This window comes from Larus michahellis, chromosome 2, assembly GCF_964199755.1.
Source record: "Larus michahellis chromosome 2, bLarMic1.1, whole genome shotgun sequence".
Taxonomy (NCBI): Eukaryota; Metazoa; Chordata; class Aves; order Charadriiformes; family Laridae; genus Larus; species Larus michahellis.
In genome coordinates, this window is record NC_133897.1 from 62,817,243 (window position 1) to 63,102,919 (window position 285,677).

Here is a 285,677-nt window from a genome sequence, read left to right on the forward strand (position 1 = left end):
CCTTGCTTCTCCAGCACACACAAGACATAACTAAGAACAAAGCGTAAAGGAAGGAAAGAGAACATCACACAGGTTATTTTCTCTTCCTTTGGGCTGTACTCTTCCTGTGCTCTTCGGTTGCGTGTACCATTCTTCCTCTGGGGTGCTGTATCATCCTTTACATAGTTGCCCACAAATGACTACTGTATTGTTCAGTCCTACTATATTTACATACCTTCTGTACCGACATACCAAAAATCTCTTTTCTGATTCTAAAGCTGACAAGAGAGAAGGGCACAGTGAATGTTAAAGGCTATTTAGACTAGCTTGTAGGAGAGGTACTGAGATGAAAAAATCATCAGTAATTTATTACTTTTCCAGTGGGGAAAAATCCAGGTGTTGGCATGCTCTTATAAGTGCATGTTTTGTCTACAGGACATCCACCTTCTGCTTTTTGGTTTAGTGCTTTGGGGTGAGGGTTAAGTGGAACGCTCAGCCAAACTACACCACAAACAATCCTACATAGTGAATGTTGCCCTGTCTATCTTATGATGACTTAACTAATGTTCAGTTAGTCTGAACATTACATCTGCATGTCTCATGCTTGTATTTTATGGAGAACAATACTCTGTCCTTTTATGTCCAGACCTGAAGTTGGAGAACTGGATTATGCTATACTTACAAAGACAAGGATAATTATGTGGGGAGGGAAATACTCCATATATCTCATCTTCCTAGTACTCCCTAAAAGAGCATTTTATGCAACCTGCAATAGGAGATAATGTGGGAGAGATGGAACTCCTCTCTGTAGGTCAGCCTGTGCCTCCAAGCAGGAATACGTGGGTCCTGCTTCTGGCAGTTGTTGATCTGATGTGTTTCTAATGACTTCCAGTAGCCTCCCTTTCCCTGACAATCTAGTCCAGTCCAAGGCATCAGTAGAAAATTTGTCCTAATGACTGACATCAATTTATACTGCTGCTGCTTAAATGCATTTCTTCACTGTTGTCATTACCCTCCTCCTTTGTCATTAGATGTATATGTGCTTAAAAATGCATGTGCCCCCCATAAACTGTAAACTGCACACACAGAGAATAGCATAAGCTACATTTTTTCAGTCACTGAAGGCATGTAACCATGTGAACTAGATTCCTCTTTACACTGCTGAACCGTACACTAGCTAGCATCCTCTTCTGTTTGATGTGTTCACAGAAGCTTTAGTTCGTAAGTATATATACTAATGTTTACATACACTAATGGTAGGAAGACTGAGGTCTTAAGGAAAAAGAAACTAGCAAAAAATCAAACCTTTGAACCTCCTTCCCCTCATCCCCTCTTCACCTCTCTTGGGACACACAGTTTTAAAAACTACTTTCAGATCCATAAGGATGCAGGTCTGTGGATATGCAAGAATAACGAATTCCTGTTTTTACAGAGTATTTTTTTCATTTGGAATTTTCAAAGTGTTAATGAAACACCAATTAATTCAACTTAACTGTATTTACTGCGTTGTTAGGCGAACTGCACAAAATAGGAAATAAGACTAGACAGCTTAAACACAAAATTGGGGATGATTAAAACTAGACATCTTAACAAGTGGTCCAATTTTCATAAGGACTAAGCTCTCCTTAGTGGTACAAGTTTTACAAGTATCTACTCATGGCCACTAATAAAACTGAATTGGCCAAGCCTTGAAGCAAAATACTTAAATACTTTTTTCTCATCTTTCACAATTAATCTTTTTGTGTACTATAATTGTTTTACTACCTTCCAAACACATTTTCAGAAGACAGTGTAAGAAGAGATGCAGCAAGGATATTTTCTGCAGACTTAGGGGCTTTATTAACTTCTTTAATTCTTTTTACTTTGTTTAAATACAGGCGTGCAGGAAAAGCATAGTCTGTATTAACCATTGGAATGAATATGTGTCTTAGGTGGTTGACCCCAATCTATCTTTGATGACAGCTGAACAAAGAAATACAAACTCACTTCCATATGTTGCTTTGCTATTTGCACTCAACCAGATATCTAAACATTCTGAGAATCTGGTCATTCAGCATTGCAGGGAAACTTCAATGAGTTTTGGGGACAACAAGGGATGCAGGATGTGACCCCTAATGTGAAGCTTGCCAGAATAAAATTAGAATAATTAAGGAATTTATACGGACACTTGCAACTAACTCTACTTCTCGGATCACAGTGGCATTCAACAAAATTAGTCTTTATGTCTTAGACCATCTGGGGGAAAAACCTAAATCTTTCAAAATCTTATTTCTTTGGTTTAGATCTAGACACAGCCTGGCTGCAAAACTTTAGTTTCCCCTATAATCAATGATTTATAATCAGGCTTTTTACTCTTAAAATTTTAAGATGATAAAATATTCTGTATGAAGTTAGAAGGTAAAACTTGGACAAAGTCCTGCTGTGTGAGGACAACTGGTTACATTTTAAATTAAATGTTTAATAGAAGTAGGTAATTTTCTTTGGAATTTTGATTTGGGAACTACAATTCTGACTTTTTTTAGTTCAGCATTTTAACTTTTTATTTTTGGAGAGACTTTTCGCTTTCATTGACTTTACCATTAGGGATCAAAGACTGAAGCCAAAGGACAGTATTTGTTTCTGATGAAGAAAACATACTTTGAGACCCATCCCCAAGATTTATATTAAAAAGTGGTGCTTTTTTTTTTCATGGAAATTTTTGAACATAGTAGGGTTAGTAATTTGGAATTCAGCCAAATTTATAAATTATGGATAGCCTGCATGAGATAGAAATCCCATTCTTCACATCGCCTGATTCATATACATTTAGCATGTGCAAAAAGCCTAAACATTTTGCTCTTTGACATTGTCCAAATAGAGGAAATAATCACTTAACTTTTATCAAATGGAAATATGAATATGTCCTAGAAATTGCAATGGGATAGTTGGGCATAAAGTAACTAAAGAAATGTTGGCATTGCTGCTCTAGTAGTGCTAAGTGAACACCCCAGGCCGCAGTTACACAGTCAGATCAGTTCTGAGATTTTTGAAGCATTAAGGTTTTGGGGGGGGTGAGGATGGGGGGCTTGTTTGTATGCCTTTGAAGCATATCCCCATGTGTTTTCCTCATTTTTTTGCGAAACTTGTTTTCTACCATATTAGCCGCACTAGGAATTTATTAAAGTCGAAGAACCTAAAAGACATAGACTGCCTTCAGCTTGGTGCATCCAACCTTAACCTAGCCTGCTATAGTCTCTCTTGATGCCCTTGTGTCAACCGATTTTGAGTTTTTTGTGTCTGCAATGAAAGTCTTTTGACCTTGCATTTGGCAGGTAAGAGATCTGGGAGAATTCAGGAGCATAGAGTTATAGGAACAGACAATACAGCTGCATTGGTTTGCGTAAGTTGAAGGTTCTTAGATGCAAAACTACAAAGATGGGAAGAGACAAGGGTAAAATTGGAGGGGGCAGAAGTTTTGTCCCTTGAGCCAGCACATGTACATTCACATAAAAACTGGTTAGTTTGCACAGGTAGAATGTTGTGTGGTTCCAGGCTCCAGAACCAGCTGACCGAGGTGATGAGTGTGCACCCTTTGGTCTGGCATGGATCAGGCTCTCTTTCCTCCATCTCTCTTTCTGGGGAAGTAAAAGACAGAGGTGAAGATTTGGCATCAAGCTCAGATTCTCTTGAAGATGGCAAAGTGTGGAGAGGACAACACTCTTCCTGCCCTCTTTAGTTGTCACTCTTGAGAGGGGATTGGTGGCAAGAAAGAGTAACAGAGACAAACTTGCTACTATAGTCCAAGGTGACTGAAAGGAGAGGAATAGTGACTTTCAGAGGCCGCAGCCTTCACAGTTAATCAGACTCCATTGTTTGCGGCTTTTCTGCCTTCCACATCAAGGAGCCTGCCTAACAGCTTTGCAAGACACAGGAATACACACACAAATTAAATTACCAGAATTGCTCACACTGGAACCTACTTAGAACAGCATTACGCACATGTGTAAGCGCGTGCAGTTTGTGGCCTGCAGTATAATGGACATACTTTATCCGTTGAAAGCTACTTTTGTTTTACTTTGAAATCTCACTTTTCTCTCCTTCCTCCTCCTGTATATTTATTCTCTTACATTCTTAAGACTTAATTAGTCGTGCGGCTCTGGACCTGTGTGCCTTATCATCTGTTCGACAACCCTTGGGAGACCTTAAAAGCTAAATACCTTTGAGTAGAACTAAATATTTTTTCTTTAAAAATAACAGCATAAGCATATCAAACACAGCTTTTCTTTTTTCCTTCAGTGTAAGCAAGCAAATGTCTTTGGAAATGGTGTTTTTGATCATATGCTCAGAAGAAAGGGTGGTTTTGATGATACGTTTAGGAGTGGGGGAGACATCCTTGCAAGGGGAAAGCTTATTGGATGCTTTGAGGGAGTAGCTTGCATAAACTGTCCCCAGTCTTGCAGAGACGCTCTTTGCATGTATTGCTTTGGTGGTTCGTTTTATTGTCTGAAGGCAGCCTGCAGAGCCGACTTTGGCTGCGAGTAACAAAAGCCTGGCAGCGAGCGAGCCCAAGTCACCTGCCTGCTCCTGGAATGCCAAAGGCACCAAAAAGCTAGGGCAGAGGGGCTGGGGAGCCATTCAAGAGCTTGGACAGCAGGCAAAAGAAAACATTACTGCAGCTGAAGACCATTTCCTGGTATTTCACTGCTGGTTTTTAGCAAGTGGAGGTGGGAGGGGGGAAGGGTCTGGAAAATATTAAATTGGCCCCAGAGGGCATTTGAAAAAAAAATCTGGAATTTTGCAGACATTAACTGTCTGTTGAACGGTTGTGTGTTTTGCTTGGAAATCCAGCACAGTTATGTAACATGTTTGGGCTTTTTAAACTTTGCTTTCTTTTAAAGGTACCACCAGAGCTTTTGGCTAATATTTTCATCATTGTAACAAAGTAAGTTTTAAGCATGTGTTCCTACTTTTCATGAATAGCTAAGCCGATATAAGACAAACACAAAACCTGAACAATTCTTACTCAGATCTGCGTTTATGCAGAGGTTTGCCTTTTTCTTTCTGCTGTGTGAGTCCCACTGTAAAGGGGCTTTTGACTAAAGACAATATTCTTAACTTACTTGATTTCAGGGTGAGGCTTTATTTGGGGTGGGAGAGTTAAGGACGTAACTATACGGGGAGCAGTTTAAATGCTTTAGCATAACCCCCTTTTCTTTCTAATCTTTCCAGGCACATATAGTGGGATTATAAAACAGACGTCTTTTCATTATGCTTCCCAGACATAGTGAAGTTGTTAAGTCTGCCACATCTGTCTCTCCTTTCTCGACCTCCCACATTTTTGGCTTGGGGTGAAAAAGCAGTGTTTCCCCCACAGTCAGATGGCAGAGCAGGAAAGGGGTGTTTCTGCAGCTGAATAGCAGAGCACAAGGAATGGTATCTTTTCTGAAGGCTTTTAACACTGGCCCCTTTGAGAGGAAAATTCTTTTGGTTAGGGTTTTATTTTTGGGGTAGCAAAAGGAGAGGTTAATGGAGGTTGTGGATAGAGATAAGAGAATGGCCGGAGTGTTTCTTTTTGACATGTGAAGTTTGTTCAATTCTTTCTCCAAAATAATCCATAGGAATTAGTTTATTTGCATATGCTGGTCTCAGGTTGTGACCCGGGGTAGTTAACAGGCCTTGGATAAGTGGGTCATGGAGATTCAGTTCTTAGTTCTTGATGGGAACTATGTTCACACAGTTTTTTTCTAAACGAAGCTTTGAACAGTTTTTAAAAGTATCTCAATAATAATGTTACTTATTAGAGAAACAGAGGAATTAGAGGAATTTTGACAACATAAAGAAGCTATGCTTGTCTTGGGCAACTTTCCATTTCTGTTTCTAATGTACAATTCACCTATATGTGTGTCAAGATGAGATTCAGGCTTATTTGATTCCACCTCCCTCATATTCCTGCTGTATTCACATATGGAACCTGATCAGAATAGCCAGGGTACCAGCTCCACCATGGCAAAACTCTTTGCTGCTATTGGCATAAAGTCGTGCTGGTACCAGAGACAACCAGTATAATGTAAAGTAACTTTTGTTGAGATAAATCCACAGGCTCTGATGGGAAGCACCTACAAGTGCTGAGGGAGCTGGGAGATATCATTGCAAGGCCACTGTCAATAATCTTTGCTCAATCATGGTGGCTGGGAGAAGTGCCCAAAGACTGGAGGAAAGAAAATATCACTCCTGTCTTGAAGACAGGCAAGAAGGAGGAGCCAGGGAACTACAAGCTGGTCAGTCTCACCTTGATCCCTAGGAAGGTGATGGAGCAGCTCATCCTGGAACCCGTTTCCAGACACATGAAGGACAAGAAACTCCTCAGGAGCAGTCAGCATGGCTTCACCACGGGGCAGTCATGCTTGACCACCCTGATAACCTTCTGCAATGAACTGATGCACCTAGTAGATAAAGGGAGAGCAGTGGCTAGCGTCTAGTGGGCCTTCAGTAAGACCTCTGACACCGTCTCCTGTAACAGCCTAATAGCCCCTTAAGCTGCTGCTGTAGGGGCTGGCTAAGCGGTGAAGTGGATTGAAAACTGGCTGAATGGCTGGGCCCTGAGGGTCCAGTTGGAGGCTGGTAAGTAGCAGCGTACCCCAGGAGTCAATACTGGGTCCAATCCTGTTTAACACCTTTGTTAGTGAGCTGTATGGCGGGGCAGAGTGTATGCTCAGTGAGTTTGCCGATGTCACAAAGCTGGGAGGATTGGCTGATATAGGCCAGGGGAGCGTGCTGCCACCCAGCGCGAGCTTCACAGGCTGGAGAAGTGGGCTGACAGAAACCTCATGAAGTTCATCAAGGAGAAATGCAAAGTCCTGCACCTAGTGAGGAACAACCCCACACACCAGTATGTGCTGGGTGCCACCCAGATGGAAAACAACTTGGGAGAAAAGGACCTGGGGGTCCTGGTGGACACCAAGTTGAAAATGTGCCAGCAATGTGCGCTTGCAGCAGAGGAGGCCACCAGTATCCTGGGCTGCATTAGGCAAAGTATTGCCAGCGGGCCAAGTGAGGTGATCCTTGCCCTCTACCCAGAACTGGTGAGGCTACACCTGGAGCACTGTGTCCAGTTCTGGGCTCCCCAGTACAAGAGAGACATGGACACACTGAGGAGAGTCCAGTGTAGAGCCATGATGATGATTAAGGGACTGGAGCATCTCTCCATTTGAGGAAGCTGAGAGAGTTGAGACTGTTCAGTCTGGAAAAGAGAAAGCTCAGAGGGATCTCAGCAAGGTGTATAAATACCTGAAGAGAGGGTACAAAGAGGATGGAACCAGGCTCTTTTCCATGACCCAGAGGCAATGGGCACAAACTGAAACACAGGAAGTTCCCTCTGAAAATCGTGGAACACTTTTTTACTGTGAAGGTGACTGAGCACTGATACAGGTTGTCCAGAGAGGTGATGGAGTCTCTGACCTTGGAGATATTCAAAAGCTGTCTGGATGTGGTCCTGGGCAACTGGTGCTAGGTGACCCTGATTGATCAAGGAGTTTGGACGAGATGACCTCCAGAGGTTCTTCCAACCTCAACCAATCTGTGATTCTGTGATAAGTTAGTATTCAATGTTTATTATACTGAGTCTGGAATTTGCTCTGGAAATATTAAACTTGATAAACCTAATTTTCCCTCAACACTGCATACTCATGTTCCTTCTCAGGAAAAAAACAGTGTTTTGGAAAAATTATTAACAGCACTGATGCTCTTGCACAGTTATCAGACTTGGGGCTTGTGACTGACAGCAGTGCATCACCTTGTCATTCCACTGGTGTCAGAGGGTCTAGGTACTGCTCTGCATAGCTGAGTTACCATTTCACTTCCTCCAGAAGAGAGTATTTAGTTTCGTCAGTCTTTAGAACTGGACACTACCTCTAAACTCCTTACCGAAAAGCAGTACTGTCTGTGCAGTCTTTGAAAAATGTGAAGTGTTACAGAAGAGCACATTCCCTCTTATTTTTGCTTGGCTTTTTAGATCATGTCATTAAAGCACTATGCATTAAATGCCATGTATTATTGCTCTCACGAAACACTGTTGATTGAGCTGTGTTCAAAACTGGCATAGATTGATCTATCCTATTTAATACTTATTTTTTGTCAGGATGAGAAGAACGAGCTGGCTGCCATCTTTGTTCTAAAAACATTATTTTTTTTTTTGTCCAGATAATCTGAATAATAAGAAACAGCCTGTTAACACATACTGCTAAGGCTAATGGGAGTCTTTTGGCAGTCATTAACTAGCAGGAATAACAAAACTGTTTGACTGTTCAGTACAGAGGGAAGCTAAGTATTTGAAGAACAGAAGGCTGAGAATTGCACAACCCTGACAATATGTGCAAAATTTAGGAGCTGCTCCTGTGCCCACTGCAACAATGCTAAAACTTTACCAAGCTTTTGAAAGAATTTCAAATAACTTCTGTGCAATTCATTTTTTTCTCTGTAGATATTCCAACACAGATGCAGGGTCATGAAATTAATATAATTTTTGTGCTGCTCAGTAAAAAAAAAAAAATTGGCACCAAAAGGAAAATGTTCCTCTTGCTGACTAATCCCTCTCCCACCGAGTAACTGGCTATAATTTCATTAAAGACTCCAGTGCATTTCCTGGAGAGTTAATGGCAGACTCGATGCTAATATGCCTAGCTTTGCCTCAGGCTGTGGTCATTGTTTTCTAGGAAGTGCTCTATGTCTTAGACACAGTTAATTTGAAATCACTACATATCTCTGCGTTTTTTGTTATTTCTTTACCCACACCCCTAGGCCCTCCCCAGCCTCCCTCTGGTTTTGCTGGGGAGAAGGCTGAAACCCATCTTGAAGCCAAGTGCCTGGCATAACGGGGGCAAAGCACACAATTAGAACATCCAAATGGTACAAACAAATAATAACAGTGTTAAAACCAATTTAATTGCTTTTCCTTTTTACCTGTATAAAAGACATATTGTTTTGTCCTAAATCATAATGTGCCAGATGTTGTCACAACACTGATGTTTAGAAATGATTTCCCATCTCTTCTGTTCCTTGAATTAAAACAAAACTGATCGACCCAGTTCCTCCAAATCTATTTCAAGATGCCACTGGTAGAACACTGAAGTTCAAATACTTGGAAATAGGTAATGAACTCTCTTTGCTGTTCAGTTACAGATATCTTTTACAGCATGACAGTCAACTAATTGTGCCTTGAACTTCTCAGGACACATCAGAGGCAGGGAAGCACTGATTTATACCGTGTCTTTTTTTGCAGAGGAGGAAACTTGGAAACCCAAAGAGAAGACAGCTGAAATTTTTTGCCTATGATCCCTTAATTATAGTAGCAAGAGTTATCCAGTGTTACACCCTTAGGTCCTGGCGGGATTCTCAGCACTGTGGGTAAAGCAGCTAAAGCTGGAGATCTAAGAATTAAAACATGCAAAATTACGTACGTTTCTGCAAACTTAAATTGCACAGGATAGCAAACGTCTTTGGCAAAGAGGTAAACACATCCCCTGTCTCTAAGCTTACAGTACCATGCTTCCATCACACCGTAAGCCTTCCTGCCCCTTAGCAGTATGCATCCTTTTGCAGGGAGGGAAAATAAGTTCTGTTAAAAGCTAAAGGGAATTATTTAACGTACACAGGCACGCAGATTACACAATGAAGCAGGACATTCCTGTAGGTTCTCCCCTTCTGAAATTATTTTCCAAGTCATTCTTGGTGTCAACTTTAAATATCCATTTTTCTTTCTCAAGTTACTTGGGTACTATCATCAGCTTGCTTTAGTGACAGATTGCTGGAAAGCTCACTTCTGCACAAAAGCAGCACACCCTCGGAAGCAGACTGTTTTGCGAGTTATTAGTTTCGATGTTATTGTATCCATACCACTCAGTGATCCAAAAACCCTCCCACCAGGACAAGGGAAGGCTAAGTTTCCCCAGCTGCAGACAAGAGTTTGCGGCACCGGCTCTCTGATTTGTCGTCCTGGCCCCGGAGGGGGCACGGTGTGGTCAGCTCGGGAGCCCAGTAACAAAAGGGGAAGCGGAGAGGGAAGGCGCTCGCAGGTCGGCCGACAGCCAGAGGAGCTCACACCGGCCAGGGAAGCCCGGCACCGGCCGCACCGGGGCGGGGGGGAGGGGGGCGGGTCATGGCCGCCGGCGGCGAGTGAGGAGCGGGCAGAGTCCTGGGGCTGCGCTGGAGGCAAAGAGCGGCCGGGAGTGCCCCATGGGCGGCCGGGCGAGTCTGGCGTGCCGCGGGAGGGAGCTGCGTCCCCTGCCCCGTCGCCGCTGGGCGCGAGAAGAGGCTGAGACGATGATTCAGGTACGAGGGACGTGCTCCCCAGCCCCGGCGCGGAAGGGGCGGCGGGGCGGGTTTCGGCGCTGCCGGCCCGCGGCCACCCCCGCCCGGCTCGGCGCCGCCGCCGAAGGGCGGGCCGCGGGGAGGCGCCTGCATCCGACGCCGAGAGCATCGCCTCGCCTCGCCTCGCCTCGCCCCGCCGGCCTCGGCCGCTGGGCGCCGGCGGCAACTCCGCATCGCCTGGGGCGGCGGGGCCGGGGGGGGGGGGCGGAGGGTGTGCGTGGCAGCGGCCGCGCCCGCCTTTCTCCGCGGCAGCGAGGAAAGCAAAGGCGCGGGTACGCGAGGCGGCGTCTCGGCGCCCTCCGTAACTCCTTGCCAGGGGCTTCCTAGCGCTCCGCTGGCCTCCAGCGCGTAGGCGGCAGCTCTCCCGCTGCGCCGGCTCGGTCAGGGGGGACTGAGCCCACGGCACTGGGTCAGCAGCGCGCTGCTGCCCTGCGACACCGGCCGCAGCTGGCACACGCCACGGTATGCGTTCGCCTTCCTGCTCCTGTAAATATTCCCTTGTTACTTTTGAATATGCACCTGACTCGCATTTTGGGGCAGCTACGGAACAGAAATGTCCAAAAATGAGGGCGGGTTGATAATCCTGAAGCACACATAGGAACTTTTCACGGGTGTGAAAGTTTGATCGACTTTAAATAATTCTGGTTTTAAACCCATTTGATCTCAGTGATGGGTTCCCTTTGCCTTTATGACTGCACAAAACCAGAGAAACTTCCAAAATAGCAGCCTCTCGGCACAACTGCAAATAGGAAGTACCAGAAACCTCTCTAGAGCATTAGCTGAGAGGCTCAGAGCCACGCAGCTCATTCCAGAGGCTCATTCAAGCATCTGGTTTGTTAAGCAAACCTCTGGACCTTTGCAGTTTCATGCGCTTCCTTCAGGGTTACCTCTGACAGCTTTATTCAACAACAGCTTTTAATTAATTTTTAGCATATGTTTAAATGTTTTTGGTGACTCGGTTTGGCACACTATAGCAGTCTTAGCAGTTGCCCTCTCCTATTGCATGCTCAAGTGAGCAGCCTCTTTCATTTCAAATCTGTTCTGAAAGCATACGGTTTCTGTTGAAACCTTTTAGGATTGGTTTCCCAGAAATTAATGAATAATATACCACACAAGTGGTAACTGTGGATATATGCACTAAATAATCCTTACTGGTTTCAAGCTCCCTTTGACTATCTCATGTGCACTCTGTCTGTGAAACCATCGCCATCACTCTTCTGTGTCTAACATTTCAAACCAAGTGGCTTCAAATAACCATTTTATTATAAAAAGCTGCCAAGAGAATATCTGAGTCTATGTTTTCCTGCCAAAATTACTTTCCTCTGAGATGTAAGATGTCCAGCATTCAGTTGTAGACAAGTGACTCATTTAAAAGGCTGAAATTTTTGCCTTCTCTCAGAATTAGAAGGAGCTTTATTCCATTTAAAAGCATATACAATGATCTCCAGTGATCTCTTTAAACGGAAAGAAAAATTATTGTAACAAATTGTTTTTTTTCAGAGATTGATAAATATTAATTTTCTAGTAACTCTTAGCTCCAGCACCATGATTCCAATTTTAGAATCTTAATGGAGCATGCTTTACTAGAGGGAAGATTACGACTTGGTCATTGCACAGTGACTCAGTCGGCACCAGGACCCCAATTTTGCTGGATGCTCTTGAAACACATTAAGAAAATGTTCCCCACTATATGACTTTGGGAGCAAAAGCCATGTCTTGTTCTCATTTGCATGCTAGAACTTATATAGCTAGGCTTTAGTTAGGGAAGGGTAACCCTATTGCTTAGAAACAGTGTCACACTGGTGTGGTACCTGTTCATTGTGACACTTCTGCCTCACTACACTTAGGTTCCTGTTTTTCTTTGTGGCTGCCTGGGGCTGCTAATTGAGAGGCTGGTGCCCAGAGGGCTCTCCAGCTAATTAATGATATTAATACTGCTTAAGAGTAACTCCTTTTAAGCTAGAGTTTACTTTTAAGTTTGTTCTTAATTCTTCCTTTCCTTGTTAAGATATCTTGAAGGGTCAAGTGAACCTGAGCGTTGAACCCAGGAGCAAAAGAACAAGTTAATGATGTTAAACTCCTCTTTCTGTAACTCTTAAAAGGACAGGCAGAGGATAATACCAAGCAACGAGCAATAATGACAAGAAGGACATGGACCTGTTGGAACGGGTTCAAGCAGAGGGCCACAAAGATGATCTGAGGGCTGGAGCACCTCTGCTATGAGGACAGGCTGAGAGAGTTGGGGTTGTTCAGCCTGGAGAAGAGAAGGCTCCAGGGAGACCTTATAGAGGCCTTCCAGTACCTGAAGGGGGCCTACAGGAAAGATGGAGAGGGACTCTTCATCGGGAGTGTAATGATAGGACACAGGGTAACAGTTTCAAGCTGAAAGAGGGTAGATTTAGATTAGATATCAGGAAAAAGTTCTTTCCTGTGAGGGTGGTGAGGCACTGGAACAGGTTGCACAGGGAGGTTGTGGATGCCCCATCCCTGGAAGTGTTCAAGGCCAGGCTGGATGAGGCTTTGAGCAGCCTGGTCTAGTGGGAAGTTTCCCTGCCCATGGCAGGGGGGTTGGAACTAGATGGTCTTTAAGGTCCCTTCCAACCCGAACCATTCTGTGATTCTCTGATTCTATAAAGAAATCTGGTAGTTGCCTTAGCACCAGTCTGCAGCGACTGCTGGGGCTAACTTCACCATCCTCATACCAAGTTCCATGAAATTGATGGTCTACATTTTTCTCTTATTATATATTAGTACAAATCAAGAGTTTCTTCTCTGAAACCACTTGGATTTCATCAGTTTTAAATTAGTATGAGTGATAGGGGAAGCTGGACTGGTAATTCTCAAAATATTGGTTATAAAATGAGTTCAAATGATGGTGTAGGCTCCAATTTGTGCTGCTGTTATGGAACAGAAAACGTGGGCAGGATTTATTAACATCAGTGGCTTTATTTTACATCTGGAACATGAAAAAGGAGGCAACATGCAACAGCTTAAAATATAAGCTTTCTGTATTGCTGAATTGCTATTGATCTTTTTCTTCCAGCAGGAAGATATATAATTATACAATAGGCCATCTGAATTTATACCACTGGGTGGTTCAAATAATTGTAATATTAGACATCCTGCCTCAGAATGTGGCAAAAGGTCTTAACACGAAGTTGAGGGGAAAATAGCATAAATTTGACTCTAGGAAGGTATTTTAAAGAGTGAGTGGGTTGGTTTGGTTTGTATTTTCAAGGGGAAGAATAGATTTTTCTCGTGTGAATACACTAGACAAGTATGTTTGTCTTGGAATCAATGGAATCAAGCTAACTTAAAAATCGTCACTGATGCAACAGGTCTGCAATTATGGGTTTTGGTTAGGCCTTGTCCTCGGGTGGTTTATCAGCTTTCTGTGGGGGGCTGCTGTGACAGTGACTATTGAATTCCCCATTCAGTTTGGACTGGAGTCAGGCAATGCACACACCAGCCCTGGCTCAGTTTCTGTAGGCAATCCTTCCTGAGCAGATCCCAGTGTTACCTGGAAACTCATTGTCTTAATCTTTACTTTTTAACCATGTATTTAAATTTCTTTTTCTTTGTGTATAATACTGTAAGGGAGGTCAGAGTCCCTGAACAATCTTTAGTGAGTGAGGTCAGATTTCTTACAGGAGCATTTCTTGGGATGTTTTTTTTTTTTTTCCTTGGAAATCGAGTGTGGGAGATAGGAACCTGTTTGCATATAGTCTCTGATAATTTCAGTTCAAGGACTGGTGTATTCACAGCTCATAACATTTTATGATAAAAAAACACCTGTGGTTTGCATTGCTGATATTCTCTTGAAAAAGACAAACGGTATATGAGTCCTGCTGTCTTATATCAGCAAGCAAAAAAGCAATAGGGAAAACCAAAGTGTAAAGTAAGGTAAATAAAATAACTTTTTTCAGAGTTGCTCAGCAAATACATAAAAAAACTTCAGGTTTCCTGATCCTCAGTGTAATGCTTTTCCACTGAAGCACATTACTTTTTAAGCAATGAGTTGTCACTTGTGCAAAGCCAGCAAAAAGGACAGTCCAAATGCATCTCTGTACTGTCTTTCTCTGTACAGCAGGCTTCCATGTTATATCTTAGTCTCTCTGACTCTGGGTTAAAACGTGCAAATGTGAGGATGTTACTCTACATCAGAGAGTAGTCACCAATATTACACAGTCCATAATCCCCCTGTAGGAATACTCGGGCTTCTGCTACTAATGACCTATTTGTACAGATGGAAAAAATAGAAAAAAAAGTAATTTTTCCAGGAAGAAAGTTTTTAAAGGGTTTTTGGATCGAATACGAAGCAAATAGCAGCATTGACCCCAAAAGCCCACAAGTTTAGAAGTCTTTAGCATCGTTTCCTCGTATGGTGTTATGCAACAGAAAAGTCAGAATAAAAACAAGAATCCTTCCTGAAGTGCAAGTTGTCTATCATATTTTTAATGACCAAAGTAAGGAAAAAGCTTTTCAAAAACCTCAAGCAAGTTTAGCTGCTGTATCACTTAGATTTCCAAGTGGTCTCAGAAAGGTGAAGTACACTGAGACATAATGGCTGTTACTGGAAAGAATTACATCTGCACTTCAGTATCGTGCCTTCTGTCTGACAACTGTGATACATCCTGTGGAAAATGGGCTGGATAGCTTTCAGTTATTTTAATCCGGTTTTATAGCGGTTTTCAGCAAGAGGGAAGTAAAGATTTTTTCAGAAAAATAAATGCAGCTTCAAAACTTAACAAAAATACAATTTCTTAGAGGAACTGATAAGCCAAGGATTTAAACAACTTTTTCCTTCCTGAAGAATATTAAGTGAATAGTAGGGAAGACAAAGTTCCCCAAACAGCTCAGTTACTGCCCTCAAGTGATGTCCCGTAAGATGAGCAACTTTCCCATGAAACTTATAATAGAAAACAATTTTTTTTAGAGTTTGTGGTTTACTTTGAGCATTGCTGTTGCTTTATAATTTCAGAATTGTTTCTTCCCATAGACTATGAATGTTAAATTGTATTATTGTAAAAGAAGATTAGTTGTTGGTTCTGTTTGTTTTTTTGTTGTGGTTTTGTGTTTGTTTTGTTTTGTTTTTTTTATCTGGATAGGGAAGTTTCCTGGATCTTGGGCAGCCTTGGTTATCCAGAAAACTGATAGACTAAAAGTCTCAGAGAACAATGAGGGCGAAATGCATTGATTGAATACAAGTAGGAACAATCTGCTTCAAATCTAGCTGGTTAAAAGCAAGGAGGTTACATAGTTTCAGTCACCCCACCATTTCATAAAGCTGTTTCTTTGCACAGATGGTTCAGATCACAATTCCGTCACTGACACACATTGTTTAATCATCCAAACCAATGATTAAATTATCATAATTGTTATTCAAAACATGTGAGTCCTTTTATGATACGCGCAATGAGAATCATGCTCCTTTTTCCTATTTGTCCTTCATGCCAGCTGGTCCTTCCTCCTGACCTCAGGGCTGATGCAGATCCCATGGCCCTTCAATGTCAGAGGGAGCTCCTGCTGATTTTAATAAATGCTTGAGTAGCACTGGTGCCTGAGCAGTCCTGGCCTCACTCCTGAAAAAGTAAAATGTTAGCAGCATTTTCCTTCCTCCTCCACTCTGCTCTACTCATGTAAGAGGTTGAGGAATCATCATGAGTCTGCCGTGGTTGAATGTGTACTTAGCTCCGGTATCAGGGTTCTTCATTCAACAAAGCACTTGAACATTAAGCAATTTTTAAAGCCTTTTCCTATACAATAGAATCCTTACAGGCTTATGTGATCTTGACGTGTCTAGAAATTGAAAAAGGATTTTAAAGATGACATATATTTACAGAATTAAAGCTTAGGAACTTTTAATCCCCTAGTGACTATGTATGGAGCTGGTCATGGTAAATTTCCCCCTCTTCCCCAAACATAACAACAATTATCATTATGCCCTCATGTATTTTCCTCTGAAGAGATAACTACTTGATATTTCCTTTTGCTTTATTGCATCCTCTCAGATACTCTTACAAAAACAGCTTTCTTGCCCACTGCCCTCTTTTTTTCTCCTAATGTGAGTGCGTAGGTCACAGGATGCTTGGGTGTGAAACTGTATCTGTGATGTATCCTGGTACAGATTTTCACTTGACTAACCCTGATATGTCATAATTTAACATGCTTAGTTGTTTATGTATAACACAGGCCCTGGTTTACATATCTGCAGTTGCTGAATGGGTGTCTGATTCTATGGCTCTTACAGCAACAAAACTTCCAATGCTGAACCCAGCTCTTTGTGGATTTCTTCCAGCGTTATAAGAGAGGTTTAAGAATCCTAATTCAGTCTCTGAAAGCTGAAAGTTACTGCTTAAAAACTCCAGGCAAATGAAGATACCTCTTACCCAGGAAATAATTTATACAGGATACAGTGCCCTGGCAGTTAAAATACAAATGCCCTGCAGAAAATGAAACTTAGACTTCAGGGGGCTTTTTCGTCTTTAGCATGGGTGGTAGTTAACAGTATTCTTCATGTTAACCTTCTTATGTATGCGCTGGGTTGGGGAGGTATATATGGGAGGGACCAAGAGAGGAAAAGGAGATTTAAGTTAGAAGCCAGCTGACAATTTGCAAGAAACTCTGTAAGCTCATATCCTGTACTCCTGCTTTATTTACTTGAATTCCCACTACCTAGGTTTGACCATTAGAAGAGAGACTATGGTACACAGTATGTGACAAGACTGAGTCCCAGTGACTGGATGTTGCAGCTACCTTCATGTTGTGAATTCATTTTACGTGACCTGCAGCTTTCTGTAATTGATCACTTCTGGGAAAAACCTTTCCCCTCCACATGACGAAAAAAACCTAAACCTCAAATGTGCAGTGGCTGTCTCTTAAAAAAAAGATGAAGAGAAGACAGCAGTGCACTAACTTTTTTTTTTTCCTTTTCTCCTTCCAGCCTGCTCTGTTTTTAATACATAAAGAGCTAAAATAAGCGGGTTTAGATTTTCCAGCTAGACATGATTTTGCCACGCTAACTCAATTTAACACAGCGGGAATGTAAAAGGTAAGCACGTGCCCAGTGCTGAGTGTGTGTTAGGTGTTTCTCACTGCGTGCGAGGGGTTGAGATTATTTTTGACTTAGTTTGTGCCCTCTGTAGTTCCTTGCAAGATGGTGGGGAGAGGAGTTTGCACTTCGTAACAACTGAAGGCATTATGAGGTGCTGTTTGGCAGCTCACCCATTTAGGACTTGAATAACGTTTTTGTCCTTAGAAAAAAAGCATTAAAATAGTCCAGGATTTCTTGCAGTTGTCCAGCATTCTATGCAGTCTTGGCCCTACTATTTCACCAATTTCTGAGTCCGAAATTATTATTCTGTTTAACTGGTAGCTCATTTTTCTTGTGGAATCACTGTGGGGTGTTTTTATGAAACTCTTGTTTTCTTGTTCAATGACCTGCCAGTTGTAAGATCAAATGGGAAAGAAAATTTGACCTAGATGGCACAGTGCAAATTTTACCACCATAGAAGCACAGCAAGAATCAGTATGAGAATCACCTCAAATGTATATGTACACCTTTATGCTTTATGTCTGAAACAATTATTTCATTTAAGTTCTGTGTGAAATCTGTTCAGATGATCACTGAAAATACCTCCATGTTCAAAATTAGTAGCACGCGCAAAATAAAACTTGTATGTAAAGTCCCAGAGGTTCTTTTTCAAATTAAGCAGATGTCACTTATAAGAAGTATGGGAATTTTTAGGTCACCACTTTGATTGCAATTTTGCAGATTTTCCATTGTCTCTGTCACAACACAGCACTTTTTCATTGTGGCTGTAATGAAATAAATGGAATGGTGAAAAGGCACTTAACCAAAAAAACTTGGTAGCACAGTCTGTAACAGATCTTCTTTAACGGATCTGTGCTTTAACCATCAGTCAATACAGCTTTCTCCAATAATGGGTTCCTGGGTATTTATTTTTAGAAAGTCTTTGCAATTAAAGCCAAATACCACTGCTTTGTGGGTCCTCCCTTTTGGATTAAGGGCATAAATAGCTGTTTCAGCTATCTTAAATAGCAGAGATGTGAAATGTTTTAGAGAGTCAACTGCCACTATTGTTTATCAGAGCTGTTCCAGGTCTGGGGAGAAAAAAATTGAATGAAGCCAGAGCTAACTGATGTGAATAGGTGCTCTCATTCGTTTCTGGCCTGTTTCGTTTTATAACACATACATAAAACTACAGGAAGAAGTCTTCAGGCTGATAGGGTAAAGTGAAGTTTATCTCAAAGTCTTTGAGGTTCCTACTTATAATCAGCCATCCAGTACATTTTCTTGTAAGGACTCATCAAACCTCAAGAGCTTGCGAAGGCCAGGATGACCACTTCAGATCATGATGGTCGGGTGGTGGTTCAGTCTGGAATTTCTGAATTGGCTTTTGAAAACAGAATTCATTCCAAAATCCCATGTGATGACCAGCTTTGAGGATGCCTTGCTCCCTGACAATGCTGATGTTAATCCACAGATTTGTCATGCCGCTGCACTTGGTTTATAGATCTTCCCACTGGCCCTGGTTCATCTGGTCATGGAAGTTACTCCCTCTCTGGGGATGGGCCAACCCCTGTTCTATCTTAGTTGTTTCTGGCTTCCAACCTCAAACATCTGGTAATATAAGGAGAGATGATAATACAAGAGTCATCTTGAGGTGATTTACTGTTGTCTAAAACCCTTTTGGACGCTGTGGACTTTACGAAAAGTTGGTTTTGTCCCAGATCCCCTTTGAAGTCACCAAAGCTAGGACTTCTCTGTCACTTCTTGGACACTTAAGTTATAATGATAATCCTAATTGCACCTTTACTCCCTGGGTATGAATATGAGCAGTTTCTGCAGCGTAAGTTTAGGTTTTAAAAAAACCTAATACATATATTTTTACAGAACGTAGCACATAATCTGCACATTTACATGTGAGAGTACATATGTGAACATATTCACGTGCCCACACTGGTTGTTATTCATATCTCAAGTTACTTGTGAACCCCAGAATGTATTTGACCACATGGCTAAACTGGTAATTTATTAATTTTAAGTGATGCAACATAAAGCAATAAATCATGATGATGATGGGTCTAGGGCACAACACAGAGCTGTTCCTGTCCTTAGGTCATGATTTTTAACAGTTGAGTTATGCCTTTATATACGCTGCCTTACACATGGTGTGAAGTCAGCCATTTTTTCAGGAGCTGTGACACATAGATCAAGACATATCTTTTTGGTTCCGGTACAGATTTCAGGACGGAGGAACCAGGTTGTTTATATTTTGACTGTGGGACTTGCAAAAGCTGTATTAAACTGCTGTTTAATAAACTTGCAAGAGTTCTATTAAATTTCCTGCTCTCACAACTAGCTGGCCGTGGTCCTTTCATACCTTCTGCCCTGAGAAGACTGTCATCCACAAACCTTCCCAGCTCTGACTTACCCCCAGTGCATCTAACACTGTGGAGGCATTAACCGTCCATTACACGTCTGGCTGGAAGGTGGAGCACAGCTGATGGAATATAGGCTGTTGCTTTTGGATAACCACTGTTACCAATACTTGCCACAATGTTTGGCTGTGCCACCAGGGCACCAGGGAGAGGGCTGTGTGTGACATTCAGGGAGAAAACATGTGGAGAGAACCGGGACAATATGTGGAAATACTACATATTCTTCTCTTTCTGTTTATTGATGGAGAGCTGCCAGGGATGAATCAGAGCTTGATGTCATAAGCCACTTCTTATTTATCAAAAACAGTTGTAAGAGGGGCAGATGTGCTGTTCAGCATCTTGTTTCTGTTGCTCCTTGTTCTCTGTCATCCAGCTATAGAACACTAACGAAGAGCCTACTCCTAATGCTTTTTTTGTCAGTTATCCAAGCAATCAGAGCCAACAGATGCTTTTTTTAAAGTAATAGACTCTCAGAAACTAATGCAAGTTTGGGACTTGAAAGAGCAAAAGGTTTTCATTATGTTTTTAAAGCAAATGTCAAATATAAACTCTTTTTCATGTCCATATAAGCCCAAAGGGCATGGAACGCCTGCTTCCTGCCAAATCTGGTATTAACTATGGCTATCACTTAGAGGGAAATTAAAACCATTTGGGTCTTTGTCCATGAAGGCTCCCCATGTGATTTATGAAGGCTCTCTGTAGATTTATTGCAACTTCGATTCACGGGTTTTCAGTGCATGTATTCAGGATGGTGCTTCAGCGACGGGCCGATCACGTGGACTTGAATGCAGTTGTCCAAGGGCCTCATTTAAGTATATGCACAGTGGCACCGGGACCTAGCTGTGGGTGCGTGCCCACACGCATGGTGCGAGAGAGAGATGATACAGGAGATGAGTGAGTTCAACCTGGGGATTTTGACCTGGATTTCATACAGCTGTAATTTTGCTGAGCAGTTAATCAAACGGTTGTATTTTTATCCTGTCTTTAAGGTATTTGGAACAGTTTTTTCCTTGCCTTTGTGCTTAAGCAGGGGAAAATGCTGCTTTGTGCCTGAGTGTGTTTGATGGGCACCGTAAGAAGAACTATATTCACATGAAAATAATGATTGTGAGTATAGCACTTCACTCAGCTCTTCCAGCGCCATGGCACCAGTGGCAGTGCTAACCTGAGGAGGGCTGAAGTCATGCAGAAGGAAGTCTGGTGGCCAATTTTTGCCCCGAGCTCCTGTGGTTGTAACTTGCTTAAGTAGGAGAAAGCTGAGGTTCGCAGTTACTCTTGACACAAAAGCGTGTCTTCTGTTAGCTGCTTACAAGATAATTGATCCATAGCATTTCCTTGAGTCAGTCCTAACTTATCCTGTTGACTTCTGGGTAGTTCTAGTTGCATCAAGTGTGTCCCCACCTGGGAAAAGAAGAGAATCTGTTGGCTGAAAGTGAACAAAACCTGCTGGATTTTAGGCTTTGTGGTGTTTAAAACCAGGGATCTGAAGGCAAAAGCTGTAGCGTTCTTCACTGTGGAACCATGCCAGAACACTACGGGGATAGCTTTTCTCTCCTCACCCTTCATTTGGAAGGAATTCCTATTTAGGAACGTGTTTACACACGTAGCATGAAGACTTTCATGATGTGAGGGTCTGTACAAAAGGAACAGTGACAGACCCCTCAAAAATAGTGATGGGGCAGCATCTGTGTCACACAACCATGACACTGCTGTTTTCCCCACAGTAAAAGGAGTGTGTTTTTAATGTAGCAGCTGGGATCAATGAATGCACTGAACATCCATAAAAGGAGAAGTGGAAGAATACTGTTTTGAAAGCAAAAAGATGTTTTCCTCATTCATCTTATTTCTCACTTGCAGTCCATCTTGAAAGGCCATTGATGCTAAATATTCATTATAAAATGTAGAATTAATTGACCAGAACCAAGTGCTTGGTTTCGTTGTCGATGGCCCCATCTTTAGAGGCAGAGGCTCTTCTAGAAGGGTGGAAGCTGAGCCTTAGGCAGCTCTGACTGAGACAGCAATGCTTGCGTATTCTTAGGTTTTGCAGCTCTGTTGAAGTTGTCAGTGTTAACAGCATTGGAATGTCATTCAAAAACTTAGCAAACCTGAACTGGTTTCAGTAATGTTGGAGGGCATTAGATGGAAAAATGAATTGCATGGAACTCACCAGAGAACAGTATTTTCAGCTTAAATTGCTTTAAACTCCTTTTAATTCCAATTTAGAGCAAGTTAGTTGCAGAGGACTGGCTCACAAGCGTTGAAAATATAATCTTAACCTTTTGCTGAAACATGGTGAGAATGAGAAAATAGAATGAAAATGATTAACCTTGCCACAGGATTGTGCACAACATACTTTAAAGTGGTAGCTGTTATGAAATACACTGTGGATTTAATAATTTCCTTGTAAATATTCATATTCTCCCTGTCGCTTCCACATGCCGTATGAATTTTCGTTAAGAAATTTATGTATTATACTTTGTCACAAAAAATAAAAGCAAGGAATAAATAAATAGCAAGAATCCTTCTATACTGCAGTTGCATTTCAGTGCTATCTTTGGTGTTTTGATCAATTATCAGCATAACTTTTTAAAGCTAAAGATGCGCTTAGTTAAATTATTGCCTTCAACACTTTTGTATCTTGGATGTGACTGCAAACTAAAACCTGGCTTATACTTATAAAACGCGGACAGGGCAAATATGAAAAGTGCATTTTCAGTCGATGTTTCCTGAGAAGAAAGATTTGAGTTGGGAGTTTATGGTATGAAGCTGGGATCCTGACTTGAGTAAGCATCGATTCACAGGGATTTGACACAGATGAATGGACTGCTGGCTGCTGGATTCTTGAAAATTCTTTGAACCTCCATTTTTGGCTAATGGTGGGGGGAGAATCACATTTTGCCCTTCCTGTAATAAGTCAGAAAAAAATTGCCACAAGGCATTCCTCCTCTAAAATCCTGTTGGCAGTTTGGGCCATTATACGGAAACTGCGAGCCAGGATTAGAAAGGAAACCTTGCCAAGAAATCCTGAAAATAGAAAGCTGAAAAACATTACTGGTGCTGGAAGACTTACAATTCTAATTACTTTCATATTGTGGCCTTAAACTCTATGAAGATCAGAGTGCATTGAGAGCATTCTTCTGAAATACTTGCTGATTTTTAAAAAACTTGCAAGCTGGACATTGAGCTATGGATCATATTCTCCGAAATGCGAAGAAATCTGACTGCCTCAGTATATAAGGTAAAATTAAGAAAGCCTATTACAGAGGCAGTTTCCCACCCCTGCTCCACCCCTTATACTGTCCTTTTAGCTGAGGGGATAATTGGATTCTGGAATGCAGAGGAATTTATAGTTAAACCTCACTTGATCCAAATATTAATACTGTTTTCTTATTTGAAGGGGATAATTTTGCTGTAAGCTACATCTTAAAAAGAAAACACAATCATGCTGAAAAAAATATTTAATAAATAAATATTTCTAATACTTTTAAAAGGCTGTGTATTTTCACCCTCCACATGACTTTTGCTTGCTCTGTGTAAGCTATTTTTCATGTATGCTCTTGTAGACTAAATATTGATCTAATAGAGTGTAGGGATTATAACCTGTTTTGTTTTTCTTTTAAATAACACGTGAAAATGTTTAACTGGGACATAGCATCGTGAGCTGTGCGATACCTGTGAGCCTAGTTCTCACAGTTGAATCTAATAGAGTGTAGCGTTGCTAGAGCCAGAACATCAACCCCAGATCTTTCATTAGGAAAGGCCTCTCTGTAACTGGTCCTTGCCCTTCTGATTGTTGCCACTGTTACTGATCTGGATATCCCTGAATAGCTGTGGTATCCTTTTGCAACGTGCGTTGCTGGTGGTGAGAGTTTTCCAGTGCTGGGAGGGAGGTGTGGGTTGAGAACATTGTGCTTTCCTTATAAAACTAGGAGTTGCGGTGGTAGCAGCAGCCGCCAGTGATTCTGCCCGGCATGGGTCCAGCACTGGGACAGAGTGTGAAGCCCCACAAACAAACAGGGCCACATGGGGCCATTTGGAATTACCGTGCATACCTGCACCTGGGACACTCTTGTAAATGCCATGGCCTCTCGCTATGTGATACAGAATTGATATTTTTGATTTCTTTTCATCCCTTGCCCCCCCCTCAAATTCCAGATAGATGTAGCAGGGTGGGTGGTGGGTTGAGAGACAGTTCAATGGCCATCCATCTAGTTATAATAGAAAGCGTCAGCTGAACACAGCAAATGAAGTCTGGCTCCTGGAGAAGTGGATGAAGGCAAATGAATCCTAAGAAGAGTTCAACAACATGTTTTCTAACACTTCAGCTCGTGATTAATCTATCATAATTAGGACTAATTACCAAAAGAAGAAAAGGGAACATCAGAGTTACGCTGGTATAGGGCCACTGAAGTGAAATGTTCCCCAGTGTTTGTATGTGATGTGGTCTGCTCTAACCAAACCCTGTGGCAGTGGTAGGTCAAGGGAAATAGCCGTGGAAACAAATATGAAAGTCTTCTGGATGCTTTAATTAGGTCTAATACCTGGCCATGACAGTTTTGTCAGAGAAAAACAAAGGAAAATGAGTCGCATTGCCGCTGCCTTCCTCCTGTTCAGCCTTTCTCTTCTCTCCACCCCCAGCAATGCACACGGTGTTTGCTATGGGTTTGCTTGTTGTGATGTACAAATGAGTTGCTATGGGAAGTCAGAAGATATCCCTCTGAAACTGATTCTGGAGATCCTGAGAAACGTTTCACTGAAACTGTGACCATTTACCCAAAAGTTGGCTGTTCCTGTTTTAAGAATTTAATTTGCATTGGGGGGTGGGGGGCGGAAGGACCCTGAACTACAATATATTCACAAATTAGAAGGAATAAACAGATTCTGTTCTGTTTCTAATTAATTTCTATTTTTTATTGTACCTTCTTTTTTTCTTTTGCTTTAAAAATACATCCTGCTCCAGCAGACTTGAATTTTCAGTGAAAAAAAATATTGAATCATTTCCTTCCTTTTCAGCTGTTGTAACTGTACTCTGTGAGTTACTACAGGAAGGGTATCTTATTCCTGACTTCCTGATCTGCCTGCAAGCTGATATCCGGTGCCTTCCTGAAACACGCAGTTTTGATTGCTGGTCCACCCAGCCATGCCGGATTTATGTAAACAAGGTTTATACATCTAAAGATGCCAGAGAAGCAGACGTTTTATGTTTACTCGGGATCTTTTTGCATCAGGAATTAGAGAACAAACAACACATCCAAAGCCACATGCCTTCTTTAATTGCACCTATATTAGATTTGGTGAAGGATCACCGTTTTGTCAAGCAAGAGATTTTACTGATTAAATTACTGGCTGGTGGCTGTGCAAGCAGGCTCAGTCCTAAGTCTCTTTTTGGCTCTCAACAGAAGGAGAAACTGATCTATAACAGATACTACTGTTCCTTTTGCTTTCTTCCTACCCCATCTGTGTAACAAAGCTGCTGCCTGATCGCTCTCTTGACCTTAAGCTTTCTATGACTGGGAGAGCGGAATAAAAAGAGAGGGTAGAGTAGCAGGGACTCTGAAGTAGGAGTACATGGATTTGTATGTGGAGATTCAAAAAGGAAGGGAGATAGTAAAGGAGATCTTGAACAGGAAGGACGAGATGTTGAATATGAAAGCAAGATCTGCAAAGAAAAGTAGAGAAGTGAAACAGAAAAATAGCTGAGGAAATCAGAGATGGGGTGGGGAAGATACCAGGAGAGGGAGCAAAAGATGAGAAACCGAGACGAGATAACTTACCAGAAGTTGTATAAATTTCTGTAATATGTATGTATTGGCTTACATTAATATTTATCTAAAAGAATCTAGGCTTCCTACTTCAGTATCCCAGAAGATGATTTATTCAACCCATGTTAAGATTAGCTACTGCTGTTTGCTGACTACAGAGGGAGCCGAGACAGTTTAAACTTGAAGGCCAGCTTTTAGCTGGCAAAAGTTTGGTAAAATGATTTCTGCTTAGTGTATTAGAGTTGGATATTTTTGTTTTAAAAATTGTAAAAGATGTGGCTTTCTTAGAGAGAAGAGATGTTGGCATTCTTGTAGGATCAGAATGGAACTGTATGTCGGCAGCCTTACTGGTGGGAAGGAAAAATTGTTTAGGTCAAAACAATCTAGCTTGACGCTTACACTTTCTTTTCACCTGCGTGTGAAGAATATAACAATGTTTGGTTTGTGTGTGTGCTTTGCATATCAACTCTAATTGCTTTTCGGAGATCTTGCCAAATTGTGAGGGTGTAAATATAGGACAGGTCTCTGAGCATGGAAAAAAAAATAATAATTGTGATTACATATGAAACTTAATTCTGTTAATAAGCTGTCCCAGTCTCCACACTTGCAATTATGATCTCCCAAAACTCTAATTCCCATGACTGAGAATAGAAACCTTAGTTACTCTTACTCAGGGATCTTAATATGTTTCTTTGTCATCTGACTTCTAATTATTTATCTAGCAGCACTGAAAACTATGGGCTTATCTTCCAGTTGAGAAGGGAAATCATTGCTTTGAATTCAGTTGCGCTAACCTGGGATGCTTATGGAAAAAAACATTGCTAGTTGTTTTTCAGGGGAGAAATGAAGAATTTTTCACACGCACGTTTGCTTCTGCCATGTTTAAATGTGTGTCTTCTAGTGTAGGTGTTTCTCAGTCCCTGTTGTTTCGAAGTAAAGTATTAGGAACTTTTCTTTTCAATTCCCTGAAAAAGTCTTGAGCCTCTGAGTAGGGACCCACCAGAAAATGTCTTCTTGCTAAAATGCCGCAAGTAGTCTTAGGCACTCACAAGGTTTAGGTTCAACTGACTCCATTTGTGTACCTTCTTACTTGGAAAGCCAGAAGTATACGATGATGTTTGCCTTGGCTGTGCTGACACAAAAAAAGCAATGTGGTCACTGTGTATGTGAAAGATTAAAACACCAAAAAAGTAGGATATAGAATATTTCCATGGGAAATGAAAGGATTAAGTAGGCAAACAAAATTTTACATAGGACAGAAGAATATTTACTGGAATATATGGCTTCAGGATTAAATGTTTCATACTCCTCTCTACATCTCTGAAGACTGAACTGCACAAATGAAAATAGCACATTACAGCCTGGCAGCCATCCTGACACAGATTATCTGAAAACCTTTTCCTGTATGATTCCAGGCCTGCGTTTGATGATTTTTATTATGAAGCCTGTAAAAAGTGAAATGCATGAATGTTTGCTGGATCCTCCATATAGCAGCTTTGCATAACCAGTTCTCTGGCCAGTTGTGCAGCACGCTCTCGTAGCCCTTGTCCTGTTTGCCGCGTTCATGCAGCCAGCACCCTCATCCTGACTGAAGCTATGGCGGTGGTTTTTGTTGCTCAGAACAGCATCACCTTGTTGTATGAGCATCTATCAGGTGCCAACTCTCTGACCTGATCCTGGGGGGAGTTGTTATGGTTTGAGAAACCCATAACAATTTATTGTTATTTAGACAATTATTCTATCACCCGATGATCCCTCCCCACCCGTGAAGGATAATAGGGGAAAACAAAGAAACACGAGGGTTGAAATATAAATAGATTTAATAGGATAAGACTAAATAATTAACAATAATACTAAAGAATCCAGTATTGATCCTGATACTAATATAAAGTAGACAAGGGTTTTACTCAACCACTTATATCATCAGGAAGCTGTGTGCTCCCAGCATTGGACAGCAGATGTTGGACACTGCCAGCGCTATGGCTTCAGGAGGATGGGAAGGGCTCAGGGGTCTGGCACCAGGGCAAGAAGTTCTCTGGACCGCTGCCATCAAGGGAGAGAGAGAACTACACAGCAAAGTTTCTAATTTATATTGAATGTGATGTTCATGGTATGAAATAATTGTGTTGGCCAGCTTGGGCCAAGTGCCCAGGTCTCTCTCCTCCTCACCCTGCACCTGGCAAGGCTCGAAGACACTGAGATCTTGAACGCCACGTAGCCTAGCTGGCTATAAAGTAAATATTTTCATGAATTTGGACACCGGAGTCTTCTAAAAGTGCAGTTTCCCCAAGCATGAGAAGAGAAATTAGTCCTGTGTTTTAGTCCTGTGTTGCTCAACCCAGGACAGGAGTAAAAACACTTATATATAGAAGAGAGCAGATGGTTTTTGCAGGGTTAGCGTATCAGCTATCATCTGCTGTTGCGGCAGAGGTGGAAAGAGGAGAGGCTCTGAAAAGCCCAGCCGGCAGCATCCTGCCCGGCCGGCGAGCCTGCGCTGCCGCCACGGGAGGGCGCTGCGCTCATCCCGCGCCACGGGCAATTACCGGGCACGGCCTCATTGCTGGGAAAGACGTTTGAAGTTTCAGGAGGAAGCGCCTCTTCATTCATTTATTTATTTATTTATTTATTTATTTTAAACATCAAAACCGTAGCTCCTCCTCATTCTAGGACTAATTGAAGGGGCTCTCTTTTTAGTTGTAGGCCAGTATCTACGTGTTTATATGGTTTCATAGTGGTTACCATCAACAGCTTGTGACTTGATCTCCTTTCGCTATTACTCTGTCCTTTTCAATCTCCTTAATTAACCGTCGCTGCCTCTTGTTTCCCTGTATATGCTTTTACTTTCCTTTTTATCCTTACTTTTCAGGGTGACTGTGTATTGTTTTATTTATCCTGTACCAACCACCTATATTTAAGATAATGGTTATGTAAATCAGGAAATGGCAGTATTAAGGATGCCCATGCAAAGAACCCAAAGGATAGCAAAACCAAAACCCAAACTCACTACCAAGAACAAATGCAAATATCTTAGGCCTATAAATAGCTCTTGATGTCTTGAAGTCAGTCTCCTGAGTGGACTCTCTGATGAGCAAGGATGTGCTCACATGATGGTGTTCTTTTGATGGAGGCATGATTATAGTTTGCATCCTCCAGCTAACTACTGTTTTCAAGAAATCTGAAGGAACCATCCAGGATTGAAGTTGCTGAGTTTAAAAACTACTAGAGAAGACGCTAAAGACAGAGATCTAAAGCAAGGTGATTTTTTTGTACTCAGAAGAAATAGTTATGAAACCAAGCTAAAAATAGAAGAAAAAAAGACAAATGCATTGTGCAAGGCCACCACAGCCTGCTTTCTTGCACTTAGACATTTAGGATCTGCTACTTCTGACACTACAGCTTGCTGTGAACTTTCAGCTTGTCATAAGCATTAAACAAGCACATGTTTTATAATAAGCTGGAAGGCTTCTGGGAATAAATGAACTGCTCCAGCAAAAGCTGAGTCAGAAAAATATGGCAAACTTGCATGAGGATGCTCTGTAATAGGCATGTTTAAAAACCTCAGGCAGTTCTACTGCCACTGAGAGGTACTTTTTAAGAGGAGTAAATATAAATACAACACAGTTACATCCTCTTTCATGATAATCAAACCTTTATTGCTGTTAAACATTTTTTATAAAGGATATCCAGGTTACAGGCAAAAATGCTATTGGAATCTTTATCTCATTGTAAAACTTCAGGTAATTTTGCTTTGATTTTAACTGCTCTAAGCTGATTATTAGAGACAGTAAAAGATTCACCTTTGGAGGCAGCTGACATTTGACCCATCTATCCATCAGTGAGAAGAAAGCTGTTGACTGGCAAGCCTGAGACAGGAGTTGAAAACTCTCTCATCAAAATACTCACTACAGTCTCAGAAATTAGGATGATTTGGTTATACATCTGAATGGCCTCACTGGAAGAGAAGGGCCAGAGTCACTCCAATTAATCTTTTCAAGGACATTCTTTTCTCAAGCGTCAGCCATAATTATCTGCATTTCCACTGTACTAAGAAAGTGAACACTTTGACACAATACACTGTTGGTTGTGTCCTTCACATTACAGTCACTGGTATAGTTCCAATGTTTTCCCAGTTTCCCATGTAATCAACTGAGACACACCTAGTCAGGGGCACGGTGTATTCCAGATGTCAGCGGGTAAATCTGTATTGCAAGTATGTTTTTTTTTTATTGCTAGTTGCTACTTCTTTCTTTATTTTGTTATTTATGTCTCCAGGTTTTCTTGGTGAGAAAGATTATTTGTGTGAATAGAATAAGAAAAGCGAATGATGTTTTACCTTTCTGTGTCATTTTAAATTCTTTTCCTTCCTCTCAGTCTTTATTCACAGCGATTTTTTTTTTGTCCTATAGTGCAGTGAAGGACATTGGTCTTGAATATGTCTTTCCTTGGTGACTGAAATTAAAAGGAACGTGGGGTGTGTCAGGCTATATAGCATGAGCTGAATGGAAGCAGGTGGTTTAAGACATGCAGTGGCGTATCTTAAGATACACAAGTTGTACACATTTCATAGCTGCCTATGGAGCTGCAGAAGAAGGTGTCACAAACTCTCTGTGGAACACCCAGACCCTGCTGGCAGTGTTACAGCTGTCTGTCTGCAGCACTGTAGATGCTGAAGTCCAAAGAGAGGTGGCATAAATACTTCAGCACCAAAATGTGCGCAAATTACATAAACCATTGTAAAGACCATTGTTCAGGGAAGTTTCTACTCTGTTAGCTAGTTTGTTTCTTTTCCTAGATTCTTTCCTCTAAACACTGGCAAAAAGGTTTTGTAAAGTATTATTTATCTAAAAAACACACCAGACTAAACAGGAGTTAGCCTTATTGCTAAAAATCAAGGTTAATCGACGTTTAATATGAATTTAAATAAATCTGAAGTAAATATGAAATCTGATAATCTGGAGAGAGTGCTAAAAACTGAATGAAGATCAAAAAGAAGAGAAGAGCGAGATGAAGAGAAGAAAATTACAAACTTAGCAAGGGGGGGATGATTTAAAATGACTGTGCAGATACAGGCATTTATGCAAATACAAAGGCTTGAGCTAAGTAAAAGGGCAGATGTAAAACAAAAATAAATAGATAGAAACTAATGTAGTTCTGCTTTATGTACTGCCCAGAGTTTATGTGCAAATACTCTGGTGGCAGAAAGGCTCTGAGGAATACTGGCCTTGCAGGGCAGGAGGAAGCTAGGAGTGGATTCCGGGTAAGATGAACTGTGCCGCTCAACTAAAGGATGGGCACATTCGTAATTGGCAAAAAGTTGGACACCAGCAGAAGTAAATCAGGCACCATATACATCAGCTCTAAAAGCAACTACATACATGGCGATCAAAGCTAGTAATACATCAAAGATAATAAAAACATGACATAAAGAAAGGAACCATAGTAAATACAGAAGAAATAAGAACCAGTATTGATTCCAAGGAGTACTCATGGTGGAAAAGATAAAAAGCATAACAGGGAATTCCACTAGAAATGAAAGAGTCACTGTTGGGTAAACCTTATTTCAAACCATAGCACTCTTCAAAATTGATCAATTAGTCAGTCACTCCAGACTAGTTATTTACATGATTCCCTGATGTCTCTATCCATACCGAGGATGTTCTGGAAAACGGACAAAAACTCCTATCTCCAAAATTTTGGGAAGTATTTTAATCCTAAAATTAATATGTAGAGAAGTTCCTCTTTGTATGGAGAAAGGCAGTGGCTGACAGGATGGGGCTTACAAGACCTGGCATGGGTTAATATTATGCTAGAAAAAAATGTTGTATGCAGTTGTAAAGTCAGTCTACTTCACTGTATATCACTTTGAGTGAAAACTCACTGGAAAATGGCATGATGCTTTGGATGTAAGAATAAAGACATGGATTTCATTCTACCTCAAGTCACTGGTATTGTGATTAACTGTAAGCAAATGCTGTGATCTGATCAGTGCTGTTCTGTGATCTATGCAAAATAACCTTAATACAGCTCTTACTGAACAAGTGTCTGGTTTGAGTGGTTATTGAAAACACAAACTGAAATGGTGCTTATTTATTATTTTTGGCATTTCAGCTATTTCATCAAAATGGTCACATGAGGCTGAATGGGCTGAGACTCTGATGTAACCCCTCTATTGAGTAACCTCTGCTGCTGGAAGTATCTGGGCAGAACAGTGGTAGGGTACTTGCACTTACACTAGTGACTAAACCTGGCCCTGGGATCTAAACCAAGGAAAAGACAGTAGCCTTCCCCTGGACAAGGGCATTCCCATTCTTCATTTGAGTTTAGTTTCAGATATATCATTACCAAATGTTGAACATGGAATCCCCTCTGCACTCCTATACATTACAGAGCAGTAGTTAGTAGAATTCCTCAGGGCACAAGAGTTAAGGCTGCATGGTGTGCACACTTGAGGTTTCTGTGGCCACATTTGCAAACAATAAATGTTGTGTTTTTATCTTGTTTCCCTTGGGGAACATTTTTTGTGTAATCTGCTTAAATGGTACAAGGATTATAAGTGTGTGTCTGTGTGTATAAATATATACCCACAATTTATCCTCAGGCAGAAATGTGAATAAATTGTTAAAGGTCAACAGTTGCCGTGTTGCTGAGCCAGTAGTAAGAGGCTGTCTTCTGATGAGCCACAGAATTATGCTTTCTTAGCTATGTTCACTCAGATAAGTTATCTGAATGTGACTGAAAAGTCCTCTTGAAGTTTGTTAAGGTGCTAACTAACATCTTAAGACATGTTTGCTGCTTATATTGTAATTTAATCCTAGCATGCATCATGGTGGCCTGATAACTTGGCTTCAGATGTTCTGTGAAGTTATAAACACAACACTGTGATCTCAAAACACAGCTTTTGGTGTGTTTCAAGTTATTTCAGTTTTGTACCTTTTTACGGGGGCTGTTTAAAATAGAACCCTAGAAGCCCACCAACCTGCCTTTTCTAGACCCTCTCTCCTCCACTGAACACATTAAGCATTGCGGTGGTGAGCATTAAAAGGGAAGGGGAAAAGCCTTGGAAAGAGCAGTCACAAAAATCTGAGTCATGCATTTACGCTACCACTGTACATTTGTCTGCTATGGCAGTAGGCACAGGAATGATCCAAAATAGCCATACGCTTGATGAAGTTTAAGAGAGAAATTCCCTTATCGCACAAGAAATTTCAGTGTGAGATAACGTCCCTTATTTTAGGCTTAGTTCTATTCTTCCTACTGTACATAGCTCATTTCAGTGGTGCTGTTTTTGAAATAAATCGAGATCAGGAAGATCCGGTGGTCTGTAAATTTGACATACGTCAGCTATTCTGCATGAATTTTGCTGACATAGGCAAACAAGTAGATATGCCTTGTCATAGCAACTTTCTGTAGTTCTAGGCAACGTCTTGTCCTGCCAGCTTTGAGAAAATGGATGTGCTTGGCTGTACTATTCATCACGAGTCTTGCAATAGTTTGGTGTTTTTATAAGGTTTGTGTTCTGAAGGTAAGTAAATAATACATTAATCTCAGTTTTCTTTATTATGAGGAGAGTTCCTGGTTCTGGATAAAAGCTTGAAAATGTGAACTCTCCTGGCTTACAAAACAGACGGCAAAGACAAGGAAGTAAAATCAAGGTTATTATAGATGAAAGGGGAGTTAGTCTCAGAATTTTGACTTGCTCTACATTGTAAAGTTGGACTGGCACAGCCATGTCAACTGGGAGTCCTTTTAGGGAAAATCTCCTTTTCTAAACTCATGGAGCACTGCTGACAAAGCCTCAGTAGAGATGGAGTCCTCCTTGCAGAAGACTAATTCTCTGTGTGTGGATCATGTTGTTTGAATAGGTGGCTGTAGTGGCAGAAGAGACCCTTTAGGCCAGCACAAACTAAGTCTGTGCTAGGAAGCTGTGCGGGCCAAAAATGTGGGGTAGCACCAACTAGTGGTTCCCAAGCTCTGCCCAAGAAGTTAAGAGGTTTCCCAGGTGCCTGAACAGACCTAGAAACAGCTCATGACAGTGCTTCCTGCCACTTACTATAAGTAACATCTTTGTCTCTACTTGTGTAAGAGTGGCATAATCTAACAGGTAGGCAGAAGGCAACTTTTCAGAAACTATTATTGGGAATGCTGAACTGTAAAAGGGTGGGTATTTTGTCTTCATTGAGTACAATGAGACACTATGAGTACCAAAGATGTAGTGAAATTGTTAAAACATTCTCCATCCCTACGAGAGGTTTCAGTGAGAGAATTTTTTGTTTTCTATCCTAAATGTTTCTTGTCTGGTACTACGCTGAGATTTGGTATGCACAAGTAGCTAATGTGATCCCTCCCCTGTGTTTTATAATTGCTGCTGTGGTAAAACTTTTCCTCCTTCTCATTCCACTCTCATAGTTTTGGTTTGTCTTGCAGAGTTGAATGGAAGTCCTGGAAAGATACAACAGGCCTCTTGTGTCTCTTGTTCACACAGAATAATGCTGTTCCTCTGTTCTATTTCGTTATAGCTAATTGGAGATATTTTCATAATTCATTGGGACTACAGTTACGTTACTGCAACTCTCCTGAAGTCATTGGACCACAGCAGACTTGAAACTGGTCTCTTCCCCTCTCGCCCTATCATTCAAAGAGGGGAGGAAACGAATATTTTGATTTATAAACTGTGGAGCATGGAGGGGAAAGGATACAGGAGTTTGAAACAGGATTTGGTGCCTGGACCCTGGAGGCAGACCTATGTCAACTCATAGGAAGATATTTTATTAAAAATTTGGTCTTGTTGCATCTCCCTTTCATAATGTACATTTACAGGTTAGGTTCCACTCTTTGGGGCTTCTTCTTTGAATCATGTCATTGTCAGTTAGAAAGAAGACATCATATTCCCTGAGGAGAGCAACTACCAGCCCTATAACCTAAGTAAATGATAGATGAGCCATTCAAATCTTAATGCTTTTGTGCAGCTGACATTATCATGAAAGCTGAGGAAACTTCCTTAAACTGGCGATGGTATGTAGGGCTGAAAAAGGAGAAAGGCAATAGTGGAGTGACTGGACAAAGATTTAGGCTCCCTGGGGCACAGGACACTGGTTTTATGTGTTACAGAAACATAGCATACTATGCTTAAGAAGGGATAATTATAAGGAAGCCCTTGGTTAAATAAATTTCCTGTTTACAGTATTTAAAGAGTGTGGCTCTATCTACCCTTTTCTAAAGAATCTTATTTTTAAATTAATGACTAACCCCCCAATTCTCTGGCTCCATATTCTAGAAAAAAGTGGTGGCTAACCTGCAGTCCATGAAAGGTCTAAATGGACATGTAAACTCGTGGCTACTCGTCTACAAGGCATTATATGGCTTCACTGATAATTGGTAACTGATACTACTGGATTGTAACTGGGAGGTAGGATGCTATGCACAGGCTTGGAGAAAGCTTGCTTTCTTGTTTGGTTTAAGGAAATCCACCCATCTCCACTAATTAGTGCATATACATAGTAATGCTGTTCGTAGGCACACAACACATACAGCAGATTCTGTCTCAGAGCTGTTATCTCAAAAATAAAAAGTCCTCTACGCATTGTTCTGAGTTGGGCCCTGTTTCATTGCGTGAAGAAGGGACGTGGGGGTGGAGGAGTATATAATTTTGAAGCTCCCATGCCACCAAAAAAACGGATGGCAGTCGCCAGTGCTTAGGGTACACAAGGAGCGATGCACTGATGTTTGATAAGGTGTGTTACAACATCATGCTCTTGGTTCTGTTTTCTTGAATTTTGCCTGGCCAGTTGCAGCAATTTTGTGTATGCTCTACACAAAATTTCCAGTCACGTTGCATTGAGTATATGGTACATGGCATTTGATTCATCCTTGCTTTCCCATCACAAGAGCTGAAGAATTATGCAGCTGATCCCTGTGTGTGGAACTTTTGACCAAGGCCTATGAAAGGAACTGATAAAGTTCTGAGAATAAAAAGCAGCAACTGTTTTATTTTTCATTTAGTTCTCTTTCCTACCACTTTTCTCTGTACCAAGTAACACTTGACTTCCCTCACTCAGTACCACCAGACTTGTGTTGAAACCATCTTCTGGAGTTGGGAGTTTTTTCTGGACTATAGTAGTGCTAGTATATGTTATACAAAGCATCCATTATACAATGCATTGGAGGCTTTTCTGCAGCCTTCACAATTTCATTTTTAAACTTGCCAATTGCAGTGTTTCTCCCTAGTTTCTTCTTAATACTTTTTTGTTCTTTCAAGAAAAACAAAATGGAGGAACAGTTCTAGGAAGCTGGAGAATAGCAAAATGCTTATTGGATAATGTTAAGTGACAAGCACCTTTTTATTATATCACAGGGCATTAAGTACTGGATGACATGAATATTTACACATACAATGCTCATTGTATCATAATATAAATGAGCCTACCTTAAAACTGCGTAGTCCTACTTTTTATGGTTATTTTCAGCATGCCTATACTATCCTGTAGTGGGCGATGTAGACATGCCGTTACTTCTGCCTTGCAAGCTGATAACCTGCAAAAATGCAATCATTTATTAGGAAAATGTGCTAAATTAGTACAAGGACAAAATGTTGCAAATACTGTGCAAGACTCCTGTTCTTGTCCCTTCTTCATAAAGAATCAGAGTACCAAATGAGAATCAGATTAATGATAGATTTTTCTGCAGCATACTGTGGGTACGGACTGAAGTTATTCATACAGTTTAGAGAGATTTTGTATTTCTCTTTTGGTTTTGTACCAATTGAATGTTTCAGAAGGTTAACGTATCTGCAACACAACCACTGGTGTGTTTGATCCGTCAGCAGATTCAAGATGAGCTTGTTCCGTACCAGTAAGTCAATGATGGAAAATAGGTTGTGTGGGTTGATTCCTGGAACGTAGAACATGGGGTAAGTATGGTCAGTTGGTGTGGTAGCTTGAAAATATATGAAATTGTGGCTTAGTGCCCAAAGTTGACATATGCAGGGGGCAGTTCTGTAAACAGTGCCTGAATTATATGATTATTACGTGTACAACACTGCAGCTATAAGGATTAGTTTTACTGAAAATGAAAGAAAACAAAACCTAGTTACCAGAGAGTTCTGCTTTTTTCTTGTTGCAAATAAAAATGTAAGCACTTTTTTTTTTCTTTTTGGCACTGGCTCCTTATGGAAATAATTTTAAGATCTGAAGTTCAGGCTAAGTTTGAAATTGTTTTTCACTATCTTTTGTTAAGATTAAGCTATCATCTGAGTAAGATAGTTTCCTAGCAATTTTCTCCAAAACAGAGCAGTAGGTTCCGGGAATTGCCTAACTTGCAGATACATAGAGAAGTGCTTCTGAAAGAATACTTGGTAAACTGCGTATGTGGGAAACTAATGCACAGTTTGGCAGTACTCTAAGGTACTGATTATAATTTATTTTTGTATTAGCAGAGTAATCCATGAACCGTTTTCTTTTGTCCTGAGGGCAATGATCGTTTTGCTTTAGATCAGATTTAAGAAAATCAGGGCCGAGCAATTGAATATTCTCTTCTATTACCATCTGTAGGTTTTTTATATTGTTTTTTTTCTATAAAGTACTTCACTTATTTTACAACTCTTTCATTAAAAATACTCTAGCAGAAAGGTAAAACTTTATTGGCTGTCTTTCTTATCCTGGGAAGAGGCCTTACCAGTGAAAGGTAAAACCATATCGCAACAAAATAAGCCTTGCGTGAAGAACAGTGAGCCTGTAGTACAGGCTGGGATTTGGTGGTTGTTGTTGATGCCAGAATACAGAGCTGCTGGGCAGACACTGTAAATTCTTATGCTACTGTTTATGTTACATAGCTTTAAGTAGTTCCAAAGAAAGTATTATTTTGCGATCTCCGACACTGCAGTCAGATTACAAATTTGTATTAAGTGGCTTGCATTGAAAGAGTGCACCAAGTTTCAGGAGCCTTCCTCAAGGAAAACTTGGTATCTCTCAAGTACTCTTGACACAAATGTCATGTGTATCTATATGCCTTATGAATGGTTATACACGTAGCATACACCATCGCTACATATATTTTATGCAGATGAAATAATACTGTTTTGGTTTGGATTTGCATTATTTAAGCAAAATAGCAACAGGTAGATAGTACTGAAAACCATTTTTCTGTGTCCTGATTTCTCCATAACTCGCTCTCAAATTTCTTGGTTGCTGACAGGTGTGGATGGTTAGTTTCAGCTCAGTGACGATCAAATAAGCAGTCCCTCTTCATTTTGATTAAAAAGCTTTATTTGTTTACCTGATACTTTACTCAAATTTGGGTGCTTCTCTAGAAACCAGTAAGAATAAAGCACCACGCAAAATCAGGGGCAAGTGACCCCTAGCATGTAAAAGGTATGAGTCACTACCATCACTCCCCTTACTCCAATCTTTGGTATTTTTAAAAGTGTTTGTGGTGTCATTAAAGTAGAAAGCAAGACTACTTTGATTAGCAGGTTAGCTTAGCAACTCTTTTCACACAGCAGATTCCTTGATTCAGCAAGTGTGTATCTGAGATGAATGTTTAACTTGACCATTAAGTACACCTCTAGGCAGGTTCAAATACACTTAAAGCTCTTTAAAACACAGGCACAGATTTTCTTTCTCCCTTCCTATTCTTCCCCATTCCTATGAAAAGTGAGGAGGGGAGGAATTCGGCATACAGAGGTGATAATTAGGGATGTAAACATATAAGAAGATATTGTTTGTCAAAGCTACGTGTTATAAAATTTAAAGAATGTGCAGTTAAGCTAACACTGTGGCAGAAACCCTGCCTGCTGAACTTCCTGATGTTGAGTCTTCACATTGTATTGCCAGTGGTATGCAAAAATAAATACTTTTTTCCTTTGTCTAGTATCATTTATGTGTAAAAATACATGCATCTGCGAGTGGATACCTGCATATATATGAAGTATTGCGAAAGCGCAAGCTGAAAATCATGTTAGAGCGCTAAATAACACGATAGTTTAAATTTTTAAAAATATAATAATTTCTGCCTTCTTTCCTTGGGGTTCAAGTTTTGAAACTTTTGTTTAAAAGCTAGAAGCTAATTGTAATTCTTTTTTGTTTTGTTAATGAAATTTTCAGGTAATCACGTGACACATGTCACGGGGCTTTAAGAAAAACACCAAATGTTGTGAGGCTTTGAAGGTGCTGATTGCACCTGTGCACGGATGATTACGAGCTTGATCCTGTTCCCAAAGTCTCTTGGCTTGATTTAGGGACACATTAAGTATTATTTAAATGTGAGCCATACAGTGGGATTATGCAGATGGTATTGATCCAGGAGGAAGTTTAAGAGAAGTTGTGCCTCAGAGGACAGAGGGATGCACGTGTCTTAAAAGGTTTGTAACATATGTGCTCTTTCTCTGCTTGGCACAAAGGGAGAGAAGAGATTTAAGAAGTGATGATGAGTAAAGGATTTTGATTATGTCTGGCTTCTAAATATGCTGGAGCTTTCCTAGCGATACAATGTAGTCTTGTCTAATTGAGACACTAAGCATGTCTGGGATCTACTTTGTCATCTGTTCACTCAGTGTTATATTGCTCTCTCTCTATCTGTATTTGAATGTCTTTGCCTTCCATGTGGCTGTCTGTCTGCCTATTCTCATAATACGAAGCATTGCAAATAACAGCCTTAGATTTGAATTTTGAAGCCCAGCTCTGGCATCTCTACAGATCTCTGTTTCTTGGGGCTCTTTCCTCCTGAATGCAAAGGATTTACAAATATTAACCAATGTGTTGCCTGAATCGGCCAGGGGGAGATGCTTAGTGCTAGAATGGGCTGGCTGTAAATCTTGCCTGTAAGAGTAATAGCTATTCCTGCTTAGGATTTGCCTTCCACGAGCTTGTCTGGATCAAGCTACAAAGAGGTCACACCGTTATGGACATTTACATGGGGCTCCAGTCATAAGAGGGATGTTCAAATCCTTTCCTTTGTCTCCAGTGATATGCATCTACCTCTCAGATGAGGCCCCAGTGTGATCTGGGTTAAGTTTCTCAATCCTATTAATTTAATTCCACTTTGCTTCAGTGATTATTTGATTTTTATTTTTTTTTTGATGCAAAGAACGAGCCTCAGGTTATGCCTCGTTCAGCGAAGTTTCAGGGTAACTTTGGGGATGAAATCCTTCACCATAGGAAGGACATGAACTCTCATTTCTTGCATCTGGGGTGTGACCTGTGCTTTCTGAAATGCTGAGCAAAAGGACAGCGGTACCTCTGTTTCCTCACTGCCCTGCTCTTTGGCTGTTTTTGATGTCATGCCTTACCCCATTCTGCAAGCGGCAGCTGCTGTGACCCAGCAGGTACAGAGGACAGTGCCTGGTTGATGGATCCTACAGGAACTCCAGGTGCGGGGCTGCCCTTTCTTGAGCAACCTCAAGGGAGAGGTAATTCTTGGTGTGTAAACAGCATAAATGTCAGTGCGGTAAAGAACTGTACTTGCACAAACACGTGTGTGCAGCGAATCTGTAGCCTTAGGCAGTGGCCGAGCTGTGATTCTGGGGATCATCCTGGCTCCTCAGATGCTGCGCCGTGAAACTTGGGCCGGTGCAGGCCCCGCTGCACCAAACTGGTTACCGTGGCCGCTTCGCACGTGGCTGCCCAGGGCTGTTAAGCTCACTCCTCTGCCGGCAGCCATGGCTGGCCGTCCCGGAGAGAGGTAAGTGTTCGCGTTCCAAGAGTTGCGGTTCCCAGCCGTGCGCTTAAGTTGAAAGCCGCACGGGCACAGGCCGGGAGAGCCCAGCCTTGCAGGGCCCTACGGCGTGGCGGCACTTCCGTCGTTCCAGAGACCCCTCCACCCCCAAGCGACAAGCCTCCTAGGCTGGGGGGCGCAGGCCTGTCCCGCGGCCACGGGGGGGATCGCGACAGGTCGGGGGTGTCCGTGGCGGTGGCGGGGTGTCGCTGCCGCAGGGTTGAGCACAGCGGCCCGGGGCCTGGCGGGGCTGCCCCGCGCGCCCCCCCCCTCCCCTCCCCGGCCGGGAGCTGTGCTACGCGCCTCTTCCCCGCCTCCTCTTCAGCCTTGATCGAGGCGCTGGAGGTTTCTCCCCGGCGGGAGGGACCGTAGGAAATAAAAACAAGTGTTTGCGGCGCTGGGGGAGGGGGAATCGCTGCTCCCGCTCTCCAGCCGCGCCGCCCTGCCCTGCCGCGGAGCCGGGGAAGCGAGGTAAACTTGGGCGGCCGTCGGGAACCACGGGAGTGGGAGCGCGCGCGGGGCCGGTGCGGGGCTTTGTTCCTGGTGGGGCGGAGGAGGTCCGGCGGCGCGGGGGGAGCCCTCGGCGGGCCGCGGCGCCTTCGCGGTGGGGGGCTGAGGAGAGGAGGCGGCTGTGGGGCCAGCCGCTGGCGGGCGGAGGGGCCGTGCGTTCGCCCTCGGGGCCCGTTAGGGTGGGTGGCGGGGGAGCGTTGTTCCCGGCGGCGGGCCGGAGCGCCCCCCTATGCCTGGCTGTCTGCCCCCGGCGGTGCAGGCCAGGCGGGGGCCGGGCCAGCAGGCGAGGGGAACAGGGGAAGCCGTGCGCTGAGGTTCAAGGGTTCGTCTCTACGGGGAGTGCAAAGGTGGCGGAGTGCCGCCACGGGGAGGGCGGGATGGCGGCGGTGGGCCGGGGGGCCGCGCCGTCCGCAGGCAGGGTCCGGCCGAGGGGCCAGGAAGGCGCTCTCGTATCTGGGTAGCTAGGCTGGGTCTCTTCATGCCGAGCAGCTTAGCGGCAGGCAGGCGTTTCACTCCTGGAAAGTTACTTAAACCTGCGCGTTTATCAAGCAGGGGGAACCCTCGGTGCGGGGCTGAGGCGACTCCGGCAGCGCGGAGCCGCCCCCACGCTCGGCTTCTCGCGTTGCCGTCTGCTGCCAGTCCTTGCGGGGGCTGCCCTCAGCCGCTGCCCCACATCTGTTTGGTGTCTGTGGTAAACGGTGGTGTCTTTCGTACGCACGTAAATACCTCCTGACGCTCAACTTCTAGCCGATGGCAGTGGCTTGCCATCACTGGCTAAAACTGCTGGCCGTCTTACGAGAAAGAGCAAAATCTCTAGTTGCTTACTGGTGCTTTTCTTGCATAAATTATCCGTATGAGGAATCGAGGTTCAGGATGTTTTTGTGTCTTCTGATAACTGTCTAGGGCATATACAGCTTTTGGCATTGGCACTGAGCAGGAGTGCAGGCCGGATGGCTCAGGCTGCAGCGCTGTGATCCTCCAAGTTGGAATGGTCTCCTGAGCAGTAAGGAGTTGTGCCTCAACGAAGTGTGTCGTTTCCAAGCCTAGGATTAGGTGATAATTACGGTATTTTGTGTAATTTGAAATGCCCTTTTTTTTGGGATGTTGTTTACATGTTAAACGGTGTATTTTTTGCGTGTGTGTTGAGGAGTGCCTGGTGATAGTCATTACATTTGTAACAGCAGTGTTTACTAGGTATGAAACAGTGGCAAGAGCCACAAGGGCTGTAACTGTACAAATGAGACTTTGGGTCTATTTTATGTGATGTTTGATAGGAGACTTCTGGATACCGTTCAACACCATGACTGATTACAGATGTCTTAAGCTGGCTAATTTTTAAAAGAAACTGCTGCAGTTAGTTAGTCAAGTTCATAGAAGGCCAAGTGGGGCTTTTGCTGAAACTAATGAGGTTCTTGATGACTTTGAAGCTGTGAAATAGAACCTCTGAAGTACTGGAAGTAGTAGCTTTTTCATCCTATGTAGCCAAAAGGGTGCTTTTGTTTGTTGTAATTAAATTGATTACTTCTAATAACTAATGTTTATTGGAAAGCTTAATGAGTTATTTAATTTGTTGGAAGTACAGGTGCTCATGAATCAGTGCTGCATTGTCAAGAGTTTTTCATGAGTTAAATTAAAACAATCCATTTCATTTCAGTGTAGATGTGTACGTACCACGGGGAATGGTTATTTAGAGAAGGCAGTGGCCACAAGTGGTTTAATCAAGTGTTCCTTGCAATCTGTGACTTAATCCAAATTACTTTTCTGCAGTTCACACTTCATTTTACTGAACAACTGTGATATTTTAGGATACCGTTACCATTGTTGTTACCTTCTTTGGCCTGCTCATGTTTCCTGGTCATGCAGAAAATATTTATAGCTGGAACACAGAAAAAGATCCCTGTTGTGTGTTCTTTCTCTGGCTCTGCTGCTTGCAGAGTAGCATGTGAGTCCATCCCTCAGGCTTATCTCTCTCTTTGACCATAAGATCTACGGCTGGCAGAAGATGTGATATCACTGAGATAGTGATATAATAATGCAGAAGATTAGAAGAATACAGCAATTTCTTTTGCATCTGACAAAGGTGATAGAGAGCTTCTTCATCACTTTTGTGTCTGACTTTCCTTCTCTCAAAACGACAGAGAATGAGGTGGTATTTTGGAGAGATCTGTGAGGCTTATTTGAATAAAACATGATTAGTATAATTACTTGTGTGTCTCCTAAACATGTTTTAACAAAAACAAAGATGGTAACTGACATAGAAAGCAGTGCTAAAATTGCAGAACAAGTGTAACGACGGAAAACCAAATGTGGTCAGACATTTGCAATACAAGGAAATTGATATAGAAGTCACTAAACATACTAAAAGAAGCGTAGTGGTTGGTTAGGCACTTAATTTTAGGGCTTAGAGTTCTGTTTCATTCCTAGTGAGAATTTCTAGTGTACTTTTTCTGGCTGCCAGTTGAAGAATCAAACTGTTAACTCGCATGCCAGAAGAATCTCTTGATCATTACTGAGTACCTATTGAGAATGCACAATGCCTACCATACTAATGAAGGCTGAATGTACCTTGTCCATCAGCTTCACAAAACTTGTCAGAAATTTATAGTGGGGTTGGGTTTTTTGGGGGGGTAGAGGAAAAAAAAGTACTAAACCAGCTTGCACATTACTGCTTGTCATTGCGTTCTTGTGATATGAAAAATCCTGTGTATTTCTATAAGTAAAGCTTTGCCATACTTTCGCCCTTTTAAGTGCAACCTAAAATATTGCATGGCGCCAGTGCAGCCAAGTCCGCACCGGGGAAGGGCTTCGCGGCAAAAAGGGCCGGCAGGGGGCTCCTTTGGGGGCTTTTTGAAGCTGGGAAAAGCGGCTAGCCTGTGCTGGGAACCGGCAGCTTGTGGGTGGGCTGCTGAGGAGCCGGCGGCAGACCTAAGCAAGGCATACTCGCTGGCGCCAACCGCCCCCCTCGAAAAAAAGCCTTTCAGAAGCGCAGCGGCCAGGTCGCTGGACACTGAGGGAGGAAGCAGCGAGTGGGCGTCACCCAGGGCATCACCTGGGAGCACCACGACAAGGGCAGGCTCCCTGGGTGGGCGAACGGACCCGGCAAACGCAGTGCGACACGACACGAGTCAGGGCAAACAGCACGTGGGCGTCAGCCGGGTGTGGGGAAGGGCACGCAGGAAGGAACTGAAGCTCTGCCAGCTCGGCTGGTGAGTCCTCTTGGTGGTCATCACCCTCTTGGAAGGAGCTTAGCTATGGTCTCCACCTGGCAGAAGGTCATGTTTTCAACCCCAGCCACAATGGATGTGGGAACCCAGATAGAGCTGCCACAGAAACATACAGCCGTCCAGGTCACAGGCTGCAAGGGAGTGCCGGAGCCTTTCACTGGTAACAGGTGGCAGCTGTGAGAAGTGCTGTGGCGTTGTGAACAGGTGAACGATCTGCTCGGCCTAGTGGCAGAGCTGCGGAGAGGAAGCTGAATGGTTAAGGTGCATTAGGGAGGCTGAACATGAAATAGACTGGTGGAGATAGTCTTCTGCTTCTCTTGAAACAGAAATGGGGGCACCTATCAGAAAGTAACCAGGATCAAGGGGTTCTGCCCCTGTCAGGCAGAAGCCTAAATGAAAAGAGTGAATGGAGGTAAGTTCATGGTTGGGGCAACAGGTGAACTCCCTGAGATGCTGAGAATAACAAGAAGGGCTTCTACAGGTATGTCAACCAGAAGAGGAAGGTCAAAGAAAGTGTACGCCCTCCACGATGAGCAAGAATGGCAAACTGCTAACAACAGACAAGGAGAAGGCTGAGGTTCTCAACAACTTTTTTGCCTCGATCTTCACTGCCAGCCTCTCTCCTCACGCCTCCTGAGTTGAAGGACTGCAAGTCGGGGTCCTGGAGGACAAAGTCCCTCCCACTGCAAGTGAAGACAAGGTTCGTGACCACCCGAGGAATGTGAATATACACAAGTCCATGGGACCCGACGAGATGCGCCCCAGAGTCCTGAGGGAATTGGCTGATGTAGTTGCCAAGCCACTCTCCATGATATTTCAAAAGGCACGGCAGACAGGTGAAGTCCCTGGCGACTGGAAAAAGGGAAACATCGCACCCATTTTTAAAAAGGGTAGAAAGGAGGACCCTGGGAACTACTGCCCTGTCAGCCTCACCTCTGTGCCCGGGAAGATCATGGAACAGATCCTCCTAGAAGCTATGCTAAGGCACATGGAGGACAGGGAGGTGACTCGAGGCAGCCAGCATGGCTTTACTAAGGACAAGTCCTGCCTGACCAACCTAGTGGCTTTCTACAATGGAGTGACTGCATCAGTGGACAAGGGGAGAGCTACGGATGTCACCTATCTGGACTTCTGCAAGGCCTTTGACACGGTCCCCCACAACATCCTTCTCTCTAAGTTGGAGAGATACAGATTCGATCAGTGGACTGTTTGGTGGATAAGGAACTGGCTGGATAGTCACATCTAGATGGTATAGTCAATGGCTCGATGTCCAGATGGAGAAGGGTGACAAGTGGTGTCCCTCAGGGATCCGTACTGGGACCAGTGCTGTTAAACATCTTCATCAATGACATAGACAGTGGGATCAAGTGCACCCTCAGCAAGTTTGCAGATGACACCAAGCTGAGTGGTGCAGTCGACATGCCAGAGGGATGGGATGGGATGTCATCCAGAGGGACCTTGACAAGCTAGAGAGGTGGGCCCATGCAAACCTCATGAAGGTCAACAAGGCCAAGTGCAAGGTCCTGCACTTTGGTCAGGACAATCCTCATTATCAATACAGGCTGGGGGATGATATGATAGAGAGCAGCCCTGTGGAAAAGGACTTGGGGGTACTGGTGGATGAAAAGCTGGACGTGAGCCAACAACGTGCACTCGCCGCCCAGAAGGCAAATCGCATCCTGGGTTGCATCAAAAGAACTGTGGCCAGCAGGTTGAGGGAGGTGATTCTGCCTTTCTACTCTGCTCTCCTGAGACCCCACCTGGAGTACTGTATCCAGCTCTGGATCCCTCAGCACAAGAGGGACGTGGACCTGTTGGAGTGGGTCCAGAGGAGGGCCACGAGGGTGATCCGAGGGCTGGAGCACCTCTCCTATGAGGACAGGCTGAGAAGAGTTGGGGTTGTTCAGCCTGGAGAAGAGAAGGCTCTGGGGGGACCTTATAGTGGCCTTGCAGTACCTGAAGGGGGCCTACAAGAAAGCTGGGGAGGGGCTGTTTGCAAGGGCATGTAGCAACAGAACGAGGGGCAATGGTTTTAAACTAGAGCAGGGTAGGTTTAGATGAGACATTAGGAGGAAGTTCTTTACAATGAGGGTGGTGAGACACTGGAAGAGGTTGCCCAAAGAGGTGGTGGAGGCCCCATCCCTGGAGACATTCAAGGCCAGGCTTGATGAGGCTCTGAGCAACCTGGTGTCCCTGCTTACTGCAGGGGGGTTGGACTAGATGACCTTTAAATGTCCCTTCCAACCCAACAAATTCTGTGATTCCCCTGAGTGATTCTATTCTATGATTCCCCCCTGATACTGAGTCATTGAGTAAAGTTGGGAAGATAACAGTGGAAACGTTTATTCAGATGCTAAGGTACTTACTCACTTACGTACCTCATGTTGATGGTTTAAGAATTAAAATTAATTGCTTAAGTGAAATAGCACTATGGAGCAATTCCTGTTGTTTATTATTCAGAAATATTAGGCCTTTTTATCACTGCCATTGATTGATAGGCTAAGACTGACCAGCAACAAGGAAGTGAAGCCTAGAAAAGAACCACCTTTGCAGGTGAGGTTAAACTCAGCTCATGTGCCTTCCACACAGAGGACTCAAATACAGGACTGAAAGTAACCAGGAGTTACCACATCTTAACAACTACACGCCTGAGCTGTTGCTGAAGAACCTTCTCTTGGAAAATCCCTCTTGATGGAGACTCTCCAACCATGAAAGAAGATGTGTGTGATAGGAGAGGTGGGGGGGCAGGAGTGAGTTAGCGCTTCAGGCTTTTTTTGTTGTTCTTCGGTGGTTTTTTGATGGTGTGGGTTTTTTGGTTTTGTTTTTTTTTTGCCTTAGTACCTTTGTGGCTGGAAGGCTAGAAGCAAGCCAGGTGACTGTACAGCCTCTCTGATAGTCAGTTAATTGTTTCTTATACTGTAGGCCTATAATAAGGATTTGCATGTAAGTATTTACAGGTGTTTAGCAGCAAATTATTTTAGTGAGAGGTAGAAGATAAGGTTGGGGGAAGCACGCATCCTGGAAATGTCAACGCTATTAAAGTTTTGTCAGGCCAATGTCCCCAAAGTGAGGCCTGCCGTTTGATGATGAAGGAAAACTGAGTTTCAGAAAAACAGTGTGGAAGATGGTATTTTGCAGCTGGGGATAGAGCAATCTGCTACCCTGCTTCTTGCAACACCCCTAGCACTCTGACAGGAACGTACTTCATTGTATTGCTTTTGGCTTTTAAAATTAATCCTTTAGTGCAGTGCTTGGAATGGCAGAATAAACATAATAAGCTACATCTGATAAATGAGAGAGTGAGGGGGTTTTCTTGCTGTCTTTATGGCAGTGTGTGAGAGTCTGCACTGATAATGGTAATGCACTTCATGCATGTAAGTGCCCCCCGCTCCCTTTTTTCCCCACTTGATTTGGTAGTCTCCTGTATTAATATACTTCACCATGTAACTGTGCTTTTAAAGTTGCCTTTTTTTTTTTGCATAGTTTAAGAATATAACTGGACTTGCACACTCAGGATCTCTTAAATTCAGGAAGGGTGTGTAGCTGTTCTGTGCTTCATGTATTAAAGGCAGAATTTCCATAGCCTGCAGGGTCTGTTGTAGTGATCTGCCAGGGATAGGAAATTAACATTGCCTTGCTTCACAGGGACTAGGTGTTCACCTTTCTTTCTTTTTTCTTTTTTCTTTTTTTTTTTTTTCCTGCCCATGCTACTATCTAATTACCCTGCGGGTACAGACCTGTGTGATAACAGAATTGAGATAATTAATTGCTTGAGGCATAAAGTGACAGGTTGATTTGCAGTAATCTGATGGACAGGTGTGGTGATACAGCCTGCTTCCAGTGCACCTCCACTGGAAAAGACCTGAGGAAATTAAGCAGCCTCAGAGACAGAGGAAGGGAAGCTGCTGTTATGTCTTTGTAGCTCCTTAAGCTATATAGACACTCTCTTAGCTTTGGGGATGGGAGAAAGAGGATCTTAATCCATTTAGGAATGCATATATTTAATTTTGGGGAATGAGAAAGAGAATGGTGGTGTATGGAGAGCGCTCTATTAGGTTTACATGTTCAGGAGGCACTTCTGGAGGTTAGCTTTTTTATTTATCTATCATTCTTGGATTGACTTACTGAATGACAAAAGTGGTGCTGATACCTTTTAAGCCTAAACCACAGAAATTAACAAAAAAAAAATGTAAAGTTGAGGTCATCTTTTTTCTTCACAGTTTGTTGAAAGCTGTATGCCTGTGGACAGAGTGAAAAAGTAAGTGATCATGAATTCAACCTGCAGACTTAAGTTTTTACTTGCAATTAAAATGCTGTTCTTGAAGGAGGTAATTTTAGTTGGGTAAACTGTGTAATCCTGCAATGCAAATGAATTTGTAGTTCTTCCTTGCATTGAAAAAAATCATTAGACCATATATAAAACTTCAAACATGCCATCCTGCCCTCTTGTCCCTTGCCTACCATTCTCAATCTGTATATTTGGTAAGCTCTTTCCCACTGATCAATAGGAGTGTATTTATTGCTGTCTTTTTAGTTAAATGGGTTGGCTTCCTTTTCCCATAGGTCTTTCTATACTTGCCCTTTTTCTGCAGCTAGTACTACTAAAATTCATTTGAGAAGGTAAGGTGAAAAAAGAAGCCACTAGGGTGTAATTCAGTGAGGGCTGTTTATATTTGTATAATATTGTCTTGTTGGATATGAGGGTCTCTGCAGAAATACTTCCTCTAGCAGTGTTTGTTTTTTTTTTTTTTTTGCACCAATAAAAAAAAACCTAAGCATGTTGCACCTTCTGTCTTCCGCAGACAAAAACTTCAGGTTTTTGCAAGGCTTCTTGGTTGCCAAATTCGGACACTTTTGTGTCCTGATCACCCATGTTCATCCCCATTAATACATTTTGAGGCTTTTTTCTGGTGTCATGTTTCTGTTTTAGTGGTTCAGCAGGTGGCTGCAGTTGAAAGTAGCCCAGGGGACACTTCCATCTGGCTTGCCACCGTTTCTCTGGAGGGGATGAGGAGGGCCCAGACAGCTGTGTGGTACGTTCTGCAGCTCCTTCCAGCCTGCTGGTCAGTGTCAGGTTGCCGATACTGCTTCTTGTCCTTGCAGAAGTGTGTCTCCTCTTCCTTCTCTCCTCTGGTAGCTACAATGTCAGTAGCTAAGTCCTCTGTGCTGGCTAGCATAAATCCTCCTGTTTCAGGGCAGCAGCTGGATTTGTAGTGGCCAGTGGAGATGAGTTGATGCTGTCAAGTTGGTAGTTGTGGGGGTGGGGGCAATTGAGGGCATCCCACTGGGAAGGAGGGAGAGGGGAAAAGTTGGTTTTCATATCTGAGGCTGGGCTATTGTAGTAAATAATCCAGTATTCATGGAGCCGAGACAGATACTGTAGCACTGTGTTTGGGGTGCTTATCTGCAATGTGGAAGCAAAGGAGGGCAGGAACTTCAGCCTGAGCCTTCCACGTCACAGGAGAGCGTACTGGCTTAGAGGTCCTATGGTCTTCCCTCTTTGTATGCTGTGAATGCAGACTCTCCCCTTCCCACTTTGGTACTTTAATATGAACTACCAGGAGAGACTGAGAGATGCTCTGGCCAGGCACAGCTCGAGCATTCCTGGCTGTTTGATACCAACCACAAGCTAATGGATTACTCAATTAGAGGTTTCTTCTGAAGATGGGGTGGTTTGTAACATGTAGCTCTATCAGTGTTAGGCTCTGTACCACATCATGGGCACCCTTTTGCCCTTCCTGGGGCTAGTGAAGAGGGAGACATGATCTGTGTTGTGCAGCCTTACATGATTTTTCCCCAAGTAATAAAGGAATTAGTCGTGGAAACACAACTTGTGTGCGTCCAGGCTTTTATTTTTTCTAGCTTTAATGATTAATAGGCGACAGTGGCTTGTTACAAGATACTTTCCTGGAAGTTAGTGTCCTGAAAATAGTAACTATGAGAGCAAAGAATATCTCTGTGGGTATTGTGTGCTTGTGTGTCTGGGAACAGGTTATTTCCTGAACATATGTGTTAGGTTTTGTTTACTTGGTCTGTCTGAGCCTTTCTATAGTGTTTGCAATCCAAATTTAACAAATTGTTGGTGTTATACTTTTGCCAGGTTATGGCTAGTTTGCCTTTTTAAAATTATATTTATACATGAAGAAATTTCAGCTGCCTGAATTTCAGTAACAAACTGTTCCCTTTGGGTTTGATGAAGCAGTTATTGGCTGATTTCTAGTTCATAAACAAACAGCCTGTTGCTATGGTCAAGAAGTGAGAGCCTGGAACCTGACTAGTTCTGTGGTTAAAATCATTGCTGTTGATTTTAGTATGTAATCAATTTAATTTGTGTTTGAAAAAACTCTGAAAACACTTCCTTATGAACACAAGGTATCTCACTTATTTTTAATAAGCCTTTCCTAAAGTGTGCTGTCTTTTTTTTTTGCAGTCATTCACTTATTCTTGCAACTGTCAGCAACTCTCAGCCTTCAGAATTATTTTTATTTTCAGCTGAGACAGATTTGATTTGGAAGATGAAAAGTCAAGTACAATTTATAACCTAGTATTGCAGCTTTTGGGAAACCCGGCATTGCCAGTGACAGTTTCGATAGGTTAGGGATTTAAGATCAAACTCTGGGGAGGGTGTACATTTTTAGTAGTAGACTGGATTTTAAGCGATAAATTTTTAGATTAGTAGATTTCAGTCAAAACTCTGGGCTTGTTATTAGTCTGTTTCTTAAATTTCCTCTCTGCTTTCTCCTGTCTAGTCCAAATACTGAATTTTTTTTTAAGCATCTAAAAAACCTACTATTTTATTTAAGCTGCTCTTGCTCTTTGGCTATGGTTTGAAAGCAAAATTGTGGTTTTTAACTATCAGCAATAGACCTGTTTTAGAAATGCATCTTCAGTCTGTAAGTAAAATATAATAAGTAAATATTGGCAAGTCTCATACACTTTCTTTAGAAGTTACTACTCTGGAAAGAAGTGACTGACAATAATTCTGTAGTCGTTTTCAAAAGAGTTCCATGTTTTGTGCTTTTTGTAATCTTGCAGGTGTTCCATTTCAGCAGATACTGAGCAGTGACCTCGCTGCAGCTTGAATCCAGCTGTCCTGCATTATTTGGAGAGCTTTTCATGTTCTGCAGTATTTTTATGGGTGCCAATATTCCTTTACTTGTCTTGCTTTTTTCTGTCTTATATGCTGTGGTTACTTAAAATATTTTGGAGCTATCCTGTCACTCCTTTGTCTGCTGTACAAAAGCATACTTAAGTGTGTAGTCTTGAGTGTTAAGATTTGTCTGTCTGTATTAAATTACGTATGTGTTTCAAGATGCTTAATGATGGGGCAGGGGAAGAAATAGGTTTAAGTCTGGCTGGAAACTCAATTTTCTTCTGTAGAGTTCTTGCTTTTGAGGCTTAAAAATTTTGCATTTTCTGTTCAATATTGTGCTTTTACTTCTGTGCTGCTTCATGGGATTTGGTTCATTTGTGATTCCCCCCCACCCCTTGGTAAACTTGGACTTGTCTCCAAGTAGCGGCTTTCCTGAAGCACAAGTTTTTTATTGTTAGCATTGATGAAGTGCATCATGGGATTTGTAGTTCTCTTTAAAGAAACTAATCTAGAGGACTCATGCCAGAAGCCAGCTAGAACTCCAGCCCCCAGGAAGCACAAGAGTAGCTTTTGCTGTGAGTATTCTTTTGTCAAATACCTGCTTTCTCTGCTCTGCAAAGGTATTTTGAAGAAAAGAGTAATTATTTAAAATGCAGTTTTTGGCTTTTTGTTTCTGTGTAGCTGAAACACTTTAGCTGTTTCCCGTGTGTATGCATGTTGTTACTCTCAGTTTTATTTTGAAATGGATGCTTATTCTGTCCTGAAGAGATAATAGCCATTCTTTTTGCATTTTAGGGGCATAAAGTGTGTCAACAAGCAGACCTTTCCTGAAAGCTAGAGACTAGGTTGTGAGGCAGACCAGATTTGATTATGGCCTGCAGGAGATAGTGTGCTACTCCCCAGGAAACAAAATTTGGGAGCTAATTGGGAAAGAGTGGCTGTGTTCAGCTGTGACATCTGGAATCTGCAAGTACAGAACAGTACTTCTGGGGAAAACCTGATTCATAGTCCAGTTTAAGATAATAGTATCAAAATAATCAGTGATCGTGTGGCTAAAGAAACGTGTTTCCATGTTGCCAGAAGGAACTGATAAATAATCAAAGTATCTTTAAGAATTGTTTTTTTAATGGTTTGGGCTCTTTTGAGGAGGGGAAAGCACTGTGTCATCCCTAGTTGGGGATTTACATTACATATTTTTTGGACATACATTTGGGACAGTTGGGGACATACATTACATACATACATTACATCCTGGAACAATTTCTTTCTCCTTCAAGTCTTTCAAGGAAATGGATGCTTCTTTTACAGTTTGTTTCTAGAGGGAAAGTTGCCTGCATTAACGTTTTTGGGTCGTTCAGTTTACTTGCTTTGGCTTACCCATGTGGGTGCTGTTACAGTTATATGTAGTTATTCCCTAATGAAGACCTGTAAAGCTGAGAAGGGAAAAACATTTCAAAATAGAGTAGGAGTGTTCAAGCAGGCAGAATTTTTCCCTTTGTTGTACTTGAAGTGGTGAGGGAAATGAAGCATGTGTGCAGAGCAAATAAAGGTTTTCCTATGAGTCATTAACTATCTTTTGACAGCTCTCAGAAGAGTGGTGAGCTTGCTCCATTTATTTCTTAATGACATGAAATTGTGCACCAGTTTTATTTGTTTACCATGACCATGAAATTTCCTGTATGTGCTAATAGATTTGGGAGTTTCAGTTCAAGTAACTCTGACTTACTGTATTCAGAACTGAAGTTCTGCACTTTCTGAAAGAAAAGTGTTATGCTCACGCGAAGATTGAGTGCAACTTCAGTGTTGTATGGCTGATATAATGAAGTATTTCAGGTGTAGCTGGACACATTAGTTAAGGAAGAAATTTAATTATTTGGAGAAGTGTGAACTCACCTGAGTGAGGTTACAAGAATACAAACTGAGGATTTCATAGATTTAGGGATGTTGCCTAGAGTCACAGGCAATTTCCTAGGTATTGTAATTATTGCTGAGCAGAATTCAGCAAGAGAAAAGGTATTCAGGAGAGACACGGTCAGTGGGAAAGGAGAATAATGAAAATACTTCTGCTTAAAAGTGGTATGAAAAGGCCTGGAGAAAAAAGGAAAGAGCGTTTCTGGGGTGGTGTTTTTGACCTGCATAGGTCTTTGAATATAGAGTTCCTGGGAAATGCAATAGTTGTGATCACTTTGGGGCCACAGAGCCTATGTATGCTGTTATGCCTTTGTGTTGATCGAGATTAGGAACTGGCAGACCTGAGTTATGTGTTGTTTTACCCAGACTGTTCTGTACTTCAGGAGTAAAAATATCATTTCTTGATTGTGTTTTGGCTCTTTTGGTTATTTGTCTTTTGCTAAGAATCAAGATTTTATTTTTAGGGTGATGTATTTGTAATGAAAAAATTGGGGGGGGGTAATGACAGATGAACTTTACACATACCAACTTCAGCAAGGTACTCCGAAGAATAATACATTACTTGGCTATAAGATGTATACCAGGTGATGAAGTACTTCAAGATGCCTTTTGTATTTCTCTTCATTATTTGTAGCTGAATAATTTTTTAAGGTGTGCTGTATTCTCTTAGTTCCCTATGTTGTAGCAACGAGATTATTGATTAATCCTGAATAGCTGTATACAAATTTGTTTCCCAACCAAATGACCGAAACTTTCTAAAGGGAAAGAGAAATATGCTAGCTCACTAAAGAAAAACCCAAAGCTTTTCTTTTATTAATTCTGGTGTTCATATACGCAGCAGTGCTCCCAAAAATGTGATATAATTTTAGAAACCAGTCCTCTGAGTACCTCCTCCTTTATTGCTAGCTTACTTTTACAGGTGTAGTGAAACTGGATTGCTGCTGACATTTCAAGTATGTTCATGCACAAATATATTTACCTTCCTTCCTCTCTGTTACATTATATGTTGCTGTGGTATCTGGGCAGTTTGTGATCCTTCTCAAAGTTACTTAGCTGCATGTCATCCCAATCTTAAAAAAAAAAAAAAAAAAGTATCTAAATTTTAGAGATGGTGCACAGCTGCATGGAAAAACTAAACCATTTGTCCATGTTTCCCAGAGGTCTGTGGTGAGGCAGGGAGCTTTTGACACTTCCAAGATCCAGTTGGTGGGTTGGTACCTGAAATGGTTTGTGTCTTATCTCTCTTTTTATCTAATTTTGTGTATAGCCTCTCTGCAAAAGAGGCGGTGGCAAACTTGTGAGCAGTAATGAAATGAGAGAACTTAAAAGCCCAGGGATGGATTTAACAGGTGGAATTTGAAAGTTAAGCCCCTGTTCCCAGTGCGTCATTTCCTTCCTATTAATGGTGCCTAGCACAGCTCACGTTGTTTCATAAGTTGTTGGAACAACTGATGTTGCTTGTCAGCAAGCCACATCACTCTGTACATGGCAGTTTCCCAAATTACCCACTCTTCAGTATAGTGGCGCTGATGGATGTAACATGGGTGATAGCAGGATAGATTTGCTTGTAAACTCCCAGTAGCCTTGTGGCCCAATAGCCAACTCCCATTGCCTCCTTAATCTGGCCAGTATTCTGGGGTGGCAAGAACTCGATGAATTAATGTTACTCTTGTAGCTCTTACTAACGCCATCAGCTACTAGATTTCCTGTTTCTAACACTTTTTATGAAAAATGGGAATTTTGATGCTTCTGTAGGAATAAAACTGGGCTATTTATGTTAACTCTAACTTCTTTAGTTGAACTTTTTTTAACTTCTTTAGGCTTTTTTGGGGAGAATGTAGCTTTTTTTTTTTTTTGTCCATAGTTTAGCAGAACAAGAATCTTTTTTCAGGCCCTCTCCCAATCATGATAGTTTTCAGCTTGCTGAAGAGACAAGTGTAGAAGAGTTTGACATCACAGATGCTGTTTTGACATCTAACTAAGATACTGTGTAAAATACAGTTGAGCAATGGCAGATCAAATGTGAATAACATCTTGGAAATACTAAAAAAACTATCCATCATAATGTGTATATTTGCTTTTCCCAGTATCTTTAGCTTCTCACACTAACTTTTTCCTGTTTATAAAGCAAATTTGCTTCAAAGAATCTGTATAGATGATAAAAACTACTTTTGCTGTTTTAGCATTTGGAAGAGAGTCATATTTCTGTGTGATGCAGGTGCCATTTCCATCCTGAACCTTCAGTGAATATTTTTGATGAAGAATAGTATCACGTTTGATAGACAATGGGGATAAAATTGTCTCTTGGCTATCTGCATGTGCACGTCTGGGGATGAAGGGGGAAGGGTGAAGAACACCTTTCAAAGAGAAAAAGAAGGGTGTGTGTATTCTGGGGAGTATCATATTAATCTAAAAGAGCTAGATACATTCTTTAAGCTTGACTTCTTGCTCTGGGAGGGAGTGGGGGGACGTAGTGTTGGGGGTGGGGGGAAGGTGATGAACATTCCTGGAGGGGATTAATTTTGAGGTGACTCAAACAGACACTTTGATCCTTTCCATCTGCAGGTTGGCTTGTTTTAGCTTGTTAATATATGGATAGCAAATTCCCTCCTTCCTTTTATGTTTGGAAAATTGCTCATAGCCCACACATGGCTCTGTAATTGGGGAGAGATTGTTCATTCTTGCCTGCAGGAAAACATTTCTCTGTCTGCTGAGCTGGAGCTACAAACTAGATAGAGGGGATGCAAGAAAAACGCAGATGCGTAAAAGGGCTACACAACTCTTATTTAAGCTATGATTTTTGAAGAAATGACCACTAATCCATCTGCGTTTGCATGCCGAACACCATGTATTCTGCAGGATGAGGGAAGTAGAATTGCTCAGTAGCGCTCTTGTGCCTCCCTGTATAGTGATGCGGTTGTCTGTAGGACATGGATACTACATAGAAACCTCAGTGAGTTTAGGGAAGTCTTCTTTATTGATAATCTGCAGTAGTTAAACTCTCTCATGAACATCATCGGGTTTTTGTGTTTCTTTCAATTTCAGACATCTTAAATACAAGAGGGAATTATTATATGTATCGAAGTGACCTAAAAGTAGACAAGGGTTTGGTGATATCAAATATTATGCTCTGTTTCTCAACCATGCTTCTTAAAGATTGTTGAACTTGTGTTCTGTTGAAGTTGTATACTCAACTTGCTCTTTTAAGTCAAGATTTTCTAAAAGTATCAGGATTTTATTCACACTGATTTTCTCAGTATTCTGCTTGGGTGCTTATCCTGCAGGTCAGATAGCAGGTTACAGCGTGATTTTATATCCTACCTCTTCCCCCACCCCAGAAGGTGCTTTGGAAATCTTTGTGTGCGTGCATGTGTCATTTCTCTCTGTGAGGGTATATCGTGCCACAAGTGACAATCTTATTTCTTGTTCAAGATACAAAATAGCAGCACATAACAACCAGAGTGCTGGCATAAGCTTATAGTATTTATTTACTGGAATTTTTCCCTGCATTGTTTATACATCTACATTTAAAGATTTTAGGGGCTTGCTTTGGCTTAAGAGTATTGCAGTTCGTTCTTTGGTTATTTTAAGGTTTCACAGAATTTTGTTCATAAACGTGATTGACCGAGGGGCCTGGTTGTGTTCCAGGATGAATAATTGCAGTCTATCCTCAGTTTTGATTAGATGCAACACTATTCCCTTATCTCTCTGCTTTTGCAGTTGGTGGCTCAATTTGGCTGCTTTGGGGTCCTAAGGAAAGAATACAAGGAGTCTTCTCACCCACCTCACAGAGGCCTTTTTAAAAGAAACTCTGGGGGTGATTTAATCCCCCTAAACTCAAAGTAATTTTTTGTCATGCGCTGGTGGCTGGGCCTCTGCTAGCAGGAGTTTTTGTATTTGAGGTTGAATTTGAGTAAACCAAGTAAAGCATGTTTGGGGTTTTGTGTTTTGGGTTGGTTTTTTTTAAGGTCTGAGAGGTCTTGCATTTTACCTTCATAGGTGATATGTTTGTGTGTTTAAAAAAAAAAAAAAATAATCTACAAATCCCATCATTTTACAGGAGCATTAAGTGGTTCCTAATAATTGAATTCCTTTCTTAACAAATGTCTCTTGAACAAAAGAAGCCAATGACTAAAGCAAGTTGAGTGAGTGAAAGAAAATTAACTGTGTAATAGCTGCAGAAATTAGTTTTTTGAGAACTGTGTTAGATATCGAGACTTATTACACGAGGATCTTTGAAGGTCCTTAGAAGATGATTGCATGTTGCTGTCTCTGTGGAAATATTTGCTTCTAGATTTAGATAGATCAGCCAACAATGAAGGGGAAGTCATAGCATAAGGTCATGGTGTAAGCAAGCACTGCTGTAGGTTACAAGGTACTCATTATAAGAAGGTACTACAACAAGCTCATGTTGTCTGTAATACTTGGAAAATCTGGCTGCTATAAGTAATAGCATGAGTTGGACAACTGTAAATGTAAATCTAAATTCCAGGTAGTCTGATTCTGCTAGAAATTTTCACTTCAATGACCTTGCAGGATCACCTTTCCTGCTTGGGAACTGGGGTCGCTGGAACACTGAGTTGCATGAATCAAATCTCAGTTCAGGGAGCCTTATGTTTGGGGAATACCTCGCATAAACCAAGAAGTCTATAAGTAGTCCTCTCCCTTTTCACGGGGGACGCTCCTGTTAACCACATTCAGTCACAGGAGACGGTTAAACACAGCCATACTCCAAAGAGGCTGAGTAATTGAAAGATCTTAAATTTTGTGCAAAATGTCACTTTGACAAGACATTTCATTTAGTCTGATGGCATCTGTCTGTACATGCAGCACATGCAACCAATAAGAGCAAAAAGGGCATCTACATGTTGTTGTACAGGTATTATACAATCGATATCTTGTGTGTGTTTGCGTGTTTTGCATATAAAAGATTCATTTGTCATGCTTAAGTTTAGAGAGTACGGTAGTTCAGGTTATTAAATCCCAGGGTTTGGTTTGTCTTAACTTTAAAGGATTTTATTACTTGTTCTAAGAAAAAAATACTACGCTCCACCCTTTATTGCTTGCAAACTGATTTTTTTTTTTTTTTTTTGGTTTAAAAAGATCTGCACTGGTATTGATGTCTTACTACCTGTTCTGTCAGCAGTGGATTTTGATTTTGATTTTCACGGTTCACATTGTTATCATGTGTAAACACAACATGCTGGGGGCTGCATGGGGAAGGGTTGGAGTCTCATGAATGCGTGGTGGTAGAATAATTGAACAGTTTCTAGAAAGTGAAAAGATGGAAAATTAATCGCAGCGAGGGGAGCGTGACAACTACAGTCAGTATAGTAATAAGCTGTGAATTGAACTTAACCTGAACTGAAAACTGGTTTGAACAGTTATCTGGCATTTTGCTTTCCTTTATGCATTTCCACTCCCTGTTAAATTCGGTGTAGAGCTAGACTGGAAAAACTTTAGTTCTAGTGGTATCCGAAACAGGACTGAAGTGAAATATTGCCTTGATCCTCTGGTAATAATGCTGGGAAGCCTTTTCAGGTGCTTTGGGAAACATTTTTGTAGCTTACTTAAGTGTTGTTTGATGTACAGAGGAGAAATGTATATACTTAGAGCACACCCATGTGGCCGTGTAGGGGTTAAAAGCTATTTAAAATTTATTTTAATGGGGGGAAAAAGGTTTCTAATTGTAGTGAAGTATTTTTGGAATTTGCCCTGTCAGTTAGTAACATTTCACTAATTAAAGCAACCCTTTGTTTAAACCAGGCTGACAACAGTTCATCTGGAGAGTTGGCTGGTGGACAAACCGAGGTATGTTCATTCCTCAGCAATTCCACCCATTTTGTATGCTGATGTTTCCGAAGTAATGCTTTTAACTTTTAAGAAAGTAATCGCATCTGTGAATTCCTTGTGGTTTCTCTGCTGCTGAGGGTTGCAGCCTATAAACAATTTTATTGCCTTAAGCCTTGTGTGTAATGAAAATTAGCAAATAAAACAAGCACACAGGCACTAGTTTATGGCTGTAGGCATCAGGTTTGTTTGAATGGCAAAATTAAGGGATTATAAACTTTTTCTGAAAGAATGTTAGTAAGAGGCAGTTCTTTCTTTCTCTTGTTCCGTTTTTCTTGTGTATGCTCTTGCTCAGGAGAACAGTGTATGTTCTGGCTGTGGTTTGGCCAATAAGGTTTTATGTGTTTGTGGAAAAGTGTGTTTTCCTTCGGAAATTGTACATTTGCTGTAAAGGAGAGGGAAAGGGCTACCATTGATCTATAGTATCAGGTTGAATAACAAAAACAGACTGAAAATTTTACAGATTTTCCTGCCCTGAACTGCATTATGTGAAAAAAGCCACATAATACTAAAAAGCCTACATACAAATCTTGAATAGCTAACTGTATGCTTGCGGATTGTCTTTGCCTGGTGCTGTGGTATCACTGGTTGCTCATTGTTGCTTGGTTTTGTCAAATGGCTTGTTGCTTGGTTTTGTCAAATGGCTTGCTGCTTGTAAAGAAGCCTACTTAGCCAGATTAAAGATCCTGAAAGAGTAAAACTTCTGATTGTCCTGGCATTTTGAGTGAAATCTGTTGAGTGATGCGTAGCTGCTGACTAATACTTTTGGGCTAGACTGAGACTTGGTAGCTTTCTTTTGAAAGATTACCTCTTCTTGTTTAATCGACGTTCAGAGATACACCTCAAGTCTTGAAAAAACAGCATTTCTGTTTTCTCTTCATGACACCTACAAAAATATGAGCCTGTAGATTTTCCTTGTCAGCAGATATGCAAACATACATGTCCAGGCAGTGAAGATACTTCAGAAGTTTTATTTGATTTCAGTAGCGATATCGATACACTACATGCTGTGCAATGAAAAACGTAGTGGAACAATTGGATATCAGAACCAGGATGAGCCTTTGAAATGAGTGTTCTCTAGTGTCACTTGTATTTTGTTGTACATTCCTATGAAATTATTTCAGGTTTTGCCAAGTACAACATGGGACTGTTCCTTTTGTAAATTTCTGTGCTCTAGAAAATGGCTTTGTTTGAAGAATCTGTTTTCTTTTTTTCTGTGTGGCAGAGGGAGCATAACTGTTGTGATAACGAATTAGATCCTCTGAAAGTGCAAGAAAAGAAATCTAAGCTACAGTAGAATAAAAATTACGAATGCTTTGAAGGAAACTGTCATCATTCTGAGAGAAAGGGGAGAGAACGGAGTGCTCTTCCAGTACACTAATATGAAAGTACCCTTGGTGCAACAGTCAAGAAAATGGAAACTGAAGAATCCTGATGAAGTGATACTGATGAGATTGGGGAGTATTCGGTAAGAGCAGTGAGGGTTTGTGGAGTTTTCTAGTCATTAGAGGAAGAATTCAGGGTTTAAAGTGGATTCTTTGGGCCCTTAAAAAGAATCATGAAAGTCAAGTTCAACATACGTTTTAGTGAGTTTTTCTTTACTCGCTGTGATAAAAGATCCTGATTTGAGTGCCAGTGAAATATCTAGGATAGTTATGTGGAAATTTAAAGCGACTAGTTGTTTGAGCTACAAGGAAGGAGCAGGTCAATTGAGTTAAGTAACAGTTGTGTTTTATGTAATTGTTTTTCTCAACGTAATAGTTTAAATATTTGTCCTTGGGTGAGGGAGCAAGTTAATCAGCTACAGAGCAGGCGCTGTATAATAACTTCATAAACGTCTATTGTGTTTGATATCCATTTCCACAAGCCCTTTCGTTCTTGTAGCTGAATGCGATCCTTGTGCTTAAGCTATTTTACATTATCCCGATTGATTCGCATGGCAGAGGAGAGGAACTGAAGTTCCAAGCCTCAGGCCAGTAGCAGCAAATCTTTTCCTGGCTGGGTGGGAGCACACAGGGCTCACAGTTAGTAGCAGCCTGCGCTAGTCAGTGACCACAATTGATGTCATTTGTCAAGGTGGCTGTTTTCTTGTATTCCTACTAGAGGTTAATGTTTGAATGAGAATAGCTAATCGGAAAGGTAGAGACCATTTGGATCGTCAGGCAAGGGTGTTATCCTATCGCCACGCTGTAACTGAAGCAACTTTGAAAATGGTTGCAATAATAAGGTGGAGGTAAAGGTAACTTAATTCAAATTTTTCTTAGGTATGAAAATTTGCTGTTCAGCAGAAGTAGGTATAATTGTAATGATTAGCTTGCTACAGACACGTTGTTTTACTGTAACATGGTATGCTTTGCTATTGAATTTTTCTTATTCTCAGAGATCAGCATGTATATGTGAACTGAACATTATATAGTTTACTGTGAGTTCCTCTTTCAAATAAAGGCAAAGCGTGAATCTGACATGGCGAGTGCTTTCTCTTTCTGTATGGCAAAATGTGACAGCATTTTGTGCTAGGAACGTCTGCCAGAGCCTGAAGAGCCTGTTTTCCATAGTACTGGTTTTGGTACCAGAGTGGGAAGGATGGTTAGAGTTGGAAGCAGTGCGAAGATCAGAAGAGGAGCCTTATTTTGCTGTTTGCCACAGCAAGCAGTGTACCTCTTGTCATCAGCCTAACTCTGATTTCTCCTTAGCGTTTTAAAAATAGTTGTGTATAATGAAAGTGTTGTTGCAGTATGAATGATAGTTTTAACCAGTAAGTTTAGACACTGTTGCTTGGGGTGGTTTTTTTGCTTATTGTGTGCTGTTCATGTTCTTCAGGAAAAATACAAACTTACTTAGTACTAGCCTTTGCTCTCCCTTAGTTTCCTCTGATTTGCCTGTTAGGGCTTAGGTGAGCGCAGACTTTGCACAATATAATCTGTAGTTAGTAGCATTAAGGGAATATGATTGAGACTTTTTGATTTAGTATACTGTTATTGCATGATGAACGCTTAGAGGGATGTGTTCAGAGTGTTTGGTACAACTAATCTTGTAATACAGAGGAAAATAAATAGAGAAGGAGTGCAAAATCTACAGTTGCAAGTAGAGTGTTTTTCATCAGCTTGTGTTCCCATAGACTCATCTGACAAGACCACACAGAAACACCGGGGAAAAATACAAAATAAATGGCTAACCACAAGTTGTCTGCTGTCTGATTAAGTAATGAAATTAACATCCTGGAGCAGGATTGTTGAGTAAACATTTCTGTTTTTTTGGAGTGGCACTTAACATTATCCTATAAAAAATTTTTGTAGAAATCTGTGTAATACTAGTTTGGTTCTGTTTCCTGAAAAAGGTTTGTTATAACTTGATGGTAAAAAAATGGCAAAGCTTCAGTAAAATAGCAGCAAAATAGTGAAACTAGATGTTACGAAAGAAATGAAGTTCTACCCAAAAATGCACAGTGAAGATTTTCATATTCCACATTGGGTTCTCCCCCACTTCTTAAATTCCTGAATACAAAATTTTGTAAGCCAAATTTTTTGGATCCTCAGGTTTAATAAAGTGCAGAAAATGTGCCTATTTTAAGTTGTTATATGGAAGATACTGTTTTAGATTACTCATTGGAACAGTCTTGACTATATGAAGTAAGATAACCTCATAAAACGAGGAAATAGTTAAGGACATAATTCCACACATGCAAAGTGCTGTTTTCTAGATGAATTACTATCATTAGTGCAGATGGTAATCTGGATGGGATTGCAAGTTAAGATGGTGCTGTTTACGTACTGAACCAGGAGTGTTTGTAATACCATTGCTTCTAGCCTAGGAGAATAAATTGAAGTATGTACTTTGGGCGGGGAGCATAGGTGTTGAGTGAAGATGTATTGGCCACAGATGCTGGTCTGCACTCTGTTCCCTGCTCAGTGTAACTCTAGCTTTCAAAGTATAGTGGCCAGGTAGAGTTCATGCAGTCATTAATACTGTCTGTATCAGTAAGCCCACAGTGTTGTTAGCCTGGGTTGAAATAAAGTAGTTAAATAAGGATGCGTGTGGGGAGAGGAGGAAACTGAGCTGAGGTTGCCATTTTCCCATCCTATTGTGAATGACCTTTCATGAGATTTTACTGCAGACTTGAAAGCGTGTTATTTTTTTACTTCTTGAAGATGTAACATAGTGATGTTACAGAAGGCAGATCCTGATCGACAGTCATGGCTTCAGCTGGGATGGAGTTAACTTTCTTGCTGGCAGTTGGTGTGGGGCTATGTTTTGGGTTCAGGATGAGAGCGGTGTTGATAGCACGCTGATGTTTTTGGTTGTTGCTAAGCAGTCAAGGCCTTTTCTGCTCCTCGTGCCATGCCACCAGTGAGTAGACTGGGAGTGCACAAAAAGTTGGGTGGAGACGCAGCCGGGACAGCTGACTCCAGCTGACCAAAGGGCTATTCCATACTATATGACATATAAAAAGAAGAGGAAGGGGAGGGTGTTTGGAGGGATGGGTGTTTGTCTTCCCAAGTAATCGATATGCATGATGGAGCCCTGCGGAAAGGTGATAGCTGAACACCTGCCTGCTGATGGGAAGTAGTGAATGAATTCCTTTTTTTGCTTTGCTTGCATGCATAGCTTTTGCTCTATCTATTAAACTGTCTTTATCTCAACCCATGAGGTTTTTTTTCTCACTTTTACTCTTCTGATTCTCTCCTCCATCCCAGCTGGGGGCAGTGAGAGAGCACCTGCGTGGTCCTAGCTGCTGGCTGGAGTTAAACCATGACACCGTGATATATGTGCTTTCAGCTGCTAAATGCAAGTTTATGAAGTGTGCAACTATCAACTTGCTTACTTCTGTGTATTTCTAGCCCGGATGTTGGCTTTCTCTGGAGGATAGGGGGGAACAAAAGATATATCTGCGAGGTAGCAGTGCTGGCAACAGAATACCTGTATGAACTCAGTGCCACAGTGATTATGTATTAGTGTGGCACACCTGCCTCAAAGCAGGATTGTGAGGGTCAGAGGGAAAGCTCAAGCTGTGTAGTAAAATATTCTATGTGAAACTGCTAACATTTTTCACTGCGTTAATATTAATAATATTTCTTCCATTTCTCAGTGACTGATTTAATGACATGCATCTTCATCCCTCTCAGCTGTTTTTCCTGGTCAGTGTTCTGGCACACTGCTGCTGCTGTCTGTCCTTGTTCTAGCCTGGGTCTGACCTCTTCTTTCACTTCTGCTCTCCCTTTCTCCACTTGCTTTGGAGATTTTTGGTAACTTTCATGGTTGTTTCTTTGGTGCGTGTGTTTGGTGGGGGTTTTTTGTGTATGTGTGTTGTGGTGGGTGTTTTTGTGTGGTGTCTTTTTTTTTTTTTTTGATTACGAGACATAACTCTTGGGGTAGCTCTTTGGTATTTGGCCTTGTACGTAGCTGCATCATGTCATAGGAGGATTAGGTTGTACGTTGCTGCAGTGGTTTGTGCATTTGCTGCTTTTGTAAACAGGTTCATTAGGGACTATCAAGACAGAGGGAGGAAATCTGCATAGAACCATGTACTTTGCTTGATGTTTTTGTGTACCTGCAAGAATTCATCTGCAGTGGGAAGAGATTTGATGAGAGATTCTAGGTGAAGATGATTTCAAAAATAAATAAAATTTAACTGTCAGCATTTCAAAGGTAGATACCTGATGTCTCTGAATTTTTACTTTTGTTATGCCCTTCAGCTTTTTTTCTGTGAGCTGAAGATAAACCAGGTATATTCAGAAATAGCTTTTTTTCACCCTGTTATTTAAAGATGTGAATTCTAATCTTCAGATGTCTAGCTCTGAATGTGTGGGAGTTCCAATCTTCGTGTAATAAAAGCAGTGTTGTAGTCTCAGAGATGTCAAGGCAGTTCATTTAAGAAAAAAAAAAAAAGAAAAAAAAGCCATTGACAAACACTGAGCTTTCATGATGCACATAGCCCTTTGCTGCTTTCAGGCATTTTCCTTTGTACAGTATTTTCCCACACAGAACAAAGTGTTGGTTTGCCAATGAGATGAGGATGAAAAAGACAAGTTTCCCAGTGTCTGGAGTAATGATTGTCTTAATGGACTTTCCATCTGTCTCCTAATTGCTTTTAGACCAATACAGATTCATGTGCAGTGGAGAAATGAAGGTGTTGAAAAAAAAAAATAATAATAATGCAAAGAACTGATGAAATGGAAAAATGTGAGATCTGCTGCTATTTTACATTACGAATCAGGAGTTAGCACAAGCTCCCCTGTTTGTCCCTGCTGGGAGGAGAGGGGATGAATCACTGCTCTTTACAGGCCACTAATTCCTAGGGATATTGGGACGAAGGAGAGCAGTGAGGATTTGGCCAGAGAAAGGCAGCCTTCTTGCCTTTCTCCAGAAGGTGTGCTGCTGTCCCTGCATCCTGCTGGAAGGAGTGTCGAGCCTGCTGATGGGCGTGCATTCAGACCCCCTTGGGCACTGTTTTTCTTCAGTGAGTGTCACCCACCTCCAGGCAGACCCGGACCTATTGTTTCCTGAACTGAAATCTCAGCCAGATTATAAGGGGAAGGACTTGAAACTGTCTGGCAAAACAACAAATATGACAAAGTTCCTGTCTGTTATTTAAAGTTTGAGGTGGCCAACCTCAAACTGTAAAGTGGGGAGAGAGATTTATCTGACGATAAGGTTTTTTGTTCCAATGCTCTACTCTTATGTTACCTCTGCATCCTGTGGAAACCATCTTTCAAAGAAAGCTGATATTGCTGTGTCTCAGATAGGGCTGAAAGGATGTGAATTGCCTGGCATTCCCCTCAGCTAGCTGTGCTGTTTTTTCCTTAGTCATGTGACTTATTTTTGGAGCAATCCTACAGAAATAGATATATGGCTTAATTTTGGAAGGGATTTTTTAGCTGGGGCTTAGACTTTTCATGAAGATTGCTTTCAGTCATCCCTTGTATGAACTTTCTTTCGGACATTCCCTGTGGGCAGTTCCCTAGTCCATAAAAGGTGGTGAAATACCTATTCTGCTAATACGCTGCTACCCTCTCCCTCCCATATATTTAAAATAATAGTCAAAACCATTATAACAGCCAGTGGATTTAAAGCTATCTTGGATAGTAGAAGAATGCACAAAGAGAGCCCCAGGAAATTGCAGTATTGTATTTAGAGAGAGGATAGGGAAGAGGGATTATATGTGCATGAACGTGGACGGGAAGTGAACAGAACATATCTTTACTTTATATGATTTTGCTGCTGTGCTAAGAGGGTTTCTGTGGCCCATGTATAATTCAGCAGGACTAGAGTCTGACATAGAGAAAGTTTATGGGGCCTTTGCACGTGTGTTTATAACTTTCTCTTCTCTGGAATATCCGACATGGATTGTTGCACGTTTTGGAGGTAGAGAAATAATGTACCAACAGGTTTTGGCTTTTTTTTCCCCTCCAGATAGGGTAACATCTGGAATTAACTATTTTATTTTAAAAGTCTTAATTATTTTTGTTGAGACTTGTATTTCCTCGTAATTTAGTCACTGCCTGGATGACTTCGTAGAAGCAATAAATAATTGACTAAGTTTGATTTTTTTTTTTTTTTTAACTGGGCATTTAAGTATGTGAATATAGTTATACACTTTTCTTGAAGATTATATGAACAGGTTTAATTTTACAATATTTGCTTGATTCTTTGATAAAAGATCTAAGCCCTGTGACTGTCTTTTTAAAGAAGAACCATTATCACAATTGCAGTTCACATGTTGGAAACATGGAGTTGAAATAAAAAAAAATGTTGCTTGGTTCTGTTGTTTGTTGAATAATTAACTGTTATGATGTAATATGGTATTTTGGAATAGCATTGTGAATACTTCTTCGGTAGGTGTAATGAACCAGTGTTAAGTCTCTGCCAAGGAGACTTAACTGCTGTTTCAGTGTTGCCGAAAACCAGGTTGCGTATCTTGAGTGCTTTAGTCTGGCTTAATTGAAATCTGGTTGATTTTTTTTGTGTAAACTGCTTTTCTCTTCTCAAAATGTTATGTGTTGCAAAGGTCTTTGGCAGAGTTGCTGTGAATTTTTTATCTGATGATGAGTGGCATGTTGATACATAATGAAAGTGCTCAGTGATGAAGTAGTATTTGAAATTCATCATAGATGAGGATGCCTATGTAAATCTTTACACAGTCTGCTGTGTTACATTGATGTGAGTCCGGGATAAAGTTTCAGCTTCATTAGATTTCTGTGTGCCTTAGAAAGCAGAGCATGGCCAAAAATATTTCCTTGTGTGGTAAACGAAAGAGAGTTTCATAATGCTAGCAACTGCGACCAGACATAATTACAGCCTCTTCCTCGGGCAAAAAAATCAGTCTGTAACCTGTGGTTCTGCATTGTTTTCTTCCAGTTTTTGTTCCTAACAATTACATGCAGTTTAGATTCCAGTTTTGAGCCTCATGAAAGTAGCATTGCTTGTTGCCTGCCATGGTTGCTTTCCTATTTTTTTTTCTGGGTTTTTTTTATTTTTCCTTGGCATCTTCCTTAGTGGAGAACCACAAGAGCTGTACCAGGTGACAACAAAGAAACCTTGGTCTGGGCTCCTCTAGGTTTCACAGTAGATCATGCAGGGTTCTTGTATAAATGGATATGAGTACTGAATCTACTAAACAAACTGTTTAACTGAATTACTTTGGAGAGCCCACAGTGGAATGTACTTAAAACGAACAACAAGGAACAAAAATTGCACTTTTTTTAAAATTCAGATGCAAAGGCTGCATTGCAGAATATTTCAAAAATTCCACGGAGGAAAATTACTTTATTTTATGTTTACATTACAAATGAAATGGAAGGTTTGACTCCTTCATTAATTAATGTCAAGACGTACTTACACTAAACTCCAGTGAGTTCTTGGGACAGTTATCTTGCTTTGGAACAGTGCAAGTGTCAAAGCTTGCAGAGAATTGTTTGGGAGGTAGGAAATAAGGAGAAGCAGGCCTAGATACAGAATAAGTTTTCTGTGAAGTTTATCCATGAATTTCTTCAAAACTACAAGCTCTGCGATACTTTACTTTTCAGAGACAGTCACAGATGTGTCCAATAAACTTTACCCAGAAGTAGAACTCTACACGGAAGAGGAGTGGATAAAATCTAAAATGAGAATTCTGTGTTCTGCCTATGTATCTACAAAGCCGAGAAACCACAGCAACTGATGAAGATGATGGCATTGCTGATTTTTTTTTTTTATTTTTTTATTTTTTTTTTACACAGAAGAGGCTGTGGAGATTAGGGACTCTCAGCTATTTGGGCACGATGCCCGAACCCATTGTGGTGTAGAACCTGCTCACATCAGATTGGTGAATTACCTGGCTGTAATGATGTTTTCCCTCCCTCCTGGACCTCTGTCTCTTCCAAAACTTCTCCCATACTTTCAAATGCAAAAAACCCAATCATGACAGAGTTTTTTTGAAAGTAATAAATTTGATCCATTTGCCGTCAAGTATGATCCTACATAACATTAGAGTTCAGCCGTATTTTTTCTTTTTGTTTTATTTTTAATATGAATCATAATTCTGACAACATCTTTCAATTTAACCTGAAGTAACATGATGCAAATGTCAGCAGTGGGGGATACAGGGGAATCTGTGACTTCAGCTTCTACAGTGAGGGATCAAAGTGTCTAATGAAGCACTGTAGTTACTTGAGAAATAAATGTGAACTGTGTTTCCTTCCCTGCTCCAGCCTTTCAAGGACGTGGGCTATTCTACTATTCCTCTCACTAATTTCTCCCAATTAATACACTATACTGGTGGAAAGATTTTCTTGAGAGTCCAGTGTGAGTTTCGTTCCTTCAGTCTAAGTAATTTCTACCACGGTGTTTATGGAAGTGTGTTAATTATCTTGGCTTTACGCTGCGGGTAAGACGAACAATGTTTCCTGAAGCTGTTCTAAGATCAGCCTGCCTGTGCATCCCCACTGGTGAGCATAGCCTCAGGGCAGCCAGGGCTGCTCAGGGTGGTCAGTCGCTGCCCTTTGTGTTCCTTGGGGCTCCTCTGGAGTTTTGAGTAGGCTCATGTAGAAGCAGTACTTGGAAGGTGACATCAACTTTTCATGACCGTTCTTGTGCATGCAAAGCATCTGTGTTGTAGGTGTTTTTGGGGACAGTAAGCATTTTGCCTGGAGCCGCATAGTGAATTGCTCAAAGCCACAAAGAAATCCCGTGTTACCTTATTGCCATAGGCTTGTGCTTTGCACCACGCTGGGAAACCGTCTCATCAGAGGTATGGGCAGAAGCCTGGTGCTGCGGTGGCCTGGCCTGACTGCGTGTGGAAGCACAGCTTTCTGCCTCTGGACAGCTAAAGCTCTGCACAGGTGTTGAAGCGTTGAATGCAAGCCAGTTTGCAGTACTGAGTTTAAGGGGACAGTGAGGTGAAAACGTGAAACAATGAGGAACATGAAGAATCATTTGGGGATTTCCATGGTCTGGCGAATATGGTCTTTGTTTTTGAATAGGTAACTGATATTTCCAAAAAAGTCTGCCAATGAAACTGAAGGTTGTTTTACCCTTCCAAAGGAGATGCTGACTCTGTCGTAGGCTTGTGGTACCTGCTGTGTTTGTTACTTAAATGCTTCCTAAGTTATAGAAGCCATATAGTATCCATCACATATATGGTATTGACTTTTGCAGTTCTGTCCCCAATTAGAAATTTCAAGATTGCATTATATTTTAACATGATATTTCAGTTACTGTGACACACTGTGGAAAAAACGTTAACCTGGGGTACTGACGCAGGTGTCGTGGTTCAGCCTCCGACGGCAACAAAGAACCACCTGCTGCTCTCTCACACCCCACCCCCCCCGGGGAAGAATGGGAAGAAAAAGGCAAAACTCGTGGGTTGAGACAAAGGCAGTTTAGCAGCACAGCAAAGGGCAGAAGAAAACACCACCAACGCCACTGGCAGAGGAAGGTACAAACACGGTGAGGTACCACCGCTCACCGGCCGCAGCCGGGACGCCCCCGCCCGCTCCCAGCGGCGACTTCCCGCCCCCTCCCCCGGCAGCTCCCGGCTCCAGACTGGGCATGGCTCGCACCGCATGGGATACCTTTGCCCCTGCCGGAGCCTGGGGAGAATTAACCCTATCCCCGCCGGAACCAGGAAAGAAGCAAAACTGATTTTGAAGTTAGTAATCTGTGCCAAAGTCAGTTTGCATGGATGCTTTTAATTTATTAAATGAAAAGCCCAAGCTGCCTTCTGCACCAGATGAGTTAAACTGGCTACTGAGAGCATTACTTAAGTTATTTTTAACCAGTTTAAGCTGAACCAACACAAGCTTTTATGTAGGTAAGACCTTAGATCAGGAGGTTGTTGATTCGTATCATAGAGATTATTCTCTAGTTCCTCTTAAAAGATAAGTGATGGAGTGGATTCTGAAGTCATGATATAAAATGTCTTGCAGTGTCTGTGAGAGGTTCCTCGCGCTGTTGCTTCCCACACTTAAGAGTGGAAAACTCGTGTTATTGAATAAGAGTGAGGATGAGGGAGTGAGCAAGAGCACTTTGACTTACTGCTGTTATACTGTTGACACACTACTGTTATGTTTAATTTAAAATTACCTATATTTCACTTAAAAGGAATGGCTCAAAAGCTGAGGGAAGGTCTGATGTTATTCCCCTTATTTCCAGACTCAAGAAACAGCTTCAAGGTCTCACACCTTCAAATGCAAGTCTTTTAAGAAATCCAAAATTTGTGGAATCTGCAAACAAGTAATTGATAGCCAAGGCATTTCCTGCAGAGGTGAGTGATGTGCTGTTTACTTTCTTGCTGTGTAAAGGAAATAAATTTTATATTAATGTTAAAGTTTCAAGGAATACGTGTTTCTGGAATTCCCCCTGGACTAAGTATAAATGTTACCTCGGTTTATTTCGTTCCTTTGTGCAATAATTTTCCCTGCTCTTGTTGGGGAGTGGGGTGCTGTAATAGGTAATTGGACTTGTGTAACGATGTGCTTTTATTACTGTGCTATTCAGGCAGGTTCCAGAATAAGGCAATGTCTGTGGAGGCTCTCCGAGGAGCATGTGAGTGATGTGTGCACAGCAGGTGAAAGATGTCTCTGGAATGCAGCCTCTAAATGAGGGAGTCTGTGACCCTTACTCACTGAGGCATGAAGGTTTTCTCTGCATTAATTTGCAAAAAATCACAAGAGCAGCCATTTCTTTATTTAACTTTTCCAGTTGCACTATGCTCTGTCTAATCCTTAATCCTTCAGTCTAATCACTCACAGAAACAATAGAGATCATCCTCCTGAATGCACAGATTACAGCAACTGAGCTGCCTGTCGACATTGCCGCCTACTCTTTGCTGCTCTTTTCCCTCACTCTTTTCCCTTGCTGTGTAGAATTGAGAGTACTTACCTCTTCTCCATGGGATACCTGTGGTGGAATTAAATCTTGGGAAAGCTCAATAGGTTTTGTTTTTTTTTTGCAAGTTGCCCAGGCATAAGGGTTTCAGTCCCCTGTACTGGTTTAGCCTGGTTAATGTTCAACTCCTGTTATTCATGTTAATAAAAACAGTCTCTTTACTTGCCGCATGCGTGGTTTACCTCCAAGTAAGAGAATGCTATTGTCTCTTCATCTGAAGTGTAGTTGCTGGTTTTCACTTAGAGGTGTTTGCACCACTTCCCAGTTCTAGATGAATCTCTTTCTCCCTCCTCTTCCCTCTGATATTCTTCAGACACCTTTGGAACCCACTGAGGGTTTAAGAGGGAGGTGAGAGGTTTGGATGTGGAAGGAATGTGGCCATTTCCTGAGCTAAGATGCGGACTTTGTGGATGAACAGCTAAATGTGAAATACCTCACTTTTTCAGCTATCAACATTGGAACGGTAGTTATGTATGCATTTCTTTAACGTATTTCTTTAACATATTTCTTCTGTCTGCCCTTCTGGAGGTTGGTTCCAAAATTCTTAGGATTTAGTTGTTTTCAACTTAGCAGAAATAGTATTTCTGGGAGGAAGCCTGATTAGTGAAGGAATTCCCTGAAGACCCTCTTGATCAGGTTCAGTGTAAAAAGCCAGGATCAGAATCAGTACTTTGAAGGGAAAGGCCTTGCGGATGGGAACAGAAAAAATGTTTGCCGGTTTGCTCTGGATTTGAGTTCTCACAGCCCAGAGGTGGAAGTCTCACATTCGCAAAAGCTGTGTCAGTGTGCTTACCTAGGTGCGAAGAGGTTTGCCATATGTCTTGTAAACAGGTCAGATGTTAGTTTGAGTCTGAGCAAGTTTTCCTTTTGCCCAAATGTGTAATAGCTTTGGTTCAAATACAGAAACTAACAGTACATGCCATGTAATTTAATGCCTCTTTGGCTAGTGTTTATATACATGATTCAAAATATCAGGAAGAAAGCGAAATTCACATGTATTCAAACCATCAAGGAAGAAAAGCTTTCAAGAAAAAACAAAAAAACCCGAGGAACTAAAATTCTACAAGCACTCCTATTGGGTTCCTTCCATCGCACTCCCCAAACCAATACATGCGTGGCTATGATGCATCTGTGTCTATATCAAAGTCTGGGAATAATTTTCTCTAGGTTTCTGGGTGCAATTTTCAGAAGAAACCCCTTGATAGGATCACATAGCTCCTTTTGTTGATGTGAGCACCAGGCAGACCCACCATCCTTCTTTGCTGCTGGTACATTTTGATTGTTAGTTGCTTGATACTTACGTGGGTGACGGAAGCAATAAGAGTTGCACAGAGTGAATGACTCCAAGTAGTTTCAATTTAATAAGAACCCATTTGTATTTTAACTTACAGCATGGGCTTTATAAAGCGGAGTTTTGGAAAAGATAGAACTAAAAGTTGTCTGTTCCCTTGCCAACACTGCAGTACTTGAAATGTACCCTGGTACTGTGAAACTCTATTAATACGAAGAAAAATAAACCAGCTGTTTCAGAGCCAAATCCTGGTACTGCTGCTTCTGGTAAATTCTCACTGATGTTACTATATGAAAGTGAGCAAGTTGTCACTGGGGGCAGGGAGGGAGAAGAAAAGCCTTTCGTTAAGAGGAAATAAAGTTCCCTTGTGTATTAGTGAGAAAATCTTGCTTTTTAGCAGTTTCTCCTCAGAAAATAATAGCTCTTTGTACAGACTGCAGGTTCCTTTCAGACCATAATATTTTATCAGTTAAAGGAAAGTTACATGTCAAGAGAAATGAGGGGAGGGGAGAGGCTCCAGATTGGTCACTGTATAGTATTTGCTGTTTATCTAGCAATGAATCATCTACTTCTTGTAAGAGGGGGGGGAAAAGCCATAACTGGGTGTTGTGTTGGTTAGATAAGTTTTCATTAGTATGTGGCAGTCATTTTGGGGGGAGGATGTTGTTTAGACCTGTCTTGCAAAACATGTCCTTTGCTAGTAGTCAGGTCTGAATGCAGTGCCTAAAAGCTTTCTTTGAAAAATGAACGATTGACTGAAAGGTATGCTTGAATGATGATGTCCCTTTGTCCCTGAACTGTCCCCTGTCCCAGTTCACCTCAGTAAAGCATACTCAGTTACAGTGAATTTATTTTTAACGAGCTCCACAAAAAACAGTGGCAAAAGGGAAAGGCAGATTTGAAGAAGGGGAAGCTCCTTTTTAAAATTATGATTTATCTTTATTGTGTTGTGATCAAATGACTGTTAGTGTAGAACAGAGAGCTTTTTAGATGCTCTGAATCTTCCCAATCTCTAGAACCTATTTTTCTGGCAATTTAAAAAACGGAGACCAGATTTGGGAAATTGGAGTAACTTTAAATAATGCGGTATTATTTCCTAGTTACTAGGGCATTGATGGGTGAAATAAGTATGAAGAATTGAAACACATTACACACTTGTGTTGCTGAAACTCCCCTTCCCTCTAGTTGACAATTAAGTTAACGTGTATAGGTGCTGCTAGTGAGGCTTTACATGCAATGCAAAGCATTCCATGAACTAGATTTTGAACTTGAAAGCAATTAATAGTTGTTTGAATGAACTGAGTATCTTTTTGTTAATCTAATTTAGCCATGAATGTGTTGGTTTTGGGAATATGTGTTTGAGCAGTCCCAGTAGGAGCGCTTGTAGAATTTTAGTTCCTCATTGTTTTTTTTTATTTTTCTGGAAAGCTTTTTTTCCGTGATGGTTTGATTACATATGAGTTTTGAATCATGTGTAAATGCTAGCCAAAGAGGTGTTAAATTACGTTAGCATGTACTAATCATCAGCAGAGAAATGCTTAACATAGTATTGTATGCAAGCTGAATGTAACAAAGAATATACAGTGCACCTTCTTTACTTAAAATTAATCTGTATAACAACTTCTGTCTTGTAAGTCATGTTAACACATGGTCTCACAAGTGTTGATTGGCTTACAGTAAGTCCTGGACTGTTTCCTTGAGCATGTAACATGAAGTGATAGTGGAAAGTACATTTCCTCATCAGTTTACATTATCTGTGTTTAATCAAGAGCTTCCAGCTGCTTAGAGATGATAGATCAGGATTTGAAGAAAATTGGAGCTCTCTTTCTTCTTAATGAGGTTTGCTATTTTCCTTTGAAATTCACCAGTTTGGTTGTGATTGTGCTTCTGTTCAGGGCTAGCGATCCACTTAATCTTATTGTGTAGTTAGCTTATACTGAGACTCATTTGGAGCTGACAAACCGTTCTTAAGGCTTGTTTGTGCATACTGTGTATGTAAATATATGCATATGTAATCTTTGATATCAGGTGGTTTTGTATACTCTATCTTTTGGTAAGTGCTAAGTTCAGCAATAACATATTAGTAGCTTAATAATGTGCAAAGTATGTCTGTGGTTACAGTTCTGGCTGACAAACTAGAAAGCTAGAAATGCCAAAGGAATTTGTGTCATGTCCTGCTTTGGCCAGTGGCGATACAGTTGACTCTATATGGCAAAGAATGTAGTGTGTATTTGTGGGGTGTGAGTGTTTGTGTCACCCTGGTTTCCATGGAGTGATCCTCATGAAATAAGATCCTGTATTACTAGGCACATATATTGGGTGTATTATGAGATCTATCCATCTATCGATCTTATAATACGTTATATATAAGATATATATTAACGGTTACTTCAGCATAACTAAGCATAACCATCTTATGGTTAATTATGGCAATAGGCATAGCCATGTAGTTATGTTAATATTATAATACGGGAGATCTTTCAGAGAATAAAAAGACTATTATCAGATTAAAAGGATTTTTCATCATATCACTCTTGCTTTCTGCCTGATGTTTGTACGCGTACGTGTTTTCTTGAGCACCAGTCCAGCAAATTGTATTGCCTTCTGTGGGACTGTTTTAAGATGGTTAAGATAACTGCTTCAGTTAACACTTTTAAGACTTATAATGATGTAATGATCTTCTATGTATGGCTCAGGCTTGTCAAGAAACAGCATGAAAAAAACAAGCCAGAAAATATTACTATTTTTTTTAAGCAATTAACTGCTAATTACCTCCAAATTTAAAAGATATATGGACTTGTGAGAAAATGAGATCTAGAATTTTTTTGCTAGCACTGTATGTCTTCAGTTATAACCAAGATTTGATAATACGACAGACAGACAGCTGCATGTAAACCAGGCTATGCAGGCTGTAGGACCAAAGACCGTGGTCTGTTGCTGTGCCTAGAACAGATTAATAGCTTGTAGCTGCTGTGAACTCCGAGGAAGAGGGATCATGGAATGCCCAAGCAATGTTGGGTTAGGTAGGGACCCAGGCTCTTGCTATGAAACCTCATTTGACTGTCGGACTTGTTTGTGAAAGGCATCTGGGAGGATGTCCAAGGGAGGCTGCATGAATCGATCTAGTGGCATTGGAGAAGCCTTTTTGGGAACCCCTTAGAAATGGGTGGATGTTGACATGGACATGAGTGACACAGAGTGTACTACTGTTCTGGGGAGGAGGAGGCTGATGAAAGAAATGTGGACTGTAGCCCATCTGTGACACCAGAAGCCTGGGAAGGTCGGACCCTCTTCTCTAGACAAAAGGTGCACACAGTAAATAGCAACTTCCACCAGATTAGTAAAATGTACTCTAATTAACACAGCTGTACAAGCTACGCATTCATATTTCAGTGCAGAGCTTAGGTAGCCAAACATGGAAGCTATGTGCATAACAACAGCAAAGACATGAAAGGGAAGGATGAATAAAGGCTTACTGGAGCATACAGAGATACAGAGGAAGACTGTAATTAGTAGGCATTACACAAGTGGTACATAAACATCCTGACTGAACACAGCCCTCTCTGGAGCTGAGAGAAGCTGTAAAACTGACATCCTTTGATGACATGTTGTTACTCCTAGAGGAAACTGGGGGAGGGAGGAGGAATTTTGGCAGAAATCACTAAGGTAAGTTCCTACTAATTTAAAAATAAAAAATATACCAGGCAAAAACCTCTAGTGGAATGTTTAATGTTCATAGCAGCCGAACTGCATCACAGATAGTAGACAACGTTTCAGAAAGTTGTCTGTAGTGAAAAGATGAGTACCCTATTTATTTCATAAGGGCCAACTTAATCATGGCAAATTTGATCTGTAGTTACAAAATTTATTTTAAAGTTAAAGTTCCAACAAGTAAGGTTTCTAAAAAGCTACAGGTTCTGTTCATTACAGCTAATAAATTAAAAAGAAAAAAAAAGGCACAAAGTCAATGTCATCCCATGTGTCCCCCTCTGCGTATTTTTCCAGGAAAACTAATGACTCCTATGTCATCTGGTATACCTGCAATTTTATAAACTTAGCCCACTTGAAGAGAATCCAAAATTCCTGATGGTAAATTGAAGTTAGAATTTTCTCGTCTAACCCAAAAATCTGAAATGAAATGCTACCATCATTAGAGTGTATAATTTGAGTGTGATGAACTCGATATGCCATGTGGGGAAAGGAACATCGAAGTAAATCTTTATGCAGCTGTCTAAAACCTCACACTTCCAATTGGCTTCAAAACAAGGGGGGTGGGGAGGGGGAACTACTGTGGGAGACAGAAAGAATGTATGGAAAGATAAAGTTTAAATAAAGAAGAGAGAGGTGAAGAAATCTGTTGTAAGTAGTGCTGAAGAGTTTGTTCTGGTACATGAAGAAAGGTTCAAGAAACAAAGCTGGGCTACCAACGTAATTCCGTTTAGACGCATTCAGGATCTGAACCCCGTAAATAGCCAAGAGGGGGATTTGTTAGCTGATTTTATGCAGAGTCCTCATCTATTGTCCTTAATCAGATTTAAAAAATACCCTTGGAAAGCATGCCTACAACTGTGTAAGTACTTGAAGGATCATGTTGATGACTCCTTTGCGTAGGCTATATTGTTTTCCCTTCTGGTGAAGGTCTTTGTCACTTATGTTTTCTGTAGGAGCTTAAGAACAGCTGTGAATGAAAATCTACCAGGCCCATTAAGTCTTATCCGCATAATAAACAAGTTTTTAACAACATTGGCTTTCTTATTTTGAAGATCATCCATTTTAAGCCAGTCCCTTATTTTTCTGTGATCCTTGCTCTTAGCATAATTTGTGCAGGGTATGTTTTCAAGATCCATCATAGGCATGGAAGCTTTTGAGATCTTACAGTTCTTGCACTGTTTGCAGCTGTGAGAAAAACCCGGAGACAGTCCAGCAATTTTTTTGGCTTCATGTGGGTTGCTGGCTACAGTAAACCATAGTCTGGTTGAAATGGTTTGGTGGATGGAATGTTGCAACATTGGCTTGTCTGTACAGCTGGAGGGGGAAGTCTAAAAATAACTTGTGGATTAAGGTTTAATCTTTTCCTACCTGACTTGCAAGTGTAGCTTAAAAAGCTGAGAAAAAGTTTCTGTATAAGTAATTTATTTTTAAAAATGTGAAAACAGTTTCGCTGTGCTATTGTTCTGGCCTTGTACCACCATCTCTGGCAAATTAAACAAAAAACAAACAAAACTCACCCAGTTCTCAGGTGCATCTCAGATGCAGCTAAAATGGTAGACTACAAATTCCACAGGGGAAAAAACAAACAAACAGACAAAAAAAAAACCTACCAAAAATAACCTCCCAAAAACCTTGGTGGTCATGATTCTTCCTCCAAGAGAGAAAGAAGATGGGAGTAAAGGAAAAGAACAGACATACTATTGAAGCAGTAGTGACAAAATACATTTCTGTTAGTAAAGATTTTCCACTGCTGTTGTCAGCAACAGAAAGTGGAATATTTCATCTGCAGGAAAGCTCATTCACAACACTCTTTATTTGTATAGCCACCCAAATTAAAAAATGCTGAAGCTTTGCACAAGTTTCCCATAACCGTCTTTTAGCCTTCATCTTCAAAAACAATGTCTGCAGTCCCTGTCATGAAGTGCTGGGAGCAATATTCAGATGAAGAGACAATAGTTGGCTGAATATGAAAAAAGAACAATAGAAAATCTAGGAAATTGTTTGAGGCACAGGAAATGCACCAGCAGATGTTGTTGCTGTAGTGTGTCTGTTAGACGTGCTCCATCTTTGGCATGTGACTCTGATAACTTCTTAAACATAGGAGCGTTTACTTTTGCAGCTAAAGCCCGATATTTCCATCTCTTCCCCCACACTCCACACAAGGGTATCTGCCCAACGCAAAACTGCATGCCATCTTATTTTTAACACAGCAGTTAATAGCTTCCATGTGTCTGTTTTTTCATACTGCTTTCATTTTGAATCTTGAGTTGAATTGTTGCAGAGCTGGTAGTAACAGGTCAGCAGAAAAGTGTGAGTGTGGTGTTGACAGTTTTTTCTAATAATCTGATCACAATTTTATTTAACCCTTGTCAAAATATAAATGGCCAGCAAGTTGCACAGTTCTCTCCATTTGGGACATAGATGCCTTTCTGTACCAAGCTCTGTCTGGAGAAGACCCTGTCGTGGTGGCCTTGCTATGCATTTGTTAAAACACCTTGATTTGGTTTCTGAAAAAAAAAAAGGAAAACTTCTTTTCTTTAGAACCAATGATAGACATGGGATTTTGTGCAAAACACTTCCCACAGGAGGGAGTTGTTGTTCAGTAGTGGTAACACTAGCCTAGCTACTAAAATGGGTAGGGTTCACCAGTCCTGCGACACTCTGACACCCATCTTACCACGGTATTGAAAGAGAAGATTGGAATTGGGAACTCTAAAAACTAAGTCTTGATTACACAAATCATTTTATATGCTTGGTTTAGATTACGTTTTGTTGCAGATCACCAAGGAGTCTTCCATTATTGTCAAAATACAGCTGTAATAGCATGTGTCTGTTTTGGGGAAGCTGAGCTGGAGATGCTGAGGAAGAGAAAGAAAGCATCTTTCAAGCAGCAAGGCCTGTGATTCAGTGTCTGAATTTATTATTTGTCACCGGGAATTTAAAAAGGAGTATCAGGAGTTTATATAGTATATGCTTTTGGGGAAAGTGATCTTTCTTAGGCATTAGTGAGATATTAAACTGAGTTACATCTCTTAGATTCTCTACTTATACACAAGTTTCTGCCCCAAGAAGATTTCTGAATGATGTTGTTTGTACTCTTGCCATACATAGTTGTTTAAAAACAAACACACAAAAAACCACTGTGGAGAGTCACTTGATAAAAGCTGTGGTTAAGCGTGAGGTTGTTGTTATGAACTAGTCATGTTTTAATATTCGCTGCATGTGTGGTGTGACAGAATATTTGTATGGAATATATTGCCATACTGTACGTCCGTTAAATGCTAAAATGTGACAAGGTGATTAGCCCTTACCACACAGAGAACAACTTAAGCTCTTTGTCCTGGTAACCATAAATCATTCTGCAGTTAGTTTATAGCAGTACTCTCTTACTTTGTAAGTACATTGCTACTGGTTTTCAAAGAGCATCTAAAAATGCATGAATGTAAGAAGCAGAACTTCCATTTCATACAAATTTTGGAGCTCAAGTATGAAAAATACGATTCACAATGCTTATTCTTCAGTCTTTACCCTGTCAGCAGTATTGCTAACTTGCAGGAGTTAGCACATCTTCATTTTGATGCAAAGAAATTATTTTTTCCCCCCTTTCTCCTCCTTTTAAAAAAAATAGATTCTCAGAGCTATTGTTTAGGAACTGTTTTGAAGTGTAGTAAATTGACTAAATATGGCTTGGCCTCCGTTTCATTGCCAGACAGCTTGGGACAGTTGTTCTTGGAACTGATGCCAGAATCCTTAAACACGAATTTGGAAAGTCTGGTATTTGATGAGAGCTGATGTGTGGGATGCAGACATTCAGCTGTTCGGTTGAAGAACTGAAGTAGCCTTGCTGGGTGTGACATTAAGTCCTCCGGACTGTTTGAGGCACAATTAAATTCAAATACACTTGGGCTGTAGTCCTGAAAAGAGCTGAGTGCTATCTTAGTCGTAAGCTTTTCCTGAAGAATGCTAGCATTTGGTCAAAGCTGCTTGTTGAGATCTTTTAACTGTAAGTTGCATGTATGTGAGTGTGCTCAATTTTTCATAGGTTTTTGCATTGCATGTTTATTGCGCTGAAAAGACATTGCATGATTGTGGTATCATACTGCTTTTTTTGGCCTTTAAAATTTTCTGAAAGTGCATTTCTCTACTATTCCAGGCTTTCCTTAAAAACAGCTAGCATATAGAAATGTGATTCACTCTCTCTGGCAGTCTAATGATTGAGGTAATCCATCTCTTTGCAAGTACTGTAAATGCTTGGGCTGAGACAAAACCAGCCTTGGTACAACCACCCAGGCAGGATAGTTCTGTGAGGTAGTAGCATTAGCCGTGGCAAAATGAATTCTAAGTAAGGAAATATCAAGCAAATTGATTTTTCTGTGTGGGTGAGTGGTTAATTTGATAGTGTTGGTGAAGGGATCTCTCACTGTTCGTGATGTCAGCAGATACAGTGGAGAAAACCATATGAATTGCATTGTAAAAGGATGTACCTGGAAAGGCAGTGTGATACTTCTCTCCATTAACTCTGCTATGCTCAGATGCTTAGAGCGTTGTGGCTGCTGCAGCATGGCCCTTATTCCATTCACTCTTTCTCTATGAGCCTGCATGCTTCCTCATATCCAATTTATGGTATTTTCTTGATACCTCCCTTTCTTTCAAATGCTGCTGATGCTTGTACCTCCCTCCCGCTCCGTGTGTCTGTGTATATATAGAAATTTTTTTTCAATTTTTTTTTTTATCCCTTCCTTCTGGAGAAGGGATGGAGGGTATGGGAAATAGCAGTCAAAAAAATAGAAGGGCGAATTAGTTTAAAAATACTCTGACTTTAACTCTCTCTGTACTTTAAACACAAACTTGAAGTTTATTCTCACGACTCTAACATATAGCAATAAAATTGTTCGTAGGAGTTATCATCTAGAGATCGATAATTGGTTAGGTTAGTGATCCAAGGTATACTTTCTTCCAAGCAGCTGTTAATTCCTAAGCAATGTTCTATGCTAACAGCCTTTTTTTTTTTTTTTTTTTACAACTGGTTTTAGCAAGTCATTGTATGTTTACTACTAACAAGAGTTCTGTGGTTTCTGGAGTGCATGTATATGTGTACATATGCATGTACATATTTGTGTACATATGTTCAAACGTGTATATATATTTGCAAATGTTTATACACACACACATACTTACGTAGATTTTTATATACATAAAAAGATGATGCAAATGAACAATTGTGGTACTTGCTGTACCTCAGTGGGACATACATACATCTTGCAAAATGGTTTGAAAACTCAAGCATTTGGTAAATGCCAAGAACGGTCCATCAAAGTAATTTTAAGTTTTGTTGTTCTGGGCAAAGATTTGGTCTACTAGTGAAATTCCGACCTGTCAAGAAAAGTGAATTGGTGTTTGGATCTGTTACGCTTGCGGATCTGTTCCTGTTGTTGGGATGTATCTGGTGTGCCTTTTAGGAGCAACACATGCAATGAGCAGTTTGACATTCACTCAAGAGGGAAGGGGGAGAATCACCTTTCTGCTTCTGAGCACAAAGGAATGCTTTGTTTGCTCCCAGCTTTTGGACAGTCAGTGATCTCATTTCGGAGTGCTTACTTCTGTCCAGTTTTATTATCATATTCAGCTTTAGTAGGCAGTGAGGGAGAAAAGGTAATGACTTAAGTCTAATACATGAACATGCTGGATTTAGATATGAATAGGGTATTTCTGGATGCTGAGGAGGAGTGAAGCTGTGTTTATGAATGAATCCAATTTCTATCCTCAGAATGTTACAGATTCAAATACCTGAAAAAATACATGATTTGTTTCGGTAAGAGAGCTTTGCCTGATGTGTATATGGCTAATTATCTTTTGAGGCTTTAGTCTTTGTTTCCTTTAAATCTCATAAATAATATAGCAATGCTTTGTTAGTAAAGTGTTTTCCCTTTAAGTATATATGGAGTTTGTATGCTATATTTCTGTGTTGTTTATGAGTTTGAATAGGATGCTGATGAAAGACTCAGCCTTGTTGTTGCTATTCAGGCTAAACTCACATCGGACTTCGGTGGTTTCTTTCCAGGAAAGACTGTACTGTTGTGTTACACAAGAGCAGCAAACTCTGACTTCTTATGTACATGGAAATTGAAAAAATTCAGTGGCTGCATTTACTGTTACCTATGTCTTCAGTAAAGATTTTGTGTATTGTTGGTGACATTCATGATCTGGTTTTGCATGAGCCAGCAGCAAAATCATGGAAGTTGTCATGGAATCAAATCTGGTTTTGTTTTATGTTTCATCTTGCCCCCCCGCACCCCCCACCCCCCCTGAAATTCAGGCTTAAACATTAGTAAAGATGATGAGAACCTTATCTGTAATATCAGGGCTTCCTGACAGATTTACTGTTTATTCTTTACTTTTTGTGATTGTCTCTCTTTTTTTTGTTTGTTTGTTTGTTTCACCATTTTGCAGGAGATCTCAAAGTAGCTTATAGAAGAAACAGATAGTATGCATGTATATTTTTAGAGCATCTGTTAGCCTTTTGCAAAGTCAAAGCTAATCGTGCTGACTTAAAATACAGATTCTAATAAATATGCAGTCTCGGTGCATGAAGTCACTTAATGAATCTAGGCATCCCCCAAGCTGTCACGCAAGAAAACAAAGTTTTTCCTCATGGATTAAAAAACATCTTCCATTTGCTTTAAGGTTGATAGCGTTTGTAAGTGGTATGTGATTATTGATCATTACCAATGCTAATAGTTAGAGCAGTGTATTTGTGGGAACACTAATAAATTTTTAGAATCTTGATCCTGTGAAGGACTATGAACAAAGAACTTGTTCCTACCTTATGCCTGGGGAAAACAAGTAAACATAGCACTTACAAGATTGCATAAGAAAATGGGTCAGTAAGCCTTGCTTTTTTTTTTTTTTTCTTTCCTGAGAAGTGACTGGAGCATGAGGGTTTTTCATTCAGCAGTCGATGCACTTAAATCTGAAATGGACATGGTTGTGTATCTGCTGATCTTGCATCTTGGTAGTTACATCTTTCCTGTTGGGTCACGCTGTAGAATGTCTTTTTCTTGGTAGAAGCACCGAGAAATGAGCATGGCTTTCAGCTTCAGCGGTCTAAGGTTAGGCCTCAGTTAATCTTCCAGCTAAACCTCTGTGCTATGCTGCGTCTTACTGATTTTGGAGATTGAATAAAGAAATTTTTCCTGAATTTAAAATACAGTTTGGCTCACAGTACCCGAAGGATAGATATTGCATGGAAATAAAGCAAATTTCAGAGTAAAGAAGAAAGTGCATATCAATGGAAAATCTATTAAAACCAGCCTTTGTCAGATTCCCGCTGTATTATACTGTTGCGTCATAGTTACATCACTGCTCATCTGGCTACTTTTTAAGTTAAGTGCTGTTTTCTGAATCTAAACTTGCTAGTACGATTCATCCTTTCCTGCTCTTAGGTCAGCAGGAGTTCAAAGGACATCAAGTGCTTACCTCTTGGCAGTAATGTTTGCACCACTGTGTAAACTGTATTTCACAATCAGAAATTAAAATCTGAACAGTCGCGGTTGCTTGTGAGTTTGAAGTCACCCTGCTTTTCTTAGGTCTCTGGAACTGCTGATATGACCAAGAATCACAGGTTACACTGGGAACCATTTCATCTTACTATATGTGTTATTTAGGTGGTAACGCTTCTGGTGCATGTGAAGCTGTAAAGGTAGGTGTTAGGATAATCAGCCCAGGTTTAACCAGACATATGTTACCATAAGCTGATGGAAAGCACGTGATAACATTGCTGTAATTAAGAGGAATGGGTAAAAACTAAATGCATTTCTTTATAGGGTTTTTCATTTTGTTTTTAAGTATGTAAATGCTTCTATATATACGGACTTGAGTTTGGCCAGATCTCTAGCAGAAAGCTGATCTAAAGAACGGGAGGGGAGAATCCACCCACTCTTTAACTTGTATGTTTTATTTGCTTTTGTTTTAGTTTGCAAATATGCCTGCCACAGGAAATGTGAAGAAAAGGTAAGCATATTTATTTGCCTCCCTTCGTGCTGTTGATCCACATGTATTTGAAGTTGAGAATGCAAAAGCTTTATCAACTAATTAAGATGATTATTAAATCAGGTGCCTAGCTGTCAGAAAACAGTAATTTTTTTTGCTAGGGTATTGTTCTTGCCATTATTAAAAACCAGGTCCCCATGTAGTTAAAACATCTGCACCCAGTTCAGTTTCATTAGTTGATTTTTGTTAGTTTTTAAAATCAGAGTCCTTTTCATACAAGGTGAGATCAGTACTTCATGGTCTTGGATGACTTAAAATTTCCCCACTCCTAGATTTGTGTAAATCAAAGACTTTCAGAAGGTAATAATGTCAATTGTAAACTTAATTGCTACTGCATGTACTCTATCATCTTATTTCATGAAAAAATAAAATTCTGCATTTATTCATCATACCACGTAACAGAACAATTTTCAAATGCGCAAGTACCGTTTTCACTCAAAATTCCAGTAACGTATTACCTTTTGAAGGTTTCATCAACTATAAACATTCAATAATGATTAATAACAGTACTATAGCAGTGGTGGTCTAGAAGTAGAAGGGAAACAGTTTAGTACAAAGAAGTACTTTTTATTAGACCAGACGGTGTAATTGATCCCTCTTCGCTCAGTAGCTTTGGTTCTCCAAATAGCACTTGCAAGATGGAATTCTACCAGTGTCCGTGGGGAAGAATCTGATTTGTTGATAACATTAGTAGATTTGCTTGGATAGGTGCTACAGATACACATGCTCGTGTTTCCTCTCTCGTATGCATTTGTCTGTGTAAGTTGCCTTGTTTGCATATGTGTGTATGTGAGGTACTCCCCCCCCCCCGCCTGCCCCCCCGCCTCTTCCAATCTGGCTTCTGTATAAATAGAGGTCTAATGTAATGCGCTGTAATTCCTTGTAACTGGAATGTCCCCTGAACTTCATCAGAAATTCACCATTATCTGAATTTAACATTAGTGCATCCTGGTCCGTCTTTTAAACAGCTCAATTAACTGTTCAGAATTAAGCAATGGACAATGCATTCTTATTAGTATTTCATTTGTGATTGTGAATTAGTTTCATGTCTTCCTACAACTTGTGTAAATGATGTCCAAATGAAAAAAAGAAAAAAACCCAAAACAAACCAGAACAAAACACCAACCAGCCCCGCAACCCAAATATTTTGCCTTCAGTCCTTTTTTATCTTAAGAATACTGAATCTAATTTTTGTTTTGCAGATTTTCCTCTCTGCTTCTGTTTTTACTTTTATGCCTTCTGTATCAGGAGTTTAGTTTAAATCCTAATCTCAAATGTGCACACTCGGCTTGCTTTCATATTTTTTTTTAAGAAAGATTTGAAAGAAGACTTTCTGTTTAAAAGTTCTTCACTTTTGGCTCCTCTGTATTGCACTGAAGTTACGTGAACAGCAGGGTGGTGACTTCGCACTCTGTGTGCAGTGCACAGTATGTCCTGATTGCAGGACGCTACTTATTGTTCATTGCTAGAGTAAAGTATTTAAAGGAGCACCTCTTGACTTCCATTAGCACTGTAAGAATGAGGTTTGACTTGTAGTTCCAGGCAAGGCGATTGGAAAAACCCCTCTAAAGTTAATTGACTTTAACTTAAGTGCACCCTAGTCCATCTTGTTAGATTACTGGTTCCATTAATTAGGTGAAACCAGGGTAAAGACCTTTAGCAGAAGCGAGTAAGCACTGGGCTGGGCTTTTCACGGTGGTGGTGAGGTACTTTCAGCACGTTTTTTTTTGTTGTTTTTTTTTTTTCTTAATTTGAAGAGAGGTTTCCAAGGTTACTGTGTTCCTGCTAATGTCTGGTCTCTACTCCTTCTTCCATTACTGCACTGAAATTGGTGTGAAGGTTGGCCTAGTGTGTTCACAGTGATACTTGGTCAGTTTGGAAAGGGAAGCAACTAAATCTTAGATGTTACTGTTTCTCAAACTCTCTTTTTGAGGGTGATAATTATTTCTTTCTTTTTCTATCTGATTTGCATGCTGCATCAGCTTGCTATTGAGGGAGTTCAGCATGTGTATGCAAAAGGGTGGAAAGAATTCCTCTTTGAATGTTTAAAACAATGCAAAATTAGAGCAGAAGCCAGATCTGCTTCTGCAAAGATGTCAAAATGTGTATTTCTTTTTAGAGAGATGGCTGCTACTTTGGTAGTGACAGTTTAAACATAGTGTTTCTCTTGAACTTTCTAACTTTGTTTCATACTTACAGTCAGTTGCATTTCAAGCACTACAGATAATGTGTCAAACTTTCTCAGAAAAATAAAGGCAGTTTTGGAGGAAGAGACACAAACGGAATACCACAAACTTCACCTGAATGCCCAGGGTTTGTCAATCATCACATTGTTATTTTAAATTTATATTTGAAGTAAAGCTCTTTTATTTTTAAAAATAATTGAGCAACCTGGAAAAGATTTGCTTTGCTGAAATCAGCAGAGTACTGTCAACTTTTACACCTTAGTTAACATGGCACTGTTGAAAGTATAAATTAAAACTATCATGACCAGTAGTGGACCAAGTAGTGGCAACTTTGCTTCTCATATGGGTTCACGTGAGTTTGATTTTGTGCTGTGCTGTTTTGTGTGCTTTGTTTTGTTTTTAATTTCAGTATGAGTTGTTCTTAATTCTCTCACGTTTTGGGCAGGGGGAGTCAAGGACTAAAATGAAAACTTGTGTCATGTTGTTTCCAGGAGACAACTGTGTGAACAAACCTCTGTGACTGACACATTTTTGTGGGAATCCGTAAATCCAAACACACTCAATAAGGCTGAAGACTTCAAGGATTTATTTTTTTTTCTTCGTAGGCAGCGTTTAGCATGTTGTTATCACCGTGCATGCAGCCCTTTTAGTGCTGCCTGGCATTGGGCTAGAATAAAAATGTTTGCAGTTGAAGTCCAGGGGGTTACTGTGTAAGTCTTGTAACTGACATTTGCAGCTCAATGGGATCTTCAGATTTTTCCTGATTGTACCCAGGAGTGGTATTTTACAGATCCTCCTGTCTGCAAAATATTTTGCCCTCTGTTAGATATAATATCACTGTAATGAAGTGTGTAATGAATAAACCTTCAGTTTCAACCAGAACTGTAAGCTACTGAGGGACATGATGACTTGAAATTGCTTTTTATGGGCATAAACCTTGCATTGTTTAAGTAGCAGAAGCGCTGTGCTGGAGCGTTTTGTAATTGGCAGTTAATTTGCTGGGGCTTTCCAAAAATGAAAAAGTATTTTAATGTGTGCTAGTGTTTTTAGATAAGAACTCTCATTTAGACTTACTGTTTCAGATAGCTGGCTATGTTGTGCAAGACCCAGCTGGTACATGTACAAATCCAAGGTTTGTTTGTTTCCTTGCTGACTTTCTTTTAAAAATAAATCTAGCTGTTGGCAAGGGGAAAAGAGGATAAGATGATGTTAGTGAGGGAAGGAAACAAATCAATTTCTGCTTTTCTTTGTTCACCACCAAACTATGTATAGATTACATTTTTGTGACAGATGTGAACTTTTCACTGGAAAATCTTAGAACGTTTTAGGAGAGTTGGGGATGTTTTTGTTTCTTTTTTTTCCTCCCCTGCCCTGGCCTGTTTTGGGTGATTTGGTGAAGGACCTCTTTACTGGTCCAGTTGTTTTCTGGCTAGCTCTGCTCCCTTCCGTATAGATACAGGACATCTCACACAGACTTGCTGTGTAACTTTTTTTTTTTTTTTTTGAGAGGGGTAGAAAGGCATTTGTCAGCCTTTTAAAGTGGGATGCATTTTACATTGCTGCTGCCGGGAATGCTTTCTTAGGTTGAATTATATAGCCCATGCCACATTTGTCTCTGGAAAATGGGAATCAAGTAGCTTACAAAAATAAACCACTCCATGCTTTGTGAGTTACTGTTATAAAAAGTTGTTTACGCTTACTGTACATGATGCTCTTAGCTTTTACGCAAGAGGCATTGTTTTTGCATCTACTGTTACGTCTAAAGGCAATAGCAACATCTTGAAGGGTACTCTGAACATCAGCAGTGGCTGTAATTGGGTAGCAGGCAAAACGTCCCAGTGATGTATAGCATTTTTCTCCATTGCCATGTCATACTATATTGCTTTTGATGGAGCTTTTGATGAAGAATGCATGCTCCTAGGAACTGCAATATTGCATCTCAAAGTTGGAGCCACCTCAGCCTTAGATTGCAAGGAGTTGCCTCACTGACTTGATGGAAGAATGGAAACTGTGTTATAGACATCGTCATGAATAACCATAATTTTGTGGAACATAGAATGAAAGAGTGAGTACTATGTGTTTGAAAGCTTATGAGCTCCATCACAGAAGTAGTCTTGACTGTTTTGTATCAGCAAGCTGAAAAGTCTAAGCTTCGTTAGAATTTGCTTTTACTACTTCTGTGTGATAACATGACATTTCATAGTATTCTACTAGTAATCATTTCTAAAAGGCTGCTTCCCTTGTCTTTTTCTGTCTTGCTGAAGAAGACATTTAAAATACCTCCCACAGTTAAAGCAAATTCAGTCATAGTGAAAACCGTCCATTTGGGAGAGCTAGTTTTGATGATTAAAAATATGTATTTAAGTCTGTCATAGGGAGAGCATTCTATAACCTTTTGTTGCATTATCTCTTTTCTAAATAGCTGGAAACTTAAAGGTATATTTGGAGTGTGCACATTCAAGACTTTGTTTTAATATATTTTGAGACGAGGGAAATTTGTTAAAATGACCAGAGGATTATAAAAGTCAGGATTGTGATACAAGAAAGTCAGAAGTACTGTAATAAAATTCAGGCATTTCCAGTGCCTTCCTGTCTGCCTCCAATGAAGTGCTCTCAATCTCAAAAATGGGCAAACTAGAGCCTTGTAGAGGGACCCCTTCTTTACAACATGAGAATACGTTTTGGTGGGAAAGTGGAAGATTCCTCCTTGGTTCTCAGTCCTTTGGGTTGCTTTGGCCTCCTTTTGCTTGCTGAACAGTTTTTCCAAAGGATTTCTGGAAACTTCCTGCTGGAGAGGTCACTCTGCTTCTTTGACATGACTCTTGCAGACCTTTATCACTGACTGAAACCGCGCCTGGGCTAAATTGCTGTACATATCTTTGGATTGCCTGATTCAAAGAGCTATCTTTCCTTCTTGTCATTTATGCATTAAACTGGTTTTAGATGGCGAGTCATACTGCAGATGGATGGTTTTCAACTATAGGGAAGTAAAACAAAAAGCAAACAAACCCAAAACTCCTTACTTTACCAACAAGCCTGACGTGTGACTACTGCCTTCATATCTTTCTGTGATTTCAAGTAGAAAAGACTGGCATTGCTGCCTTCTGGAGCACTCCTCCTCTGCCACATCTGCCTCTTCTCTGTAATATGTGTTAAGAACAAAATTCCCTGCCCCCCCCCCCATATTTTAACCTAAATTTATGGTTTAAATATTGCTTTCGTGTTACCTTCAATACTTTCATTTAATCAAATGGTGTTCCCCAGGGCTCAGTATTTGAGCCACTTCTCTTTAATATCTTTATCAGTGATCTGGACGAGGGGATTGAGTGCACCCTCAGTACATTTGCAGACAACACCAAGTTAGGTGGGAGTGTCGATCTGCTTTTGAGGGTAGAAAGGCGTTGCAGAGGGATCGGGACAGGCTGGATCGATGGGCCAAGGCCAATGGTACAAGGTTCAACAAGGTCAAGTGCCAGGTCCTCCACTTGAGTCACAACAACCCCATGCAGTGTCACAAGCTTGGGGAAGAGTGGCGAGAGAGCTGGCTGGCAGAAAAGGACCTGGGGGTGTTGGTGGACAGCCAGATGAATGTGAGCTAGCAGTGTGCCCAGGTGGCCAAGGCAGCCAACAGCATCCTGGCCTGTATCAGGAATCATGTGGTAAGTAGGACTACGGAAGTGATCGTCCCCCTGTACTTGGCACTGGTGAGGCTGCACCTCAAGTACTGTGTCCAGTTTTGGGCCCCTCACTACAAAAAAGACACTGAGGTACTGGAGCGTGTCCAGAGAAGGGCCATGAAGCTGGTGAGGGGTCTGGAGAGCAAGTCTTTTGAGGAACAGCTGAGGGAGCTGGGGTTCTTTAGCCTGGAGAGAAGGAGGCTGAGGGGAGACCTTATTGCTCTCTACAACTACCTGAAAGGAGGTTGTAGAGAGCTGGGGGTTGGTGTCTTCTTCCAAGTAACAGGTGACAGGACAAGAAGAAATGGCCTCAGGTTGCACCACGGGATGTTTAGATTAAATATTAGGGAAAAATTTTACACTGAAAGGGTTATCAAGCATTGGAACAGGTTACCCAGGGAAGTGGTGGAATCGTCATCCCTGGAGGTATTTAAAAGATAGTGCTTAGTGGTATGGTTTAGTGAAGGTTTTTGTCAGTGTTAGGGTTTATGGTTGGACTCAATGATCTTAATGGTCCTTTCCAACCTAGACAATTCTATGATTCTATGGGCATCTATCAGTCCCACGTGTTACAGGCACACTGAAAGCAGTGAAACCTGTGAGTTTCAGTGACCTCTGCAGTAAGTCTGCAGCTGTCTCATAAAACTTCTGATATCATTGACTGCGTGGTGCCATTTGTGACCAGGGGAGCCATAATGCCTCTAGTTCTTATCACCATTGCTCAGATGTTGGAAACAGACTGAAACCCTGAGAAATCACACCAACATATGCGTTAAAGGTACAGAATTCTGAGGTACAATAGGCCTGCGTACAGCTTGTTTTCGCTCAAGAAAATTCGATCCACGCTGGTAGTTTTTGCTTTTGCAAGAGGAGAACGTCCATGGAACTGTATCCCTGTTGCTTGCTAGGACCCTTCCTGTCTGGTAATGTTGCAAGGTTTGTTTGATTTTGCAAATGAAGCATGTTTTCTCATAGGGATTATACCAAAATAAATAGGCCTGGAATCCTGAAAGGACAGCGTAGTTCCCTGAGGAATGTGTACCTAATTAAGCTTGGACAGGTCAGATCTGATACAAAGAAAGCAGAAGTCAAGTCTTTCAAAGATGTATGCAGTTGTCAGGATTTTTTTTTTTAAACTGTTCTTTACAGAAGCAGCAAAATGAGACGTTTTGAGTAAAGATGCTATGTGTTTGCACCCATTTAGCATCAAATCATTTCAGCCTGCTGTATAAACCTGAGGTTAAACAGATTAACTCAGGAGGGACAGTAGCTAGCACTCCATTTACAGTTCAGATTGTCAAACTAAACCAGAGTGCAGAGGGCTAGTGCAAAGTCCAGTAAAAATCTAGGTTTAGGATCTTGGCTTCTGCTGGCTGGTTTAACCCCTGTTAGCTACACCCAGCTTCTGACTGAGTTTCTTGTCCTTTGCTTCTGAACTTTTTTCTGGAGCAAATCCAGTGATCTGATAAAGGACTTCATCGGTGGTTACTGGTTTACAGTTATCAGTTACTCATCCGTTTTTTGATTCTAGGAGTATTCTGTTTCATTGGAGTTTTGAAGAGGTTCTTCTGTTTTATCCTTTTTCCAAATGACATATATACCCGTATGTGTTCTTCAAAGAGTTGGAGAACAACTTTCATGGTATAGGTCAGGACTGTGACCTGGCAAGATCAAATGTCACAGTATGGAAGAAAGCCAGATTTTGAGGTGGCAAAGATATGTGAACAATACATTTCTGTATCGTGGGGTAACTGCATTCCTAGTTACTTGTGAAAGCTTACTCTTTTCCTTTGGCGACTTTGAAACAGGTTTGTTGCTTTGTCTTGGGAAACGGGGGTTTGTATGTATGTACGCTAAATTTTAAAATACCTCCTGAAGGTATGTAACTTTCCATTTCAGGTGCTGATTTCAGACTTTGTTTCGTAAGGCATAATGCCAAGGGAAAGAAAGAAAGGAATTGTGCATCTGTTAGGACTGTAGGAACACGGCTTAGATGTTACAGTACTCAGTTACTCATGTGTTTTTTCTAAGAAACTCCTGGAGAGTTTCTCAAACTTCAGCTGATTCTCTTTACACCTTGATGAGGTTGGGTACATGTAGTCTTAGCATTATTTTAGCAAATAAAAAGTACTGAAGCTGAGAAATTAATAAAATGGCACTAAAATATCACTGTTGGAATTCGGTTTTGAATTCAGAGAGCTTCTGGCTGTGTGTGTTCTCCCTTTCTCTGTAGCAACTTTATCACAGAACAAGTTGAGAGGAGAAAATGTAATGTGTTAGGGAAGCTTTTCTGATGTTACTTGACTTTTGCTTACTGTGTGATAGCATTATATATTAATAAACATATGCATTTTACTGATAATTATGAGCCAAGCCCATTAACAGCTTCTCAACTGTAGTTGTCTTTGCAATTTACAATGCAATTTTTTTTTGTTTGTTTGTTTCTTCCAAACTTAGCTTCAAAACTTCTTTATGCTAATCAAGTAGGAGGGTTATTTCCAATGGGCATAATAATTTGTTCTCAAGTGAGAGTGGAAATGGTGTATAGCTGCACCGAATCTCAGTGCTGATTTTACTGTATCTATTCTCTTTTTTTTATTTTTGGGAACACAATTATATCTTGTTTATTAAAATATTGTAGCGATTGCAAAGTGCTTGTTCAGTTTCCAAAAATGCTTAATTTGAAGAGGAAAATTCAGTGGGTTTCAGGTACGCTTGAGAGTTGTTCGTGAAGTGCTGAGGATACTTGGTATCTCCAGGACAAAAGGCTGAGTTAGATACTAATACCACACAACTGGAGATGTTCTATTTGGCAAAAAAAAAAAAAAGTTGCGTATTACTACTGTAGCTTTCTAATCTCAAGTTAATATTGCAATAATGTCCCTTTTTATTCTAGAATTTGGATTTATATTTTAAATTTTGTCATGTTACAAGTTGTATCTTTGAGAGCACAGAGTTATTTGAAGATATACTGAAGACATACTGCAGCTCCAAAGCTGTAGATTTAAATAAATAGATGTGTGTGTGTATGTGTATATAGATATTTATATTTATACATATATACACACATTAAATATTTCTATGAGTTCAGTTACCATTTGGGCTGCTGACAGTTATTTATGCAACAGTCACAAGGTCTCCTAACATTACTGTAACTTCCCAGTGGCTTTCCAGTGGCACTGTAACTTTACAGAGGATATCAGTGACTGCCTTTTGCTGCTCTTTTCACCCTTTCTCATAAATATTGTAACATCATTAGTATTGAATCAGAACGAACAGATTTTTTTAGCTCGTCACGTGTATGTTTGATGAACAATCTTCCACCTACACATCCTGTGTGTTACACATAACCTGCGGCAGGCATGCCAGCATTTATTACATGACAAAACTGTAGCTTGGAAGAAAGCGATTCATTATAGCCAAATGGTTAAATTGCTTTTGCAAAAGCAATATGATAGTGTTTGAGATTTGGACTTTGAAATGCACCTTTGTTAATAACTGGCTCATTCTTTGAAGATGGTTCTTCCTCTGAAACGTCGCCTACTTCTTGCAAAAAGAAAATAAAAAATAAGATAAAACTGAAAGATGCATCTGGGAATGAAAAAAAAAAAAAAAAAAGCATTGAAATACAAATACCGGATATCCCAGCAAATGGCCTGTTGTGCAACGGTGGGGGGCACTGTTGTGTCTCTGTTACAGCAGGTGGGGACAGATTTTATTTCTGTAGTGCCAGATAACCTGCCATTTGTTGACATTTTTTCTTGTTTGAGTTAACATTTATCTCATGTTGGTCTGTTACTTATTAACTGATGTGACTGGTGTTACAGTCATATGAAGGAAAATTACTTGCAGATTCACTGGAGTCAGAATTCTTCATCGAAGTAATTATTTTAAATCTTTTTTTCAAACTAAGGCTCGATTCATGAAGTATCACACCAGGAAAGTGTTTCCATATTAGCTGTGTATGTAAGAACAGGTAGTTCCTCTTTCAAATATTTGCTTGGTTATTTGTGAGTAGACTAATGTGTCTATATGCATGTGTGTGTACGCGCGGGGCACGGAAGACATAACTGTTTTTGCAAATCAGGCAGGACATTCCCATATTCTGATATTGCTTGTTAATACGTGAATGTGCAGAAGTACCGAAGCTAAACGCACCTTGGTTGTGTGGAACTGTGAAATGTTACAGTTTCATGTATATCCAGTCTATTTCTTACAAAAATAAAGATACTATTAAAAGCTGACAAACCAGGTGATTGCAAATGTCTTTAAGATCAGCTGTAGCTTTAGTTGGGAGATCAGAAAAGCATTTCTGAAGTTTATTGTTTTGTGCAGTTGATACACAGTGTGTGTAACTTCTTAAACTAATGAATGAGACATTTGTAGTCCATTTTCTATCTCTACATTGATACTGGATTGAAGTCCTGCAATCTTGCTTTCCAGCTCTGTACTTTTTCTCTAAATGATTTTTTTTAGCATGTCTCAGACCTTTGCAAACCAGGGAAAAGAGTTGGAGCCGCTCACATATCCTCAGCTTAAGTTGTCTAGAACTTGGGGTAGCCTTTCTGTTATCTGTGAACATGTCAGTTCTTTTACTTTTAACCTGTGTGTGGATTAGCAGTGAAAGAATTTGCTGCAACTGCTCGTGAGAACTGAATTTGGGATACATAGAGACCTTGACTATTTTCCTTTATCTGGAAAGAAATGCATTATATGTGTATATGGAGTCAGAGGAAAAAAAGTCGGTGCCCACTGGTGATTCGGTGAATCTTGCGTTGAATTTTGTAGCTTGAAAACAGTAGCAGTGCATCCAAGTCTTTGGCTGTGCGATGCATTGTGAGCGCTCTGCAGTTTAGTGGCAGCTCAACATAGTGGTAAGTGGCAGCGTGCAAGGGTGAAGGGATTGCTGAATACACCAAAAAGGATATTATGTGACTCTCCGGTAGTCCTAGAACAGTACCATCTAACGTGAGTGTTGATCTTTGTAAAAAGAAGGTGCAAGAGACACACAACCAGGAGAAAATGGAGTCTGTCTGTAAAGTCAGGTTGCTATACGTGGCTGTTGTAGGCACACTGAAGCTCGGAGAAGAAAAAGATCAAGCGTTACCTGTGACGTTAGCTCTCATCTTCCTACAGCCTGAGTAAGATGCCACACCAGGCAAAAGAAGTCTGTAATTCTCTGCTGTGAAGTTCTTTTCCAGTGGATGTCCCAGTGCACTTGTGTCAGAATAAAAGGGATTTTTCTTTTTCTTAGGCAGTGAGTTAGCTGTAATTATTGAGAAGGTTACAACAGAATTGTGTTTGTTAGCTGAGGGAAAGGAGATGCTGGATTCCTTGAGGGTTTTTAACAGTGGAGGGAAGGGAGAGAGCAGAGATATCTGTGTGCTCCAGTGATGACAATTGCGCAGTGGTTCCAATTATTAATTATGTGAGCATGTAATATTAATTCATCTCTGCTTTTCTGCAGTGCTACTCCTTTGGGGTTTCCATTAATTCTTTCTTTTCTTCCTAGTGTAGGCAAAGAAAAGTAATCGTTGAAATTTCAGTTTTAATCTATTTTTACTTCCCGTGTTGCTAATGAGAACACTTGCAAAAAATGATTTTTAGTGCTTATAATAAGTACTAAGCAATTGCATGGTCAGGACAACTGGTGACAGTCTTTCCTCCATAGATGCAGTGTTTGCTGCTTGTGGCGGTGCAGGGTGCACATGACTTTGTTTCTTCCTGCTACAGACTGCTACACCTGGTGGTTTGCTGCTTTGGCTTGAAAGGAGAATTGGTGGTTGTAATTGAAGGTGGTGTGTGAAGTTACATGCTGTGTCAGGCAAGAGGTCACAGAGGCAGACGTTGTCTTTGCTTTCAGCAGCAGAAATGCTATAGTGACAGCTTAGTTCAACATCTTCCATTTGTTTAGTATGAGCATTCAGTTGGATAGATGAGTGAATCATGAGTGTCAGTCATGAAATAAGCTGCAGAAGTGCAGTTCATTAAGACATTGGACTTGCAAGCCCACTGAGGAGTCAGTGTGTGTGGTGGACAAACCTCAAGGGTTTGTATCTGTCCTGTTTTCTTCAGGGATAGCGTGAAGATTGTGAGGAGGCTAGGAGTTGAAAATCAATGTGCCACTTTTTTTTCTTTGTTAATCCAGACACAGGTTAAAAGCAAAAGAACTGCCACTTTGTGATTTAAGGAGTGTTGAGAGTCAGAGATATATATTTTTTTTTTTTTCACAAGCAGTTATGGAGGGAAATAACATCCCTTCCATGCTAGGGGTTAAAAGCTGATCCTGAGAGTTAAGACCAGAGTGGGTTGTCCTGGTGTAGTCAGTTCTGTCTCTTTGTCTATGCTGTCTACAGGACTGATAGTTCTTCTTGTTCTTACAGCTTGCTCTGTTGCATGGACTGCATCTTCTTTTTATTATTCTAAGGATTATAAATGACATATCACGCTCCTTCTGCTCAGTAACCCACTCTGTATACCATAACTTGAGAGCCGGTAGGACAGTTCACCAACAGCTCCTGAGAGAACACTCCACCTTTGTAGTCCAGGTGCTGTCATGGAGTTTCTGGTGCTGCTCTGCTGGCTGAGAGGCAAGTCTGTCCTGCAGAACCATAACCAATGTGAACACATTAAAAAAAATGAAACGGTTTTCACTGGGGTTAACCTCAAGGTGCTTATTAAAGTGAGCAAGCATGATGACTATTACTGAAGCACAGCTGAGTGGCTTAAATCAATGAACATCAGTCTTTTGACTGTATGTGTGAGGTCTGAGGGTGCCTGCTGTATGGGCTGCAGAAAGAAGCTATCATTTGCTTTTCCCTAGGTCATCACGTAATCCGAGTTAGTTGTGCTTTTCCTGGCTTTCTTTGTGTTTTGGTTTTTGAATATTGAAAAAAGGTTGTTTGGGGTTTTTTTTTGCTGTGATACATACAGAACATGTTTTCCATAGGAAGTGTTTTAACTTGGAGCCAAGCCTCTGAAACTATGCGAGTCCACAGAATATGTTTTCTTGCTCTGCTCAGCCTACGCCCCATTAAAAAAATCTAAAACAGGGATAAGGTATTGGGAACTGCTGAAGTTCTAGATTACTTGAAAAGCAGAATACGTTTTGATTAACTAAAACTGAGGTGATATTAGAATATCAGATATTATGTTGTAAAGGATGGAGGGGGGGAAGCTGAGGAAAAAGTACTGTGACCGAGAGCAGCTGTGGACACTTAGATTCTGCACCTGGTCTGGTTGGTGCCCCTTTGACTCTGCCTGAATTTCACAGTGTTTGAGGGAGCTCAGCCAACAGGATTGGGTCATCTCCAAAGGAAGTAACTTTTTTATTATTATTTTTTCATTCCAGGTGGTGACACCCTGCTTTTTTCCAAGCAACTATGAACTGGTAAGTATTTTTGGCACTACTAATATCCATCAGGTTTTATTAGGTTATAGGTTAAGTTATTCCTGTAGCCTCCTGTAATCTCTTATTATTTCAGTACTGTGCCATCACCTTTCCCCTGTGAGGGCTTGGCAAATCAAGGGTCTATTCCTGAAGCTTGTTACTGTGTTCTGTCCCATGCAGTTCTATTGAGCATTTTGGAAGGCTAAGGATTAACTGGGTGAAATGTTTTCTGCTGTTTAGGATTCATATTAAACTGGACTGGATGACCTGCCTGTAATGCAGCAACCATGTGCACTTGTCCATATTACATTTGCTTTTGTTTGTGTGCTTTAAATAAAAAATAAAAAAGACATCAGTTGTTTCGACATACCAATGTGTCATGTCAGTTTGAAAGTACAAATTGTCGACAATAACAGGCCCCAGCCTGTTATTTTTTTGTTGATGGTGGAAGAGAGGAAGTTAACCCATGCCTGCTCAGGATAGGAAAATGATAAGCCTTTTCTGGCTTGCGTGACTGGATTTGGTTATTTTAGCTCCAAAGGTAATACGAATGATGCCTAGAGGATGTGGTGTAACAGTTATTGGATCAGCACTGCCACCTGCTAGGGTCATTACTAGGACTAACCAGCCAACAGCTGATGCCCAAGTGTCAGCCAAGAACTCTGTATTGTAGGTATGTGATGCAGCCACTGGCAATTAGGAATCCTACATCTTGCTTCTGCCTTGCTATTTGAATTGGCCGAGTCACTTTGCGTATTTCTGTGTCTTGATCTTCCTGCTGGAAAAATACAGTTAATGATACTTACCTAATATGAACGACAGAAGTAAAAAGATGACATAGAAGTATTGGTTCATGCTTTTCTTCATTATTACCCTTTGAAAGAAAGACTAGAAACTTAAGTCAGTGATTCATGGTATTGTGAGGAATGTGACTCACGGGAGGTCTCTCCTAATTTTGATCCAGCAATTTTATAAATTAACCCACGTCAGAGTCTGAGGATCCTGTATGGCATCACTGCTAAAATTATAAATAGAAAAGAAACCCGTTCTTATGTCTGCAGCTCACAGTATTAGATGTATACTGGCAACCATGGTTGCTTTTCTTTTTTTTGTTGTGCACACAACCTGAGTATTGAATTTGACACGGAAAACTTGTCATTTGTGATTCAGCAACAAGTTTAAACATAGAGCAACCTGTGGGATATGTTCCCAGTCATTACCATTAATGGTTGAACTTGGTTTATGTGAACTGTGAATATGGGGCAATGCTGGTGATCGGGGCCCAAGTGACTCTGCGACCTGCTGACAGTTGAACAGTATGGATGGCAAAAGTGGCCTAACCTGTTTTAGTTTACTAACAGAGATGTAGCCAGAGGTATATTCAGCTCCTGATTAAAACATTTACTAGTTTTAGGCAGAAGAAAGGGTGGAATTATATTTAAATTTCTTGCACGGGAGGCTGTAGTGAGGTATTTTCATTACATAGTGGTGTGAAATGTGGTGACATTTTTTAGATTAAGACTCTGCCTTGTGCACAAATAGATTTTAGTTGCTTAGTGAAGAGTTCTGTTGTTCTGAAGGAGGATAATCTGTGACCATATTAGCTGTAAGCAATTTCTTTTTACAACTATTTTGAGTGTAAAATATTGAGAACCTCAAGAATAAGTAGTGGAGATCTTTTAGATAATAGGGAGAGCAGTACTCTATCCAAATTAACCAAAACTTTGTTGCTTCGCAATTTGCTGCTGAACCATGGATTTATCCCCATTCATTCCAGCCAAGGAATTCCAACACTGTAGTTCTCACATAAATAAACTATGCGTATGCCTGCTCTAAATTATTGCTACATATATTTAGCCAATGTAATCATTGCCTGTATTGCTCTCCTTAATGTGGCTTATTGCAAGAACTGTAGTTAAACTCTGTGGCATGTTTGTTGGAAGACTGTTGAAGCCTGATGAAACTCACAGATGCTCTTTTTCTTGAGAATGTAGGTTTCATTGATTCTTTTCAGCTTGGATGTCTGTTTCCAAATAGGCCCTTTCTTCCAATTTCTCATAAGCCATGTATTTTAAAGCTTTGTAATAACATCAGGACCCTCATATATCAACCCAGTGCAGCTGTCAGGAGTTGCAGGTGCTAAAATATAAACCAGCTGCTGTTAAGTGTTCGGATACTACTTACTTCATGTTGTCGTGCACATTCCTCTGACCGGAGAAAGGGGCACGATGTTAGTCCAGCTCTGTTAATTCAAGTCAAATGTTTGGTGCGCTTCATTTTTATTTCATGAAGAGGCAATGGCTTGTTTGTGGCAATGGGCTTTCATTGCAGAGACGTACAGCATGACTCAAAGATTTTTAAAAAGGGGAAAAAGGTGCCGTGGTCACTGTTTGTTTGGTTTTTTTTTAATCTAAGAGCTGATTTAGCGTATATAACAGTTTTCCTAAAATTTGGTAAAAGTCAAACGTGGCAAGTCTGTTTAAATAGTGTTTTCTGGAATTGTTGAATCTTAGTTTGAAAGATTGACAATTACTTAGTTGATCTTTTTAAAGTTAACATTTTTAATTAAAACAAATTTCTAACAAGTGCACACATTTTTCTTAAGTCTCTTTCTCTAGTGCTGCAAAAAGAGGAGACGGTTTAGGCCCTAATCTTAAAGCTCCATATACTTTCCACTTCATCTATTACTTTAAAAAGATAAAAATAGAAGGAAAGTTGAGGGAAGGATATTATTTTTGAGGTGTTTTTTAGATTCTAGGGCATATTCTAGGACAGTTTAAGATGCTTCAAGAGGGCGGTAAGTTTGTCTCCACTGAATTTTTTTTCTGTCCTTCATGATGGTGTATCTCTGAGAAGAATAAAGGAAACGAAGTCTTAGTTTCTCAGATGCCCCTCACATGTATCCAGCCAAATGTCTCGAGGTAATGAAATGCGGCACAAAGGCACAAACCTCTTGGCATACATGGATTCTTATCTTAAAATTACTCTATTGGTTGAATGGTCCTTATCACTACATGACTTGTCAGTTTTAAGGCATGGTTAAGTAGTGATCTTTACCAGAGAGATTTCTGATTTAACCTTTATAACCCTTCTTCTCCCCCCGCCCCCCCCTTTTTTTTCTTTTTTTTCCCAAGTGGTTACCAAGGAATTCTGCATACCTGTAGTGCTGCCATTTAAACATCAGATTTCATAAACAGCTGTTATAATGCAGAAAGATTAAGTGGACGCTTACCCAGATACTTATGCTTTATTGTAACATCACTTCAAACTGAAGTTTGTTAAGCTGTTTTGCTAAGTCTCAGGTAGAAGTTTAATCATTTTTATAGAAATTGGGGAGGGGTGGCAGTGGTGGTCTGGGTTTTTTTGTTGTTTTTTTGGTTGTTTTTTTGTTTTTTTTTTTTTTTTTTTTTTGCTTAACTCTGTTTACTTTAAGCATTCAAGCCTCTCTTCTGCTGTGAAGAGAAAAATCAAAGACTTTGACATTCAGGGCCCCTCTTAACAAACCAAAACCACAATTTTGAACAGTGAGTCAGAATGTGCTCTGGCTTGTCTCAAAAGAGGAGGGGAACAGAACAAAACTAATTGTGGGAGGAAAAAGGGGTTTTTTTGTGTAGGTCAGATTTTTGGGGGGTTTTGGGGATGCGTGTGTTTTCATTTGTTTTTTTTTTAAAGCAGTGGAAGAATACATTGAAAAAATTGCGGGAGAAGGGAGTGGTGGAGTCACAAAAGCCACATCCTAATTGCATCTTATTTTTACTTGAAATCTATGGTAGTTAAGACATACCTTCATGTATCCAACCTAGTGACAGCATTTTCTCAAAAGAAACTAAAAGTGAATTTTTGTGAAAATATATTATGATTTAAAAAAAAAAGCAAACCCCCAAGTAAATATGGGGAAGGAGAGGAAGAGAACAGAAAAACGTAAAAAACGTAAGAAGACTCAGTACTCTAACAGTGTTTGAAAGAAAATGAGTCCTTTTTAGCAAAAGAAGCCCTCTCATTCCTTTTTTCCGTGGTGCCTGGTGACTGCAATCCTCCCCAGATGCTTTGCCTGCGAAAGATCAGTAGATACAACAATGCGTATTTTTATCCTTACTGCATTCATTAACTTTTTAAACACATCTTCCCAGGAAAAAAGTGAAGGGGTCTGTTGTTCCCATGGAGCACAGTCCATCTGTTTCTAATGTGAGCCTGCAAGAGATTTCTTTGGGAAATCTGAGGCTGAATTACTGTTTGTGCCGTTGGGAAGGCCTGAGCATGTAGATGAAGGATTGCATTCTCCAGTTTCATTTTAAATGGGGCCTCAGATTGTTAACTTGGGTCAATCAGGTATTACCTCCAAATACCCTGGAGTACGGTGACAGTGACTAAGCTGAATTAGGAACTGACATATGCTACGATTTACATCTGATACAATTTTGGTTTCCGGCTTAAATCTGTAAAAGCTTTCCTGGAAAATTGCTTCAAGTGGGCTTGATTTGTAATAAATTTCTGTGACTCACGGCTAATTCATTTCTGTGTTTTCCTTTTTCTTCCTTCTTTCAAGCAATAGTATGAAAATCTTACGGAAACCTAGGAAAACACCAACTCTGTTATTTGCAGGGACTTATTTTTTCCTTATTGCTACATCCAAACCGTAGCTGACGGGAGCTATGAAATGCATAAAAAGCAAGTATTATACACACATAGAAAGCATGATTTGGTGGAGGTAAAGTCTACCAGGGCTTCCCATTGCTCTGATCTTGCTGTCTCCTTTCCTCAGTCTCACCAGAGCAGTTCTGGCAGGGAGCGCTGCAGTCTGTAGCTGCCTGTGTCGTGAACGTGACCGCTCATCACGGGAAGGGAAACCCAGCAGGGCTGTGCTGTCACTGGTTTGTTTGCAAAGGGTGGGAGTATCCAGCAGCAGTTTATATTTGCCTCTTCGGTTCCTGCTTTGTCACCATCCAGAACCATAGGTCCTGTGTCTCCATGTGAAGAAATCTTTGGGCTTTGGAGAAAGCTCTATGGAGATGATGTTTATCCACTTTCCTGAATAGATGAGGAAGCAGAGGTGCCTTGAATCGCCCCACCCCACCCTTGGTTTTTTTTTCGGTTTTTTTTTTTTTAGCTGGCTCTTTCTTGCTATTTAGTTTTGCTTCTTTAAACTTTAAGCTGTGCTTTTTTTCTTCCTTTCCTTTCTTTCCAGCTTCATCAACTAATAATATTTTTACTTTTCTTGATTTCTTCATTTGTTAGTGCCACGTTCCCCCAGTGCCATAGATAGCAGAAGCACGGACTGATGAGACACGTTCTTGGCAAAACCTGTGAGCTGCTGCCTGAATTGAAACACTTGACACGATTATTTTTGAAACCTTTTTGGATTTGCGGATCCCCAAAAGGGGCTTGATGTGGGCCTCTATATAATCCATTACTATGGAGTTTGGTTTTTATTTTTATGTTCCAAGTGCTGACCAGAGTAAGGCCATGGACCCCACAGGTGTCCAGAGCAGAGGCTCAAAAATGCTATTTTAAAGTGCAGTCAGTGCCTTGTTCATAAATATCTCTGATTTAGCCATAAAAGAGAACAGAGAATTAAACTGCGTGAATATGGACATCCCACTCCCCTAAATTAATGAAACGTAGTGATCCTGATTTGAGCTGTGCAGCGTATACTAAATTCAAAAGCCAGTCACTATATTTGCCAGGAAGGAGGACTCATTTTTTTTCTAGGAAAATTAGAGAATTACAAGATTTAATGAAAGTTGAAATATGAAGTTTTATTATAATGCACTGTGTTCAGTCCGTGGTGTTCATCCAAAATGAAATGAAAATCAGGCTTTCTTTGAAAAAAACCAATCTGCAGAAATAGGGGAGCAATGGGAGGGAAAGGTTTGGTAGTTTCCAGAGCTAGGTTTGCCTGCTTGTTTGTTTATTTTCTCCAAATTGACTCCTAACCTTTCCACTGAGTGTGGTATTGTTGTGGGGCAGAAGCCTCGGCTTTTCAGAAATGTGACACTACTTACTATAGCAGCTAAATCCGGCAGCGTGATGTTCTTGCAAGGTATAGCACGCTTCTTTCTGCCTTCCCAGCTTTCTTTTAGCTAAAGGGAAATTATCCATATTTCAGACTCCTCAGTATCATTAGTTTTCAGTTGGCATAGAAACTTCTAATGTGTGTTTGACTTTACTAACCAGCAAATAGTTTGCACAGATTCTGCTTGACAGCTTACACTGGAAAAAGGAAATACACACTCCAGGGTAGGTTTCTTCTGCTTTTCTGCATAACTTTCTGTTCTTTCATAGCTTGTCCCAAGAGCGACAGATCTTAGGTCCCTTGCAAACATGCTTTTAGTTTGTTGAGAAAGAATTTTCATAGACTGTGGAATGTGTAAAAGGAAAGAACAGTACCTATCCCGTCTCTATATAAAGTGTCCGCTAGCCAAGCATTAACAAAAAAAACCCCCAAAATTACTGTAGTACTATATTACAGTGTCGTGAAGGACTGCTGCCTGCCTTTCAAAAAGAAAAGATCAATCCTTTAGTGTTAATTTTAAAATCACCTTTTCTTATAGTCAGTATTCATGGTAATAAGCACAGGTATCCATGTTGACAATTTTTTTGAATGATTTTTCCTCACTCAATAATAAAGTGGTTTTTATTTCTAACCATGTGAATCTAATTTCCTTTGAACTGGCTTTATGGGAGGGTGCAGACAAGAAAGTTTTGCTATGTTTGACATTCTTGAAATACGGTGATTGGCGAGGTGCACAAGTATTGCACATTAGCTATTATACACTGTGCTGTGACCCAATATAGCGTACTGTATAATGGGCGCACCTGGTGCTAATGAGATGGGAGAGGCATCTAATCTCCTATTGTCTCTAATTCCTAGTTTTACACTGGGAAATATAGATCTATATTGAGATTCTCTCAATATAGATCAGTTTCCCCATGGAGAATAGTAGTGTTTCTCTTCCTTTTACAGGTAGTATTAGTAAAAAACACCCCGAAAATGAGATGTGATGAGATACTGTAATGTTCAGTGATGTCTTCAATGTGAGGTAGCAGGTCTTTTGCCTACAGCAGTGTGTCTTCCGACTGGGAGAGAGTAGTGGGAGAGAGCTCAAGAACTGGAAACAGTGGCCATGCAGCGAATAGGATTGATGTCCCCGTAGAAGTAGGAAGGAGGGAGGGGAGGGTTTTCACAGTTTTGTTATGGAGTTTGTAAGATCAGTAAATTTAACTGTTCTGGTTAGAATTTTTTGTTTGCTTTTGTTTGCTTTACTTTTTTCACCTGGATGTCCCATAGGCTTATGTCAGCCTGGCTTCTTTGCCATCTCTTTTCCTTTTTCTCTTTTAGCAATTAAAGACAGGAGGAATTATAATTGGCACAGCTATGTCTTAGAGTGGTCTCCCCATGCTAATGTAGAAAGCAACAGTGAAGTTTCAGGAGAAATGTCAAGCTTCCACTAAAACCTTTAGAAATTTGAGATGTAGCGCTTCCATTATAATGTGGCTGAGAGTCTTGGTTAAGATCTTTAGCTTGGATATTAGAATATACTTTCAAAGCCCCTCTTCATTTATCTGGTCGGAGACTTGAAGTTGGGTCTTCCACATCTCAAATAACTGTTCCACAGTAGTTAGCCACTGAAGAGTTTTATTTGTAATTTTAATCGTGGAGTTGATGAATAGGCAGCAGGAGTAGCAGTATTTGGCTTGGGGGCAACCATTTTAAAGCCATGCAGGGAGTGTATGGAGACTAGAGCGTATGTCCTTAGGTGGACCAGTTTTGAAAGAAAGGGGTTAGATGCTGGGCATCTGCTTACTGTGTGTATCTGTGTGTGTATATGTATTATGTGTGTGTGTGCATGCGCATGTATATATAAACACATATATTTATGTGAGACTTTTTTTTTTTTTGCCACAACTTATTTCAGCACCCTTCCCCTTAAGTCAGAAGAAAAAGGGAACAGCGTGGTCCTGCTAGTTGAGACAGTTATGTCAAGCCCTTTGCTTCTAGCACTGTGTGTTCCCTCTTTGTAGTACGGTGGAAAGAGCTGTCGCTTCTAGCAGAGTGAGAGAACATGAGGCATTTCAGTAGGGGCTTGACAAGCTGGAGAGCAAATTCAAACCATTAAAAAAGAATGATGAGAAGAGGATGTTCTTGCTGCTTATTCCATGTTCCATCTACTAGTTATCCTGGAAAGCTTTCAGACTACATGAATCCATTGCTAAACTGAGCAATACAAGGAAAAAAATCCTTTTGAACTGGCAAACATTAGGTGTAAACCTCATTTACGTCTCTGTTTTATACACAGTAACACAAATAGGCTGCTTAGTTGTTCTGGTAGGGTAAGCGCTGAGTTCAGCTTGTGTATGAACTTTCTGGTGAAAAGCAAAACAGGCAACACGTTTTCCAAAGCACTCTGCTTATGGAGCCCACGAAGTCTCTCTGTACAGAGACCCCCAAGTGAATGAAAAAGCTGTGTTTTATGTGTTTTGCCTCTTTCTATATGGGTCTGTTTGTTTCTGCTAAGTAACAGTGAGTGTCCTAAGACTCTGGAAATAATAGTTATAGCGATACATGTGTTTGTCCTATATATCACCTTTAATCTGCTGACAAGAACTTTGAAGTTTCAATCAATTTAGGATTTCTAGGTTGAATTAATAGCACTGGTCAGCCTATATGTCAGCACTGGAGATTTTATAGCTGACAAGCTACGTCAAACTTGGAAGCAAAAAATAAAACCACCTCAAAGCCTGTCCTCAAGGGTTAACCGTGAGCCAGTCTCGCGTCATAAGGGTTATGGATAGTGCAGGATGTATGCCGTGGCAAATTGTGGGGGAGCTCATTGAAATTAAGCAAGGTGTTGCTACTATAATTTACACTCTGAAAATCTATAACTGCGTTTCTGGTTGAGGTTTACAACTACAGTGTATCTGAACTTCAGTGACCTACTGAAAAAAGAGTTGACAGTTACAAAGCTGCATCTCTAGCAAAGCATCTTTCCCACAGCAGGCTTTGGAGTCAGAGTTTCAGTAGTACCACTACTGATGTCTGTGTGGTGGAGTTGTGCGGCCATGCAAGTATGCTGGGGTACCCATAATCTGTCCTGGACAGAGGTTGGTATTCTTAGTTTAGGCTGTAAGTTACTGCACAGTATATTGAAGTTGCAGGAGAATCCAGTTGTGGTCAACAAAGCGAATTCAACAGGAAGAACTGAATTGGGTTTTCATTTTATTGTCGGTGCTATTTTAAGATGGTCTGGTTTTCACCCAGAATCAGAAAGCAATTTCCTGAGACTTTTTTCCTCCTTTGGATGTGCTCTCCAAATAAGTAAGGTTCAATACCAGTTAATCTCTTACCTGTCGCTTACTCTGTGTGCGGTAGCATGCCAGTGAAAATTATGAAAAGCATGTTCCATCGTGCATTTTCACATGTTCCTTTCCTGCCTCTTTTAGTTTATGCTTTAAACGTACAAGATTGTTTGATTTGCATAAGGTTTGCACTTCTTATCCTAAACTCTTGTGAAGTGTTGCAGAGTACTGTTTTAATGGCTGTTTTCTTCCTGAAGTGGTGTCCATATTCAGTGGTGTCTATATTTCAGTGATTCTTGTTCTGTGGAAAACTTGCATGCAAGATTTTCCAGATTGTGACATGATTTTGCATTCTGCAGGGTAAAGATGCAGATGGGGTGTTAGCTGTAATGGTAACGCTGTTGCTACAGTAGTAATGTAGCACGCTACAATCTAGCTTTAATGTCTTCTGGGCAAAACCTTGTTGATTTTTGCACAGGATTTGAAATTGTCATTTGAGGCATTATTTTTATGCTGTTGAACATTAGGTATTGCTCTGTGAACAATGGATTCTTTGCAGACTTGCAAAGCGGCGGAACGCTGAAGTCTGGTGCAGTCTTACCTAGCTTACAGCACTGACTTAATTCTAATGTTACTTAGTTTTCTCATTTTGACTGTTTTTCAAGGTGAAATGCTTCTGTTATTCTCCTGTAATAATTTCAAATGGTAAAATCCTTAATCTAGGGTATCTTCTTTTGTGAAGAGCCAAATCTTGACTTCGTTGAAGCCTTAAGCAAACATTTTGAGGTTTGTTTTTTTTTTTTTTACCCAGTTTTACCACTGTACTTCCCCATTACATTGCCTCGATTCATGCTGATTGTAGTCATTGATAACGAAGCATGTACTGATGGAAGGTTGTGCTTCTACTGATTCGTGTTAGATTTTTGTAGTAATGGATTGGCTCACTTATTTTAAAAGGCTTATTTTAAACCTCCACAGATAAAATTTAGCATGTTTTAAAGCCTTGAGCAGAGATTTTTACACAGTGCTTAAAGAAAATCCTAGACAGTTCGCTTTATCAATACCCATGCCAGTGTGTGTTTTAATGGAAAAGCATAAAATGAGAGATTGGGGAATGACGCAAAAGGGAATACATGGTTAAAAGCATACATCTCCATAGATATTGTAACTTGGATTAAGCACCCTCAGTAGCTGAATGCTGGCTTACAAAACCTGAGTATGCAGGATGATAATGTAAAATCAATTTGTTTTCTGTATCTCTTTGAAAGGTAGTTTGGTTATTAGTACTGCAGAACGTATGCGTACTGCTGAATGATTTATTTGTTGCGTGTATGTGTTAGGACGGGATTTCTTAGAATATAGTTAAACTATCTGGAAAATTAAAGTCAGTTTTGTTAACTTTTCTCCTTTTGCAGGCTAATAACTCTGAGGCCATTAAAAATCATGTAACCAGAACGGTAAGTAATTACACTTTATTTCTTTTTCCTTTACTTGTCCTGATTTATTTTCCTGTCTGTGGCACTTATTTTTATTACATCTTCACAAAGTGTTTGTTGCTAGCCATTTTCAAAGCATGCACTTCGCTTTCTATCCTGTGTGACCTTAGCCTTTGATTTGGATAATTAGTGGTGTCCCCCCCAAGTTTATCCAGAAACAATGAACTGAACTCTGTGTTCCTTATTTCTAAATCAACCAGGGGAGAAATGAAGAGAAATATTAAAATCTTCACAGATTGGTTATATTCAGAGGGGTTCAGAAATTCAAGAGATACTTTTTCAGCAGGAAGAATATTAGTTCTTGTGTTATGGTCAATATGCAATTGATCTTTTAGCCTTTATTTGTTCAAGTTACCGTGCCATGTTATTTACAAAACAAATTAAATGTCCCTTCCCAACCCTTTATTATTATTGCTGCTGTAGTACTACTGGTACAAATAGTATTAAATGCATTATACGTTTATTGAAGTGCAATAGAACCCAGTCTTCTAAGAGATGTAGAAATTTCTGCAAAACGGGAAGTATGGCACACTTCAATACTGAAAGCATGTAAGAGTATACTTTTAGAACAATTTCTGTGAAATAAGTAAGATGAAAAGACTTTTTGAAGTCCTTTGCAGTTGCCTTTTATCAGAGATACCAAGTTTCTTTGATTTCTAAACAAATCTTGGGAGATGCCTATAGTTAACTATCTATTAGTAGGCAACTGTGATGCACATATTTGATTCACCACCGTAAAGATGAAGTTAACATTTAGAAACGGGCAGAAGGAAGGACTTGGAAGATGCATACGGTCTTCACCGATTCATTGTTCAACTCAAGAGAAGCTTTCTATCGCAATAAAGGAGCATCACAGCATTAGTCTTGTGTGTTTTGCGTTTGTTTTGTGATGTCTGTGGTTCAGTGCCGTGTGCTTCTGCTGGTGCCACTCTGTGCAGGGTGTGAACAGTTCTGACACTTGACTACATGTATAGGCAGGAGACCTTCACGGAGGTTGCATTTGCATTAGCAGTATAGTTTGTTTACTTGGGGTGGCAATAAATGTTTTTGCACAGCTGAGGTCAGCTCTGTGGTTGGACCCATGCTATTATCCACACCATTCCAGTAAAATTATAATTATTTCTGAATTGCTAGAATATATTTGATGCTGAAACCAGCTAAAATGTCTGGTGAAAAGATTGTTTCTCCCTTCACTCTTCTCTTCCTTAACAAGACAAATTAACTAAAATTAAAAAATGAGAATAGAGCAGACTTCTTAGTTATCTGCATGTGAATAATTGGTTTTGACAGCTGCTTCTAGTGTAACAAATGTGAAGCAAAATAACGAGATACATTGTGAGGAAAATACTTGCAGATAATTTTCTATTGTCAGTTGGAAGTTTTTAGCTTCATTGTGTTACATCTGAATACTTCAGAGGGTTTTCTGTTTATACTGGTGGCTTATTACACCAGCTGAGGTCATATGTTTTGGGTTTTTTCCTGTACATGTAATAATTCATGCACGGCCATTTTGAAGGCAGCTTTAATGGCAAGCGATGCTTTTTCATCTGTTTCTTTTGTCCTATTATATTTTGCATTGGTTATTAATTCACCATTAGCAAGTTTCCTGAAATTTTTGCTAGTTACTTTCCACGGACCAGTATACCTGAGGAGCAAAGGGTGGCATGGATGAGGGGCAAGGGGCCATTGGGAAATAGAAGAAAGTTCCGAACTGAAACACAGTGGTTGGAATACCTGTTCCTATTTGAAAAAGAGAGGAGGTGTAAAGCTGCAAGGCTGGGAGAGTCATAAGAAAGCGTTGTCACCAGAGAGTGGGGCTAGATGCAGCCGTTGCCTGGATGAGGCTTTTGCAGCTCTGGTTCTGTGACCGAGAACCAGGTTGTGTTATGGTAGCGCACAACCCGTCTGTGTAGTGCTAATAGGAGATGCATTCCTTGTCTTCCTGCCTTCTTTCTTCTAGATTTGTGACACACTTGTTCTCCTTTTGGTTTATTAACTAAATTGGAAGAGACTGCTTTAAGCTGCCTGACTCTTTTGGCTCTCCATTCCTCTCCCTCCTTTACATCTTGTTCCATGGCCACTGGCCCAGGCGAGAAAAGGTCTCTTGCTTTTTCTTAGCAATGTGACTGTTAATGGAGTATTTCTAGTGTCAGCCCTTACTGCTTTATAGGAAAGCTGTGTAAACATCAACAAAGAGAGTTTGGCTTGAATTCTAGGTAGTGTCAGAACCAAAATTTTGTTAGCTTAATTCTAATGTTTGGGATAGCTCTGAGGCGTGGATAACGCTTTCTTACTCAGGAAGTCAGAAATGCTTTTTCTTACATACCCCTGTGAACTGGAATCTTATTTTATTCTTAATATTAACATATTAAAAACAAATGAATGAGGCTTCTTGTTTCAACTAAAAGCTGGCAGAAGTGATTCTGTCACTTTCTATCCAAAATTGCATGCACATAACTTTCTGTTAGTTAATAGGGTGCTAAATTCGCGATGAAAGTTTGCTTCAGTTTTGATGTCTTGCATCTTTAGGTCAGAGAGAAACTTGGGAGACCTACTTCTGAAGCCTTTCCCTCTGCCACCATGTTTTGTTTTTTTTTCCACTGTGGACATCACTGTATCTTTTTACGGAGTTAGGAGGTAGAGCACATACATACAGGAACTTTGCATTAGGTGCTACTGAGTCATGGTGTACAGGACTTCTACAGAGCCTCATAATGTGGTAGGTGTGAATTAATACAGAAACCTTTACACTCTGCTGGGTCTGTTGTGTTTAATTGTATTGCTTGTGGGTAGCATTCATTCAGGAAGCAGTTTCAAAGCTGTGGAGTAATTACAAAACTATCCTACAACCAGAGCTGGAGCACATGTATTATTTTAGTACAGGAACTTTCAGGCTGTGAACAGGGCCACTTTTGTGAATCTAAGTGAATTGGAAGATGATCTTGGTAGTTTCTTGTTTCCCTGGCAGATTGGTAGTTGGAACTCCGGATCTAAGTGCCCCACAAACTTGATAAAGATGAGCTGGATGAAAATCCCTACGGTTAACTTGTTGAGGGGAGGCTGACCTGTCTTGGCTGAAGTGTTATAGGGAAGAATCGTGGGAGCAGCTTTGCCAGCAGCTAAGAGTCGTTCTTGGCAGGGAGACAGCAAGCTGGGATTTATAACTTCTGCAGACACTGCTACTTGCAAGGGGCATGTCTGTCTGGACTCTTGCTGTTAACACCACACAGGGGAACAGATTTTTACGGAACACAGTATACAGGGTGTGGGGGGGAAACGTACATCCAAACAAATAGCTGTTTGCAGTAGAAATAATGATAAATCTCTTCTGCAGAGTCAACTCCAAAAAAGATTTTTTTAATTAATTTTTTTAATACTTACTGGAATAGACACTAACATAAAGACATTTGTATTCACAAGGCATGAATATTTGTTTTCCACATTTGGCATCATTCTAAAGCCAGAGGCCAAAAATTATGCAAATTTTGGTTCTCATCCAAGACATCCAAACATGTGTTTCACTGTAGCTTCTAAAAGCAACTACTGTGTCAGTAGGAATTATCATGGTGGAGCAGTCCAACGATCAGTGTAGCTCATTGGTCCTGTCTCTTCTGCAGTACCCCAGAGTGTATAGAACTGTTACGCTGTGCTTTAGAATAGGAGAATTTCTTCTGATTCCTATCCATGACTTGAGGAATGAAAATACCATCACAAATTTGGCTAAAATGCATTCAGGTCTCCAGCTGATCAGTCTCTCTGTTCATATTTTTATTTGTGGCTGTTTCAATGGAGAACAATTTTGTGAAAAAAAGTTTCATGAGCTAATTAAAAGCTGTGTAAAATACATGTAATTTTATGACAGATTAACTAATCAAGTTTTCTGATGCTTGTAGCAACATTAAAAATAGGCACAAATAAAATATTTATATCCTATATAGATCCATGTAATTCTTTCAAAATATGTCCCGATACCTTTAAGTCACAGATTACTCATTGATTTACATTTCTGATAGTTGTAAATTCTACTCATTGATCCTTACTCTTCTTAATGCTCCCATTCAAAAAGCAGCCCCGGAAAGAAATAGATGAGCTGTGTGAATGCATTTCAGAGCCGGAGCTGCAAGTTTTCGGTAGTGCTGTTCCTCGGAGGAGCGTATAGTTGATGTACAGCTGTCTCAGCTGTTTAAAACAACCAGGTCCTTGAAATCAATAGTTCTTATATTCCGCTGAGATCGCTTTTAAGCAGGTATTGTATTATATAATTATAGTTCAGTGCCAAAAACAGGTACTTGGGAAAGGCTGCTGAATGATTTCTGTGGGTTTTTTTATTTGGCTTTGTTAGCCTTCCTTTGATTCTAGTCTCAAAAGGGGTAAGTTGTTATCCCACTTGGTATTTCTAAGCCCACGTGTGGCCTGCATGACTAGTTTTACTTTGGTATTGGAAACTAGCAGTTTACATACTATGTTTTTGACTTTTTTTTTTTCCAGAGGTGTCATATAAAACATAGTAAATCAGTGTACTGACAAAATGTAAATGAATTTATTTGGGGCAAAACTATCTCCCTTCACTCTGTCCATTCTGTGGTATTTCTGGTCTCTGAAGCTCTACTACAGAGGACGTCAGGCTACAAAGTGTGTAATCCTGCTAGCTGTAACCCCAGTTGCCTTTTTCAGTTCTTGGAAAGGTTGAGGATGATCATCTTCCCGAGACACATGTCATTTTTTTTTACAGATATGGTTTATTTTTATTTTTTTTCACAGGCATTATTTTTTACTTGATCATCCCCATTTCTTTCTTTGAGAGTCAACCTCTTGTTAATAGGCGAGAGGATGCAGCCTTAGCAGAGAGGTTACTTCTTATTCCTTCTGTTTCTGGACTAGTGCAGAAGGTGTCATAATGCTACCGCAGTGTCACATTGTGCGAGATGGCCCGTACTATACTTATGTCATGTTTTTGCTCTGAAGTTGTGGACAGACCAGAAAAGAGATTGTAAAGGTATGAGATGCGGCCTGCTGCCTGGGACAGCGCAAGCTTGCTATCTGAGGCAGACCATAAGCAGGTTCATCTTCTTTGGTGTGAGAGGAAGATGAATAAACAGGACTGATCTCAAAAGCCTCTTTTGTCCAAGCTGTGCTGTAATTGCTGTCTTGACCACTTCCTATACTTCCACTGGCAGCAGGCTGTGCTGGGAAACTTACCTTCTTGTGATTGTTGCGACCTGGTGAAAATGATGTAAAATTAAATGTGGGCCTGTTTCTTAGCTTCTGTATCACACCTAGGCTGTACTGGAATCTGAGATGGTCTCCTCTTGAGGACTGTATTTTTGAGAAAGTCGGGCTAGCAAGCTCTGCAATGTGCCCAGGATTAGATGCAGGAGCCAAAGATGGCAAAAAGAAGCAGTAAAGAGGAGGTCAAAGCAAAGAGTTGCATGGCTTGAGTTTTCACTGGAAAAGGGCAACGATGCAGTATCTTGGATACAATGAATTTGCTCATTAATATTATTCTGTGGCTGGAGAGAAGACTTTTTAGAAGCAATTGCTTCCCCCTGCTGGTTTTCCTACAACAACTGCAGCAAAGTTTGTCTGACCAAAAGGCTCTCTGCACTTGTTTACAGGGATAAGTTTTATGTGTTATTGTTTGGGATTGATCTGTTTGTTTGGGATATAAAAAGTCCTTAAAACTGAATGAATAGGTAAATGGGAGGTGTTTTCTTTCTTCAAAACTCTGCTTCTCAAATGACTGGTTATACTGTCTGCATTGCTAGGCAGTCCCAGGGAAGGAGGGGAACAAGAAATGTGGGGAGAAGCTCAAGGAAGAATAATCTCAGGGTGGTCTGTCCCACTGGCAACAAATCAAGTGCTAATTCCACTGGATCTCTCCTAATTACAATTCTAAATTTTTAGCCAGGTGTGGTTATATACCCCATTTCGAGCCATTATTTTTTGTTCCCCTTCATCTTCACTGCTGCAGTTGGTTGACAGGAAACAAAAATCATATCTTGTTTTTAAAGATTTTCTATGTAATTGTCCATCCTGGGAGATGACAAGATGGCATTTGCTGTCTTGGAAGATTACCCAAAAGTTTTGCCATTATCCTTCCAGTGTGCAACAAGGCAGAAAATAGTGTTTTGGGTTTTTTTACTTGGATGGAGATGACTTACCTGTATGGATAGTCTGCCCTGTGCTGTTGAATCCTGTGCTTGGTGAAACTCGTATTCTGCTGGTATGTGTGTATGACTTGGTCTAGAAGAAGAATCCCTTTTTTTTTATCAGTGAAATGACCCTTTTAAACCACACAGAGATGTTAAAACAAAGAAAGGCAGTCACAGAAGTTCAAGATTGGTTTTAATTGCTGTCAAACCTGAATTCAGTCAGAAGCGTGGCTCATGTTTACAGATTGCCTGTTGTGAGAAATGCTGTAACAGCTTCTTGTGTGTGAAAACACATTGTAGGGGTGTGTGTGTGTGCATGGTATGTGTTTCATCAAACCTTTAAAAAGCTTTTTCAATAACCATTTTGCATCTGTAGTAAGTCATGTATTATATCTGTTGGATTTTGTTGAATATTTTAGCCGTGAGGGGAAAAGTTAGTGGTGTAGTCATTGATAATTAGTAGACAAAACAAATAATAAAAAGAAGAACTGAAGAAAAAAGAAAGCACTGCTAGCTACAAGGTAATTAAGCCATGGAGGAGAGGAGGAAGTTACTGTAACCTTGTGTTAGATGTGCGGAGAAAAGGAGGTGGGTCATTGACTTTGTCCATTTGCCAACAAGTCATTGACTGTAGTCATAATATAATGTACAAGCTGATCTTGACGTTATGAAGGGTTAAGTAAAATTATAGTATTTTGGTGCACTATAACTAAGCAATGGGAAGTTGCATGGTCTGAATCAAAGAATTTTTTGAAGATGGCAGGATTCTGTTGATTTTGGGAGCTGGCCAGAATTTGTATAAAATCATGCCTGCAATGAGAGACTGAGGATTATTGCAGCTATACGAGACCATGCAATGCAACGTGATACCCAGATGAGATTTCAGAAGAAGAGTCCTTTTAAACCGATATATTTATATTTTTATATGTGCAACCAATCAGCTAGAGCTTTTAACTGTGATATAGGTACTTGAAGAAAATTTCTTTCCAAACAGAACTGGTAATTTAAGTTGTACCAGCTGTTGGATTTTGGAAGTTGTCAGGATTATCTATTTTTATGCACAGAGCAGGAAAGCTTATATAGTACTGTGCATCTCATAGGTGGACTTGGCATGCATACAGTAAATACACATCTCACTAACAGGGTTTTTTCTGCTAGTGGTCTGCATTATGTTATGGCTCATATGCTTATACGCTGCATGCTACTAGATTATGTGCTAGTTTATATGCTAAAACAGTGTGCAGTAGAGAATGATACCAGGAAAGATCATGGAGAGGATCATCTTGAGCGAGCTCTCACGGCAAGTGCAGGGCAGCCAAGGGATCAAGGCCAGCCAGCATGGGTTTAGGAAAGGGAGGTCCTGCTTAACCAACCTGATCTCTTTCTGTGACCATGTGACCCACCTTCTGGATGCGGGGAAGGCTGTGGACGTTGTCTATCTGGACTTTGGTAAGGCCTTTGACACCGTCCCCCACAGCGTTCTCCTGGAGAAGCTGGCGAATCATGGCATAGACAAGTGTACTCTTCACTGGGTTAAAAACTGGCTGGATGGCCGTGCCCAGAGAGTTGTGATTAATGGGGTGAAATCCTCTTGGCGGCCGGTCACCAGTGGTGTCCCTCAGGGCTCAGTTTTGGGGCCGGTTTTGTTTAATATCTTTATCAATGATCTGGATGAGGGGATTGAGTGCACCCTCAGTAAGTTTGCGGATGACACCAAACTAGGTGGGAGTGCTGATCTGCTTGAGGGTAGGAAGGCTCTACAGAAGGACCTGGACAGGCTGGATCAATGGGCCAAGGCCAACTGTATGAGGTTTAATAAGGCCAAGTGCCGGGTCCTGCATTTTGGTCACAACAACCCCGAGCAGTGCTACAGGCTTGGGGCTGAGTGGCTGGAAAGCTGCCCAGCAGAAAAGGACCTGGGGGTACTGGTAGATGGCCAGCTTAACATGAGCCAGCAGTGTGCCCAGGTGGCCAAGAAGGCCAATAGCATTCTGGCTTGTATCAGGAATAGCGTGGCCAGCAGGAGCAGGGAAGTCATCGTGCCTCTGTACTCGGCACTGGTGAGGCCTCACCTGAGTACTGTGTTCAGTTCTGGGCCCCTCTGTACAAGAGGGATACTGAAGTGCTGGAGCGTGTCCAGAGGAGAGCTACCAGGCTGGTGAGGGGTCTGGAGACCAGGTCATGTGAGGAGAGGCTGAGGGAGCTGGGCATGTTTAGCTTGGAGAAGAGGAGGCTGAGGGGAGACCTCATTGCCCTCTACAACTACCTGAAAGGAGATTGTCGAGAGGTGGGTGTTGGCCTCTTCTCCCAAGGGAATAACGAGAGGACCAGAGGAAATGGTCTGAAGTTGTGGCAGGGGAGGTTTAGATTAGACATTAGGAAGAATTACTTTACTGAAAGAGTGGTCAGGCACTGGAACAGCCTGCCCAGGGAGGTGGCTGAGTCACCATCCCTAGAGGTGTTTAAGAAATGTCTAGATTTGGCACTTCAGGGCATGCTCTAGTGGCAGAGATTGTAGGTTGTTTGTTTGTGGGTTCTTGTGGGGTTTTTTTTGGTTTTGTTTTTTTTTGTTGTTGTTTTGGTTTGGTTTTTGGTGGGGTTTTTTTTTTTTGGTGTGCGTATGGTTGGACTCGATGATCTCAAAGGTCCCTTCTAACCGTGAAGATTCTATGATTCTATGATTTTATCACTTATTTTCTTACCAGAGGAAGCCGCTAAATGACTGATTATTCAGGTTACATGGAGGTTTAGCCATAAAATTTATTTTAAAATGGCAGAAGTACTCCTTAAGCAATGGATACATCTGTGCAACTAACAGAGATCAAGGAAGTGGAGTGAGAGGCATGTTTAGCTGGTTGCTTTCTAGTTATCAAAACAAAACATGCTAAAAGCTTTTTCTTGAATTTCAGTTTATTAGTTATTTACTTGTTTTGGCACCCATAGTGTATTGTCTACAGCCTTTAAAATCACAAGAAAGGATTGAGTAAAAAAGAAGCCGAAAATCCCATGGTTTCCTCACTTTCTATTGCCTAAGTAAAGATAGGAACCAGTGGAATTGAGACCAAGCACTTAGGTGAGGTGCACCATATGCCATCGGGTGTGCTTTAAAATTTGCCAGAACAGCTTATTTCCAGAAATTTTGCAAGGAAAAAAGCCACTTGCATGCTTGTATGTGTCCTAGCTGTTCCCAGATTTTGATATACGGTGTCACTGTATGGAAAGTTCTAAGGCCTCTTCCATTTGAACACAGTTTATTTGGTTTGGGAATATTTGCCATGTGTGCACCTGAAATAGATAGGGTTTATCAGCTTTCCAGCTCTTACCCTTCATCTAAATAAGCTTTTCTGTGCATTTTTCTGTTTAGTAAGTATGAATTCAGGGCAGGAAGACGAGTGAATACTCTTATGGAGTTACTGATGCATGATATTAAATTGAACTTCTGATTTTCCGTATAAAAAGATATACCTAAATGTAAAGTAAATACTTTTTTTTAATTTAATGTTAGTATAGCAATAGCTGCCTTTTTTCTAAAAGACTATCCTGGAAAGAAAGGATACTGCCCCCTCTAGATGTCTCTGTTTCTCAAGTGATTATCACACTGGGGCTTAATTCTAAGACAGCTAAAATTAGGTGAGAAAAATTCTATTACTAAGCTTTATGGGGGAGAAAATTTGCACAATTTTTAAGGCATACTTACTGAACAAATAGAACCACAAAAGACACACACTAAATTCTCATAAAGCAAAACCATTGAAGCTCAGGCTTCCCTTCAAACTCCCAGAAGTCTGATACTGGAATAAATTGAGTATATTTTTCAGTGCTGTCATGAGAGAACCGCTTGAGAGGAAGTTACTTTTTCAGGTTTATACAGAGATTCAGGCTTCATCTTCTTAGAAGTCCATTGAATGTTTGTTAATGCAGTTACCAAGAAGAGCACAAAAGACAACTAGTCCTCTTCTGGTGATAGTGTGTTGGAAGAGGTAGTAGTGAGTCTGTATGAAGAGTTGGACATAACCTGGCGATAATCACAGTGTTTGCGGTCAAAACGTAAGGCAATGGTACTCTCTTATCCTATTGTTGCTGTAGTTTTCCACGATATGGACATAATAGATGAGGAAAAAGGGCAGGAACGTTGACATCAGTGGCAGCAAGGAAGGTGCCAAATTGACTGTTCTGCTTTCTTTGTTCCAGAATTCCAGCAGTGCTTTGAAGAACTCCACTTTCAGTTGTGACAAAGGATCACGGCAAGTATTTATTTCATATTTTGTGTAGTAGTGTTACATAATGCTGTGGTGGTTTAGGTTTTGTTATTTGTGGTTGTAATTTCATGAGTTCAGTCTTCTGCAAGAGATGTCTTGCTACTCAAGTACCATTTTTGCAATCCCTGTCTTAAAAAACAACCGGGCCTATTTGCTGAGCTTACTTTTAACTTAAGAGCTTATTTTTAACTTAATGACTGTAATCTTCTGATTATTCTATTAAAAAGGACATGGTAAAGTGCCTGGTTGTGCCCTCAACCTGGAGACAAAGAAGAAGTTAGAGTAAATGTCAGTATATGGAGACTAACCTGTGAGATTAATTGGTTTACATTGGTGTCTGTTGCAGTTTGGGGACTGGTTTTGGCTTCACTTCAGTGTTACTCAGAGTAGATTTCAAGATGGTATCTATCTGCAAGTGTTTTACAGCTCACTGGTGAATCTACCAATTTGTAGAATTCTACATAAAAAGTAATCTGCGAGGACATAAATACCAATATGTTTTCTATTTATCACCCAATTTTTTTGCAGTGGTGTTTGTCAAAGTTGTTTCATTTTACTGCTTTTCTACATTATGAGTTGCAGAGATTTTTTCACTATAGTTTTGATGTGAAGAACTGTGATGTTTGGCTAACTCCATTTGCGTACTCAATTGAATAGTTTGAGCTCTATAGGCATTTAAGAAGTTGTAACTGTAATAACAATATTGGAAACATCAGATGCTTTGACTGTATGAGTCCCAAGTTGCAGTTTCTTCTCATTAATACATGATGTTTGTTCTTATCTGCTCTGCTCTGAACTGCCACATCTGATTTCTTCACAGAAGTGCAGACTTTGATCACATTATGGAGGAAGGCTATGAACTTGACCTCACTTACATCACAGAGCGGATCATCGCTGTATCCTTCCCTGCTAGCTGTTCTGAGGAAACTTACCTCCACAATCTACAAGATGTAACCCGAATGCTCAAATCCAAACATGGGGATAATTACTTGGTATGTGTAGGATCAGTCTTTTGTGATACCTCATCTTCTGTCCTGCAAGAAGATCACTTTTAGGTCCACATACACCATTCTAAACTAAAAGTCACTCATCTAAAGCCTCTTTGGTCTACCTTTACAGCTTTGCAAGCAGGAACAAGATTTTCAGTAGTGTTTTAAGCTGTTGTAAACAAATCTATAATGAGCTCTGTGTGCAGAATTTATATTTTTTTTCAAATGATGACCCAAGCTATTAATCTCCTGTGCTGTTTTCTGGCTAGTGCGTCTAAACCTTATGGTATGTATTGTCTCAGCTTGTTCTACAAAAGTGAATTTAAAACAGGGCCAATGTTTTGGTTGTTTTTTCTTCTACTGTCTTTTTAATTAGTGTGTGTAAACTATTAGAATCAAATCCACAGCTTCAGGAGCATGAACTTGACTCCTGATGGAAATCGGTTTCTGGAGAGATTCCACCTAATGATTTAAATACATTATTTTTCACTCACAAACCAAGGTGTCATAGATACATTATGAACCAGCTACTGTCCTCAAGATGCATTTATAATACTTCTAATGTGGTCTGATGTCCTCAGCATGCCACCTTCTCTCCCTTGGCTTTCCCTTCCATCAGGAGCTGGTAGCTTGTAAGGCACAAGATAGTAATATTTTGAAGGTGACCTGTATGTAAAGCTTTACTGGTTCAAATTCACCTTTTCTTAGTGGCTTTTCCCATGCAACACCAGTGTGTTGGTATTTGTGAAATAAGCTTGTAATCTCAGTCCAGTTAAATCTCACTAAATACCTGTTTGTATTACAAAAAAATCTGATATGTGTGATATACCCGATATAAGTCTTGTTAGGGTGCCCTCTCTCTAAGTGCGATTGCAGTCAATTTCTCTTGCAAAATTTGGATCTACGGGTTTTTTTGGTTTTGTTTTAATTTTGTTCTATTTATTTATTTATATTCTAATGAGTCCTGTGGAAATCTGCTGACTTGGTCAAAAGAAAGTTTGATACGGTCTGTTCCAAGTATGTTTCTGCAAATTTGCAAGATAACCTGGCAAACCGCGGCCAGGTTGTAGATCCAGAGAGATCATTTTTAAACTATCTTTTGTTTCTCGTGTTTCAAAGACTCCTTCAGTCTGCTAAAGAAGATCATGTATAGCAGCAACTCTCCCCCACCTCCCAGTGAGCAGTTCTGCTGAAGTTGATGAGAACAGTCTTACTCTTTCATTGGGTCAGGATCTCAGCTAGCGGAACATATACTACAAGTCAGCATTTGTCACTTCTTATCTAGCTGTTCTCCCTCCATATGTTTATATATGTTAAACTGTTGCCACTACAGTTGTAGTGAGGACGGAGAAGGGGAATGATGCACCCAAAGAACTGGGCGAGTGCATTGTTTCCTGCTTGAGTGAGTCTGTTACGAAGAGTGTGACAAAAAATCATAGGTATCTCATTTGCTCTAATAGTAGAGGTTTATACTTTGGCAGTCTTAAGACCCAGAGTCCTTTATGGAGAGATGGAAGCCTGTCCAGGGCTTACAGTAGACTTTTCGCTGCTTTTTGTCCTAAAAAAAAAATAAAAAGCTTCCCAGAAGGCTTTGGTTCCTAGAAGAAATGTGACTTTTCTCTAACAGAGAAAAACTACAAAACTGAATTTTTGTAGCATCTGTGTAGTACATCCATCAGTTTATTCTGATCGTATGCGTGTGGCCTTGGTCAGCAAGAGGGAAGTCATATTATGTTGAAAAGAATCCGGTGCTATGTCAAAATTCATGTAGAGTTGTAAAAGCCTGTTCTTTAAATGTTGGTAGCCTTTAGAAACTGGCTGTTATAACAAGCAAGCTTTTATGTCAAAACTAGCAAAAGACTTTTTCAATCATTGAATCATAGAATCATTTAGGTTGGAAAAGACTGTTAAGATCATCGAGTCCAACTGTTAACCTAACACTACCAGCTCCACTACTAAACCATGTCCCTAAGCACCATGTCTATACATCTTTTAAATACCTCCAGGGATGGTAACTCAACAGCTTCCCTGGGCAGCCTGTTCGGCTTGACAACCCTTTCAGTGTTGAAAATTTTCCTGATACCCAATCTAAACCTCCCCTGGTGCAACTTGAGGCCATTCCCTCTCATCCTTAAGTTGTTGTTATTTTATATTAATCATGAATTAGGAATCTCTGGATTAGACGGAAAAAGAAAGAGGAGAGAGTTAAAATATTCCATAGTGTGTTTGTTAAAAAATAGGTTTTTAAAGTCTCCAAGAAACAGTAGTGCATTGATATGTTTGCTTTAATGCAGTGTATTTTAATTGACAGATTCTTTCTGCAACAAATTTTTATTTAAAAACTTAAACCTTTCATATTAAGGAGGTTTTACAGGATAGAATGAAGCATCCTTTTATTCCCTAAGAAAAATTCTCTTGTGGTTACAAAGGAATGCATATGTTATTGCAAGATTCAAAGGCTTTTTTCCAAGTGAATGCTACTTTACACCAGTACTTTCAAAATACACAGTGTAAACATCTGTCAGAAAGCTAAATACAGTTTAAATGACACAATTGCTGTGTCAACTGAAAAACTCAGTTTGCAAAAATAAATTCACTATTGTGTTACCATTTTGATCAGCTTCATCAGTAATGTATTTGTCGTGCTAATTAACTAGAAGTTTGCCATGCATTGCAGTTGTAGGAGAGGAGTAATGCTCAGTTGTTCAGATATTTTGAGCTTTTAACAAAAAAAAAAAATCCATTGTAAGTTTGTCTGTATATTTTTCTGATTTTATGCTCATTTCCTAAACCTGGATGTTTCGGTGTTTAAAATGGATAAATATGTATGTTTTTTTTCAGTGTCTCTAACAGGTTTTATAGCAGTGTTTATTACTTACGGTTGTCAAAGCAGTTCTCTTGATGTTGATTTAAAGCAGTGATAAATGAGCAAGTCACCTTATTCTTGTATGCTGCTGTGTTAGTGTGATCCGCTTACATATTTGTGTCCACAGTGACTGAATGGTAATCAAGTTTTTTTGAGTAAACTGTTCTAAATTAGCTCTCTAGTTAGTAGTGTGCTCCAGTTACAAATTTGTGTCCACAGTGACTGAATGGTAATCGAGGTTTTTTTGAGTAAGCTATTCTGAATTATCTCACTAGTTAGAGAGGTATCTACGTGGGGGCATATAGAGCAGCTGATGAACAGTAACTCATCTATATCTAAGGCATTAGGAATCTGACAGTAAATCCTATTGCCTAAATTCATGGTTAGTTCTTTTTTAAAAGTGAAAGAAGCCCCAAACCCACTGCTAGAAATTTGTAAAAAAAATTTCAGTGGTTACAGTGCAGTCTTAGCATATACATATTTGTACTAGGTTAGACTAATATAACCGATGCACAATTTCTTAATCATACATAGGTAAATTACATGGTAATGCTTGTGTGTTACTGTTGCTTTATTAGTTGGGACTGCTTGTTAATTTTAGCTTATGTCGTGTTTTGGCTACCTTCCTTCTTGCCCTGCTCTTTACTCAACACACTGTTTTCAGCAAGCAAGTCTGGTCCCACCTGGTAGAAGGGTTTTGCCTGCCTGCTCTCCCAGTGTCTTCTCCTTAATGGAATGGGCTGTAGGCTGGTGAATTCTTCCCCAGCCAGTACTTTGTGTCGTATGACCACAGTATATCTTTTGCTTTCCAAAATTGCCAGCTACATGATATTTGTTTCTGTTCTTTGGCATGAGATTTTGTTTTTCTGGCCATCTGATTAAGGAGCAGACCAAATTCAAGACCCTTTAGTACCTTCATAAAGGTCTCTTCTCTAGCTAAAAGATCTCCTTATTTTTGTTCTATGGTGTTCCTGAGCATTCAGCAGAGTGAGAGAATTAACATTATCTTAATAGTACAAGTTACTTACCAGTTCAGGATTAAGTCATATGGGAAGGGGGATGTTTCCTCTCAGCTGTGTGTAAGGAGGAAGGGCTTCGTTTTCCCCATTATCTTTCTTCATTTCTGTTCTTTAGATGAGGTCCTAAATTTTAGGGCAAAGTCATTTAAGTTTCATAGAACGAAAGACTAACGTTCCTCTTTCTTGTACAAAAATACATTAAGTAGACCTAGGATATGCCAAAAAGGGCGCAATTAATCTTCCACTGACATCTGCTTACAACATATGCTTCTCTTCCAAGACTTCTGTGACATCTTGTTTTGTTGTTGTATGTGAAATGTTGGTTCCTGTACCTTATGATCTCTATTCTGCGCTGACAGGACTCCTGGAGTATCTCAGTTTGATCTCTCTCTATAGCTTGACAGGGACCTAGGGTACAACAGCATCTTTGAGTTTGGCATCTGATCCAGCCGTGACAAATAACCGTCATGAACAGGGCTGTATCCTGACATAGAGGAATTTTAAACTGATCTCACATATAAATAAAACAAGAAAGATGAATAAAAAAAGTCCTCAGCAACTAGCACTGTTTTTTTTCTGTGGAAAATTTTAGGTAACTGGTCTCTTAACATAGCTTTAACACTAATTTTAAGAATTCTGTACTGAGAAATGCAACTCTCCACTAAATTGTTTTGCAAATGTTAAGAATGATAGAGAATTACAGACTTCTTTGTGAGTCATTTGTATAAGACTCTTCTGACTTCAATCCTGTTGAATTACAGTTGGTATTTCTGGAAGGATAACTGTAGTCTTAATTGTAAATGTTGATACATCTTCCTGAGACAAAATAATATGAACAGTGCACATATGAATTTTTGATTGCCATTTAGCTCTTCAGCAGTAATCTGTTTAAAATGCAAACAATATACTGGAATAAAGACCACGTTCCACATCATATAAAGATGTGTTATGCTTTCTTTTGGAGTTTGAGGTCAATGAAAGTGGTGTATACCCTTTATGGTCAATATCATGGGTGATTCCAGAACCTTATGCGGCTTGAAATAGAAGGTGTTTTTCTGGGTATTTTGTTAATTTGGGGGGTTTCTTCTTTCTCTGGGTGAATTTCTTCTTCGAAAAGTGTACTTTTTCCTAAAGATGGTATAATATCTTCCTGCTTCCACTGTGTCCATGATGACTTGGCACATTTTAAGTACTGCATCAGCTTCTAGAAGCAAAATGATGTAGTTTCTTTAGCCTAGTTCTAAAGAAACTAGCCAAATTCTTGGCTTCTTTACTGAGACTGCTGATGAGAGTGCTGGTTAATGCCAGATGGGATGATACAATTTAGAAAAGGGGTTCTTAAATTGTCCTTGTGCAGTAGTAAACTGTATAATGGACTTATTTCTCATATTTACTTTTTCTCATCTCTCTCTATTCCATTCTGGTAGTGTAATGAGTCTTCTAAAATGATTATGAATGTCATTTATACTTGACTCATTGTAATGTGAAATAGCCTCACCATGAAAGAGAATCTGCCTCAGTAGCATTGTTTCAATTGTTTTATTATTGATTGATACCGATTTAAAGTAATTCCTAATGAAAGTCATATATACTTGTCTACACTGCTTTGGTTTTATTTATGTTCATTTATTTTTATTTATGTTCATTTATGAAGTCTTGGTGGTTGATATTTTCTTCCTTTCTTTCTGAACAGGTGTTAAACCTCTCTGAAAAGAGATATGACCTTGCCAAGCTTAACCCAAAGGTATTGTCTTCCATAACATGCCTCTCTTTCTAGTGTTAAATACTACTTAAATGGCCTGGTAAACCCTGAAGCTATGCAAGTGTCATACACAGAGTAAGAGAACAACTTCTGGAAGATGATAAAAACACCTCCACACGCATCCCTTTAAAAAGGGATTTTTTTTCCCAAACTTTTTTCCCCAAGTTTTCTGTCTGTTAGGTTTGTGCTTTACATAGCTGTTCCTGTTGTCTTCTTAGCCTTTGCACACAGGACCTGAAGCCTGTTGTGACTACTGAAAAATTTCTATTGAGTGATGCAATTCCTATTAAGTGATACAAATTTTCCTTGAAGTGTACTTTCTTTCTGCGGTCGTAGGTTAGTAGGGGTTGTATACTGCAATGTACAGTCTGATAGCTGGAGCTAGTGAACTCACTTCAGATATAGACTTCCCTTTTGTGACTACCTTTTCACAGTTCCTTAAGTCTGTATTGTGCAGAGAAGCAGGGGAGCTGTTGATGTCTGTCTTTCATTCCTCCTCACCAGTTGTTGTATTTGTTTGTTGTAAAAAATGATATGCATGTTCTCTTCAGCAGGTGTTATACAGCCAGAGTAGCACAGATGTGTATTTACAGCAGCAGATTTGCAGGGATGTACGCTACCTGAGAAAAATATTAAAACAACTCTTAATTTTGACCTTTTGAATGCTTTATTGATCACGAAGGATTTAAGTTGTTCATGGTTACTGGTTTCGTTAGGGTTAAAAAATACGCATATAATAATAATAGGTTAGGTAAATAGTATTATATAATGACTAAAATTGAACAGAAACTATGAACAAAATTTTGAGATGTTAGATCTGTTGCACATGAAGGAAATAAATTGCAAATTAAATAAAAACAATCATAAAATACTGGACCAGGCCAGTAAACATCTTTGTTCTAATTTTGATCTTCTAAATATTTTACAGTTATAAAAAGACCTGAATTTCTAGCTGAAAATTCTTTAAGAAATCAAGATGATCAGAAGTGTTGTCACTTGTGAGTGGTTGGTAGGTTTTGGGGAGAGTTTTTTTTGTTTGTTTGTTTTCATAAAAGTACTAGTATCTTTAAAAAGCCCTACGAAACCACAAACAAAACAAATCCCCTTCTTCCCCTTGAGAGACCTATAAGCATGTTTTAGTTACATCACGGCATTTGAATGACATGATTATCTGCGCTTGGGAAAAACATGTAGACTCTTCACTATCACAGTTATTTGAAGCCAAGGGTCGAGTGTCTTGTGAATGTTACTTTTTTAACTGCAGATTATGGATGTGGGGTGGCCAGATCTCCATGCTCCGCCTCTCGATAAGGTGTGCACCATCTGCAAGGCTATGGAGTCATGGCTGAACAATGATCCTCAACATGTGGTGGTGATCCATTGCAGAGTAAGTGAGCTTTGTGTCTACACATCACCTATCAGTTTGTATTAGTTTTCAAAAACCTTGTCCTTTCTGTTCTCGATGTTGGAAACAGTGTGCCAAATCTTCAGTTGATTTAAGGAAGCTTAAATCCACTGACCTTGAATGCTTGTTATATGTTGCTTTTTATGATAAATAAGGTTCTAGCCTCTGCTGTGGGTATTGCATACAGTGATGTTAGTTTGCTTCCTTCAGAGGTCAGTGCTACTTCCTTGAGTGTATTTAGAAACTTAAGGTTTTTCCAGCTCAATAGCAAACTCTTTAGAAGCTCTTCACATTCTGTGACTTTCATGGATTTTGTTGCAGGATAAGGATAGGCAACATATCATCTCTTTAGACTGTCATGTGATTGTAGGAAATGAGGGCGTTAAGTACCTCCTGGGTACTTCTGACATGTTCCTACTGCCAGAATCATTGCAGTGCCTTATAGCAAAGCTACCATTGTGCGGTGTTACTTCTTCTCCTTGCTTGTTCACAATGAAGAGAAATAAAGAGAAGACTTAAATACAGATAAAATGAATTCAGAACTAAGCTGATAGCTGTGCTGGTGACACTCAAGGCAAATCTGTCTCTGTATCACTGGGATATGTTACTCGAAACAGAATGAGGGTGATAACGGAACCAAAACTCTTCAAGTCAGGTTACATAGTCCCCAGTCCTGAATTGCTTGGAGGCGGAATGCTGTGATTGTATGGAACACTATTGAATTCCTACTAGTTGCAGGACTGCAGCCAGGGGAATGGCCCATACATGGGACAAAAGACAAGGGGGCAAAGTATTCCTAGTATTTTATATATAAATTAGTAATACATGTTGTTGATTAATGCCTTTCAGTAATGACTTCAAAGTTACCAACCACAAAGACACATACAGCTACTTGTATCAGCTGAGAGACTGAAACTGTTTTGAAACCTGTGAGAATTACCGCTTGGTAAATGGTACTGAATTTATGTAATGTGAATTATTTAATAAGTTTTTGCAACATTTTTTAAATTATCTGTAGAAAAACAAGCAGTAGTTGTTATAAATCTCAGGTGCTGGGGAGGTAAAAATGCCTAAACCTGTCTGAAACTCATATGCTTTCCAAAATAGGTATGGTGTAGCATTTCATGCCAAAAATTGCAACTTTGTCTAGAGTTGTCTTGAATGATCTCTGAAAAAAGTAATATAAAATTAGAATAGTTGATACGCTGTTTCTACTACTGGTCAAGATATATATTTTTTTTTTAAAATCATTTCCTCTTAGTCAGTAAGACTTGACAGATGAACATGTAGAAATCCTACTTAGTTCTTTTGATTGTCACTTGTCAGACAGCTTGCATAGACAGACAAGCTTCTGCTTCGTTACCATCTTTCCAACAACACAGGAGATGCATGAGCAAAAGGATTTTCTGGATCTCCCGTGTTAGTTTTGTCTAGTATGGGTCTTAAATAAAATAATACCCAATAATGTAATAAATTATCATTCCCTTTTTTCTAATACAGGGAGGAAAAGGAAGGATAGGCGTAGTCATATCATCATATATGCACTTCACCAATGTTTCTGCAAGGTAAGCTGTGAATAATGCATGTTGTGTGGTTTTTACAATTAAGGAAACATCAGAAAAAAAAGAAGCCTTTTAATTGTAGTACTGTTTGTCAGCTTGCTGTTTGTCAGTTCAGGTTTGTCAGGTTTTCTTCTCAAAGGGTCTTGGAACATGTCTTAAAAAAGCCTGCTTCCGTGAGAGAGTTTTCTTATGGTCCTTCTTTCAGCAGCAGGTTGGACTAGGTGACTCTCTAAGGTCCCTTCTAATCTGAGATAATCAATGATTCTGTGGGAAAATTCTCTAAAGGGTCTTTCGAGATGAATGAAGAAATGTGCAAGAAACCATTTTAATATAATGGTACCATCTTCATTCTATTAAACCTATCTATTTGCTACATCCATCAAGTTGCCTCTTTTGAATCACTGAAACTATTCCTAAAGTAATTAAGGAAAACCATTATTAGAATCAGTATTTGAATACAGAATTCCTAGATGTTGATCAAAGTGCAGAATGAAGTTTAAGAAATAATCTAGACTTTATCTTGCAGTCAGTTCAAACGGCAGGTGTCTGATTACTTGGTTCTAATTGTTTCTTTTAGAGTGCTCAAATTCTGAAATGACAATTGACAATTTATGTCAACAATGATAAAATTTGATAAAAAGCATGGAACATGGGTTTTTTGGTTTGGTTTTTAATCAAATTGTTTTCCCTTGGTCTCTTTATTAAAATAAAAATGCGCTCTAAAGTCCATGGTAAAATCAAATTTGGTTCTGAATTCACACCAGTCTGTCAGTAGTATATTTGTAGTGAATAAAGTCCTGAATCACTATGGGCTGATGGCAAATTGCTCACGGATTTCACTAAAACCCGCATCTGTGTTCACTCTGGTAAGCCTGATTGACAAGTAGACTAAGAAATTTAGTGTATTATACACACCAGTATGTGCTGAAAAAATAAATACATATATCTTCAAGTAGTAATTGGGACAATGATCACAACAATTTTATAATATTTTGTTGAGAATTATCGTGGACGACAGAATCTGTCAAGTGAGTATAGTACAGTATTGTGTTGTGATTTCAGTGTTGCAATATTGTGTCATCCTGAAGGGTGGTACCTGGCTATAAATACATTCTAGTAATGCTATAACAGAACAACACCTGCATGTGATTGTAAAGCCCAGCGATGAAAGGTGTCATCTTTTACTCCCAAACAAATTCAGGAGTTCTCCAGTGAGGTTGCAGGGGAGGAGTGAGTTTGGAAGCCCTCTGTTAAATTTCTGTTTGTCTGTCAGCTCCTATCCAAAACTTAACTTTTCTGTGTAAGAGTGAGGTTGGGGAAGTTTCCCGGCTAGGATTTTGTATGTCCCTAGCATTATCAAGACTCTTCAAATTGGTACACAGCAACCTCACAGAAGCAGACATTCCTCCTGGTGCTGCTGTTGAGGGTGCCAGCTGCTGTGTTAAAAACGGCGCTCAGAAGACTTTGTGGCTGTTCACACTAAATGAAGGTCCGAATTGTCCTCATGCACATGCCAAAAAATCCAAGCTTAGTAATGAGGCCTTATAATACAAACCCCTTTTGGTTATATGTTATAAATATCTGTTTTTCTAAACCTTCCTGGTTTTAGGAAAGAATACTGTGCCGTCAAATATAACAAGAGTAAACAGAATTCTTTGTAATAGTTGGTAAATTCTGTTTTAACAAGTACTAACAGTCTTTGGCCAGTTGCAAGTGAGTTGCCTAAAATTCTTGGGTGGTAGTATAGGTGAAGATGTATGATGGGTTGGATGAAGAGGAGAATTTTTGGGTCAAGGATATTGTAAGTATGCAATCTTTAACATCCATGAAGAAAAGGCATGACTTAACAGCCTGATCCAGCACCTTGTCAAGACAGTTGGTAACTTCTGATTAATTTTTGGAAAAAGTATAAATTCTATTTTTAGCCTGATATGCATATGCATACTTTGCACAGTTTTCCTTGGAACTCATGTACATTGAACAAGATGTGGAATTTAAAATTTGAGATTCCAGAGTCTAATTATTTTGAAACTTCTGCTTTTTTTTTTTATGTCCTGACGTTAATTATCACTGTCAACTACATCTGTTAAAAGACATGCTGATTTTACCTGGTATAGATACAACAGAATCAGGAGAGCATGTTACCTGGCATATGTGATTAACAGCATTCCTACTGATTTTTGACACTTCTGTTTTCTATACCCTCTTACCTTCCTCCACACGGATGCAGAAGACCCACATAAGAGCCATTCTAGACAGAGAACACAAGGAAATGTATTTTTCTGAATATATTGCTCTGTAATTGTGCATTTGAAGAGTTTGTGTTTGTCTGATGCAAAACATGTATTTTTCAAAGATCGACGCATTTATTTTAAACATTCCTAGCCTTGGTGGCTCAGGGCACAAGAAACAAAGACTGAATGAATTATTTGACTGCTTAAACAATCCTCTAGCACCTCATGTACTGTAGTACAGTTAGAGCCAGGCAGTGGTTTTCATCTACATGATGTTGTTGCTTTTTTTTCTGAAAAGAGAATAAATTTGTATTTCACAGAGAACACTCCCCAGTGGCACTCTCGGGAAATTATGGCAAGTATCCTTCTTTTGCAGCCTGAGCTGCTTGGCTTTGCTGAAGTTTATTGCGTTATGACTTTAACATATTCACGCTGGAAATATGCAATCCAGTTAACTGAATAAGGGAGTAGGTGCTTTGCCTCAGGAAGGAAACTGCCTTAAGGTGTGGAATGGGAAAGTGTCAGTGGAAAAAACATTCTTGTCTGACCTGTAAGTGCCAGAGGTGCTAGTAAGATGCTTCTTTCTTTTCTTTTTCTTTCCTTTCCCTTCCAAATATTTTGGTGTATTTCAAGCAGTAATCTGCTGAATTTCCGAGATAACCCCAAACTGGAATAACATGGTATCTGTGTCTCTGTTTTGACAGTGCTGATCAGGCTCTAGACAGATTTGCTATGAAGAAATTCTTTGATGATAAAGTTTCAGCTTTAATGCAGCCATCCCAAAGAAGGTATTTAATTTGTTTCTAATTCATACCAATAAGAAACTTCATTGTTATCTTCTGCCTCCATCCCTTACTCTCTCCCCTGCTATGTGAAGGCTATTTCCACAAGGTCCTCCAGTGATTCCTGAACTCTGAGCACTTTATCTTGTATTAATATTCCTTGGTTGATGAGATACCTCCTTCAGTTCCTGCATGTAGCCCAAGATAGAGAAGACCTTTTGTACCACACTGTTATCTACATGTGTTCTAAATGCATTGCTTGTTAATAAAAAGAGATGTCACAATCTATTTCTTAATTCCTTAAAGATAATCATAAACTCATTTTTCTGTGGCATAAATTATGTGTATGGAATGTGTGTTGGTTGGTGTGCAATAAAGATCTTATAACCACTTGTTTGGAGTTGCTGCAGATTATGCATCTACTCCGTGTCCATGCTAGTAAATGTTTGTTAAAGCAGGCATTATTCATTCTCTCTGTCTGGATGTCTTACCTTTTCAGTCCGGCCGCATGAATAAGGTGGAGTGAGGACTCAAAGTAAGCACTTTGGAAAGTGAATAGTTCTGGGGTTTGTTCTTTACCTCATTTTGACGAGAGGTAATGAAGGATTCAGTACCAAAAGAGATTGATATCCATCAGACAAGTAATTGTGATATAGGTGAATCTTCTTTTAGAAACATAAAATATCAACTGCATTTGATTTAATAATTCTGTTTGGTTTTGGTCTTAATCAGCATGTATACAGTAGTTTTTTTAGGAGTTGTTTTCAAGGATAAGGCTTTGCTAGTAATTGAAACAGAAAATTAAGTAGTAATAGTAACATAAGGCATTTGGTTTTGTTAATCTTTAAATAAGAAAAACTTTTCTCTTGCTTCTTGAACCCATTTGGTGACCTGCATAGCTCTCTTCCACTTGAAAAATAGTAATACAGCATTGCATTAGCCTTGAAATCAACTTTTCATAACCAGAAGTTTATTGGCCTCTTTGGGGTTTTTTTTCCAGTTTTATGCCTGCATATATGTGATTGCATTTTAATAATAAGGATCCGAGGGTGGTGCCTACCATAGATGTTCTTAATCTTCCCATCAAGAATCCTTTTGCAGCAGGCCTATTTCCCTTACAGCCAGGGACCGTCACCGCAGCCTTCGTGAATGGTGTGTGAGGGCAGTGTTTACAACCATGTTGACGGAAAGCTTCAGTAGCTACTAACTTAGGTGATCTCTAGGCGAGCCCTATAGTTAGAGACAACGTTGGTGTAAATGGTGGTATCTAGCTTTCCTACCCTTTTCAAGGACGCTCGCTTATTTCTTCTGGGGGGGCAGTGGGAGGGAATTAACATGAAATTAACAGCTTTGCTTACTGGTACTGATAATTGTGGCCATTAAGTGCATCAGTCCTGAAAATACCACTTAGCTCTTCCCCACCGCTAGTTGGATGCTGTAACAGAGGCAGGAAAAGCAGCTTATAGATCAGATCTCCTATTCTGAATCCATTCTGACAGTACGTAAAGTGGATACTTATTCTCAGATAAGCACTTGAAGGTTTGCCTGAGTAAGAAGTGCAGAAACAGACCCTTCATATTTAAAAATTTCTCATAAACCTTTAGGATAAATCTTTGAACGTGCTTCTCAAAAATAAGCAAAATGCCTATAAGCCTACTAAATGCACTGCATTGAGAAAGGTGTTCAAAAATTCAGTCAAATTTTGGGAATAATTAGAACCAGGTCATGGTAGAGAAAAAACATTGAAACTGAGAGGTCACTGTCAAAATGTTGTACCACACTGTTTTTTTTTGTCATGTAGATGTGGCAATTTGTAAATTTGTGCTTTTCATGTACCAAATATTTTCAGAAGGAGTGAAGGAAAGCAAAAAGCTTTCAAAATAAAGTGGGCTTTGCTAGCTGTCTATAAGATGAAACTTATTTTAAACCACTACAACCCCCATTCTGGGGTAGTAAAGCTGTTGTTGGGCAGGGTATCTTTAGTTGTGGTGTTACCAGGAGCGTGCAGTAAGGGATTGGTTAATGTGATATGTGCATAAAGGGGCAAAAAGAGGTGATTTTCTTTTTTTCTGTACATTCCTGAGAGAAGTTAAATGAAGGTCGTATAATGAGCATGGAAGAAAAGGGGACTCAAAGCCAGCAGAAAAATTAAAGGAGACAGACTTCCCTTGGTCCTTTAAGGAGATAAGAGGCATTTGTTTAACACGCACTGCACTGATGTTCACTTGCATAGACTTGCCAGGTATTAAATAGCAGAAATACGATGATGTTCAAGTTGCTATTGTAGTTTTCCTCTGTTTGGTGCTGAATGAGCTCACTTACCATTATGAAGATGCTATTTGTCTGCATTGGCCTTAACGCTAAGATTTCTGGCGAGGATGCTTCTTGCTCTTGTTTTAATGAGGTGCGTTTTTCTGTAAATGGAGTGGGACACGTGTCATGCTGCTGGGAAAATCAGTTGGGACCTTCAGTTGCAACTAGAAATGTATACCAAAATGATTGACTTTGCTGCCTCTGCTAGTTACTTTCTTACTTAGAGTAGTGATAAAATAAATAAAATGAAGACATCAACAATAGTGATGTAATAGCTGTGGATTTAATAAAGTGGTAAATTAAAGTGTCTCTTTATGCTATTTTGGGAAGGTTGTTCTCTTGGAGTTATGTGTAATGTCACAATGCTATTCACTACCCACGGCTTAGAAATATTCATGTGTAAAGAATGTATTTCCCTGATATGGTTGCATTACTGGCTTTATTTAATTCAAATAAATTTTGTATTTTTAGATACGTGCAATTCTTAAGTGGCCTTTTATCTGGATCTGTGAAAATGAATGCAACTCCTCTTTTCCTGCACTATGTTATCCTTCATGGCATCCCGAGCTTCGATGCTGGGGGAGGTAAATTACCTAACTTTTCCTATCCAAATGTAGGCTGAAAGTCTCGTTTTATTTGGGAGCTTTCTAGAAAGCCTGCATGAATCTCAAAGTAGAGTTGATGCTCCTTGGTATCAGTCCAAATACTCCCAATAAAAGAACCAGAAGAGGAATATCCTAAGAGTAAAAAGTACAGCAGGGGAAATAAACTTCTTGTCCTTTGTTAAATGAAGAGTTGATGCTATTCATGTCTGCCTGGTTTCTGAACAGTTGTGATCCTATTCCCTGCAAAAGAGCTGAGAACCTATAATCTATTTTCTGTTTTGCGATTGGATTTTCTGTGGAAAAGCCATTTGAATATGGTGTGCTTCTAAGGTGGCCTGCTATAATAAGTGGCTTTAAAATGAAAATGCTAAACCAAGATATTGTGCTAGAGCATAGTCAAGGAGTATAACTATTTTTATTGTCTGAGAGTTAAATAGCACGTCTTTTGAAATGTCATCAGCATGAATTTGCAGTGCTCCATTGTCATTGTTGTTTAGTCTGCTTTTATTTCTAAAATAACTATTTCAATAAAGACAACGTATTTTTTTTTTTGTAAGAAACATAAGGGACTTTCTAGTTTTGAAACAAAATTCTAGATCAAACACTTGTTTAATTTTGAAAACACTTTTTATTTTGTTTGGGTGTTGGTTTTGGTTTTCTGTTTTGTTTTGGCCATTCTCTTTCTTCCCTTAATAATTTTCTTTTTCTGCAGAAAAAGTGGGAAGGAAGGAAGACAGGCATCTAATAAGGAGCGAAATGTTCCCTCTTTCGTTCCTTGCCGTAATCCTTTAAAATCCACTTCTCCGTAATTCAGAACTAGTCTGAAGATCAGGGAAAAGCAACTTTTTTCATAAAATATAATGAAATACTTTTCTGGGGGAAAACGAACCTGTCAAAGCCAATTTTGCTTTGGAGGACATTTTGACGGTCAGCATTGTGCCGCTTTGCTCAGTATGGATGTGCATGAGGCTTCCTAGTTGTAATATTCAGATAAAGGAAAATAATTACAAAACAGTCTTTTCTGTTGACTTCTTTTCAGCTTGCCGGCCTTTTCTGAAGTTATACCAGGCTATGCAACCAGTTTATACATCTGGAATATAGTAAGTCGTAAGCGTTTTCCTGTAGGTTTGGATCCAGGTATTAATTCTCATAGTAGCAGAATTACATAGTCTTTTTTTTCCGTTGTTTTTGTTTCTTTAATGCATAAATTTTATTTTTCTTTTCTCTCCTGTAAAGTAGCCTAGGGCCAGAAAGTCAAAGCCGAATCTGTATTGCTTTAGACCCTGCCCAGCTTTTGAAGGGAGATATTATGGTAAGTGATTTGTGTGGAATGAAAATCCACTAAACTGTGCCATTTAGTTTACGGTCTCTGACCTGTTTTGCATTCTTGTAAAAAAATAAATTGAGCAAATGGTTGCGGACATACTACAAAATAGGTTAAGTTAATTTAGTCATCGTCCTTGAGTCCTATAGGAATCAAAATGCCTGTAGAACTCAAACTAGAAGGTTTTTAGGAGCCAAGTCAATCGCTCTCAGCATTCCCATTTCATAGCATCACCAAGTACAGTAAGGCCTGTATCACTGTTTTCTTCATAAAAATTGCTTTGGGGAGTATTTGTAACTTGGCATTAAAATACCTTTATCCCATAACTTGGCAGACAACATGCTCAATTGTAAAATTATATGCTGTAAGGAAAATACCTAACTAATTCTAAATTGTTTTGGGACTCAAAAAGATGCGATACCAAATAAAAGCTTTCTGATTCTATAAGCACATGGCAGTATTTTAAAAGGAATTTATGTGCACTACTATAGTGGGTGTAATTCAATGTGTGCAAAGCATAACTATGGTTGAATCCAGCACTATCATTTTAAAACTTTCTGCTTTCTCTCTTGCTTGTCATACGCAGTTACGCACAGAGAAAGTAAAGATAGTTTCTGCGCCTTTCAGTGTGTTAAACTAAAAGGACAGAAGAACATGTGAAACGAATGGTGGGGGGAAGTACTGTCAGAAAGCATTCCTGGTCTATTGCTAGTATGAATGTTGTGTTGGACTAAAAGAAAATAGATCCCTTCAATAGGCAGGGATTCATACACTATGCTAATTTTAGTGGGTGTAAAACACTGTTTAAAATGAGCAAATACTTTTTTACCTGGTGCTACCACTACGCTGTATGGGATTCTCTTAAAAAAACAAACAAACAACTCTAAATCCTCACTTTCCGATAATGTAATGCTTACTTGCATAGAGGATCTCCCAGCCATTTTACAGGGTTAGGAATATGTGATTTGCATAGAGAATACCTGAAAAAAACCCTTCTCTTGTACATGGGCTGAAATATTTCAGAAGTTATCTTATGTGCCATGTATATGGTCAACACTGATTAACTTCTGGAATTTAAGTTATCATGGTGTTACTGTAAAGAAGGGTAGAGAGCAACGGCTTATGTTAGATTTTTCAAATCCTCCAGTGAGAAGAATTTCATAACTATGCTTTAATCCCAGCTTTCAGAAGCATCCCCCTTAAGCCCCTCGTCTTTCTTGTGTTACTTCAGTTTGAACAACTGCTCTTCAGTTATTCAGTATTTTCTGTCTAGGGTGCTTTTTTCAGTCTGCCTTAAAAAAAAAAAAAGGTGATTTTTGTTGTTACTGGAATACATTAAAAAGACATCTGCTTTATCATAAAATCCTGATATCATCAGGATAATACTGTAAAATTTTCAGTCCTGTGACTAAGGTTACCAAAATTTTCATGTGTTCCTGTAAGAAGGCTGAGTGGCTCTGTATTACAGTTGGCTCAGAGAATTAGTGGGTAAATATCCATAGTTCTAGTCTAGGGAAGGTGTTAGAGAGTAAGTGTATTGTGTTCACCTTTAGATGTTGGAATTCATACTAGGTGTTATTTTTAGAGTTCCGTGTTGTTCTAGCCAAGGTGTCAGAACTACTACCAACTTCCCACAGTAACATAAAACAAGATCCTGTCATCACTAGAGTAGGTTTTTAAAAAGTCCTAAGATAGATGTAATCAGCTTGCAGGCTTGCTTCTAAAAACTCTGCATATTATTCAGTTATTTTGAAATGAGTGTGCTATAATTCAGTTTTACGTTAATTTGTGACAGTGAAGAAGTATGGATACAAGTCATCATTCCAACATTGTACTGACATGTGCCGTGATTTTTGAATTGTAATCTACTGATTAGTGACTGATAGTGATGAAAACAGTAATTATTATTTTTACACATCTAGAGCTATCTTGCCTTGGGCTTGTATAATTTGAAGCAATTGAATAATGCATACCCTGCTTGTTACAACATCGGAGGTGTCCGCAGTAAATTGCGCTGTGGCTGCTTTATTTAGCAACTAATGCATATGCACACAGTTGTTTAGATTCGTAAGAAATTACTTCCTGACATGTTTCTCTTTCTAGCTGAAGTGTTATCACAAAAAATACCGGTCAGCTACTCGTGATGTGATTTTTCGCCTTCAGTTTCACACTGGAGCTATTCAAGGACACAGCCTAGTGTTTGGCAAAGAGGATTTGGACAATGCCAGCAAAGGTACTTGCCTTCTGTGGTTGGTTAGCTGCATATGTGTGCGGGCGTGCATGTGTGTGCCTGTGTATGTGATCATCTCCAAGACCTGTTTTCAAAAGGATTCTTCGTTTTTTCATCCCTGTTTTTAGGGAAAGGGGAGCTGCTTTGTGTTAGTTAACTCATAGCATGTAACATAGGGAAACTCCTAATGAGGAGAAAAGCTCTTCAAGTGACTTATCAAAATAATTCAGATACTCCTACATAGTTCTTATTGCCTCCTCTCACATTTGTAAAAACAACAGACACGTGTGTAAAATGGTGACTCTGTTAGTTACCATTACAGAACTAAGCTGATCCCTTTTTTGGCTGATGAAAACAGTCACAAAGTCTGATACTGTGTTTGTGACCTAGTCTGCTTGAGTATGGAGGTCTTTTAAGATGCTTCAGAATATCCAAAAATGGAGGTAAAGTTTTCAGACATATTCGAAAACGTGTTGTGCCAGTCTTCGTATTTTCCAAATTATTATTACTTCAGTTTTATTTTGTATGCGGGATTATAACTCCCTCACCCTATGCTACTGGCAAACTAAAATCAAATATTTTCCTGCAATGTAGGGCTACACAAAAGTGCTGTGGTGAAGTACTGCAGTTTAGCCAATATAGAGAACAATTTTAGTTTTCTCCTGGGTGTGTTTTTCTTTAAAACCAAAGCCAGCCATGTCTGTCTAGAGAGGTTTGTGAACTGTACCTATATTCCACTTTTGACTGTTCTTGGAAGTAAACAAAACTCCAGCTGACACTTACGTGATCTTTTCTGGAGAACGTGTGGGGCAAAGAATGTGGCTTTTCAAGAAGCAAATCTCTAAACTGCAAGTGAGAAGGGGAGAGTGATGAGGGTACGTATATTAATAGCTATGGAGAATCCTGATTTCTGAGGGCCTTGGGACTGCTTTGCTGGGAGGTAGCTTGCTGAAATACTACCCTTTGTTTTCAGATGACCGTTTCCCTGATTATGGCAAAGTGGAGTTAGTGTTTTCAGGAACTCCAGAGAAAATTCAAGGTGAGTGCATCTGTGTAAAACATGCATGGTTTAGGTAGCTTGGCTCAGCATAAGTGACAGCAGTGGCCTGTCCCATAACCTTTTTTGGATGTTGTCATAACTGATAATATTTGCAGTGGTGAAGTTTGGACTGTCTTCAGTTTAGCATAAAGAGGTACAGCTGTAGTTTTGTTGGAAATGCTTCTGCTCTGAAGTTGGCTTGTAGGGTATATCCTGTATGCCTCCAGAATTCTATTGTAATATGTCTAAGGTTGTAGATAATTATGATCTGCAATAAGAACTTAAGATCATGCTTTATATTGCAGTTTAATTGTGTTAACGGATGCGTTCTTCCTCATTTTATGGTGTCCCGAAAAGTATGGATTTTGCCTAAGACTGAATGAAACCCAAATAACTGTCTACCTCTACATATTCACACTCAGTGTCCTGTGAATTGCATGTTTTCCTTTTTTCCTTTTTTTTTTTTTTCCCCACCAGTTTGATCACTTAGAAACTTGTAGTAGCAGCCAGTAAGAAGCTGGATTCTATCCAGATGAACACAAAGATCTCACTTAGCTTGTTGGAAAGCCATATAAGAAAAACAGTTTTATAAATAAATGTTTCCAGCTTGTTCTAAAAATTTCTGGATAGTAAATGCTTGAAGAGGGGCCAGTTGACATGTCTGAAAAAGGATGAAAATTTTTTCAAGTCTCCTTGCCTTAGATGGCAAATCAGAGGTGTGTTTTTTACCAGGCTCCAAGTTGTTGGAAAGTAAGGTTCTAAGTAATTGGAAATTTGTATTCAATTGCTATCGAAGGGATTAACTGGCTAGGAAGAAGAGTTCACCTTGAAACATTTATTTACAATTTCTGGAAAATTACTTTTCCACATCTGAAAATCTTACAGAATCATAGAATAACTGCAGGGTATCTCTAGTCCATTCTCCTGCTGAAAGTAGGGTCCTCTGTGAGATCGGACCGGGTTGCCCAGAGCTTTGTCCAATCAAATCTTGAAAACCTCCAAGGATGGAGACCTCAATGGGCAGACTGTTCCAATGTCCGACTGTTCTCACAGTGGATTTATTTTCTCTTATGTTGACTCTAAATTTCTCTAGATTCAATTTATGCCAGTTCCGTGTAGTCCTTCCACCTTGCTCCCACCTGTCTCTGTCTCCTCCGCAGCCTTTGGGGGGCTGCTGTCAGGTAGCCCTCAGGACCATCTCATCTCTGGACTTCTTCAGCCCTGGTCCCTCAGCCTTTCCTCACAGGGCAAGTCCTTCAGTCCTGACCACCCTGGTTGCCCTCCCCTGAACTTGCTTCACTGTATTTATATCTCTCTTGTATTGTGTACCTTGAAACTGGACACAGTATTCTAAAAAATAACTGACTGTGATACAGTTTTTAAGAAAGAATGTGCTTGCCAAGAAGATGAGACACCTAAATATTGAAGTAACAAACTTCATAAATCTGCCTTGTGACAAATGTCATCACAGAAACTCTCTACAGATGGCTTTTTTTCTGCCTGCGTATAAAGGTACAAGACCATAGCATTCTTGTCCTTCTAATTTTAACTACCCTTGTTTTGAAAGCCACAGCATGCACGTAACACTCTGCTGCTTTAGAACAATCTACAATAGGGCTTGCTTCTCCAGACATAGCCAAAAAGTTGATAACTGAGGATTTCTTTGTTCCCTAATCTAGATAGAGAAGCAAAGGCAGAAAGCCGATTTGATTTGTATCGGTGTCAAAGCCAAGTCCAAGGTCATGACTTCTTGATGTCTGTGCTATGCTTTTGAATCACTGGACCGCACCTAAATTCCTCATGGTATACATTTAAAAGCTGAATATTATCTTATGCCTTGTTAAGGGCACAAAAACGTGGGTTACTGCTGAAAATTCCAGGTATGTTTGGCAGAGCCTACTTAGGTGCAGCAAAACACATTTAAGGCAAGCCACCCAATCTCAGGTTCTGCCAGGAGGCTGGAGAATGGATGAAACAGTATAGTTGGCGCCTTGGGGGAACTGGGAGGGACACAGAGTGGCAGTTTTCAACTCCCTCTATTCATATTTAGCGATAAGTTGCTGTGGTATCAGAATGATAATCTGTAACAGAGTTGTATGTTATCATTCCTTTAGTACCAGCTCATTACAGGTGCTTGTGGTTTTATTCTGATCCAAGTTATCACAGGGGCTGATCAAAGTTATCACAGCTACATCACTATCAAGAAGCTCGAGATAAAATTCTCTGCTTGTATCTTCTGTAATGAAACATAAATTAAGGGTTTTCTTAGCTGGTTTATATAACCTTTCTTCCCTTATTGCTGCTTCTTACGTTTCGGAATATGGTACTGCAGTTTAGGGAGCAAATTTGTGTCAGAAGGCCACATGCATATGTGCTTGTATATCACTACAAACACGGCTGTGATAATTTTTGGTCTCAAACAGATTTTTATTTTTCAGGATATGAAGACCTTCAGAATGACTATGGAGTGATAGTTGATTACAATACCTCAGACCCACTAATACGCTGGGATTCCTACGAAAATATGAGCCCTGATGGGGAAGGTGAGTAATTCAGTCACATGAGACCAAGGCAAAACCTTTTGCAACTGTGCCAGAGCTTTTGAAAGGGAGGAAGGAAAGCTCATTTGCTGGAACCTAATGCCACTTCACTGATGGTATTAAGTAGCTGTTTATCCTTCCTTATTTAGCTTCAGTGGTTGTTATGGAAAGAAAGCTGTAGTAGTTGTTCAAGAGAAATTTTGCTGATGCACTGAATTGGACTGAGACACACCTGATTGATACGAGTTACTTTATTATTTGTAAATTTGCCTAATTTTTTTTTTCTTCTAAAGCTTCTAGCTGGAATCCCAATATAGAATTTTAAGAACAATGAAATGATGTGGTGAGTTTGCAGCCTTCAGTACTTAGTATGTTATCTGGAGTGTTGCAGGAGGTACACTAGGCTGTAAAGTTATGCATAAACAAACAGCAAAGGATGTGCATATTTGCATATTTCCCCTCATAAATTCACCTGTTTCCGAATTGCCCTTTTATTTCTCAGATTTTTCTTCTGTAATCTGCTGATACATGCAGAGGATGAAAGCCTCCAGTAGCGACCTCCAGATCGTGACTCCAGTGTGGGTGCTTTCCTGGTGTTTTGCTTGAGTAAATGTTGTGCTTTTAGTGGATATAGTTTTCCTGTAAGGACTCTGGATGTCACACCTGTCCCTCCACACCTCAGTGTGCATGCAAGCCTGACATTGTTGCAAGTAAAAACATGAGAGAAGGTATTGAATGGATGCCAAAGGTCTTGTTTTTACAACTCTCCTGTTACGAAATGAGAGCGAGATAGAGCTAGGATACTTAATTAGCTGCTCTCTAGGCTCTGTTTCTGTTGATTTTTTACAACCTGAACTCAGCATTGACCATCTAATGACTACATCAGTGAAGGTCTTAGGGGCAGAGGCGTACTGGGAACTTGACTTCTTTCCACTGCATCACTCCTGTACAGGAGTACTTCCTCATCTACAGCAGACCCCGATCTGCCCAAAACTAGGGGAAAACAGAGGCTAGGAAGAGAACAATCATTTGGCACTGTTATGTGGGGTAGATAGAGCGCTCCATAGGGATTCATCAGAAGTTTTATAGTTGAATAAGACTCTGCAGTGTCTTTTAGAAGGAGAGTGACATCAGAGAGACTGAATCTTGACAAAAAAAAGATGTCTCAATTTCTACTCAATTCAGGTTCCATATCATTTGCTTTTTTCTCTGCATCCTTTTCCCCCCCCTTTGTATATACGTAGCTCTCAGCAAGCAATGCATTGATGTCAAATATCTTTTAATTGCTAAGATTGATTGGATAGATGGATTTGACCTTCCTATCCTCGTGCCTTGCATTGTAGGTAACTACAGCAGTACAGGAAATTGAAAACAGAGATAAATGTGTAGTCAGCACACCGTTGGAAGATACAGAACTGTATGCTGCTCATGTCTTGTAGAAGACTTTATCATAGACCATTCACAAGTACAAGCACAAGCTTGTTTTCCTGATGTTCGGAAGTTGTATGTGCCACTTAATAGGCTTTTATGTGTAATTCTTGTGCATGATGTATGAATTACCTGAGATACAACATAAGTATGATGTGTTAGCATCGATATTGAGAAGTTTATTGTGCATCTGCAGAGAAGTCACTAGAGTTGAAGCTAGAGAATATACCATGAGAACATGAGATGTGTCCAGATACTTCCGCCCCCAAGCAAGCATTTAGGAGGCAGGATGTTATCCTGCGATGCTCAACAACAGAATTGCAGGCAGGGCATTTGTCTCTTCATAGGTTGGGCAAAAGATTAGGAGGGGCTGAAGCACATACGCAGGGGACAGCTAGATTTTTTTCTTAAGGGTGAGATTTGTACTCAGCACAAAGGTAAGCTTAGTCTGCTGCTGGAGGTGAACGTAGTTTGCTTAGTTCTTCTTTTACGTAGGATATATAAACACCAGGACAGACTTTTCTTATGGTTAGTTATAACGATTAAATATTGTGCTTTTGCATTAAAAAGATGTACTGATCCTAGTTTTCAGCACAGATGAGAGACCACTAAGAGGAGGTGTTCATTTCACATCCAGAAAGTGAGCAAAGTCAAAAACCTTAGTGTCTGAAGCCCTTAGCTACAATCCTGAGGCAGAGAGTGAATCTTCTCTGTACCTCAAAAAAGATGTGGTTCATTTGAAAATCTGCATAACAGTGGTGGTATGTTTAAGATTCAGGGAAGTCACATATAGATTGCCTGTTTCAGATCTGCTCCGTGTTAAGTTAAACTCCTAGCCTTATGTAGGAACTGGTCTTCAGGCTTTTACTTGTACCTGGTTTCCCACAGGAATTTAAATAGGAATAACATGAGATAGGAGTGTGACAGATGATTTCCGTATTACAGTTATACACACCTTTTCGTTAATTTCAAAAATGTGTGCCTGTGAAATTCCAGATCAAGGTGGCCAGGAAGAGCAGCAGAGCTTTGTGAAATGAACAGGGTTTGCTTTGTAGGTATATGTGTGTCTGGAATTGCTATTTCTGAGCGGATATGTTAAAATGGAGAATTAGAAGTGAACAAAAAAGCAGTACGTCTCTTTTGAAATCCTATACCTATTTGGCCTTGTTACCAAAAGAACAATTGATTAAAGGACAAGGTAAAAGAAGAATGTACCCAAAGTGTCTTGGTTTGTGGGCATGATACAGTATGGCAGACAGAAACAATTGCCTTTTAAATGATCTTGAACCCTTTTATGGTAATAAGGTTGTGTATATTTGTCTTGAATATAGCCAGGCTTTGGGCAGTTTACTCTCTGGATTTAGTTCCTTGTCCCTCATTCTTAATCGTATAGGAATTTTGACAATTGGACAGCAATAAATGGTTTGGATTTCTTTTCATAAATACTGTTTCTCTTCAGGTCCCTTGGGAAGTGTCTCTTGTATATTGTATTAATGGTCCTCCATAATAGACTGAAGATTTTATTAAGTTTCTTGAGCAGTATGTTAGCACGAGAGATTTCTGTTAAGCTGATTTAAAAGTATGCAGTCAAACTTAGCATTTGGAACCACAAGAATCAGGTGGTCTTCCTGCTGCCATGTAGAAGTCTGAGATAATTGCCATTGGCATTCTTGTGGTTTTAAAGTCATGGTACTCATCAAGTCTTGCGTGTGTTTTGTTGGCAGGAAGGAACAGAAATGACTTTTGATCTTGCTGACTGCCCTTTTTTTTTTCCTTTGCCCTAAGGCATCACTTAGCATACAATAGATGTGTATGGATTTACAGAAGTTGCTCATTTGCTGCAAAATAGCAAGTTGACCACAAAGATATACCACCTGTAGCCACAAATGAATAGTATCTTCTGTTATGTCAAGAGATTTAAATGTGTCCTAATTCCTCTTGATAATCATGTTTTTCATTTTATAATTTGGATGTTGTAGCTCACATACTTTCAGCCACACTTCAGTGTCTCTCTTCCTTTTGATTGCTAAGGTCATATGTGTCTCTTTTATATTTAGACTGATTTGGGGATTGGGATTGTTCATGATAATATTTTGGGAGTAGTTTGAAGTGAAGTGGTGGACTAAACTCGTGGGCTTAGGAGCTATTGTTATCATTAAAAACTAGAAAAAACAATTACTGCTTGTAATTATGGCATTTGGGGCAGGGAGAGGGGGAGTAGTGATAAATGAAGATGAAGTATTTTCTATGGGAACAGAAAGTTGAAAGAAACAAGTAATCCCTTATTCCTTCCCCCTCCCTGAAAAACCTTTCGTATTCTTTGCACTTACTAATATTTCTCTTGCTCTCTTAAATACCAAATGACAACTAGTTTTGAAAAAAGCTCTCCCTCCGACCAGAGGGAAGAGGTAAATGGAAAAGATTTGACTTGTCTTTTGTTGAGTGGGTTTTTTTGTGGTGTGGGTTTTTTGTTTTTTCTTTTTTAGTTCTCAATGGTGATTTTCGTGATTATTACTTGTCATAGTAAGAAATACCAAAGAGATACTTGCTGAAAATGCAAGTCTCCTTTTGGATAGGAACCATCAGTTAACCCACTGGTGGATCCTGGTACAAGGCTGGGCTCTGAGGTGTTCTGAAAATAAAATCAGAGATATTAAAAATAAATATCAAATGCATTGCCAAAGAGCAGAAACTCATTTTGATAGAGAAGATGAATAATTGGAAGAAAAGATGACTGTTGTTGTTCCTTTTGCACTGCTTTATCTCAGGTTTATTCTAAGTATCCTGATAGCACACTAAGATTATTCTAGAGAGAGAATGACTCTACCATGAAGGAACAACTCTGTCTTAAGATGATCACTGTTTGATGTGTGTGACTGGGATGCTATACTGCCATTTGTGTGTGCGGCATTCAGTTAGTCAAGATACAGGATTTTATTTTGGTTTGGTTTGTTTGTTGGTGTTTTTGGGTTTTTTTCCATAAAGAAAACTGGTAAGCATCAACGGTTATATTTGGCCAGAACAATATTTGATTTAGTTTCACTGAATTCAATGGATTGGGAACAGAAATGCACCTGGTTCTTGTTCGGTGTTCCATTTTACAACATTTCACTTATTTTAACAACCAGGAAATCCTTCTGCACTCTCTTGTCTGCCAGCTGTACAATCTGTGGAAAGAAGAGAACATTCGCACATGTTAGAAATTGTGTAAAATTGACAAGAGAAAGACTTTCAGCCAGTCTTTACAAGGCAGGAACTTCAGTATCCTTCTCAACAGAACCTCGCTGTTTCTTAGCAAAGTGGGTTTGCTTGCTTAACAGTGTTTGATAATTAAAGAAGAAACAACCTTGGAAACAAATGGATGTTTCTAATTCAAGCCAAATAGGGTATGGCTGAGTGAATCCAAATTCCTACATCTTGAGAGTGTTGCTTTACAGATTTTTCTAGCCTTTTGTAACTGTAATCAACACCGGTTAGTCAAAAATTGCTAAATATTTATAAACTGGTTTGTCCTTCTCTTTTTCTTTTTATAAAGGAAAGTATCTGAGAAGTGTCTCCAGGCAGGCAGTAACCAACATTCTGGTATGCACCCGTGTCATATGATTAGATGGGATGTTTAACTTTTATTGAACTTTTTTCTCCTCTTCAACCCAAAGTAAATAGCTATTCAATAGGGAGGTGCCCTCTCATGTAGTTAAACACTTGTTTTCCAAGAAGGCCCCTACAGTATTGCAAAACTCAAGGACTGAGGCAAAATTGCTTGGCTTTGGTACCTTAACAGGAATACAGATGCCTACCAAGAAAACAGCAGATTTGATACCATTTCAGGTGAGTGAAACTGAAAGATATATTGATAGTGAATAAATGGTAATTCCAGCTTTTAGTCACCAGCTGGGTACAGTATTCTTTCAGACAAAGAGAGATTTGTTAGAAGGTAGGGATGAAAAGGTGTCTTGCAACCATTTCCCCTCTTTCTATTTGACAGTGAAAATAGAAACATAGAATCATAGAATCCATAGAATGGTTTGGGTTGGAAGGGACCTTAAAGATCATCTAGTTCCAACCCCCCTGCCATGGGCAGGGACACTTCCTACTAGACTATATTGCTCAAAGCCTCATCCAGCCTGGCCTTGAACACCTTCAGGGATGGGGCATCCACAGCTTCTCTGGGCAACCTGTTCCAGTGTCTCATCAGCCTCACAGTAAAGAATTTCTTCCTGATATCCAGTCTAAATCTACCCTCTTTCAGTTTGAAACCGTTATCCCGCGTCCTATCACTACAGTCCCTGATCAAGAGTCCCTCCCCATCCTTCCTGTAGGCCCCCTTTAGGTACTGGAAGGCTGCTATAAGGTCTCCCCAGAGCCTTCTCTTCTCCAGGCTGAACAACCCCAACTCTCTCTGCCTGTCCTCATGGCAGAGGTGCTCCAGCCCTCTTTTCATCTTTGTGGCCCTTCGCTGGACCCGTTCCAACAGATCCATGTCCTTCTTGTGCTGAGGACTCCACCGCTGGATGCAGTACTCCAGGTGGGGTCTCAGGAGAGCAGAGGAGAGGGGCAGAATCACCTCCCTTGACCTGCTGGCCATGCTTCTTTTGATGCAGCCCAGGATGCAGTTGGCTTTCTGGGCTGCAAGTGCGCATTGCCTGCTCATGTTGAGCTTCTTGTCTGTCAGCACCCCTACGTCCTTCTCCTCAGGGCTGCTCTCAAGCCATTCTCTGCCCAACCTGTATTTGTGTCTGGGATTGCCATGACCCAGGTGCAGGACCTTGCACCTGGCCTGGTTGAGCTTCGTGAGGTTTGCACAGGCCCACCTCTCAAGCCTGTCAAGGTCCCTCTGCATGGCATCCCTTCCCTCCAGCGTGTCGACTGTGCCACACAGCTTGCTGTCATCAACAAACTTGCTGAGGGTGCACTCAATTCCACTGTTCATGTCACCGACAAGGATGTTAAACAGCACTGGTCCCAGTAATGACCCCTGAGGAATGCTGCTCATCACCGGTTTCCCCTTGGACATTGAGCCATTGACTGCAACCCTTTGAGTGTGGCCGTCTAACCAGTTCTTTATCCACCGAGTGGTCCATCCATCAAATCCATGCTTTTCCAATTTAGAGACCAGGATGTCATGCGGGACAGTGTCAAATGCTTTGCATAAGTCCAGCTAGATGACATCGGTGGTTCTCCCCTTGTCTACCAGTGCTGTGGCAACATCATAGAAGGCCACCAAATTTGTCAGGAATGATTTGCCTTTAGTGAAGCCAAGTTGGCTGTCACCAATCGCCTCCTTATTTACCATGTGCCTTAGCAGAGATTCCAGGAGGATCTGTTCCATGATCTTGCCAGGCACAGAGGTGAGACTGACCAGTCTGTAGTTCCCTGGGTCCTCCTTTTTTCCCTTTTTGAAAATGGGGGTTATGTTTCCCCTTTTCCAATCAGTGGGAACTTCACCAGACTGCCACAACTTTTCAAATATAATGGAAAGCGGCTTGGTGACTTCATCTGCCAGCTCCCTCAGGACCCATGGATGGATTTCATCCGGTCCCATGGACTTGTGTACCTTCAGGTCCCTTAGATGGTCCCGAACCTGATCTGCTCCTACAGTGGGTGGTTCTTCATTCTCATAGACCCTGCCTTTGCCTTCTGCAACTTGGGCTGTGTGGTTGGAGCCCTTGCCGGTGAAGAACGAGTGGAAAAAGTCATTCAGCACCTCAGCCTTCTCCATATCCTGGGGGACCAGGTCTCCTGTCTCCCTCCTGAGAGGGCCCTCATCTTCCCTAATCTTGCCTTTACCCCTGATGTACTTCTATAGAAAATAGAAAAAATTACCTTATAAAATGCTGCTAGCTTGAAGCAGTATCTGAAATGCTTTGGAGTGTCTGCCTTTTAATTAATGTTCTGTGAGGAAACTTATGTCTTCTATTTGTTCAAGTTTTGTATGTTAATTTTTTGAATATATATAATTTAAATCTGGGTAGTCTTCTTAATCATGAGGCTCGCAATGAGTTGGAGATAAATTGATATAAAATGTTTTCTTGTCTATGTCAGTAATATTGAATGCGAACAGAGGTTTACAAGGTTTCATTTCTACTTGTGCAGCAATAGGTAATTCTCTCTCCTCCTCCTTTAATACAGCATTGATTGTAACAGTCCTGTGGCTTAAATATTTTTTTAAGCTCAGTATGTTAGGGTCTAAATGTAAGTTCACGCAGGTGTTTTCAAGACTGCTTGATTAGCGAAGATTGCTCTGGGCTGTAATATCTTATTTTCATGTTTTGGGGTTTGGGGGGGGTTGTTAACCAAAAAAACCCTCAGTATTAGAGTATTTTGGATAGGTCAGTTAGGAGATGACAGTTAAGTTGCACTCAGGGGCCAGACTTTCAAAGCATTTACTGATTCAAAGTGACTTTTTTTGGCTCATTTTTTAAATAGTATCTCTTAAGATACACTGAACACCTTTTTGAAAGTCTTGAGTGTTTACTTAGTGCTAAGCTGAACTCCAGAACTTGGCCTGTCAAGTTCTGTTGAAAAATATTTTTTTCCTTTTACCCAAACGTGTGAACATGCCAATAAGGCAGTATCTGAAGTGAGGAATTATATGCATTTTACTTAGTGCACTGGGACGTTGATTTTGCTAGGTACTATGTGTCAGTTCTGATGAGTTTAAATTTATCTCAAGTGAAACTAGAAAACCCCTCGAAATGCTAAGTGCCAGAGAGGGACTGTTACACTTGAGATAACTATTGAAAGTCTTATGTTTGAAACCAAAGCCAGATTAGAAGTAGGGTTGCCTAGGCATTTAACCTAGGCCCCTGCTTTTTTCCATTAGCCTCCTGCCTCTGACTGCCTGTACTTCTTTCTCTTTCCTATGAATTCCTTTGCCCTTAATTTGTTAGCTCCTACTTACATATTCTCCTGTAGCTTCTCTGCCTTTCATCTGTGAAGGTTGTTTTGGCACACTTGCATCCCCACCCCTGGTATCAATGTCTTTAACAGCGCACAGGTTTATTTAACAGGTTGCGCATTCAAATACTTTCAAAGCTACTGCAGAGCCAATTAATTTGCTTTGGAAAAAAAAAAATATGCATTTTTTAATGTCCTCCAACTGATTTGTGTACTGTCTCAGTAATAGGCAGTGGTGTTATCCCAAGGATGTTAGTCACTAGCCCTTTGCCAAAGGCTTTCATAACACTTTTAGACCCAAAGACCACGGGGTGAAATTTGAGTGGTTTAACAGACGCTTATGGTACGTTCAGATGTCTTTTGCAGTTACATTTTTATAAGACTGTGCAAAAGACCTCTCTCTTCAGCACAGGAGGATTCAGACAGTAGAATCTCAGAGGAAGGTAACATGTGACTGGCTAGCGTTATCTCTTCTCCTTCCTGTATTCTTTACATATTGCCCAAAGGCCATTATCTCGGGGCCATGTAACGCTGCTTTTTCAAGCAAGTCTGTCTTCACCCAGCTTATTTGGGTTCCTGAGCAGGCTTGCATTTACCTTTTAGCATGTGCCTGTTTCGTAGTCATGTCAACTATGGTCTGTGGCTGTTAATATTGTTAATTTAAACACTGATGTCCAAATCAGTATCTCCTTCCATGTACAGATACCACAGGAGAAGCCTCTTCACCCAATCTTACAATCTGCTTAATGGCCCAGGCTGAATAGAGAGTCCTGAAAGGCAAACCTCTGCCACAGGTGTGTGTTCCTTCCCTGCACCTGCTTCCTGAACAACTCTTCTCTCTTGTGAAGGCAATAAGGCATCACAGCTGTTTAGCTTCATTAGACAAGGAAACCTTCATGATGGTGTAGGTATTGGATATCTTTTTTTTTCCTGTAACACCTTACTTGCTTGGGAGTAAAATTAGCATGGCAGCATCAGAGATTGAAAGTGTAACTAGGAAAAACAAACTAAAATGCCTTAGTACAAATTAGGTGCTTGTTTGTTTGTTCTGTGACTTTCCTAAGACGAGAAAGGAGGAATTAAGTCCCCTCTCTGTGCCTGCACCCAAGCACGCATACACCAGATTTACCTTGTGCATCTTGCTTTCTATATGAGTGTTCGGTCCAGTAACCAATGAAAATGTGAATAGAGGGCATCATCACTCATGATGCCATTTGCACATGACGTAAGAGGTCATGCTGTCTCTGGAATGAATGCACGTGCATGAATGAACTCGTGATTCATTATACCAAATTCATGATAATCCCTAAATGTCAATCTCTGGGAAGACCTACAAAACAAAAGACAGACTTCAGCATGAAAGGTGTTGGAGTTTCTTGGGTATTTTAGGCCATCATGAAGCAATAGCCGTCCTTTTTCTGGTAAATCCTGGAAGTAATCAGATTGTTCTGAGGGACTATTCCTGGGTTTTGGTATAATTACTACCCATTTTTGCTGGTCCTTTAACATCACACACCTTGTCTTTTTTGGCTAGGTTCATTTTCAATGACACTGTCCTTGCAATCCTGCTTCAGGTTTTCAGCTAGCCACTACACCACTCCCTTCATAAGAAGACTAATGATTTTGTGGTGCAGTGTTCACCCTTTTCTCCCCATCAGCAAGCATGTTTTGTTGATTAAAAAGGCTTGATGAGTTTCTGCTTACAGCTTGTGCAAAATGTTTTGTTTTGTTATGGAGGTGCTTTGGTCAGGAACGCTTGGTTCTATGATAAGCGTTGGTTTTTGAAGGAGGGCTCTTCCAGCAAATTGGGCATGCATTACTTTTGGGATTATCCTTGAACTGTCTGTTTTGTTTTGAGTCTGGCATGCTGGTTAATGAAACATATGTGTTGGTTTCTGCCATTGAATACATACAGCAGGTACTGAAGAACTGAGGACTCTTCCTGGAAAGGTTTCTGCAGCAAGCATCTTCTGCAAACAACAGTTCTCTTTAGTGAACCATAGAAAGATATAGAGAGAATTTTTTTTATCCCTTGCATGTGTTTCCAAAGTGGGGTTAATGCTTGCACAACCACTTCATGTATGTGCTGGTGTGTTGGTTTTTTTTCTCAACTTTGGAGAAGAGCAGAATGAAGGACTAGCCCTCCTGAGTGTCACAATATTTGATTTCAATGTCTCATTTTTAAGAGCTACCTGTTATGTTCAGTAGTCTCTACAGAATGAAGTATGTCACTCTGTATGTGTCATTTTAGCACTATAAACCATAGGCACTTCTGCTAGTAAAATGTGGTTAAATAAATTCCTCCAAAACATGAGAAAATAGATTTTTTTTTTAAGTGACCAACAGCAGAATTTTGTCTGTATCAATAACAGTAGCAGCTTTTAGTGCAGTCAGCTGTTTGCTAGTTCTTCAGCAGTACCTGGTGGTTGTAAGTGAAGCTTTGCTAAAGATAGTACACTTGTTATTCATGGTTTGATCCCAGAAAGCTGTCCTGGGAATCTCTACCCCTGTCCCAGCAGTTTCACTTGTTAAATGATTATCTGGAATCTCTTCTATTTAAGACTTAAGTTCTTTGCAAAGATTTCAATAAACATCAGGGAGCTTTGGGTCAGACTGCTAAGCAATAAGGGGAAATTGAGAGATGGGGCAGACTTCAGGTCATGTCTGCCTGCGTATTGATGATACCTCCTCTAGATTCTGCTTTCAAACGTGGGCAGTATCTGAATGCTGAGGGAGAGCAGCGAGTTCAAACTCCTTCCAGACTGAACAGAAGGAAGCAACTTCCAGTAAGCAGAGGGAACGATTTTTTTTGTCACAACCCAGGCTGCCTACTTATTGTAGACATCTTCTGTCCAACTGTTGCATTACTAGAGCTCTTTCATATTGTTCTCTCTGTGTCTGGAGTCTACCAATATATAAACATCTTACCTGCTGAATGGGCAGGCCTTTTTTTTTATTACTGCCACCACAAGATCTCCCCAGAGCCTTCTCTTCTCCAGGCTGAACAACCCCAACTCTCTCAGCCTGTCCTCACAGCAGAGGTGCTCCAGCCCTCGGATCATCTTTATGGCACTCCTCTGGACCCGCTCCAACAGGTCCATGTCCTTGTGCTGAGGGCTACAGAGCTGGACAGAGTATTCTAGGTGGGGTCTCACTCTGGTGACAAAGATGTTGAACAACACCGGTCCCAGCTGAAAACCTTATGGCAGCCTTCCAGTATCTGAAGCGGACCTACAAGAAAGCTGGAGAGGGACTTTTTACAAGGGCATGTAGTGATAAGACTAGGGGTAATAGCTTCAAACTGAAAGAGGGTAGATTTGGATTAGATATCAGAAAGAAATTCTTTGCTGTGAGGGTGGTGAGGCACTGGAAGAGGTAGCCCAGAGAAGTTGTGGCTGCCCCATCCCTGGAAGTGTTCAAGGCCAGGCTGGATGGGGCCTTGAGCAACCTGGTCTCGTGGGAGGTGTCCCTGCCCATGGCAGGGAGATTGGAACTAGATGATGTTTAAGGTCCCTTACAACCTAAAACATTCTGTGATTCTATGTAGTCATCAGTGTTTTTCTGCTACTTTACATTTAATGACCATAACTAATTTTTTCTCGAATCTTAACAGGATAGTAAAAGAAAAGCCATGACTTAGATGAATGTGCTGTTCCAGCTGTAAGGAAGAATAATTGTGACTTCTGAACCTCAGCATTTGGAGTACACACTTGCAAATTAATGGAGTGTTCCTGAGGATGGGCTTTGGTTTTGGAATGAATGAAAGGAAATAGTTTTACGCAGTTCAGTGTCTTTGTAATGCCCTTAAACTTTACTTAGTGTTTTGTACTTGTGGCAATGTTTCTGTACCATGACATTTTGTTATTCTTTTGCTAGTTATCCAAGCACGAGATACTTCAAGTTAAGTCTTAAATGACTGAGAAACGTTTTCAGAAGTAGAATCGAAATGACACAATAGGTGCTAGCGTCTGTATATGGGGTAGCAGTAATAAATATATCACTCTATTGTTTGTTCTTTGGATCACGACATAAGTGTTTTCTTTTGATCCCAGGTGGGCAAAAGTGGGACCATATAGTAGTGTTCTACAGGTGAGTCCGTGCTGGCCGGCCTCTTCTTGTGTTTCATGGTGGCTGGACTAGAAGCTTCTGGTCTAGCAGCTGTGCTTTGTGAAGCAGTTTTTTCTTACTCCAGAGTCCTTGTGAAATCATTAAAGTACAAAATGTAATTCTTTTGAATGGCTGGGAAATACACATTAGTATTTGCACAGCATAAAGATTCTGTGTGGTCTCTCCTTTGCTTCTCAAAGAGTCAAGGTTTAAGGACCTCAGGTGAGCCTGAGGGTCATGCTTGTTAGCTTTTTGCTAGCAGCAACCCACTCAGTTGGTTTCCTTTCGGAGTGTTTGTTCACTTTTTGCTTTTTTGTGTTACATGCCTTGTTTTCTTCAGCTTCCTTTACTTTTCTGTTAAGAGTCAGGGACTTGAGAAGCATAGCAAACCAAACAGCTTCCTGATGAGTTAGCTACTGCTATTTCATGTCGGAAAACTAGTTCTTTAAAATGGAATGCATATATTAACATCAGAGAACTTTGTAGAGTGGAGTTGATGGGTGGACTCGATGATCCTAAGGGTCTTGTCCAACCTAAATGATTCTATGATTCTATCAGTATTTGGTTGGATGTCTTGGATAAGAAGGGGAAGGAAAAGAGGAAAAGCAGTGGTAGAAGATGACTTCTGAACATTTTCCTTTCTTTCCAGTCCATTCTGTTATCCTCAAATAGTAATTTTCTAAAAACTCTCTAAAAATGTATTAAAGGATTGCCAGATGAATGTTCATGAACCAGAAATTGATCTTGCAGCTTTGGGCGAATTTACCAAATCAGGACCTACTTTTTACATCACAGTTTGAAAGTTGCACTAAATGCAGTTTTAAGGTCTCCAAATTGTAGTAAGTACCATGACTGGGCAATGCAAAGGTCTAAGATGATATGGATTCACAATGCTGATCCGTATCTTTTTCACGTAACTTTTGATCAGTTCATTTGCTTTGCTCCGAAGAGCTCTATATTGTAGCCTAGTTTACAGAATTTAAATGTTCCATACCTGAACTGGACCAGACTGGCACGCCCAGTAATCCAGTAGTCCCCAGATGTGGGAACGTGCACACAACCAGAGGTACCCGGTGTACTGCAAAGGGTGATGTGTTCCAGAAAGCCTGGAACTGATAACAGAAGAAGCATCAGCAAAACTGGTTGAGTGATACGGTTTGAGAACAGCTTTCTAAACACATCCATGGATAGATTTAACCTGTAGCTATACAGGGCTTGCTTGAGTTCCCAAAGCATTGTTGCCATGATTGTGTGGAGGACCGCTAAGGCTTTCTAGAACAATAACATTTCAGCAGCATGGTGATCTGTCTGAATCAGTCTGTTACAGGTAAGCTATCCTAGGATTAGTTAATTTATGCAGAGTTGCAATTAGCTTGTCCAGGTTTCTTCTGGTAATCTAGCTAGTGCAGGCGCTGGTGTTTAGACTCGACCTGTGTTCAAGCACGCTGAGTGCTAATGGTCCAACCTCACCAGGATGCGCGTGCAGTGCAGCCTTATGAAGGAGGAGAAGAGGGATGTAACAGAAGCAAGAGATACAGTTGGGGTTTTTTCTACAGAGAGAATCAAAATGCAGTGAGACCACAACTAAATTTCCATCTTAAATGAGATTCATCAGTTTGCATCCAGAGTTTTGAATATACCTTTTTGTTTCTTTTTGTATCTTTGAGGCAGGTGCTGGAAGTTTCCAGCTTGCAAGCGATGCTGCATTGTCCCAGAGGAGACAGCCACTTCTCTGGTTCTGAGCAAGCTCTGCCAGCATGGCTTGCGTTCTGTGGTTTGTGTCTTTTATCAGAGTCTTAACTGGTTTCATGTGCAGCCATTTACTGATTTGCAGGAACAGCAACATTTGAACAGATAAGTCTGCGCTTTCTGCTTGGGTTTCAACTTAACTTCTAACTCTTTCATAAGCAATGAACAGGTAGATGTATTCTGTGGTTGCAACAACCACATTTATCCTTTGCTCAACTGAGAAGTTGTTAAAGTGTGGACAGTCCCTGAAATAGAAAATGAATGTTGTCTAAGGGCATGGCTGGCTGGTGGTGATGCATATGTACATTTGTAATAATGTTTAGAGCAAAAGTTTGTGGGCTGCTGTGTGGTGAGATACAGCTGTTATTAAAGGAGAAACTAAGAGGCTCACTCCTCCCCTAGTTTGAGCTGATTCATTCCAGAGACAGAGTCAAAACCTGCTGGGGTTTGGGAGCTTGAGAGCAGCAGCTGCTACGTGAAAATAAGTGTTAACACTGCAGGACTTCTCAGGCAAGAGCAGCTTTCTGGAACTCCAGTAATATGCAAATTCATGAAGATGTGGATGAGAGTGTCTGACCTCATTGTTCAGCGCAGAAGAACAACATTTTCTAAAAGCTGTTTATTTTAGGAAAAAGACGTCAAAAGGAAGCAATCACAAGCGTGTGGCTAAATGATCTGGGGAGCTGAAACTTGCTCGGTTTCATTTGGATATTGAAACAGTCTGAGAAAAGAACAGCTGTAAGGAAACAGCTTGTAGACTGAATTACCTTTTCAGCCAACGCATTTCCACTCCTCCTTGACTCCAGGAGTTCAGATTTCATTGAACCTGAGTGTCCCCTCAGGCTCCTCCCTCGTGTTTACATTTTCATTGGCTTTTTCTGGCTGATACAAGTCTCACGCTTCTTTAGCGAGACCATTTACCTCCAGGAGCAGGAACAGCAGCTGCGGCTCAAACAGCAGGAGTAGAGACATTTCTTGCCTTTTCAAGCTGGGGATTTTGCCCGAACTCTGGCTTTCCTCTGTGCAGTGTTTTTCTTAGAGAATATTAGTTGGTTTAAATGAGCCAAAGACTGACTATTGCAGAAAGTTCCTCATCGTGCCTAGTAAAGAGGTAAGAAGCTTTGTTGTGGTTCAAGAGCTGGAAATACAAACCACGTGTATTTCTGTATGTATTTTATAGGAATTACATGGGAAGCGTTTGCAAGGAATGAGGGCCTGTGTGTGTTAGGGAGGGAGAAAGAAAAAGACAAGCACACATAAAAAGATTTAACTTTGAAGGAATGCAGCTCTGGACTTGTCCAGGTTTGCCTGAAGGTAGAAATATTTATTTATGAGGTTGAAAAAAATAATCCAGATCTCCTGTAATGTTTCCTGCTGCAACATGAACAAGGGCACGGTGTGCAAAGGTTTGTGTATTTGCAACTGTCGTCTTTTTGTTCAGGTGGACTGAATGGCTCTTGCTGAATTTGTGGTATATGTGTTTACCTAGCTGGCTTGCATTTATATGTGTTTTCACAAGTGGTGAATGGACAGGGGGTGGCTGTGGGGACAAGTCAAAAGACTGAAAGACTGAAAACTTTTTAACTCACAAGCCTGCCTTTGGGTATTTGGATTTCAAGGAGGGAAGTGCCAGGAAACACAGGCTTGGAAGGAAGCCACTGAAGTTGGTATGTGTTGGTATTTCAGCCCTTAATTTTTCTATAAGTTGCTCTTTGTGTATTAGGTATGAGAGCTAAAACACACACATACGCTTTGCTCTGAGTCTTTCATTTATAAGAGATTTCCCGATACTGGTATGTACGTGTAATTCAGATTCAATGTGGGAATTTTGTCAGGCTTCAGCCCGGGCAGTTCAGGGAGTTGGAACAGCTCTTGAGAAGAGAGGTCAGGCTGAAAGAAAGTGGGGCCCCTTCAGTTTGGTTAACTGAATTCCAGCATTACTTAGGTCTCCACCATTGTGAACTTCCCTTGTTTTTTGACAGCTGTGTTACCTCCTGCGTTTTAGAGAGTCTTGCTTCCTCGGAAAAAAAGAGAGTGGGGACTGAGTTGTGCATTGAGATGAGGTGTCGAATGCATGAGGCCTCTGCAGTACCATTAACTTAGCAAGGTGTGCAGAATAAAATTTTGCATTGCTATTATATTTTGCTCACTTGCTTCAGTCAAAAGTGTTCTCTGCGTATATGAATAGCTTCAGTTTTGCAGTTAAGTTGCTTATCACTTTTTGATGGAAAACGTGGATGCAGACGGGAGGTATTCCAAAATGATGATTTAGAAAAAGGTAGAATATGAAATGAAGGTGTTACGTAATACAAGGAGAACTTCAAAATCTTGTATTTGGAAGGTTTATAGTATTTGAATAATGCATTTATTCTGGTTTTATGAACAAATAAGCCACACGTATGCAGTTCTTATATATAGTTTATATAGAGCGCTTATATATATATAAAGTGGTGTACATATACGTATATTATATGTATGTACACACATAACTAAAAATCTAAATCTTGTCTTTCTTTTGACTATTTGCATGTTCTCTACTATGATATCATTGAACCTTTGCAGATGGATTTGTGGTGGTTGTTTCCATTTAAAATAATTCATATCTAAATATTCTCTGGGTTACTCTGGTTCAGAAACATATCTCGGGCTACCCAATATAAAATTTGTGTAAAACCACTGATGTATACGTGTGTTCTATAAATGCAGCATCTGTCAACAGTGTGATACTGTATATTTAATTCCTCCCTGGCAGAAAATAAAATAAAATTATGATTTTTGCCTCATACAGCATTTTATATTCCTTTAAACCAAGTTAGGAGGGAAAAAATTCTAGGCAGAGTTGATTTTTTTTTTATTATTATTATTATTTTTTTTTACCTCAACTAAGTTATATTATTTCCACTGAACTTGCAGTGACAAATCTTACACAAGTCTGAGGTAAAACTAAATTCCTAATGCTGTTCAGCATTCCATACCTGATTTTTATTTTAATCATTACTGGATAATTATATGTAAATGCTTGTCATATTTACCAAAAAAAACCCCCAACAAAACAACAACACAACAACAAACAACCCACCAAAATTTAATCTAAGAATGTTTTCCTATACCTGTGCAAATTTGAAAATAATTTAAATTTGTTAGTGCAGTAACCATTGTGTTTTCATGATCAGGAGCTGCAAGTTTTAATGTCCAGACTCCTCAGAAGCAGCTCGGTTTTTGTTTAGCTGTGAGTCTCATTCTTTCCCATCTGTTTGTAATGCAGATTGATAATTTTTTGGTGACTGTTGGAGGTTTCTAAAAAGGCACCTGCCTACTAGAGCAAAATGGTCTAGTTGCAAATAAATTGTTTTATCCCCCACAATTGCAGGTGTTTCCTTGTGAAGCCTAACCATATTGTGTTAATTTTTAAGTTCACAACCAAAAGTAAAGTTTCCAAACATACGTGTGTCTCGCTTTGCTTGTAGATGGATAACATAATATGACTCCTCGAGTCCTAGCATAATTATCAAAAGTAGTGTCTGTTAGGCTTGCAATCCTGCTTGGGACTGGTGCGCCCTCTGGGGAGCCACTGCTTTGAGAAATTGCCTTGAGGATTTTTGAAGCTTGGCAGTGGACCAGACTTTCAGATTTGGATACTTCAGTAGGACATCTAGCTCCCACGCTTTACTGATTACGTTTTCATGTGCATCTTAAATGCCTCTTCTATATAGCTGGGCGCTCGCTTTAAGTGGTTCATGCAGGACTGGGAATCCTGGTAAATTGTTTGCTTGTTTAGTCAAGTGGAGTTCTTGCCTCTCCTCCCATGTATATGCAGTTCCTACCAATTTAGGTGATGTACATTTCTCAGACAACAATGCAGGGCGTATAAAATATTTCAAGCTGTTGGCTTCTTTCATTGTGAAGTTCTTCTTAGTAAGTATAGCTACACTTGTTATCTTCGTTATGAACACACTTAGGCCAACGCTGAATAAGATAGGACTCGGGTCCACAGCTGTTCAGGCTTTTTAATCTGCTGGCGTTCCACATACCGGCAGTCTTGAGGTATGAACGCCACAAAACCTAGTTGCCAGTTTTATGGTGCCGAAATACTTCACTGAGGTGCTAGTGTGCGGACATCACCCCTTCTGCCATGGTGTTCAGTTCTGACGGGACTGTGTGATTCATTAGCACATGTAGTAATTGGGAAGCCCAGACAGTTTACAGTCGTCAGTTACTTACACAAAGTGGTTGCAGTCATCTTCAGAGAATCTCAAATTTCAGGGATTTTATTTTTAACAGGGAACATACTGTAGCAAAAACATGTTACAACTGCTGAAGTTTAAGGTGAGATTTACTGAGATTCCCCATAAAAATGAGATGTTTCCATATACAGGCTCGTGAATGTATACAGATTCATGTGTGCAAGTTTTCCTCTCCTGGCCATGAACCTTTCACTCTCTGAAGTATACAGCCTCTGTTCTAACCAACTTTTGTGTTGGGCCATCCTGAGCCCAACCTTATGAGAAGTCCCAGAAAGACTCTAGTTGTTCTCAGTAGTATCTCTCTATGAGTCTGGCTGCTGCTGAGTGCGGATGGCATTCTTCAGTGTAGTAAACATCTCTACTTCTAAGTGTTTTTGCAGAAGAGACATTTTCATTCATCTATATGACAGGTTAGGGGAGGGAGAAATTCCTGTGGCAAAATTTTTCTTCCTTTCATCTGATTTACTTGTCATTCCTGCACCCTTCCTTGATGCTTACTAGTTAATGCTATTTTCTTAGTGTTCACTATGAACTACAGCTCAGATTAAAACTGGGATTTGGGTAGTAATTAATTAAATGCCTTAGCCAGAAATGGGATTACTTGAGAGTTCAAAGATAGCCATTTAACTTCCACATTTATTAGAAAAAGATGCTTTTAAATTTATTTAAATGACATCTTAGAATCCTGAAGTAGTTTAAGTCCAAGTTTTGTACTGACACATAAATGTAGTATGCAAAGGAACGGTCTCTAGGAAGTGTAAATTATTCAGAATTGGAAAAAACAAAAACTCCTGAATATTGTAAAGCTGGTGTATCCAGTCCAAAGCCCAAAAGAAGCACCTGAGTGTTCCAGTTTGCACACTTAATAGGTAAACAGCAAACAAAGATCATAAGCAATGAAAAGCCCATCCTCTGCTGAAAGCTATTCTACTAATTCTTAACACCATTAAAAATACATTGAGGAATTATATTTGCACATTTCCACATTTGTGTATAGAGATACTGTACAGATGTTTAAAAAAAACCCCAACTTTCTAACAAAGTTTTCTTTATTTCAAATGGAAACATAAAGAGGGCAGATGAGCAATTCCTGAGACTTATAATCCACTTATGTGTAAGTTTGTTGTTTGTATTTCTTTTGGGGGGGTGTTCCAAATTAAATAGCGTAATTTTGAGTAGAGATCCTACTGGTAAGCTGAATTCTCGTCTCTCCTTCAGAACGGCAGCTGTATGGTTCACAGTTGGGAGACCCCCAAATGGTTTGTGGTTGCTCAGCATTCCGGGCAACATGCAGAATAAATTTGATAATTTTGTATTAGTGGAAGAAGTACTGGGCAGAGTTATCTCCGAACCTTACAGAGTGTACACGTACGAGACCCCCGGGTCAGAAGCCCACAGGCGCTCTGTCCATCTCCTTGTCTGTACTCCTGTTGCTATGCTGGTGCGACACTGTGTGATGGTACAGGGAGGGCTAATGGAGGGAAATGCACAGAGGTTTTGCATTGCTTCCATGGCCGTACTTGAGAATTTGACAGATTTTGTACTTAACATTTCTGTACGGTGAACCAAATCTGCATGTGAGAATGTTCCGTCTGGTATGAGTTATTTACGGCTGACTAGCACGTTTGAAGGATTTACAGCACTATGCCTAGTCTTGGGTAACAGAAAAGTCAGACAGGAAGACTTCTTAATGGTTCAAGTGTACTAGTCCTATATTTGCCTAATTGCGTTCCAGTTCAGACCTGTAACCTCTTTAAGCCTATTCTGTGTCAGGATATTCAACTATTTAAAACGAAGCAGTTTTGTATTGTTTTCTAGTTTTTAAACTCAAAACTAAGCACATAGGGAAAAAAAAAAAAGCACCCAATCACCTAATAGTTACCAGTGTTATTTTTTGGTTTTTGTTTTTGTTTTTTTTTTTTAATTTTTGCAATTTATTGTGGTAACTGTATTAAATAATTCCACGTGAAGCACCGCGTGCTTCATTGTCCTAGCAGTAGTGAGAGCTTACGAGAAATCACAGCATAAAAGAGGTTGAGAAACTGTCAGTTGGCTGTATTTTGCTTAGATATGGTATTTTTTTCATAAATATTGTTTTTAAATATCTGTACACAGACATTCAACCTCATGCATAGGAGCTCTTTTTTTCAACATGGGATTTACACATTATAAACTTCATCAGACTTCTAACAGTTTGCCTATAGAGAAATTCTACAACAGTTTCCCCGCGCTGACGACTTGTTCTGAAAAGGAGTATTTTGGTCTTTTGTATGTGCTGTTTTTAAAATCAACATCAGAAAAGTAGTAGTGCCTAGTCCTTAAAAAGTAAAAAGTTGTTCTTTAATTATTAGTTTAAAATCTATCAAATCTATCATAACTTGGCAGTGTGTCCCATAATGAAGGATCTTTCCAACCAGACCACTTTTCTTGCCATTATAAACTAACGAATTCATTGCCGTTGTGGGTACAATTTCTGACTACTGCTTTTTCTAAAATGGTATTGCCTAGCAAAGCTTCATAGTTCAGAAGCTTCATGAAATTTTATTTTGAAAACGCGTGGTGGATTTGATGTTGAAATGCATTGGGCTCTCTGTGGCTCTTGGATTCTGGAACTGCCACAGATGTAGACTAAGCTGTTGGTTACCTTTGACAAAAATCTGCCTGTTACTAAATTGTAACGGTCTGATTTTCTTATCATCAAACAATTCTCAAACTATGGGTAGGAAAAGTTACTCAGACTTATATTTACTATAAATGTTTTAGTAAATGAGCATTAAATCCATTGAAAGTAGAACCACTCACTTTACTTTTACCTTCTTGGCTTGGCAGACAGTAGAAATATTTACTCCTGAAGTTTTCGCAAGAAACAGAATTAATTGTGTTCATTTTCGGCACTGGTTAAGAGCCCAGTAGCCATAATCTACCTCAGGTTGGTCTGACCTGTGTGATGTGTGTGGGAGCTGGACAAACCAGTCCAATAAAAGATTATAAGAATGTGCCTCCCATGGCTTCGTTTCTTCTCCTTGGTCTATAATGTCAAGGAGAACTTTAAAAAGCCCTGACAAGCAGAGGTAGGAAAAAGTGGTTTGGATAAAATAAGCTGGATTCAAATAAACTCTTGAGTTTTTAAAATGTTGCAGGAGGAAATCACTGTAGTCAGTGTTCTGTGGTTTTATCCATTGCCAGTGTTGGTAGTTCTGAAATAACATGGAAGAGATTATTCTCACAGTAGTATTTTTAACTGAAATGGATTTTTTTACTTCCTTATCGTATATAAAAATCTGCTATAGTTTGTGGTTTTTTTTCTGGGAAGGAAAAGGGTTTTTTTCTACGACTTTAATTACCCATTTTGTATTAATTCCATACTTGTTATTCTTGAGTATATACTTTATGTGATTCCCGTTAGCAGTGAGGTATAGCATCTAAAATATTACATATGTGATAAAACACGTAGAGGTGTGTGCATAGCAGGCAATTCTAAGGCTGAGATTTTAGTCTAACTTGTGATTCTCTTGACTTTCCACTGTATGTTTTGCATTGATTTATTATTTTTTTGTTGATTATTGAAAAGAAGTAATTCAGATGGGGCAGTGGCTGCAGCATGAAAGACAAATCAATATATCAGATTAAAAAACTCAAGATACGTGCCTCGAGATTGCAGGAAGCAGCCGGGGTCATGGATGTCAGTAACAGTTCTGGGATCAAAAGCAATGGTAGTCACTTCAACGAAGCCCTCCGTTAGAGTTCATTAGCCCTGTAAGAGGGTAAAATTTGGCTTACCCAGTTCTGTGCATAGCTGATGTCAGTGAAGCATGCTAAGTTGTGCTCATGCAACTGGAAGCGGGAATTTGTCTGTTTTCAGCACCTAGCCTTAGTAAAATGAGTAGATGCATTTTCTTGCAAAATTGTTGCATTTTCTAAAGGTGTTCTAAACAGACAGGAAAGTTCTAGCCCTTATTTATTACGAATGGTTATTCGTGAACTTTAGTTGAGTGACTACCTCCGAGATCAGAAATAAAGTTAGGTTCTCCCCATCATTTATATTTTGACTTTTATGGGATTATGGCCTTGCTTATTAAAATTGAAATGTGAAATGCATACCAGATCCCTGACACGTGTAGAAATTTCCTGGTCTGACATTCTGTCATGCATGCGTTTGTGAAGAGGCCCTACCTATATTCCAAGGACCGCAGCTCTGATTGAAAGTCTGTTTTTACCTTGCACCACCAAGAAAAGGAGTAAATGATTGTTTGTAGTGTAGTAGAAATGGATAAACTGGTAATTGCATGATATGTTACAAGTATTGCTGGTAGCTTCCTGCCATTCTTGCTCTGAATGAAATGCATGTTAGCTGTCTCTCAAATTTCTAGCACTGTAATAGTATAGTTCTTCAAATTAACATGAAGAGTTTGTGGAACCATAAACATGCATTCAAAACAGCATAAAAAAAGAGAACCGTATTTCATCTTGAGCTGTGAATGGCATGTTATATTTCCATCAAGAAAACTGTTATAAGTTGAAACGTAAAACAAGGGAAGATAATGCCGTTGGTTGATACTGTATTTTAGAGCCAGTTTAGTTTTGGAGAAACAATACCATTAGTATTAGCAGGACTTCTGTGGCGTGATACACCACCAGTCAAAGCCCTTATATAATGCCTTGTCCTTTTCTCTCCCTTTCCCTGTTACTTATCTCTCCGCAGTGCTGCATACCCAAGGTCCCATTGATGGCAGCCTGTATGCGAAAGTGAGAAAGAAGAGCTCTTCAGACAGCAGCATCCCTGGTGTTGCTCAGGGTGTTCCTGTGACTGTCAGTCCTGATCACAGTGATCATACCCTGTCTGTCAGCAGTGATTCAGGACACTCAACAGCTTCCATCAGGACAGACAAGACTGAGGAGCGCCTTGTGCCAGGAGTCAAACGAGGTCTGAGCCCACAAGAGAAGGCCGAACTGGACCAGCTACTTAGTGGCTTTGGTCTGGAGGATTCTGTCAACACCACCAAGGATATGACTGATGCTCAAAGCAAGTACAGTGGGACTCGCCACATAGTGCCAGCTCAAGTTCACGTTAATGGAGACACCAAACTGAAGGACAGGGAGACTGATATTCTGGATGACGAAATGCCTAATCATGACCTTCACAGCGTGGACAGCATTGGGACTTTGTCTTCCTCAGAAGGGCAGCACTCCACCCACCTAGGGAACTTTAGTTGCCACAAGAGCAGTCAGAACTCGCTTCTTTCAGATGGCTTTGGAAGTAACACTGGGGAAGAGCATCACAATGCTTTTGCCCCAGACCTGGGAATTGGGGTGGATCCCCTCTATGAGAGATCTTTTGGAAGCACTGAGTCAAAGTCAGCTCAGCAATTGCAACGGAATCCTTCTGTCTCACCCCGGCCTCAAGCCTATGGCCCAAGTAACTATTCTACTCAGACCTGGGTACGCCAGCAGCAGATGGTCACTGCTCACCAATATGCTTTTGTCCCAGAGAATGAAATGAGGGTTGGCATTCATAACACTGTGGAGAATTTGGGCAGCGTCCAGAGCCAGTCCCGAATCCCAGACACCCCAACGCGTGGCTCCAGCAGCAGAGATGCTGTGCAGAGGGGACTAGAAAGCATGCCAGGTGCTGCTGAAGCTGCAGAACATGCCAGTGCTGAGAGTTTTAAGTCAAGGCCAGTGCCTCAGAGGGACACAAATGGCCTGGATCTAGGACGGAACGCTGGGGGCTTGCCAGCTTCTCCAACTTTGGATATTGATCAGTCCATTGAACAACTGAACAGGCTGATCTTGGAGTTAGACCCTACTTTTGAACCTATCCCGACACGCATTAACACTGTCACCAGGGACAAAAATCAAGTAAATGGCTTCACCAGCCTTGATGTAGATGTGGAAGGGCTTGCCATGAGTCCTGGCTCCCATGACAAGTTAGAGGTCACAAACAGGAATCCCTCCCAGCATGGTAAGCTGTTGCAATACTTTCCGAGTATGATGCTTTTCATGGCACTTGTGTGTTCATGATGTGGTACCTCAAGACCTCAGGTCATGATGTACAACTTCAAGGATGATTATCAAGGGATTATTTCTGATACCCTCTTTACATAACCATCCAACAAATTATGGAAGCAAACTGATGTGAGATGAGCTTTGCAGGTACTTGTTTTTGCTTGAAAAAAATGCTATTCTGCAAATTCTTACCTGTTATAGATCATCAGTTGGGATTTTTTGCTGCTGTAAGTTTAAGTGATAAGGGAGCAGAATTCCTCTAATTCCTACATTGAGACGTTTTTAGAAGGCGTTTGTACTGAAACGGTTTATGATTTAGGGCCCAAAATAAATGAATGAACTGTGTCTAGAGTTCAAGCACTGCAGAAAGCCTAAAATGTGTGGAATTCAGGATACAGGATGCAAGACTGGAGGCCTCTGCTCTTGGCTTATGTCATCGAGATTTATGGACCTCATTCTAGTCATATTTGTAGTGACTTAGGATATTTATGTTTAGGGAAATTTCCTTTAAAGGTTTAACCCTTAGAGTGCGTTCTGTTAATTTTTCCTTCTGTTTTTCAGGCCATTATGCTGCCAGTGTTGTTTAGGTTTATTAGCACCTTCTAGCCTTAGTACTCTCTTTGAAACAGGGTACTAGTATAAAACCTTGTTTGATATTCTCAGCTAAAATCTGTTTGTGGTTGTCCTTGTTGAGAGGTTATAGTTCACTTCATCAAAGGCGGCAAAACTGAATGGGTGCTCCAGCTCTTAATTTGGTGGGGTGTGGGGAGACGTTATTAGCTTACGTTTCTGGGGGGTGTAAGATAAAGCGCCGTCATTTTCTCTCCCTTTCAGAGGACGTTATTTCAGAGGATGGCATCTTCTGGTAGAAGAGGCAGAGAGTAGGAATAGTAAGGATTTAGATGTTTTCATTGAGTCAGGGCCTTTAGGCAGTTGAGTGCATTTGAGTGCCCTGAAGCTTAAAGCCCTCTGCCTGCGGTTAATGTAGGTAGTCTTGAGGAGTTTCCCTTGTGTAACGATGACGTGCCTTGCTCTTGAGTGATAAGCAGCAATTCTAGATGTGTGTTGAGTCCCTTGTCAGCCCTTTAAACCCTTTGAGTATATTCATCGCAATTAGCAGTGCCATTTTATGTTGTGTCTAATGCCACTGAAATGCAGCAGACTGTTCCCAAGAGAGGCAGCCTTACACTGCCTCGAGGATGTCTGCCCAAACCACAACACAGGATCCTTGGACATGAGTTAGCCCATTCATCTCAGCATCAGATCTGGTGACTCTGCAGTGGTGAGGTTTGTTGGATTAGCTTGTTTATTTAATGGTTTGAAGGTTTTCTTATGGGTTAGCTCTCTGTCAGATCAAAGAGTTAGACTTGCAACGTGGACAGGTAATCGCTGAATGCGGTGTGCAAAAGTAGTGGTAAGGGCCCATGGCTGGAGGTGGGGGGCAGGTAGAACGGCCATTTTAGCAGCCTTTAAAGCAGATAGAACAGGTTTGTTCCGAAACTGCATACCTATGTCTTCGTGATAGGACTTGATCTGTAGGAACTTTACTGTGAGGAACACAGTTATTCCACCGTGTTACCAAACACCCTTAGGAAATTATGATTAATACTTAGGGCAGAGCTATGAGAAAGGTAACTTTGGTATTTTAGGGCATTAGCTCCAACTCTAAGGTGGGAAACGTCAGGATTCACCTGTCATTTTCTGCATATGCTTCAGCATGTGATACTGGAGTAAGTAACATAATAGCGTTCAATTAAACAAAAGGTTTTTTGAAGGAAATATTCCTGCATATAGCTTTAGCACCATAGTTATGAATCTTTAAGTTTGCCTTTGTGTCAAGTGCTAAAGTTTTCTGTTTCTGACTTTTGCAAGTATAATTCAGTTTATACTAGTAAGAGCTTGCTTTTGAAACTATCTTTTGTTACAAAGGTAAAACAATATGTAGATGTGTGCTGCCTCCTCTGCTTGAGACTAGAAAGGTCGCCAGCACATACTGATTTTCCAGATGCTGTAGGATTTATTTATTTACATATCTGGACTTGCCCCGCTGCTGTATACAGAGTCATTTATGCATGGTGTGCACAAAACAACAAGGGGAAAAAGCAGTTTGACCAATTAAGAATGAGGAAGACTTGGAATGTTTTTCCCTGGATACATCATGTGATGGAAAGGGAGCATTTTAGCTGCAAGGAGAAATTGCGAATTGGTGTGGTCAGATGGAAGCAACAGGACTATAATTTCGTGTCTCATCTGAATCCAGATGATGGTCATAGTTCTGAGCATAAAACACAGATGTTCTGATACGTTCTTTCAAACTCTGCATAGCACTTGAGTAGTAAATCCAGAAGTGTAGTCCAAACATCACGATACACCACTAGGCAGATAACTGAACACTGGAAAAGTAATCTACTCTTTGCAGAATCCCCTACCACCTCCCAAGCCTCAGCTGTATAAGAAAACAGGTAGATAAATTGAAACAGCAAAATTAGTCTGTTTTGACTGTGGGTGGGAAAAGGAGCAGCAAGCCTAAAGTTTGAGAAACAAGGAAATACTCTTTATTAGCTCCCGTCCTTTTTCAAACATGCTTGGCAGTTCAGTTGTCTTTGAGTATATAGGTAGAGAGGTGGGTGTTGGCCTCTTCTCCCAGGTGAATAATGACAGGACCAGAGGACATGGTCTGAAGTTGCGGCAGGGGAGGTTTAGATTAGATATTAGGAAGAATTACTTTACTGAAAAAGTGGTCAGGCACTGGAACAGCCTGCCCAGGGAGGTGGTTGAGTCACCATCCCTAGAGATGTTTAAGAAACATCTAGATGTGGCACTTCAGGGCATGCTCTAGTGGCAGAGATTGTAGGTTGTTTGGTTGTGGTTTGGTTTTCTTGGTTTGTTTTTTTTTGTATGTGTGTGTGTATGATTGGACTCGATGATCTCAAAGTTCCTTTCCAACCATGAAGATTCTATGATTCTATGCAATATCTGTGTGAGGAGAGGTAGTGAAGGCGGCATTAAGGTATGCAGGTCTGTCAAATGCTCTAGAGTTCCAGTGTACAAACTCAAGCCCTTAAAAAGTCGGTTGTCTTCATACTCTACTGAGGATTAGTGCTTCTGTGCAAGGATTAATAAATAACAAGAAATACCCTCTGTACTCACTGGGATAAATGGCAACTGTTAAATAGTTTTTTAAAAAAATATCAGATAACCGAGCACAATGAGTTATGTTTTTATTCCTGCATGTGTGTGAACAAGCTAATGTATAATGTCATGGAAAGCTCCTCTTCAGACTTTTAATGTTGCTTTCCCTCCTCAGTGCACAACGGTAGCATCAGTTTAGCCTGCCTCTGTTCCCCTGTGTATGCACATACATGCAGTAAGGCTGAAGTACTCAGCATACCTGCAGTGAAAGGCTGTAAACATGTGCTATTCTAGCAAGAAAAGAAAATCTTACAATATAAATGAAATAATCCCTTAAAATAACAATAATACATTCTTGTTCTTTGCCAGTTTGTGGTAACGGAGCACAGGGCTGTTGGACGTAGTTTACCTTACCTTGGACTAGACTCATAGAATTAGGATAACGAGGGGATCCACTAAGGCAATTAATTAGCTGTTGAAACTACTGCAGCACAGGAGGTGTAACTGATAGCACAAGAAAACGCTGGCTGCCATGGGGATGAGGAAATAGCCATGAATAAAGGATAACCAAAACAACAGTTGTTCACTGGTGAGTAATGGTTGGTTTTACCTAGTAAGGTTTTAGGGAGAGCTCTGTACCCTGTGAGTTAAACAGTCTTTGACTGTTTATCGAGAATGGATTGGCCTGTGATGGAAGGAGTTGGCAGATGAGGGCTGAATGGCTCTGAGTGAGGTTGAATGGGTGAGTGAGCGGGAGCAAACAGTGCTGGGTATGAATGGGATTGATGTAATACATTGTGTGTGTGTCTAATTTGAGGGTTGAATTATGAAAGGATGATGGGTTTATCTGTTTTCCTGCATGAGCGTGCAGAAAATACATGCCTTAAGAAGGTATGCCTATGTTTCCAGTGCCCTCCAAAGCTTGAAGAATGAATTTAAGAATGAAAGCTCTATGCGTCAGCCAGGGTGTACGTTACGGTGCATTCTTACCTCTCTTTGCTTGTATGTTTCTGCACTGATCGACAAACAGGCAGTTACCTCTCCTTTCGCATTTCTTCCTAGAGGTTTTTATACATGTATACCCTTAGCCTAGGTTAACACGGCACAAAGTACTGACTGCCCATGGCGCAGAGTTCTAGGTTCTGTCTGAAATAATGTCTTGGGTTAAGTGCTCGGTGTTCTTGAGAACAGGAATAAAGCCAACAGCGATCCTTGAATTTCTTTTTGCTAGGATGTGTCTTTGTGAACCATGTAGCACAGTGGCTGATAACCTCTTTTCTCCTTCAGTGCTATGTTCGTCGCTTATCAGAGATGAATTAGTGCACTATACATTAAGATTTTTCCAGTTTTTTGCTTTTACAAGAGCTGAGTTACATGGGGGTGGGTTTCTGGTAGTAAATGAAGCTGCCATTTACCAATAACAGTGCTGCAGTAGTTCTTAATTTTAAATAACAGGAAGGTTTGTAGCCTGAGAAAATGTTGATGCGTATGTAAGCTTGTCTTTGCAGCCTTATGTTCCCCCTTTACTTCGGTCTATGTGTATTCTTTCATGCATAATAACACATGACTTCAGTCTACTGTTAAAGATCATTTGTAAGACTTATTTCCTCAAACCAGCCTTCTTTTATCAAAAAGCTTAGGCTTATGGGATAGAGAGGGAAAGCTAAAACAATGTTTTGCTTCTACCTAGAAAACTGTAAAAGCAAGAATCTGTTAGTAAATTTAGAGAACAGAAAGGTTTTTACCCATTTTCAGTAAAACCTACCATTACTCACCTGTGTCTCATCCCCACTCCCCACCTTTTCACTCTTAAAATGTTACAATTTGTGTCTTCAGAAAAATGTTATAAAGCAGTTGAAGAATTATGTGATCCAACTAAGGCAAAGGACACGAACACACGCACTCGACATTTGAGGGCAGCCTGTTTCCATTGCTGTGACCAAGAGATGCATGTCTATCTAAATCCACCAGCATGAGGAAGAGGGGGACTGTATTTTCCATAAAGTTGAAATTATATTGTTGCTCTCTGCTCATTCTGATTCTTCTTCATGCATGAGTGACTGTGTTTGAAAATACCATCTTAAAACATCCTTAGGTCACCTGATGTGGTGAGGACAACACAGGTATCCGGTTCACACAGTCTTACATTTTGTGTGGAGTTTATGTAGTTTATCAGCTGAGTAAAGAATTGAGCATTAAACAAAGCCATCTTCCCTCCCTCCCTCAAAAAAATCCCAACGTGCAAAATGAATAAAAACGAGGAGGCTAAACATCTGATTACAAGTGTCTGGAATATCTTCAGAGATTTTTCCTCTATCAAAAATAAATCTTTGAAGATGGTCCAAATTACGGTATCGTAAATCATGCTACAGTATATCTGCAGACAAAGAAGCGGAGAAGAAATCCTTTTTGCATACTTGGTTTAATAATAATTTTTAAAAGCATTGAACTGTTCCAGATGTTCCCATTCACTCTGATATTTTGTGGGAGAGCAAACCCAGTCCGTCTGAAATAAGGTGTAAGGTGACAGGAGAACAAAGCTTGTTCAAATCCTCACGTGCCTTATTTGCATGTACTAATAATACACTACAAAACCTGTTGTAGTTTCCATCGCCCAGGAATATTTTGGTACCTGACTTTGGAGTTAATTCTGCAGTGGTTAACAGTAAATTTAAATGGAGTTTTCAGCTAAACTGAAGTTAAAAATGGAGTTTTAAAGTTATAACTGGAGTTTTAACTGAATTCAATTTTTTAAACTACACCAAATTTAGTTAATTTTTAAGCTAAAGTTAAAGATGGAACTTCAGTTACATTTAGCAGCACAGTAACTTTTCATTTATGTCATGTACTTGTTCCACAAATTTTTAGCTATGCTATAACTTTCAGGATGTGGCCACCTGAGTCGTGATGTCATGATTATGACATCTTTGTACAGGTTTGGAGATACCAGTTTGGATTTTCCAACAGGCTTGCTGCCCATGCTTGGCACGGTGTACAAGAGCTAAGAAACTAAAGTGGCCAGACCTGTGAAGCTGCTGTGTTCTACATGAACAGGTTTAATGGCCTACTTGGATTTAGGGTAGAGTTTAGACTTATTCACTTGCTTGTTAGAGTAATGGGTTATAAGGAGTTTAGAATCCTAGTCTACTACTCATTCTAGATAGGGGAAAATAGACGTGCTGGAACGTGTCCAGAGAAGGGCCACGAGGATGATCAGAGGGCTGGAGCACCTCTCCTATGAGGACAGACTGAGAGAGTTGGGGTTGATCAGTCTGGAGAAAAGAAGACTCCGAGGAGACCTTACAGTGGCCTTCCAGTATCTTAAGGGGGCCTACAAGAAAGCTGGAGAGGGACTTTTTGGGATGTCGGGTAATGGTAGGACTAGAGGGAATGGATCAAAACTAGAGATGGGATGATTCAGATTGAACGTTAGGAAGAAACTCTTCACCATGAGAGTGGTGAGACACTGGCACAGGTTGCCCAGAGACGTGGTGAAAGCCCCATCCCTGGTAGTTTGTAAGGCCAGGCTGGATGGGGCTTTGAGCAACCTGATCTAGTGGGAGGTGTCCCTGCCTATAGCAGGGGGGTTGGAACTAGCTGATCTTTAAGGTCCCTTCCAACCCTAACAATTCTATGAAAAGAGAAGAGTTTGCTTGTGAATCATTGCTAAACATGGGATATTTTTTCAAGAACAAAGAGATTTTTGTGGTTGCAATACCAGTTCCTACTAATTTTAGAAATATTAAGGCACTGAAGATATCACAGACACAGCTCAGTTGGCTTCTGTTCTGATTAATCGCTTTGAAACAGTGTTCCTATAGAGCTGTGAATCTGAAAATTTGAGCTTAACAAGATACTCTGTTAGGACTTGCATCAGAAATCCATTATTTTGTTTCAACTGGGTCCTTCTTCCACCACAACCATGTTTGGCTCAAGTTTTGTCTTGCTACCTTTGAAGATGTTATTTTTCCTTTAAATTTATAACAGTGATTGTAAAGCTGAAAGAATTGCTTTGGTGTAAGCATAAAGCTATCTTGAAAGCTTGATCATTAAATGCCTTCTGCAAAAATCTTAAACTTTGTAGAAGATAAATGGTGCCAGAGGAGGAAATCACTTCTGATTTGGATAGTATGGTAACATTTTTTAGTATGTGGGGCAGTCCCTGAAGGCTCTGCTGTCAGAAATTAACTTCTGGACTTTTTTTTTTCTTCATGAATTGTTAAGCCTCCCGTTGGGCTGAATCCCCGTGTTTCACCATAATGGGTAGTCGGAGTTATGAAGATCTTTTTTTAACTGCTGTATAGGCAGTGGCGTCTGGAATTTCTGCAATGCTAACATAATTCTCCCCAGAGTCTTATTTCAGCCTTCAGGACTATGCTGAGGTCTGCGAAAGGGGCACTGGAAAAACAGCCTAGTGGGAGTTTTCACTGTAAATTTCTCGAGAGAACCTTGAGTTTTATTGATCTGTGGGTTGAACTGGTGGAGCCTCTTTTATGTCATGCTAACTTTTCGCACAGGTTGAAGCTATGGTGAGAAGCTCACTTTAAGTGCATCGCTTTGTCTGGTCCTCTCTATACTCCTCTGTGTGTGACGTGCCTGTACGCAGCAATAATTTCCATGTCTGTCTGCAGAGTCTGTTATTTGTTGTGTGTATTATTTTTTTAATTATGGTTGAATTGTGTTGGTTGGTTGATTAAACATACATCCTAGTAATTTTTCCTTTTGTTTCTTCAAACCACATGTGGTTTTCTTGACCACGTGTACATGGTTGTCATATTTTCTTAAATGTATAAATGTTACCTTTTGTCTCTTGTGAAAGGGATAGTGTTGAAATTAATTCATTATACATCTATACACAAGCTTTGATCACCCATTTAGCTATAAAATTACAAATAAAATTGAACAATCTAACATGTTTTCATTAAGCATTGAAGCCGATAGAGATCTTTGCTAATTTCCCAAAGATACTCTAAATGAAAATGTGTTTGGCCTTATGTTTAAATGTGAAAAATTTACAATTAATGGTTCCAGTATGAAGTTAATTCTTAGTGATTTGACAACATCTGGCATTTCCTAAACTGTTCTGCAGTTGATTGAAAGCAGTGTTGTCAAATAAAACTGCTTTGTAAGGTCATTATCCTGCTGTATTTAGTGCTAGTGTGGCCTCCCCTTGAGTATTGTGTGCAGTTCTGGGCCCCACAATTTAAGAAAGATGTTAAAGTACTTGAATGTGTCCAGAGGAGGGCACCAAAGGTGGTGAAGGGGCTGCAAGGCATGTCCTCTGAGGAGTGGCTAAGAACTTTGGGGTTGTCTAGGTTCGAGAGAAAGAGGCCGAGGGGCGACCTCATTGCTCTCTACAGCTTCCTGAGGAGGGGAAGGGTAGAGGGAGGTCCTGATCTCTTCTCCCTGGGATCCAGTGCGTTAGAGAATCAGAGTGTGATTCAGGTTGAAAGGAACCTCAGGAAGTCATTGGGTCCAACCTCCTGCTCAGAGCAGGTTCAGTTAGATCACATTGCCCACGGTTGTGTCCAGTCAAGTCTTTAAAACCTCCAGGTTGTAGATTTCATAGCGTTTCCAGACGCCTGCTCCAGGGATTGACCCCTCTCCCTGTGCAGCTCTTTTTCCTTATATCTAGTCAGAATTTTCCTTGCTGCAACTTGTCTGTTGCCTCTTGTCCTACCACTTTGCATCCCTGAGAAGAGTCTGGCCGCATCTCTGTAATGCCTCCTGCAGGCAGTTAGGCATTAGGCAGTGAGGGCCCATTCTGTTATTGGGAGCGAGCAAGCCAATTTTCCCAGCCTCTTCTCATGTTGTGTACTCCAGTCCTTGACTGTTTTGGTAACCCTTTGCTGGATTCAGTCCAATTTTTTATACTTTGGATGCAGCACTGCAGATGTGGCCTCACAAATACTGAATAGGGGTGAGTAATCACTTTTCTTGACCTGGTGGCTACTGTCTTGCTATTACAGTTCAGCGTGCAGTTGGATTTTTGCCACAAGGGCAACAGCCAAGATCTCCCAGTCATCTTCTGCATAGCTGCTTTTCTATTCAGTTCCATTCGTAGCTGCTGTATATTCTACCAAGCCTGTATGCTTTCATGAGATTACTCCATCCCAGTGCTAGAAATTAAGAAAAAGCAGTGTGTCTCACAGATACAATGAAGTGCATGTAATCTTAATTGAATTTAATCACAATTTAAAGTTTAAAATGCTTAGCTTTTTCTAGCAGCTGATTATTACAAGACATATGGAGACAGAAATCTATTGTGGGGTTAAAAGATATGTTAGAAAATGTGATCTGAAATTCCAAACTGGAGCTATTAAATCAAAGAATGGTCTGATTTAAAGCATTTTTGTCCCCTTGCCAAGCCTTTTATGCACCCTTGTGTCACCTGTGTATGAGCAGAACCAACTTGTTCAGCAAGTTAAGAAAAGCACTGGGAAGGCTGTTGCTGTCTGAAATTATACCATATCTAGAAGCATTTCCAGACACCAAGGAAAGTCTTTGTTGGGCCCTTTGAAAGTTGAGGATTATTTTGTGTCATGGAATGGTGAGATTGGAAGGGACCTCCGGAGGTCATCTGATCAACACCTTCCCTTCACCCACTCAAACAGGGTCTCCTACAGTTGCCCAATACCACTTCTAGATGGCTTTTGACTGTCTCCAAGGAGGGTGACTCCACAACCTCCCTGGGCAACTTGTGCCCCTGGGCAACAATGCCCTGAATAACATGCTTTAGCTTTTGATCATCCCTGAAGTGGTCAGGCAGTTAGACTACATGATCATTGTAGGACCCTTCCGACTGGAATGTTCTGTTCTCTTCTGTTCTGAATCCTTAATACTAAAGGATGGCAATTATTATTTTGATAATTTGAAGTACATTATGGAGCCTGCAGGTTATTTAGAGCCCCTTATGGAGGGGTGAACAAGATGATGCTGAAAGTTCTTATGAACTTTGTTTTATAATCATTTCTTGTAAGGGGTTTCCAGTTTGACTGTAATTTGCACAGTTGGCTGTGATAGGTGGAAGTTAAGTGACGGTCTTAGATGGACTATGATGGCTTTTGGAAAAGACTGATAGTTCTGTTTCACACATGATAAGGACTTCCAAAATGGGCAGAAGGGCTGTCAGTCCAGCTTGTTTTTCCACCTCCACAAGAAAAGGTCTCACAGAGTTGTACCACATATGCTGTGCTTGCCACACTCTCACATAAAGGTAGTTTTGAGGGTGCCCACAAGCCTGATGAATCATGTGGAAGCACATAAGCATCATCTCACTAGTTGTGACAATTAAAAGTAAAAGTGGACCTTTTTAATGGTGTGTCTCATGCAGTTGGTAAATACAAACATGTGTAACACTTGAAGAGTTAACGTAGCAGTTTTTGAAGTTTAGGTGGGACAACTGCTAATATACGCGATAGAGCGCCTGTTGACATGCCACTGCAGACGAGATTTTGAGCTTAGTGTTGTTTTCTTTCTAACAGTTATAAATACTTCTCAGTAGCACTCCAGGAAAGGTAAGCAGCTAAAGAAACCAGACAAAGACTAACCTTTAACCACTGACCGTGCTCTGTTAGCTGTAGCATTGGCGTGGTGATAACCATCTGACAAGATAAATGCCTGACACAGTTCTGATGCCAGTCTGTTGGAATGTTATTATTTGTTCTTCAGGGAAAACAAAATTATTTTTGTCGTTCACAAGGGAAAAGAGAGAAATGAGAGTATACAGAATGCTTTCAAAGAAATAAATACGTCTTCATGGGATATTTGTGAAGCTCTGCCAAAACTTTAAACTAAACTACAAGAACAAAAACATATGATGTGACTTCCAGGAAGTCTTGGCTCCTGACACTTTACACTGCAAAAGATGCCTTTTAAATTAATAACTCTCAACGTGTTACATTGTGAGGCAGCTCTGAAGTACATTCGCGAAACTAATCAACTGTGTAAAAGTCAGTTTTTGCTGACAGCTTTGCTTAATTTTCATCCCTTAGATTCAAGTTATTTGCTTTAAGCTTTCTTGCAGTATAACAGCTCAACTTCTCCTCTCCGTTATCCACCATCTGCTGGGAATTTTATATGTAAAGCACTTCCACTCTATTTAAGGAGAATATCCAGTTTTCCTGAGATACCTCTTTGCAGCTTTCTGCGGACCATATTAACTTCATAGAAATTACAAGCTTCACGAGTGTGTGAATACTAATGACATGAGTGTATGAATATCATTGACAATGAAGCCCTCGTTAGCATGTCAAGTCAAATCTGTGCTAAATTTTGAGGTCTGTTTTGACCCATTGAAAAGGTAGACGTTCTCTCTCATCATCTACATGGCTGTGTTAAGTAGGAGAGGCACATTCAGAAAGAAACGGCCTGTACCTTAATAACTGGGTTACAAATGGAGTGAAACTCTCATGTGTTGTTCCTGGCTCCCATTGCTTCCTGGGGAGGAGTGGTGGGACTGGGAGTGCCTGGTCTCAGATGATTTCTTCAAATTCTGAGATTCTGCACAGTGATTCCCACTCATTTTACTTTACAGAAATTACAAATAAAAAAAGAATTCCAATGCAAAAAGTTGGCAAATTCTAGATTAGTGTGAAGTCTGTCTACATTGCGAAGCATCTTCAATTTCAGTACAAATCTTCATGATTTTTTAGCATCACTTAAGAAGTTTGGGAGATACTTGTGATTTTGTATCCTTTTCTGGCTTCAAAGATCTTGTTCGATGCATCTAGCTTGCTCACAGTGTCTTTAGAAGATACTCTTTCCACCTGAAAGACCGCACATAAGTTTCTAGTCAAGCAACAAAGGGTTAAATAAGTGTTTAAAATATGGGTGCTTAAAAAAATATTTTAGTTTTCAAAGTTGTACCATAAAAACAGAATCTCAGCTGTGTCCTTTCCAAGATGCTCTAGGTATATTTATATTGACTTGATAAGATAAATAACTGACTAAATTTAGACCCTGAAATTTTAACCCTATTGGTGGAATTTTCAAAAGTGACTAACAGGATTTTATTTATTGGCTTAAGTAGTCATTACTGTCACACTGGCTTTGGTAGCAGAGCTGGATTTTTCAAAGCATCTAATTCTGTAGCTTACAAGAGATTTATTTATATTTTTAGAATAAGCCACTACTTGCCAGCAAGTTATTCAGGTTGATGCATATGTATCTCAGGGCAGAATCACTTAAGTACCATGGGTTTTAGTCTGAAATCCCTGTCTGTATTTTAATCTTAAATAAAAGGTGTTCTTCTATACAGAAACCTATTTGTGCATTGATGCTCTATAATTGTGCTATGTAATCAAGGTGAAATGTCTATAATACAGGCACTTCTGCTGCATGTCAAATTTTACAACCTGGCTTCTGTCAGCTACTTCAGATTAGGAAATGGACGTGTGTGGGAGGTGTACACTCATCGTCTTTCTCTTACCCAAGTGGCTGGTCAGCCCTCCTGCTGATTTAGATGGAGAACGCGCTCTGGACTCCTGCTGTTAACAGCTCTGTGATCAGGGTCTGTAGGAGATGTGCTTAATCAACACATACTTACAGTTGGAAATGATTGTAAGAGTTTAAATGACACTGACCAATGAAAATAAATTCTTGTATTAATCCTCAGCTTCTTTTAAGAGAAATAGCTAATTCTTAAAGATCTCTTTGCACATATATAGACAATAAAAACTCTCAGAAGATTATCTGAAAAGTTGCTGCGCAACTTTGTATTGTCCCATGACTACACAGAAAGGACTACTCTGGCGTCCTTATTGTTGACTTACGAAGAAGGATAGGAAAAGCAATTGCTGCAGGAATTTTCTGAAAGTGCCTGCTGGTGAGAGCAGATGACTAAAGTATACAGTCCTGCTAATCATAATGCTCTAGCTAATGACACTGTCTTAACAGTGACTTTGGAAACAAATGCTGCTTTAGGCCCTTGAATATTCTGGATTGTTCTGCTGCCTCGGCCTACTCTTGTGCTCAGTTCCTCAGACTCCAAAACGTTACAGGTCCTCTGTGTATCTAATACCTAATTTTTATGATGAAGTGTGATTGCAGTGTGTGTCAGAAAAAGTGAGCTGGGTTTATAAGGGCCAGGGTCTGTGTTAGCTAAGAAGCAGCTGGTTTTTTTCGGGGAAGATGCAGTCCTGGAAAGCAGCAGTGGTTTTGGTGCTGAGAGCTGTTACGTGTTAGGGATGGACACAGAGGTTTCACATTTGGCTACCCATAGCGGTCCCTGCTGGCAGGCTCTGTCGGTGGCACTGGGAGTAACCTCTTCCAAAAATAAGCATCAGCTGAAGCGTGCTGCTTCACTCCTCTGGAACCGGGCGTGCTGCAAGTATGTTCCAACTTGTGTCAGCAAGGCTAAATACAATTGGTTTTATCCTTCCCCCCCATGTGTTTTGTAAAGCAATTATGAAATGTCTTTCATGAGCCTTCTTGAACAGAATCAGTGAAGGCGCAATAGTGAAGTTCGTTTTAACAGCTCTAACTGAGAGAAAAAAAAAAGTTTATTAATCAGTTTATCTATTTGTTTTCAGCAACAGGTACGCAAGATAGTGATGCAGCAGGGGGAAGGATCAGAAAGTTAAGTGTTGGGCAGTATGACAATAATGTCCCTGGGCAGCCATTGTATAACAGGTGTGGATGGATGAAGTCTCCTACTGCTGACCAGGCTGTAAATCCAGGATCACCGGTTCCTGTAGGGGAGACCAAGGAGGTAAACAATGAAGAATTTTTCAAGACATATTTATTGAAGTGGATGGCCAGTAGGGAGTCCTGTGTTCGTGTTCGGTGTCCAAAATCAAAGTGAAGCAATTGGGCAGTTGCATTGTGGCAATAAGAACAACGAATGACTGTAGTTATCTCAGAAATGCAATTCTTGTTTAATGATGTCCTGCTCTTGTCCTCTCTGTTTGCATGTTTTCAGTGTTCCAAGATCTCTCTGCTGGAACAGTGGATCCGATTATATGAAACTTTCTATAATCTTAACGAAAAATGCCTCACTGTGTTGTAGGATTAAGTGGGAATTTTCACACTGTAATTTTCGCTTTTTTTGTGCCCTTTCTAGATGGCTGTTGCATTTTACCAAGATGAAATAGATGGGGGAATCATCTCCCCAACAAAAAATGGAAATGAAGCTGTCCCATCCACACCAGCTTTTCCCCTGTCACCAGACACATCATATGGTAAGGAAATGTCTGTCTCTTTTTATTTATTTTAATAGCACTATTAATATTTTACTGTTACTGAAGAGGAATTGCACTTTTGCTTCTCTCCTAGTGAAAACACCTCCACTATACCATCAGCGCATTCCCTCCTGCCAAAAGGTCAGCAGCCCATCTGAGCTGTACAGAACCAGTCCTGGTAAGATAGATACACCTACTTCTTAAATAATTTGAAACCGAAGTGCGTATGAAGGCAAATAACACAACAGTGTTTATTCCTTTATAAACAGGACATACACCTGGTGATTTTTGATATGTGCAAGTCAGAGAAATACAATTTAGCAGTACTATTTGAATCATATCAAAAAGAAGTAAACAATGAAGAATTATCCAAGAAAATTTTAATGCCCTTAATTGCCAAGAGGGAGTCCTGTGTTCGTGTTCAGTGTCCAAAATCAGTGAGGAGCAATTAGGCAGTTGCGTCCTGGCAGTAAGAGAAAATGCGATTCGGCGTTTGAGGCTATTCTGCTTTTGTTCTCTGTATGTGTTTGCATGGTTTCAGTGTTCCACGATCTCTCTGATGATATTTGATAGTATCAAAAGAGTACTGTCAGGAGACTTGAGTTCCTTGTGATTTTTAGTAGGTTTTGTCTCCAGCTGAGGAAACAGGGATGTTGCCATCTTGCCAGGAAAGTGAAGCTGGCAGTAGAGCTTGGCAGTAGCTATGCTCAAGTCAAGGAGGATCCTTAATCAAAGGAATGAATGTTCTGGTGGGGTTTTGCCACAATAAAGTTTGTAAATGCGCAATCGTGGAAAAGTAGTTGATAATTACATGGTTAAAGATTTAATGTGATCTAGCTATGAGTTTTATTAATAAAGGCCTTAACTCTTTGCTGCTAAAAATAGCTGTCACCCCGAGGAAGGGGCTGGAGAAATTAAAAAGAAGCAAAACACCCTGTTTGGAACATTTCATGTGGGTCACAGCTCATCTCTAGATGATGTTGATCACAAAATCTTAACTGCAAATTAGATTTTGTTACCTGTCACCTGTCCTGTGCGAAATTATTAAAAAAAAAAATAAGTTTTAAAAAAAACCCAAGTATTTCACCTGACTGCATGAGAAAGTGCTGGACATAGAAGGAAGCCAACATAATTTATTTGAAACCAGAATAAAAATCACAGACCTCAATTTAAATTGTATGCATTAGAAGATGTTCAGATGTTAATTCATGTGTGTATATATAGTTTTATTGCTTAGGCTATGACTGTCTTCTCAGGCAGGTTCTTGATAGTAGAGTTTCCAATAAATTTGAGGGTGGATTTTGCTGCAATAATAGTTACAGTATTGTGTTTTTAACTTTGGAAAAAAAACCTTCCTGTTTTATTTGCCTCATTTAACAGTTATCAAAAGCAAATAATATCAAACATCAACACAGAATACAATTATCTTTAGTAATAAAGCAGTTTTCTACCCAGTTCAAGACATCTCTTTATGCTTCAGTTGCTTTGCCCTTTATTCTCTCAACTTAAACAATTAGTGGTAGATGCCCTCCTTAGGGCAGCTTCAGCAAATCAATTACAGGTTACTTACGTTGGGTTATTGTACTGAACACTTGGTTGTTAAATGGTTGCCATCGCTGTTGGCAATGGTTAGGACTCGCACTTGAAAATTTTGTGGCTTTCAGTGTGTTTCTCTGTTTTGTTGGTGATTGTCCTGCTTAATTCCAAATGCTGTCATCTCCCAAATGCTGGGGTTAGATGCTCAGTTAATGGGACATTAAAAATAATTACTCTAGTTTAGACCACAGCAGGTAGTTGTCCCTTTGAATGCCCCTTTAAAAATGGTGCTCAAGGTGTACTGAATGCTACAGGTTAAGTACTCAGCTCCCTATGGCTTTGCTTTTAGCCGCAAACATAATGTCCTTTGATAAAGGTTAAAGGTGTCTGAGGCGGGTCAGCTAGAATGCATGCAATACACCATTAGCAAGCACCACTAAGAAATCTTAGTTAGTTCCCACCAGAGCACAGAAACTTCTATTGCCAGAGGCAATATTAGAATCCCACTTTAAATATTTTTTTCTTTTTTTCTCATTTCCCTTTACTGTTCTACTTTATTTATTGCCTGTATCTACAGTAAGTATCTATTTATTGCACTTACTTGCTTCTGCATCTTCTGACTTTGGCAAGAAGTGAAGAAGATGTCTTCTCATTATTTTTGCTAACAATCCCTAATTCATGGCCAGAGCAAGAGAGTTGTGTTTTGTGTGTTGAATGAGGCCAAGAGTCTGAAGGGAACATAAGTAGCTGTTTTGGTGGTTGAGACTGCGCTAATGCACATGCAACAAAGATGACTCAGTATGCAATTTGTAAGAATTCTTACAGCCACAATTTTTAGTACTTTTCTTTGCAGCCTTGTTCTTCTTTTAAATGCTTTCATGGTTTTTATTTTAGTACAAGTTGGGAAACATACGGACTTCTCCAGAGATTTCAACAGATTCAGGTCTTTGGAGTCATGGACTCTGGAGTCTTAATTTCTGCTGTTAAGATACTGCCCTTTTTGTCTCAGTTCAGATTACCCTTGAATTCAAAATTGTTTTGTTCTGCATCTCAGCTTTCCTGCTTATCTGCATTCTAAGTTAGTAGTGAGAATGCTGTAACATCTGGCCACCAATTATCTAGATATGTTACTGTCTTATTTCCTCCCCACTTCCTTGTAGAGAATAGCTTTCAGTGTAGTTAGCACTTATGATACCAAGGCAGAACTACTGTGGCTTTAGAAAAGTATAAAAGTATACATGATTTTGTGTATTCTGTATTCAAGAATTACAGTAACATCCAATCTTTCTGCATACAAAACGAAAAATGATCTGTTCTTTTGCAAGTTATTCGTGTTGTAAACTGTGTACCTTATCTTGAATGCATCTAATTGTGATTCTTGAACTATTTATTGAAGAGGAGGGCGCAGTCTTCACTGAAGCCTGACAAAACCCTGTAGAAAATGTTGCTCTATTAGCCCTAGAAATCTCAATTTTCTTTCCAGGTGAAACAACTTTGTTAGGGAAAGTCAGTCCAGCGGTCAGTCCAGTATCTGTCCCTCTCATCAGCTATGCCCTACCTCTTCTTTCTCCCTATACATTTATTTAAGATGCAGTGCCTGGGCCAGCTAGAAAGAGCAGGATTCCTTTCCAGAGCCTTGTTCTTTCTCAGACGGGAGAAGTTTAACCTCCCTCAGTCTGTGTTCAGGCATGAAGTCCTTTTGTGTCAACATTGCTGCTTCAGCGATCACTTGCTGCCATGGTTTCGTGGCCCTTTTACTGACTTTACATAGCTTGCAAGTAATACAGCACCCACAGAGTTCATTCGGAATTAGCTTTTGAAAGACACCATGTTTCTTAAGGCAAACTTGAGCAGCCTGTAAATTGGCTAGCTTTATAAATACCCCATGAAAAAGTAGGCTCCAGATAGAACCCAAATACAGTGCTCTCAGTGACACAATAGCCATTGTATATCCCATGGGAGAGTCCCAGACATCAGTGGAGGAACAGAAGCGCTATTTCTAAGCCATTTTGAAGCTTATAAAGGCTGTCTTGTCTCAGACAGCATACAGCTAATTGGAGTCCCTTTGTATATAGAAGTAACAAATGAAAACGCAGCAAGCTCTTTGCCAGAGGACTGAACTCTGGCTGACCACCCCTGCCACTCCACCCCTCGGGCTGGACGTGAGGAGCTGCCCCTTCTTCAGCCCTGGCTAAAGCATAGACAGAGCTTTGCAGAAAATCTGTATTCACAAACGGGCACTATCTTGCAGCAGAAGGCAGGGATCTGTGGGACAAGGGAAGATTGTCTATAATCCTTTATCCATGTACTGAGAAAGAGAAGACACGATGTCCTGTTTTTCCGTCTTTTCTGAAGAGCCTAGGTAAACTCGGGTGGTTCAAGCAGTGTGTATGGTGGAATGATAGCACTGCTGCTAGTATGAGGAATCTCAGAGCCTTCAGGCATTGCGTAAGGCCTTGCCTTTTCATACCTGCCACGGAGGTTAGCATAGGTACTGTACTCAAAGCTTGTGTTAGGCATACAAGCTGCATCTTTTCTAAAAATTATCAAAAGGTCATCGCTTGTGCTGTCACGGAACTCTTCAAGACCAGACACTGGTGTATCTCCCCAATTTCTTCTCATACAGACTGTTTTCATCTGACAGAGACGTTGTAATCCTAAATTCCCACCACTAACTAACATAGGCTTACTCTGTTACACCACCCAGTAGAATGGTGTTTCATAATCTCTTGGGAGACAAACTCACAACCTAACAGATATCCTCGTTACTGCATAATTCTATTACTGATTATGATTTTATACTGTTGTAATTTAATACTGTTATTCCAGGACTGTAATTTCTTCCAGGCACTGAGTTGCAAGGGGAGTGAAACATACTGCTTAATTGTTCAATAAAAAAAGTCAAGGTTCTGAACCGAAAACCTTTGCTGTGTGTCGGGAGGGTTAGTAGCATGGGGAATAAAAGCAATACTAATTTGTGAGAAGGAAAAATTCCCAGTTTATATTGTGCAAAAATCTTTCTCCACAATAGGAAAAGGTTTCATATTATATTTTTTTTTATAAGTGCCTTCCTCTCGTTCTCTTAACTGTTTATGTAAGGTATACACGTCCAAAGCAAGAGATAGGTACGGAACTTTTCCAGACCTCTGTTTATTTGCCTAGAACATCAGTCCATCCACTTCAGTGGATGGTTATCATAAGCTCTGTCCTCCTGGAAACAGAGGTTCATTTTGGTTTATGCTGCTGTTGTGATTTGGGGTTGGGGTTTTTCGGAGTTGTTTTCTTTTGATACTTTTGGGTTGGTTTGTTTGTTTGTTTTAAACATTGAGGCTATTAACAAGCAATAAAAAATACAAGTAGAGACAAGAAATTTATGATATTTACTACAAGGCAGATAGACAAGGTCTGTGTTATGTTTTTCATTGTCCTGCAATTGACCTTGACCATGTTTATCTCGTGGCTAAATCTAGTGCTCATCTCCATAATATTTTTATAATGAAACAGCTAATGTTTCTTAGTTATGATAGAATTTACCGTTTACTAGTGCATATGAAGCCTCTATAGGCTTCAGGAGCAAGTAGGAAAGGACTTGGTTTTCCTGTTTGGATTCTACCGACATGCACTTAATCAGATCTTCCAGAAAGAGCATGTGGAATACTGTAAAGCGTAGTCAGAAATGTTCAGAGGCCACTTTTTGGCTGTTGTGAACACTGAAGCCAACACAACGTGCTATGATCTGTGTGACACTTTTTCCTCCCTGGATTACTTTTATTGACGCATTCAGCTCAGTAAAACTAACCTCTGTACAAACTTTCTGTGGCACAAAGTTTGGAGATGACGATGTATTTTCGAGTCTTTATTGTCATAGACCTCCTTCTCTTTGCAACACGTATTATAATACATTTCTTAACATATCTTTCAAATACAAACATGGAAATTTTGTATCCTCTGTGGCCTGCAGAGAAAGAAGCAATACTTATTAATCAGCAATTTCAGTCTGGTAATGCAAATTCGCAGCAAAGGTGTGTTCCGTCTCTTGTGGTGAATAGATTAATGATTTTATTTAATTTGCGTCTGTTTGAATGGTGGAAAATATGTTGTAACAGAAGAACCAAATTGAAACTGGAAATAACTTGAAAATACTGGTAGTCTATGCCATACTGGTAGTGAGCCATATTAACCAAAATGGTTATCGTTTAAGTGCCACAACTGAGCTGTTTGGTCATCAGCTTTAATTGAGCTTTCCCCCGCCCCCCTCAGTTTGGCTGAGATTTTTGTGGGAGGTATTCTCCCAGTGCACACTGATTAACTTACCAAAGCTTTATTCTCTGGTTTAGAGATGTGAAATTATTTGGAGATTAATCCATTTAGCTAACTAAATATGGACTGGTTTTATTTATAGCCGTGTTACGTGTTCCTATGTAAAACTTTACAAAATCTGTACTTATTTCAGGCACTCACTAAAAATTCTAACATGTCATTGATTCAGAGGAGTAAGGAATACATACCTGAATATAAAAGGCTGGGGAGTGCCAAGTCTATGGAAGATAATGTGTGTTGAAGAAACGGTGGGATAATATAAATGTATTTTTTTTTGGCTGATGAGTTAAAGCTGAGGAAAGATGCCATTCTTGTTACTCAGCTTTCGTAAGAAAGCTTATTGTCTAAAGCATACTCTGTCTTGGTTGGTTTTTGGATACTGCAGTTTGATAAAATACTCTGGAATCTGAATATATTTTTTGTTTGTAGCCAATGTTGTATCTTATCACAGAATCAAAAATTCTTTAAATCTGTTGCTTATGTCAAGACAAAGGTGTTTCATGGTAAAATGTTCTCACAGTCTTGTGAGCTGAACTTCTGCAAGGGGCAGGGTTTGGTGTGACCTACAGGTTGAACATCACGTTGAACATGAGACAAATTCAAGTGCTACAGATAGCCATGGAAAATACATTGACTTTGAGTGCAAGCAGAATGCATAATCTAGTATACATGTACGTAATTCCATGTGCAGCTCCTCTACAATCCTGCAGAATTTAAAAACAAACAAAAAAAAACAATACACCAACCAACCAAAGAAAACCAAACCACAGAGAGGATGCTTAGGTGCTTCAGCCGTTACACTGAAGAGATGATTGGTGAAGCTAGTCAATGCCTTCTCGTCCTCCTACTCTCATTTTTGTAGCAGAATTTTCATTTGGACACAACACTGTGTTCGCAGATCAGAACAAGCTTTAAGCCGTATCCTGCCCTGTTAAAATTGCTTGGGAGAACAAATTTGAGTATATAGTGATTTGGAAAGACTTTCTGGTTCATACTGTGTGTCTCACCTTCTGAGAAAATATTTTTTTTTTCTTGGTTTTACTGGCTGACTCTTCATTCCGTGCAGGGAAAGCACTGATGGATAAGCAAACACAAGAACCGAGACTGTCCCTCTAAAAAGGGAAAGTCAACAACAGGTTGGCCCTGTCTGCATTATCCATTTGAACCAAGACACTGCTGAAAAGTTACGTGGAGTCTTCCACCTAAAATAGCAAATGTGAATTAGGTTTTCTCACAGGGAAATGAGTATCCAAGTGACAGGGACCCTAAACATAGAAAGAAGCTCCCCACTTTCTTACCCACTCATTTTGTCCGCAAGTCAAATGTTGAACTGTGTTGAAGAAATGGTGGATCTTGTGACAAAAATGCTGTCCAACAGGAACTCATACGTACTAAAGTTTTTAGCTCGGGACATCTTTAAAGTCTTTTACAGGTTATAAGTCTTCCATCAATGGTAGCTTAACATGTCTTACTGGTCCTTGGTCCCATGCTAATACCATTAAAACAAATAACTGCTGATAGGTTCTCCTTCAAGACCCACTCTGTAGACTTCATTCCTTGTTTGGGGCACCTCACTTTAGTCCAGTTAGTCTGCTATTTGTTTGGTCTTGACTCACTTTTTTATAATACTGTGAATCTAAAATGAAGCAACTGCCTTTTTTTCAAAAGGAGTTATTAACTGAGGAAAAACCTGGAACCAGAGGAAACGGCACCTGCAGGCTTAGCAATATCGTCCACTAGAAACCCTCTTCACTGCATATCCTGGCAGTTGACAGCCACACAATATTAAGGCCTTGATTCTTTCTCTAAAGCCTGCATTTCAGATGCTCCCAAGCTTTTCAAAGACTGCCTTGAGTGGCCCAAAGACTGCCTTCAGTGGCCTTGAGTGCCCCATATGGCTGCACGGTGCTGCTTTCATATCTGGTCATCAGAGAGTACGTCATTAGTATTCTTCACTCAGTGCTTTTGAAGGGTGCCTGTTGGTTGTAATTCTGTGCAAACTGATTTGATACCCAGCTGGGAGATGACACAAAGAGTTGATAAAATTGCCTAGAACTAAAGGATGCATAAACTGTGCATTTCATTGAAAGCTGAGACCTATGTAAGAAAGAGGCAACTTGTACAGCGCTCACATCCCTTGAAATTGTAAGATCAAGCTCAAACGGTACGTGAAATAGCTAAGTATGTTAATGAAAATGTTCCTGCTGTGCTTAAATTTTGTTTCTTCTAACTTACCATTTCTTTCTATGTTTGAGTGGCAGCCTAGCAATTTGCAAACTCTGCCTGCCTGTGTTCAACTGCCACAAATATTTTGGCGCTGAATTCATTATAAAGGATGTTTGAAAAAGAACACAAAGTTTAAGAAAACGTTAGAAAAAAATATTGGGAATGTTGAATATGTTCAAAATACATGATCTGCGTGCAATATTTGTTCTAGAAATTTCATTCCAACTTGTATTTGCTCTGTCAGGGAGCATACTGTACAACCAGTCTATTTAGATCATTGCTGAGCCCCAGAGTTAGCTTACCAAGTAGATGCACTAAGAAACTCTTAAATACCTGCGTGTCAAAGAACTATTTTCAGACATCATTCAGGAAACTGGTGCGTTTTGGAACCTTCAGGTTGAGTTACTCTGAGAAGAAAAGCAGGTCAGAAAACACCTATAGAGTTGCCAGGAGAGAATACCAAAGCAAGGGAGCGTTAGCACTGACAGTCGCAGCTCTGGCACTTCACAGTCTGAGAAATCCCCCTACAGCTCCGTCTGCCCAGTGCTGAGGGATGTGAGTTCAGAGTTCAGCGTGTATCAGCATTGCAACCAGCGAAGTAACTAGGGGAATTTCAATGCAGTGACATTCTTTGTTATCCCTCGGGTCTTGACAGGTCTGTACAGTTGTGCTATTAAAGCCAGTGGCATTTACAAGTGTGATTGTCTTCTCCATTTTCCACCAGCTGAACCTAACTCTTTGACATTTTCTAAATCCCATTTAGAAGGAGGAGGAGCTTTTTCCATGCAAATCTAATAGCCAGTTTGAGTATTCATGTGTCACAGGAGACATGTGCATGATTATCAGCAAGGACGTCAACCAGGTGTTCCTGTGGAAGTCTGAAAACTATGATGCTTTTCAGCCAGATTTTTCTGGCTTGGTTCATTCACGTTACTATTTAATACAGGTTAGAATAATGGTAGTGCAGGCTTCTTGCAGGAGGAAAACTTGAATTCAAATCCGTGGCTTGATTTAGAGGAAGTCCTCTGAATAGGACCGAGGATAAAGGGCTAACTCTACTAGACTACTTAAAGTCTGTAAGTGTGAAACTCGTGTAAAAATACTCCTTTGGTCTGGAATTGTCAGCTTCCAACAATAGCATAAAACCTCCCTTGTGCAATGTTTATTACCTAGCCTTAGGTGACCAAATGAACATGATTCTTCCAAAGCTCTCGTTTCCCATCAATTACATGGCAAATGCAGGCTTCTGCCCAGGGGCTTTGAATTCTGGTCATCAGCAATACATCTGAAAGCTTAATTGTGCAGCATGCAGCTTAACATCCTTCCTGTAGCTCTAGTCCAAAGGCATTTTCTCTTGAGAGAATGCAGTATCATTATCTGGTATTTATTTATTTATGTAAGTTTTTTTTAATCTTTGCTGTCCAAGATAACCGACTGTACTTGGAATACGCACCTATTAGCTGAAAAAACGGTGGCATTTCCAAAGGTGCTGAACGCAGTTTTTCATTATCTTCACTGGTAGCTATGAGAGTTCATAATTTCTAAAATTCACGCGATAAAATAAACGGTGTAATTCTGAAGTTGTAAATGCCAAAAAAATGCTGTTTACATAATCAAATTATTACACAGGAAAAACTGTGTTTATACAACATTTCAGTGTTGTAACTTTTGATCATGGTCTCAAAGCAGATGTGCCTATTTAGTTAAACTTGAAATACACCCTGATCATACACTGATGGGGGGTGGGGTGGGGTAGTTTTTTCTTTTTTTTTTTTTTTTTTTCCTTTATAAGAACCAGTGAAAAATTGACTGAGAGGTTTCTGAAGCACTAAGTTTTAGAGAGTTTAGTTTCCATTTTTCCCTTTCAGTGGGAAAAAGTGATGCATTTCCCCACATAATTCTGTCATTTGACCAATAACTATCTATATATCTATTCATTGAAGTATATATGAGTAAAATCTTACATGTATATAAAAAAGAGAAGAATCCGAAGCTGAGAAGTCCATTGCTATTTTTGGCTTGTTCTGAAGATGCGAGGGATAAGCCATTGGCAAAAATTCATCAGCAGTTTAACAGAAATACAGGATTGGACGAGCAGGCAGTCTGGCAGATGTGGATTGTTTTTACATGTACCTGTTGATGCTAGTTAGCAGTGCACAGAGGTAGCATGCATTTTTGAGATGTTACTAGTCCTTTTGTCTGGAAAAGCTTAAATTAACAAAAGTCCATGGGAACAATTACTTACCTTGCTATGATTACGTGAAACAAGTTTTTGCAAATCTTCCAGGGTGAGGCCTCCTACTATATGATGTGGCAGTCAGTGGCTGTGATGTGCCAGAGCGTGACCCATGTAGTTTGAGGGAAGGCTGAAGGAGAAGAAAGTTCCAAAAACTGAAGTACAGCTGTGAGCACACCTTTTCAAAACAATTAAAGTCTCGAAACAATCCTGTGTTTGAGTGCCTGGGAAAGCCTGGTCTGCTGCATTCAGAAGTCAAAGATGTTCTTTAATTTCAGAATTACAGACTTGCCAGTGTTGAGTGAGGACAGAGAGGAAATAACACGTTCAGTCCCACTTAAGTGTTTACACTCCAAAGGTCATATTGCTCTATGTTTTTTAAGATGCTATTCTCCCCTATGTTAATTCTTTCTGTTTATTCCCTCTTGCAGAAGAGGACAAAAATAAAATTAGTCTGTGTTTTTCTACACCTGAGTTAGTCCTGCTGTTTTGTGAAGCCATTCATATTCAGACACCTAGCAGACAAAATCTGAAATGCACTATTGCTTGAGATTGACTCCCACATTTCTGTCAATCGTGGGAGCAGCGGGGAAACGTATGTGATTCCTGTACAAATTGTAGAGTTTGCTGAATTTGCGTCTGAGAGCCATGGCATAGCCACCCTCACTGCAGGGTGTCCTGTTAGAGAAAGGTCCGTGTTACAATTCAAGCCCTGCATTTTAAGCTCCTTTGGATGGATCTTGCAGCGTGATGGTTCTGATGAAACTGGGAATCTTGTGCACTTTACCTAGGAGAACTGTACACAGGCCTTGCTCTATGAGTAAACACCACCACCTACCTGGCAGAGGATGGAGGACCTGATCTGTGAAGGACTCTGTGCTGTGCAATTCTCCTTGCCAAGTAACAGACCTTCTCCTTTTGGGGTGCCATTATCTTACAAACTGCGCTCACCTAAACCCAACTAGTTCCTCACCCGAGACATCCAACACTCCCCTCCCTTTCATGTCAAAGAGGTTTCATTTATGAATGGCCCCCTAAATATAACCAGGTCTGATTCAGTTAGAAAGCAAAAAAAAAAAAAAAAAAAAAAAAACTTAATAAAGGATAAATTTGGTAAAATGTTGACAAAACTCAAGTATATTACTGCTTTTCATTACCTCGTGTCTACTTACGTTACATTGATATGTTACTTTGAACAGTTTCTCGCTTAACCCAACCTTCGTGTGGTATCTCAGACCACTCTTATCTTCTTGGTTCTCTTCTAATTCATCAAGTGTAAATAGCTGAACAAGCAAATCTTCCAAGACTTGCAAATCAGGAAGGAAATGGGACATCCAAAGGTTTCCTGTGATTACAGTGCTTTTTATGCAGAGCCAGGAATGCTTTTTATGGAGAGCAATTTTCTCTAATAATTATTGTTTATAGGAGTTTGAAGATTGTGTTCAACTGCATTTGTCTCTGCCAGCAAGCATCCAAGATATAGAGGAAGTGTAGTTGCATAATAAATTAATCAAAGGAACTGATGGCAGTTGTAGACTGCTGCATTAATAACCTGGTCTGTCTCTGTGGCAAGGATTGTCCCTCGTTTTTTACCTGATGGTGTGATGTGTATCACAACTAATCCTTGCTATTGAGGTGTTTTGGGTGCAACCATTATGAAGTTGTTTAATAGGAGCAGTTGCTATGCTATTCCTTCGTATAAAGGAATTTGATTTAGTTTACCTTTTGGTCTGTGGAAGAAAGCAAAATTCTAATTAGTTTACCAGTACTCATCTCTATAATCAAGTCAATTTATATATTTTAAAGCTATCAAAATGGTTTAGTACACACGTTCAAAAATATGTTCCCATTAGAAATTTGAAAGCAATCAAGTAATTCATTGCAGGAAAGCTTTAAATGGTCATATTTGTCCATATCAAGTAATTTCCTATAGTCATCCTTTCAGAAAATCCGGTGCCCTGGGACCCTGAAGAACAATCTGGGGCGGAAACGTGCTGCCCATTGTGGTGCTGCAGTGTTTCCACTCATCTTTCTGACCCGTAAATAAACCTGCTCTGAACAATGCTGGCTGCTGTTGAATGCAACACAGTAGCATTGTACGTGGTGTTTGGGTAAAGAAGTCTGGGGAAGTGAGTCAAACTTTATTGAGAGCTCTGGATGCTAAATTTATCCAAGAGTGTTGAGCCAGTTTGGCATTCTAGAGCAGCTGGGGTTTGGTCCACATTTAAAAAGCACTTATCTGTCGTTTCTCGGTTCCGCGTCCTGCGTCTCTCGGAAAGAAACAAATCTGTGGGGTCAAATTAAGCGGCGGGGAACTGGGCATCTGCTTAAAAAAAAACAACCAACCAACTAAACAAACAGCAACGACAACAAAAACACACACACACAAAAAAAAAAAAGGCAAAAACCCCCACCCCAAGCCCAAAGGTCGTGCTTGTGTGCTCGGAGTCAGAGAAGGGCAGTGAGCTTTTAATCCCCGAGATGCCCCCGCGGCTCCCGAGGCGCTGCGTGGCGCCGAGCGGAAGATGCGCTGGGGGCAGCGCTGTGCGTGCGAGAGGCGGCGTCAGCCCCTGCCAGAACCGGGCGGGGGGAGGGAAAGGGGGAAAAAAAAAAAAAAAAAAGTCAGATGCAAATGAGGTGGAGTCAGCAGAGCAGGGGTGCACTGAATGGGTAGCCTGCCTGAAGAGCGAGCGGCAAAGCTTAGCCCAGCAACAATCGTGGAATTATTTCCGCCCGGATGGGTTGAACTCCGGCCGTCTTCAGCCGAACGGCTGTATTGAGAGCGGGAGCCCGGTTTTCTTTCGCTGTACGCACTGGAATCCTCTTTGCCGTGAATCTGTAACGCGTGGGGGAGAGCGGATGGTATTAAAGGTGGCAAATGGGGGAAGTGGCTTTTCCCAAGCCCCTGCGTGGCGGAGCGGCCCGCCTGGCTGCTGTGCTGCACTGAGCCGCACACGGCATGCGGCGCGACCGGCCCAGCGGGAGGGGACGAGGATTTCGCGCAGCCTGGGCTCTGTGAGGGAGCTTCTGTCATGATGGCTTCCATAGGTAGGTCCTCGGTTTCCTACTCTTGCCTCTTTTTTTGTGTGTTTTCTCAGTCTGAAGACTCGTTCTGCGGGGCTTGCGTTTCACCGATCGCGTTCCTAGCAACGCGCGGCGGCGAAACGCCATCCGCGCCCCGGCGGGTGCGCGTTGGTGCGGGGTGCGGGAGGTGGGGGGGGGGAGGCGGGGGTTAAATAAAGCCAACAACGAGCCGCTTCGGCGGCGCCCCGTTGGAGCAGAGCGGGGCAGGGGGAGGGGATGTTCGTAGATCATGCGCTGTGCTTCCGTGGTGTTTGCAAACCCTTGAAGAAGGGAGGGGGACGAACTGTGCCTTGCGTGCTGATGTAGCGACGGTGGGGGTCCACAGAGAAACGGAAAGGCTTCGCGGACGAGGGGTTTTGTCGGTGTGAGCTTTTTCCCTGTGGCCGTTAGCGGAGCGACAGGGGGTACGAGGCAGGGTTCATGAGCTTCGTGAAGTTATTTTTCCGCCGAGGAAGACTTCTCATTTTTTTTGTGTGTGGTTAATTAAGACACGGGGGCTGCCTGGAACGTATATAACTGCTGACTACGTACAAAAACTTTGTCCAGGCTGATTCCATTTTCCTCCACTAAGGAGTAATAATAATCATTAATGTTATAGCAGCATTAAATTTCTTTTCAAAAGCATGAAAAATGAACTGACTCTGTAAACGTAAGCCTTTCCTGAACGAGGAATATCCCATAGTTTTCCTACTTTCTTGCTTAATGAGTAAAACAGGGAATTATGCCATGAGCACTGGCAGAGTAATTCTTCTAATTCAGGCAGTGCATGTATAATGTTCTCACTTTCTTACTGCAGATCTGAATTTTCCATCAAAATATAGTGCGGTCCTAGAGCAGTCAGCTATTACACGCTATGATGTGCAGGATGCACCAGAATACTTTACAAGAGCCTGATTCTTATGGCCTTATTGCAAACAGTTTTGCTATTCAGTCACTAACAGCAGATGCTTGTGTAAGGACTGCAACTCTAAAAGGAGAGTTACTGAATTACAATTCCTAAGAGACAGACCAACACCTAATAGCTTCACTTCTCAGTCCTTTCGCTGAATGGCACTGAAGGTCAACTGAACTGAGTTTGGTTTTACCTGTTTCAGTTCCAGATTATTAAAAGCAGATTCTGAAAAATCAGTTCCTTTTCTGGTTCTAAAATGAAAACGGTTTAGATATACTACTACAAAACTAAAAAGCAGCGCCCGCTTTTGGTATTTGGCTTCAGTGAGCTGGGTTCAGCCATTTGTTAACAGGCGAGTGGCTCCAGAAAAGTGAACAGGTTGAAGAGGGTCATGTTTAGGCAGAATTTTTCCGACAGTAGAAGAGCAGGACCAAAGTGAGACTTCTGGTAGAAGGTCTGAACATCAGTTTGATTGCGCCCATTTGTACTGAGACATCAAAAGCTGCATCTACCTCTCTGGTGCCTGTTTGGCACCAGGGAACTGGACTGAGGCAGAAAAAGGGAAGTTCAGACTCTCTCTCTCTTGGTGGTGTCTTTCCAAGCACCATGTCTCGGTGCTTGCTTTCCAGGAATGCCAGAAAGTCAGCCCCACACAAGCTCAGTCCCTACTTCCTTCACTCAGTATTTGCTACAGTTTGTTCCCCCTACGCCCACCTTTGCCCCCTTTGCATTGGCTTCGCAGGGGCGTCTGTCGGTAGACATGAGTTGCATTTTTCCATTCAGCACAGGCAACCCCAGGCCACCGTGTCCCACACCTTAAGCAATTTTAACAGGTAATGAACTTTGGAGCACAGGGCAGATATTTCACTCTTTTCTCGAAAGGCGCTTGGTCTTTCAGGGCATTCTGCCTGAAAAAGTATTACTGTTCATTTCGAAGGTACCAGTTTGTACGCTTCTGATTCCTACTGTGTTTTTTTTTCCCCTCTGAGATTATTGCAATTTAAATTTACAATTTGGTTACAATTGTCATATTCAGCAATGTGAACATCTGAAATTGCATTATGAGATAAACCTCAATAAGAATGGAACTGGCTGTCTCTAAAGCTACTTACTTGATTTGCTGTGAAAACTTAGTGTGGGCATGCTAATAATTATATTCTAATTGTTTTGGTGGATTTGTTTTTGTTTATCACTGAATGATCTGCTGTACTTAAAGGCAGAATAGTAGTGCCCTTGTTTATGCATTGTGGACTGACAGTGGCTCTCTCCTAAAGAATGTTTTAATGAATGTCACATTTTATGTTTGCACGTGACCCAGATGGCTTGAGGAGATGCCTCCGCAGCTGATGTGCATTCCTAAGACAGCAAAGCTATGCTTAAAGTCAGTAGCAGTGCATCTGCAAGATCTTTTAAAATACATGAGAAGACATGTGCAACTGATTGCTTTAGTCCCTGGGGAAGTTTATTCTTTTTCTTTTTTTTTTTTTGTTTCTGGTATTATTTGGGAAAATAAATCAGTGTAAGAAAGTCCTTCAGAAAGACACGATAAGAATTTTACCGCTTTGAAGATGCCGTATTACAAATTCTATTCAGCAAATATGAGTTATTCGTATTTTGGTATTTTTGAATGAACGTATGATACCAAGCGTCTGTAAAACGATATAAGGGTCTATCAATGGAATAGTACGATCCTCAGGGCAGGGACTGTGAGTGGGGGAAAGTGGTGTCTGGTAAATCATCCTTTTGATGCTTATCCCTGTGCAGACAGGGACAGAGGGTAAGTGCAGTTAATTCCCTGATCCTAGGGTTGCCTGGAGATAAGCTAACGCCTGGCACAGCTTCAGAGGCTGCATTTGTTTGTTACCGGCGGGAGCCCCTGCGGGCCCTTGTGGGAGCTAGAAGTTGCCGTAACACAGGAGTGCCCCACTGTGCACCCGCTCTTGTCATGCCTCTTGCCGGCAGGCCAGAATCTCCCGTGGAGGTGGCAAAGCGCCAGCCTCGCTCACCCGGTGCTTGGTGGGGCGAGCTGCTGTGCCAAGGAGAGGGCAGCATGGCCCCTCAAGGGGCAACACGGATGATTTGCAGCCCTCTTTAGGCATAAGGCAAGAATAGATTTTTTTTTATTCTAAATACATTTGATGAAATGTTCCCAAAAACACAACGAACACTTCTAAATGCACACTAAATAATCGTATGAAATTAGAAGGCTTCAGTGCTGCACTGTAACTTAGCTTTGATTACTAGCAGTTTGGGTTCTAGCTGTTGAATGCGTTATTTCTTCCACCAAATAAACCTCTCTAAGATGTCTGAGGCGGTATTTACCACCTTGTCAGATACGCTGGGTTTATTCGCAGGTTGTCAGCCACCGCATTGTTGTGTTTTATGTGAGAGCCAAGCACGTAATACCGGGAGATCTTTCTCAGTAGTGTTTAATGAAGCAGTTGAAGCCGACCTTTCTAGTGCAGAGAGGTTCGTCTGTGGGTGCTAGAGCCACCATCTTCATAGCTTCTCCAGGTTCAGCCCAACTGATTTGGTTACTTGCAAAGAGAGTTCATCCGCTCAAACAGGCATGAGCAGAATCTCCAAGCAATAGTAACTTTGTCTTTTCCTTCGTAAGCATGAAGAAAACCCTGTTACGTTATATCTGTTTGCTATTGGTCGGTTTTTTAAAGGTGGGAGAACTGCAGGTGCCTCTCTGGTGGTATATGATTTTGGCTCATGACATGTTCTCCTTCTGAAAGAACGCAGGCAATTGTTAACAGGAGTTTATGGATGTGCATAAAGCACAGCAGATTCCAGGCCAACAGAGAAACTGCCCCTGTTCCATGCCTTAAAAAAAAAAAAAAAAGAAAAAAAAAACCAAACACAAAAAAACCTAAAACCCCCTCTTTTTATCCCTTAATGGCATGCCCTTTTTTTTCTGTCAGTGTGTTAGACCAGTGGTCTCCACAGTGGGGTGTGTGTGCCCCAGGTGATTAATAGGACAATCCATTGGCATGTGGGAAGAAAATATTAGAACTTCAGTAGTACGTGCATACGACTAATAATTAAATACATATATTTAATATTTGATACGTTAAATATATACATATATTTTTTATTAATTCATTTACTTATTATATTAAATTTGTATACTGGCGATGCATGTTCAAAATTTCTTATTGATGGGTTATGCAACTAAAATTTTGGAAATGACTGTGTTAGACTCTTCTGCATGAGGAAATTAGCGTTACTGTAGAAAGATAGAAATGATGTTTAGGAAGCCCCTCTAGGGGTGCATAGTCCAACCTGTGACTCAGAACAGGACCATCACAAGTACTAGATCCTGCTTTGTCTGAGTCAGGAAAACCTGTCCTGATGGAGGTTCCACCACAACCCCGGTTAACCTCTTCCAGTGTTGCACTGACCATAGTGACAAAGCTCTTTGATTTCTAGTGAAAATTTCCCAAGACCTTTTTGTCTGTCACTATTGAGAAGAATTTGGCTCTGTTCTCTCTTCCGGTAGAGAAGAGACCCTCTTGTAGTAGTTTCAGGCTGCTTTTAGATCCCACACGTGGTTCCTTTTCTTCTCCAGACTAAACAATCCCGGCTACATCATCCTGTCATCGTGGGTTGTGTGAGCAAGGCCCCTGGTCATCTTGGTTGCCTTCCGCTGGATCACTTCCAGCTTCTCATCTTCCTGAACTGGTGGCCTCAAATTGAGTTTAGTAGTCCAGGTGAAGCTTTTCCAGCATCAAATACAGAGGGGGTAGTAATCAGTTTCCTCTGATCTGCTGGCCATGTTCCTCCTGCTGTAGCTCAGTATGCCTTATTTGGGGTGACAGCAAAGTGAAGAGACTCTTTCCGCCTGATACCCACTGCAACTCCTGATCCTTTTCAGCAGGGCTACTAATTACCAGTTGCATCCCAGACTGTATTGTTGCAAAGTCTTGTTCTGTCCTAGGTACAGATTTTTTTTTATTTCATGTTGGTCGTAAATAAGATTTCTGTTGGTCCAGTCCTCCAGTTCACCAAGTTACCAATACTCATTATTGCCATTCTTAAAGATGGGCTTAATATTATCCTTTTTGTAGTTATCAGTGTGGTTCATTGAAGTGGAATCATTGGCATGGACATTAACCCTTCTTTCAAGTTCTCAGATTTTCTTAAGAAAATTAAAAAGGTGGATTTCCAAATTTCTTGTGAATTGATAATAGTCAGTTGTGGGAGGGCAAGTTAATCTGAGCAACACAGGGTCTTTATACTCTTAGTTGGTATGTCTTTGTTTTTGCTGTCTAAGGTGAAGTAAAAATCAAAAAACAGGAAAAGAAGATAAAAACTGCTAGTATTCTAGGATTATTTATTTTTTCTAAAAAAAATTAGTTTTGAAGAAGTACTGGGAAAAGCAGGGGTTCTGTTGCTATAGTCAAAGTCAGTAACATAGCTGAATATTCTTACAGTATAAAATCCAGTTTATTTATAAAATATTCTTGTAGAAAATGTTGCAGACTTTCGTGCTTCCTCAGAGCTCCATGGTAGGTGACTACAGTGGGCCAAATGACAAGGTGCTGATTCAGCATTTGGTTGCTGCAGGGTCTGGGGGGACATTGCCAGAACTGGGAAGTAAGCAGACAGTGACAATCATTATCTAAGTCTGCAAGTTGTTATTTGGAAACTTTCTTAACAGGTATCTGTTTTCTAAAGATAAACTTTCTAATTCTATTCTGTCAGAAATGCGAAGAGCATAAAGCTCCTCTTTTTTGAGTACGATGAACAGGAAGGTGTTCTGTTGCCGCTTGGGCTTGTTCAGATTTTGCTTTCAGCTTGTATGACTTAGGTCAGCTTACTTGTGTCTTAACTCTTCTCAACCAAAAGAAACAGTAATACAGTAAATCAGCTGTTGTTCTCAGAGCTCTTTGTTTGAAACGCTTAAGAAATAATGGTGGAAGCTCACTAGCAGCAACAACTTGGGGGAATTTAGCCCTGAATGAGAGGTGGAACAACTTGTGTTGGAAATGATTGCATATACTTTGCAAAAGAGGTAATAAAGTTATTACCTTCCCTGGCAGCTGAAATTATAAAAGACAAGATCTTAAGTATCTTTCATTGTTTTCCGCATATTCTATGGAAAGGAAGGAACAGCAGGACCAAAGTTGATGGGTTTCATGGAAGTGACTAATTTGGTTCGCTGTATTTTGGTGACATTAAAATCAGAATATAGCAAGTGTAAAAGGTCAAAGTTTCAGTAAAGTCAATAGTTTGCAGACTGACTGAAAGCAAGAGAGGTTTCAGCGTTATTTCAGTCTCTCTTACCGATTTTGGCACCTTAGCATTTGGAAAAGCAGGAGAGAGAGTGAAAGAGAAGATGGATACCCCATAAGAACCTTACAGTGCTAATTGACTTGGAAAGGTATTAGTTTGTAAACTGGTTCAAGTGGACCATCTTGCTGTCTCCTTTCTCCATCTGCAGAGGTTTTAATTTTGGCTTTCCATGTGAGCTCTCTAGAGGTTGCTAAGGAGCTCCTTAGCTTCGCTGGTGCCAGTTCTGTTCTTAGCACTCTGTCAGCTGGTGGAGGGACTCTTTTTTCCAGGGAGCCAAATCCTTTTGTCATGAATTCACTGTTTTCGGGGTTTCTGGTTTTACATAGTAGCGTAAGCCTCTGCTACTCAACGCACTGTACAGTTGGAATTGTGCATTCCTTTTCACTTCATCCAGTCCAGTTAGCTATCGCTGGATGTTGCATGTCAGCACCTCCCTTCCACTGAAGCTCTCTTCCTTGCTCCAATTTTTTCCAGTTTTCCATACTGTGATTTTCCAACTAATCTTTCTGTCAACATTTTCTTTGCTGAAATATTGTCAACATGTCATAGAAGAACTAAAATTGTGCCTACTCAGTATCATTAGCTCTGTACTTTGCTTGGTGGTGGTTTTGCTTTTGTTGATTGTTTCCCTGGTAAAGCTTTCTCCACTTTTTTCCTTTTGTAGATGTTGAGGTTTGCAAAGAAAACATATCTAAACAAACCTCTTTCATAACATGTGCTTAAGATCTTCATCCGTTACTTTTTGCCTTACTGATATACTTCAAGGCATGGAACTATCCACTGTGTCTGTAGATAGGGCGTTCCGATGCTTAATACTGAAGGCTAGGGTTTTCTTCGATCCTTGCTCTGCCTTTCCTTGTACGTGTAGTATCTCAGCTCTGAGCCGGTGAATGGTGGTATAACTTGCTTTATGAGTAATAAAATTTAGAACTGGAAAAGGGAAGTGACCATCTCTTGTCCCTTGGTCTCCTGGATAAAATAAAGTTGCATCAGCAGAGACTATTATCATAGAAACCGTCACAGTTCCCTAGATGTGGGAAGGAGAGATCAACAGCTCAGCACTGCAGTGGAGTCTCCACCGGCAGTCACGTAAACTCCAAATGGTAGTTGGAGCCAGCTGGATCCCAAGCTGCAAAGGAGTTTTTGGTGAATGCCGGGGAGTACTGTGTGCTTTTTTTTCAGAGATGTTCCAAAGGGAAGAAGACCTTGAGAATTCTTGTTTGGTAGGACCAATCCAAAGCGAATCCTGGCAGAATGAGAAATATCAAGTGCTTAGTGGGATGCAAGCATCCGAAACCAAAAAATAGTACTTCTACTGTGTAGAGAAGAGACAGAACACTCTTCCATTACATTCCTAGATGCCTTTAGTTCTGTCTTCGTAGATGAGTTTGTCAGAAAATCTTCTTAAGGGAATGGGCTTATCAGCTGTTCGTACGAACAGTGAGAGGTGGAAGTGGTGGGACCTCGGAATCAGAGTGTTGATACTAGGAATGTTTCACAGCCACACCTGATGTAGCTTCTTGCAAGTCTTTCGTTAGGCTGGATTTTTTTCATCGTTGCTGAGGTCATCAAAACATGGATCAAGAAATAGACTGTGTAATTTAAAAGTATTGCACAAAGCTTCTTACCCTTTGCTGCTTTAGAGCAAAATGCTTTTATGTGTCCATTCAGCTTTTAGGCTGGCCTGAGATAATTTGGGGGTGGCCAGCTCAGGGTTTTGGGAGCAGAACAGTGACTTAGAGCTCTCTTTCCCCAAAAGATGTAACTGGAGATCTTGACTGGAGTTTTCGAGCTAATGCAATGCGGTTAGCTATCACCTCCTCCCAAAAAGAACTACAAAGATGGGAATGAATGAGAAGCTGCTACAGGGTGTGAAGTGGAATTACTGTTCCTTACACTTCCCTGCCATTGTTGGACCATTGTCTCCAAAGCTGTGAGGTGATTTTGCCCTTCAGCTGTTACAACAAAGAGGAAAAGGAACATTTTTACGTATCTTTTATCCGGACCATGGTATGGGTTAAGCCACTGGGGATTTTTTCTGGATTTTTTCTGGGGGTTCTTTTTCTTTTCTGTTTTAACAGATTTAGTAGATTAAAATACAGATTAATCTATAACATCTTACTTTATATGGCTGTGTCCTAGGCACATCCGGGAATTTCTACTTGTAACTGAAAGAAGCATGCAACTTTTACAAGTATTTGCCCTTTGCTGGGAAGGGGGACAGTAAAAGAGTGAGCTGAATGTTTTTCTGTATTGCACATGGGCACTATAGTATTTGTTTTCTTCCTGAATGTCACTTTTCAGCAGCGTATGATGCAAAGAGTCTAGTACTTTCTGCCTGTAAAGCTGGTGATCAGTGATAGTGAGTCTCAGGTCTCACCTGGGTGCATGAAGAGACATGAACATGAATGAGCCTGGTTTTGTCACATCACTTCCTTACGTAGGGAGCTGCACGTTTACATTGTCAGGGTTCTCACAGATATAACAGTGTAGATTTAGTAGGGGCCTGCAGCGAGAAGTGCTGCCGCTTTGCAGCAAACGTGCCAGAGGGAGTTCGTACCATGCATACAGAAATCCTGCAGAAGCTATGGCATTGCACTGAGTTAATGATTCCATGGGTTGACAGCTGACTGGTGAGTGTGGATTCTGCATCAGACAATAGAGAGGACATTGCTGAAATATTCAGCAAGCTGGTTTTTCATTGAAATGTAAACAAAGCTGCTTTCATGGGAAGTGCCTTTCAGATACACTTGTTTCTAGCCTGGGAAGAGCTGTACAGAGTTTTCCTTCTTACTGCACATTACATGCCTGACTGCCAGTGGCTTTTCACTCTTAGTTTCGTGTTTCACACCTGTGAAAATTGGGTATCAAAAGAAATGCTGCATCTGTGAATGGGACAGCGATCCTTCCCTCGGGCAGCTTTCGGTGCTCTAAAGGTAATAGCAGCAGTTCAAGGCCTGAAACAGGGAAGAATGAAGTCTTGGTCCATTTCTGCAATCACATGCTGTTATTATGGGAAAAGGAGAGGACCTTACTGTGTAAATGCTTTAGATTAACTTTTATGTGCATAGCTGAGATAGCATTAGAGTGGGAGAAGATTTTAAGCTATTTCAGAAGGCGTGCCACTCCCCTTCCTGCCCCCAGGATCTTGGTCACAGGCATCCGGTGACTCCTCTATATACTCTACTATCAGGGGAACAGATGCAGAAGCATGAAAACAAGCAAGCATATGGAGTTAAGCTTGTTATCATAATTCCCCTGCAGGGGATGCATCAATCTCTCCCACACAGTAGCAGAGTCATTGTAACCTGCAGTATAATGGGGAAGCATCTGCAGTTTCATGTGCAGAGATGAGATGTCTGTTGCACTTAACGAGATTTTGTGTTACAGATGCTGCTCCGGTAGATCCTGCTGCTTGGGTAGATTCATCTGCTTTTAGCCTGTGTTTCTGGGGAGACTGTAGTAGTCTTCAGATGTACAATATTAGTTTGACCAATCCACCTTCAGCTAATCATCTCTTTCTCAGATAACAGTTACGACAAAATAATATTACTTTATTGGAATAATTGTTCAAGGCTTAACATCGGTCTTTATAATACTCGGCTAAACAGTCAATCTTTGTCATACCTGCATAAACAAGCACCACCGATATCAGTAGGAATATGGCCTAAATCATGGGTTTATGCAGCCAGCTCTTTCTGACTGTGTTTGCACCAGCACGAGAATGACTGTAATATATCTGACCTATTAGATAGATAGAAATTCAGATTTCTCTAGGTTTTCCACACCACACGCATTTCAGCAGTATTTCTTTAAAGTTCACTTTTATGGCTGGCATGGATATAGTTAAAGTAATGGGTATAGTTGAAAGGCAGCGTTGCAGTTTTCTAATGTTTCCCTCATCCAATTAAATGTTTGCTCTGTACAGTATGTGTGCTATGTGAGGAATTCAAATGTTTTTCAGTCACGGCACTGATTTGCAGATTTTCTTATCTCAGGCATTTTTTTTTAAGTACCTTGCACCCTCCTCATTCAAATAATGGCAGAGCCAGGCTCTGCCGTGAATTGAAGGGAAAAGATTTATTTAGACTTGTTTCAGTGGCGCTTATAGAAATAGTGAGATCCTTCCTCCTTTTTACATTAGAAAGATTTCATTACGGAGGAGATGCATTAACAGGATCTTAATTTTTTGTAGGACTGGAATTGTTCCGTAATTTGCTTGTATATTTTTTTCTCCCTCAATCTTTTGAAGTGTACTTACTCAAGAGACAGTAGTTAGACATTGTTTCATCTGTAATCATTTTACTGGGTTCCAGTCCTGCAAGTGTTAAGGTCAGTGGAACTATCCAGGTATATGAAGCTATTCAGATGCGCAGGCACTTGCAGAATCTTAGTGCATGGCCTTTTCTGTGGTAGAAGATAGTGCTGTTGAACCTGGGCTTATGTGAATAGGTGTTGGATTGCTTTAGATGATACCAGAATAATTAAATGTTATCCTCATTAGAGCTTGACTGGTTATATAAAGCTGTATAAGGCTCTTCAGTAATAGCATCCACATTATTCCTCATGCAAATGCATCCATTTTAGCTGTATCCCATAGTATTCATGTCAAGTATAATTAAGTTGAACATAATTCAGACTTGAATCCGAAACCAATTGCTCCCATGCTGTTTGCAAGCTACTAGGAAAGTAGCTTTTTTGTCTGCATGGTGTGAACAAAGTCATACCTGGAATCTGCAGCTGTACTGGTAATTAAACCTGATGCTGCTCTGTGCTGCTCAACTGCCTTTCAGCACCTTTTCTCCTCATGTGGGCAGAAGAGTGAGAGAAGACCACCTCCCTCATCTTCATTCCTTCCCTTCAGGTTTTTATACGCAGTGACGATATACCCGTGAACCTTCTCTTCTCCAGGCTGAACAATACCAGCTCTCTCAGACCCTGCTCCTGTCCCAGTGATGCTCCAGGCATCTTTGTGGCCTTGCGCTGGACTTGCTTAAGCAAGTTCGTGTCTCTCTCCTACTGCTGAGCCCAGAAATGGGCACAGAGCTCCGGATGTGGCCTCGGTAGTGTGAAGCAGGGAGAAAGGATCATCTCCCTTGACCTTCTGGCAACTCTTTCTGATACAGCCCAGGATACTGTTGACTGCCTTTGCCATGAGGTTGCATTGCTGGCTCATGGGCAGCTGCAGGTCTTTCTCTGCAGAGCAGTCTTCCAGCCACTTGGCCCCCAGCATGTACTGGTGCTGGGGATTATTGCTTCCCAGGTGCAGGAGTTTGCATTTCCCCTTGTTTGAACTTCTTGAGTCTCCTCTTGGCCCATTTCTTCCACTTCTAAATGGCAGCACAACCATCTGGTTTATCAATCCCTCCTCACAGTTTTCTATTGTCTGCAAACTTGCTGATGAAACTTTATCCCATCATCCAGGTTATTAATGAAAGTGTCAGTATCAACCCCTGGGATATAATGCTAGTGACTTGCCTCCCAGTGGACTTGGTGCAGCTGATCACAAGCCACCAGGCCCAGCCATTCAGCCAGTTTTCAGTCCACCTCACTGTCCACTTATCTAACCCATGCTTTGTCAGCTTGTTTATGAGGATGAGAGACCGTGTTAAAAGCCTTACTGAAGTCAAGATAATCAACACCCACTGTTCTTCCCTTAGCCACTAAGCTAGTCAGTTCACTGAAGAAGGCTATCAGGGTGGATAAGCGTGATTTCCCCTTCATAAATCCATGTTGACAGCTCTCAATCGTCTTCTTTTCCTTCATGTGTTTGGAAATGGTTCCCAGGGTTAGTTGCTCCATCACCTTTCCAGAGACTGAGGTTAGTCTAGCCAAGGTTGCAGTTCCTTGGATCATCCTTCATGTCCTTCTTGAAGATAGGAGTGATGCTTGTTCCCTTCCAATCTTCAGGAGTCTCTCCCAATCATTGTGACATTTTAAAGATTACTGAGAGTGGCCTTGCAGTGGTGTCAGCCAGCTCGCTCAGCTCTTGTGGATGCAACCTGTCAGGCCCCAGTGGACTTACATAGGTCCAGTTTCTTTAAGTGCTCCTTTGCTTGGGCCTCCTCCACCGAGAGTTAAGTCTTCCTTGACCCAGATTTTCCCTGTGATCTCAGGGGCTTGAGATTCCCAATGGCCTGTCTTAGTGGTAAAGACTGAGGTGAGGAAGGTTTTGAATACCTCAGCATTTTCTGTGTCATTTTCCATCAGGTTCCCTGCCCCATTCTGCAATGGGCGGAATTAATACTCCAGTTCTATATCACTTTGGAGTTTAAGTGCACACTGGTGGTGTGTGTAGTCACATGGGACACTTGACTAGACATATTTGATTAACACAGTGGACTGTGGAATGCAAAACAACTTGGAACAGACAGGTCTGTTCTCATCTTTGGGGCTAGAGAAGGTACCCTGGAGAATTAATCAAATAGTTTGAGTGGTGTAATTCTGTAATCTTTATTTCCTCTGCCATTTGTCCTGCTGGATGTTTTCAGCAATCAGCGTAATGTTGTGAAATAAAACGTTACTGCTCAAACAAATAAAACCTCTTCTTTGTAGTTCTAATAAGAGAAAACCAGATTGTTTTATAAACGCTTCTTTTAAGTACAAGGTCCATAAAAACGTGAGTTGTTTTTTAACTTGCCTTTTACTTTGTTTCCTTTGCTGCAGAATCTCAAAGTTACACAGAAGTCATTAACCACTCTATGGTGATGTCTGACAGCACTGTGGGCACTAACCCTGCTTTGCTGAGGGCCAGCATGCAGACGGATCCCTCCTTTCAGCGCTGTTTTGCATCTTCATGTACTGTTTCAAGTAACAGTCCTATCCCAGGGGGAGAAAGGTAGGAAAAGATTCTCCTACCTTACTGTTTAGTTCTCATTAATACAGTTTCTGGCCAAGATGTTACACTTGCATCTTCATGGCAGAGCATTTGTCCAAGGACGTCAAGTTTGGTTATGACATTTAATGATGATGTTGTTCAGCAGCTGGAATTCACCAGATGCACAGATGTTATTTATATGCCAGGGACACAATTAGCTTTGAAGATAAATAGGAGTTCAAAAATAAATAGGAATTTATAGCTCAGTTACTTTACTATGTGCTAGCACAAGCTCTTATATATTTTCCTGTGTGCTTAACCAGCTTCTGTAATGCTTTACTGAAAAGCATTTCATGAAATTTCATGTTGGAATAAGTTGTATGTGAGAGGGAGCATTCTTTTCACTGCAGTACATGCTTTTCTAGTCAGTAAAATGTCAGAGGATTTGTTTTTGGTAGCGAATAGCAGACTCCCTTTCAACTGCTCAGCAGGCTGAGAGATTTTATTATTTCATATTTGTATTGTGGTAAACATGTAGGGCTCTGGACCAGAGCTTGAGTAGGATAAATTTACAAAATAGTCCTTGTCCCAAAGAATTTACAGCAATAAGATGAGAAATAGCAGGAAACACAGCAAACAAACAAGGAGCCCCAGGTTACTGTTAGAAGGTTCAGAAGACCATGAGGACGAATGATCAGTCGTTAGCTGTGCCCTATATTTCCTTAATAGATGAGGTGTTACATTAGACCTGATTAGGTTTCCTTCTCTGTCACTCCCCAACAACATTCCTTTGTGGCTAATTAGCCTATTCTTGTTCTTGGATAATTGGCTCCTTTTTCAGAGTAAGTATTTGGAATGCTGTTGGTTGGTCTGTCAGACTCTCAGTGAGGACTTCAAGTATGTTGATTCCTATTTATCTTTTATTTATCTTCCCATCTAATTAATTTCATTTTCAGTCGGTACTTGGACTGTGAAAGAATGTTTTCGTTTTGTGATTGTGAATATGAATCATAAGACTGAACAAAGTATGTTAGTATTTTCTGAGGAGGAAGCAATGTAACATTTCATTATAAGTGGGTATGAATTAAAAGCTTATCAGGCAATGCATTCATTACCAAGTTTACATTCCTACTTCAAACTTTATCTAGAAAATTTTGTTCCCTTCTTTCTAAATGTTTTTTCCGGCATTTTTCATTTCATCTAGCAGATACCTACAGCTGTGGTGGTTTTTTCCTTGCAATTCCATCTTCTTCCATTTGCTTCACTTCCATTTCTTTGTGGCCCTTCTACTTTGAGCTATTCAAATCTATTGATACCCACTTATTTCCATAGTTCCCTTTTAATTAAAAATCCTTTCTTTTTTTTTATATATCTTAGGTCAGCTCTTTTTCCTTTGCATCTCACACTGAGTTTGTTCTCTCTATATTTGTTCGTGCTGGTAATGGTTTCCAGCTGCAGTCTGAGACCATTTCACTTTTAGAAGCAAAGAGACAATTTAAACTTTTATCAGGTGGTTTCATCATTAGCTTAGTTTGTCTTGTTTATAAGGATATTTGTTATTCTTTACTTCAGCAGATGGAATTGCTACCCAGTAGAAAATGTAATGTTTACTGTTGTAATATTCAATGCTATCAATTAAAATGATTCCATCGTCAAATAAATTAACCACTGGACATGCCTCCCTTCCTTTTTTAATATAAATTCTATTAAAAGGGACCTGCATCTTGTGAAATGTGTTCTTATCATCATAGTTAGTCATTTGTTGTGTGATGGTGCACAACTGCCTCCTTAGCCCATTTCTTTTCTTTTTTTTTTTTTTTTTTTGCACGTAAGAATTGTTCTGGCAGTGTCAGTTTTCTTCCATAAACTTCTGCCTTTGATGGCAGACTTGGCTTAAGAAATTCTTGCCTCCTACTGCACTTTTCCAGATAGCACTTCAGTTCACCATGTAGACATCTCCAGGACCACTGTATGTGAAGCAATGCTGTGAACAGCCTCACTGAATTGATTCAGATTAAAAGTAACCCTCTCAAACAGGGGGAAGAAGGAGTATTTTCAGCTGTGATTAATTTGATGGCCTGGTTTACAGTGCAAACTCAGAAGCTGTCCCATCAGCATGACTAGGTGGAGGGTGAGATGAGGCAGAAAGTAATGACCTACACTGAAGAAATGAGTGATCAGGGTGGGGCTGTAATCCCTTGATCCGGCTGCATCACCAGGTCCAGCACGTTGTCAAAAAGAGCACTCTTAGATATTGTCCTGGGTGAAGTGACTCATTGCTTTCAATGATTGCTGCAGTATGGGTTGTACAGGGTCGTTTCAAGGGAATGACTTGGCCGTTGTTTTATTTTTATGTTCAGTTTTGGGTTTTTTTTTGACAGCTCTTCTGCAACAGAACGTCCTTGGCTTGAAAGCAGCCCTACAGCTTCCCCGTCGCTCCAGCTTTCAATGGGAAACAGCAGGCCGCCAGGAGGTTACCTCGTGCCCTCTGAATTTTCAAACGCCGTGCAAGATGTCTCTCTCTTGTCTCATTTCCAAACTCCAGGACTGCAAATTGTCACCTTGAGCGGCCTGGAGAACTCACCAGCAGAGCCACAGCAAGAACCTGCTGCCAGCAGCAGCGCCCGGGCCTACCTGACCTACGGCAGGGCCAACAGGGGCAGTAGCTCCCCCCGAGAGGAGACACAAGCTACTTTCGTAGGGAATAGTAGCATCTCTCCTAAAACCATGAGCTCATCAGTGACAAGTGCTGAGGACGACGGCTTTTTGACACAAAACTTTCTGACAGTGGCCTCTGGACACAACAGCCAGAACAGTGCTGCTCAGCAGCACCATGGAGGGAACCTACATGCTCAACCACCTCTTCCAGAGAAAAAGAGGTCCTCTGAAGGAGACCGTTCCTTTGCTTCCGTGTCACCTTCTTCAAGTGGCTTCTCTAGCCCCCACAGTGGAAGCACAATCAGCATCCCCTTCCCAAACGTCCTCCCAGATTTCTCGAAAATGTTAAGCACTTCCCCAGTGGCAGGTAGGTTCTGCATCAGAGAAATGCAAAACACGTTGTGTGTTATATGAGTTTATAAAAAGCATTTAGGGGATTTTAAAAGTGGGGGGGGGGGGGAAAGCAATGGAATGAAAATGTCGCAGAGAACTGCAATGTTTGCAGTAAGTGGTGCCAGTTCACTGGCTTTGGATGAGAAGGCGGCTGCAAGATTCTTCCTGTGCCTCTTCTCTGCTTCTGTCAGCCAAGGGCAGCCTGCCTTTTGAACTGCCAAAGCAAGCGCTTTGGAGTCCAACTTCTTTTAATAAGGGCTGGTTTCTCTCTGCACCTTTGTAGACTTGCGTCAAGAATAGTTAAAAATGCAGATGTATAGTCACTGGACCCCAGTGAGAAGCTTTGTATTTCATACAGCTTTATAAATGTAAGAGGTTTTTGTATTTCGTGGGTTTTGCAAAATGAAACTTCAAAAATGCTTTCAGAATCTTAGTGTACATTATTGCATTTTCTGGTTCTAAAACAAGTCAGAGTTTCTCTAAATTGTCCTTCTAATCATGACTTTTTTGAATAATTAAGGTGATCAGAAGTTGAAAAGAAAAGTAAAAAATGCTTTTGTATTTAAAAAAATTCTTGACATTTTTTTCCCTTTTATTTCACAGAAAACACAACCGATAAACATGTGACCGTAAAATTTGTCCAGGACACATCCAAGTTCTGGTATAAGCCAGATATTTCAAGAGAACAAGGTATATCACCTGATACGTATTCTGACATACCCATTCCCAGAAAGGCTAGTTGGTGAATTCCCCTTAAATTTTTTTGATGCATACCTGATGTCTAAAAGAAATACAAGAAGAAATGTAAAATCTAGAAGGAACGCAGACAACCTCACTTAATTTCTTTTATCCAAAGGCTGAATTTGAGAGTGGAGGGCAGTCAAGCAGTCCTTGAAAACTATGCAGTTGATCAGACAAATTATTAGCCTAACTGAACTAACTGCGATGAAATTTAAATCTGCCTGTGGTAGCTGATGCAAATGCACTTTACTGAAAAGCTCCAGGTTTTGGAATGGCAGATATGCATGATGCAATAGCAAACAACTGTCTGCTCTCAGAAACCATTTGAGTACAAGTGTGCTGCTCTGGCATGATCTCAGCCGCGTGTGTTTCCCTGCACAGATAATAGGCTGAGAGATGCTAAACATCAGAGAATAATTCACTAGCTGGAAGTCATTGTAAAAACATCCTTATTTACCAGTTGTTCTGTAGCCTGAATTTTATTGTCAGCCGCAAGTGACACAGATTATTTCTTAAAGGTCAAAAAATAACACTCCCATGGACCGACACCTGTATGATGTACAATACAGATACAGTACATCTGTACGTAGATGTATTACTGAATGAGATGGAGAAAGCTTTTATTATGGATGTGAATACGTATACATACGATCTTATACCTTGTCCCTGCAACAATGCATAAATAAAGCGTGCTGGGTGCTTTCTGTATGCAATTGGTCTGCACCGTATTGTAATATTCAGCTATACTGAATTGTATTTAATGAGTTATGCCAGGATTTTAAACTGGGATTCTTAAAATGCAGTTGTCAAAAAGGAAAAATTACAAATTAGTTCTGCGTGGGGAAGGCAGTTCACAGTAAATAGCCAAAATAGCCTTCAGCTATTGGCAAATGATGAATTGCTATGTCTGTCTAGTTCATAGTTTCTCAAATGGTGAAATGCCTCTTATAGCACAGTGGTAAGTATGAGCCCAAGGGAATAAGGATCATAGAAAATGGATCATTAATTCATCTTGGGATGATGTTTTACTGGTCCTTTCACTCCGGTCCCCTTCCCCTTGTCTGCTCCCTGCCCATAATGAGAACTGAGTCTTTAAATGTGCAAAAAATACTTTCTGAGTTGATGGAAGTCCAGAGCGGGGAGCAGATCATAAAGGAAGTTTAAACCTAGCTGCTTGAACAAATGCAAAGAAAATCTTCCCAACCTTTTAGTATGCCTCTTTTCACCCTACCAAGTGAAATTCCTTTTAAAAAGTGTTTTAAGATACTGTTGCCGAGGAGGGGGAGCGCTTGTTCTTTTTTCCTGTGCTTAATGGACTGCTCCTGTGACAAATGATTACTGTCCCCCTCCGGATTTACAAGTGTTATGCAAGTAATGCTGAATTGCAGGGTTTTATATATTTATCCTCCTCCTCTCAACATATGACAGGTTATTGTGAAAATAGTTGTTTTCTTCACCATCTGACAGATCAATAGAGCAGAATATATACTCATTTGCTTTACTCAGTTAAAGAGGAGAGACAATTATATCTGCATTTTCCTGATTTTCTGTTACTACTCTTTTTTCACGTAATCATAGCTCAGGCCTTGCAAAATATTGCTTCATGCCCCATATGTGTTATTTCCATGTTCTGTGTATACAGATAGTTAAGGACTCCGGGGTCAAATTTGGGTTTTTTCCAGGGTTTCTTTGAAGGCTTGCTGATCGTTAGACATTCTGGAAACAAACACAAGTATTTCAAAAAAGTTTAAGGGAAAAAAAAGCAAAGTACTAAGGTTTTATTAAGATCAAATTAAGATCAATGATTAGATGAACCTTTTGTCTTCTTTCAAAGTGAGTTTAAGATTTTGGCTACTAGATTTCAAAGTCTGCAGTAGACTCATGCAAAGCAAGAGCAGTTCCCCTGCAAATGGTTCCTTGTGGGGAGGACTTCAGATCACACTTCCAGCAGAGGTTACAGAATACGTATCTAAAATATTTCAATGCTTGCACAGTCAAAGAACAAATATTCACTGACATGCCTTCCCTTGCTTTAAAACTAGTAAGGGAGTGAGACTGCTTTGCAGGGACAGGAATTTGGTGGTGGATGAAAACAGATCTGCTCCGCCTGTTGAAGCTGCATAGGAAAAGAAAAACAGTGCTGTGTAGTCAGCCTACTTAGTCAGGAATTACAGGCTGCGCTCTCTGTCATGTTTCTAACAAGTTGGCAAAATATAAGCAGGAATCAACTTGATCTTGCACTGGTTGTAGGAATGATGGTGAGACCTGCATGTCCTTCTTAGTTTAAAAATCAGTAGGGATCTGTAGTTCAGGCTTCTCTTGAAATAAGTACCTGTGAGATTTGCACAAGATGTTTCCACTCAGATGCCCTAAATATGCATGATTGTATTCTGTTCTACGGCAATAAAGACAGAGAAAAGGATCTTATTTCCTTTAGTCTCCTATTAATTATAGATTTGCACTTCGGTACTTTTTTGGGTGTGTGCATTGTTCCGGAACTATTTTTCTCTCTCTTTCCTGGAATCCCTTGCAGCCATTGCTGTTCTCAAGGACAAGGAACCTGGGTCATTCATTGTTCGAGACAGTCATTCTTTCCGGGGAGCCTATGGGCTTGCAATGAAAGTTGCTACACCACCTCCTTCTGTGCTGCAGTTAAACAAGAAAGGTACTGTATGCCTTCTATCTATTATTCAACAAGCCATACATAGTAGGAAGTCCTTCTAACTGGGTAACAATCTGGAGGAATCTCCCCTCTTCTACTAAGTGCAACTTGAATTACAGGCTCCATTTAGTACATTTTTAAATGAGACTGAATATGATGTCTGTTGTACTTTACAGTTTCGCCATGTTTTGTAAATGTATGTTCATGGTGCTGTACATATATTGTAGCTTATGAACCTAATAGGAAACCAGCGTCATATCGGTAATGGGTCCTCCCTAGCAATCCGAAGTCTGCATTTGATCCATATACCACTATGTAAAGGTTTTGCTTGGCTGGAAGATTGAATATTTTTGACCCCAAGATTTTGGGTTGAGACAGGGCTACATTAGATATAGATCTGAGGGGGTTCCCTAAGGAAAGATGATGGTTGTTTAAAAGAAGTGATGAAATACACCTACTCTACCAGCTCCAGTGCCTCCATGTGTAACTTGTGTCTGATAGTTGTGAAAGGTAAAATGAGAAGAACATCCAGAAAGCATTGATCAGTGTATGGAAACTCAGCAGCCAGTATCTGTAGTGTTCTTGGCTTCATTTGTGTTAACTGCAAGGGTAGTGGGGTGGTTTTCATTGCTGCTGTTCTCCTTTTACAAAGCTTATTATGTTTCATTAGTACGTGCTGCCTGGTGAGGTAAGCAACTGAGGTCACAGGAAAGCAGGGGTTCTTAGTGTCATGTTTATGGAAGTGTGGTTTTGTATGGTGTTGGTTGGTTGGTTGGTTGGCTGTTGGTTGGCTGGGGGGTTTTTAAGATTTCATGCTTACTCTGGGGCAAGGTTAGCAATCCATCTCTATTACAGTAACACTTATAAATTCTGTACACTTAATCTGGTATCTTGAGCCAGTACTTTATAAAAATTTGCCACGTAGTCCTTTGTTTTATTCCCAAGCAACATCAGCAGAACCACTGCAATGTCTTACTTGATGAAGACAACCAGGGTGCACTGGGGTGGTGATAGCAAAAACAAGGAGGCAAATGGGAAGCAGCTGTAGGCGTTTTTAGTAATCTTTTTTTATCATCAGACCAATGAAGACTAGGAAGACGTGAAAGTTCAAACTCTACTAAACTTTAAGAGCCAGTTTATGTTAGTTGTACCACAGGCAAGTGGTAGTAAGTGAAAATTTTAGTTGAGACTAGCGTTCTTCCGCTTCTTGCTCTGTGATATTTAGCTTTTTTTGTTCCCACTGTTTCATCCCAGAAGGCACAAATTTGTTCAGTCTCCTGCAGGGTTTCTTGTTCCGCGCTTCCCCTTCCCGCATAACCCTTGTAGTCATTTATTTTTAATATTGTGAGAGCATAACGGCAAACAGTAAGCTGCTTGAAAAGGTGATCGTTGCAATATTTACTTGCATGGAAGTTTCTGCTGTCCAAAAGAATGTGTTCATCTGTATTAGCCTGAAGGTTAACCCTTGATGTCATGTGTTTCCTGGACACAGAGATCAGAATCAAATAGATAGATCAGAATCAAAGGGAGCATTTGTGTTTGTGTCTCTTTTGTTTGAGTTTGAGTGGTTGGGTAGCTTTGTCCTGTTGCTATGAAATAACCCTCTAATTACTTGGAGAGAGACTGAGTTTGTAGTCAGGTGTGAAATACTGTGAATCAAGTCTTTCAAGAAATGAAGTTGTCTTAGTTATATGTGTACATATGTAAGTATAAGTTTAAAAGAATGCTAAATCTCAAGGGAATTTTTATATGCCTCTTGGATTTTGAATTTCCTCATTACCTCCAACTTAACAATTTTGACTTGTCCTAGATTCCTGAGAGATAAAATCTAAAAAAAAATTTTAAAATCTAGCAAAGCCTGAGTGTTTCATGTAATTGTTTGTTTTCAGGAGCAAAGACTTAGCGTAAATCTGCAAACATTTCAAAACTTAAAAGTTCACTGAGAGATTTGGCATCATTACCTTTGTGTAGCTAAATCGTCTATTGTTTTAATCTGCAAAAGCTCCGCTCACAGAACTATTACTAGAAATCTGAGTATTCCCTTGTCACATTGGATGCAAGTTCTTCTAATGGGCAAGTGCATTAGAATTTCTAACCCTTTATTTTCAAAATTTCTGCTCCTGTCTGTAGTTGGGACCATGCTTGGACATTTTGGACACCAGTGTGTATTTGGATGTCAGTCACTTACAATTATAAAACCTTTTCCTCTGGTTGTCTGAAGTGAGGTATTTGCTTGTTTGTTTTTTGCAAAATGGCCTTTTTACTACAGGTCGTAACCTTGCAGCAGAGCAGATCTAATGTATTCTTTGTACGCTGTATATAAAACATTTGGTGGTAATGTGGAAAACTGCTTCATAAAGACCTGATAATTTGCGGGACTGTTGTCTGTTCATTGCTTCTCTTCATGAGCTTTCTTTTTCTTTTCCCACGCAGTTGGAGATATGTCAAATGAACTTGTAAGGCATTTTCTGATTGAATGCACTCACAAGGGGGTGCGCTTGAAAGGATGCCCGAATGAACCGTATTTTGGTAAGTACTGTGCATCACAGGGACACAGAAGATGGAAACAGTTTGCATTTGCCAGAGCTGTTTTATAGACTTGGATGGAGTGCAAATGAGAGAATACTTTGCTCATGTCCTGATGATTTCTGTAGGAAATTTTAAGGTTATAGGAGCCTTGTACACATTTACCTTAAATATATGTGCAGGACGCTCTAGCACAGATACACTCGACCAAGCTTCAAGTGGTCAAGCTTGTCTACCACAACCAATGCTGCTGCAGACAGCTGTGCCAGGTGACTTTTACAGGCTTTATTGGTTCAGGACTTTTGCCTTATTTTGTCCTGTGCTGTATTTATACTGTATACTGTCTGGCTAAAATGACAGCAGAGTGGGACAGTCACAAAGTACATTATGCTGCGTCAGCCTACCTGATGTAATATGATGAAAGCACATTACGTGTTGTGGCCAACAGCCAAACATCTACTTAGCTGCTCGCTCATTCGCCCTCCTCGGTGGGGCAGGAGGTAAAATAGGATGAGAAAAGCTCATGGGTCGAGATAAAGACAAGGAGGCTGCTAACCAGTTACTACCGTGGGCCAAAGAGACTCAACTTGGGGAAAATTAATTTAATATTTCGCCAATCAAAATCAATATTCAGGTAGTGAGAAAAAAGACAAATGTTAAAATAGCACTTTTCCTTCCCCTTTTCCCAAGCTCAGTTTCACTGCTTCTCCCCAACCTCCTCACCCCCACTGCAAGCAGTGCAAGAGGGGATGGGGTATGTATGGTCCTTACAGAACAGTTCCTCTCTGCTGCTCCATCCCTCTCCCGCTTTTTCCCTGCTGAGGTGTGGGCTTTCCCCATGGGCTGCCATCCTTCAGGAAAAAATCTGCTCCAGCATGCATTCTCTGTGGGCCACAGTTCCTTCAGGAAATGTCCATCTGGTTCAATGAGGGGTCCTCCAAGGGCTGCAGGTGGGGGATGTCAGCTTGGGTGCCTGGAGCACCTCCTTCTCCTCCTCCTCTGACCATGATGTTCCCTCTGCTGTGTCTCACCCTTTTTGTTCCCTTGTCTCTGTCCCTTTTCTGCCTGTTCTTAGATGCATCCTGCCCGTGGCTCAGTGGTCCCGCAGTGGGTCTGCTGGAGCCAGCTGTATCCGGCATGGGGCAGCCCCTGGCCTCTTCCCACAGAGGTCACCCTGCAGCCCTCTCACCCCCTGCTACCAGCCTTTTCACATGCACCCAATACACACATGAAAGGGTCATCTACCATAAAATGAACAAGTGTAAAATGACAAATCTTACTTGAAGTAAAGGTGGACTGAATTTTGTCAGTGTTCAGCATGAGACTTATTTCAAGTCAGAATTTTTAGCCCAGTCCTACCTTGATCGTGAAGTACCTGTTTATGGCACATGGTAGCCTTACTAATCATTTAGTCTGAGTATCTCCTAATCCTTCAATGTGTACAGCCTCAAAACTACTTTGCAAAGTAGTTGTATGGATAAGACAATGAAGGACGAATAGTATCAACTGGTCATTGTGTTTCTGTAAGACCCTTGCAAACTAGGGTCATCTTGCCATTTCAAAGAAATTTCTGATGGGCTCTAAAAATGAGGCGGGTTTTGGTTGAACTGTGATTTTTCTCAAGCGCATGATCATAATGTTCAATGTTTGTTAGTAAATGGGATCGAAGGATGGCTTTTTGTACAAACAGATTACACGTTCCACTCACTCCTTATATTCTCACACGCTAATGTTTAATTATTTTAATTAAGTCAAGTCCAAATGACAAAAGTGTGTTTGAATAGAAAAGAAGAATAATTTAATAGAGAATGCAACGTGCATCACTGCCACATTGAATGGAGGTTTTATCTAGACCATCTTTTATACTTTTAGAAGCAGAAAACAGAGGTATGTGTAGACAAAGCACTAGACAGAGGAGACTAGATGGCTAAGAGGCAGAACTCCTCACTCTTTCTCTACCTCAACACATAGCATTGACCCCTTGTGCTCTTACTGTCTTTGTAAGATTTTACTACATTTAATGTAGCAGAAGTTGAGAGCATTGAAAGGAATTTACTGATTTCCACATCTTGATGTTTTTGGCATTTTTGCGCTTTCTCCATTTGAAGCAAAGCCATTTAGGTTAGGATTTAAGCAGTGTGTTTAAGCAGGGAAAGGGAGTGTATGATTGTGATTAGTGAGTTCAGGTACATCGAACTGATACCGTGCTGGGAAACATGAACACACTAAAGTTGACCAAAGAAAGTCTTGGCTTAGGTGCTAGGAGAATTTATTTTAAAGGGTAGGGCGAGGAGGCCTCCTGGTCTATAAAATACTTGAGAGCCAACATAACTGTTCAGCATTCTTGTCGTTCACCAAATTAACTGTGCATGTCTTGTTACTCTTCTGACCACAGGGAGTTTGACAGCGCTGGTGTATCAGCATTCCATCACTCCGCTGGCATTGCCCTGCAAGCTCCTCATCCCAGACAGAGGTATGCTTCTTAAAGTACAGAAGAGATACACCCAGCCAAGCTTTGTTTCAGAGTGCCAGTGTCTGAAGACAGGTGAACATGTCACAAGTCGATATCTAAGCAAGAACGCACAGGGGAAGGAAGCTCTGTTTTAAAAGTGATTCTTCAGTACTGCTGACGGCAGTTATCTGAGCCGTAGTTGTGAGCAGACTAGTACTGTGATGTTCCAGTCGTAAACATATATGCGTCATGGAAACCCGCACAGTAATCTAGCATGTAGGAAGACAAATGTACTTTTCAGACGTGAAATTATGCCCATGTATGGTTAGATGTAACCACTCACCAGGTCTCCGTGGCAAAAGGGCTTTAGGGAAGGCAAGTAGGTAAAGAACAGAAGGTTGCCCGAGTGTGGCACTGGCATGAAGGAAGTGGCAACTTAAACAGGTCCAAATACTGTTTAAGGAAATGATCAAAAAGCCTGTGTTGCGTCATGGGACTGTAATTCTAATTTTGGTTATGGTGATTTCATAAACCACTCTAAGACAACAGCAAAATGTAGCTATGTTTGCCCCATAATTCAGTCGTCTGTTACTCTCCCACATGAAGTTAACACCAGATGTGTTATTGAAATGTTAAACATTCTTGTGGTTTTCTACTGAACTCTTTAAACTTTTGTTAAAGGCCATATGTCAGTGTTCAAACATAGCATTTGAATTATGCAAATACATGAATGAAACCATTTTAGCACAAAAACATGCTATGGTAGATGTGACCAGAGATCTCTTTATATGGCAAACCAGTGTGGTAGGTGGGGTTGTTCTCCTTATCCTCCTCACCTAAAATGGAAAGCTACTCCTGTTCTGGCAGAGGTGCAGGACTGAAACATTTGCTTTGTCCTGAAGAAACATACCACAGTGCAGTTTTATTTTGGATTTAATTTTGAATCCGATATGATCGCACATTTTAAGATGATCATCTGTGGTTAATGGTTCTAGACACAGTGCATGGACTATTTAAAGCGTATGGGTAACTCTGAACATGTGAATAGTGTTACACACCATATCACTGCTCTCTTCCTCATTTGAACGTATTCAAAGACAGAGTGCATCATGTTAAATACAGCAGCGAGATCTTTTTACATGCATTTATGCAACGGAAATAACATACTGATGTACAGTTTCTCACTAATTTTAGCAGAATATGGGGAAGCTAAGATTCCTCTGCTGTCTTAATAATTCAGATGTTTGTTTTCTACATAAGTACAAAGAAGGAAGGATTGTGTTGAATCAAAATACAATTAATTGATTTCATTGTAGAAACACAAAGTCTTTGTGCCTAAATTAGTGTAAATTATACAAATTAAATGAGATAATTAAAAGTGCGCTATTTAAAAAATCTTGAGGTTGTAGTGAGGGAATATTGCTATTGGTATTCTTTTAATGTGACATCACGTGTGTCCCTGCAGCGCTGGAGGCAAAAAAACTTATGCAGCACAAAAACCCCATGAATTATTATAGTTGCAGATACAAAGTTGTTTCATGTTTTTGGCCAAAAGTTGTTCTGTAGATGAGATCACAATTACAAAAGCTAAACTCATACTTGACCACATGCATTGATTTGTCGATTCAAGTCCAGACAAGATACGGACAGTTGTTTTCTGTTTGCAGATCCCTTGGAGGAGATCGCAGAGACTTCTCCACAAACGGCTGCGAACTCAGCAGCGGAGCTTCTCAAACAGGGTGCAGGTCTGTTAAACTTTTTCCTTGCATTTGACTGTCACCAAATTTTGTACCTTACAGGCTGGAAGAAGCTGAAGCTTAGACTGGACTGAAGGATGCCTAAAGGGAGCAGTTAAATTTAGGGTGCTGTGTAGAAGGGTAAAAGGCACTGTGAGGATATGTACCAAGTTCTTTCTGTTTTCTGCAACCAGCTCTTAAGTTCTACAACTCTGTGTTTGCTTTCCAGCTGTGTCTCCCCTGAGAATATGAGGTACACATAGCTTGGTTCAAGCACAGCAATTTTTAAGAGGTGACGTTGCTTTCATAACTGATGAACTTAGAGAAGATATTTTCAGTCTGTGGTTGCAGAGGTTCATGAATTATGTCTGAGGTCTGCAAAAGGCGACTAAGGCAAGTGTTCAGTAGGGTTAAATTTTCAGCATGGGGGTCAACAATACCACTGGGAAATGTTTCCTGTCCCGTCAATCTGAAAAAAAAAAATTTAAAAAAATATTGCCTTGTTGTTTCACTTGATGCTGCATGTTGTTAGAAAATGTCCAGTGTCTTTTCCATTGGATGCTGTTTCATGGATTCTCATGCATACTGCAGCACCCATTCTAGCAAGTTAAGTTGTGTTACCATCAACTCATTGATGTGACAGAAGAACCCTGACAAGATTATCTCCAAATGATGTGATACTACGCGTTGGTACTGTCTGTATCGCCCTCAAACAGGGGTATTTGCAGCAGCTGCGTAGAGATATGCTCTGCTTCTCATCTGCTTTGTTTGTGTGCAGCTGACCCAGAGACAGGTAGTGAAATAGCCTGTCTGAAAAAGCGTGGTGGTGTCCTAACCCACCATTATTGGACACAGTGCCCTGAGTACTCCTTCATAATTTGATGGCTGTCCTCACTAGAAATGCAGCCACTGGGTTATTCCCCTGTACAGTGAGCATGCCCAGGGGATCCTGTCCATGCCCTCCTATGGTCCCTGGTGTTCAGGCTGCTATGAATTCTCCCCAGGTCCTATATCTGTCCCCCGGATTAGTCCCATTAGAAAAGGAGAATACACTACATTTGCCACTCTCCTTTGAGTTTAGCCTACCACTGGAGTCACAAGCAGAAGTGTTGTGGCCAAGCATGCCTTTATTCTTATAATGCTGCGTCATTGCCCTTACCCATTTTAGGGCACTTCTGAAGGGGGCACTTGCCAAGCTGAGCAGCTCTGGAGAGAGAGTGTTGCTCCCTGCTTGTTCAGCAAGCAAGTCTGCTTTGACTTAAAAATTTTAAGTACCACTTGGAGTGCTGTAATCAAGCAGGAATGTGTGACTGAAGCAATGGCAAGTCTATGTGAGGTTGTGCCAGGAGTGAGCACGTGTTGGCCTTTCTGTCTGCAAGCGCTGGCGGTGTTTGTTGTGTCCAACAGGGGAAAAAAACAAGGAGAATGAATTTTTGTAGAACTTTCCCTCTTGAAAGAGAACTTTCCCTCGCCCCAGCAAAGGAGGCATGTGTGGTCCTGTGAGAAATTTTGGGTTCTTCTGCTTAGGCAATACTTTTCAAAGGAAAAGAAATAATTCTTAGTTCAGTTGGGACAGTAGTCAGATAACTCCTTATGGGGGCTGTCACATCATGGATCATTTGGGGAGCTTAGTACATTTGGTTTTTCCTGGTTTTATTGTTGTTGGTTTTGTTGTTAAACAAGGGTTTGGAACCTGAATAGATAAATTAGCTAGGAGAGATTCTCAGAGGTTTTTTTTTCCCTTGATACGTCATTTCTCACTGATTTTCCGTGTTTTCAGTCATAGACATTCATTCAAGTTGGGGAGTATAATACTGAAGTGCAGACCCAAAACATGTAAATTGTTTCTTTCCCAGCTGTCCAAGCTTGTGTAAGCACCTGCAGTTTAGTTAAAGCAGATGCACTTTTTCCCTACTCTGCCTTTACCCCACCGTTCTCCCGCTCCTCAAGCAAAATAGTGAAGATGTGTCTTCTTAGAATGATCATTTTTGTAGCTGTCTGAAAAACCTAATGAGCATTTACAGTCATTAATCTAAATGCAGAAGCTGGCCAGAAATCCTTTGCTTCCTAGAGAGTGACAACTGAAGACTAGGAACTATACAAAGAAGTGGCTTTTCCCTAGAACAGACCTTGCTTTATTAACCTTCCTGTTTGGCAGCAAAATTTTCTGCCCCAAATAAATCTCAGTTTTTCATGTCTGTTTCCACTAATACAGTCAAGGAACTAAGCATTCTGAACAAAGCACGCTTGCAGGCTAAAAGCAGCAGAGGTTACTCTAACTGGCCCATAACAATGTATAGCTGTTGATGATGGCATGGACGTGACTACAAAATGCCACCTGTGGAAGATGAGAGCGGCAACATTGCAGGGCAGCTGCATTGCAGGAAAGACACAGATGTCTTCCTTTTGTTCTACCTTGAGTATGGTTTCTGTAGAACTGCCGTGATTCCATACCCCATCAGACCACGCGTGATGTTCTTAAATGAGAAATCTTTCAGCCTTTCTCATTATCTTTCTTTTCCTGCAATCTCCTTTTCAAGCTGCCATTTTTGCACTTTGCAACATTTTTGAAAAAGGTTCGTTCCGTGTATTATTTTTTGGGATACAGAAGTAAAGGAATCTGCTGTGTTTGGTGACTGCTTTTGAACTATCACGTTGAGGGCAATCTAGACAAAATGCCTGGCTGTTTCATTTAGAAACAAAACCTGAACCCAGTCTGTTGACAGTCATTGGTGTCATTGGCCACACTGCAGTGTGGCGGAAGAGGAAGAGAAACCCTTCATCTGGGTCTCAGAAGTGGTGAGGAGTGTGACTGTGAAACAAGGCAAGCTTCCTGTGGTGGGAAAGGCTCACAGGATAATGAAGAGCTTTAGATCTGTACGAAATATACGCAGTAATGATGTGAGGAGAGCTTATGGTTTGGAATGTTACTTACAATTTTGGATAGACATGACAGAAAGCTGTTCAGCAAGGAAGGCCTCATTGAACTTGCCACTCATCATCTTAAATCCCTCTCTGCAGTTCTATAGTAATTGATTCAATAGCCTTGAATGGTTATTGAACCTATCACAGCAATGCTCAAATACACTTGGGAAATTTTGCACTTACAAACCAAACAAATCAAATCTCTGGATCCCTTCTTTCACCGACAGACTCCAGAGCTTGGAGTTACAGGGCCGATCATGATGCTGGAATCAAACTTACACTTACGCATGCTTTAACTACAGTTGCTTGCTTGGTTTGAAAGTGCCAGTGTCTAGCTGTGTATTTTATGTAGATAGTCACAGGAGAAAGCTTTAGTCAGATTACAGAAAAAACATACGAAAAGAGAGTAAATAAAAAATCATAAATGAATTAGATTCATCTTTGCTTTCATAGTAAGTTTATTAAGCCAAGCTGAACTGCTAAACACATGAAATATTAGCATGGTAATTTGCATGCGTCAGTTGCCAGAGTTGTAAATTCTGTCCTGGATACCTACACAAATATTTTTGCCAAAACACAAAGTCTGTTGGTACCAGTGTTTCGCTACAGATGTGTTTAATCATTCTTGCTTGCGCTGTAGAATAAGACTGAGGGCTTTTCAGTTTCAAAAATGTTCTTAAATCTGCTTGTAAATTTGACTTTATACCACAATTCCAAAGCATTTAAGCATGTGAATAATTCTATTAGTACTACTTAATAATAATTAATACCGTGTAATGTTATATGGCACTGTTACCATGTAGTACAATGTAGTATTATACAGTACTAGAGTACTACTACGTAATGCTATGTAATATTAATACTTCTTTTTCTAGTGCTTGCTGCAGATTTGATATGAGACCAGGTAAAAAAATTAACTGTTCAGTAGCCTTAGAAACCAATGAGCTTCTATTTTATAGAGATACTTCAGAAGTTACTAATTTTTCTAGGAGAGGAATAGGGCTTTTAAAAGCAAGTGCATGCCGAGGTAAAGAACAGACCTAAAAAGTCAGTAATTTTTCTCAGGGTGGAAGTTTTGTTTGCCCTAAAATCGCTAAACATACAAACCACTGCGGAATTAATGAGAAGTGAGCTTTGCAGCAACCCTCAGTTCTTTATGGGTTGAAAATGTTCTTGTCTTGCCAAATGAGTGAATGGTTTCCTTTGAATATAGTTTAAATAACATTTGAAAGCGTAAAACGTGTGAACGTATTCTGAAAAAATGTCTGTTTTCTTATTGGCTGCTGTAATTGTACCTAAAAGCAAAATATCCTCATTCTTTCCCCTCAGGAATACCTTTGCTGTAGTATTACCTACGACTGGCCTGCCTCTCTGCTGCTGTCTTGTATTTATTTAAATTTCAGTGTCTTTGGTAGTAGATAGATACATCATTGGCTTAAATATAAAGGTATTAAAAACAAAGGGACAGCAGAAGGCCTACGACCTTCAAAATTACAGGGTTAAACTATGAAACAACAGTGGGAGAAGGTGAGGCTTACATAGAATGTTTGGCAGTTTGCTGCCAGTCTTCCCTGTTTGCTTTACAAAGGTGGAAAATATACATTTTGTTTAGTTTCGTTCAGAAGATAGCCATTTGCTTGCTGTTGGGTAATGACCTCTCAAAGTCTTTTCCCTCTTTCATTACAGCGTGTAACGTTTGGTACCTGAATTCAGTGGAGATGGAGTCGCTTACGGGCTACCAGGCAGTACAGAAAGCCTTGAGCCTAACGCTGATGCAAGATCCTTCTCCCATCTCAACCGTTGTCCATTTCAAGGTGTCTGCGCAGGGAATCACATTGACAGATAATCAAAGAAAGTAAGCAACAGAGGGGTGGGAAGAGAAGGAGATGCAGCCTCTGTCTCAGAGGATAATAAGATTGTCTAAAGAATGACAGTGGTGGTGTCAGCTGTCTGCAGTACTGGAGAATGAACATTTTAAGCAATGGACATCACTTCCCCATGGCAGCTTTTACCTCTGGAAGGTCACTTCGCCATGGCAATTTTTCATTGTTGTTACTACTTATAAAAAGGGAAAGTAATGGCTTTACCAGCATTTGGTATTCAACCTATTTAGTGAAATAATTTATCTTCACGATATCTTTCACCAGTATCACTGAGTAGAGTTGGTCTAAGCAGACATTGTGTATCTCCAATATTTGAAATAGTGCTTTGGATAGTCTGTAAAATACTATGTTAAAAAGTTAGCTTATATTTACTTTGTACTGAATGCTGTTAACTATACCACAGAGTTTTTAGATTTGAAAACTGACAATAACAAAGGAGGGACAACAGGAATTCATTATAGGTTAAAAAAGAAAAACGAGTGCCAGACTTCTTAATTCCATGGGCTCTGCAACTGTTTATAGTAGATCCAGGACAAAACCTTAAATTATAATGCCTAGGAGGGCTTATATTTTGAAACTTGATATAATCAAATTATTCACAAGTTCCGAGAAGTTGCATTTCCCACTGACATAGTATCTAAATGGCCAGTTTTTAGAAAAAATACATTTTGTTCTTCTAGTCCTTTTTCTTACCTTGAGGGTCAGTTTTCTTTTGGTTCAAAAACTTGATGTTACTCTTCTAAATATGTATTTATTTGCTTGGAGCAGTTCAGGTGGCTTTTAGAGTCACTCAGATGGCAAAAAACATACAGTCATCATTAAATTTAGATGAAATAAGATTTATTTTTCAGATCTGTTCATCGTTTAAAATTTTACGGGTCTTAACTATTCCTAAAACTTGTTTTATTTCTTCTTATCCAGACTCTTTTTTCGACGACACTATCCAGTCAACACTGTTATTTTCTGTGCTTTGGATCCACAAGACAGAAAGTAAGGAAGACAAGCCATATTTCTAATAGGTTGTTTGTATTGTTGATCTACCAAAAAAACTAACATAGGTTTCATTTTTATCTCTTCATTCCTTTTTTTTTTTTTTTTACTGCTTTCTTAATGGACAACAAGATGGATGAAGGATGGCCTTTCTGCAAAGTAAGTGGACACCTGTCTGAGTCTCTTTTAACTGGCTGCTTTAGGAATATCACTACAGTGATGAGTTTCTCAGTGTTCTAAATTATCTTCGTCAGAGATGTAGAAGGGAAGACGGCTGTCCAGAGACAAAAATCTTTTTGCCCACTGTAATTAGACTTCAGTTACTTCACCTGTGCCTCTGAAAGTCGGGGCCTAATTATGTGATGGTGGGATGTCTGGAGCCAGAGCTAACTTGGTTTATTTAGGTTGCAAATCTGTAGTTTGACTGAAGTTTCAGAAATGAAAACAGAGCCATTTGCTACTCAATTTTGTTTCCACTTGTCCATCAACACTAACACAAGCTTACTTGTCTCACTTAGACCGATGGCTTTAAAAAAACAATGCCCCACACGGCACATAGTTGAAAACCCACCACACTCTAGTGCGTGGTGTAGATATATAATTACCAGTAGACTGCAAAGTGTTTTCTGTTGAAGGCAAATGTCATTGTCCCCCTTTTACCGAAAGAAAAATCCTAAACAGAGAGAGCTCAGGGACTGGTTTCTGGAAAAGAACAGAAATAGATGGCTTAAGTCCCATTTCCAGTACTCTGTCCACTGAGATGTGTGGCGCTCAAAACCTTTCTTGAGGCAATTGCTGACGCACCACACCACACACACCCCAAGGTAGGTAAGAGAACAGCAGTACTGAATCAGATTAAATATATGCCCAGGGTCAGCCGCATGTCTCTGACAGCAAACAGTACAGGATTCGATATAGAGAGAGCAGAAGAAAGGGGAAAGTCTCCTTTCTCAATTCTGGCCATCCAGAGCCACTCAGGAGCTCCCAAGTTGGCTGATGCATCTGGACCACTGTTTACCAGTCACACAGGACCTTGTCCATCAGAAAAGAAGCAGCCTTTTGGTTTCTGCAGTATCTTTTCTGCTTTATGAAACGAGGCAATGCCTGTCTGTCTTTTCTCTGATGTGCTGTGATTGTTGCCCTTGCAGAGTATTTGGGTTCATTGCCAGGAAGCAAGGCAGTGCCACAGACAACGTATGCCACCTATTTGCAGAGCACGATCCAGAGCAACCTGCCAGCGCCATTGTGAACTTTGTATCAAAGGTCATGATCGGATCCCAGAAGAAGATCTGATGCCTTTCCATCCTTGACTCAGAGCGCTTCACTGAAGGAAAGCACTGTGAGAGGGAGAAAGCCTATTCAGCAGCAACGTCTGAACCACGTAATTCCGAAGAAGGAAAGCAGAGGACAGTCTATCTGCATTGTGTTTGCTAGAGTTCAGCTTTTTAACTGAAGATGCCTGTGACTTAACAAAGCATTATTTGTTTTTATATCGAAGGACAAAAAAAAAAAAGCAGCTGGGTGCCACCCAAACCCATGTAGCCCATACCTGAATGAAGCATAAATGAAAAGCTTTTCTCCTGAAGGGTTTCTAATATATTTTCACATGCTGTTTCTCATCATTTATTGGAGCAGAAATACTTACTAGGCTGTGCTACTTTTTTGTGCAGAAAATTTTTTCATAACCTCCACAAAGACACTTGCCGTAGTTGCATCAATGGTAGCTATAGGCCTTGCAAACATGCTCTTAAGAGAATGATGGTCTGAGGAAGACTATTTGCTCTTCCCTTCATCTTTACGTGATCAGTGATAGCAACTGAATGGAGAAAGGGGAAGACGTATGTGAAGAGAAGGTTTGTGCAAGTTGATTTCTGATAAAAAAGCAGCAGCAGCAGCAACATGGAATATTCAGGGAGATTGCTCAGTATTTAGTGTTAAGAAGGCTGGGCTGTTCTACTTTGAAACATTTTAAATAGGGCAGAGGTGGCAGAACAAAAAAAGATTGCATGGAAATCTATTCTGTAACTGGGGTTTTTTGTATTACTATTTTTTTATACAGAGAACTGAGCAGGGAATATTCTGTATTTTAATAATTACAGGAAAAAAGTGAGGGAAAAGCAAAGAAGAAAATTTTATAATTTATATATTTTTACCTATGCCTGATTATTTATAGTGGATCTCAGATCTTGATATGTCATATGGATATTCTTAAACCAGACCATTGTTGAGCTTTGCCTCTTTAGCACTATTTTGCATAAGTAAATTTGTATGTAGCCTGTGCCTTGCTATAGACAATAGACTCCCATATTTTGACTTTTGTTTTACAGTGACAAGATACTTCCCATTTCCTGTCTCTGCAATACTGTGTTGGTAGTAACATGTGTTCCCCTACCTAATACATAATTATATTTGTGGATTCTTTTGGCCCCCGTTTTATTGGAGTTTTGGAGATTGTTTTGGCTTTTTTTTATCTGTAGGAACTATTTGTGGTTTATAATGTGGGGTTTTTAATAATTCCTCGAGCCAGGAAATCCAAAAGGGAATGGAATTTATTTTGTTACTCTGTCCCATTTCTTGTGAGCATTTATGTCATGATTTTTACAACCGTTAGCTTGTACAAGTCCTGGTATCTTTCTAAACACATCATTATTTTAAATGTGTAACAAAGTGCGAGTTAGCTTTACAGAAAATCGATGCAGATTGTTGCAGTGGAAACCTTCACGAGGAGAGGAAGCTGCTGAGGTCTACTGTGCAGTTCCCATTCACTCCAAAAAGAACAGTACTAGACCCCCCGTATCAGAACAGCTGGTAATAAAGCAGCTTCAGTGTGACGGTGCTGAAAATTTTCATTGCCTCTATTTGTTTGATGTGTTGCTGTCAACATTATATTGATTATCTGAGGAATAAAATAACGTGCTGAATTTGGCATGCTGATGCATGGATTAACCAGTAACTGTACCCACTTGGAGGATTTAATGGTTTTACCCCCTTTTACTAAATAATGGTTAAATGGAATAGGAAACTCTGTTTGGGCTATATGGTAAGAAGGTTCCACCAATTTGAACTACGTTTGTCCTGTATAAATTATGATCTGGTTTTTATTAACAGCTCTCTTCCCATTTCCTGAAGTATTAGGACCATTGAAACTTTATTCAGTGACTGTAGCCAAAGTGTTACCAAATCAGTTGTGTAACTGTGAATTTTGTATAAATAACTCTATACTTTTTAAAAGGAAGGGGGGGTGGGGAAGAGAGAGAGAGAGAGAGAAGAAAGATTTGAAGTTTAATGTATTTGGACCAGGACGTGGTGTATTACTAGGAGTGGGCATTGGATGTGTGTGGAAGGGTGAAGCATTCCAAAGCATAGTAGCTACCATTGAAGCAACAAAGACAAGTGCCTCTGATTTGTACCAAATAATTCTGTTCTTCTGACACAGAGGTATACTACTTAAAATGGTGTTTATGTACCATCCAAAAAAGAATGCAGTTCTTACTTTTCGGAGCATTGATCTTTTTGAAACATGTGAGGACAGGTTTCCTTTTAATTCTTTTGATGCACCAAGAACCCAGTTGCCCAATCTAGTCATCCAGTTGGAGCCCAGTGAATTTCTTCAGCTGACATCTGAATTAGATTTAAGTCTCAATTAGACTTAAATCTGATGTGTTGTGAGGATTGAAACGAGGAAGAATTTTTTACTGTATCTTTTCACTTCTGTAGATGATACTTAAATTTTAGCGTGTCTTGTTAAGACACCAAGTGTTGGCCTTTGGGCTGAAAATAAAGTCTCTTTTTTTTCCCCCCATGTATTATCATTTCCATTCAGGGCCTTATTTTTCTATTCCATTTGCTTCCATAAGCCCTGCTGAAGTCAAGATCTTAAGGAATTGAATCCTGACGCTCCTGGTGGTGTTTCCTGAGAGTTTAGCTCTACTTGATAAGTGGGGAAAAAAGAAGTTGCCCTAAGGGATTGCATTCCTTTGGATGGTATATTGCCACAAGCTTTTGCTTTTTAATTAATTAAAAAATGCACAAAGCAAAATAGTTCAGTATGTACCATTGTGTAGTGTATGTAGAAAGATATTCACGAAACTTATGTTCACGGCAAATACAAGACTAAATAGTTAATACAGCACTTTCTTTCAAGGTTTTTGGTAGATGTATATATGCAGTTTCATAACTAATGGCAGCAAGTTGACACATGTATTTAGCCAGACTCCTATTAACCTGCTTAGTAAATTTACTACTATAATCATACAGTGTTAAACTACAAAAATGCTAAAAGCCATGTTTTTAATTAAATGGTTTCCGTGTATCTGACAGTATCATTAAAAATTTAATATTTCCTTCTTGGATTTACCTACTAGCAAAAATTTTTGCCTTTTTCTTGAAACTGTAAAGAAGCATCAAAAGGTCTCCGCTATGTAAATGAATGTTCTACAAATTCTTTGTATAGTCATTTTCTCTGCTCTCCAGATACTGCCTCTATTCAAATTATAATAAAATTATGAATGTGAAATTTCACCACATAATGTTACAGGGCAGTCTTTTCTGAAAGCGAGTTACCTTCTGGCATTCAAAACCAGCTGATGAACAAAACCTTGGTGAAGTAAGAATAGGTTGCCTGCTGAAACGGGTTTAGTTTTGTTTTTTAAAGATTTCTTTCAAGGACTTGACTCCAGATGAGTCTGTGTTAGTGGTTCAAGTATAGTTAAAGCATATCATTTTCCTGGTTCATTTGTGGTTATAATGGTATAAAAGTACCTTTTGCCTGCATTGCATATTTCAGTGTAAGAAGGAAGAATATATGACATCACCTTCTGAGATGTCTGTACCCATATAACTGTGCCTCCACAGTGACTACATGGAAAAAACTTCCAGAGGAGCATAAGGGGGGTGAGAAATCTAAGCCCTAGCTCTCTGAATACAAAATCTGTGCGTCAGCCATACGTGGCTGAGTAATATACATGCTTTATCACTATTATTTCTGAGACTGATAAATTCTGATATGTCATGCTGATACCTTTTCTATGAGACGAAGACTGGCAGGAGTTTTTCAGTCTGTGTGCTTGACATTCATCAGTACAGGCCATCATGAGGTTTATGCGTGGGTGTAACGGGTGAGAGAGGTGTGTGAAAAGTATTCATCTGTTATCAGAATTAATTATAATGTGGAACAGATGATGAGGATGCAACAGTAAAATGGATCTTCTGTGTTAGAGTCCAGTCTCCTGTTAAACTCTTCAACTCAGATGCCATTGGGCTCACGTGTGCTGCTATTGCTCCTCTTCGAAGGCTGGTTTGAGGTCACCTCGCTCCAGTGGATAAAAATCTGCTTTCAGTATTCATCCTAAATGTATTCACAGCTAGTTTATATGCAGTTGTTCTCCTGCCAGCATTGTCTCTTAGCACGAATAACTTGTTTTCTCTCTGAGGTATTTATAGCAAAAAATCTGACCCCCCTTGTGTCCCTCACTCTTCCTTTGGCAAGGCTAAACAAGTCAGCACTCAGGCCTTACATTTTTGTCTTTGAAAGGGTGCCGAGGCCTGTTCTTTTTTACTCTGTCAGCTAAATCATTTCTTTGGAGGGACCCTGAAGTGAACAGCCAGACTCTTCAAAAGGGGCACAAGCTTCTGCCTTGTGATTTTTTAAAAATATTTATATTAGAAGACTCTTGGAACAAGAAAACTTGTCCCACCAGATAGGCAGAGTAAACCCCTACTCAGCTTCTGCTGTTGATACCTAGTCCACGGGTTACAATAGCATAAACTACATCAGGCAGTGTGCACAAAGGCATTAAGAGGGCAGATGGCTAAAGACGTTCTCAAAAGCGTTAAGTCAGAAACAGGAAGCTTGCAGGGGACTTAGCAACTCTGACAGACTACCAAGAGGGCAAAGGGGAGCTATTAGGGAATTCAAGGATGTTGCTGAATAACTGAGAAGGGATTTGCATTACATGTCACTGCAAGGGATATCAAACCAGGACTGTTCCCTTCCTTTGAAGACATTTAGTGTCTTGCATAAAGCACAAATGTTTGTACAATTTGAATATTTTAATATTTGCAGAATCACAGAGTGGTTGCAGTTGGAAGGTCAGGTAGTCCAACTGCCCTGTTCTAACGGGGCCATTTAAAGCCAGTTGCCCAGGACCACGTCTAGATGGCTTTTGAGTACACCCCAAGACAGAGACTCCACAATCCCCCTGGACAACCTATGCCACTACTCGATCACCCTCACAGTAAAAAAATGTTTCGTGATGTTCAGAGGGAACCTCTTGTGTTTCAGTTTGTGCCCATTGCCTCTGATCTTGTCACTGGGCACCATGGAAGAGAGCCTGGCTCTGTCCTCTTTGCACCCTCCCTTCATATATTTGTACTCATTGATAAGATTCTCCCTCCAAACCTTCTCTTCTCCAGGCTGAACAGTCCCAGCTCTCTCAGCCTTTCCTCAATGGAGAGATGCTCCAGCCCCTTAATCATCTTCAAGGCCCTTCACTGGACTCTCTGCAGTATGTCCATGTCTCTCTTGTACTGGAGAGCTCAGAACTGGACACAGTGCTCCGGGTTGGGCCTCACCAGTGCTGAGCAGAAGGCAAGGATCACCTCACTTGGCCCGCTGGCAATACTTTGCCTAATGCAGCCAAGGATACTGGTAGCCTCCTCTGCTGCAAGCGCACATTGCTGGCACATTTTCAGCTTGGTGTCCACCAGGATCCCCAGGTCCTTTTCTACCAAGCTGCTTTCCCGCTGGGCGGCCCCCAACACATACTGGTGCATGGGGTTGTTCCTCACCAGGTTCAGGACTTTGCATTTCTCCTTGCTGAACTTCATTTCTCCGGCCTGTTGAGGTCATGCTGGATGCCAGCATGCTCCTCTGGCCTATCAGCCACTCCTCCCAGTTTTGTGTCATCAGCCGACTTGCTGAGGTACACTCTGCCCCATCATCCAGGTTATTGATTAAGATGTTAAACAGGACTGGACCCAGTATGGGCCTCTGGGGTACACCGGCCTCCAACTAGACCTTGCACTGCTGATCAGCATTCTCAGGGCCCAACTATTCCACCAGTTTTCAGTCCACCTCACTGTCTGCTCATCTAGCCCCTACCTCAACAGCTTGTCTATGAGGGTGTTATGGGAAACAGTGTCAAAGGCCATACTGAAGTCCAGGAAAACAATATCCACTGCTTTCCTCTCATCTACCAAGCCAGTCATTTCATCACAGAAGGTTATCGGGTTGATTAAGGGTGACGTCCCCTTCATGAAGCCATGCCAACTTTACGAAGATGATCAGAGGGCTGGAGCACCTTCCCTATGAGGACAGACGGGGGCTGTTCAGCCTGGAGAAGAGAAGGCTCCAGGGAGACCTTATAGCAGCCTTCCAGTACCTAAAGGGGACCCACAGCAAAAATCAGGAGGGACTCTTGATCAGGGAGTGTAATGATAGGACGAGAGGTGACAGTTTTAAAGTGAAAGAGGGTAGATTTAGATTAGATATTAAGAAGAAATTCTTTCCTGTGAGGGTAGTGAGACACTGGAACAGGCTGCCCAGGGAAGTTGTGGATGCCCCATCCTCAAAGTGTTCAAGGACAGGTTGGATGGGTCTCTGAGCAATGTAGTCTAGTGGAAGGCGTCCCTGCCCAGGGCAGGGATTTGGAACTAGATGATCTTTAAGGTCCCTTCCAACCCAAACCATTCTATGATCCACAAACAGCTGGTGCTTTGCCCCAGAAGGATTTCTTCTTAGATACGCTATTTTGGCAGTTGTATGGAAAATGTTCAAGGTTGTAACCAACTGCTTGTGCCCTCCCAGTAATCTAAGCAGTCTTAAAAGATGTATTCACCTCAAATTCCTGCATGACCTTTTAAAAACTAAGCCTTTAAAATCACTCAAGTACATTCTCATCATTGTGAAGGTCTTTGTCAAAGAGTTACTTCAAGAGTTCTTCAAAAAAGAACTAGAATTAGCTTACTATACAATGACTTTTTTTTTTCAGGTATTGTATACATACTGTCCTCAAACATTTTTTTCTAATCTACAGCTATTTATATCCTGCCTAATTAAATCTGACTTTTGAGCTTTCTCATGTTACCACCTGTATTATATACAAGTTCTGATTTGACTTTAAAGCAGATGGCAGGTGTGAGAGAAAATACGGGAAAACAAACTTAGATGAAATGCACTATGGCTGGGGAATGTGGTTTGGAATTGGTCCAGGAAATTTGCTTGCTTATGTTTACTGCAGTAGAATAATGCAGCTGTAAAAATAAACAGAACTATTTTGATTTGTATGTTGAAGTACTTGTTTCCAGCCTTTTCGTTCACAAGCTAACGTGAAACTCCGATTGAAGTCGACAATAGCTGTTTAAACCTAGGACATAAAAGTTATGAGAGAAGGCCCTCAGACCTCAGCAGGAAGCTCCCCAGTACACAAACTACTCTCTGCATATATATGAAAACAGTTAAAATGGATTCATATAACTGAGTGATATACCAAACTCACGGCCATATTTTCAAATATAAGCCTGTTTTGCTCCAAGTGACAAAGAAAGGCAACAACCCCCGAAAGTAACCGCTAGATGAAATCATTGTCCTTGTGGGAACACTCAGACAACTTTTGACCACTTTGGTCTCTTTCCATAGCAAGTGCCAGGCGTTTGAAATAGCACTTAGAAGCCTGTGAAGGATTTTTATGAGGAAATCAGGCTTAACACGTGCAAGTCTGTTTCCTCAGAAGGCAGTTACCTAAAAAATCCCAAAAGGTGGTAATGATTGTGTAGTGACAAACCAACAGTATATGGTGTATACATGCCCTGAGACTTTTGAATATGCATTTGTTCCTGTCAAATATATATTTCATCTCACATTGTCTAGTTAACTGGAGAACATCCAGATTTGATATTTGATTTTATTTGTTCTTGGTTATTTCTTGGAACCACCGATATCTGTTCCTCAGAAGAAGTGGAACAAACATGGTATGTGTCTCTGTAATGGTAATATTTAAGTCACGTTTCACAATAACTAAGGACTCCTATGACTCATTTTGTTAGAAGAACTTGAAAAGCTTAGAATTTTGTTTGCTGTTACCTCCGATAAATTTGTTAGATTTGGGATACCTTTACATTCACACCTGAACCTCAGTCCAGTTAAGCAAATGATACACAGCCTATGTGTACATTTTCCTGTGCGCATAGTCACACAAAGGCCTTTTGTAAGGACTGCATTCTCAGTAAGGTTATCTAAATGTGTATGAACTTTCAGACTAAAGCAATATGTTGCTGAGATGTAATAGGTAAGATTTTTAGCAAACGCTGGCAATATAGAAATCCCAAGTGAGTTTGAAATGGCTGAAATTGCTGTAAAAGTGAAACAATGTAAAGTGTCTCACAAGACTTTGGCTATCTTTTTTTCTGTTTAGGGGAGATGGTTAATCATGTATAAAATTGTAGATACCTGCATGGAAAAATCCAATCTCAAGTTCACGTCCATAAACTAGACATGCTAGATGTTGTTGACAAATGCCTTGAGTAGCAGGCCTGTAAACTATGTTAAATTTATGACTTGTCTTGTGATTTCTGAGGTGCTAGTAAAGCTATAGGGGTGTGCAAGTAAAAAAATCGTGACTTTGGCCTATCTTTACCCATTCCTCCTCTGTTTAATGGCAGTAGCTGAGGTTGACTTAGTATCTCTGAAGCTGTTTGTACATGTTGGGTAGGTTACAGAGCTGTTTAAAGATGATGGGATTTAACCGTTTTTTAAGCAGTCATGGATTTAACACTCTCCATTTTCACTCATCCAGTCCAAGTGAATGTGCATGTGTATGCTACTTGGCTCAGGGATACGAGAAATAGTTTATCAAAACTTTCTCAAAAATCCAGCTTGCCCAATATTTCCGGACACGTTTCCAGGATATGCCCCAGAAAGATGGATTTACCATTTTTTTGCCCTTTCTCAAGACTGTATGAGTGGTGCTTTGAGCTGGCTAAGAAGGGCTGTGCTGCAATGGGTGTTGGGCAGGAATACATGGGCTCCCTGACCCAGTGCAGGAGGGCACTAAAATAAAGGCTCTTTCATTAAAAAAAAAAAAAAAGGAAAAAGAGAAAAGAGGAGGAACTTGGGCTTCCTGCTGCATTTGTGTCAGACCAGAGGAAACGGGGCATTAGCAACGTTGTAGCCCACACCACTAGCACTTCTGCATTGCGTCCCTGATCAACACACCCTCCACATACATCTGCTCCCTCCGTTGAGGTCCAGGCTCCTCCCAAGACCAGGCTCTGCATCAATATCGGATGCCCTGGCTGACTGCCCATCCCAGACAAAAGGTACAGAAACAGGAGAATCTGGGTACCATCAACAGCTCAAAGCTTCACCTGGGCTAGACAGTATCAGGGGAGAGAGTACTGCTTGGTCTGCCCAAGGCGTGCCCAAGTCCTGAGCGTGGTGCTTTTAAACGAAGCTGCAACCCACCACGTTAAGTGTGTGGGCTTATGGGGCTTTATGCCCTTAAACCCATGTAGAAACACGGCCACTATCCACAAGGCCCTTTTGGCTGTGCTGAGGGAGAAAGAGCAACGTGCCTAGAGAAGGAGCTTGCAGTACAGTATGCTGTGGACAAACACGTAAACTTGAGCCTCGGAAAGAAGGCGGCTACAGAACTAGGCATGAGGCTTTTGGAAAGCAGGCTGTGGTGAAAAGGGAGAATATGTGGGGATTTAACGTTTTTTTTTTAATACCATCAACATTGTCAGTTCTTATTTCTAATCTAGTAAAGGTATGGGTGGTTTAAGACTTGCATTTGCCTTATGTTTAGGTTGACATATTAGCAGTAATAAGGAAAAAATTGAAAATATTTTTGAAAATACAGTGGAATATCTAGACATAAACAGGTCATTATGAAAAACAGAAACTACTTTCATTGTTTACAAAAAATGCTGACCTTGAAAACTGCAAAATTGTGAAGCCTCAAGAAATCAGGATGATGTCCCAAAAGTTGCTTTGTGGTGTTTGGGTTTTTTGGCTTTAGATCTTCAGAAGTTCTCTACAGGGTTAGAAACACCCTTATTTTTGAAAACGATAGCACAGTTTCTCATGTAATTAGCCAACTCCAGGACCTTTATGGGAACACAAGGCAAAGTGCCATGAGACTTTTGATAACACTATGAGGGTGAGTAGCATTGTTTATAGGATTGTTTACAGGATGCCTACGTTATATAATGGAACTGGGCTTGTATTTCCGCTTTACATCTTTGTAAATTCTGCCCTCGACCCGGATGTGCCTGAAGAGAGTTCTGGGGAATGGCTCTGACTTTCAAGGTAGCCCTGGGGTTTCTGGTGATGTGAGCAAGGCATTCCCTTTTTGCATGCTCTTGTGTCAAATATTTACAATCAAAAAAACTCAACAGAAGCAGCGTTGATTTTTGTCAACTGGTGGGGTGATATAGCAGCTCACAGTAGCACGGCCCCACGGAGGAGGATGCCTGAGCAGGTCCTAGGGAGCTGTTATTCTGTATTCTGTTTTCTCAGTGCATCTCCCACACCGATGGTGCCGGGAGGCGCTTTCTCTGGGAACTGCTTTCATCTCCCCACAAACCTTGGGGCCAGGAGGGAAAACTGTTGCTTGTTCTCACTCTCTCTGGGAACCCCTTTCATGGCCTCACAAACCTTGGGGCTCTGCCCTTTCTGGTGACTTCATCTTCAAAACCACTTTTTTCCATTCTCCTCAAAGCTGGACTCAAAAATAGCACACATCGGTAGATTGGTCCCACATCAGCATGGAAAAGTGTTGCTTGTTCTCACTCTCTCTGAGAACCACTTTCACGGCCCCACAAACCTTGGGGCGCCAAGCTTTCCTGGCAAGGTCACTCTCAGAAATCACTTTTCACTCTCTTCAGGGCCAAGTTCAAAAACAAGAAACAGCCGGAGACTGCTCTCACACTGAAGATGCCAGGAGGGAAAACTGTTGCTTGTTCCCACTCTCTCTGGGAACCACTTTCACAGCCCCAGAAACCTTGGGGGGGTCATACTCTCCCCAGGGCCGGGCATCTCTGGTTTACAGTGTCTGCATGCACATGCATGTGCCCTGAGCCCTCACACATGCCTGCATGCACACACCTGTATCGTTAGCCCTCACACATGTCTGCATGCACACGCATGTGCCCTGAGCCCTGACCCATTTCTGAAAGCAACCATGTGTTCTTTTAGCTTTCACTCATGTCTGCATGCACAGGCACGTGCCGTGACCCCTAACATGTGTCTGCATGCACTTGAGTGTGCCCTGAGCCCTCACACATGTCTGCATGCACACGTGTGTGCCCAGAGCCCTGTCACATATCTGCATGAACACGCCTGTGCCGTCAGCCCTCACGCGTGTGCCCTGAGCCTTCAAACATGTCTGCGTGCATATGCGTGTGCCCTGATGGCTGGCGGTATCCGAGGTTCTCCGGCAGCCTCTGATGGTCTCCAGTGTGAGACCATGTCCTCGTTCCGGCGGGGACAGGGTTAATTCTCCCCAGGCTCCGGCAGGGGCAAAGGTATCCCATGCGGTGCGAGCCATGCCCAGTCTGGAGCCGGGAGCTGCCGGGGGAGGGGGCGGGAAGTCGCCGCTGGGAGCGGGCGGGGGCGTCCCGGCTGCGGCCGGTGAGCGGTGGTACCTCACCGTGTTTGTACCTTCCTCTGCCAGTGGCGTTGGTGGTGTTTTCTTCTGCCCCTTGCTGTGCTGCTAAACTGCCTTTGTCTCAACCCACGAGTTTTGCCTTTTCCTGCCGCTCCTCCCGCACGACCGTCGGGGGTTGAGAGAGCGGCCGCGCGGTTCTTTGAGCCGCCTTCTGACGCTCAGCCACGAGAGGCCGCCGGAGGCCATAAGGGAACGCCAGCGTGTGGCGGTCTTCGATGGCCTCCGGCAGTTTCCAGCGGACTCCAATGGTCTCCAGTGTGAGGTCACCGGAGACCTTCGGGCACTACCGGCTACCATCGGAGACCGCCAGTGTCCGGTGGTCTCTGGCAGTCTCTGGTAGTCTCCAACGGTCTCCGTCGGTCTCCAGCTATCTCCAACGGACTGCTCTTGGTACTATGGGGCTGCCGGCCAAAAGATGGCAGCCACTCTCCTTGCCTCTTCCCCACGACTCTGAAATAGAAATCATAGAATCGTTCAGGTTGGAAAAGAGAGGGGTAGAGGGGAGGAGAGGGCCTGGCCTCCTCCGGGCTGCTGCGCAGCAGTGATGAGAGGAGTCCATCGCAGGGCCCCCGAGGTCCCTTGGGCCAGCGTGAGGATGGGAGGGCCTCTGGGGGGATTGCTGGCCCTAGCTGCTTCTTGCCACAGCTACCGAATGGGTGGGTGAAGATGAAGCCAGACCCTCCCTGGCGTTGCACAAAGAACAGCTGCAGATTGGTCGTGGTTGTCTGTGTCTGAAGAGAGACCTTAAGTCCTCAGGCACAGAGCGCGTTGCCTTAGTGCTGTTTTAAGACTTGGGTCCTAAGATGCTGTTGCAGTGGGACTTGTCAGATGATGCCCAGAAGGTCTGAAGTGATTCTGAGTGCATCCTCTAGGTTTGCTCTGCCTGTTCCCAAGTGCTTTTGACTGATTTTTTTTCTGTCATTTGCACTCTGTCCTTGTGGAGAGTGGCAGAGCATGGTTGTGGAATTGCAATCCAAATCTAGACGTGTAGCCTGGAAAGCCCAGTTCCTTTTTTTCCCCCCATTGCAGTTGCCAGAAGTTGTTGCCTGAAAGCTGAAATCAAGTTCTTCATCAGCTGTAAAGCAATCCTTCTTCACAAGTCACACTTGGAAAGAGAAACATCCCAGATTTTTCCACCACCAGTGCTGTCCATTCCTGGCCTGGACCAATTGTGTAGAAATGAGGAAATAGTTTCATTTCTGTGTCTGCTCATTTCTTGAGCTCTTCATCCTCCTCTCTCTCTCAAAAAAGCAAGGGCTACCTTGATTATGGTCCGTGGCATTGTGCAAAATGTCTGGCCAATGTTTTCAAAGCACACCTTGAGTGTAAGGAGCTCTTGAATGTACTTGCTTCCTCCTTCTGTGGTGCTGCAGAGCTGTCTGTGAAAGGCAGGAGGAGAGGTGGGCAGGTGGGTGTGTGCAGAGGCCCATGTTTAGCTGTGCTTCCTTGGCACATGGTTACCAGACCAGTGGTGGCCCCTGAGCTATAGTAGATGTCTAGAATAGATGTATGGAACATGGTTACCAGACCAGTGGTGGCCCCTGAGCTATAGTAGATGTCTAGAATAGATGTATGGAACCCTACTGCCTTTACTGGACTTTCAATTCAAAGGCAGTTTGTACAAGAACATCTGTGAAAACATTTGCAGATTGACACTGAACTGTTACAAAACTATTTGACAACTGCTATGGTAAAGGTTTCCTCTAAATGTAATACATTTAAGCATTTCATACACAAATATTTATAGCATCTACAGTCTCCAGAGCCTTTGCCTTCGATGCACTTGATGTTAACAGCACTCCTTGTGTGCTGCCAGTGTAAAACCAGGCATAAAATGATTCATTGACTCAGAGGTAAATTATTCAAGGCATCTGAGTCATTGAGAGATCTAAATCAAAAGTGACCTAAACTTTGAAAAATAACACTTCCACTAGGCAATTAGAAAAAAAAAAAAAAAAACAAAAAACTCAGGGCTTTCTCAAAGATTTCTGTAAATGATAAATAAGTAACAAGACGTACATCTTGTGAGGTTGTGTTCCCTGTTCTCCTCATGATTTGGTGATAGACGAAGACTTCTGATTACTGGAAATTAGTGATATTCTCCTGTATTTGAGGCTTTGCTGCCCAGATCAACTGAGCTGAAAATACATACCCTAGTGGTATGTGCATACCCTTCCCTTCCCTTCCCTTCCCTTCCCCTTTCAGAAAAAAGTTGCAACAAAATCATGTAAACTCAGCCAAACAATATGCATTAACCATGCTCACAGGGGGCTTTGTGTGTACAAATACTTAAAAGTGAATGGTAACAGATGATAAAATGGCCAAAACCAAGAGGTTCTGTCAACTGCAAACTCGAATACGTAACAAGTCTTAAGATTGCGTTGAAGGAATCAAGAGTTGCAACATGGGGTCCTTCTCCTGCTCCCAGTTGAGAGGCAGCTTTCCTGCTGGCAATAAAAAGGAGATTTAGCTAGTGTGTACTTCTGCTGCCTTTTTTTTTTTCCTGGTACCTGCCCAGGAATAACTAAAAGAATAGCACAAGGAAATCCATTTTGGTAACACTAGTACAGCTAAAATAACCTTGCCAATACCCTTCCCTTCCCTATCCTTCCCCTTCCCCTTTCGTACCCCTTCCCTTTCCCCTTCCCCTCCCAATGAGTCACGTGCCCTGAGCCCTCATGCGTGTCTCCATGAACACAGCTGCGCTGGGAGCCCTAACACGTATCTGCATGCACACGTGTGCCGCAAGCCCTCACATCTGTCTGGATGCACCCGCACGTGCCCTGAGTCCTCACATGTGCCTGCATGCACACATGCGCCCGAGTTCTCACACGTGTTTGCATGCACACGCGTGTGCCCTGAGACCTCACAAACACCCGCATGCGCATGTATGTGCCATGAGCCCTCGCCCATGTCTGCATGCACACGTGTGTACTGTGAGCCCTCCCACGTCTGCATGCACTCGCACGTGCCCTGAGCCCTTGCCCGTGTCTGCACACAGACATACGTCCCGTGAGCCTTTACACAAGCTTGCATGCACACACGTGTGCCCTGACCCCTCACCCATGTCTGCATGCACACAGACGCGTGCCCTGAGCTCTCATCCATGCCTGCACGCACACACCCTCATACACATCTGAATGCACGCAAGACAGCTCTTGTTTGGGTTTCTGTTCCATTCTGCCTTCTGTATTTTCTTCTGCCTAAGACCTTTCCCTTTGATAGGCAGCCGCTCTCAGTGCTTTTGCTGGGTTTTGTCACAAGTCCACTGAGAACTTTTGTTTTGGAGCCTTCCATCAGGCAACCCTGGGCATGAGGATCGCAGGTTTCCAACTTGCCAGCTGCGCTTACTTGGGATGAGCCCAGAACATAACCCTTGGGTGCCTTGGCTTTGTTTCCAATATTTCTTTGTTCCCTTAGCACATGTTTACAAATTTTCTGTAACCTTTTGTGGTTTCCCCGTTTGCATAAAAATGTCTGTAACAGTTCTTGTTGCTTCTCAAACACAAAAAGCAAAATTGCTGGCACAGGGCATATGAGGAGAGATGAAGAGTTTTGGGACTGGTTGTTGTAGCTGTTTTAAGAGTGCAGTTTCTTGCTTGTGTGCAGTGTCTTAGGGCAAAGTGAGGCTTCTCAAAGGGGCAGGTGTCTGTTTTTCCAAAAGACTTGCTGTGCGTAAGCGAAAATCTGAGGATTCCCTGCGCAGGCTGCTCTGCCCCAACTGCCTGTCTCATTAGGCTACATTCCATCCATCCCTCTAGATGTTAAAATATCTTCACATAGTCATCTGTTAATGTGCATGAGCATTTTAAAGGTGAAAGTGCCAGGGAAATGCTGCTTTTCAAAGGTCTTTGTGTGATGGGAAGTGGCAGTCCCTGTGCAGGTTAAGCTGCCCCGTGCTCCCTTTGGAACTCCCTGTCCTAATCTCTCTCCCTCTCAGCACCATTACCGATGGTTCTATTTGCTCAGTTTGTGTGCGTCTGGAGGAGAAACATTTCCTTTTTGAGGCCAGGCCCGTGATCTGAAGAGGCTGATCATTTCTGACTGTGCCTAAGGATTGAGTTTGTCGATGAACAAAGCGAGAGGCTTGCTGTGATTGTTGCTCTGCATGTCTTCCTTGCTACTCGTGCTCACAAACCCAGGAGAGCAGATTTTGTCTCCGAGGACTGAAGTTTAGAATTGCAGCTGCTCCTGTTTCTTCAGACAGTAGTTGCAGAGGAGTTCCTGTGCTCTTGTGCCATAAGAAAATGCTGCTGTGGATTTCCTGTTCCTCTCTCTTGAACGGTTGTCCATGAGGAGTGGAATAGAGAGGAGTGGTTTTTTGAAAGTCGTCTAGAAGGGAACCAGAGCAAGAGGAGCAGTGTGGTGGCTGGGTCCAGGCTGGCCACGGAACTGCAAGTTGCCCTTTTGTGTACTGCCTTGTGGCAATGAAGTGAACTGTTTTGTTCTTGTGTCTTGATTTTCAGGCTTGTGGGAGTTTGTCGTTCGTCAGAGGGCACAGGCACCTTTGCAAGCCCCAAGAGAGGCAGGTCTCATCAGAGACCTCAGCAGACAGCCCGCAAGCCCACGTATGGCGCGTTTTCCTGGAGACTGACTTGGATTCTGCACTTAGTTGCTTCTAACCCGAGCTGTCCTTCTGACTGCGAGCAGACTGTAATGGTAAGGTGCTGAGACATCTCTGGCTAATTGTGCAGGTGCGTCACTGGTAGCCGCCTTTGGAAGGCGGTCTGGGAGAGGTGTCAGTGTGGGGGGTGAGCCCGCTTTCGGGCAGGGCAGAGGACACCTCGGCCCGTGCGGCGGGGCGGGGTTTGCAGCTGGCGCGCGGGAAGCGCGTGTCCCCTCGCCGGCTGCGGGGCGAGCGCGGCCGCTGGCGCCGCGGCGGGAGAAGGCGCGGCGTGAGAGGCGTGAATGGGGGCGCGTGCGGGGGCGGGGCGGCGGGAGAAGCCCCTCCCGGCCCCCCCCCCCCCGCCTCGGAATGGCGGGAGCGGGGGTGGTTTGGGCCGGAAGGACCTTGGAGATCGTCTGGTTCCAGCCCCCGCCACGGGCAGGGACACCTCTCCCACAGCAGGGGGCTCGAATCCGGCCTGGCCTCGGGCGCCTCCAGGGATGGAGCCTCCACAGCTTCCCCGGGCAACCTGTGCCGGCGCCTCACCACCACGTCGCTACACAGATGTTAAACAGCACCGGTCCCAACACTGACCCCTGCGGAACTTAAAAATATCGCCAACGTCCAGTGATTGCTCCCACATCAGAGGTGCCAGCAGGGAAAGCTGTGGCTTGTCCTCACTGTCTCTGGGAAGCGCTTTTATCGCCCCACAAACCGCTGGGCTCTGTGCTGTCCTGGCAACATAATCCTCAAAACAACATTTTTTTCGCTCAAATGTCCAGCGATTGCTCCACGCTAAAGGTGCCAGGAGGGAAAGCTGTTGCTTGTCTTCGGTGTTCCTTGGCAGCACTTTCACATAACCACAAACCTTGGGGCCCCTTGCTTTCCTGGTGACTTAATCCTTAAAACAACCTTCTTCAACTCTCACCAGGGCCGGGCTAAAAAATTGCAAATATTGGTGGGACATTTGCAAATTTTGATCCCAGGTCTAGCGAGAGCAAAAAAAGGGGTTTTTTGAGGATTAAGTTGTTAGGCAGAGCGGAGCGCCAAGGTTTTGTGGTTCTGTGAAAGCGCTTCCAAGGTACAGTGCAGCTGAGAAACAGAGTTCCCTCCTGGCACCTTTCATCTGGGAGCTATCCATGAACGTTTGCAAATTTTGATCCCATGTCTGGAGACAATGAAAAAATGTTTTGTGGATTAAGTCGTTAGGCAAGTGGCAAGCGCTAGGCTTCGTTGTGCTATGAAAACGCTGTCAAGGGCCAGTGCAGAACAACAACAATGGTCCTTCCTGGCGCCTTCCATGTGGGAGCAATGGCTGGATGTTTGCAATTTTTGAACCCAGCCCTGGTGATCTTGGAAAATGTTTTTTTGAGAATTGAGTTGTTAGGCAAGTGCGGAGACCCAAAATATGTGGTGCTGTGAGAGTGCTGCCAAGAAACAGTGAGGAGAAGCAACCTCTTTCCCTCCTGGCACCTTCCATGTGGGAGCAATGGCTGGATGTTTGCAGTTTTTGAGCCTGGCTGTGGTGAGAGAGAAAAATGTTGTTTTGACCATTAGAGTTTCCAGGAAACGGCAGAGCAGCAAGGTTTGTGGGGTTATGAAAGCGGTGCCAAGGGACACTAAGGACAAGCTACAGCCTTCCCTCCTGGCACCTTCAGTGTGGGAGCAATCGCTGGATGTTTGCCATTTTTGAGCCCGGCTCTGGCGACAGTGATAAATATTGCTTTTAGGATTAAGTGGCTAGGTAAGAGCGGAGCTCCAAGGTCTGTGGGGTGATGAAAGCACTGCCAAGTGTAACTGAAGAAAAGGATCCGCTTTCCGTTCTGGCAACTTTCATGTGGTTGTACTCACTGGATGTTTGCAATTTTTGAGCCCAGCCCTGGTAAGAGGGAAAAACTGTTGTATTCAGGCTTAAGTCACCAGGAAAGCTTGTTTCACCAAGACTTATGGGGCAATGAAAACAGTGCCATGGGACAGTGAGGACAAGCCACAGCTTTCCCTGCTGGTACCTTTGGTGTGTGAACAATCTCTGGACATTTGCAATTTTTGAGCCCAGCCCTGGGGAAAAACTGTTGTTTTGAGGCTTAAGTTGCCAGGGTTAGGGTTAGCTTTGCAGTTAGGTTAGGGTTAGGTTAGGGTTAGGTTTAGGCTTAGGGTTGGAATTAGGGATTAGGGTTAGGGTTAGATAAGAAAAATGTTAGGGCAAAGAATGTTATTTTGACCATTACAGTCACGGGCAAAAGCATGGAAGCATGGAACCCCAAGGTTTGTGGGGCAATGAAAGCAGATCCCAGAGAGAGTGAGGCCGAAAAACAGCTTTCCCTCCTGGCACATTTCTTGTGGGTGCAATCACTGGATATTTGTAATTTTTCAGTGCGGCTCTGGCAAGAGTGAGAAATGTTGTTTTTAGGATTAAATGGCCAGGCAAGTGCGGAGCTCCAAAGGTTTTGTGGGCGGTGAAAGTGCTGCCAAGTTACACTGACAAGCCAGAGCTTTCCCTTCTGGCACCTTTGGTGTGAGAGCGGTTGCTGGACATTTGCCATTTTTGAGCCCAGCCCTGTTGAAAACCTGTTGTTTTGAGGCTTAAGTCGCCAGGAAAGCCCAGAGTGACACTGGTTGTGGGGATATGAAAATGCTGCCAAGGGACACTGAGGACAAGTATCAGCTTTCCCTCCTGGCGCCTTTGGTGTGGGAGCATTTGATGGATGTTCGCAATTTTTCAGCGTGGCTCTGGCTGGAATTAAATACTGTTGTTTTGAGGCTTAAGTTGTCGGGAAAGTGTGGAGCAGCAAGGTTTGTGGGGCGATGAAAGCAGTGCCAAGGGACACTGAGGACAAGCCACAGCTTTCCCTCCTGGCACCTTTGGTGTGGGAGCAATTGCTGGAAATTTGCAATTTTTGAGCCTGGCCATGGTTAAAAACTGTTGTTTTGAGGCTTGTGTCGCCAGGAAACCGCGGAGCACCAATTTTGTGGGGTGATGAAAACACTGCCAAGAGACAGTGAGGACAAGACACAGCTTTCCCTCCTGGCACCTTTGGTGAGGGAGCAGTATCTCTAACTAGGACTGTAAACACTCCCGACCCCTGTAGTGAGAATGATCCAGATGCTTCAGAGACACGGAACCCTAAGTGAGCAAGCAAAAAGGAGGGGGCTATTGGGGATGGGGGCAGAGAAGGCAAAAGGGGGTGGCACAGGGACTTCAGAAAAAAAACCCAACAAACCAGCAATGGCTTAAAGAGAAAAGCAAATGACCTATCGTTGCACTTCGGTTAAAAAAAGAGGGGTGTGAAAGTCCCTGGGAGGAACTCCAGATGCAGAGGAACTGGGAGAAAGAATATGAATGCCTCATTGGCTGAAGGAAGGAGAACTGACCGTGCTGCTTAGAGCTGAAAGTAGAAATTGCGCATAGGATATGTTGTCTGCTCTCGGCAGTCCTGGTGGCAATAGTTATTTGCTTCTTGGATGCAACTTTAACTGCACAGGGTTTTCAAATGAGTTAGTCCCCAGTGGGCAGGATGAAAGGGTAAAGGTAGAGGGGTACAGAATGTTGTTTAAAGGGACAAATCTCTTGACTGCTAAGACCTTTTTTGTCATCTCAGATTTGGTGTCTGGTTTGCAGAAGTGCTGAAACCAGGGGAAGCAGTAAGATCAACTATGCCAAGGTCAGAGGAGAAGCTTCAGGACACAGAGGCTTTGAGGACACAGAGTCAACAAGATAAATGGTCTGAACTGACAACACATGGCAGAAGCAGGTCTTAGATGACACCAAGCTGGAAAGTGTCCTCTATCTCACTACAATACACACCCTTGCAGACCATGTGAGACTGAGGAAGACTGTTTCTCTGAAAGCTAGCAGTCTGTCACTCTTCCAACAGTCTCAGCCCAGCTGCATCCTCTATCTAATAGAACACCATGCTCACCTTAGAAGACCTTCATAGTTTCTGTCACACTATGGAAGCTGGTCAGAGGGCAGACTTGTGCATTTTTTCTCTCCCTTCTTAGTGTTTCTTGGCATTTGTTTACAAGCATTTGAAACTGACGGGCAGCTGCCACTTCAGAAATCTTAGAAAAGGTATCATTGAGCATAAATACTACCGGAATGTTAGTGAGGCAGTATTGTCAGCTGGTCCACTGTTTGTCCTGATGTGCTGGTTTGAGGTAAAATTGAACTGAAAATGTGAGAATTTTAGCTTTCAGAAAAATAACAAAAGGAATTGATCCTCTTTCTTTACTGAACTTTGTGTTTAATGATAATTCTCAAAAATTAGGATTTCTTACAACATAAAACTGTAAGTAACAGAATGGAAATAAAAGATAAAATGAAGCTAAATTTACTTTAAAATCTTACAGCATTTTGAGTTCTGGTCCATGATTTTAAATAGCCATAGCCGGCATTATCAACCGCATGGCTCCAGCTTGATAAAAATCAAAAAGAGAGGGAACACAAGGCAGGATTAAATCAATATCTGGCTGTACTTGCGAAGTATAGAGTAACTTCATATGCTTAATTAGTTATAGCATTAGTCCTTCTTCTCTAATAGCAGAATGCCAAGTCCCATACACATGGAAGAAGGAAGAAAGAGCAGGCCCAAACCATAATCAGCACTGCTGGGGCAGAAGAGATGCAGGAATCCTTCTGAGAGATGGCACACATCCATGTTGCAGTACACCAAAATGCTACAGCTTGTGCTGCATTTAAAACCAACAATAACAACCATAATTAGAAAGAAACTCGAGAGACAAAGGTAGGATATGTGAGAGCTAAGGACAGGATTTCCACAAAGGAGCACCTGTCACCACAGCAAAGGTAATTGCACACAGCTGCTCTGGAGTTCTTCAGAACTTGGAACAAGTTGTCTCTAAAGTTGGAAACTGTGTGATTTAAAAGAGAAAAAATATTTGATTCCATTCCAAAAGGGTACAAATCCCTCCACGCCCAAAATACGACATTTTCTCCTAACAGCTTCTCAGGTAAATATAGTTTTGTGTCAGTAAAGTACTGTTGTCATATACTGCAGTGTTTTATTGCAGTTCAGGTTTTTGGATTCGATAGTATTCAAAGTACTCAGAAACCTGTTATGCATTTTATTTAATACTGTATTTCATGCAATAAAATTTTAACATGCAACTGTAAACAATAAAACTTTCGCTTTATTCCTATAAAAGTGTATTTTAGAAGATCACAAAACTCTGAAAACGTCTGCATGCTTGCCAGGAACAGGATCCAAATCCTTTTTACACATGGATCCCCATGCTCCAACTGTTTGGCAGTCATTCACAGCTATTCTGCACAGAGAGATAAACGTGCACCACTTCTGTAATGCAATGCCCTCCATACTCCAGGCTCAATGGGAATATTTGAAATAGACATAATGCTGATCCTCACTGGGCACTGAAACACAAATTATGGCCTCTACATCCTCATCCTGCCCAGAGAGTCATAAAGAGACAGCATATATATGTAAGACTGAAAATGGAAGATAGGCAGGAGTCTGTGGGAAGAAGAAGGAGGAAATAAAACAAAGGAGTGGACCAGGACTGTCTTTAAGCAAGGAGAAAGCAGAGGTAGTTGCATAGGCAGGAGTCTTCACAAAGACATCTAAATATTCTAAAATAAGAGCTGAATAGACATCTACTAACAAGCTGTCTATTTTCTGTGTACTGAAACAGGCAAGGACCTGCTTTTGTAGCACAACATGCTTCCAAAATGGCCGACCTTCACCTCCAGGCACAACCTCTTAGCTGGCCCTGCTGACCGGGTGGAAGAATCACTACACAGAAGTTTGCAGTTGCTGTACATGGCGCGTCCTCTCCCAGCAACAGGAAGTGCCACTGCTCATCCCAAAGGAGTAGATCCTTGGCCTAGCAAAATTTAAACCACTACATCTGGCTGAGAAGTCACGGGTCAAATCTAAGATGGAAAGAATGTCAAGGTCAGAGGGAGGGAAAGGTAAAGAGCAGAGGCAAGAACACGGGAGCGTGTGTAACTCTGTCCAAATATAAACAAGACCATATGGAACCCAGTTCTGGCATTTTCTAAATTGCAGCTGCTTAGCTCAGCAACTTGGGTTACTTTTTTTTTTTTTCAGTGCTCTGTAAACATAAACAGGTCACATCTATTCACTTTCAATTTTACCGTCATATGTTTAATCAATAAAACATGTTAGAAGAAAGAACATATGCTAAGAAGACATCCAAAAATCATTTCAATACATGCTGTAGGCTCTGCTCAGTACACGATCCATTGATTTATTTTTTCTTGTAAACTATGTTAGTAGCTGCTTTCATGTTCTTATTGTGGATAAACAGAAAGCTTCACAAACCAGCACTGCCTAAGTGAAGAAAGGTTCTTCCTTACCCTCAGATGATGAGATCCAGTATTATTTCAAGGAAGCTGCCTTTGTTATCTTAATAATGATCTTTAATACTACAATGATACCTCAACTCCTGCTACATTCACTTTCAGTGCTGTTTAATCAAGTTTTCATGAACTGTTAAAGTATATTTAATGGCAGAGTGCTGGGCATTAACCTGAGCATCTTATTTATTTTTTTTTTCAGATCACCTGGAAGCTAACGAAGTCTCTAGTTCTACATCAGAACAGTTCGGGCACTGGTAGAGTTGACAGAGGCTGGCAGCAGAGATCTCAAATTGGCTGACGATAAGTAAGATTTGCTAATATCTTTCTTTTTGGTCTGTCTGCAGTATTAACAGGTGAGAAGCTGAGTAGACTCTGACACTTGCCTAGTAGCCGGGGTTTCCTTCCCCACTACAGCACTCTCCCCAGACTTGTTTTACGGCCCTGCTGCTGCATCCTGACACCCTGCTGGTCCCTTTACCCACGTTCCAACACAGTGCGGGGGGGGTGGGGCTGGGATTCTGTTTACTCTGTCACTCAAATACATTTCTTGCACTGGAGCTTGCAAAATAAATGTGACTCTTCCAGGCACTGGTTGTTAATTCTGTAGCAGAACAATACACAGTCTTGGCAGAAGAGGGCAGTATTTTATGTAGATGAACTTCTAGTTAGTCAGCAAACCAGCCTCGTCCCTTTTCCACATTTCTGAATTTGGCATTGGATGCGTTTTTCTACATGCGTTTTCGACACTAGTCTTTTTTGCATTGTTATCGCCGACTTTCTTTAAAACAGCTGAAAGCAGCAGGGTACCTTCTACCAGCCAAGAAGCTGGTTCAACAAAGGGATCAGCTTGAGGCACTTACCTCCGACATTACAAGCACGGCTGTGCAGCACTGCCTGGTACGCCTTTGTAAAATACACTTCGCAAGAGTTTCAGCAGAGTCCTCATAGGCTGCTTTATATTACTGGGGGAAGTAGGGGGAAATCCCCTGCTGTCAGCCAATCATTTGGTTTGCTGGCCTCCTCAGTACGGAACTTTACTTCTCACCAGCACAAGGTATTAGACAAACTCTGTAATTCCCCATGCAAAAAAAAAAAAAAAAAAAAAGGTTTATTGTGCTTGCCTCTGCAGGAGAAAAGAAGCAGAGGGACATGGAGGCTGTTACACATCCCCCACTATTGTGAATGTGCTGCATAAAACACAGACTGGTGAATTCAGAGGGCCAAAGGCAAAAAACAAAATTGGTTTTGGGAGCCATAGGTGAGGATAGGCACACAGTCTTTGAGACATCCTGCTGGACTTGGAAAAGGACTTTCCTGTCTTTTCTGTAGGGCTACAAGCCTCACTGCCAAATCCAGAGGAAACTGTATAAGGAATCAGCCAAGCTTGAACACCTGTTGATTTACTGAGAAACAAGGTGCTTTTGTGTAAAATAATAAGCTATTAAGGGTCCTCCCCTCTTTTGAGAGCAAGTAGTGCTTATGTAAGGTGTATGCAATAGATACAGCACAGTTAAAATGCCTCAGATGATCAGAGCTTATTCAAACAGAAGTAAATTCAGCTGAGAAGTTAAAGAAATCTCAAGACTGATCAATGAAGGCTCAGTTCTAGAAAAGACTAGATTAACTTATTATTTGACAGAGCATATCATCACCACTATGTTACACCTTTAACTCATTTTGTTAAGAGAAGTAGTGAACTTTTCTAAAGTTTCTTTGAAGGACTTCATCAAGTAAGCTCCCAGTTCATTGTTCGTCTCCTGAACAGCTGCATCGTAACTGCCAAAGAGTGGAGTTGAAGCCTTCACATCCTCCCTATTTGCTTGGAGTAAAATAAGGTTAAGTTCCTCTGCTACACTTTCATATTTTTGGTGATCAAATCTGCAGAGACAGGCATCATCAATTGGGTAGGTGATGCCAATGGGGTAGCAGTCCCTTGGAACTGGGAACTCCACGTTTTTCAGCATTGGCAACTCACAGAGAAATGTGAAAAGGTGTTTAAGTGCTTGGGATGACAGCGGGTTTCCAAGAAACCTAAACTCCTGTAGTTTCTGACAAGGGCTTAAACTTAAAATCAACATGTTGACATGAGTGTCTTGGATGTTACAGTCCTCCAAGGTAAGACTCCTGAGCACTGAAGAGGAATGGCTGAGAAGCTTAAAGAATGTTGATGGGTAAAGGTCAGGTATATTGTGACCACTCAGGTCCAGGGCTTCTAAGTGATTAGCATGGAAGCTATTGGCTAAATAGGCCATATCAGCATGGTTCAATGAGCAGTTAGAAACATCCAGCATCTTCAGTGGAGTCTTTAGTGGGCTGCAGAGTTAAAGAGAAAAAAAATATTTATGGCATAAAACACTGAAAAGCTACACTTACAACATTTCATACAACTATCCACATTACGAATGCAGCCATCTGCCACATTCATTATTTTTTCTAACCTCTTCTGAGAAATAGAAGCATGTGCCAACAATGACAAGAATATTTTCCTCCTGATATCAGTTCCATGAATTAGCTCCTATTTTACATGACTCCAGCTGTGCTGTTTTAATTTGGTGACATTCTATGTGTCTATTTTGTAACCAGTTACATGTTGTCAGGTGCCTATTACTTCCTGAATTACCAGCATATCATTACTACCACAAAAGCATTGGTGGCCGCTTCTTGTAGAAAGCTGTTATTCAAATCATTTCCGTTAAGGAAGGATCCATTCCAAAATGAAACCTAATCAATATTCTAACAAGACATCTGCTTTTGTTTCTAGTTTTGTTTCTATTAGTTTTTAAATGGCCAAGAGGTTTACATGTTGTATTGTTCTGGAGTTGCAAAGAGACTTTCTGATGAAGAAGAGGGACAGAAGAAGTGTACCTGAGATTATGTGCAAATATTCTAGTTGAATATAAAATAGTTCTGACAGATAAAAATCAAGCCATCCCTTTCACACATACTAAATCTTAGTGAGACCTCTGCCACAGACTTCAGATGGATCAAGGCTAGAAACTTGTAATCTATTTCTATCATTTTAAGCAGTGTGCCATTCACAACTTTTAAATGAAATGACTTCTTTGTACAGGAGAAATTTTAGATCAAGGTGATTTATCTTGATTAAACTTTTGTCCACCTTTTTTTTTTTTTTTTGAGATTGACAGGCACAACAAACAACTGAAATCAAAGTCTCAAATCAAAGTCTACTATCCCCCTGGCCACCTAAAAATACAGTATCTGTAGAATCTTAGTATATTTACTGCCTGTTTTTTAGATGACAAAAATTCACTAGAGACCCTGAAAAATACTTGGAATATGACTCAGGTCTTGCATGAAAGGCCAGCCTACGCTGATTGAGATACAAGCTCAAGATGTGGCAAATCAAAAATGCCTGGGTGTACCCCTCTCTTATGTGGTAGCCAAAAGAATATTCTCATCACACTCATCAGATGAGCTCTGGAAGACTAATAAGAACAGTCAGTTCTTCTAAGGGTATTAGATATTGGCTTCCAATTCTCCCCAACAAATAGTCTTTCCTAGTTTCCTGCTGCCCCTACTCACACATACCCTGAGATATACTCACTGCCCTTATTCCCAGAGATTCTTAGCTTGCTGATGGCACAAAGGGATGTTCTTTACAGTTTGACTGAAAGCAGGATGACCAAATTACCTGAGCAGTTTCTGTATTCTTCCTGTGAGTATAGAAAATGACATACTCAGCTCGGTCAGCTGCGTCATTTTGCCCATCTTTTCTCCAATGTTAGTAAGCATCCGTTCATCTGTAGCTGTAAACCTCCGCACATTAAATGTTCGTGCTGGCAAGGTCAAGGACATCAATAGAGGGAAGTGGATACTGTTGAAGAGCATTTCCAAGTGTTCCATTTCTAAACGAACATTGTGAACTATTTCCAGTTTGCGCAACAGAGAGGGATCAATGAGCTTTGTGATATAGAAGAATTTCTGCAAAGCCAGGCTGTCAGATCTTAATGCCACACAGCAGATCTTCAGTGGACAATAGCATTTCTTCAACAGGGCCTGCACTACCAGCTCATAGTTACGCTCAGTAACAAACAGATCAATTAGCACATCAATACTGATTTCAAAGATACCTGGATTGCAGGGTCTTTGTTGGAGGTAAACCAGCAGTTCTACACAAAGCTTAGAGAGCAGCTGTGTCCTGGCCCATCTGCCCATTGTCTTCTTACACTCACAAAACTGAACTTCAACATCTTTTATACCCGTCAGGTCAACCACTTTCAACCTTTTCACGAAGGGAGAAGGATGATTCAGCACATAGTCTCTCAGCCCTGTCAGACAGCTTTCCAAGCACACTGAACATGTTCTATGGCTCAGGTCTTCCTGGTAGTCCACAGTAGTTCCCAAAAGTTTTCCGATGTTAAAGTCAACAAATGGCCAGTTCTCTACCAAGTCATGAATCACTTCCCCTTGCTCCAGTAAATAGCTGGCTTTAAAAAGAAGAGGAAAAAGATTATGGGCAACACTGCCGAGACTCTTCCTGGCAAACTCTGCATTTGACACGAATGCTTCGGCACTAATGAATCGGAGAGACTTCATTGTTGCTGTGGACTCCTTGCCGTCATGGAGAGTGACTTCTGTGTTTAACTGCAGATCCTAGTTGTTTATCACCTTCTATTTTTATCTGCAGCTGCTGTTTGCTGCTAACAGAAGCCTTTCTGGGAAGGCAGACTGAGCAGTCACATGCTAATCCTCTGCTTTCTATTTTGGTGCTATACTGTGATTCTGCAGTAATTAACTGTGAGATCTTTCATCAGAGATCATTTATTCATTTAAGTCCTCTAAACAAGCTAACTCAGCTAAGTACAGACCACTGCCCAGCAGGAACAGTAAGATCAGGGCAGCACACATACATGAGAATATTTCTTTATCTTTCCTATGCCATACAAAAAGGAATTCAGGGTCCAACTTAAACACATAACATGATCTATATTCCACTTTCTTCCATGAAAGATGATATGCTGGGGATTCAGATGCTGATTTCGATGGGGACAATTTCTCAGAGTTAGCATAGAGCTTCTCTTAAAAATGATAGCTATAAGGAAAGACTGAGGTGCTACAGTCATTGGGCTACACAGTGTCCCTCCATTTTGCCCTTCCTATCACCAAGGAATAGCTAAATACAGTGGCTCCAGTGGAAAAGACCAAAGACTCTGGAAGAGCTCAGAGACTTGTTGACCAGGACACTTCCCTGTGATAGGAGACTGAGGGTTAAGTACAAGACAAGCTGAACAAGACAGAGCATAGAGTTAAAACTTTCTCGTAACTTCCAGGCAACCAACCTATTGTTGTTCCTTTGAGCAACAGATGGTCTTTTTTTTCCTGTTGAGAAATCATGTTTTCACTGGGATACAAGAAAGGGAGAGCATTCAAAATCTATTATCTTTTCAGGCCAGGAGAAAAACCTCTCTCGCCCAGCTGTCACAAAAGCAGAGATGATGTTTCTTTCTCTCAACCTGGTACTTGCCTGCCAGGGGAAGCAATGTCGGATATCTCCTTTATGGTCTCCTCTCGTGTCTTTTGCTGAGCAACCAGTGGGACAGAGAATGAGCATAGACTGAAGTTACTGAGTTACTTGTAAACTTTATATTTGTTGGGTTGTTGTTTGGTTGGGTTTTTTTTGGGGGGGGCAAGGGTGCCTTATATTTGAGTTGTGAGGGGTTTTGCCATACAATTGGGATTTCAGTATATCTGCTGGGTTGTCCTCTACTAGCTATTGACTGAACATTGAGTGCAAGACAGTCCCATAAGCATCTTTCTTTTTTCCTTTGTCATCTAGCAAAACTCTCAAATCAATAACGTTAAATAGTTTCTAAGTGTCTACAGCCCCAGCTCACATCATCCATTCCTTCTGCTCCCCTGCCCATTCTCTTGTTCACCTTCTACCTTCTGCAGATGACCCCTACACCTCTTCTGTTTTGCACCTCCCATTTCTCCAGTGTCATTTGTACAAAGGTTTCTGAGATCATCTGCCTGGCTGGCAAAACTGACTGTCTTGAGATGCCCTTGTTCAAATCCAGAGAAGGTTCTGTCAGATTTATAGACTTGCGTTCCATGCCATGCCCCACCTTATTGTTGGAAATGGTCAATATCGAAGATTAAACTCCTGCTGAGAAATGCATCAGGATCTCACAGTAGCACGCTGTGTTGAAAAAGCTGCAGATGATGGTACCAAATCTAACATGGAAAAAAGTATTACATTTACTGTTTCTTTTAAAAGAATTATGAAAAAGCATAGAAGCGAAGAGTCAAACTGTCTTCCCCAGCAAATAAGCAATCGATTTTTCATATATAAAAGTGACTACAAGTACTTATTTCAGGTTTTTACCTCTATAATTGTTGCTTTGTTCTAATAAAAATCCAGGACATTACTAGAGCAGTTTATCTTGGAACTTTTGGACGACTGGTCCAAACACACTAGGTTAGCAGATAAACAGGTCCAAATATACTAGGTAAGCAGATAAAAAGTTGTGTATGTACCTTAAAAACTAGCTGTTTAAATTTTGAAAGGTAATAAAACTATACTTACAAAAGTTTCCATCAATTTGTGCATTTTTCTTGTCATACAGGGGTTAGTTTTATGTTGCTGTTTTCAGCATTTACAAAATTGCACAAAATATATTAATACCTACATCATCATCTGCTATACATGAACTGGAGTTGAAAAACAGAGGAAATACTTAATAACCTTGACAAGTTCTATCTATTTCATCTTACATGCTTTTTAATTATCTTAGCGATGCCACTCATCTGTTTGAAGGCAAAATTAAGCTGACACAAACCAAAAACTCTGCAAAAATAAAAAGCTTCCTCTGAATGACACAGTCTAATAAAGATGTCCCTTCCCATGTCATTTAAAACATATTTAGAATTTTTCTTTTCCTTTTGACAAAATATTCCATAATGGGTTTACTTAAAAAAAAAAAAGAAAAAATTGAATCCATGAAGTATGGCGTAAATTTTTCACAGCAAAGCAGACGTGGAATCTAGAAAAGCAGGGTCAGCACAGCTTGAAAAAAGTCTTCATTGTCATGTGATTCAGAGCTGTCAAAACAATTACTATATTAAACATCTTGTGTTTTATTTAATGGTAGAAGAAATCATGAAAAATCACTTTAAAATGTTGATGAACAGCAAAGTTCATGATATTCCAGCATTCAACCTGTTTAACTATTGGTTTTTTGCTTGTATGGCAATAAATAGTAAATTATTTTTAACAGAATAAAATGAACAACTTTTCAGTTACTACAAAAAGACTAATCAGTGTAAAAAATGTTCATCAAGTGGATTTTAATAGGTTTTTAACCTTTAAAAAGAGTATTTTAAAAATAAAAGTATTTAATGATGAAATAGCTGGTTTTCAAATTAACTTGAAGTAGGCTACCACTGAGAACCTCAGAACTAAACTACGTCCTTAAATGCACGAAGAAACTAATTCTTGCTGAAGCGGATCCAATATGGGAGAAATTTCTATTAAGGATTTCACTTTTATATTCCATTACAGGATATATACATCTATCAGCAGCTATGGAAGCACTCCTGGGTCAGATCAAAATGAGATAGGGCATGGGAGAATACAGGTAATCCATTACTTTTGCACAGATCTTGCCAGTTTATACTGTTTACATTCAACATTTATTGGCATAGTCATGTAAAAACAGAATTCAGAGGTTTTGGTTTGCAAAGATGCAGCTCTGACATAACTAAGGGAAAAGAACAGAGAGGACTGATTTGTTAAGGAATGAAAGTTAAGCAAAGAAAAGAGTATAACACTACATAGTTCATTCTAACTTCAGAAAATACTGAGAAGATTGCTCTGTAGGGAATGTAGGGGAAGGCGGACATGACAGATCTAATTATTTTGGCGGAATTTCTCAGTCCAGAAATAATCTGTCACTATAAACATTTTCTGCAAAAGTGTTTTGACAGTTATCATCTATATTTTATTTGAGGTGTTACAGAAATAGCAATCAAAATTAATCTAAAAAATTACAGAGATTTCTCACTTGTTAAGAAGTCATCTTTCATATAAGATTTTGTGATTCTTGGGAGGGTAGAGTTCAGAGAGTTATGTTGAGCAAAATGGTTTGACAATGTTTTAAAATTCCCACAAAAACTGGCAATCCAGGAGACTCCTGGAGTGCATCGAGGATAACTTCTTAAGCCAGGTAATAGACAGCCCTACCAAAGGTGATGCGATACTGGACCTGTTAGTCACCAACGCAAATGAGCTAATCAGAGATGTCAAGATTGGAGGCAGCTTGGTCTGCAGTGATCGGGCACTGGTGGAGTTTGCAGTCCTGAAGTATATGGGACAGGCAAAGAGTAAAGTCAGGACGCCAAATTTTAGGAAAGCAAACTTGCAGCTGTTCAAGAAGTTAGTCAATAGGATCTCTCCGGGAAACTGCCCTTAGGGACAAGGGAGCAGAACAGAACTGGTAGATCTTTAAGAATGCTTTCCATAGAGCACAAGAGCTCTCAATCCTCAGGTGTAAGAAATCAGGAAAGGGAGGCAAGAGACAAGCATGGATGAGTCAAGACCTGCCGGTCAAACTAAAGGGCAAGAAGGAAATGCACAGGCAGCAGAAGCAGGGACAGGTGTTCTGGGAAGAGCATAGGGGCACTGCCTGGTTGTGTAGGGATGGGGTCAGGAAGGCCAAGGCACAGCTGGAGCTGAACTTGGCAAGGGACACAAAGAATAATAAGAAGGGCTTCTACAGGTATGTCAGCTAGAAGAGGAAGGTCAAAGAAAGTGTACTTCCCTGATGAACACAACTGACAAGCTGCTAACGACAGACAAGGAGAAGGCTGAGGTACCCAACAACTTTTTTGCCTCAGTCTTCACTGTCAGCCTCTCTTCCCACACCTCTTGAGAGGATGGATTGCAAGGCGGGGGACTGGAGGAGCAGTCCCTCCCACTGTAAGAGAAGATCAGGTTTGTGACCAGCTGAGAAACCTGAACTTACACAAGTCCATGGGACCTGATGAGATGCATCACAGAGTCCTGAAGGAATTGTTTGGTGTAGTTGCCAAGCCACTCTCCATGATATTTGAAAAGTCATGGCAGACAGGTGAAGTCCCCGGTGACTGGAAAAAGGGAAACATTGCACCCATTTCTCAAAAGGGTAGAAAGGAGGACCCTGGGAACTACCGACCTGTCAGCCTCGCCTCTGTGCCTGGAAGATCATGAAACAGATCTTCCTAGAAGCTATGCTAAGGCACAAGGAGGACAGGGAGGTGATTCAAGACAGCCAGCATGGCTTCACCAGGGGCAAGTCCTGCCTGACCAACCTAGTGGCTTTCTACAATGGAGTGACTGCATCACAGGAAAGGGGAAGAGCTATGGATGTCATCTGTCTGGACTTCTGTAAGGCCTTCTCTCTAAATTGGAAAAATATGGATTTGATGGGTGGACTGTTTGGTGGATGAGGATGGCTAGGTGGCTGCCTCTAGAGGGTAGTGGTCAACGGCTCAATGTCCAGATGGAGATCAGTGACAAATGGTGACCCTCAGGGGTCTGTATTGCGACCAGTATTGTTTAATATCTTCATCAATGACATGGACAGTGGGATCAAGTGCACCCTCAGCAACTTTGCCGATGACGCCTAGCTGGGTGGTACCATTGACAAGCCTGAGGGTGGGATGCCATTCAGGGGGACCTGGACAAACTCCAGAAGTGAGGCCATGTGAACCTCATGAGGTTCAACAGAGCCATGTCATAGTTCCTGCACATGTGTTGGGGCAACCCCCGGTATCAGTACAGGATGGGGATGAAGAGACTGAGAGCAGCCCTGCAGAGAAGGACTTGGGGGTACTAATGGATGAAAAGCTGGATATATGAGCCGGCAATGTGCGCTTGCAGCCCAGAAAGGCATCATGTGGGCTGCACCAAAAGAAGCGTGGCCAGCATGATGGAGGGAGGTGATTCTGCCCCTCTACTCCACCGTGGTGAGACGCCACATGGAGTACTGCACCCAGCTCTGGAGCCCTCAGTACAGGAAAGACATGAACCTGTTGGAGCAGGTCCAGAGAAGAGCCATAAAAATGATCACAGGAATGGAGCACCACTCCTGTGAGGAAAGGCTGAGAGAGTTGGGGTTGTTCAGGCTGGAGAAGAGAAGGCTCTAGGGAGACTTTATTGCAGCATTTCAGGACTTAAAGGGAGCTTATAAGATGGGGACAGAATTTTTAGTAGCAATAGGACAATGGTTTAAAACTAAAAGAGGTTAGATTCAGGCTAGATAAAAGGAAGAAAGTTTTTATGAGGGTGGTGAAACACTGGCACAGGTTGCCCAGAGAGGTGGTAGATGCCTCATCCCTGGCGACATTCAAGGTCAGGTTGGATAGGGCTCTGATCAATCTGATTTAGGAACACATCCCTGTTCCTTGTTGGGGGAGGTTTGACTAGATGACTTTTAAAGGTCCCTTCCAACCCCAAACTACTCTGTGATTCTATGTAGTATATTTAAATTTTTTTTTCATTTCAAATGTATTATTTTTTTGCAAAAATTTATATTTTGTGTGAGGATATTTTCCAGTTTAGTTTAAGTCTTTTAATGTTTTACAAACAGTTTAAGCCTGAAGTGATCAATAAATTTTTCTGTCTATGCAAGAAAATTCCATGTATTCCCTCAGCAAGCTGCTGTCTTTGCACAAAACCAGGTTGCGTTTGTAGTCCACCCTACATGAAATATAGCCTTGAGTTGTACTTGTTGGTCCCAATGGTCAGAAAGATGGAGACAGCTCATGCCTAATTCTCTGAAAACTACCACACTGGAACAGGTCATTATGACACTATCTATAGGTAACTCGGAGATGACAAAGGTTGCTAATGAGCATGGGAAGTAGGAGAGTTAACAGAGCAGTGGCAGAGGTTTTATTTGCCCCACAGTGACAGACTAATAACCATTTGGCCAACTCAGCCTTCTGTACACTCAGAGAGTCTGGCAGACTCCCATAGTTTGAATAACGTGATCCAGTCCAAAAGTCAGAAGTACTAAGTCATAAGTGCAGTTGCATATTTTCTGTTTGATTATCACATTGGTGCAACCATCATTGTTTAAAATGAAATACTTGAAACATCTGTCCGTACATGACGGGTCTGGAGACCAGGTGATATGAGGAGAGGCTGAGGGAGCTGGGCATGTTTAGCTTGGAGAAGAGGAGGCTGAGGGGAGACCTCATTGCCCTCTACAACTACCTGAAAGGAGGTTGGAGAGAGGTGGGTGTTGGCCTCTTCTCCCAAGGGAATAATGACAGGACCAGAGGAAACGGTCTGAAGTTGTGGCAGGGGAGGTTTAGATTAGACATTAGGAAGAATTACTTTACTGAAAGAGTGGTCAGGCACTGGAACAGCCTGCCCAGGGAGGTGGTTGAGTAACCATCCCTAGAGGTATTTAAGAAACGTCTAGATGTGGCACTTCAGGGCATGCTCTAGTGGCAGAGATTGTAGGTTGTTTGGTTGGACTCGATGATCTCAAAGTTCCTTTCCAACCATGAAGATTCTGTGAATCACAAAACACGGGTTAAAAATGCATTGTTCTGCCTTAGTTCAGAAAATGGGTTTAATTTCATATTCTTATAAGCAGCTCCCAAAGCAAGCTGCTGCATGAAAGTGACAGTGGTCTGAGAAATGCTGAACATTCAAGTGAAACAAGAAAAAAAATTTACAAGAAGGAGGTACGTATAAGCTTTCCACCAGACTGCCCTTACAAAAGGTGTTACAGAGGTGATTCAAGCTCATAAAGCTTTCTAATATGGTTAAAGCATTCAAGCCAACTTTAGGAAATTCACCCATGCCCAAATTTAATTGGCTATTTGAAAACTAACACAGCAACAAGCAGCGTTTTCCTCTGTATTATTTTCCCTTCACCATTCCAGTACTGAAGAGAAAAAATGCGTTGGTTACTCATTTATGCCTGTCAAACAACTGTCAAGAGATCTGATACATGACACAGTTTGTTCTGATGGAAAAGGGAAATCTATTTAAAACAAACCTTACTGTTTAGTGGGAATGACCTGACCACATTAATCCATAAAAAAAGCTCACAAGAATGCTTTTTTTTTTTTGGCACAGGAATTAATCAATAAAACATTCTCTTTGCTCATGGAGGAGTTAGGAAAAGCATTTCTAAGCACTCCCTCTTAACTACACTATTGATGTTCTCTTGTGTCACACAAGGATTGTAATTAGGGTCTGTCGCGGTTTGGTCTCAGACGGCAACAGAGACCCACGCGTCCGCTCCCTCGAGCTTCCACCCCCCCCAACCTCCCCCCCACCCTCGGGGAAGAATGGGAAGAAAAAGGCAAAACTCGTGGGTTGAGACAAAGGCAGTTTAGCAGCACAGCAAAGGGCAGAAGAAAACACCACCAACGCCACTGGCAGAGGAAGGTACAAACACGGTGAGGTACCACCGCTCACCGGCCGCAGCCGGGACGCCCCCGCCCGCTCCCAGCGGCGACTTCCCGCCCTCTCCCCCGGCAGCTCCCGGCTCCAGACTGGGCATGGCTCGCACCGCATGGGATACCTTTGCCCCTGCCGGAGCCTGGGGAGAATTAACCCTGTCCCCGCCGGAACCAGGAGAGTGTCTCAGAACAGCAATTTTCTTGATGAGAAATCTCCGCAAAAGTGCTCCTTTGACAAAATAGGAGAAGCAGAGATATAGCAACGTGTCAGCTGTAAAGCAGAAGCACTTTAAGGAAACACATTTAACCTCAGCACGTATAAAAGTCAAAGCCAAGCTCAGTACTAACACCACTCCAAACCTGCGAGACTGCTGTGAAGGAACACAGACCACGCGTGCTGGAACACCCCAGAGGCAGTGCTCGTGGTTCCCCAGGTGGCTGACTAGTATAACTAATACAGGTCATTGCCGATAGCTGGGATGAAGGATAAAGTAAAGCAATCTCTGGGTATGGGGCGTGTAGAGGAATACTTCAACAGAGTATGTTGACCTTGGATCCATGTTGGCTAGCATATTAGCTTCGGTCTAATCCATAATGAGGAGCTCTAGTCCTTTTTCTGCCATATGTATGAAACAGGTCTACATATGTTCCTAATAAAAAACAAATAGCACTGGGAATAGTAGTGGTATTCTACCTGCATATTTGACTAATAAAGAGAATCTGGTTTAACTGTGCTTTCCTATCTCCTTCTATCTCCTTATAAAATACTATTACTTTTAGTGACAGTAATATTTCCTTCTACTTTGCCTACTTCCTTGAATGAATTTGCAGACCTCAGCCAGTTGCACTTGTATACATGCACATACACAGTGAACACGGGTATTTCAGCTACTCTGAAATTCCAGAACTGATTTTACCAGGTTTATATTTCTCTCTATCTAGCTGGACATGTACACAGAAGTGCTGGTAATGCACAGCTGTATCCAGCTGTAGGTGGATGTCAGCTGTCGATTTTGATTGTAAATTCATGTCCTTGCAAGATCGAGAAGCCATGTAATATCATAGAATCATAGAATAGCTTGGGAGGAAGGGACCTCAAAAGATCATCTGGTCCAGCCTCTTGTGAGAAAGGGAGCCTAGATGAAAGCCTAATTTCCAATTGTAAGAACATACTAAATTCCTAGTGTGTTAACACTGCTATAGCCACTTCAGCAGTCTAACAGCTAATAATCAAAACTATTAACTTTCCTCCAAGCATCAACCTCGTCTCTACTTATTCCAAATACAGACAAAATTTAGTTTAAGCACTTATCTGAGATTTCAAAAGAACTCATTTCACACAAGGTAGCTAAGACATTTTATTTTCATTCCTGTGCAAAAATCCCTTAACTGCTTGCTTGGCAAATTGTAACTCCAATAAGAACATTTAACAGCATTCCCGAATGCTTTTATGTAATGAGAGGGTTAGCTACTTCTTAGTATCCTCAGTTTTGGACCACCCAAAAAACGATGAGTATCCCCTATTTTTAGATTTTTGTTTGTTTGTTCAGATCATATTTACAAGAGCTGTAATTTGTATTGTATTGTCCTGTGACTTTTACAAAAATGCTCATATCCTTACATCATACATTTCATTTATCCTCACAGAATCTTGCAAACATCAGGGGATCAAACACGATGGGGATCTTCCTGCCACTGCTCCCTTGAGGCAACAGGGATTTTTATTATAGGTTAAATAGGCCTGCACCTTACTTTGTAATTCATGTATAAGCGAATTAAGTTTAAAGAGATAATTGCTCTGACTGACTAGCACTCGTTTAGTACCATGCAACCTTTGACCTCCAGTTTGCCTCAGCGTTACAATATACTGTTAAAATTACTGGTACTTCTGACATTGAACTTGCAGTGTTTTTTGTGTCTGATTAACTAAGAATCTCTTTGTAAGTAAAGAGTATGCAGCCTCTGCCTCTTTTGGGCGCATATCCCATTGGACAGTGTTCCATTTTGCTCTCTTTTGTAACTGTAAATATATTAATGTTCAAGATAGTCTGTATGTGCATACAAATGTTATTTGAATGTCACATGTAGCTCTACAGACAGAAATGCCCTGTCTCAAGTTCCAGTTTTTAGGAGGAGCTGGTGTTAGAACAAGCACTGTAGGGATGTCTTTGTGATGACAGCCTGTAACAGTTGTTCAGAAGAGACTGTCCATTTGATACTCAGGGCTTTTAACAGAACTGATGTTCAGAGCGTTCATACACTCCTATGGATTTATGTCTTTTGCATCTGGACACTCTTCCGTAAACCCTTCAGATCTGAAAAGTCTGTCTGAAAGAACAGAGCGCATTGCTACCAAGCAATTTCGTTTCAGCCAGAAGATACGCTATCTCCGAAGTTCTGCTGAATTACAACTGGTATTGATATGATTTGTTCCTGTAATGCTATCTCAACGGTTTAAACCAAACTCATAAGCCCAGACTCTGCTATCCTCACTCTAGGCTTGGAGTTCTCTCATGAGAAGTCTTGCTGAAAGATCTGTATCACCATTCCCAGAAAAAAGAACAGCAGCATGGTAGAACAGGGCCAATAAAATAACTTGAAGATAAATGTTGGCACTCACGTAATGAATTACACCCTGAGTTAATGTGGAATACAATCTGTTTTGTTACTCAGGCAAGTCACTCAGCAAAAACACAACTGAATGCAGAAATTTAAATCGGTGAATTGCTTTAAGTAAATTCAGTTGAAAAAAAATCATTTGACAACTTTGTACGTTGGACTAATATTTCTAGTTTCTCCAAAACTGATTCTAAAAGATGGATTTTTAAATGCCTCAACCACAGAAGTGTAAAATAACACTATATGGAGTAAGATGCTAAAAGCCAAAGCGTACCGTGCTTATACTCAGTTATGTCAACATTGCAACACAAACCAAAACATGGCAATTTTGCAACACAAAGGAAATCAAAACACTGCAGGTGAGCAACTGATAGTTTAATTTAGTTACCTGTCTCACGGGGAGTAGTTTGACGTCCATAGGGTCTGGATCATCAACAGATCTCAGCATTAGTTCAATAATGCCATTTTTCTAAGAGGACAAAGATATGCAAAATAAAAATGGACTGGCTTCTTGCCAGTAACAGTACTTACAGATGTAACACACTGCCTGTTTTACTTTGCTCTGTGATTCTTCTCAGGGAGAAGAGGAGCTGTGCACTGCGAGGAATATTTGGAATATATTGGAATAGCACTTGAAACGCCTTCATTCCAAAACTCTCTGTAGTAAGCCGTGACAACTCAGAACAGGCAGAAATATGAAAACCTCTCACACTTTCACCTGAAGTGCACTGAGGTGACTCCAAATTCTCTGTGACTTATGAACAGGAATAAAAGCACGCAAAAAGTGAAATGCACTGTAAACCAGAATGAACTCCAACAACAGAGCAGAAGAAAGTAAACACCTGGTTTCCAAAATCTTAAGACCATTTTTGTCCCAAACTGAACATAAACCTCCAAAGATGCTATAACTGAATTTTAATAACATGAAAGACGGTGCTTCTGGACTTGCACTACTTACCTGTCTGACAGCCCAGTACCTTGATGAAATACTGTCATTACAATGCCTGTGTCCAAAGAACAGCAATGAAGCTGGTGAAGGGTCTAGAGAACAAGTCCTGTCAGCAGTGGCTAAGGGAACTTTGGTTGTTTAGTCTGGAGAAAAGGAGCCTCAGGGAGACCGTATCACCCTCTACAACTACCTGAAAGGAGGTTGTAGCAAGGTGAGCGTTGTGGCTTAACCCCAGACAGCAGATAGGACCATGCAGCTGCTCCTGCATTTCCTTCCCTTCCCCCAAGAAGGGCAGGGAGAAGAGGGAGAAAAGGAGAGGAAAGGAAGAGGAAAAAACCTCATGGGTTGAGGCAAAGACAGTTTAATAGAACAATAGCAGAAAAGGGAAATAACAACAACAACAATAATGACATGAATCACGCCCACCACCTGGTGAATTGGCATTTTCCTGAACACCACCACCAATAATAATAATAATAATAATAATAATAATAATAATAATAATAATAATAATAATAATAATAATAATAATGACACAAGTCACTCTCACCACCCAGTGAATTGGCACTTTCCTGAGCAGTGATCACAGATTCCCCTCCTGGCCGACCCCCATTTATATACTGAGCGTGACGTCTATGGTACAGAATATTCCACTGGCCATTCTGTTGTTCTGTCTGTGCTCCTTCTCAGCTTCTATGGGAAGCTGAAAAGAGACCTTGAAAAGTATAAACATCGCCTAGCAACAACTAAAACAATATGCATGTTGACATTCCTTTCACAGCAATCACTAGAAAGAAAATTAACTCTTTCCCAGCTGAAACCAGGACAGTGGGTGTCAGTCTCTTTTTCCAAGTAACAAGTGATAGGATGAAAGGAAACAGCCTCAAGTTGTGCCAGGGGAGGTTTTCATTGGCTATTCAGAAAAATTTCTTCACTGAAAGGGGTATCAAGCATTGGAACAGATTGTCCAGGGAAATGGTTGTGTCACCATCCCTGGAGGTATTCAAAAGATCTGTAGATGTGGCACTTAGGGACATGGTTTAGCGGTGGACTTGGTAGCATTTGGTTTATGGTTGGACTCAATGATCTTAAAGGTCTTTTACAACCTAAATGATTCTATGATTCTATGTACTGCCAAAGCCAAAAATAGGAAGAATGTGGTTCTTGAAGGCAGAAGAAACATAGTGCCTAAATAGTGACACAAGGATCTGCCCGTATCTGAGCAACAGTGATGCATTGAGAGTGCATTGGGAGTTGCTACTAATATGAGATATGTCATTCATTTGAGCAATGATACAACTTTAAGTAAGAAACTACAATTCATTGATATTCAGCCGTGCTGCTGTACATCTGTAAATCTGTCCCTTAACAATCTGAACCACTGACCATGTGAAAAATATCTTCTTCAGCCAATACCGAAATCCACTTACTCATTGAAGGCTGACTTCCTGTTTCTTGCTCCAGTTCATCTTCCTCAGTGCAGGTGCTAATATCATACAACCAGTGGAACCCTGAATGTGATGGGCTGGAGCAGACATGCAGGCTCAATGAACCTAGAATTGATGATGATGTCTTGTTGCTTGAGGAAGATGTGCTACTACTAGCGATAGTAGAATGTGGTCTCCTTAGCGGTATGGAATGATCGAAGACAGATATTGCTACTGATGCTTGAGATCTTGGCTCTGTAAAAAAAAGACTTTTGTGTCTTTATGGAAAAAAAAGAGGGGAACATTATCTTGAAAACACGATCAGGAACAACGCTGAGAATTTATATTTGACCAAGTATCATCAAGACAAGACACATGACAAAGACACAAAACCAATCTTAGTAAACTGTGGTAAAATCTATTCTGCTCTATCTGATATATCTGAAAGATTCCATTCTTGAACTTGCAGCACTTCGCGAACATGTTTCAGTGGGGTCTGGTTAAAAAAAAAGGTTACATTTAAAAATAAATCTTAATTATCTTCAAAATAAACTGGAGGAATGTAAGAAATATTTTTCAGCATTAATTTTATGGTCAACTTTACTGTACATGGGTACTGTAACACAGGTCACCAGAAGGTATACAGTTATTGCTTTGGTTTCAATCAGGATGCACAAAATTTTCCCTGCGTCTGCTTTACTGACAGGTCAGTTGCAAATTAGTTGCAAATTAGTCATCTAAAGCAGTGACGACTTCTAGTGGTGAAAACAGATGCGAAGACAGATGTGTTTGAAGACAGGGGACTACTGGAGAGAGTCCAGCAGAGGGCTACGGAGATGATGAAGGGAACGGAGCACCTCTCTTACGAGGAAAGGCTGAGAGACCTAGGTCTGTTTAGCCTGGAGAAGAAAAGACTGAGAGGGGATCTCATCAATGCTTATAAATATCTAAAGGGCGGCTGTCAGGAGGATGGGGCCAGGCTCTTTTCAGTGGTGCCCAGTGACAGGAGAAGGGGCAACGGGCACAGACTGGAACACAGGAAATTCCATCTCAACATGAGGAAAAACTTCTTTACTTTGAGGGTGCCAGAGAACTGGAACAGGCTGCCCAGAGAGGTTGTTGCAAAACTGCGTTCCTGTCCAACCTGCTCTAGGTGAACCTTCTTTGGCAGGGGGGTTGGACTAGAAAAATCTCTGGAGATCACTTCTGACCCCTACCATTCTGTGATCATTTTAAAAATGTGGAATAAGCAAGTTATAATTTGTAGCGAATTTCAGTTTTAAATGACAGGACACAGGCTAACAAAAATTTGTGGGCAATTTGATGCAATATGATGCAAAACTTTAATGATCACTTAGAAAACTTTGTAGGATTCTATACTTTCCCTTTCTACACTCTCCTTTCTAGGCAACTTAAAGGTGTCTTCTGTTACGACTTCTACAAGGGAAGAATCCTAGGATTTTACAGAGGTTTCTAAGAGATCATTCTTAAAATAACAATTAATTAAAAACCCCTAGAGAACAATGTGCCTAGAGAACAAGGGTAACGATACCCTACTTTATGTGTAATGTTTATGAAGAGATACTGTACTTTGATAAGGTGAGACAACTAATATAAACTAAATATTGCCCTTGACTATTTTCACAGAAGTATTTGTCCAACAGGTTTCAGTACCTTGAGATCACTTCTTAAATATTCTTCTATTCCTAAGTGAAACATTTAACTTCTAATTAACAGTTTATTTCCAAAAAGGAATGAAGTTATACACTTTCCTATTGCTTATATACACTCTTATTGCTCCCTGTTTAAGGCTTTCACCTAAGGTGAAGCCTCTCAATCACTAAACAATATAAAGGAGGTTAGGAATAGATTTAATTGTATACAATAGCACATCGGGGGAAGGGAAAAATAAAATACAATTTGGTGTCAGACTTGTAGCTGAACTTCAGTTTAGCAACTCAAACTGGGAAGAAGAAAAGAAAATAAAATACAGGTTTCTTTCTAATCTTATATATTACAACAGCTGTAAGGGATTAAGACAACGTAAAAATGAAGTCATGAGCTGAGAAGAAATGAGTAAAACTTCACACGCATGCACAAAATCAAACCAAACCAAACCAAACACAAAACAGAAAACAAACACTGCGTCTTGGATTTGTTTTTCTTAACTTTCCCAGCTCACAGGATTCATTTGGCCTCCAACAGAATCCATTTTAGAAAAAGAAGGACTTGCAGGCAGCATGGGTTCCCCAGGAAATTTCCTTGATAAACATCCTCTCCTGAAGTTACAGCCAATTCATCCTAAGACACTCGTTAACCAGAATTTAAGTTCTTGGTTTGGAAAACACAACACTTGTTTGTTTGCATGTTTTGCCCCACTGCAGTATTATGCCCTGTAGAAAGCATCTTGCAAGTCTGTGGATTTTTTTATAGCATTTTCCTTCGTTTAGTGCTTAACTAACCCAAGTTTTATTTTGACCTTAGTTTTACATTGGTGACTGCAGAAGTATGATTTAAAATAAAGCTGGGATATTTAAACTGAAGTAAGTAATAACAAAGGTACATTTTCCTGGATGTTTCCAAGGTTTTGCAGAAAACATTTTCTTTAGGTAGCTGCTAGATCTTGTTGTTGTAGAGGTCAAGAGTTTGAAAAGAAATATTTACTAAGCTTTTAATCGTTTCTTTTGTAAGTTTACAACACGGCTTGATCACTACATTTGGAGCTGTTTGCCAGATCTAAAGATCCCTGCAGTTAAGTGATTAAATTCCACCTTATCTGTTTTAAATTCAACGTTATCTTTTTCTTTAACTCAGCGACAAAGGAGGCCTCTGCTTTGCGGGAGTGGGTATACTTTTGTTTCTTGCTGAATACGTTGTAAGGCTCTCTTAGCTGGGACAAGGAAGTCAATTAGGCACCTGAAGTCATCTCCATACAACTTTTCTATCACACCGAATAGCTGCCACAGGACAGGGGCAGTTGTGGCCTCAAAAGATGCGTACAACGAAGAGAGCATGTTCTGAAGGTAAGTGTCAAGGGACCTAGAGTCCTGTAATAAAAGCATTAAAATAGTAATTCAAGAAGTCTCTCAGAAAATGAGACCCCCATAAGTCATCTGTCCAAATGCCTTTAGCACAAAGAAAATTTGAGACAGGAGTCTCTGCTTTCAAGGAGACAACCAGTCTAGGGACCACCAGTTCTCCATGCTTCCAAGCATGGATATGTAAGGAGCAGGCAAGGCTAAAATAAGCCTTCCCCATCCTTGGTCATCTGCATACACTACAAGCTAAATTGTGCATGAGATCATGACAGAACAGGTATCTTCACTGCATGGGGGGATGATACCACCTTAAGAAACACCTTCATTCACTTCAAATAGCTCAGAAAAGCGGGTGGTATATATTGAGTCCTTCAGGGAGACGATCATTCCTGTCATTGGAGTACAAAATCCATTAAAGGACAGAGGGTTCTAAAGAGGCAGCAAGCTATTGTTATATAGGAGTCACAAAATGGATCTGGGAATTTCTAGATTACAACAGAAGCAGAAGCTGCAATGAAGAGTTAAGAGCAGGCTGCCAGACCTCAGAGGAGCATCTTAGCACCAAGCAGCATCTGCTAACCTCTTGAATACGGAGCTAATTGTAAAGAATGGAAGCAATAAACCCACCTGCAATGAGAGGGTGGGCAGGAAAATCATTATGTATTTGGACTTTTTTCTTCTACTTTGTCTCACCTAGTGGTTTTGATCTCTCTTTAAAGGAAGTTATGTTCCTCGTTTTTATTCTAACTTGAAACACCAAATTTTTTGTCTTCTCATCTCTTTTAGGGAGGCTCACCATAACAAAAAGTCATTAGGCATATCCACTTCAAAGCTGTAGCTAAGTCAGGGAACCACCACAAGATGGCAGTTAAAATTCAAATGAAAGACTCTCAGGACCACATGGACAAATATTCCGTGACATGGCTTGCTTTCTTTTTTTTTTTTTTTTTTAAGTGCAGCTAATAAAAACAGTAATCCTTTGAAAGGTGATCAAATTCTAGCCTGGGTAAGTAAAAGCACAAGAGTATAGGTGACTCTCAAGACATCTCACGAAGTATTATTTACCAGAATAAACTAAGGCTGTGAGATGCACATTTTGTACTATCACTGTTCTTTCCTGAAGAAGAACGTGGCACAGAAAAATCACACAATTCCTGATGGGAAGATGCACAGATAAGAGACTGGAACATCCATACATTAGCAACTACCGGTCATGTCGTAGCTAGTCATACAAATCAGGAACCTGGGAGGAGCCCATTTCAAAGCAATTCTCACTTATCTATCCAGTTTGTGAAACTCTGAAGCCACATACAGCTCTGAGAGCTGCATGTCCACCTGATACCAGACCCCTCTGTATCTGCACTATTAGTTGTAGGAGACCGAACCCCTCAGCTGCCCCGAAGATCTAAATTTCTAAAGCACAATGGTGAGCCCAAAGCAATACACCCCACTCGGGAAAGCCCACTGCAATGCAGCTTCCAACTGATTTATAACATTATCAAAGATCACTCATCCCTTTCTTCCTCTCGCACTTCTTATGCCTGCGCCTCTGAGATGTATCTCAGCCTTCTAATAGACACCTCTCCATAAGAGGCAGCCCTTCAGCTGACACTGCTTTTGTTGAAATGAGCCCTGTGGATGCAGCCTGTGTCGGAGTGTGAGTAGCTGTCCAGGGAAAAGTAGCATTTAGGTTACGGGGCTGAGAATTCCTGAAGTGAGGATTTCACACGATGTGGAAATGACTTGTTCCGAAGTTCTACTGTTTGCTTCCTGTTATTGTTATTAGAGTAACACCTGACAAAAGCTGCATACTTAAAGACCAAAGTTTGGTTCTTAGATTGCTTTGGAAGTTACCCGTGAAACAGCTACAGAGACTTCCCATACTGCTTTTCTACAGGCAAAGCAGCATAGCGCCTAACAAATTTGTTTTATTCAACGGCTATTTAAAAAATCAAGTGCAATTTGCAAGGTAAACCATATTCCACAGCAGCGGCTTATTAGCAAGTGCTGTGGAAGTACTAGGAAATTCCTTAGTACCTCCACTCTTGTGTCTTCAGTGATGTCATTACATAACCCCAAAAGAAACAACTTTGCTAAATGAACTGTTCTGAAGGCTTAGGATTTAATAAATTAAAAAGGAATAATAGACCTTCTTTTACACACTAAGATGGGAAAGTAACATGCAATCACACCAAGCACCCAGCTAATGGACAGTGTTTGTACTGCCTTTGGTCTTGAAGCAAAAGAAATGTGTTAAATCCAATCTGCATTGAAAAAGAACTGTTGCGGACTCAGATAAACTAAACAAACAAAAAATTCCCAAGGCTGGCCTTAAAAAAAAAAACCAAAACCACCATGAACAACACCAAAGTCTCCAGTAAAATTCCACTACCTCTTTACATTGCAGTGTATAACGTGAACTACATACTACAAAGACTGACTGATATAATAGTTAGGGATGGGAATTTTCATAACAGGTTATATCAAGCTGCTATAGAAAGACTCAGGTTTGAGCTGGTGACAAAAAATTGGATAGTCAGAACTCTGTGAACAATTATAATGAAAATCTCAATTCTTCATGTATAGGAAAGCAGTGCGAGATTAAAGAACTGACACTATGCCTCTTTTTTAGTTTCAGCAGTGTGGCTACTGAAAGAAACGCAATACCATGAAAAAGCTTTTTAACCCAGTGTACACCTGTATGATATTACCTGTGGTGATTTGGGTTATTCAAAACCTCATACCTTCCTATACGCTGCATCTTGTTGCATAAACAGAGCCTGATAACATAGACAATGTTATCAATGACACCTCACACCTCAATGCTCTAAGCCCGCTTTCTTTTTATCAATTTTAATCCAATCAGTAGTAATAGGAAGTTTAATGATCTTCAAACATAAGTGGAGGCGATCAGTCCCAATTTCAAGGATCTTCCTGCACAATGAACAAACTATGGAACAACTCCAGACTAAAAGCCAATGACCTGGAAAGATACGAGGTATGCTTCCAATCTCTCTCACACAAGTTCAAGCCATTCCTTCAGTTCCCAGCCCGCATACGGCTGTGAGGTAAAAAAGTCACCACTTCAAGATTCCTCCCAAATTTGCATTTTATATAGAAGAAAAAAAATTTAAGTCTTTCAGTAGAAAGGAATACATTTCACAAATGAAGACGTGAATGGACAATACACTCTTGGTGGTGTGCAGAAACCAAACATTGACTTTGTACACAACTGTTGGCTTGGGTTGCTTCCCTGACTGTTCACACTTCCTGCTTGTTAAGGTACTCCCAAAGTGCCTTTGCAACAGGAACAATCAAATCCTGCCTCCAGCTCGCAGGAGAGATTCAGTGGCTACATACTCCACAGAACACTCCAACAGGCAGAACGGCTCAGGCAACTTCAAGCTCCAGTCCCCATCTTGTTATCCAGTTTTCTAGCCTTTTCCCTTCATGCACACCCATTCCCATGCTTATCTGCATGCAGCACACAGACATCGCATTGGGTGAAAATCCTCAGGTGGCAGACTTTAGTGCAGCTGTCTCTCAAAGGAAGATGACTAGAAAAGAACGGGTACATGTACTATTGGGGTCTTTTTATGTTTCAAGAATTAAGAAAGCTCCAGGGGAAATTTGAAGTTTAAATGATAGATGGTTTTATGTGGTGAAGACTACTGGAAAGCAGAGTTCACTAACACCTGTGGAATCTTGGCCACATACAAGAGTGTTGCAGAGCAGTTACGTGATTGGCTGTCCTGGTTTGGGGTAAAGCAGAGCCAACTTTCTGTTCAGTGAGAGAGGCTCGTGCTCCTGTTGTTGTAGCAACCAGGGTCAGCTGGCTGGTTGGTTGCCGTGTGGAGGGGTTGCACCTATGGGGACGCGAGGACAGGTCAGGTGACCCAAACTGACCAATCGGGTATTCCATCCCATCTGCCACGCTCACTATAAAAGCTGAGGGAGCAAAGGGATCGGGTTGCCACTTCTCCAGTGGTTCTTCTCCAGTGGGTTGTTGCTTCAATGGTTTTCTTCCTTCAGTGACTGATATCTGAGGAGGACCCTGTCAGCTCATCTGCCTTCTGATCCTGGTCAGTGTGTTTCACTTCCCATTTGTTACTGAGTCTAGTATGGAACTTTCCCAGTCCCTGCCACTGGGAACTTGATCCAGTTTTGTATATATATTTATATATTGTATCTATTTCATTATTTTTTAATTATTATTTTATTATTGATATTTCATGAAAGTAGCTTAGTTTTTTCTAAACTCATGACTCTCTACCTCTCTTCTTCCTCTCCTTGGAGCGAGAGGCGGGGGAGGGCATCTGTTGTCTTGTTGTTGGCCAGCCTGGCCCAAACCATGACATCTACCAGTACAACTTCCTGCAGGGCTAGTTAAAGCTAAAGAAAGTGAAGACTACCTACCTGTAATCCTATGATCAGGATTATACTTGTGGCAACAACCTCTGGGAAACAGAGGAGTAATGTCTTTCATACAGCAAGGTAAGCCAATGCTTATGGGGGAAAAGGGCATCTGCTCAAAATTAGAGCCAGACATACCAGCATAATAAGCACTTCTTTATCACACATTCTGAGGATCAGCATATGCAGAGGGCTTTATTTGGCTGGTTAAGTGATCCTAGCCCACGCTTTCCTGAGCATACCATACCATGCCCCTCTGCAGTCTGGACTCTTGGCTCCTGTATAACCCTCTAGACACCAGGGATGTCAGGTGTTTGGAATGTTTTCTTGGGGATACCCTGATGGCCTTCTGCCAGGAAGGCAGGTTTTCTTTTGGTGATCTGAGAAAGTAGCCCTGAGAGCTGAAAGTGTGTGTATGAAAAGAGGTGAACCCTGCCATTCCCCTAATCATTCCAGATTCTAACCTGATTTGGCTTTGTTCAGTTAGCTTTAAGTTAGTTAGACCTCAGCTTGCTCCTCAGAGATTTGATTAGATGACCTCCAAAAGTCCCTTCCAACTTAACTTCTATGATTCTCTGTCTTATGTAGTATCAGCCAAATGTTCACTCAACCATAGCCCCACAGTTCACAGCCCGGTTACACAGATAGAGTGAAATTTGATTTCTTTGAATTGCATGTTGGGTGTAATACTGACACTTTCAGGATTCAAGATGAATACATCAATATTTCAGAATAGCAAGTAATTAAATGGCAAATGCACACAAATGAGAAGGATCAGGTTTTGCAAATAACAATGCAGTAGCTCTAACAAGCAATGTTAGATGGTGTATTGGTTTCAGCTGGGATAGAGTTAATTTTCTTACTGGCAGCTGGTATAGTGCTGTGTTTTGGATTTAGGATGAGAATAATGTTGATAACACATTAATAATTTAGTTGTTGCTAAGCAGTCAAGGACTCTTCAGCTCCTCATACTGGCCTGCCAACAAGAAGGCAGGGCGTACCCAAGAAGCTGGGAGGGGACACAGCTGGGACAACTGACCCCAACTGATGAAAGGGATATCCTATACCATATGATGTCATGCTCAGCATGTAAAGCTGGGGGAAGAAGGAAGGAAGGAGGGGATATTTGGAGCAATGGTGTTTGTCTTCCCAGGTAACAGTTACATGTGATGGAGCCCCGCTTTCCTGGAGATGGCTGAACAGCTGCCTGGCAATGGGAAGTAGTGAATGAATTCCTTGTTTTGCTTTGCTTGTGTGTGCAGCTTTTGCTTTGCTTACTAAACTGTCTTTATCTCAACCCCTGAGTTTTCTCACTTTTACTCTTCTGACTCTCCCCCTGCTGCATGGTGCTTTGTTGCCAGCTGGGATTAAACCATAACTGATGGTTATGTGTTCAAGATTGTTCTTGACAGAGGCATTGCAGGCCAACCAGCTCACCTGTAATGGATGGAAGTACAGGTTCTGTGTGGCACATCACCTAGCCAACCAATCAGAAGGACCTATTTTCTGAGGCAGAAGTGGTACCACTCAGATCCATAACAGCATCAAATGAACCTGTCCTGATTCCGGTGGGGATAGGGTTAACTTTTCCTGGTATTCCATGCCATGTGAGCCACGCCCACCCTGAGCTGCCGGGGGAGGGGGCAGGAAGTTGCTGCTTAAAAGCGGGCTGGGGCGTCCCGGGTCTGGCCGGTCGGCGAGCGGCGGGGAGCGGCGGTTCCGTAATCGCGTTTGTATATTCCCCTATCCGTGTTGTTGTTGTTGTTGTTTGCCTGTTCCCTTTGCTGTTCTGTTAAACTGCCTTTGTCCCAACCCAAGAGTCTTGCCTTTTCTTACGATCCTTCCTGTATTAGGAAGGCACGTGCGAGCGGCACGTAGTTCTTTGTTGCCATCTGAGGCTAAACCACGACAGTCCTTTTTGGTGCCCAACGTGGGGCTTGAAGGGTTGAGATAACGACAGAATCCAACTAGAACGTGGAAAAAACGGTTTTGGTTTTTTTTTTCTTTTTCTTGTATGCATTTATTTTATTAGGTAAGTAGTCACTGGTCATCATGTTGCTTGGTTTGTTCTCATGGCTGTGTTACATAAATTCCTATATGGCTTATGTACTCCCTGCGATGCTGTTTACCATGTCTGGAAGAGGGATGAGGATTATCATTCTGCTGTCCTGTGCGATATCTGTTTATGATATGATAACATCACTGTTCAGATGGCTATTTTGGGGTGTTTATGTGGTTTTGTTGTCCTGTCCATACATTGGACACCGTCTCTCAGAATTTGTTAATAGTTTCCCCAGCCCTTTTGCCTCCCTTTTCTCCTTCGGGTCAGGTATGACAGCTTTTGAGAATCTTGAATATCCTTGGGATACTCAAACTAGTGTGTTCCTAGTGCTATGTCTCCTGAATACGTTCCAGGTCTTGTTTAGGGTTAAGCGACTATTTAAGACTACCACCCGGAGATCTGCTCCGAGGCTGGATAGTCAGGGGTGGCATGGCATGTGGGAGAGCATGGGCAGGTACCTAGAGAACTACTCACCTCCAGTGGTCTGGGACTTCACCCCTGAACAATTACAGGACCCTGATAAAGTGGTAGAATATTTGAAGGGAAAATGCTGTGGCTATTCTAGAGAGGCACAACTCACCGCGCTGTGCTGGGCCCTGGCCAGTATCTACCAGGCACTGCTCAGAATTATGCAGCACCCTCAAGGGGAAGAGATGGAAACCAGACCGGCGGCCCCTGCGGCTGCTGCAGCCCCTGCGGCCCCCGTGGTAGCCACTGCCACTGAACCAGGGAACCAACCCGTGCCGGTATCAGTTGCCCCCATACAGAAGAAGTACACAAAGAAATCAGTTCGCTTAGTAAGAGATGATGATGAACCAGGGCCATCACGAGAGCAGGAGGAAGAGGCAGAACCAGAGATAATTACTTGATCCCTATCCTTGAGTGAGCTGTGGGATATGCGAAAAGATTTCAGCCGACTTTCAGGCGAGCACATTGTCACCTGGCTGCTCCGGTGCTGGGATAATGGGGCCAGTAGCCTGGAATTAGAGGGTAGGGAGGCCAGGCAGCTGGGATCCCTGTCTAGGGAAGGCGGCATTGACAAGGCGATTGGGAAAAAGACCCAAGCCCTCAGCCTCTGGAAACGACTCCTGTTAGGCGTGAGGGAGAGGTACCCCTTCAGTGAGGATGTTGTATGTCAGCCAAGCAAGTGGACTACCATGGAAAGAGGTATCCAGTACCTGAGAGAATTAGCCGTGTGGGAGATGATTTATTATGACTTGGACAATGCCGACTTACCCACAGACCCTGATGAGGTGCGATGCACAAGGCCCATGTGGCGGAAGTTTGTACGGAGCGCACCATCGTCATATGCCAACTCCCTGGCAGTAATGGAATGGAAAGGTGAAGAGGGACCAATGGTGGATGAGGTAGCTGGCCGGCTCCGGCGATATGAAGAAAGTCTCTCTTCCCCCCTTGTCTCAGCTGTGGAGAAACTGTCGCGGAAGGTCCAGCAACTTGAAGAGAATATGTTCTACTCCCCACCTGCACGGGCCAGCATCTCGGCTATTAGAAGCAGGCATTTCCCCACTCAAGAGAGAGAGTACAGAGGGTACACACCACGAGGCACCCTGTGGTTCTACCTGTGGGACCATGGAGAGGACATGAGGAAGTGGGATGGACAACCTACTTCGATCCTGCGGACACGGGTACAGGAGTTGCAAGGAAGGACAACCACAAAAGGGGATCCCTCCAGGAAAAGTGCCGCCCCAGTTTCCAGTGGGCTGTTCCCCAGACAAAGCAGAAGGCCTGATCTTGCTTCTGATCCTCTTGAAGGAACTTCCAAGTCATTTATGCAAGAAGTGAGTAATGGATACTATGACGAGTATTAGGGGGGCCCTGCCTCCGGCCAGGTGGAGGAAAGGGACAACTGGGTTTATTGGATGGTGTGGATTCGATGGCCTGGCACATCAGACCCACAGGAGTATAAGGCTCTAGTGGACACGGGTGTGCAGTGTACTTTAATACCATCAAGCTATAGAGGGGCAGAACCCATTTGTATTTCTGGGGTGACAGGGGGATCCCAAGAGTTGACTGTACTGGAGGCAGAAGTGAGCCTAACTGGGAATGAGTGGCAAAAGCATCCCATTGTGACTGGCCCAGAGGCTCCATGCATCCTTGGTATAGATTACCTCAGGAGAGGGTATTTTAAGGACCCAAAAGGGTACCGCTGGGCCTTTGGCATAGCTGCTTTGGAGACAGAGGAAGTTAAACGGTTATCTGCCTTGCCTGGTCTCTCCGAGGATTCTTCTGTTGTGGGGTTGTTGAGGGTCAAAGAACAACAGGTGCCAATTGCTACCACAACGGTGCATCGGCGGCAGTATCGCACTAACCGAGACTCTCTGATTCCCATCCATGAGCTGATTCGTCAACTAGAGGTTCAAGGAGTGATCAGCAAGACTCGCTCACCCTTTAACAGTCCCATATGGCCGGTGCGAAAATCTAATGGAGAGTGGAGGCTAACTGTAGACTATCGTGGTCTGAATGAAGTCACGCCACCGCTGAGTGCTGCCGTGCCGGACATGCTAGGACTCCAGTACGAACTGGAGTCCAAGGCAGCCAAGTGGTATGCCACGATTGATATAGCGAATGCATTCTTCTCAATCCCTTTGGCAGCAGAGTGCAGGCCACAGTTTGCTTTCACTTGGAGGGGCGTCCAATACACCTGGAATCGACTGCCCCAGGGGTGGAAACACAGCCCCACCATTTGCCATGGACTGATCCAGACTGCACTGGAACAGGGTGAAGCTCCAGAACATCTGCAGTACATTGATGACATCATTGTGTGGGGAAACACAGCAGAAGAAGTTTTTGAGAAAGGGAGTAAAATAGTCCAAATCCTTCTGAACGCTGGTTTTGCTATAAAGCGAAGTAAGGTCAAGGGACCTGCGCAGGAGATCCAGTTTTTAGGAATAAAATGGCAAGATGGACGCCGTCAGATTCCAATGGATGTGATCAACAAAATAGCAGCTATGTCTCCACCAACTAGTAAAAAGGAAACACAGGCTTTCTTAGGTATTGTGGGTTTTTGGAGAATGCATATCCCAGATTACAGTCAAATTGTAAGCCCTCTGTATCAAGTAACCCGGAAGAAGAATGATTTTAAATGGGGTCCTGAGCAACGACAAGCTTTTGAACAAATCAAACAGGAAATAGTCCATGCAGTGGCCCTGGGGCCAGTCCAGGCAGGACAAGATGTTAAAAATGTGCTCTATACCGCAGCCGGGGAGAACGGCCCTACCTGGAGCCTCTGGCAGAAAGCACCAGGGGAGACTCGAGGTCGACCCCTAGGGTTTTGGAGTCGTGGATACAGAGGATCCGAAGCCCGCTACACTCCAACAGAAAAAGAGATATTGGCAGCATATGAAGGGGTTTGAGCTGCTTCGGAAGTAGTTGGTACAGAAGCACAGCTCCTCTTAGCACCTCGACTGCCGGTGCTGAGTTGGATGTTCAAAGAAAGGGTCCCCACCACACATCATGCAACCGATACTACATGGAGTAAGTGGATTGCACTGATCACGCAGCGAACTCGAATGGGAAACCCCAGTCGCCCAGGAATTCTGGAAGTGATCATGGACTGGCCAGAAGGCAAGGATTTCGGAATGTCACCAGAGGAGGAGGTGACGCGTGCAGAAGAGGCCCCACCATATAATAAACTGCCAGAAAATGAGAAGAAATATGCCCTGTTCACTGATGGGTCCTGCCGTATTGTGGGAAAGCATCGAAAGTGGAAGGCTGCTGTGTGGAGTCCTACACGACGGGTTGCAGAAGCCAGTGAGGGACAGGGTGAATCGAGCCAGTTTGCAGAGGTGAAGGCTATTCAGCTGGCTTTGGACATTGCTGAGCGAGAAAAATGGCCAGTACTTTATCTCTACACTGACTCATGGATGGTGGCAAATGCTCTGTGGGGGTGGTTACAGCAGTGGAAGCAGGGCAACTGGCAGCGCAGAGGCAAACCCATCTGGGCTGCTGACCTATGGCAAGATATTGCTGCCCGGATAGAGAATCTGGTTGTGAAAGTATGCCATGTAGATGCCCATGTACCGAAGAATCGGGCCACGGAGGAACATCAGAACAACCAGCAGGTGGATCGGGCCACTAGGATTGAAGTGGCTCAGGTGGATCTGGACTGGCAATGTAAGGGTGAACTATTCATAGCTCGGTGGGCCCATGACTCCTCAGGCCATCAAGGGAGAGATGCGACATATAGATGGGCTCGTGACCGAGGGGTGGACTTGACCATGGACACTATTGCACAGGTCATCCATGAATGTGAGACATGCGCTGCGATCAAACAAGCCAAGCGTTTGAAGCCTCTTTGGTATGGAGGGCGATGGCTGAAATACAAATATGGGGAGGCCTGGCAGATTGATTATATCACACTGCCACAAACCTGTCAAGGCAAGCGCTATGTGCTCACAATGGTGGAAGCAACCACTGGATGGCTGGAAACATACCCTGTGCCCCATGCCACTGCCCGGAACACTATCCTGGGCCTTGAAAAGCAAGTCCTGTGGCGACATGGTACCCCAGAGAGAATTGAGTCGGACAACGGAACTCATTTCCAAAACAGCCTCATAGACACCTGGGCCAAAGAGCATGGTATCGAGTGGGTGTATCACATCCCCTATCACGCACCAGCCTCTGGGAAGATAGAACGATACAATGGACTGTTAAAAACTACACTGAGAGCAATGGGTGGTGGGACTTTCAAACACTGGGATACACATTTAGCAAAAGCTACCTGGCTAGTTAACACCAGGGGATCTAACAATCGGGCTGGCCCTGCCCAATCAAAACTTCCACGTACTGTAGAAGGGGATAAAGTCCCCGTAGTGCATATGAAGAATATGCTAGGGAAGACAGTCTGGGTTAGTCCTGCCTCAGGCAAAGGCAAACCCATCCATGGGATTGCTTTTGCCCAAGGACCTGGGTGCACTTGGTGGGTGATGCGGCAGGATGGGGAAGTCCGATGTGTACCTCATGGGGATCTGATTTTGGGCGAGAATAGCCAATGAATCAGATTGTGTGCTGTTAATTGATAAGTAACACTGTCACTGTATGTCCTCATTGCTATAATTGCTATCAGTTCTACTACAAGTAAGGCACAGGGATGATGGGATAAGAACTGATCTCAGCAGCTGGCGCCCAGCAGTTTCCTCAAGATCTACATCTTCAGCCCACGGACTGCGTGCATGAGCCACACCAGGTGCACCAGTCACAAGCTCCGAAAAATACAGCATGCAACAGACCAGCACCACCCAGCATCTCACAAGCCCTGAGAGACTGTTCTAACAGATGGAGCCCAAAGCTGTGGATTAAAAGAACTCAACGGACACTTTGGAGGGATGACCCATAAACTAAGGGCATTATATGTGTGTATATATATATATATAACAGGGGAAAGTGGTGGCAATTCATTGGAACCTGCTGGGCATGGCATAGATGGTATGGAATAAGGGGTGGATAATGTCCTGGTTCTGGTGGGGATAGGGTTAACTTTTCCTGGTATTCCATGCCATGTGAGCCACGCCCACCCTGAGCTGCCGGGGGAGGGGGCAGGAAGTTGCTGCTTAAAAGCGGGCTGGGGCGTCCCGGGTCCGGCCGGGTCGGCGAGCGGCGGTTCCGTAATCGCGTTTGTATATTCCCCTATCCGTGGTGGTGGTGTTGTTGTTGTTTGCCTGTTCCCTTTGCTGTTCTGTTAAACTGCCTTTGTCCCAACCCAAGAGTCTTGCCTTTTCTTACGATCCTTCCTGTATTAGGAAGGTTTTCCATAACTGCTGGTCATAATGGGTGTAATATTGGTAAGGAAACTTGAACCTCAGGTGTGGTTAGAATTTCAGGGTGAGAGGATATTGGAAAGACCCTCAGTGTACATAGTTTTGACTCTAGGTAGGCAAAAGACCATTGTTGACTGAGCTTCATTTTATGTCTTGGTTTGAATATGAAACTCAACTTATAAAACTCTGAAACAAAAACTTCTTCATCCTCCTGTAAAGTGCAATGTCTGTAGTGAAGGTGGGGTTTCCGGTCTTACTGCTAAAACCATCACACACACAAACAGTGGTGACATTAGCTATGATAGGTATGAAGACTGCAATAGCCATTATCTTGTGTGATGGCAGGAGCTGATATGAACTAATACCAGTAGGTAATGGTACATCTTTTAAATATAGAGCTCCAGTGCTACAAAAACGTTAGCTGATACAAATGTAATTACCTTGAAAAAAAATACATTCCAATTTATAAAGCAAACGAAATGGCAAACAAAACAAAATGACAATCAAATAAAATGATGCAAAGCAGCAACTTGGCAATAGGTGCCATGTGCCCCAACACCAAGCTTCTTTGACTTTCTCATAGTGTGAATATTGTAGCTTCCAAAAGCCATTGTCTTCTGTTCAAGTTGAGAAGTGAGTCAGGTCCAATACCAAAATGCCATGCCATATTTCTGCTTATTTTTGTTGAAATAGCTAATAACTAGCTTTGAGCTTTTCTCTACCTCCAGATCCATGAGGTACAAAGCTTTGGGATGCCTCTTAGCATGTAAGGAGGACCCCAAGTAGATGCAAAGGGGAAAGAATATAAAAGCTTTTTGTGTGTGTGTTCAGTCCACCAATGCTGTTTTAAAAAACTGAAAACACAGCTGAGACTTGAATAGGTATAATCTCACTGTTTTTATCAGGGATTAGAGCTCATGTGGGGTACTATCTAAAACATCTTGGACTATTCACACTTTACCTTGCTTGGGTCTACTGTGCTGACCACAACTTTATATTTCTTTGTGTTTCTGAGCAATGGATAGCAATGAATTCTCTCATCCTCTTGTGTGCCAGTTTTGCAAAAGCCTGTTACCTGTTTCAGTGTGATGTGCCTCTTCCCTCATTAAACTAAGAAGCCAGTAAATTTGAGATATCAGAATCCTTACCAATAGATTTCAATTTTTCCAACAGAAGTGGCTGTTCATGGCTTCTGTATGCTTTGTGTATCAACAAAGGTGACAAGGGATGACACTCCCACCACCATTGAGTTAATAAACTATTAGCTGATTAACTATTGCATGTGCATACCACAAAACCAGTTCTATCTGATTTTGCCATTGCAGCATCTTATTTGCTAGTATATGGTTTGGTCATCTGCACTATCTTTTTAAATCTCTTCAAATACATAATTAAAAAATAATATTTATTTAATTCCATTAAACTATAAATAAATTCAGAAGAAGTTATTTTTTCACTTCATGCCTCCTGGCTTTTGTAGAAAGCAATGTCAGGTAGGGAAACATCCTAACAGCAGGTTGACAGTAGAAATGGTAATTTTCACTGGGATCACAGAACCTTCAGGGAAAATTGATTCATCACAAAACAGCTTAGATTAAGTTTCCTTGGTTTCTGTGTAGGAAATCAAGCTGGCTGTTACTAGTGACTACGAAATCTTGAAAAATATTGCACAGTAAAACGAAACCCCAAAAGACTGAATCTTTGCATCAAAACTATTATATAATATTATATGTATTATAATCTAATAATATATAATTATGTATTATGAGATGCTATATATCATCATGTATGTAAACTTTAAGTTGTAGCGTTGTTATAATGATGACTTCTCTGTATACCTTGACAAAATACGAACTCTTCCGTTCCAAGGATGGAAATACTGGCTTATAAAGTCAATGGGAATTCTGTCATCCACTGCAGTGAGGCTAGAACTAAACAAGAAGCGTCACAGTTGTCAGAGAGACTCAGGAGACCTACAGCTTCTGTTGCTGCTTTTAATGATTTGTGTTTTATGAATGACACTGAATGATGAGCAGCACACTATTTTCTTTTTTTAACTTTGATTTGGGAGCAGAAATACAAACTTCTCAGAAGTCTTGTGTGGAAAGTCTTCTCTAAGTGTACTAAATAAACGATTCTCTAAATCACTTGCCAAAGCAGTGTGATTCCACCAAAGTGATACAATTTATTGCGAAACTTCTCATTATAGTATACTATTAAAATGTTTCTATAAAGACCCATTAGCAGAACAACTTGACTTGTTTAAAAATACATGCAGTAAATTGACACCTTTTGGAAGGTACACACAAAAATCTCCGAACAGCAGCACTCCAAAGAGTGGGAATTTAAGGCACGTGATTGTTTTGCAACTTTTGTTACATGAACTTCCATCTAGACCATATATTTGTAAAACATAATTTCATATATTTCAATAACTAGCTTCACAGCTCAGAGAGACAAAATTCATCTGAATACAGGCAACACTTTTTTTTTTTAACATTACTAGGTCATAGTGCAGCATAATAAACATTATTAAAAAGAACCTTCTCCATGGAGCAACATCTATAGAAAAGACATTGAATATTTCTGCATTTCATATTTTTACAACAAGGTAGGCCATAGTTACTTGTTCAATAAATAGGGACTGTGGAACTCCCAACTTGCCTTTGTTTGACACAGCATGTCACATAAAAAATTTAGAAACTGAGTTTTCAGCCAGGGAAGAAGAACTGAACTGACCTCACCAGAGGTGAACTGATTTACTAACGGATCATTTCAGTTTAATCCACGTGGTAAAAAAAGAAGCTGATACATACAGCCAGCTCCTCAGCAGCTCTAAATCTATATTGCTGTGATGGAAGTTAGTGGTGCTTGACTGATTAAAGTGTGCCGAAGAAGCAACCGAACACTTGCACTCAGAGGACACGTACTGAAATGTGAAAGTACGTAGAAAGAGTATGGGGGGGGGGAAGTGGGACAGATGATGAATTCTTATAACCCGCTTTTTGTATTGTCCAGTTTGTCCTTCATCTGTTCAGCTGTGGTGACACAACAAATAAACTACGCATAAAGCCTTTGAAAGTAAATGGAGAGTTAAGCCCTTTGTATGTAGTGTCTTTCCATTTCTTCTGTTGTTAAAAATGGCATAATGTTCTTCTCTGGTTTGCAAAAATCTCCTACAGCCCACAGCCCTCTGAAAAGCATGCAGGATCGTGCTGACTTTTCACAGTGACTGCTGTATTTGTAAACACTATGGTCTCTATTGGTCCTCTCTTGTTTAGCATAAAAGCATACTAGAACATCAAAATCTTATATCCTGTGGTTTTCAAAATTGCATACTCTTGTGTGTGCAACACTTGCTTATCTGATGAAAACGCCTATCTGCTGATGATGATTTACAAATGTTTTCTTGAGGTAGCCTGTACACAAATAGATTAAGAATGCTCTAACAAGCACGCAGAAAAGAGTCCACAGTGTGGTGGTTCTTCTGATTGCAACACAGCAATGACCTCTGTACAACAGCAATGAGAAATGAAAGTTTTATCTCAAAGCCAGCACCTGACAAGCATCCTGCCAACTTTGGTGTTGGTACTTTAGCATTATGCTATGAGACTGGATGTTAGATTTTGGTACATTGCACTTTACCTGTGCTAATATTTGGGATTAGTCACGGCTTCGTAGTGTATCTATGCCAGTGACTAAAATACTTGTTGCAATTATAATATCTGGAACAGCGTTAGTGTGCTCTACTTCATCAAAATAGTGTGTTCATATGTACTCAGTTCACAAAAAATTGTATTTACATTACTGAATTCTAAAATTAGCATC

General features: G+C 41.0%; 2 protein-coding genes across 13 annotated transcripts; one reads left to right on the forward strand and one right to left on the reverse strand.

Moving 5' to 3' along the window:
- Nucleotides 1–40,430: 40,430 nt before the first annotated feature.
- On the forward strand, nucleotides 40,431–227,926 carry TNS3 (tensin 3). Of its 9 annotated transcripts, XM_074575678.1 has the most exons (34): nucleotides 40,614–40,727; nucleotides 58,761–58,805; nucleotides 70,473–70,584; nucleotides 70,818–70,865; nucleotides 84,182–84,219; nucleotides 97,473–97,511; nucleotides 108,224–108,265; nucleotides 118,648–118,700; nucleotides 119,536–119,707; nucleotides 125,283–125,333; nucleotides 126,616–126,738; nucleotides 128,257–128,321; nucleotides 131,257–131,340; nucleotides 134,119–134,231; nucleotides 135,292–135,352; nucleotides 135,489–135,564; nucleotides 137,680–137,809; nucleotides 138,780–138,845; nucleotides 141,284–141,388; nucleotides 164,513–165,772; nucleotides 179,481–179,659; nucleotides 180,011–180,128; nucleotides 180,223–180,306; nucleotides 206,390–206,561; nucleotides 208,922–209,565; nucleotides 210,195–210,281; nucleotides 212,866–212,997; nucleotides 215,428–215,523; nucleotides 217,916–217,993; nucleotides 219,640–219,717; nucleotides 224,320–224,488; nucleotides 225,438–225,506; nucleotides 225,639–225,665; nucleotides 226,655–227,926. In XM_074575678.1, the coding sequence occupies exons 4-34, from the start codon at nucleotides 70,838–70,840 to the stop codon at nucleotides 226,797–226,799; spliced, it is 4,584 nt and encodes a 1,527-aa protein (XP_074431779.1). In that variant the 5' UTR covers nucleotides 40,614–40,727; nucleotides 58,761–58,805; nucleotides 70,473–70,584; nucleotides 70,818–70,837; the 3' UTR covers nucleotides 226,800–227,926. The 9 variants fall into 9 exon arrangements, with proteins under 9 accessions (XP_074431781.1, XP_074431784.1, XP_074431780.1 ...); XM_074575679.1 differs by lacking the exon at nucleotides 58,761–58,805 and having other exon boundaries at nucleotides 40,591–40,727; XM_074575684.1 differs by lacking the exon at nucleotides 70,818–70,865 and having other exon boundaries at nucleotides 40,648–40,727.
- A 19,084-nt stretch (nucleotides 227,927–247,010) lies between these two features.
- Nucleotides 247,011–253,785, reverse strand: LRRC14B (leucine rich repeat containing 14B). 4 transcript variants are annotated; one of them, XR_012585581.1, is made up of 4 exons: nucleotides 252,794–253,775; nucleotides 250,002–251,454; nucleotides 248,497–248,691; nucleotides 247,011–247,652 (listed from the first exon to the last, which is right to left on the reverse strand). XR_012585581.1 is itself a non-coding variant. In XM_074575687.1 (2 exons), exons 1-2 carry the CDS (start codon nucleotides 253,696–253,698, stop codon nucleotides 250,809–250,811), a joined length of 1,551 nt encoding a protein of 516 aa, XP_074431788.1. In that variant the 5' UTR covers nucleotides 253,699–253,777; the 3' UTR covers nucleotides 247,836–250,808. The 4 variants fall into 4 exon arrangements, 1 of the variants encoding a protein (XP_074431788.1); XR_012585582.1 differs by lacking the exon at nucleotides 248,497–248,691 and having other exon boundaries at nucleotides 252,794–253,785; XR_012585580.1 differs by lacking the exon at nucleotides 247,011–247,652 and having other exon boundaries at nucleotides 247,836–248,691.
- Nucleotides 253,786–285,677: the final 31,892 nt, after the last annotated feature.

Coding starts and splice junctions, on each gene's coding strand:
- TNS3 (XM_074575679.1), top strand. CDS start 70,838: ATGTCTGTGGAGGCTCTCCGAGGAGCAT. Junction 137,810..138,779: donor TTTGGACAATGCCAGCAAAG/GTACTTGCCTTC, acceptor CTTTGTTTTCAG/ATGACCGTTTCCCTGATTAT. Junction 180,307..206,389: donor GCTGTACAGAACCAGTCCTG/GTAAGATAGATA, acceptor CCTTTGCTGCAG/AATCTCAAAGTTACACAGAA.
- LRRC14B (XM_074575687.1), bottom strand. CDS start 253,698: ATGAAGTCTCTCCGATTCATTAGTGCCGAAGCATTCGTGTCAAATGCA. Junction 251,455..252,793: donor AGAATACAGAAACTGCTCAG/GTAATTTGGTCA, acceptor TTAACTCTGCAG/CCCACTAAAGACTCCACTGA.